At 42.4% G+C, this 233,782-nt stretch overlaps 20 protein-coding genes across 23 annotated transcripts; 12 read left to right on the forward strand and 8 right to left on the reverse strand.

The window, feature by feature from the left end:
• Nucleotides 1-9,568: 9,568 nt before the first annotated feature.
• On the forward strand, nucleotides 9,569-11,165 carry ppp1r27a (protein phosphatase 1, regulatory subunit 27a). Its single transcript, XM_070923820.1, has 3 exons — nucleotides 9,569-10,004; nucleotides 10,199-10,349; nucleotides 11,002-11,165. The coding sequence occupies exons 1-3, from the start codon at nucleotides 9,569-9,571 to the stop codon at nucleotides 11,120-11,122; spliced, it is 708 nt and encodes a 235-aa protein (XP_070779921.1). The 3' UTR covers nucleotides 11,123-11,165.
• A 1,325-nt stretch (nucleotides 11,166-12,490) lies between these two features.
• mcrip1 (MAPK regulated corepressor interacting protein 1) lies at nucleotides 12,491-15,603 on the forward strand. Of its 2 annotated transcripts, none has more exons than XM_070923665.1 (5): nucleotides 12,491-12,561; nucleotides 13,253-13,346; nucleotides 13,551-13,669; nucleotides 14,672-14,776; nucleotides 14,864-15,603. In XM_070923665.1, exons 2-5 carry the CDS (start codon nucleotides 13,339-13,341, stop codon nucleotides 14,926-14,928), a joined length of 297 nt encoding a protein of 98 aa, XP_070779766.1. In that variant the 5' UTR covers nucleotides 12,491-12,561; nucleotides 13,253-13,338; the 3' UTR covers nucleotides 14,929-15,603. The 2 variants fall into 2 exon arrangements, with proteins under 2 accessions (XP_070779766.1, XP_070779767.1); XM_070923666.1 differs by having other exon boundaries at nucleotides 12,517-12,561; nucleotides 13,216-13,346.
• A 613-nt stretch (nucleotides 15,604-16,216) lies between these two features.
• On the forward strand, nucleotides 16,217-19,329 carry alyref (Aly/REF export factor). The gene is made up of 6 exons (XM_070923553.1): nucleotides 16,217-16,556; nucleotides 17,994-18,152; nucleotides 18,267-18,414; nucleotides 18,597-18,660; nucleotides 18,740-18,926; nucleotides 19,017-19,329. The coding sequence occupies exons 1-6, from the start codon at nucleotides 16,317-16,319 to the stop codon at nucleotides 19,029-19,031; spliced, it is 813 nt and encodes a 270-aa protein (XP_070779654.1). The 5' UTR covers nucleotides 16,217-16,316; the 3' UTR covers nucleotides 19,032-19,329.
• Nucleotides 19,330-20,842: 1,513 nt separating this feature from the next.
• On the forward strand, nucleotides 20,843-32,946 carry arhgdia (Rho GDP dissociation inhibitor (GDI) alpha). Its single transcript, XM_070923081.1, has 6 exons — nucleotides 20,843-20,886; nucleotides 28,269-28,464; nucleotides 29,575-29,658; nucleotides 30,139-30,215; nucleotides 30,365-30,428; nucleotides 31,235-32,946. Exons 2-6 carry the CDS (start codon nucleotides 28,275-28,277, stop codon nucleotides 31,435-31,437), a joined length of 618 nt encoding a protein of 205 aa, XP_070779182.1. The 5' UTR covers nucleotides 20,843-20,886; nucleotides 28,269-28,274; the 3' UTR covers nucleotides 31,438-32,946.
• An 820-nt stretch (nucleotides 32,947-33,766) lies between these two features.
• cdr2l (cerebellar degeneration-related protein 2-like) lies at nucleotides 33,767-39,701 on the reverse strand. Its single transcript, XM_070923743.1, has 5 exons — nucleotides 39,620-39,701; nucleotides 36,778-36,890; nucleotides 35,913-36,061; nucleotides 35,239-35,403; nucleotides 33,767-34,773 (listed from the first exon to the last, which is right to left on the reverse strand). Exons 1-5 carry the CDS (start codon nucleotides 39,696-39,698, stop codon nucleotides 33,843-33,845), a joined length of 1,437 nt encoding a protein of 478 aa, XP_070779844.1. The 5' UTR covers nucleotides 39,699-39,701; the 3' UTR covers nucleotides 33,767-33,842.
• Nucleotides 39,702-41,816: 2,115 nt separating this feature from the next.
• On the reverse strand, nucleotides 41,817-52,645 carry recql5 (RecQ helicase-like 5). Its single transcript, XM_070923284.1, has 19 exons — nucleotides 52,549-52,645; nucleotides 52,216-52,337; nucleotides 51,593-52,114; nucleotides 50,604-50,700; nucleotides 50,402-50,513; nucleotides 50,150-50,312; nucleotides 49,967-50,049; nucleotides 45,506-45,724; nucleotides 45,306-45,402; nucleotides 44,605-44,641; nucleotides 44,459-44,517; nucleotides 43,943-44,013; nucleotides 43,745-43,838; nucleotides 43,479-43,664; nucleotides 42,738-43,372; nucleotides 42,591-42,645; nucleotides 42,285-42,503; nucleotides 42,122-42,194; nucleotides 41,817-42,045 (listed from the first exon to the last, which is right to left on the reverse strand). The coding sequence occupies exons 1-19, from the start codon at nucleotides 52,643-52,645 to the stop codon at nucleotides 41,921-41,923; spliced, it is 3,066 nt and encodes a 1,021-aa protein (XP_070779385.1). The 3' UTR covers nucleotides 41,817-41,920.
• Nucleotides 52,646-53,984: 1,339 nt separating this feature from the next.
• On the reverse strand, nucleotides 53,985-58,656 carry LOC139300286 (butyrophilin subfamily 3 member A3). Its single transcript, XM_070923325.1, has 10 exons — nucleotides 58,564-58,656; nucleotides 56,985-57,065; nucleotides 56,486-56,584; nucleotides 56,235-56,336; nucleotides 56,017-56,151; nucleotides 55,785-55,922; nucleotides 55,633-55,684; nucleotides 55,517-55,543; nucleotides 54,994-55,020; nucleotides 53,985-54,893 (listed from the first exon to the last, which is right to left on the reverse strand). The coding sequence occupies exons 2-10, from the start codon at nucleotides 57,042-57,044 to the stop codon at nucleotides 54,334-54,336; spliced, it is 1,200 nt and encodes a 399-aa protein (XP_070779426.1). The 5' UTR covers nucleotides 57,045-57,065; nucleotides 58,564-58,656; the 3' UTR covers nucleotides 53,985-54,333.
• A 2,782-nt stretch (nucleotides 58,657-61,438) lies between these two features.
• LOC139299934 (uncharacterized) lies at nucleotides 61,439-67,350 on the reverse strand. The gene is made up of 5 exons (XM_070922889.1): nucleotides 67,200-67,350; nucleotides 66,527-66,636; nucleotides 64,073-64,165; nucleotides 63,630-63,803; nucleotides 61,439-61,606 (listed from the first exon to the last, which is right to left on the reverse strand). The coding sequence occupies exons 1-5, from the start codon at nucleotides 67,348-67,350 to the stop codon at nucleotides 61,439-61,441; spliced, it is 696 nt and encodes a 231-aa protein (XP_070778990.1).
• A 1,765-nt stretch (nucleotides 67,351-69,115) lies between these two features.
• On the forward strand, nucleotides 69,116-80,445 carry xylt2 (xylosyltransferase II). The gene is made up of 11 exons (XM_070923408.1): nucleotides 69,116-69,247; nucleotides 73,570-74,113; nucleotides 74,414-74,589; nucleotides 76,272-76,474; nucleotides 77,118-77,198; nucleotides 77,605-77,821; nucleotides 78,223-78,399; nucleotides 78,511-78,767; nucleotides 78,875-79,070; nucleotides 79,454-79,787; nucleotides 80,066-80,445. Exons 1-11 carry the CDS (start codon nucleotides 69,116-69,118, stop codon nucleotides 80,386-80,388), a joined length of 2,640 nt encoding a protein of 879 aa, XP_070779509.1. The 3' UTR covers nucleotides 80,389-80,445.
• Nucleotides 80,446-83,531: 3,086 nt separating this feature from the next.
• LOC139299792 (ras-related protein Rab-37) lies at nucleotides 83,532-99,726 on the forward strand. 2 transcript variants are annotated; one of them, XM_070922693.1, is made up of 10 exons: nucleotides 83,532-83,678; nucleotides 87,547-87,657; nucleotides 90,962-91,072; nucleotides 93,114-93,155; nucleotides 94,417-94,483; nucleotides 94,689-94,741; nucleotides 95,139-95,204; nucleotides 95,975-96,031; nucleotides 96,112-96,188; nucleotides 97,844-99,726. In XM_070922693.1, the coding sequence occupies exons 1-10, from the start codon at nucleotides 83,532-83,534 to the stop codon at nucleotides 97,947-97,949; spliced, it is 837 nt and encodes a 278-aa protein (XP_070778794.1). In that variant the 3' UTR covers nucleotides 97,950-99,726. The 2 variants fall into 2 exon arrangements, with proteins under 2 accessions (XP_070778794.1, XP_070778795.1); XM_070922694.1 differs by lacking the exons at nucleotides 83,532-83,678; nucleotides 87,547-87,657 and adding an exon at nucleotides 89,723-90,008.
• A 1,794-nt stretch (nucleotides 99,727-101,520) lies between these two features.
• Nucleotides 101,521-124,340, forward strand: LOC139300217 (Na(+)/H(+) exchange regulatory cofactor NHE-RF1-like). The gene is made up of 6 exons (XM_070923234.1): nucleotides 101,521-102,375; nucleotides 116,182-116,352; nucleotides 118,904-119,057; nucleotides 121,076-121,119; nucleotides 123,814-123,933; nucleotides 124,056-124,340. The coding sequence occupies exons 1-6, from the start codon at nucleotides 101,803-101,805 to the stop codon at nucleotides 124,191-124,193; spliced, it is 1,200 nt and encodes a 399-aa protein (XP_070779335.1). The 5' UTR covers nucleotides 101,521-101,802; the 3' UTR covers nucleotides 124,194-124,340.
• A 12,389-nt stretch (nucleotides 124,341-136,729) lies between these two features.
• On the forward strand, nucleotides 136,730-156,835 carry atp2a1 (ATPase sarcoplasmic/endoplasmic reticulum Ca2+ transporting 1). 2 transcript variants are annotated; one of them, XM_070924032.1, is made up of 26 exons: nucleotides 136,730-136,862; nucleotides 136,965-137,101; nucleotides 138,349-138,366; nucleotides 139,007-139,089; nucleotides 142,066-142,170; nucleotides 143,222-143,360; nucleotides 144,728-144,808; nucleotides 144,899-144,984; nucleotides 145,507-145,662; nucleotides 145,839-145,980; nucleotides 147,545-147,711; nucleotides 147,815-147,903; nucleotides 147,998-148,100; nucleotides 148,209-148,340; nucleotides 149,047-149,172; nucleotides 149,759-149,977; nucleotides 150,142-150,253; nucleotides 150,355-150,578; nucleotides 150,676-150,896; nucleotides 151,186-151,388; nucleotides 151,803-151,888; nucleotides 152,084-152,217; nucleotides 153,417-153,534; nucleotides 154,512-154,629; nucleotides 155,512-155,556; nucleotides 156,533-156,835. In XM_070924032.1, exons 2-25 carry the CDS (start codon nucleotides 136,984-136,986, stop codon nucleotides 155,514-155,516), a joined length of 2,985 nt encoding a protein of 994 aa, XP_070780133.1. In that variant the 5' UTR covers nucleotides 136,730-136,862; nucleotides 136,965-136,983; the 3' UTR covers nucleotides 155,517-155,556; nucleotides 156,533-156,835. The 2 variants fall into 2 exon arrangements, with proteins under 2 accessions (XP_070780133.1, XP_070780132.1); XM_070924031.1 differs by lacking the exon at nucleotides 155,512-155,556.
• A 614-nt stretch (nucleotides 156,836-157,449) lies between these two features.
• On the reverse strand, nucleotides 157,450-164,300 carry rabep2 (rabaptin, RAB GTPase binding effector protein 2). The gene is made up of 12 exons (XM_070923460.1): nucleotides 164,132-164,300; nucleotides 162,704-162,859; nucleotides 161,840-161,922; nucleotides 161,375-161,752; nucleotides 161,071-161,166; nucleotides 160,563-160,661; nucleotides 160,135-160,248; nucleotides 159,646-159,724; nucleotides 159,523-159,534; nucleotides 159,200-159,354; nucleotides 158,492-158,608; nucleotides 157,450-158,316 (listed from the first exon to the last, which is right to left on the reverse strand). The coding sequence occupies exons 1-12, from the start codon at nucleotides 164,154-164,156 to the stop codon at nucleotides 158,212-158,214; spliced, it is 1,419 nt and encodes a 472-aa protein (XP_070779561.1). The 5' UTR covers nucleotides 164,157-164,300; the 3' UTR covers nucleotides 157,450-158,211.
• A 3,669-nt stretch (nucleotides 164,301-167,969) lies between these two features.
• Nucleotides 167,970-173,604, reverse strand: LOC139300755 (uncharacterized). Its single transcript, XM_070923936.1, has 12 exons — nucleotides 173,487-173,604; nucleotides 172,728-172,839; nucleotides 172,101-172,194; nucleotides 171,867-171,921; nucleotides 171,312-171,452; nucleotides 170,340-170,500; nucleotides 169,828-169,926; nucleotides 169,520-169,665; nucleotides 169,197-169,368; nucleotides 169,002-169,114; nucleotides 168,302-168,386; nucleotides 167,970-168,201 (listed from the first exon to the last, which is right to left on the reverse strand). Exons 1-12 carry the CDS (start codon nucleotides 173,602-173,604, stop codon nucleotides 168,142-168,144), a joined length of 1,356 nt encoding a protein of 451 aa, XP_070780037.1. The 3' UTR covers nucleotides 167,970-168,141.
• Nucleotides 173,605-174,962: 1,358 nt separating this feature from the next.
• On the reverse strand, nucleotides 174,963-179,725 carry nudt9 (nudix (nucleoside diphosphate linked moiety X)-type motif 9). The gene is made up of 8 exons (XM_070923353.1): nucleotides 179,605-179,725; nucleotides 178,948-179,235; nucleotides 178,653-178,742; nucleotides 177,665-177,751; nucleotides 177,424-177,535; nucleotides 177,086-177,232; nucleotides 176,908-176,992; nucleotides 174,963-176,670 (listed from the first exon to the last, which is right to left on the reverse strand). The coding sequence occupies exons 1-8, from the start codon at nucleotides 179,700-179,702 to the stop codon at nucleotides 176,525-176,527; spliced, it is 1,053 nt and encodes a 350-aa protein (XP_070779454.1). The 5' UTR covers nucleotides 179,703-179,725; the 3' UTR covers nucleotides 174,963-176,524.
• A 1,172-nt stretch (nucleotides 179,726-180,897) lies between these two features.
• mapk3 (mitogen-activated protein kinase 3) lies at nucleotides 180,898-192,766 on the forward strand. Its single transcript, XM_070924013.1, has 9 exons — nucleotides 180,898-181,316; nucleotides 182,783-182,965; nucleotides 184,661-184,850; nucleotides 186,596-186,712; nucleotides 186,809-186,923; nucleotides 187,031-187,162; nucleotides 187,883-187,992; nucleotides 189,417-189,545; nucleotides 190,476-192,766. The coding sequence occupies exons 1-8, from the start codon at nucleotides 181,099-181,101 to the stop codon at nucleotides 189,534-189,536; spliced, it is 1,185 nt and encodes a 394-aa protein (XP_070780114.1). The 5' UTR covers nucleotides 180,898-181,098; the 3' UTR covers nucleotides 189,537-189,545; nucleotides 190,476-192,766.
• Nucleotides 192,767-196,276: 3,510 nt separating this feature from the next.
• On the forward strand, nucleotides 196,277-203,659 carry gdpd3a (glycerophosphodiester phosphodiesterase domain containing 3a). Its single transcript, XM_070923202.1, has 10 exons — nucleotides 196,277-196,415; nucleotides 196,812-196,854; nucleotides 197,184-197,319; nucleotides 198,119-198,164; nucleotides 198,288-198,406; nucleotides 199,116-199,205; nucleotides 199,392-199,525; nucleotides 199,828-199,887; nucleotides 200,159-200,210; nucleotides 201,725-203,659. Exons 1-10 carry the CDS (start codon nucleotides 196,277-196,279, stop codon nucleotides 201,851-201,853), a joined length of 948 nt encoding a protein of 315 aa, XP_070779303.1. The 3' UTR covers nucleotides 201,854-203,659.
• A 1,449-nt stretch (nucleotides 203,660-205,108) lies between these two features.
• Nucleotides 205,109-209,989, forward strand: ypel3 (yippee-like 3). Its single transcript, XM_070923171.1, has 5 exons — nucleotides 205,109-205,406; nucleotides 206,580-206,698; nucleotides 206,979-207,022; nucleotides 207,773-207,881; nucleotides 208,746-209,989. Exons 2-5 carry the CDS (start codon nucleotides 206,582-206,584, stop codon nucleotides 208,833-208,835), a joined length of 360 nt encoding a protein of 119 aa, XP_070779272.1. The 5' UTR covers nucleotides 205,109-205,406; nucleotides 206,580-206,581; the 3' UTR covers nucleotides 208,836-209,989.
• A 2,705-nt stretch (nucleotides 209,990-212,694) lies between these two features.
• Nucleotides 212,695-218,751, forward strand: atp6v0ca (ATPase H+ transporting V0 subunit ca). The gene is made up of 3 exons (XM_070922975.1): nucleotides 212,695-212,898; nucleotides 215,901-216,084; nucleotides 217,501-218,751. The coding sequence occupies exons 1-3, from the start codon at nucleotides 212,823-212,825 to the stop codon at nucleotides 217,703-217,705; spliced, it is 465 nt and encodes a 154-aa protein (XP_070779076.1). The 5' UTR covers nucleotides 212,695-212,822; the 3' UTR covers nucleotides 217,706-218,751.
• Nucleotides 218,752-220,478: 1,727 nt separating this feature from the next.
• Nucleotides 220,479-230,752, reverse strand: LOC139299935 (C-Jun-amino-terminal kinase-interacting protein 3-like). The gene is made up of 22 exons (XM_070922890.1): nucleotides 230,453-230,752; nucleotides 230,095-230,164; nucleotides 229,041-229,052; nucleotides 228,742-228,799; nucleotides 228,482-228,634; nucleotides 228,184-228,241; nucleotides 227,815-227,942; nucleotides 227,373-227,429; nucleotides 227,096-227,245; nucleotides 226,677-226,803; nucleotides 226,313-226,402; nucleotides 225,747-226,005; nucleotides 224,175-224,484; nucleotides 223,881-224,000; nucleotides 223,519-223,599; nucleotides 223,351-223,418; nucleotides 222,988-223,136; nucleotides 222,694-222,865; nucleotides 222,109-222,222; nucleotides 221,362-221,526; nucleotides 220,959-221,105; nucleotides 220,479-220,603 (listed from the first exon to the last, which is right to left on the reverse strand). The coding sequence occupies exons 1-22, from the start codon at nucleotides 230,750-230,752 to the stop codon at nucleotides 220,479-220,481; spliced, it is 2,913 nt and encodes a 970-aa protein (XP_070778991.1).
• Nucleotides 230,753-233,782: the final 3,030 nt, after the last annotated feature.

Below are 233,782 nucleotides of genomic sequence, written 5' to 3' on the forward strand. Positions count from 1 at the left end.
CTGATCTCTCCTCCACCTCTGAGCTTTGTTCATTTGTGCTAAGTCTTCATGAATGTGTGCACAGTATGTGACACCAGGGCGTGGTACAATATTTCCGGGGGTTTGCACCACTCCCCCAGGCCCCCACGCTCTCATATGCAGAATGATATGTGTGCTTCTCGGTCTCCACGGGGTCCTCAGAGGCATCTATGAGCCAGTACGGATTCAGCTCTGAGGTGCCAAAATGAAAACTCACCCCTGCTCTGAGGATGGGGCCGCGTCTCAGTCGACTCATGGTTTATTAATCACATTACTTAACCAGGGGGGCTCGCCTTGACAGGAGGGAACAGCATATTCTGAGCACCAGTGATCAGGCACACAGGAACTGATACTGTGTTACATGAATATCAGGAGTGTAAGTTATACACTATCATTAGAAATAGGCTGTTTGAGTATAATTAAACACTGGGCAGAGAAAAGCACGCCCTGAACTCGCTTTGGTTTGATTTTACCAAAAGACAAAAACCACAAAGTCATGTGGAACCCATTTTAACCCGTGTTCTTGCAAGGGCTCCTCTCTCGTTTCAGACACTGTACACTTTGCCCAAGGATGGAGCCGTTCTGCCTTCAGATCGTAACTGTCTGTCAGCTGTGTCAGGGGGAAGATGGTTGATTTACTACTGTTCCCAAAGCTGCGATGTGTGAGGTCATGTACCCTCACAGACCTTTGGGACTCCTGTTACATGTAGGCATCACCAACCCCAGAGAGTAACACTGTCACATGATCAAGGCTTGTGGTGCCAGTGGCGTGGTAACTAAGGAAAGGGGCTTGGTTATGTACATACATGTGGTGATGGATCGGTCTTACAGGCCCAGTCGAGTCCTCTGTCCCCTCTTTATTACTGCACGTACACTGTTCGTGTCTCCGCCGCTTCGTAACCTGATCCTGCCCCTCCTGTATCTGGAGCACAACTCCTCAACTGCCATTGGCTGCTGTGCTAAAATTAGCATATTGACCCCTGTGAAATGCATTCTGGGAATATCCTGTCTTTGACTTGGCCTTATGGGGCCAGTGCTGTTTGCGTTCTTCAGATGCAGCAATGAGGTCATCGTGCAGACCTCATCTTTCTTATGTTATACTCAGCCTCCGTGTCATTATCCTACATTTATGTGCTTACATATTTGCATTATAATCATTTTACACAAGTTGATTTAATTCCTGACAGTTTTTTTTCCTCATACAGCATAATATCGACACTGCATTACTACTCTTGTAATAATACATCCTTGTATTGTCGCAGCAGTATATTCCACATTACTGTGTTTATGAAGCCGTATGGTTTCATTGTAATTGCACACAAAAATTTTATAGGACAGTTTGTGATGGTAATTACATTAAAATAAAATCACTATCTGCATCAAGTGATAGGTCAACTCATAATTCAAATCAGCAGCATACTCATTTCTTAATAACACTTCAGTGTTTTATTACAAGCATTTTTATTTATATATAATAACAGTATAATGGTTACAGTATATAGTGTATTCATTTCCAGGGCTACAACAATCAGCTATCCGATATTATATCCATTAGCTTTTCCTGCTTGTCCTCTGCAATGCAATCATAGATAATGCAACAAGATAAGACAAATTAATATCATGTCTTGCATAGATAAGTAGTTACATAAAGCCAAGCACATCTATCCTTTTTAAACCTATTCCTATAAAGACCTCCAGTAAAAACATAACACAGCAAATCATAGATTCTAATATTCACAATTTATTGGAGAATATTTGTTTTAAACTGTGAATTGGTCGAGACAATATGTAAACTACATGACCTCAATTCAATGTCAAGCCTTCCAACTAACTTGCAATAAAAATGAATTGGGAGTCCGTAGAGTTATTTTTCAGAACGGCAGTATTTCGTGGCCCATTTGTCTTCCTACATCCCACTCACTGGTACGAGGCTCATTAAAGAGTCGTGCTGGTACAGAGATAAGGATGAGCATCTGAAGTAGTGCACAGTCTAGGTTTGTGAAACCTATTTAATAGTACAGTGATACTACTGAAGAACAGGAATTATTTATGCACGTTATATAACACAGGTTTTTATATAATACTGCACAGTCTCCTGGTGGGAAAGTAAAATAAGTAAATATCAAATAGTCAGTTTTGAAGCTGTGGCTTTGAAGCTGGCGTCACTTTGGGTGTACCTATTCTTAACAATGCATACAGTATATTTTTTATTTTTGTCATTGACAAGCAGCCACTTGTCACTGTGCTGTTTAAAGGCTAAAGGCAGCACCAGCTTGCCATTTTGTGAAAGTGTGCTACTCCATTGTCCTTCATATGCTGAGTAACATTCAATTTAGCAAGTCCACCTGTTCGATGTCCTCCATCTTTCATTGCTTAAGCTCTCACAGATCCAGGAAATTAATTCACCTTGTGCAACCAACAGCGGCAGCAGTGCAGGAGGAGGTCCACTCTTCTTCACTGACCGCTGACCGTTTCTACGCTGAAACACAGGCCCTCATTGTGCAATCAGGCATCAACAAATTAGACTCACATATGCACAACTTTTAACCTCTGACCTGCTTTTCCATGGATGCAGGCTTCGGCTGAGGTAACCCAACCCTCACACAAACAGTCAGCCAGCCTTGGTGCTACTCCCACTCCCCTCTGTGAGTCTGAGCCTCTTGCTCTCCGCCCCGGACAGCTGCGGCTCCTGTTTACTGCCTTTACCTCTTTGCAGGGCAGCATTCTTTATACTTGATCAATGTCAGCAACAGCGTCTCTCAATGGAGCAGCAGCTCTTTCCCCTGCTGTTCAGTTGGACCACTGGATGGCATACAAATAACTATTCTGAACAGTCTATAAAAGCTTTGGACCTGCTCATGGGGCTATTTATTCTATACTGGAAGCCTTTTAATTTTGGGTTGCATGGGTCACTGGAAAATATCAGACTGTAAAGTGTTTATGAGGAGATATGCACAGTCGAGAGGTGCCCAGGTTCAATGCTCTGCCCTTTCTTATGCCAACATTTAGACATGGCCTGAGCAGTTATATTTCTCTTGGAACAAAAAACACATTTACACTCCCAGCAGGCAGCCTGCAGAGTTCATTCACCTCCACCGGTCTGCACCTGTTACTGTTTAGCTCTACATGATAGCTGTGGCATTAAGTAATGACTTAAAACTGTTACATTTCACCTGAAACCCAGATCAGTTGATCAGAGGTATACGTTTTATTTGAGATAATGTACATTAGTCGGTTGAATGAAATACACACAATCATTTCTAGCTGCTGTCTAATGTAACCACAGATCTCTATGACCAGAAACAAGTCTGATTCAGGTACATGGTTATTATGAGGTTTTTGGTGAAACTGGCAGGAGCTATGAACTTACAACAGCCTCATAACCAGTAAAGATTAGTAGTAAAGAAAACAACAACTCAAAGTAACTTTTTCTCATATTTTATTCAAATCAAACCATGTCACTAACCTCTCTGAATGTGAATAGCCCACGAAAGCATCATAACCAATAAATAAGACAGACAGCTAGTTAGTTGTGAAAATGGGACACACCCAAACTTTGATGCTCATGTGTCGATTGGATCGCCATAATCACACAAGGATCACACAAGCATGCATGATAGCTCATTTTGCTTGTAAGGACCGGGGCTGTTGATAAGTAGATTGACGGCGAGATAGACCAATCAGTACATGTTAAACAGTGAGCAGGACACTGGCGGTCTGCTGGGACTGATAGGGTTAAGCTCTAAAGTAGCCAAGAAGAAGATTTTTTCAGACTTTGGAAAACTCCCTCCAGAGCCACAGAAGACATTACACCACTGTTTATGACAAATAAACTAAATTCAAGATAAGATAAAATAAGATATTTCTTCATTAATCCCTCAGCAGGGAAATTTGCATTGTTACAGCAGCTTACAGGATAGTGTGGAGACATAAGTAAGAAAACCAAGATACAATGAATAAAAACAATAAAGACAATAAATAAAAAAGTTACTAAAACCAAAAAAAACAACTATAATTTACAAATTTCACTGTTTGTTACAACCATTATAACTGAGACTTTTAATGGTTTTATGTCAAACTAGATTAGAAAAAAGAGGTTCAAACAAGTTTATCATTTGAAGCATTTGAACAGCATGCTGTTTAAAAGAAGACATATTCATTCAGTCTGTGGTAATGAATATGGACCAATTCCCATGGAAACTATGTGCTCATGACTGGGAGGGTTCAGCAACTTAAGAGTCCAGAGGCATGGGAACCACGAGGGCCATGCCATGTATGTGGGGCCAGATGGCAGTTGGGCTCATTTTCAACAGCAAATGGCTCCTTTTACTTTAGGTTGGCTCGTCTAATGTGCTCGCTTGGCTCTGTGTGGATACTCACCCGTTTGTGAATTCACCTCTCGCCAACTGATCTCGTAGTCTACATGAACACGAGGATCCACTGAAGAGCACGAAGCTCAATAAAACTGCGTTAGCTGCTGTTTCGTTTAAATGACACTAACTTAATACGGTGGGCTGTTACCTGTCCCTGGTGTCCATTACGTTGTTTTTCACCAGAACCACATTAAAAAGAAATACAAAGCATTATTCATGTCACTTTAATTCAACTGCAGTAATTGCAGTGTAGCCATATTATAAATACTGTATGTCCTTAGTATTCATTAGTTTCCTGGATAACCTCAGTGCTATGAGTAAATATGAGTATTAGAATATGAGTACTGACTTCATTATTGGTAATAAACAGAGGAGGAAGACCATTAGGGATGTGATGCACTCCCATCTGTATCTAATACTGATTTCCAGCTCTGCCATGAGGGTGGAAAGTTTAATTAACAGTGGATACAATACAAGAACCTCTATTAAAGATCTACTATAACAAATCTAATTATTGTGAGTCTGTTGGTGCCTCTCACTTTGAGTTTCCCAAGATGGATCATCTCCACAGCTGCAGGCATCATGGTGTCCCTCTTTCTCACAGAGCGACAGAGGATCACACACTCCTGATTTAGATCACAACTCCTTTTTTTCAGCCCAATGCGCGTGCCGTAACCAGATACTTTTCAGCCCGAGTGAGTGAGTGAGTATCTCCCACTGGGATCCAGACAGAGACTAATCCCTGCTGTGTCCATCCTGTGATCCAGGTGTGTTCATATGCCACTGATGTTGTCACCAATGGGACTGCATGTGACAGCAGCAGGGGGGTTTCTGAGAAAAGAAACGTAAGAGGGGAAGACAAGAACGGACTGTGTTTTTGTAAAAATACACCATCCACCAGTCTGGCAGAAGGTCTGGATTTTCTGTTCACACAGAACACACCCTGAGCCTCACTTCTGTTTAAAATCCCTGCTAAGACTCATCACAAAGCTGTGAAACTACAGTCAGTTTATTCACACATATGGATTATTCTAACTGACTTTTCACAGACACATATGACTTGTGTTACACTGACCTTTTTAGACTCCAATGTTTATGAGGATGACAGCCTGCATTCATAACATGCTATACACAGACAGGATGCTTCACAGCTCTTATTTTTAGGCCATGGAGTCACCAACCTGCCTCCTACCTGCATCACGCGAGTCAGTTGAGTGTCAAGGAATGCATAGCTTGCTTTTTTGTAACATGTACAGCCCAGTGATAAGCCGCTATTCAAATTGTCATTCTTTTGGCTTCAGCTGCATGTGTCCCAAACTGTTTGTCCCTGGATACCTGGCCGTACAGCACAGAGGTAGTAGAGTGAAACAAAGGGATCACAGGCAACTGACAGACTGTCAACTGTATTTGGCTGAGAATAAGTCAGCATTTGAGTTTGGTTGTTGGAAGAGTTCACAGCTGTCTTTGACCTAAAAGATTCAACTGCTCAAAAACATGTCAATAATATTCACAGATATTGATGTCCAAATTCAAAATATAAAGAAGTTAGTGTTATACCACAAAATCTGCTTTCCATCCAATACAAAATAATATCAGGGCCAGAATCAGAGCTATCGATAATGATGCTTTTTTATTATGAATAGCAGTTAATGTAAGGGAGAGCCATGTGTGGTGGTGGTGACAGGTGATCTGCTGGTGTCATAGAGAAATGTTCGAGAGCTGATTAAAAAATAAATCCGACATGGTAAAGTTTTTTTAAGATGGTTTAAAGATTAATGTTAATGTTAGAGCAAAGTACCACATTACCTACAGGTTATTATGCATTCATTTTCTTCTAATATTTATGGTGAAAATCTGTCAAATCTATTTTTAATTATTCATTTTAGTCTCAGATCTATGTTGAAAAATGTAAAATATGTTTATGATCAGAGAAAAACTTCATGTGACGCACGTCCTGCTTTAGTTATACAAGCACATGCATATTCAATGAAGGCAATGTTTTGCAGTCAAGCTCTTTGTGTGTGTGTGTGTGTGTGTGTGTGTGTACAGTATATGCGTGCTTATGAAAGAGAAAAAGAGTTAGAGAGCAAGTTAACACAAACACAACTGTGCATATAAAACATTGTCCCTACCGAAGTTAAAAACTCATGGCTCATGTGCCCAAAATGTGATCAAACGTGAGATTTATCAATTCTACTGACGTCTGTGTCGATCCTGAAAACATCCCCATCAGACGGTCACATGGGGCTGCAGCTATTCAGGACGCCGAGGTCATGTCCTCTGTATTACTTCATTTCTTTTTTCGGGGAATGTGGGCTTTTTGACAGCCTGTGGGGAGTTTACATTCTGCCATTAAAAATTAACACTTGGTGGATATTTTATGAGCTGATTCCTGCACTTTTTGGTCTCAATGTACTTAAATCTGACTTTATTTTAGGCCAACAAAAAAATGCAGAGATAATTTTAGTCCTCACAGTCTGAGGAGAGCTTAGCCACAAAATATTCATGTCAGGGGATAACATTTACAGATAATATCATTGAACAGGTACCTGAATAAATATAAAATAAAATAAAATATGTGAAATACACTTTATTTTTGGTGTCGGCCAAACACGCACCAAAATCCTGGCAACAGCATGAACAGCCAATAGCAACGGAGTACTGAGTAGGGTGGGAGCGTTGCTTCTCTGAACCTTTACACACTCTGATCACAAAGACATGGTTGTGTTAAAGACACACACTTTATGTTGAAAAGGAATTGTTGTTGTTGACAATGTCTTTGGTGTACACCTGAATGTTTTCGACTCTGACTTCTTGGTAATGGCTGGTAGGGGAGGGGGAGGGCAGCCGAGGACTATGTATAGCAGGAAGCCGTATAACGCGTGAGACCTCTCTCTGGCATTTGTCCAAGAGTGGGCCTAACACCGGGCTGTAACAAACAAACAATTTCCACAGGCTGAGGTTCTCGTTTCTTCTGGTGAGGAAGTGGCTGTGGAGTGGAGCAGATGGAAGCTGGAGGAGAGTATCACCATTGCTCAGGGACACCCCTGCAACCCCCTCAATACCATATAAGAGACTGTGAAACCTGATAGCTGCTTCTAAAAGTCTCTTCTTCAAGCCGTGAACATTCAGATACTCTCACTTTAATTTGTCTAGACATTAGCTCTAAGCCTCTTTCCCCTGTTCCCACTGTTCCCACTGTTCAGAGACCAGCAGTGCAGGGAGGTAATGAATAATCATTTGTGTTGGCATTCAGAGCTGGGGTCAACTCTTACCATAACAGAAATTCATTGATCATTTCCTGCTAGGATAATCAGCATCATATGATCTCCGTCCTCTGGTTGTGTAACATACAAAACTGGAAATATGCTATTAAACGGAGCTAAACAGTGTTTGATACTGTGAAAATCTTTTGTTTCTCCATTTTGAAACAAAGTTATCTGCAGATTTTCTGTATTTTCTTGTATGATAGCCTTGTTATGAAGGAGAAGTTGGATGAGCAGATGTCCTTGAAGTGATTAATTATAGTAATAAAATGTATACTTAATGATAAAGTATGTGGAATATGCAGCAACACATTAGAATCGCTGCAAATTCCAACAGAGGAGATCTAGTTCGGGAGCACAGGCATACTTTGAGTGGTTGGAGTTGTGGTGAGAAACAAAAACCTGAGGATGGCAGCTATGCTATTTCCTCTGTTACATTGGCAGCGTCTGTGAAATGCCCATGTCCTCTTCCAAAGGTTTTGAGAACCAGTTATAAGCAGCTCTGCCCATCTTAGAAGTGTGTCTGGGGACAGCTGGTGCCACCAGCACCATTTAACAGCACCATTCACACGTACTGCATTTCACTGTGATAAAAACCTGCCTTATTCTACATTTTGAACATTTGTTCATTTTCTGCACATACAGGCGTGGAGCTCTGTAGGATTTGTGTTTATGAGAAAAGCAAAATTTTTGCTCTGTGTATCAGTCCTATTTAGGCAGGCAAAAGTTCAGTGTTGTAAATAGCAGCGTTTCCGGCAACCATGTGACTTTTCAGTGGCATTTGAGAGGTTACATTTTCGTGGCTTTGCCCTCTCAGCTGGTTGTGACCACACTCCCACACGTAACCTCTTCAGCGGGTGAATTTTATTGGTGTATCTGGTTATGATGTAAAGGACAAAGTGTCACATGACTGACCTGCAGGTCAATGGGGAACACGAGAAGGAACATGGACAAACAGAGCGAAAAACACTCAGAAGCACCAGAAAAGTTACTGAAAGATCTCCTCTTTATTCTCATAGTAAAACATGTGTTTTTGAAATCAATTTCTTAATGTCTCTGGTCTAACTGAGATCATATTGCACCATCAGGTATGATGTAAGCAGACAATTCAACAACACATGCCAAAATGAAACCATGTGCTGTTGCTGTTTGCTGTTTGCTGTTGTTTATTTGTCCTGCAATACATCTCCCTCATTAATAGCACCAAAACAACGTGATTCACAGAAAAGTGAATTTGTAGAATTTAGCCCAAAATAGGGAAATAACTGCGCTCCACGCCTCCTATACATTTGAGGTGCAGTCTCCCTCTTCTGACAATATCGAACTCTGAAATTAGCCATAGGTGTTTAGATGTTTATGTGGGAAGATGTATGTCTCAAGCAGGACTCAAAAAGAACATTTTGGTTGTCAACATTTTTTATGATCTAGGGGTGGGTGCAGTGTCAGTGGGCATGTGACTGTACAGTGGGAGGAGCCGGGCAAGGGCCACTGATTTCTAAGCTGAAGTCACTGGATCCTAGGCCCTAAAATAGCCCTACAGAGGGTATATAGGGATCCTCTCTCACTTGCCCGCATAAGACAACAGTTCTGTGCAACAGCAAGCATACTGTACAAAAGATCATTTCAAATTCAGATGGGGGGAATTCACCGCAGGTGAGAAACAGAGGACCATACAAGCTAAAAGAAGGGGATTGGAAGCAGAGGATTTGAGAAGTGCTTATATTCTGCAGTAACAGCAAGAGATATTCCAGCTGGAGACTAAAGGATAATAAGCAAGCGAGGAGAGGACAAAAAGGACTCAGAGCGAAGGATACTGCTCTTTTGTCGGATTGGTACGCTCTCTTGGATTTCTCACCTCCCTCCTCCTGGGCTGACAGCATAGGGGGAGGCAGAGCAGCAACCACCGCAGGGATGAAGTACAACTACCATGTTCCAGTGTCAACGTACACGCGCAGTTCACAGTACACGCCGACATACCACACACCGACTTATTACACCCCCTCACATTACACACCAACGCACCACACATCCACATATGCCTCTACGACAAAGTACACCCCGACACAGTACAGCACGACACCTTACACCCCATCACTTTACACGTCCACTTACAAGGCCGCCTCAACGTACATCCCTTCATACAGCAAAGGGTCCCGGTACAGTTCAACACAGCGCACACAAGCACAGGAGAGTCCTGCACCTGTAATACCTGTCGCACCTGCAAAGAGGACTGTGCACTTCCCCAATGACATCATCTTCCAGGACATTGTCAGACGGGGAGATTTGGAGCAAATTGGTCGGTTCATGAGAGCGAGGAAGGTTCGTGTGGATACACTCTTCCACTCAGGTGAGAAAAGTCTCAGCTTTTAGTTTTTCATCACATTGCCCCGCAGGGATTCATAACTTTAAACTTTGAAATTTGAAATATTGTCAGCCAATGAGGTTCAAGACTTCCAAACTGTTTAGATGTCTCTCACTGGCTTGAATTGGCTGCATGGCTGTGCACAGCAGTGCTGCTGACTGATGTGGTCTTGTGTGCAGGTATGGCAGCGCTACATGAAGCTGTGCTGACGGGAAACCTTGAGGTGGTGAAGTTGCTGGTGAAATATGGTGCCGATGTTCATCAGAGAGACGAAGATGGCTGGACGCCACTCCACATGGCCTGTAGCGATGGCTACCCGGAGATAGCCAGGTATCACTTGACCTTTTAACCTTTAAGTCTCGACTGATCGTGCGTTCTCTTTCTGCTCACTGATCAATTTCAGCATCTGCTGCTGATTTGTCAAAAGCAATATAAAACTTTTTCAAACAAAACACAGGCCTTTAAATTTAATATCTACATATAGAGTCAGTTGAAACCACAGGGATGTCAAACTGAATTTCTTATGAAATATGTATGATTCAAAGCCTTCAAAGAGTAAGATGAGGTCACCTAATTGCAATGACATTACTAAGACAAAGTTTATCTGGATGTGACACGGGTAGTTTGACTCTGAACATTGCCAATAGTCATTGAAAAAACACACATGAAACTGTGACATAATTCTGACACTGCAATACACGAAACATGGTATTCAGCATTAAGCAAGCTCAGGGATTAAAAGAGGGGAAAATATTGGATAGGAGAGAATTTACAATGTCTAAATCTTAGGTGGGATATTTTGTGTGGAAATTTTATCTATACGGAGAAATGATGGAACTGATCCACAATTGAAACAGAATTTTGACAGTTCCCCTTATTTTGAGTTGAAACAGATTAGTTGCTGTAATGATAAACTATGCCATGTTTTTTTATATATGTGAGAACCTCTGTTTAACAATGCTCTGCTTCATTCTGCGCTCAGTTATCTGCTGTCGATGGGAGCCAGCACAGAGGCAGAGAACGAAAATGGAGAGAAGCCTGCAGACCTCATCGACCCAGACTACAAAGAGCTGGTCAAACTGTTTGAGGCTGGCTGTGTGTGATTGGGCACCAAATGGACCCAAGAGAGAAGACAGAAAGCTGAGCAGCCACTTGGAAAATAAAGAAAAACATATTTAACAGTACACAATACCACACAAACTTGTAAAGAACACACTTTTTCAAAAGTGCAGCACAAATTGCTATGAGATTACAATTTTTTTTAAATTATAGCCTTAAAGCAATACTCCATTCAGCTGTATTTCTCTTTCTGGTGGTTATTTTTATTTTATGTCATTTGATTTTATGCATTTGTGTATTTGTCTGCTGAAATGTTAAAATATCTCCCTGTCTTTGCTCATGTAATACAATACCAACAATGTGTCACTGAATCAAACTGTCATCTATACTCATGGATGGTCCAGGTCTGAATAGCTATACATTTCTGTATATATAACCAGATTAATTTCTATCCTCATGGGCATCTCGGTTTAAGTGTGTTAGTGTTCAGCAGTCACTTTTGAAGGATTTCTTGCCCTGGTTACAGCACACAATTTAGGCCGAGATATTTGTGTTTTATAGAGGGAGTCATGTATCCTCACTGCTGGGCAGAAAGAGGATCAGCCAAATTAATAATTGACTCTTCATTGGTCAGTGGTCGTAAATAAAAACAAACATCAAGTTAATGCTGTACAAGCACCGTATTTTTCCCTACTGTATTGCTGTTGTTACGAATGTCAGCAATGAAAGTCTTATAATTTTATCTTCAATAATTATTTTTGTACGTTTTCATAAATAAAGAAACCTTTTATAAATATGACTGAGTTGCTCTTGTGAAGTCTGTTTAAGAAAAATTAAAGTGTATTACAAGTGTATTACTCTTTGTGTTTCTGTGGTACAAGAATACCTGGGTTACAAGAGGTGCCCTCAACCTTTGTCAGGTTTCGCTGCTGCTGCTGCTGTTTTAAAATTGTGATAGTACATAAAAGAAAAAAAAGAAGTGATTACAATAATACATCCTGATATCCTGGTATGGTATCCTCATGTTCATGTAAAATGGAAATACAGTAGCAGCAATGGAAAAATAACTGTAATGTTGTATTTCTGTTTGAGAGGACAGAGATTTATTTGAAAGAAAGTAGTGATAAGAAAGTAGGTGGAAAAAAGACACCAAGAATTAACTAGTGTATAAATACTCTTTCATTTTAATTTTGTAGTAAGTGGTAGTTCATCTGCTCTCTTTTACAGTTTGTGTGTGTGTTAATTTATATACAGTATATAATAATAATAATAATAATAATAATAATAATAATAATAATAATAATAATAAGAGTAACAATGTATATAATAATATATATTTTATATCTACATTATAGGTGTGTGAGCTCTTTCACTTCCGTGTCTTTTCCCGGAAATGATTGGTTGGCATTGGCAACGTTTTAGCCAGGTCTGACGGCGGACACAGTCTCTGAATAAAGAAATCGAAAGGAAGGGCCATTGAAAGGTTTGTTGAATATCTTATCAGTGTGTCCTTTACTGGAGATCATGAGCATTTTATAACTGCGCTAAGTGTCTTTCTAATAAATATTTGGGACCAATAACGCCAGAAAAATATTAGCTGGTTGAAGCTAACGTTCCGACAAGACAATGTAAATCGCCGCTAGCTAGCTAGCTAGCCGGCTAAAGTTAGCTGAAATTATTGTGTCAGCAAATCTATAGTTAGCTGTCCCTCGGGACATATCTGTAGGGGGACACGGATCCGAAAGAGCAGAAACCATTTTAGAGACAATACATAATCTTGTTCATGAGGATTTGAGCAGTGGTTAATGTACCGGGTTTGGCTCTGTAGCCTGCTGTTAACACTACTGAAGCTACTGAAGTGAAAACGTAAACAAAAGCCCCATGGCTAGCCAACGTCAATATTTGTTCCTTTCTTCCAGACGCACAGTGTACCATAGCTATATAGAAATTAGTTAACGCTAGCAACTATGAGGTAACAACACTCGCATTGTTACTAATGTCACTTGACTTATCAGAACTCTTTAGATGATATAGTTTAATGTAAGTGACAAGTGATGAGCTAGCAAATTAACTCTGTGGGTTAACCAGCAGTGACACTAGTTTACGTTGATGTAAATGTCGGCCTGTGTTGTTTCAGTGGGGATGCTATAGTTGCCACTGTTGTTTGTTGTTAGAATTCAGCTGAGGACTCCTGAACCTTTGTATTCTTCAAATCCACTCACCATAGAGGAGCGAGGAGCGAGTACAGACTGCAAACAGAATGACCAGGTCTGTAACAAGTCATGCCACTTAAGAGCTAATGCACAACTACAAATGGCCAGTGTTAATAGTGATCATTAAAATGTAATCAAATGTAATTTTAGATATCTAAGAGAAAGATGTTTTAGTTTACAGTACACAATGATTAGAGAGACTGTAATGAAATTCATATCTGTTTGTGCTGCTAATTTTGCTGTTTTCATGTTTGTGAAGCTCATCTGCTCCCAGGATGGTGAATAGTTACAAGCGGACTTCAAGCCCCCGATCTCCAACTAACAGTGGGGAGCTTTTCACCCCAGCACATGAGGAAAATGTTCGCTTTATACATGATAGTAAGTACGCCCTCTAACACCGACATGTTGAATAATCTAAGCGTTTTATTTTTATTTTTTTACTAATGATCAGAAAAATAGACTGCTCAGAACTACAGTTGTGTTGCCTGGGAACAGCTTTAGTCCAAGTTTATTTCCTGTCAGCTATTAACATGAGCCAGCAACAGGAAAATAAACTTTGACCTGTTTAATCACATAATGTGCAGCATGTAAACACAATCCTTATCATTTGGCTTATCTCACATGTAAACACTTGCATGGAAATTGCCAGATACATTGGCACGTGTAACTGCAGCTCATATCGCTTAAACCTACAGGTACACTGTCAGCATTTTTTCAAAACCCATATCATGTATTTTAGTTGAATGGTTGAAGCCTGAATTTACTCCATTTGAAAGCTGCCCAGTGGAGTTTCCTTGTAAACAAACAAAATGTATGTTTACGTAAAGTGTTTCTCACCAAAACTCATAGTGTGAATACTTGAGGTCTAATATGTCGAACGCATTTCCTTCTTCAAAAAACATTCGTATCTTGGCGTGTTACCGCCACCTGTAGATCAGTGGACTAACCTGTAACCATTAGCAGGACTATGTATCGCTTGCATGTGCGTCCTCATGCTGGTACAAGAGAGAAGCAAAATAAGGAGCCACTAAGAAAAACACTCCATGGCACTACTAGAGGTCTAAAACAACACAGGGAACCATTAAGTCCTGAGGATAGTGTCAATTAGGTAGGTCCAAGTGCTTGGACAGTGACTAATGACCTGTGCTAATTACCGCAGACCATGCGTCGGATTGCTTTTCAATTATCACTTCTACCATCATTATAAAAAAGTAGTGCTACAGTATCTGAATTAGACAACTTACTGACATTGAAGCACTTACTTTGAAAAGTGTTTTCACCTTCACCTTTGTCTGTCTTGTCATGTTGTTACTAGGTCTGCAGGATTAGATAAGATTTCCTAAATGTAACAAAAGCATTGTTGTCCTCACTGTTTCACAGCCTGGCAGTGTGTGCTTAGAGACATCAGATCAACACAAAATAGTGAACGCAATGACCGTGGACCACAGGAGTATGTGGAGAAGAACCCAAATCCTAACCTACATTGTAAGTTACAGTGGAACTTAGTAGTGAAGCGGATTTTGTACACACAGCACAGGCCAGTTAACAAATTGTCTTTGTCTGCTCTTGCAGCTTTCACACCAGTGGACCTGAGTGACCTCAAGAAACGCAACACACAGGACTCCAAGAAGTCCTAGTCTTTCTCATGATGGTCCAGTCGCTTTTTTTCCACCCATTATCCTCGAGAACTTTTCCTCCATCAGCCAGAAAGTCAGCCCTGTTGGCCAGTCTAGCACAGAATGCCAATCTCTCTTTTTTTTTTTACTCTGGACCATAGCAACCCCCGTCTCTTTCTTTTACCCTCTACAACTGACTAAGAAGAAAAGAAGTGGGATTCCAGGGAGCAGAAATTCTCCCGTCTCTTGGTTCATGTTTTTTCAAGTCATAAAATCTTCATATGTACATTCTTAATGTGGATGGGACTGATGCAAACTTTAATCCCAATTTGCTGACATCTGATGCTGAGGTACAAACTGTTGACACTCTCCACAGGACTCAAAAGACTGCAGTCTTAAATACAAACCCTGTTTTCTTTGCTACTGCTACTTATATGACTTTGGAGGAAAATGCGAAAGGGCTGACTTCAATTTTTTTTAGTTTGATCAATAAATTGTAGAAGTAATGGAATGGTCACATTGGATACACACTTTATGGGCAAGTTTTGGAAGCCAAATGCAATGTAGAAGGCCAACATTTTTATTATAAATTTTCTTGCCCTCAAATGGACTTTACTAAGTAGAGACCTCCCTGAGTATTCTGCCCTTGGTTAACCCCCCTCCCCTAAGCCTTGAAACAAAATGTTGAATAAAAGACTTTTACAGTACTGTGCTTGTATTGATCCTACATAAATGGAACATGGAGAATGGAAATTAATTGAAACGTGAGCCCAAATCTTAAACTGGATGGAATTTGATAAAGCCAGATAATTAAGTGAAACGATTACGCTATATCCTGATTATACTGATTTTATAGCTGCGACGAAAGCTTATTGTCATCTTCAATAATTATCTCAATCAATTGATGAATCATTTGAAAATAGGAAACAATTTTCAAAGCTGACATATTCAAATTGCTTGTTGGCATTTTGCTTTAAAAAATGACATGTATGATTAATTGATTATCATAAGTTTTGTGGCGATCAACAAATCGATTAATTGACTGATCGTTTTAGCTCTAACTTATTTTAATCAGTGAAGCAAAACTTAAAACCATGAACATTAATTATCGAGGAACACGATCCAGTCATGCAAGGTGATTTGTGATAACTATACAGTACATTTTGTATGAATTAACAGTTAATAGAATGGCGTTTGTGTCTTGGTCACGCGTATTACGTGATGACGTTGTGCTTACGTGCAGTACGTACCGAATCAGTTTGTCTATATCCTGCGGACTTCGGCTCATTGTGTTTTCTCGTCGGTGCAGAGAGCGTTGAGCTGTGAAAGGGCAAGGAGAGGGACCAATCCAGGCTAGGGTGTATTTTTTTTATATTTTCTTGGCAGTTTAGCACTATTGGGGCAGCATAATGGCCGATAAAATGGATATGTCTCTAGACGACATTATCAAACAGAACAGGCAGCAGAGAGGTGGAGGCCGGGGTGGAAGAGGTCGAGGCCGCGGAGGCTCAGGCGGCGGCCGAGGAGGAGGCGCTGGGCGTCTAGGAGTCAGCAGCGGAGGATTTGGAGGACGAGGTGGCGGATCCGGCCCCATGAGGAGCCGACAGAACCTGAACCGCGGTAGAGGCAGACCAACGCCTTACAGCAGGGTATGAGAAAGTTAGAGGAATGGGCAGAAAAAGGAAAAACCTTCGGCAAACCTGAAAATGCCTGGTTAACATCCTTCTATTCTCCAGTAGGCTTGCTAGCTAACCCTCTAGCCAGCTTGCTAGTCAAGCGAATAAAATTATTGCTATAACCGCCGAGTTTCCCTCGGAGGAGAGCTCTGTAATATGCGGTTAAGCATTAATGGCATTTGTATGCATAGTGTGTCCCTTCTCCCTCAACCCATATGTGTTTTTCAAGAAGAGGCCTTTCGGAGAGAGCGAATGTGTTAGCCATATTGGCTAACTAGCTAAAGTTGGATCGCGAAGGCCGTGGCGGCGCCATTTTGAATCCAGCATCTTAAATTAGAGCTAGTCGTCCACGGTCAATAACAGTGCTTTCCACCCCAAGTGTCAAAATGATGGTGAGAGGAAACCACTTCATCGAGAAAATTCAGCCGCAAATGATTTTTTTCCACCACTTTTGGGAGCATAGTTTTTGTCCCGGTGCAGCGACCAGGCGGCCTTTTGTTCGGGAGTGGCTGGCGGGTTTCACAACAAGGCCTGTTTGGTGGCTTTTCAACCAGTGTGGCTGTTACTTGTGGATGGATCAGTGGACTTCAACCCCCCCCCTCCCCTCTGATAATGTTCCTATAAGGCAAATCGTCACTCCTAAAGTGTGAATGTGTATTTAGACAAACCCAACAAAGCCCCAATCAAAATGGCGTGGTCTCAAAATGGACGCTCAAATGAACCACGCTCGCATAGAGGAGATAGCTGGCCAATTTCTAATTGTTTCCCCCATCCAACCCCCTCAACTTATGGACACTTCCCCTTCATAAAAGCCCTTTTCGTGGCTTGGTAAAGAACTTTTGGTCGAGCCAGGAAATATGGTGCAACGCTGGAGGCAACGCTGCTTCAGATGGCGACCCCCCTGTGTACCCGAGGATCATATCTGGAGAGCCTTTGGTGGAGGCGCAGATGGCAAGAGAACAATGGGCAATATTGGTAGCTAGCCGGGGTGGGCAAGTTCTTCAGGGTTTATTATAGAGATTGTGGGTGGGTTTGGGGTAGCAAATTTTTGCTCAGTTTTGACTTAGCAGTCGTTGAGTGAATGTATACAATCTCAGTAGATGCCTCTAGATCTCATAATGTTTGGAATTATATACATTATGTGTATATAGAGGTGATGTACAACAAATCCCCTTGTTGTTAAAGTTACGTTGTTTGTCCTGTGTCTGTCCTCTGTCTGAACTGATTCACTTGCTTGTAGTGATGGGGTGGGCAGGGAACATAGGGGACCCTCTTGGGGGAACTGAACACCCTGGCCCTGTTGGAAGTGGAGCCCCTGCTTGCCCCAACACCCAGCCGTGTGGAGTCTGTGATTGACAGAGGCAAGGGGATCCTGAAGTCAGCAGGTGCGTTCTCTTTCGTCTGTTGCAGCCTAAACAGCTTCCAGATAAGTGGCAGCATGACATGTTTGACAACGGCTTCAGCGGCTTCAATGGCGCTGCTGGAGGTGGCGGAGGAGCTGGGGTGGAAACCGGAGGGAAGCTCCTTGTCTCAAATCTCGACTTTGGGGTCTCAGATGCTGACATTCAGGTACTTGAGTTTTTACGTTACCCGTTTTGTTAGTGGAGCACGTTTGGCCTTTGACTGGTGTGCTGAACGGCGAGGTAAAGAGATATCTGCTAAGGGTTTCACTTTTTCCCCCAGGAACTGTTTGCAGAATTCGGGACTCTGAAAAAGGCTGCAGTTCATTACGACCGATCAGGGAGAAGCCTGGGAACCGCAGATGTCCACTTTGAAAGGAGGGCAGATGCCCACAAGGCCATGAAACAATACAATGGCATCCCACTTGATGGTATGCCTCATACTCGATCCTCTTGCTTTGAATTATGGCTGCACAAGTATTTTGACTAACTTTTGTTTGTTATTAATTCATTTAAGAACAAAACATTTTTGCCTGGCAAATTACACCACCAATTGTTTCAGCACTACTGTCCTGCCTAACTTACGATGATCATTATGTCTTTGTCTCTCTAGGGCGGCCCATGAACATACAACTCGTCACATCACAGATTGACACACAGAGGCGACCTATGCAGGGGTGAGTGTGGCTCTCGTTTCTTTTTTTTTTTTGACTGTCAAACATTGTGGGCATTTTTAATGGGCATTCTTGTTTTCAGTCTCAACAGAGGTGGTGGAGGCATGAACAGAAATCGTGGGGGTGGCTTCGGAGGCATGCAGAGAGGCCGCGGAGGACGTGGTGCAGGCGGTGCCAGGGGAAGGGGACGAGGTGGCCGAGGCGGTAATAGCAAGCAGCAGCTGTCAGCAGAGGAACTCGACGCCCAGTTAGACGCCTACAATGCCAGGGTATGTTCAGCTGTCAATACAGTGCCTGTCATCAATTAACAAATTATGTTTTTGCAGCTGTTTAATTTCGTTCTTGTTTTGTTTTCTCAGATGGACACCAGCTAAGAAATAATGCTCCTCCTGGTTGTTGTCCCTTCCTGTCTGCACAGAAGGGTGGTTGTTACAAATGTGCAGAATATTTTACACATGGTTGTCTTCTGATGTGATTGAAATTATTGTTCCAACCTGTTCTTTTAAATGCTCCAAAGTGTTTTTTACCAGTACTGTTTTTTTTTTTTTCTCCCCCTTTTCTGATGAAAATGGTTTTGGCTGTAGGTTAATGTGAATTGGGTTTTCCCAGTTCTTTCCTCTACCCTGTAGTTAATGGAACTTGTAATAAAACCTGCAGTGCATATTAACCAAATACTGTCTCTGTCCATTTCTGTCCACATGTCTGCTGTCCTCGTGTTCAGTTTTACGAAGAGTCCTTATTTTGTGGTGAAATTAAATACGGTAGTTTTTCCACACGCATTGTTTGTTGTTTTTTTTTATACCTGGTTTTCAACAGTATGAAGTCTGTTGACCCCCGTGCATGTGTTGGTTGAAGGAAGGATAGACTTGCCTTTTGGGTTTTTTATTTTTTTTTTATCTTTTCGAATAAACATTTATTTCACTAGGTTTTGCGACACATTTAGGAACCCACAGTAACTCATTCTGAAGAGATGGAATTGTTTTGTTGAAAGCAATGTAGGTTCAGCTCTTTTGCAGAGACAACCAATAAAACACAATTGACTCAAATAGACAACAGCTGTTGTATAAAAAAAATACTGTAAGTGGCCAAGCATATGTAAGTCTGGAGCTGCTAAGTGAATGGTAAATGTTAATTGATGGTGTGTTTTGGCTGGCAGGTTGTGTGTCAGTCCACATTGATAAGCTGGAAAAGGAAGTTTCCCACAGCTGAGCAACATGAGCCGTGTCATTGTCATAATTGAACACAAACATGGTTATAACCCACATTTCATGCATCAGTGCTTTAATGCACTACCCCATCACAGCCAGTAGATGTCGTCCTGCTCTGTATCAACCACGTCTGTCTATAGTAATGTCAACTTGAGTTTATGAGCTCATCGGTTTTTGAAATGTACTTTTCGGTACCTGCTTGCCACACCCATAATATGAACTGAATCAAGCATCATTACCTCTGTGGACCTATAACTTATGTAATTGCTCATAGGCTGCAGGGGGAGTGAGCTTAAAACTGAGGTGAAAGTGAAGTGAACAAAGTGTGAAATGTTTGGGCCTCTGAGAGAAAGGTATGTGAGTGTGTAGCACAGACCTGCATGCCCACGCGTGTCGCTGCCGCAATTTTCCCCGGAAGCGTGTCTAAAGACAAACGTTTAAATTGTTAACAAATGCAGTTTCCGGTTTGGTTTTCATGATTGAAGCAAAACATTCACATAGAGGCGTTATCTGCAGCTGGGTGGATATAATAACTGGACTATAGAGTAATCGAATATAACCTTCCCTGTTTATATGATTGTGAGTGGTGGAAAAAGTATTCAGATACTTTAGTGAAAGCAGTATCTTCTATCATTTGTAAAGTAACCAGCAACCATGAAATGTAGTTACATGTAGTGGAGTAAAAAGTTCAACGTTTCTCTCTGAAATAGTAAGAGTAGAAGTAATATAGTACAAAGTAACTTCCACAAATGGAGGTTTTACTTAACTTTTAACTAGTGACATCGTGCTTAAAAACGTGATTTATCACGAAAATTATGTACTTTCTCGCAAACGATCCACGTGCACACCTAAAATCATAGCGTGGAGATCCACGTAAAAACCTGCTTTTATTTTGAAGTGCGCGCACCGGACGTGGTCTGCCCGGTTAGCGGTAGTTTCTCAGATTTTTCTCCGCCACTTCACTGCACTCCCTCTCACCACCATTCACAGGCGACTGTCCCAGCCGACCAGCCGTATAACGGTAAGAGTTCATTAAACACTCGCTTAACTCTTCTTATAACTCGTTTTAGTCGGTAAGTATACACCTCTGACCTGCTGTGGCGTAGTTAGCAAGTTTTTCCAGCTTTTATGAGGAAGTATTAGCAACTTACCCCATGAACGAGAATTTAGGAAAGGAGGGATTTGTGTACCAAAGGGCAACTTTCTGCAGTCAGGGCTGTGCCTTTTTAATCTACATTTGTCATGTTGAAGTCGTAGTATTAGTGTCTAAATCCTTCAAATAGTTGCGTAGTCATTATAAAGTTGTCCGGCGGCAGTGAGGAGTTAGCAAGCAATAATTAGTTGTTCATTTCCGGGTGTTGAGCCTGATCTGAGCTGGCGCTGATGACCGTTAGGTAACGATAATGTCATCCAGTGCATTTAATTGTTGACAATGAGTGGATGCATTGACTAGTGGACCAAAAACTTAATTCACATGAGTAATTTAGTCAACTTTAAAATGTGTTTGTGAGCCGACTGTCATGTGGGACGTGATTAACATTTTCTGCCACTTCCTGGAACTCTATTCATTTGAATTTGCCTGCAGGGCTCACACCTTAAATCCACCATCTTGGCCTGTTTTTTAAAGGCTTTCACAGTCAAGTGCACATAGATCACATCTGCTGAAATCAAAAGTGCTTCAAGTGACAGAGACTTTCATGTAATTTTGTGTGACTTCTCAAAGAGATCACCCTAACCGTGAATCCTCCCTTTCCTTCCTGAGGTTGTGATAAATGGCAAGGAGGATTTTCTTTTCTCTTCCCTCTCAGACTTAGATGATACATTTCTGTCAGGTTTTTCATTTGCCTCATCTCGACTTGAAAATGTGCAGCCTTGCGGTGGGGGCCGGATGTCTCATTTTGCAGTTCTGTTTGTCTGGTTAGAGCTGGTTGATCTTAAGTACGCCTAGAGGAGGCAGAATAAATTACTAAAGGATCAGCATGTAGCGTTTTCATTGTAGGTATTTCCCTGTATAATTTTCAAACATGTTCAAGCAGCTCACAGTAAGGATTGCAAAGGTCAAAACCACAGGCCTGAACTGTAAAATGCTGCACATACTAGCTTGTATTCAGACGCAAGTGAAGGTGTGTACATCCTGACTAACTGCTGAAGCGACAAGTTGATAAAATACTCAATATCTGCTGGTTACAGCACCCCTAATGCTACAACTTATTTGCTCTGTCTGTTTGATCTCATTCTAAACTATTTTGAGGAATACGGTTAAGTCTTTTTGAAGTATTTGTGAACCCTCTCTGTCTATGAATTGTTCAATTTTAGTGAGCTCTCTAAGCCTACCATGACGATCATGTCAGTGGCCTCTTCTGTTTTTGCTCAGTCTCTCGGGGGAATAGGTGCAGGGATACTACCCCCCCCCCCACACACACACACACACACGGACCAGTGTGAGCCTTTCTTTCCCACATTGTGTGGTCCTCCTCAGGCAGAACATGGCCTTCATTAGACTTAACAGTGGCCTTCAGAAGCATATCCTCTCAGAAATTATGTGATTCAATGCTGGGAAATGTTGGTGGTCTTTGTAAACCAGCTGTAATTCTGCCTTGTGAAGAGTCCGTCACCTCCACCGAGGCTGTTGTCCAGGGAGGCAAAGTGAATCTGGACATGTTGCTGAAACTCCTCTAGAGCAGGGGAATAAGCCCTGACCTTTCAGCTGGCACCTTGGCTATCCCATTCACTCGCAGCTTCCTGCTGCTGCATGCAGGGATTTCTCACCGGCTATTTTTAAAGCTTCCTATTTGTTCTGGTTCTTCCTGGGGTAGTCATGTTTTGTTTCTTTTTCTCTCACAACCACTTCTCTCTGAGTTGCTCATTTTCTTTGCGATCAGATTAGTCTTCTCTACTGATAACAATTTCTGTGATAAACATCCTTCAAACGTTATCTTGGTTGTTTAAAAGGCCAATATCTTTTCTCTTGATTATTTAACACAAGCTCATAACATGTTTTCTACTCTGTTCCTTCTCTAATTTTCATCTCATTGCGTTTCTGTTTTAATCTCACCCCCATCTCTATTCCTGTTGAGGTTTGGCTCCTCTGTGTTGCATCAGTTCTGCCAAGAGCTCATGGAGTAACACTTCCTCAAATCTTTGGTATGTGTCGCACTACATCCTCAACTGGGTTAGACCCAGCATGATTGTATCTACTAGCCAGTGCCAGTGTCCCTTTTGCATGTATATCATTACAGCATCCTTTAAAAAGAAAGATCAGGCTGCGCAGGCTGCTGCCTCACAGGTAGAACGTGTAGGAGATGAGTTGTGCTTCAGCTTTGCAGTGTGTGTGTGTGGTTTAGCGCTCTAAAGGATATGAGTCATTACACTCCTGCTTGAAAAAGGAAGTGTGCAGTAATTTATCGACAGACAAACGGCCTGGTCGCAGCCTGACATGCTACACTATATCATCAAGTATAAAGGCCGTATACAATGTACGGGCTTCATATAGTCATTAATTTGTGTTGTGTCCATTTTCTTTTTTTGTTATCCACTGAGGTAACTTTTTGCTTAAAATGTAACTCAAATACTAAGGCGATGGTGGTATTTTTTAGTTTTTTCATTAATTAAAAATGGCTGCTCTGCACATAAAAGTTTGATTACACAGGAATATAAGCTTATGTGCATCAAATTCTACTCAGTTGTATGCATGAATTTTTTTTTTTACTAAAGGGCAGAAATGTGCTTGGGATAGGTGTGCAACATTTCATATGAGTTGATGCATTTGGTGTATTGACACATTTCTGGAGGATGTACTAATTTCAACAGCTCCAATTTCATTAGAACTGTTGCAGAATCACTTATTCACAAGAACCTGAGGGGAGGGGCATATGGGACCAAAATGTTGATTTGAGTTTGTTAATCTTTGAAGAAAGATAACTGTGTGTTGCACCTATCCTTGATAAGCTTTTATTAAAGCAGCATGGCAAGGATGCATTGAAGTGTAGAGAAGTCATGTGGATAAAAGGGACAAATGCAAAGGTCTCTGGCAGACTGAGAGTTGCATGAGAGAGACTAGAGAGATCAAAGCAGCCATAGATCTGTGGGTGACATCTTCAGTAGAGAGGTGATGCCAAGAGCTAAATGTCACCTCACAAAGGTTTGCCAATTCTCTTTTTAGTATGAAGCAACATTCATGCCCCGTTTTTTTCCTCTGAGGTAAAAGTGTGCTGTGTTCCTAGTAACGGTAAGTCAGAGTATTGATCATCAGCTGTAAGACTTAGCTGTCAAATTATAAGTAAAGGTTGCTCCACTGTGCACGATGACAGCAGCGGTTGTCAAACTCCATAGCTCCTGCTAGGTTTTGTGTTTTTCTGTTGTCTGGCTGCCGTATGCCTGCTGCTGCATTATCATGGGAACAAGTCATGGCTAATCAGAGTGTTTCTGTGACGTACAACATAATGCACAAGCTAGGCTACTTGTTGCTCTCTCTTTGCCTCTTGTCCTCCTCATGTATTCCCCCCTTTGAAGAGCCTGGCCTGTAGCATCCACTGTATGATCAATGGCACCACACAGAGCCCAGAAGATGACATCAAATGGCAGTCATACATGAAGATAGTTGAAGGTCTACGGCTTTGTATTCTTCAGCTTTACTTAAACTCTGGTTGGAAATAAAATTAATTATATAAATTTCCCGTACGTTTATATTTAATGTGAAACGATGACTTTGGAGATGATTGTCAGTGCTTTCAGATAGATATTTACAAACCAGAATGTCTTAAGAATAAATAAAATAAGTAGTCATTCATTGTTGATTTAATTGAAAAATCTGTGAAATTGTTTCTCCAGTATTATTGTCCCTCAATGAATGCAGTCATGCTGAAAATCTTAAATCTAGTGCATATTAAAGACCAGATGTGATGCTAAAGATGATTAGTCAACCAATGTTTTATTGATATTCAGTGTTTAATATGACAGAATAATGCATCCTAAAATACCAGAAGACATTTAAACTGTGAAATCCCAAACAATATTTAGTCTCCTCTCACTATCAGTGTTGTAGTGATATTTACACTGATGCAAAAGGATGGTCTCTGAAACGTCACGCCCCCCGACACACACACACCCGTCCACTTTATAAAACCTGTATCATCCCACAGGGATTCCCTGCTCCTCACTGAGCTCGCTGACCAATTATCTTCAGCGACAGTTTGATGACGCTTGTCTTGACTCCTGACAAGAGAATCCTCTTGATGTGTCACCAGTGACACCTCCAGACACTTTCCTCTCCTGTCCCTGAATGCCTCATTAGCTGTAATCCCACTCTATAATCTCACTGCTCAGTGGTGTTGCTAAGGAACGGGCCTAATCTGAAGCCTCAGCTGCTGCCAAGCCTGGTGTGTTTGTAAAACTGTGCTGCTTAGTCCTGTAAAGCAAACAGATTATCCTCCTGTATGGGAGAGCCGCATGCAGGACTGTGCAGGTGAAGGTTAGGACACCGAGGTGAAGAGGTTCGACGTCCAGTGTTTGTTTGCATGATCTCATGACCTCTCCCAGTCTCCCAGCAGGCTGAACAATGAGGATGTAGCCAGTTAGCCACAGACCGCATTGTTTGAGCAGAGTTAGCCAGAAAGAATGTGTATCATTATGAGGGTGGTGATGTCGATGTTGTTCAAAATAATCCGTTTAACTCCGCGCCTGGGCCTATAATTTTATGAATCAACAATTTCATACTTTGTCAAGATGGCATCTCTGAGTGATGTGGCTATGTGCAGACATTGCATAACTCACTCCATAAACAATTTCTAGTGCTCATGTTGGTAAATATGATGTTGTTGACAGTGAAAGACTGCAGGGAGCAATGCAATAAGCAATGATGGCTACACTGTAACTAAATAAATAAATAAAAAAAAGACCATCATACAGCATGAATCAATACAGTGTTTGCAACTCTTAAAGTTCTATTCAAAATTGCTTCGTGAAATCTGCTGTAGTTTTACAACTTGGGTAGTTTCCCTTTTAGGTCCTGCATCTTTGTCTTCTATAGACTTTAAATGTAACAGAACCTACATGTCCCCCCTGTGTCTTTAGGGACTCTATAAGTGTGTACAGTGCAGCTCTGTACCCAAAGTATGTCTAGCAGGACCCAGCACTTCCTCCTCTGTGACAGTTTGATCAGCTGCAGTCACAGTGCAGCTTTCTGCAGGAGAGAGCTCGCAGAACAAGAGCTGAGAAGAGGAAGCGAGAAAAACAACCTGTTCGTTGATTCTTCAAGAATGATGTGACGGCATCGCTGTGTTATCTGGTCTTGTTTTCCTGACTCTCACTCATTCTATCCGACCAGAAACACTCAAACGCAGCTGACCAGCGAAAAGCACACGATTGGCAGAAGAGGAATTTTTACTTTTATGGGCGCACAGAGGCCCCATTTGGAAAAACTGTGCCGTGTTCTCAGTTCCTGCTTGGCTAACACCCAACTATGTATAGCAGACACAAGAGGGTTAGATAGAGGGAGCAGAGCGACAAACCAGTTTTTGTGTTGTGGCATGGAGTTTCTGTTTACAGTCATGTGATTTATTGTGGTTGGGTATTATTTGTACTGAGAGTGTCCACCTGTGTTCAGCATTGACATTGCACCTAGTGGTTTTCTTGTGTGTTTGCATTTGTCTGATTTGTTAGCTTTCCAGTGCTGATTTATGCTGGCCTTTTAACTCGCATGCTAACACACTTATTTATAACCATAAAAGGAACTGCGCTAATGACTATAAAGGTATAATTTACACTAACTTTACAACAGGTTTAGTTTAATTAGACCTTTATGGAGAAGCAGTTTGTGTATCACCTTGATCATTGACATTCAAGCATTGATCTTTATTCCTGTTAGGGTCTTTTTTAGGCCTTTAGCATAACTTAAGGATACAGTTTTCTTTTCAGCCTCTTCTACAGTTGGACAGTGTGAGTTAATGCTTAGTTGAACTCGCTCGAAAACAGGAAGTTGCATTCTTTCACCATGCAAATGTTGAAAACAATTAGGATGAGAAGTTTGAGGGAGTAGTTGCCTGTTAACTGAGATGAATGTTTTCTCAGTGGTCGGAGAGGTCAGATTAAATGATGAATAAAGTAAATCTGACTGACCCCACAGCTAATTGTGCTGTGTTGCCGGTTTGACATTACTAAGTAGTATCAGTTCTCCTAATAACACATTTATGGTTGCATCAGGAAGCGATCGACAAGCACACACTTACTGTATTTTGGTTAACTCGGCTGCTGTGAAAACAGAGGAGCAAGAGGAAACAGAGCACACAGAGCAAGTGTTACGAGAGCACCAGCATCCTGCTGCCTCGTGGCTTTTGCAGGTGTTGATCAGCTTTGTATAGCTGCTCCCAGCATATGTGCAGCAGATGTTATTAATGGATAACTTTTTTTCCTCCACAGCATTTTATGAGCAACAAATTGAGTTTTGGAGTGTCCTCCAAGCGCTCATGATCTCACTGTGAGATTGTGCTGCTCAGAATCGGCGTCCTCACTTCTAATCTGTAGTGACTGGTGGAGGTAGTTAGTGCTGCTGTTTTTCTGTTGTCCCACTGCTGAAGCCGGACAACAGTTTGTGGTAGAGGAGAATACAAGTGAGGGAGAAGCCCGGTGCTCAGATAATCATCAGCTTTTTTAGACCACCAGCCTCTGCTGTGTGTCAGAGAAACTGGCTCCTCAGCCAAGTAGACCCAGAGGTCTCTGCTAGTGTGTACGTTTGTGCGCTCACGTGTGTGCTTATGTCTAAACATACACTGAGACGCTAAAGGGATAAAAGCTCTATAAAACTGCCTTGTCTCTCGACAAAAATAAGGATAAAGTTAGCCATAATAATCCACACCTAGCTTGTTGTCAACAGTTTATTTACTGAGAAATCTTTTGTTGTCAAGTGAGCCTGCTATCTGTGGTCTGTCTGTGCATAACAAAAGGAACTATTCACGTTAGTGGATTGTCATTCTTAACCTTGTCGCTCTGTCTGGACGGAGTGTGTTTGAAATGTTTTCTTACATAAATGGCATTATGCTCCACTCAACAGTATAGATCTAGAGGCAGTATCTCAGGATAAGAAACAACAACAAATAGTGAGAGGAGCAATGTGATTAATTTATGGTGTTTCTTTCCACATGAACTGCTGCTTTACATTGCTAGAGCCCCCCAGGTCAAAGTTCACTGAGGTCCTCCTCTGGATAAGTAATCTGTAATAATCATCCAGCAGCCAGATGTCTAATAACTGTGTGCTGCCTTGCTCCACACATAGGACAGATTTCATTAAAGCTGAGAGTAAAATGGGAAGTTGTCTGTTGTGTGGACTCATGCCGTCAGCCCTTATTTTACTTTATTTCCCTGTCGTCTAACCAGTCCCCTCTGCTGTCACTTTCTCGCTGTGTTTAGCACACCATGGCAGAGCAGGAGCCTACACCAGAGCAGCTGGCAGAGATTGCAGCAGCCAATGAAGAGTGCGAAAGTTCGGTCAACTACAAACCTCCTGCCCAGAAGAGCTTGCAGGAGATCCAGGAACTGGACAAAGATGACGAGAGCCTGCGCAAGTACAAGGAGGCACTGCTGGGCAGCACTGCTGCGGTTTCAGGTTAGTGACCCCTGCTAAGTAACTCGTATGATCTTCTGGAACAACTGGAAATGCAATTTTGGCATTAACTTACCCTCATAGATAAACAGATACACATTTTGATTCCATTCACTAGCACTGCCACCTGATGCAAAAACCACTGCAAACTTACTGACAATATATCTCTCCTACTTGTTGTAGGTTATGTCTTTAAAGGTGTAACGTGCATGTGTATGTTTGTATCAATGTATGTGTATGAAATTGCTGCTCTGTGTGTTTGCACTACCAATAGGGTGGGGAATCAAACCTCAGTTATTTGTTGTGAAAACAATTCAGTTACTCAGAGTATTGAAAACTATTAAGTAAGAAAGCTGACACCAAATGATTCATACTCTTCAATTGATCAGATGTCTGATTGAAATCATTTTTGTTTATATTATACTATACTTTTATTTAGGCAACAACTGATGCATTTCAGTATTTTTGTAAAATAGAAAAACGGGTTTGTAATAAAGTAAAGTATTTTAAAATGTACAGTTTTTACATCTCATATTGAGAATCTTTGAACAATATCCAAAGTACCAGGTACGTTTGGAGGTCCAGGTTAGTTAGTTACACCAGGTCCAAGAATGGAAAGTAAAGCTGATCATTTCAGATCATAAATACTTCACTCACTAAATCCACACGTGACCACATGTCCTGTGTAGTTGATGACCAGTATCCAGTTACTCAGAATGAGGTATTTTGCAATATTTCCCTTTTCTGATGAAGAGCAGATTAACTGACCACTATCACGTGCTTAAATATTGACAAAAAATCAGGAAATGATGATTCCAGTCACCTTAGACAGTTTCAAATTGTGTTCGTGCAGTGGGAAAGTCCAGACACAGACAGATTAGAAGAAAGTGCTGCAGTGTTTTATTGTTATTAAAACTTCAAGGTATAATGTAGTCACATATTTCAAACTGCTTAAAAATCTAACTAGTAAGGTGTGTGATTGACCATTTGTGTGGAAAAGAGGCAATATCTACTCATCTAAATCATGGTTGATGAGATACTTCCCTTTTGGTTTCTCTCAGGTGCTATAAACTGATAATCTTATGAATGTTGTGACCTTTCTCTCTGTCTTAGATCCCAGCACCCCCAACGTCCAGGTGACGAAAATGACCCTGGTATGTGAGACGGCGCCACACCCTCTGGTCCTTGACCTGCAGGGTGAGTAGAGCAGACACGGCCTCCTGGTCCATGTGAGGCTGGACTCAGGACAAAACTCAGATTTTTTGAACACAGTGAACACAGATCATTTATAGTTGACATCTGACAGATTTAGTTTTTTCTGAATGCACAGAAGCCCACATACAGGCAGCTGTCTTTCCTTACAGCAGACACACTGGAAGAATTAGCTCATAGTAACATTAATTATGAACAGTAATCATTCCCATCCTTGTGTACAAATATAAACCAAATGACCTGCTGGGTCATTAGTCCGCTAATTAGCAATGACATGATTCCTGTGTAAGTGGGTTAATGAGCCATTTCCTGATGGCACTCCTGCCCTCCCTCGGTGGTCACACTGAGCTGCATTAGAGCAGGAGTGCTTGAGGCACTGTGCCCCCTTGTGGTCAGTATCAATACTGCAGGGTGTTGGAAATCAAAATATATCTTGACTTCATGCTGTGTTGCTGTCCCAACCAGGAGACCTGGAGAGCTTCAAGAAGAACCCATTTGTGCTGAAGGAGGGAGTCGAATACAGAATAAAGATCAACTTCAAGGTGAGAGAGTCTGGTCTTTGTCAAACCCCTGGGTAAAAATGTTCTGGGTTTGTTGTCTCTTACTGTTTGAGATGTTGCTGCAGCTGCAGTGAACTATCTTTGTCATGGGAAACTGTGCAGCAGGATGTGATGCATATTGCTTTTTGCAGGTCAACAAGGACATTGTGTCAGGCCTGAAGTACTGTCAGCAATCATTCAGGAAAGGAGTGAAGGGTAAGGCTGCCCACATGATTTCATTTAATCTCTGGAATTCCTTAGGTGGATTTTGACATGGAAATGCCATGTAAAGTAGCATCCTCTGGCTGTCTCTCTATGAGCTAGATGAGAAGATCAATACCATTCATGTCTGCACAGTAAATATGAAGCTACAGCCAGCAGCTGGTTAGCTTAGCTTAATGACTAGAAACAGCTAGCCTGGCTCTGCCTGAAGGTAACAAAATCCACCTACCAGCACCTCTAAAGCTCACTAATGAACACGTTACATCTTGTTTGTTTCATCCATACCACATGTGTAAAATTGTTACATAACCATCTGTACGGTTTTTACACAGTTTTTGTACAGGTTAATCAAACAAGTGAGCTTTAGAGGTGTTGGTGGGCTGATTTTATTACCTTTGAAAGACAGGCAAGCTGTTGCCCTCTGTTTCCAGTCATTGTGCTAAGCTAAGCTAACCAGCTGCTGGCTGTAGTTACACATTTATTGTACAGATATGAGAGTGGTATCGATCTTCTCATCTAACTGTTGCCAAGAAAGGTTAATGTTAATGTGTTGATGTTTCTATATGGTTGTTTACATACAGTAGCTGACCTGTTTTTATCTACACTCTGTGGATTTCCCCTCAGTAATAAGCAACTTATGAGGCAGAATTTCAGAATCAGAAATACTTTATTGATCCCGGGGGGAAATTAGACCCCATTTCTTCTGGCGTAAAATCTGAATAAATGTACCATGCAGTCTTGTGCACGATATCTTCAAGAAGATTCTTACAACTCCTTTTCCCACCCTCTCTAATCTACAGTCGACAAGTCGGACTACATGGTTGGCAGCTACGGGCCCAGACCGAACGAGGAATACGAGTTCCTCACCACCATGGAGGAGGCACCCAAAGGGATGCTGGCCCGCGGCACCTACAACATCAAATCCAAGTTCACTGATGATGACAAATACGATCATCTCTCCTGGGAATGGAGCCTCAATATCAAGAAAGAGTGGAAAGACTGATTCCTCCTCGCCATCCTCCATCAATGTCTTCCTCCGCTTTGTCCCTCTCTCTTTTTCTCGCTGTCATTCCATTATTTCTGCCTGGATTATGTGTTGATTCAAGCTTTTGCTCTCTCCGTCCATTGACACCCGCTCTTACAGTTTCCTTTTCTCATTCTAAATTCCAATCGATTCATCATTCCTCCCTTCGTAACGCTTTATTTGTTTGCACCCGGCATTCTGTTAAGTATTAAATCTTTAAAATGGAGAAAGCAAACGATGTGCACAACCCAGAATTTGCAGTTTGTTTATAAAAGAGAAATGTTAAAAAAATATTGTCTGTTAACTGCTTTTGGAAAAGTGATCCCCTGTGATTCCCTCTGCCTCTTGCTGCTTTCTTTCCTTCCCCCTTTTCACTCTTCTGTTTTTCAGATTCTTTTGTAAGATTACCGTGATCTGCCTTAGAAAGCGCTGTACAGGAAGCAGTAGTGCTGTATGTACGTGGCCACCGTACAGTCATTGAGCAATCATTGCTGGACACAACTCTTGGACACTGCCCTCCTAAAGCCTTTGAGCAGATTATTTGTACCAGGGTCTTGGTAAATTATTTGGAATTCAGGCCACCTCTTTTTCCAAAGGATTTAGTGCCCTACAAAGTCTGCTGAGAGAAAACGGGGGAAACACACATTACCTCTAACCCCTTGTGACCCCTCGCTTTAGGTGTGGCCGTTCCTCTGCTGATCAGGGTATTTTTAGCAGCCATGTGGCCTTAACAAGAACCCTTAGGAAGAAATAATTAACTGAGTTGAGCCATTTGCCTTCAGATTATATTTGCCAGACCATCATGTGAGCCTGTTTTTAACGATACATGGACAGGGAAGCAGAACTAAGGACTTTTAACACCTTTATTTCAGGTTTGAAGATATGTAAAAACCATTACATGTTGGTGTCGATCATCATATTGGCTGTATTCACAAACATGTTTTTCATTGCAGAACTTGTAGTTTTCTAAATACCATTTTTTTTTTATCATTTACAACAGCTCTAAATAGGAGTCCAGGTTGTACTAATGACTTATTGTCACCCAGAGTCCTCTCCAGTCCCTGAGGCCATATTTCCAGTGTGTCCGAGGTGTTACCTTAGTTCCTTCCTGAATCGAACACAAGGACTGCTCACCTCATATTACTGAAGTTAAAAATTACAAATGCTGACTGTGCCTCCAGTCTTTCAACCACATGCTGCTCCTGCTGACTCAGTGAGGTGAAACGTTTTCTGTAATTGACCGAGACATCAGTCCCCCCCCAACCAGACATCACTGGGTTACACATCCTGCCATATAAAGTGTTTGGGTTTTTTAATACACTCCATAAGTATGTGAATGACGTCTGTCTCCACAGCTTCATTCAGCTCTCATGTGTCATGGACTGATGTTTCTCTCTCTGTGGGTTGTGGGTTTGACTCAATGTGTGCTACCTGTGTTACCTACAGTTTACTGATCTCCTGTGTTCACATTAAAGTGTTCAGACTGGGCCCGCACGTGTCCTGTCGTCTTATTCAACCAAACAGAAACTTCCTGCCGCGGGATCTGAATCATTGGCTCCCTGAGCACGTCACAAAAAAAAGAACATGGTCGATGGATTTCTTATTTTAATTTAACAGAAAACACTTTAAATGGCCCCACTACAGGAACAACTTTGACAATGTGCAGAACTGATTATGTTGTCATGATCGATCAAACAAGTCCCTGAACAGATCAGTCCCACTGCGGCTTGTAACGCATGCCGTAAAAACACCCCAGAGGCTCCTCCCTCACCAGATAAGTTATAATAAACCATGGAAGTAATCAAATCTCCATCAAACACTTTATATCACTCTTGTGTCTTTAAGCAACTTCAAGCTGGTCCAACGCTTGTGAGTTAGTTTCTACCTGCTGTAAAAGACCAATTTAGCACTTAGTGTTTATTAGACAGATACATGCTTCAAATGCCATAAGTAGTTTCAAAGTAGTCTTTTTTTATATTAATTATTTGGCTTAATTATCGTTTTCCATAAATAAGAAATAAATGCTAATAGTTAAATCATTTCTGCATCAATCACAAATACTACACCACACACTAGACTGTCCAGAGACAGAAACAAAACCTTCCATTCTGATTATTTGTCAGTTACGGTCGCTCAGAATAAAGGCATTTCATCTACATCAACAATCTCTCATCCATGTAGTGAAATATAACATTTGGCAGTTTCAATGAATCAGCCCAGCCTCCTTCCTAGAGAGAAGATGGAGGCGGCCCATCTCCATGACTACAGGCGTCCTCCCATTAGGGGTCAAATGTAAGACACGAAGCCTTCAAAACAGGGAGGTGAATAAAGGTAAATCTTCACTGTTCTCAGTGCTCGTGGCATCAGGAGCTGTTCTCATGAACTCATTTTTTGGTCTTTCTGCTCTTGGTGGAGTTCATGTCACTCTTGGTCTTCTGCAAGCGGGAGAAGATCTCTTTGAACAGGGCCTTGTACTCCGGCGTGTTCTGGCTGAGCCGTTTGTCCACCTGCTCCACCTGCCTGCTGATCCCCTCCAGGGCCTCCGGGGTGGAGGGAGTTTGAGGGGGTGTGGGAGGCCCAGCGATGGCCCCCGATGTCGAAGGCCCCACGGAGACCATGCTGTAGTCCTTCATGGAGGGGTCTCTGGAGACGGGCCGCGAGGTCTGCACTCCAGCGTGGCACAGGCTCTCCTCGTGACGCCGGCACTTCCCCAGCAGTTCCTCATACTTCTCCAGCAGGGCGTGGTACTGCTCGTCCACCTCCCGCAGGATGGACATGCCGCGTTTGCGCACACCATTGGCATGTAGGGCGTAACTGCCCTGACGCCTACCTGCGGCGTCGCGGGCTGAGATGGCATTCAGAGCTGTGTCGCTGCAGCTTTTCCTCACTGGGCCTCCCTGTTGCCCTGTGCACTCTCCAGCACCTCCTTCGCCTCCCTCCTCCAGCCCCATGCCCTCCTCCGGGGTGTCTGTCTCAGGCCCGTTGTTGAGCAGTGACTCTAGGCCGTCTTCCATGCCCCCAATCAGACACATCCTGGACTTCCTGAGCTGCTGCATCTCCTGGAGCTCAGCCTCGAGCTCCTGAACCCGCAGCTGGCAGCCCTCTGCTCCCAACAGACGCTGCTCCAGACGCTCAAACTCCTGCAGCACGCCGGCACACGCCTGCTCAGCGCTCTCCCTCTTGGACCGCTCTGTGGCCATGGCTGAGCGCAGGGAGGCGACGATGTCTCTCAGGCGCTCGTTCTCCTCGTCCAATGGCTGCCTCTCGGCCAGGTCCACGCTGCCCGGGTTGGCCAACAGGAAACCATCCTCATACCTGACAAAAACAAGTGTCTGTCACCAAGGGAGCTGGATTTTAAGCACAATCTGTTATAATATTCATCATACAGTCAGCACACCAACTTGGGCATCCTTTAAAAGGCATTATACAAGTGCTTGGTTATTACCTCCGTTTTCAAATTTTCATGAATTTCTATGAATTTTCCTCCAAAAATTATAGAAAATTAAATATATGTCGTCAAAAAGTCAGATTCTGGTCTTAACCCAATTTGGACTAAATATGTCGTTAGTCTTAACTGTAGGGCAGTGCAGTGTGGTAATTACCAGAGAATCCTGCAGACTTATCAGTTCGTCATCTGTATTGTATGCAGCAAGTATTAGCAGCACACTAATCAGAGTGAACAAGATAACATAACAACAGAAGCTGACTACAGAGTGTGGATGTGTCCTGGGAGTGACTTTTGACCATTAGAAAATAGACTCCTAACAGCGGGTGGGTGACCTTGGCGCAGTGCAGAGCTCTTTGAGGCAGGGGAAGGAGTGGACTGTCTTGCGCCGCTCCTTCTTCTCTCTGCGGACCCTCAGCTCCTCCAGAGTTCGCAGCTCCTCCACCCGAGCCGTCAGACTGTCCACCTGACCCTGCAAGGTCTCCATGGTGCCCATCAACCTGTGCACACACAAACACAAATGTTTGTTCAGTACTTGTTACGTCATTATTACTGTGACTTAAGTCTCTCTTTCCTCAGCATACCATTCCGCTTAAGCCACAGTGAGTCACTGTTACAACATAAAGAATGTGAGGGGGCATATTCAGAAAGAACAGAGGCAGCCATTGAACTCTCTTAAGCCCTCAGACCACTAATATGATTTGGAAAGAACTTCGATCCCTGATTATGATTAGGAAGCTTTATAGTTGCTCAGGTAGAGGGGATGGCCTGTGAATACACCATTACTGTAACTTCATCAAAAATTCAATTAGAAAGCTACTTCCTGGTATTATGATGCATCAGTGTACCTCTGGTTGCTTAAGCTTGTTTGCCTTCAAAACGCCCCTTTAAAGACCTACTGTATGTGATGATGACGAGGGTGATGTGTTTCTACAGTGTATGATTTCTGGCACATTGGAAGATGGCAATCATGAAAGTGTCAGACTGTCAGCCAGCAGCCTGTGATCACCTGTCTATTTTCTGCTGCGAGGCCTTGCTCTCCAGCACCAGTTTCTCGTTGGTGATCTCCAGCTCTCTGGCGGTCACGTCCAGCTGTTCATACACCTTCGCGTGCTGCTCGTTCATGTCCCTCAACATTTCCAACTGCTTGGACAAGTACTGCAAGGGAGACAGGTTTTGAGTTGGTTATGACTAAAATCTAATTTAAATTTTTTTTAATATATATACACACATATTGAGCCCGCTGTAACACCTGACCACAAGCAAGCAGAGTACTAAAAGGTTAAATAGCTAGTAATGGATAAATATAGCAACATGTAATAAATAAATGGTCAGTTTGAAATCCATTTAAAGGAACACGAGTCTATCTGACAAGGGTACATCGGACAGAGGAGACCACTGATCTACAGTGTTAATTTAATGACTCTAGCTCTTGTTTCTTTGGGGGTTGAATGATTTAATTCACTTTGGACAAAAGAGTCTGCCACATGCACTGATGTAAATGTGTCTGTTTGCTCGTAAGTCTAGTAGACATTGATGTGTAAATTAATTTTAGGAACACATGACTTTTCTGAAACATACACTGATGACAGTAACAGCCTCTTAAGTGGTTTTTGTTTCATGTGCTTCCTTCAGAGTTGTGTGCGGAGTGTGTTCATCCTCAGCCAGGATTCTGACTAATAAGGAGTCGAGTCTTTGAGCTGTGATGACGAGAGACCCTAACCCTTACTTTTCTTCTGAGTGCTCCATGCTTTACAACATGCTTGGCAGTTTGTGCCAGGTATTTCCACTGGGTATTTGTTGTGTAGGATGTGTATAAAAATCCCTGACTTGAAGGTGCACCTGCAGAGTTACAATAGCTGGGACAAGTGTACCTCTATCTCTTGCACTTGCTCCTCATTGTTGATGTACATCTGTTGTAGGGAGTCCTCCAGCTCCTTGTTGCGCTCCAGGAGAGTCTTGCCGAGCTCGGCAGCCAAGTGCAGGTCTGACGGGAGCCAAGAAAGAAGAACAGATGTAAACATGGTCATACATAATCAGTGTCGGACTTCAGAGCACCAAAAATAAGGCCTTTCCTGACTAGACTACCTTAATTAGGAAACTGAACCTCCTTGATTCATATCAAATTAACTTCAGATGTGAAACTGATTCAACCCCTTAAGGTTTCTAAAATCCTGATTCTCTCTCAAGATGACTTCATGAAAGCTACGTTTTTGTAGGAACTACCTTTTAATCAGAGGGTTTATAGTTAAAGCTTTTTACTATCAACACACTTCCATCCTAATGGACAAATAACGCTAAAAGCATCTAAACACAAGTACATGTTGAAAGAAAATGATGGGCTACAATACACTTCTGCACTGTGTTCAGTCTGCTTGAGATCATATCGACGCAAACCTGTAGCCATCTGACCACCGGGGGCCTGATCAGTGAGAACACCACAGGAGCCACCCTCACAGCTGCTGTTAGTTTACAACACAGCTTGAAGCATAATATATTATTCATCTCCTCGGGCGAAAAGAAAACCTAGCTGGACTGAGTAGGAGGAGGAGAATCCGGCTGGCTCTGCATACTTGGAGCCCAAAACAACACAGCACTGGAGGAGTGGAAAGCCAGGAACAAACAGAGAGCCATTGACACCCATTACTGGACATGAATGCAGTGTTTTATCACCACAGCGTGGGGCGTGAGCAATGACAGGAACACACACACACACACACACACACACACACACACATAAATCATTGTAGGTGTAAAACACAAGAGATTAGAAATGATTTACAGTTGATCCATCTGCATGTATCCAACTGCTACACACGATCCAGCATGCCTACATGCAGCATGGATCCCTCCTGTTTTATCTAATATAATTAACAAGCATCATTAGCTCTCGCTGTGCACGCCCGTGTTGCTACATTTGTCTCCAATGCTGCAGGGAGGCTGTAATTTCCTGTCTCAACAATGCAGAACTGATAACACAACACTGGCCTGAGCTGCCGAGCGATAATGAGCCGAGTGAGAGTGTGTGAGGCGAGAGCACAGAGAGCCTTCACCCCCGAGGTCCAACTCAGTCACAGCTCGGTTTCTGCTCCTGAGGGCCGACACGTGCCGAGTCTTAGTTATGTAATTTCAGAATTATGTGCACGGATGAGAGGCTGTGCTGAAAAAATAGCAATCCCCGGACACCTAATGACACAGAAGGCTCTCACATATGCTCAAAACACACTGATGCACCTCTTTCTAGGTAGTATAATCAGTATGTACAGCAAATGTGCACATACACGCTCATGTGTTTCTGCTCTCCGCACATGTAAGCCTGCATCCCTGCGATGCTCTCTGATGTGTGGATCTCACGTTCAACCACAGGCCTCTAGGACGAGGCTGCAACACAAACATGACATCACCGCGCCACGCCATCTGCCCAGACACACTTCATATGTTTTACCAGATCATAATGAAAACAGGGGTCACCAAATCTCAGAGTTGGCGGCCGAGAAGTTGCATAACAGCAGTCATTTCTGGGGCAAAAACCATGCCCGACTCTGAGTGCACGAAAGGATGACGTTTGACGGCAATTATTAGAGTCCAATCTGACCCCTGAGCCTGGAATCTCTGATCCCTACTAAGGAGGTCTAGTCTAGGGCTCCCTAATCAGATCAGCCAGGGGCTTAATGACTTCATGCTCCATGTTGAATAATGCTGAGATGAGATACAGACAGCATGGCGACACACACACACACAGATAATGTACACACACAGCAGAATCCACCTTCCTCTCTCGCTATGAACAATGATGAGACACAAAGCTGCTTTAGTTCTCTGGGTCAGCAGGTAATCAGGTGATGGGGTGATGCTGAGGCCAGCGCTGCACAGTGACACACATCTCACCTCTGCGAATGCACTGTCGATGAAAAGTGCATCCATTAAAGTCATTACCGAGGAGGCTGATCACACACTGCATCACATTGTGCATCAGGGAAAAGGCGGCGCAGGAGGTGGAACAGCAAACACAAAACACAACACTTCTGATGGATTTTCTGCTTTCGCCTTCTGTGTTCATTTAAGGTCACGGGCCACAAAATCAATCTGCTCACTGTGCTACAGACAAACAACTGGGCATGGAGGCTGTGACTGTCCCACTGTTTTGGCTGAGTCCATGTTCTTCCTTCCTCCTCACACACCCGAAAAAATGTCACAACCTTCCCATAGATGATCAGTGTTTTCAGCAGAGTGAATACAGAGTGATAGATTTATTTTTATTTTTATTTTTTTTAAAGGGAAAGACTAGGAGGAGAGGAGTGCTGGGATGTAAGATGCGGCCCTGTACAGAGGGAGATGAAACAGAGGCAACATTCACTCAGTCAGACAGCAGGACTATTCCGGGAAACACCACTGACAAGATCAAAATAATTGGCAGAGCAGAGATGAAGGGGCAAGCAGAGACAGACAGAGACAGAGACAGACAGAGACAGACAGAGACATGGGTTTACAGTTGTCATAGTGCGCGCACTCTTGCATGAAATGTGTTGTACAATGAATGCATCCTCCTCCCTGCATTAATCCATTTATCCCAGAATCCGAGCAGGAATAGCAGTGATTGTGGATGGGGCATTGTTACATCGTATGATACCCCCACCCACCCACACCCACACACACACACACAGACACAGACACACACACACACACAAACCCGAGGCAGAAGAAACGACGTCTCACCTTGCTCCAGGTCCCGCTGGTCGTACCACGGCTCCTCTTCCTCCGTGACAAACTCCTCCATCCTGCCAGCACGGAGCATCGATGCTGATGAACTTCTTCTTCACCGGCGATGTGATCTGCCAATTCACCGACGACTCGCCCGGAAGTGACAACAAACAACAGCGGCGCAGCCTCCCCAAGTGTGTAACCCTTTGAGACAAACGACTTAAAGACAGAAGCCCGGCAGCGCGCCTGCTTCTTCAACCGTCTGCAGAGATGAACGAGACCACATGCGGCTGTTCACACCTGCAGGCAGGAAGCAGTGCAGCTGGTGGAGGACGCCGCGGTGCTCCCTGTGTTTGTCTCATCAGTCTGCGATGTGCGGCGGAGTCCTGCAGACGCAGGTTGACAACACGCTCAGCGGAGAAACGCTGCTGCTGCTGCGTTCAGGTGCTGTCGGAAATGCTTCATAAGATGTGGGCACTTTAACTCATTATTGTGTAAGAGTAATATTTTCTTCATTAGTTGGGCTCTTAATAGCTAATTGCACGTCTGGTGTCTGTCTTCGTAGCTATTTTTGTTTTATCACTTTGTGGGAAATGAAGTTGTACTTCTACATTAACGAGAGTGGTATGTTCAGGAGCATGTTTGTTTCACAGCTCTATCAATCCATCATAGATAGCTGTGATGATTGCTGTTGTTATTTATTCACAATTTTACTTTTATCTTTTACGACTTACAACCCTTCTCTTTCATTGTCTTAATGTAGGAATCAGTCGTAAGTTACAAGGCGCACCTGAAGGCAGCACTGCTGGAGGTGACGTCACCTTCTATTTGACAGCGTCCCCGGTACGGACATCTCCTCCCCTCCTCCACCCCCAGCCCCCAAAGCTCCAATAAGTCTAATTGAAGACATTATGACCATGAATTAAGACGCAGTAAGAGTCACACTGAGGTTCATCTGTTCCTGTTCAGCAGACTTTATTGTAAACAGCTCAGACTCTCTGCACAGCCAGGCCTCTGTGTCCATCACTGCTTTCAGTGGTTTCCTCCTGACTGTGGAGACAGAAACTGTGGCCTCTCACAGCCTCTGACAGCCACTACAACTAAGGAGCATTTCCCTCAATGGAAACCATGTTGCTAAAAAACGAAAAACCTCATTCTGCAAAAAGTCTCCCTTTGCTACGAGACATAACTGAACTTAGTTAATGTTTAAATAAAAGGAACCACAAACTGGACAGTTTTACATCATACAGTATCGATCATTTATGTCCAATGACTTTGTTCTCTGTCAAAATAGACAAAATATGTAGCAGCAGTAGAAATATCTCTTAGGCCCCACAACACAGAACTGTCTGGTTTATGTCAAATGTTAAAACATCGTTCCAGCGTTTTTGTATGTTTTATCTCCATTTACTTCACATGATGTATTCTTCACATTACTGTCAACCGTGTGTTTCCAGCCGTGCTGTCGGCTCTGTGGATGGAAATGTCAGCTGGTTTGTCGGTCGGTCCGCCACTTTGGTCCAGACTGAAATATCTCAACTATTCAACAGACCGCCATGTAATTTGGTACTAACATGGTCCCCAGAGGATGAACCCAGATGAACTTGGTGATCCTGACTTTTCTACTAACAGTCAGGATGACATCAGCCTCAGCTGTACCTTATGTTAGTGCTAATTAGCAAATGTTAGCATGCGAACACTCCAAATGAAGAACATTATACGTGCTAAACATGTTAGCATTGTCATTGTGCGCATGTTAGCATGCTGACCTTAGCATATAGCTCCATGCACCGGTATACCTGAGAACAGCCTCACAGAGCTACTAGATGCAAGAAGCCTTTGGTTTCCATTCATTTCACTTCAGCAGGAAAAGCAACAGCACAAAGTGCAGACTGACATGAAAAAAAGAAGAGAGCAGTCCCACAAAAGCTCCATACTGTAGTGAAATGAATGAAGTCCAATTGCTGCCTGTAGAAGAGTCAGTTAAAGTCACATTGCTCATCAGCAGTATAAAGTGTACACCATTTAAAGTAAATGGGCGGAAACATAAAGAACACTTGTCATGCTAGTGTGCACACAGTTTTACCTCCGCTCCCTCAGGCTGCATCAGTCCATGTGTTACTGCTTCATTATTAACATAAGCTACGGTAGCAGCAACAAGCCTACAAAACAAAAGCAGAACTCTAGCAGCAAATCAACCATAAACCTGGTCGGCTGGCATCTGTGGCGAAGCCTGAGATCACTGGAACAAGGGACGCTTAGGCACTGACAAAGAGGAAGGCTTTGACCCTAAAAATGGCTACTTTTCCCTTTCCATCACTCCTTATTCTCTGTGGTTTTACAGCTGTGCGGTCTTTTAAGGTGCTTCCAGTCTGCCTCGCTCTCGCAGCGCTGGACTCTGCTGAAGAACTTCTTGATGAGAGACTTGGCTTCTGCTTTAACTGTGGACACAGAGACCAGCATTAGAGAGGAATCCAAGCACAAACACAAGTTGTAGATCATTTATCCCCTGCGTACCTTGGCCTTTTCCCCGACTCCTCCCCTCGACAAGAAGGTGTGACAAGTAGCGGGCGAAGGACTTAAACAGCTCCTACAACCAAAAACAACAACAGCTGAGAATTCATCAGCAAACAAGTGAAGCTTTTTTCTGCAAACATGAAATGATATTCGCCTCTCTCACCTTGGTGGCAAACTTTCCCTGAGTGTAAAAGGGGTCCAGGTAGCGGACCACGATGTCGGCCGCTTCCTTCAGTGTCACAGGCTTGGGCTCATTGACAGGGTGCAGGGCCCTCTCCTGCACGTTGGGGTTGAAGGTCACTCTCCTGCCGGAGCCGTCCGCCGGGCGGCTGCGCTTCGCTGGAGGAGAAGACTCTCTGCTCACTTTCATGGCATCTGTCAACTGGAAACACACACACACACACACGTACCATCAGTCACTGAGCGGGAAATACATCAATACAAGACTGGAGAGGAAACAGACACTTACTCCTGCTATTAGAGGTGCTTTAGCTTCTTCCTCTGGTTCCTCTTTCTCGTTTGGTCTGTGTGAGAGAAAATAATGTTAGACATGAGAGAAGAAGACTTTTCCATCATCTTAAAATGGTGCATTAATGGTGCATTGATGGTTTCTTACTGTGAAGTGGACTCTTCATATGTGTCTTGAACCCGCTCAAGCTCCAACGTCTCAGTTTGCTCCTCTTCATCATCATCAAGAATAACTATTACTTCTTTTTTCCTTTCTACATGGATCACGTCCTCCGTGTCTGACTCCACGGGGCTGATCTCTGCAGCTTCCACAGCGGCAGGTGAGTGTTCCTGCTGGCTACTGTTTTTTTGAGGGACCTCCACAGTACTACAAGATAACGTAGCATCCAGTCCTGTCTGCGTCTCCGCCTCCTCCTGGCTTTCCTCCGTTATTTGTTTCTTTGCAAAGTACTGTGAAATGTTGCGGGAACTCTTTGCTGCTTCCGCCAGCTTCTGCTGCTTCCTGCTCATTGCTCTGCCTGCCTTCGTCGGGCTGTTCAGGGAGGCGGCGGCGGCAGCGTTTGCTCTGGCTCTGATGGATGATGTTACAGCGGAAGATGCGTCTGCATTTGTCTCCTCTCTCATCTCCCCTCCAGAGCCTCCTGAGCTGTCGTTGTAAAATCCGCCGCTTTCTGTCCCTTTGTTAGACAGAGAGTCCAACATGGAGGGCTTCAGCAGATCCTTAGCAGTCAGGAAGGGGTTGGACGAGCCCCTCTGGCCTGCCCCTACTCTCTTACGCTTCATCTGGAGGAATAACAGATAAAAGAAGACATTTTTATATCTGAACGTCTGCAGCCACTAGAATCCACAACCATTGCTTGCAAACTTGGTGAAGTAAAGTTTGTCTTACTGAGTAGATCTCAGACGCAGATGTGAATCCCTGCAGCTCCTCAGAAAAGCAGGAAGAAGAAGAGGAAGACGCTTCCTCTTTGAGTTTTGACTCAATGTCTGTGGATTCACTGCAGCTGTTTGTCTTCTCACCTTCTCCTCTTTCTCGTCCACTTGATGCAGGTGATGTTTTCTTCATCTCCGATACCTTTAAAACAAGATACGATACGTTCAGGAATATATCTTACTGTACACTACCAATGACCAGGCAGAACGGTCAGCATTTACCTTCTTTAGTACAGCAGCTTTGTACAAGTTGGACGACTTGCTGCTTTTAAAGACCGCATGTTCGATATCCACCGCTAAAGACAGGTTGTCACAGCTGAGAGAGACGGAGAAGACATTAAAGACAACGTAGAGCAACATTTCTGAAGGAAATTAACTATGTATACGGATTATGTTTGAAGCATGTGTCTGCATAATTACTTGAACGCGTCTTCTGCCCCCTGGTGGCCATGTAACGCCTCCTGCAGGAGGCACAGGCAGTGCTCTCTGGCCTGAAACAGAATATAGAAGGTGTCCAGAAAGATCAATGCTACAGGTATTAATAGAAGAACCAGATTTTTTTTATTTAGTAAAAAGATACATTTGAGAGAAATGTTTGCAGGACTGAAACTCTCTGCAACTCCCCACATCAAAACTAAAATGAGTAAAATTCCTACACCTTTGTGTTTAGAAAGTGTTTTAGCTGCATGTATTATCAAGAGGACAGAAAATATCTTTACATCTTTGCATATTTTGCTCAGTAACAGGATTCAGGTACTGAAGCTGCAGATTCAGCTCATAATGCCCACTTTTGCTCTCACTTGTTACACACTTTATTTCCATCTCCTGCAGTCACACTGTGACTCTCCCGTCTGTCTTCACATCTCATGACACACGAGTCACTGAGTTCCTGCAGACGTGTTAATGGACGCAGCAGTCATGAGGAATGTGTCGTACCTTTATAGTGAGCCTGGGGATCCTCTGGCTGCTGGCCTCTCTGAGCGGGCAGTCAGCATCTACACAGTAGGACACACCGGTTATATGACAGTATACATGAGTCTGGATACCCATTGATAATTATTTGATCCTTCTATTGATATTACCTGGGAGAACAAAGTCTTCCGTCTGACCGTCAGTTCCCTAAAGAAACATGAGTACAGGCAGAAGTTCATTCTCAGATATTCACTAAAACAAAGTAACTTGCTATCTATGCACATCTGATGTGGTGATGTAGTGCAACATCTCTCCTCCTGCCATGAGATTCAATATCCACATCCATACCTAACCCTCACACTGCCAAATTAACCTTTTAACCCAGTCCAAAAGTGTCTTCAGTCATTTCCTATGCTGATTCCAGTTTTCACATCAGAAGAGTAGAATGTCCCCTTAAGATTCCCTTTTTAAGATTTAAATGAAGTGAGTGGTGTAAGATCAGGGCGACAACGGTCTCCTTTTCCATCATCACACCTCCTAATCTCTTATTTGTTTACGCAATTTATTTGCTTTCTACTCTTTTACAATCGTGGCATTCCTGCTTTTATTGACGCTGTGTTGTAAACTGGACAAGCTCCACTTGGACCTTCTGAGGAATAGTTTTACTTCAATGTTGTGGCAATTCCAGCGAACATGTGGGAGCGATTTACCACAATCCTCACTTAAAGGGGCCTCAGCAGCCCCTGCCTTCCTGCTGCCAACAGCTGGCCAACAGATGTACAAAGACACAAACACAAACGCTGCATGGAATTGTTTTTCTAGATATAAATAATACACATTTCTAAGTTTGCGTGTGTTGATTATGATTCACCTTCCGCAGGTTCATCTGCTTCTTGAAGAGGTCAGAAAACTCCTTTTTCCTGTGCGTGCCATCATCTTCACTGCTACCTGCGTCCACTTCATCATACCTGCGAGGTGGGATGTCAGTGTCAAGCTACAAGTTCACCACAAAAGCAAATCCAAGTGGGACGAATCAAACAATTTCAGACAGCGTCACTGAAGTTGTCCTGCCTTTCAAAGCCGTAGCCCTTCTTTCCTCCTTCATAAAGGCCCGGCTGGAAACCGAACGGTCCTTTGGGCTCTTTGCTCTGAGCTTCAGTCCTGGTGCTGAGCGCAGCCGCCCTCTCCAGCTGGGCTCGAACAACTTTGGGGTTACAGCAGAAGTCGCAGGCACCTGCACAGTTTGGCATCTTGTCCCCAAAGAACTTGGAGATGGTGGCATGGCGGCAACTGATGGGACGATAAAAGATACTGCTTGTTAAAAACTAAATACATGTGAGGAGGATTCATTAACAATAATAGATCCAAGTGTGCAGTTACATATTAGAGTCTGCATTTAAAAAGGTAGAGCCTGATGATGTTTTTGAGCACACATCAAACATCTCTCCATCATACACGCACCATCTAGTGCATCATTGATCTATTAGCGATTGTGTAACCATCACACATTACTATGATCAATGTTGCCGTTATGAAATAAGTCAAACAGGGTCATATGAAATAAAACATACTGACAATCACAACACTAAAGCTAACAGACACAGATCTACTACTTCATGTACTGATAACAGCTTATTAAATCTTGATTTGGGAAGTAATTAGTCTTATTTTTCTACATTTGTCAGGGTTTCAGGGATTCTAACGTGTCAGAATCTGAAACCATTCGGTTGTCTAATTTCCGGGGGATCAATTAAGTATTTCTGATCCTGATTCTGGTTTTCAGACACAATACTCCTTTTCATTTCACCGTCTTCCTGCTCCTTATGTTTCTTATTAAAATCCCAGCTTCAGATGTGAAAGCTGCCTTTTTATATATAAAAGGCCTTACAGTTCTGTATCAGACAGAGTATTATGTAACAGCCAATATTCACACAACCACACAGAGAGAGAGCCTGTTTGGGAAACAGCCCATTAGACGAGCCACTTCGACAACATACTAACTACCTTGCTGGAAATAGCTGCCTCCACAGCCAGGAAAGAGAGAGGGGAGCAGTTTCACCAAAGGAGGTGGGGAAAGACAGAGAGGCACACAAAGACTCTGTGAAGCAACAGTCACTCCCAGGGAGGACTGTCGAAGAGAAAAAGCCTTGCAGGCAGACGAACTAAAGTAAGGCGCACAGTCAACTACTCTGTATGTGTGTCACAGCTAAAAACCACGAAGAAGAGAAAAGCAACAAACCTGAGGGCCAAAGAAAAGAAAGATTAAGAGGAGCATGAAGGAGGACAGAAGAGCAGTGAAGGGGATTTGTTTTTTTCTTAGTATCATCTCACTTTTCCTCTGATCCACGTGCCCAGTATCATCAGTACATGAGGAATTATCCCTCCAAACCCTAATCTCGACCTGACTGCTAATCTCAGGCTGAGGACTCCTCCTCCTCTGGATGACGCGCTGCACGTTTCAGCAACAAACTAACACGCCGACAAACAAGACGCTCAGTGATGAACGTCCCTGAAGGAGTTACCTGTCGCCTCCTCCTCATCAACTGGTCTGCTTACCTCTGATTTTGTTGTCAGTCTGGGCTTGGCAGAGTGTGTGAAAACAAGAAAAGACTCTAACAGGTAAGAGTGTGTCTGTGTCCTGAGGAATACTCCAGGTTGAGAAGAATGTGAGGAATGTGTTCAAAAATACTTACTGAAGACTTTTCAGGAGCAAACATGCATTGAGAAGTTAAACCAGCCTGCTTTAAAATACGGATGAAGGGTAACTCTGTAGTGCTACTAATGGCCTTTTAAACAGCTGGACACTCAAAGAGTTAATGGGGGAAAGTCTGAATTGGGTCATATAATGATATCAGAAAAGTCAAATTAAAAGGCAAAGTTCCATTCATTTTTGTAGATTCATTTTTAAGTATGAATTTAATATTAAAAATTGTGCAAGTAGCTGTGCAAGTTTCTAAAGTGGTAACAGTCTCGAGTTTGGTGTCTGCATGCTCTTAAAATCTCACACCGCACCTCAAAATGCTTTCATGTGAATTCTGCTGCACTACAACTGGCACGAAGTGGCAGCTTCAACACACAAAGTAGCAGGAAGACATTCAGTAGCACTCAGCTGCCAGTGTTTTACTGTGTGCAGTATCACTGTATCTTCATGAAGGTTACAGGCTGTTTTATAGAGGTGCTGATTCTGATTTATGGTCATTTTGTTTACCAGGCAAAAAAGTTAACAGGTGGAGACAATAAATGAAACTTATTTACTGAGTAATGCAACACAGACATAACGTAAAGTTCTTAAAGGAATAATGAAGGAATAATGTTCTTAAAGGAATAATGAATATTGAATTTAGAGGACATTTTGGGAAATTTGCTTTCTTGCTGTCTGTTGGCTTAGCTTAGCAGCGCTAATAGCGCAAAGACTGGAAACAGGAAAAAAATAGTCTCGTCCTAGTCTTTATACTAAGCTACGCTAGCCTGCTGCTGGCTCCAGCTACACATCGCACAGACTTGACAGTGCTATCAATCTCTTCATCAGAAATAATTAAGCGTATTTCTGTCTGTATAATAATATTTTGTAACTCAATACAACAAGCTGTTGCTTCCACACAAACGGTCACACCCAGCGCTATTTCATTTACTGTAGAGCACAATAACACAGTCAACAGTAAACTTTGTTTAACGTGACACTTGAACGCCACCCATTAAAAACACATTACAGTCTAAACACACTGAACACAATGAGCCTTCTGTTGAGGAGTTGGACACAGAGAAGGACCCTGTTTTTCTTCCTTTTATTATGTCGTCTCACAGGCAGAGGGTTAGTTATACTGGACACCCTAAACCACCTGCACCACCTCCTGTATCATTATCCTGGTAAACAGATTCCCACACACACACACACACACACACACACACACACACACACACACACACACACACACACACACACACACACACACACACACACACACACACACACACACACACACACACACACACACACACACACACACACACACACACACACACACTCGGCAAGAAAAACCACATGCTTTACATCAGCACACTCCTAGGCAGTAAACCTCCTGCCTTTCTCTCTCACTGTAAACCACTTTCTCTTTAAAAAATGGGAACCAGATATTTGAAACTGTTAAACAGCACTTCATCATGTTCATAGATAAAAAGCTGAAAGTTATGTGCTTGAGTCAACACACCAGCGACGTCGTCTCACCCACTCAGGGTGTCAGGAGTTACATCCTGATGACACTAAACGCAGGCAAATAAATAGGACACTGTGTAAACCAAATTCAAGCGTGACCTTTTCACTGGAAATGCTTCCACCTAATTTCTGCCTCCTAGGATGGATGCCCGAGAAGAGACGTTGGACCTCCTGAACAAGATATGGGTCAAGCTGCAGGGTCTGCCCAACGCCACCCCTGTAGAGCTGGGAGCCTTCTTCATCCTCTTAACCTTCATCTGTGAGTCTCTGCTCTCTATTATCACTTATATCTGTGTTATCTTAAGTGTGAGCTGGTCGTGACGCAGTTTTTATTTGCCCTCCTGCAGTGATGGTCCTGCTCATGACGGTGCTGACCTGCATGTCCTGCTGCTGCTGCTGCTGTCGCAAGACCAAAACGAAGGGGACCAACATCTGAGCAAATGTGCTCCATGCAAGGAAACCTGACTCTCGAATCTGGCATCTAAGCACAGGAGATGGTGTAAAATGTCCTCGAAACACAATAACAAGCTTTCTCTGCAGCTCTCTCAAGCAATCCTGCAGAATGAATACAAACTCCTCCTGAGAGTCATGGTCCTATAACTTAATAGACAGACATTCGAGACATTTCAGGGAGCAATGAAGGCTCGTACAGGGTGTGTTCAGTGGCACTAGAGGAGCCAAACCCTTGAACAACAAAGCAGCTGACAAGCGCAGAGAAGGACGTCCTGACGGGCTGCCAAACACACCTGCTAAAGCTGCCAGGGTTTCAGGAGAACCTACATTCCTTGGGGCATCCCTGCAACAACAACGCCTCTGACCTGAGGACAAGGCAGGGCTGACTCAAAGTATCTTTAATAATGCAAAAATGAGCAACAAAAATGTGTAGAATCATTTAAAAAAAACTGCAGTTCATCAACAGCGAGTTGCGCAGTGAGATGTAAAGAGGAAAGACAAATTGGTTTGATAAAGTTTTTTCTAAACTTAACTATGTGTCATTCTTAAGGAATGACGACTGGCAGTCAGACTTAGAGTTAGATAAGATCTTCCTAAGGGGGGAAGCTGTTCTCAAACCTGAAAATGTTCCTTGATGTATTTCACAACAAAGGAACAGAGAGATCAAGTCTGCCCTCTGCTGTACACAAACTGAAATGGACTTTGATGATATTTACAGCATGCATGTAATGAAAGTTATGTTTCATGTATAAAACTGCATGTTATATGTGAAAAGGGTAGAGACATCATGTAATGAGGTGACACTTTGATTTGTACGCAATAAACAAAAAGGTTGTATGCATGTGTGCACTGGACGCTTTACTCACGCCTCTTGTGCACAGAACGAGACCATGGCTTCAAAGTCTTTAAGGGCTGTTTTGTCCATCTCCTTTGCAGAGCCACGTTTTTCCTGAGGACAAGTTTACAAAAATGTTCACAAATGTTGAAACGATGCTGAGTTTTATTTATAGGAGCCCCTCACACTCTGAGTTCTCTGTTATTGTGCTGACCTGTTTGCGGGCGACCTCCTGCCGGATGAGGAAGTTAATTTGCTCCTTATCTCTCGCGGAGTAGTACGTGCGACAGGAGGAGGGCAGCCCGTCTCTCCCAGCTCGCCCAGACTCTTGGTAGTAACTGGCTAGGGACTTAGCGAGGTTCCAGTGAGCTACAAACCTGCGGGATTACCAGATACATCAGCACATACAAACTTTAACTCTGCAGCCACTACAGACAAATAATACAGCAAAACCTCACGGCCTCACCTGACATTGGCCTTGTCTACTCCCATACCAAAGCTGATGGTGGCTACAATCACCGGCACCTTCCCCTGCATCCACTCATTCTGGGACTCTGTGCGGTCTCCTGCCTTCAGACCTACAGTATAAAAACAGTCAAGTCAAGCATTTGAGCCCAAATCTGGGTCCTTTCCAATCCTACATCTACATGGAGGGAAAAATGTCTAACCTGCATGATAAGGCTTGGCCAAGACTCCAAGCTTGGTCAGCTGGTAAGCCACAGTTTCACAGCCGTCTCTGGTCCGACAGTATACAATCCCACAGCCCTATTCACAGATGTCATGTACAGCAGGTTAAAGACGCTGGGCTCCTACGCTCATATTCAAGGGAAAATATCAGCTAATGTTGGCTTATCACAGAGCAATTGGTTTCAGCCTATGTGACAGGTGATATGCAAACAAGAATTAAAAAATGGAGGCTGGTACCAATATTGATATTTGAGAGTCCTTTTACAGTGGAAAATGTTTCTAAATGATCTTAAACACATCTTTGACATTTCTGTACTTCGATTTCTTGTTGCTTAGCAACTGGCACCAATATCCAAAGATCTACAATAATCTAATATTGGTCGATATGTCGGGCTCCACTCTGGACTGACACACTGCTATGTTTTTTTTTGTAAAAACCGCACACAATATTGTCATCTGATTTCAGCTTATCAGAGATATATCGGTGTTGGCTTATAAGAAATGAAGGGTTGTTTGAGGTCTTTTAGAAACAGTGTTGCCGTTACAGTTTGTCCATGTGAGAGCACTGAAAAGTTATTTTTAGGTTATGTTTCTGTACAGAGTAAAGGCTGATATATCATTATTAGATTGTTTTTAAACTCTCAAATATCGATATCAGTCCCAGTCTGGCTCTAGTAGAAATCAAGATTTTTAAGGTTTTATTTTGTATTTGCTCAAATCCGCAAACAAAGAACTTTTCTTGCATATAGGAACAATGAGAAATAGTACAGTGAAAACCTTAGGCTAACCATGGCTATTCTGTTCAGATGTTTCTCTGTCAAATGAGCTGGTCTGCCGCTCCAACATCATTTTAACATTGATGATAGAAACATGGATGAATGAGGTCTAGCAGCTGGTGATCTGCCATTCAGAGAAAAGGAACAGTTCCACACATACAATCCCAACACCTCACAGAGTCGTGTCCACCAACCTGTCCATAAGACCCGCTGTCCAGTGCCAGCGCCTTCTTGATGAAGGCGCAGAGGTGGACGTAGGGGTTTGGCAGCAGCTCCCTGAAGATCACATCATAGTGCAAGTTACTGCGGAAGACAGGTGTGACAAAAGACACTGGTGTGCTCAGCCTCAGAGACTTAACAATGTCCTCTTGTACATTCTTGGGCGCTGTCGCCGTCAGGGCCAAACAGGGAACCCCCGGCAAACGAGCACGCAGCTCGCCCAGTTTGAGGTAGTCTGGCCTGAAATCGTGCCCCCACTGGGAGACGCAGTGAGCCTCGTCCACAGCCAGGTAAGACAGCAGGCCACGGGAGCACAGGCCCATCAGGCAGGGCTGGAACGAGGGAGAAGCCACCATCTCTGGGGTGATGTAGAGCAGCTTCAGCTTGGGGCTGCTGCTCCCTAAGTCGGCCAGTATCAGACGGCGCTCGCCTGCTGGGAGCTTGGAGTTGATGGAGCAGGCAGGGATGTTCAGACCCTTCAGGCGGTCCACTTGGTCCTGAGGAGAAACACAGGAAGGGAGTAACACTTAAGTGAAACTGCACACAAACTCTCACATGTATTTGAAGGGTTTGCATTGGAGTAGAGACAGAGACTGACCTGAATGAGAGCAATCAGCGGGGATATAACCAGAGTAATGCCATCAGCCAGAAGTGCAGGCAGCTGGTAGCAGAGGGACTTTCCTGCTCCAGTGGGCATGCACACAAACACATCCCTGTCACCTGCATGGAGACAACACCAGTCAGTGCCACACATTATCCTCTGTCTGACAACTCTACCTGTGACACATAATGCAAACTGAGCCTCATATTTAAATAATTAAGGAAACATCAGTTAAGTAGCCTGTTGCTACGAGCAGCTAACGTCTGCTAACAGTTAGTTAGCACAGAGACAAACTAACACAGCAGATAAACACACTGCTCGCTGTCTTACCTCTGACCACCGCTTTGACAACATCTTCCTGTATTTTAGACCTGAAGTTGTCAAAGCCAAAGTGGGTTTTTAACGCTTCTTTTAAAGTTGTTGTCATCGTCTGTATGTCTATAAAGAACTCATATAAGAGTTAAACCTCTCTGTCGTCGTCGCACACCGATGACGTCATTACAGCCGTTAAAGAATGAAAGTGAAAATAACGTTAGAGATTTTAAAATTCTGCATTTTGTGATCATTTATTCATTTATTCATATAGTCTGTTTAACTTTTTCTTTTTTTGTTTTATATTTGTATCATTATGGTGTAAAGAGTCGCCACATGTTCTTAATACAGCTGGTACGCGCCTATATATATATATATATATATATATAGGCACCCAACGCTATATATATACAACGCTGTGTAAGTAGTGATACCACACTATAGGAATAGTCCATTATAGTCCATTACAAGTATTCAACATCTTACTCAAATAAAAACAATGAAGTATTATCAACAATATGTCCTCAAAGTATCAAAAGTAAAAGTACTCATTATGCAGGCCCCTTTCAGAGTGTTTTATGTGTGTGTGTGTGTGTGTGTGTGTGTGTGTGCTGATTTTAACTTCTTTATACACTGCTGGGTAGTTTAATCGATGCATCATATTTAATAAAATCATCATATGTTTTGTATGTAAAACCTTCATCTGTAAAGTAATTAGTAACTATATAGCTAATTGTAACTGTTGAATAAATGTTGTGGAGTAAAAAAATATATATTATATAATATTTTACTTGAATTGTAGTGGAGCAGAAGTATGCAGAAACAAGTGCAAGTGCAATGAAACTGTACAAAGTAAAATAGTTGAGTAAATGTACTTTTGGTCTGGGGCTGTTTTTTAGCGATGCAAAGTTCGTGTCCCCACATTATTTTGATTAATGAAAGCATCTGGAATTATTTTGGAAGAGATAATATTCAAACAACCACCTGTTCACATGTAATGATACACGTTTCCTATTTTAGTTGCTTGATAACCAGATCGCCAATATCTTCTGAACACTTGATACCCGAAGTAGTTTCACTGAAAGCTGAGGGAGCCAGACAACACCTGTCACCCAGAGTGCACTGTTATTGCTCAAAATAACCTGTATAATACGACCTTTCAGAGCAAATCAGTAAAACTTATTCAGAAAATATGAAATTAGCAACCACTGATTATTCTAATATCAAGGTCAGATTAACTTGCTGGAACACGACTGTCCCAGATATAAGCACATAACTGCAGTAAGGAAAACTACACTTTTACACAGGGACCCTCTTCAAAACAAGGCGTCAGATATTAGAACCACCTTAAGGTCCCTCTCATGTAGGTGTTTGTTTTATCCAAAGCTCTAGCTCAAACTAGTTAACTCAGTAAGACTAGAACTTCCTAATGTGCTAATAAACAGACAGAAAAGTTAAGACATGGATTTGGTTTATTTGTTACTCACAGAAATGCATTCTTACTGCAGGGTTAATATTGCACAATACATAGCACTAATACTATAGGTTTCCTTTCAAACATATGAAAATACAATATGTATGTGAGCAAAGAGTAGCACGGTGACTCTATAGTGAGGAAGTGGTTGCAACGATCACATTAAAGCAGCAGCAGCATAGAGAGTGGTCACATGGTGGAGCTATTCAATAGCACAATGACATTTACATCAGGCTCTCTGATTCCTCCCAGTGATTATTATATAACCTGATTTGTTAGGCTTTATTATGATATCTACTGGATCTTAAAGGGAGAGGTGATGGGGAAACTCAACCCCAGAGGCAGGGGGTGGGGCAGAGACATTGGGTCTTAGCTGCAGGAGACTTGATCACCAGATCCTTGATGATCTCCACTGTACCAAACAAGGGGAACAGCTTCTCATCGAAGCTCTCGTTGTAGGTGTAAATGTGGAAGTGTTTGTCCACGTCGTAGAAGGACAGCTGGCCACGGTCGTAGTCGAGGTAGATGCCCACCTTGCGCGGGATGAGGCCGGGCGGCAGGGCCGTGAAGGGCACCGTCAGGGCCTTCAGCTCGGTGCCCCTCTCCAGCCGCAGGGTCAGGTAGCCCGTATCTGTGTTCAGGGACTTGAAGCCTTTCCTCAGGGCCGACTCTCTGGCCACGCCCAGCCGCCAGTCCCGCTCGCCCACCTCCACCTCCCAGTAGTGGCGGCCCGAGCCGAAGCCCTCCACCCCGACAGCGCACCACCAGCCATCGAAGCGCTGGTGGTAGTTGGGAACATCCTTCCTCTCAAAGCCACAGCGCATCCTCTTCTCGTCAGTGGAAATGAGCAGATCAGGGTTGGCTGTGTCCAGATCCAGAGTCACCTCCACTAGAGGGAAAAGTGAAGAGGTTTAAATTACCAGACAGGGTCAGTTACTTTTTATCAGTTATACTGACTAATAATTTGATCAAATGAATTAATGTTGTACCTGCAGCATCTGAGATCCAATCCCACACTGCAAGAAACACACACACACAGCTGATGTTACAGAATCAAAGGGCTGTTTTGTCAGTGTGGATACATAAGCTGTATTACCAGCATTACAACAACAACTTATTTACCTACAAGATAGGCTATTGTATATCTTCAGACAAAAGATAGTGTATGCGTACCAAAAAAACACACAAAATGTCCTAAAGAAAACACTATAGCCCAAACAGTAGTCCATAAGTGACACATATGCCCATACAGGACATGTAGGCTATCATCTCTAAATCATTGTCAAAAATGTGTATATTGTAGATCAAAATGTTGCATCAATTCAAATTTTGGGAGATTGAAAACTTCAACCTCTCCTTTTCCCTTGTACCCTGTTCCTGCACCTGGACCCAACTACAATTAAATATATATTTTGCCAAAGAAATGACTTTGATTACTACACCAAGCAGTCAGAGCAACTTGAGACCAGTGAAGCGGTTGTATGTAATGCTGATATAGAGTATATCACTCACCTGGTTGAGGAATGTAGGATACGGCACCTGGAAGGAGACAATAACAGACGCATAAGGAAGTGAAAGTCTCCACATTTACAATAAAATTCAACTTGATTCAGTATTGATTTACAAACCGATCTTCTGAGTCCTCTGCTTCCACATGAGCCACTGCTGCGGTATGGTGTCCTGCAAGAACACACCAAACAGGTTTGTGTTACACCTGCACAATGAACTGATGAACCGCAGATAATCCACAAGCAGCAAAGCACACTACATGGACTCCTACCTTATCTGGGCGCTGCACCATTAAAGTCCACATCACCAGCTCCATAGCAGTCAGCAGGTTGGGCGCGCGGCCCCAGCGCCAGGCTGACTGCAGGTCCTCCAGAACCTTTGCCACAGGTTCCCCAGGCCACACACTTTGCTGCAACGTGACCAATGAGAATAAAATGTGTCTATTGAGTACAGAAGGAGGAACAGAGTCAGGTGAACGGGACATGTTATTTGTATATTCCCACCTCAGGCTGAGCTCTCAGGTCCTTGATCCAGTTGAGGATCACAGTTTTGGCCTGCAGCAGGTCCTGCTCATTAATCATATCAGGGTGTTTGCCCTCATCCACCTCTGGCCAGCCATCTGTCTGCATGGGCCTCTTCTGTACACAGAAACACACATACCTTCAGTGAATAAAACCTGCCTGTACCTTCAGTAAGAATAGAGTCATATTCAGAGAGGCACCTTGCTCTCTAACATGGCGGCCCACTGGAGGAGGAAGGCCCTGCAGAGAGAGGCTGGCCAGGTGTCATCCAGGTTCCAGATGTGCTCCAGGACTGCTGACCTCTGCAGTGGCAAAACAAAGAGGAGAACTTGAGGTTGATGGTAGGGTTAAAGACAAACCTTCATGGTCTGCTGGTGCCTTGTTTGTTATAAAAACTCATAATGATTGTCTACGGCCAAAACACCTTCTGGTTTCATGAGTTAACTGTTACCTGGCACACTCGGCTGAGATCTCTAGCCAGATCCACAACAAACAGCTGGTCCTCATCCAGAGGCTCCCTCTTCTCCTTCTTGGCTCTCTTGTGTGATTCCTGCAAGAAAATTAAAAATGAAAGGATTTTCTGCAGCAAACAGTTTGGAAGGGGAACAGTTCTCAGCAAAAAAAAGACATTTGGAGGACATTAGTGCGGCTTTACAAGAGCCTCAGAGAGTAATGAGGTCAAACTAGAGAGGAGGTGGCTACTCAGCCTGATCAAAATGCACATCATGGCTCTGTTCCTGTCAGCAGAAAAGAAAGACAAGGGAGGGGGGGCCCTTCCCGACTCCCCAACAATCCTCCGCAGACATTAGCTCTGTCTTGTTAAATTAAACCAGGAAGGGAGAAATGCGTGCAGTCACATGGTACTAAAAAAATGTTGTCATGTCAACTGTCTGCTTATGTATCAAGGTGACCAGGTTTGCACCTTAAGCACACAGCACAAAACTTGTTACCTTTATCTTGGCCGTTAAGGTTTTGGCCGGCTCCACCATGAAGTGAAAACACTGCATCATCTTGGCTGGTCTGTCTGAGTCCTGCAGTGAATAACACAAATACATGTTAGTTTAGTTTTATCTCATTTACCAGCAAAAAACACCTATCCTCTATTTCCCGTTAGCAGCTTTGACAGCTTCACACAGGACATTACAAGTGTTATTTAATAATTGGCCAACTGTTTGAGGGTTTAAAATTCTGACTTTATGTCTTGATGCCCAAATGCATGATCATAGTGGTTTTGGTGACACTGTCTCATCTGCCTACTGGTCTTCAGTCCTTCAAAGGACACTTATTTGCAGTCTGTGAACTGGAACACTGCTAATGTTTACTTCCAAAACACCAGTGTGTCATGTAAATCATTAAACACATGATGGAAAGTTCACAGGGCCCTCGACAGAACACAACACCCGAGTGTGATCACAACAGATAATTAAAAGCGAGGGGTGTTGTGTCCTCGGCTTTAGCGGGCATCACTAAACATATAAAGTTGATAAAGGCAGATTATCTCTGATGAGACATGAGGGTCCGACAGGAAGTGTTTCATGAGGTCACATCAGAGGCCATAAGGGATCATTAACTGGAACAGAATCGGGCAGTAAAAGTAGGCAGTCTGAAACGTGACTGGGCCTCAGCTGCCAGTCTGCCTGTGTCCTTGTTAGTCTCTCCCTCTCTCTTTCTGTCTCACTTTCTCTCCAACGTCATCTGCAGAAGAAATACACAAGCTCAGTCTGTCTGTCTGGTTGGCACCGAAGCAGCCAAGACGACCAGTCTGAACAGGTTTTCATTGCCGACCCAGACTGAGGACGAAGTGGGTGAATGCACTTGCATAAATAAAGCTTGCATGTTCAACCCCATTTCATTCTACAAAACTAGTGTTTATCTACAGTTTCATTAAACACAGCCGTGAACAGACCTGGTTAGGCTATGAGTTCAAATAAGTTAAATAAACCAGGCAAATAAAAGAAAATAAATAAAATGGATGTTTGCTTCACATTAGCTCAGTCAAGCTCCACAAAGCTGCAGCACTCAGGTATTTGCACCACTCTTACTGTACTGCATACCTGTGTCTGAGCTTCATGTAACGCAGTCATGCTGATTCATACTAAGCTGAAGGCGAAAATACCAAATTAAATAAGATTTTATGCTAGAGTGGACAAAATATTGGCACTGCAGACGCTGACAACAAGCTACAGGACAACTGAAGAGGAATTGCACCGTCAGACAATTGTATTAATGTCGTGGGAAAACATGACCAAGCAGCTTTTGCAGTGTGAGAGCGACCCAGTTAGAGGCCAGCTGATGACTGCGCATGAGGTAAACACACACCTGCCGTGTGACTTTGCGGCAAATCTGGATTATAGACGCAGTTCGACTCCTTCTACACGGTGCAAACTGATTCATCTACAGCTTTGCATGTAACAGAATGACATATTTAACACATGTACACTGCTAATGTCATATAACTGCAGTCACGTCCTGCACGACAGCACAAATAACATGCGGTTGATCGTTACGCGCGCCTGACGCAGAGCCTACCTTTGTCCTCAGAGGTTTCAGAGGTAAAAAAAATAAGTTTTGTTCTTGTCTTGCTGTCAGAGCGAGCAGCCGCCCGGTCCAGAGAGTGTTTGGTCTGCGTGCTGCAGTGTCTGACCTTGTTTACATACCAGATTGACGCTCGGCTCGTCGGGCAGGTTCGGTTTTCTCCGTCAGTGACGAACGAGATTCTCCGGTGGACAAAGCGCGCAGCCATGTTTGTAAGGTCATTATGATGCTGACAGTGATTTCAGGCTGTATATTCTTTAACAATGGTGGAAAGTAACCAGTAACTAAGTACATTTACTCTAGTACTGTACTTAATACATATTTTTGAGGTACTTTACTTGAGTATCTCCATGTTCTACTTCTTCTCTTCTACTCCACTAAATTTCAGAGGGAAATATACTTTTTACTAATACTTTTTTATCAGAATACTTCTACCTCTGCTCTCTAACCAACTGATTGACAGTGATATTCAATATCATAAAGACAAAACACAGAAAACGTAAAAGTATTTGGACTTTGACAGAAGATAAAAAAAACCCCACTTCACCTCTTCCAATAGGTGCAAAACTTATTTATTGAAATTAAATAATGATGCCAGAGATGATAAGGACAACACAGCTTGTTGGCTAATATGAGACTAATGTTTTTGTTTGATTTGGAGTTTCACAAACAGTGATATCTTTGTCTTTCCCAGTGAGGGGGGGGGGGGGGGGGGGGGGGGCTCTATTCTGCCTGCGGACCTCGACTGGGCTTTCCAAGGAAATTACCCCTTTTAACATTAAAAACGGTCATATGATCCACTGATAATATAAAAAATATTAACAAAAGAAATGCGCACTGAGCTCTTCATTATCTGTTGAGAACTAAATACACTATTTTAATAGTATTCAATATTGTCATTATTTTGTTGTTTCTGTCAAGTTCAAGAAAGGTAACATTTACAGTCAATCATTTGAGCTATAAGATTCTTTTATTAAATAAGGAAATATGTTCACTGAATATTTAGCTAATTTGCAGTTGCCATAGATACTCAAACATTGTCCTTTAACAGTAAAGAAACAGCAAACTACATGTGATTGAGGCTCTTTAGATATCTGGAACATATCTGTGTTTATTTGTGCCAATAGAAGCCAAAATCTTATCTCTGATAATTTTTATTACTGAGACAAATTTCTGATATTGTGTAGTCTCATTGTACATTACTGCTGTTTAATTTTGGATCACAGAAAAGGCCCATGAGAGTTGGAAAAAACTGAAGAGCTTTCAAGGAGCTTCAATTAAAATCCGGGTGTTGCAAGGCTCAGCAGATTCATTGAAAAAGAACACAGTTGGACAAAAGTCTACTTTTTCCTGAATTTTCCTTTCTGTCTTTCACACACATATATACTGTACAGCCATGGAAATACTTTCAAAGGTCAGCCAACTACTGATCTTTATATGTTTGTTGAACCTTCATAATGTGCTACAGCTATATAATTACTCATTAGTCCATCAACAAAACAATAAAAGTATTTATTACATTTGTTTTCACATGAGAAACAATGAGGAGTCTCTCATTTTCCTTCAATAAATACAGTACGTGACCATGTGCAGGACAAACATCTGGCATGTGAACGTGGTATGGTTGCAGAAAATAACTTGAAAATAAAAACATGTTTTGACAAGAAACTCTTCATTGTTTTCATTTCACATTCACTCGGCTTCACTCTGAAGCCTTCTGGAGGACAGAACAACAGACTCAATACAAAAAAGGATCAAATGTTTCATAAGAGAGTGAGAAATCATCGAGTCCCATCTGCCCTAACCGAATAAAACTGAAGCAAAGTGGTAAAAAAAAACCTTTGTTGTGATACATGTCTTATTATAACTTCCTAGAAGGCACTCTCATTAGCACCTTTTTGTTAATTCTCCCTCTCGCAGGCTGAACCACATGCTACAGCCCTGCACAGCCTCAGCAGGGTACAGAAACATCCTTTACAGCAACTCCTAATCAAACAGGTCACTGATAACCTTACAAACCAGACAATGAGGCCTCTGGCTCAGGATCAGCAGAGCGCAAACAGCCAAGACAAGTGTTTACTGACAGAGTCTAATCAACAAAGTAAATAGTGGTTCCCTTTTTGGTATGTTGTGGTCATGTAGTCTTCTTCCCTGTCCTCTTCAAGATGTACCAGCCACCTCAGTAAACGTTAATATCCAGTGATTCTCTTTTGAAAGTCATCAGCATGGTAGAGTACAGGAACTGTCACAAAGGGTTTATAAAGGGTAATTTCTGTATTTTTAAACCTGGGCTCTATTTTCACAAATTTTGTGGTGTAAATTACGAATAGGTACTAAGAGTTTTGGTATTGGTCCATTAGATTGTCTCAGCCTCAACGGGCTGCAAAGGCTGCAACGTAATCCTTGTAATCCTTATCAATGTTTGACATGTTGTCAAACATTTATAAAAACAATCTGAGCCTGTCAGTGGCAAAAACAAGCACTTTTAGTGGACGTACTTTTGATGGACGCAATTGCCCCCAAGGATTATGTTGAGCCATTGCAGCTGAGGCGATCTACTGGACCAAAGACCCCAAAATATGTTAAAAAAAAAATAGGGCCCAGGTTTAAAAACAATTACCCTTTAAAATTCAGATGTGCACGGCCAAATGCATCCTTTCCTGAAGGGTGCGCAGCTCCTCTTTGGTTGCTTCACTATCAGCCGTCTCTCAACATAAAACTCAGTCTTGAGGTATCTGAATCAGCTCGTGTGAAGGATCCATTCATGATCAACCTTCAACCAACATTCACATTCTTTTGGTAACTCCGTCTGTATAAAGCTATCAAACGTCTTTCACGTTCATTAGGCTGCTTGAGAACTTGATCAGCATCACACAGGTAGAACAGTGCTGTTGGTGTCAGAGCTGACTGGGCGAGGTGTGTTGGGCCCTGTGTTGGTGTAGATGCTCTGAGGAGGGGGGGCATCCAGACCAGATGAGAGGATGTTGTATGGCAGCTCCATAGACTGGCGGATACTCTCTTCATATGTTGGTGGAGGCTGTTGGAAATCAAGACAAAAAAACAAGACAGATTTTTGAAACAGAGTTTTAAAATACCCTCTTTTATTAGGTGCACCTGTTCAGCTTAATGCCATCCAATACAACTGTTCTGGGTTGATTAATGTTTTTATATTAGCAATGGATCACTTTTCTTCAGTTTACATAAAAAATTATGAAAAACAGTTGATCGCAAAAAACAATGGCTCATAAGACAGAGAATTATCTTCCGACTCTGCAGCTCCCCTCAAGTGTTTCAGCATCTTTCAGCTCTTTGTTTTTGTTTTTACGGCCTGCAGCTTTAATGTTTTGGTTCACTCTCTCATCATCCTTGTTTCCACTCAAAGCACGTAGCTGTTGTCACTGTACACAACCTGCCCAGAACCAAATGACAGCAACTAGCTGGTGAACACAGTGGAGCATTTAAAGAGCCTGACGTTTCCCTCAGGAGTTGGTGGAGACCACAAACAGAGCTAAAAGGAGAGTAAATATTCGACTCACATTCGCATGGTGGACGGAAAAATGACAGCAAATGAATGCTAACGTCTGCTGGGTGTGTTAATATGTGTTAACTTTTTGCTAACATGTCCGCCAAAGTAATAATGGCATTTTGTTTTGTTGTTGCACTTGTTGCACTGCCCCCAAATAATGCAGGTTGAATATCATTTGGTAATGAGGTGCAACTGAATAAGATGCAATAGATGAAGTGATTCATTTGCTGCTCACTTGGTAACTCTTGAGGAAAGTTCACATAATGTGATTCTTACAAAGATTTCCTCTATTTTAATTTTCCTTCACTTGCTAGAAGGCACTGTCTATGCTACTTGTCTAATATACGTGTGCGAAGCCATTTGAGACTATTACTGTGATTTACAGACATAAAAATAAACCACAAACTTTAAGTCAGAAACTGTACGACCACCAAAGTGGTGAGCACAACATTCGTCAGGAAAATTCAAACATCAGACGCAGACAGACAGAAAATGTTATTTCCCAGGATGAGTGTGTTGCTTGGAAAACATCCTGAGGTCTAATATCTATCCCCAAAAATAAGTGGAACATGTTTGTATTTACATTACCAGTTAATTTGTCTCCAAGTCGGCTGCCTGGAACATATTTCTCTCCGATGCATTATCTTTCTGATCACAGCTGGCAGATTCACACTCCCCGACTGAGCCTTCTTATCTTTTAATTGCTTGGGGACCCTCAGGCGACAAGAGCAACCCTACAGCCCTGCCCTTTGTCTGATCCATGCACCACACACACACCAGGCCGCAAAGTTTTACTACTATCCTGCCTCAGGACAGACAGGGGTAAATGAAGGGGCCATCATTTGAACTCCTAGCACAGTCTAAAAGGGGGGAGGGAGACTTTTCAGTGACTAGTGATGGGTTGACTGGAAAGTTAGTGTGTGAATATGCTTTCTTTCTTTATATGTGTGTGTGTGTGTGTGTGTGTGTGTGTGTGTGTGTAAGAGATGGGCAGTCATGCTAGGGACTGTTTAATTAAAGAAAAAAATGGGAGGTCAAAGAAGAAAAAAAAACTGTAGAAGACAGGAGCACAAAGCTGCATTCCCGGGCACTGTTTGCACTCAGGCTTTAATTATGTTTGATGTGCCTTTTTCTCATTACCTTGTTTGCTCAAGCGTTGTGCGAGTCAAAAGCTCAGCGAAAGATCAACACGGTAAAACCTTGAAACGCGGCCGCCAGCACCATTCAGCAGAGAGCCTTAGATGAGCTGATAGTGCATCCTGTTTACTGCACTCTGAATGCAGTCTAATCTTTGAACAAGCTCTTGTTACAATATTGTATGACAGCGTGGTCATAATAGAAAGAGCCTACTTCTTATTATCTCCATTCATTGTGAAACTGCAGATGAGAGGCCTCCACAATAAGATGAGTTTTTATGAGGGGCAGCATTCTTTGAAACTCTAATAGGAGGCTCAACATCAGCACCTGAAATACTTCATTGTCAAAGCATTTGTGACTGTATCAAGTGCTAGGCCTAATCCCTAATTTAGCCGACCTCGGTCACAATGGGTCCATTGAGGCCGAAGCGGTCCGCGATCATCATGTGGATCTGCCTCTGGCGATCCTTCTTTCGGACGCTCTCATAGGAGGGGAGCCTCGGCAGGGGGGCCTCCAGTGAGGGAAGGCTGTAGCTGGAGGGCAGGCCGACGTAGAACAGCTGACCCGCCTGCTGAGACACACACAGAGGGGACAGTTATTAGGGACAGGAAACAGAAGCTTTTATGTGCTGAGGATTGGCGGAAAATGGTCCAAATATAATCCATTGTTGAAACCCACGTTGAGCCCAATCTACCCTCTGATATGTGTATTGTACAGTTTGTGTTATAAGAGGGAACTGAGAGTATGTCCTCATATATTGCAACAGCGCACACAGGAAGGAGGATGATGCTATGAGCGGCTAATAGCAGATGATGCCAGAGCACTGCTGGGCCCTCTCACCTGACTGTTGGTGTCATCCATGATCTGGGTCTGCTCCAGACAAGGAGATCCCACCAGTGTCTGCCTGCTGCTGTAGTACTGAGGAGGAGCATCCTGTAAAACCAGCAGTAATGACTGTCACAAGCGTGTCTCAGAAAGCAGAACCTTAGTTATTAATTAAGCTGTTTCCGTTACAAGCATCCACCAGTTTATGTTTTAACTATGGATCCTTGTTGCTCTGTCTAATACTGCAATTAGTCAGAAAAATCCACTCATTTCAGCCCAATTGACCAATTTTCATGCCTTGTTTAATCACTGTAGACGCCGACTTGTTTGGCAATACCATAAATTCTCTAATCAATAAGACGACCACCCTCCGATTTCCGTGCCTCCTCCCAGTCCCACCCCCTCTAAAACAAGACGTGTCAGGGTCTCACTGTATGAGGTGCAGGAATCCTGAAGAAGAAAAAAAAGAGCTGCCAGGAAAACTAGGTAATTGCCTCGGGTCTAAATGAGTCTCCTTTGTGTGGAGAACAATGTGGTGTCCTACTGTGTCATCAGGGTCCCTAGGCAACAAACCACACCGTGTGGTCTTTTCAGTGTCTCTCTATTCCCCTTGTAACTGCAGCAGGTACCTCTTAACGAGCACACTCCAACACACATTATGGCCTCGTATGTCACTTGGGCCGCCATTAACAACAAAGTCAATTTGTTGCCTGACTGAGATTTAAATCCAGCGTGTGGATAAGAGATGTCAGGACAACGTTTGCTGCTATTACTGAGGAGATTTCCTCCGACTAAAAGGCAGCGAGTGGAAGCTCAGCATGCAATAACACTGAGTAGCATTGAAATATCAGATTTATCATTTTCCCAGGCCTGTTAAACAATGACATCACTCACACTTAGAGTGACGCACTCTAACGACCTTTGCCATAACCCTCACATCAGGGATGACACCGAAAAGGTGATGTCAAAGGTCACTTTCGCTCACTGGTTTGTACTTTTAAAAGAGGCCAAAAAAAAAGTCTGTAGGAAAGAGAAAAAGAAGGAGACTTGTCCTTTTGTCTCCTGCCATTGATTCAGTCAGTGTGAAAAAGCACAACCGTGTAAAATCAGTGTTGAAGTCGGGGGAGGACCCCAGCGGCAGTGTGTCTTTTTCACCGCCGCAACCTAAAGGAGATCCATTGTCCCCCTTGTGTTCCCAACACCCACAGTGGGGTCTGCCCACTATTCATGGTGCAAACTGAAGCAGGGAAAGGTATGTGACTATGAAGTTGAAGACATGAAATGTCCCACAGGAGCACAATGAAAGAGTGTGTGTTTTCCGTCGTGGAAAGACGAACCTTCACTTTCTGTCTCCTTAAAATAAAAAAAAACACAAAAGCCTTTTTCTTTTTCAATCGAATACATCAGAAAAACATCTTAATCATACCAGAACAAATGAAACAAACACCACAATATGGGCGCAGACTTTGGCACACTCTACACTCAGTGTTTACAGTCTGTCACGTGCAGTAAGTTAATGCAGCCAGTGTCATCTTATCAGTCACGCCGTGTATGGATACAGCTGTAACTAGAGGTCAGCGTGGCCAGTTCGTACCAGTGAAACACTCTGTTACTTCCTTAAATGGGACAACAGAGCTTCTCCATTAAAACCACAGCCGAACAGATCAACATCCTGTCTGTTGAGGGGTGGGGGTGTGGGGGTGTGGGGTGGTGGGAGGGGTGGTGGTATGAGTTATGTCTCTGTAACTGGAAGATAACACTCAAACTTCTCTGCAATCCGAAGATAACACTCAAACTTCTCCCGTGGGACTTACGGAGGTGAGAAACAAGTCAGGAAGAGGAAGCAGAGAGAACAGGGCAGCCAATGAAAAGTTACCTCTGTGGAGTGTTTACATTTCTTTCTCACCTCATCCTGAAACCATCGCCTGCAGCTCTTACACACATTAAAGCAGCTATCTTTAGTAGATAGACAGATATGTGGTGTTGGAGGTGTGGTGTCTACAACAAAAAATTTGATTAATATTGATGTAAAATGTCCCACTCCCCCTTAAAAAAAAACTAAAAGATTAGGTTGTTTTGCTTCACCTGCTATGCTGATGTTAGGAACAAAATCTGATTTGCAGTGATTTAATTACGCTGGTGCCGACCTAGCATCAATATGCGTGGTAAGTGCTAATTCTGTCCAATTCCATTAGAGTCACCATGGCACCCAAGAGATATTTCTGGAGGGCAGCTAATTTTACTGAAGCAAATCCATTGCCTGACAATGATCATATCAGGTTTATTCTAGTCCTTTTTCCCACAGCCGTGCAAATTGAATCTGACACTTCTTAATGGCGCTACACTGGGTGCACATCTGAGTCCTCTCTCTCAACAACTGTGCTGGATCAGGATCAAAAACTGAACAGCTCAAAAGCCACTTTCTCCCTTTTGTTTTGTTTTGTTTTGTTTTGTTTTCTAAGAGCTTACCATATCTGCATGTGGCCCCTGATAGGAGCGGAGTTTGCAGCACTGAGGATCCTTGCGGTAAATAATGGACAGCAACACCACGATAACCACAAAGAACACCAGAGAAGAAACTGTTTGGAAGCAGGAGAGAAGGAAACGTTTGTCAATCGCAGTTGAACAGACATTGTGTCTTTTCTGGCTCTATCACTGACCGGCCTGAAACAACTTGTACAAGAACAGCTTTAGTTTTAGGTAAATGAAATGTAAGTTCACTTTTAACACTTTTGATTGACAGTCTGAATTTTTGAAACACTTGGTGTAGGTGTAATTTCTCTCCTGTCTATCAAAAGCAATGACAGCTTGAAAATAATAAGACCTGATAGACTAATTCTTGTCATTAACTATAATTATGGTTTGGAGCTTTGAGTGCAATTTATGACAATCAAATTAGCTGCTATCTTCTGTCACCACATGTGGAACATTAAAAAAAAAAAAAGAAGAAAGAAATGATCTAGCACAGCTGTTATCACACTGCTGCAGTGAGGCTAGATTAAGTGCAAAGTAAAAAGCAATGTCCAGACAGATGTTTCTCGTCCTCAGATCTGTTGGATTAAAAAGGACATATTTTAAAAGATATCTGGCAGAATCTTATTCCCTTTTAACATTTGTTGACACTTTTAAAGGTTTTACTTACAGGATGCAGCGACCACTGTGAGCTGATCCGATGTCAGCTGTGAGGAAGGAATGGTTGGACTTGCGGTTGTGGACATTTCCTCTGTGTATACTGTTAATGTTCCCTTCAGAAATCCTCCTGAACTCATGAGGCTCAACACAAAGGCTCTCATCTTCTATATCTATACAACAGAGGAGACCAGGAGACCAGCTCTGTTGTTGCTCTTCTTCATTGTCTGCTCGGTCCCGGACAGGGTGACACAGTCCACATGCGCTCTGCAAGTCGGATGGAAACTCTCCGCTCGGTAAACAAGCCACAGCGCGTGTGAAGGCGCACGGACGTCCTCTCCTCTATACCTCTCCCAATAACGTGACGTCGCTCTGGCACAACGCAGGACGGCAGCAGAGTTTATTTTATGGTTTATGGCAGCCAACACACTTATTACTCCGGCTAATTGACATGGATGTGCAGAGGAGATGTCTGACTTGGAAAAAGGCTCCCAAAAACAGAAATATAAGACTTAATATCCGTGCGTAATTCCAACATGTAGCCGATATTCTTTATTATGCTGAGAGTACAAACAGTCAAAGCTATGTTCAGAAAGTAGTCAACTGCTGCTGCTGCTGCTGCTGCTGCTGTTTCCTCCGCCGTCTGATCACTGGCACCCAGACCAGTAGGTTAACACACTGGATGCCTGAGCCGGAGTCCCGTTACCCTGGAGACTGTGGGGGTCCCGTCCTGGGATGGTTTCTATACAGACAAAGAGCCAGATTGTAGCATTAATATTCATGGCTGGAAACTATGATAAAATATTCCTTCTTTTTCAACTTAAACTACCAGTCGACACCATTTAAATTGCATTTTGTTTTGCAATTTGTTTTGGTTGAATCTCAAGCATTGCCTTGAGAATAGAGGACTGATTGTGTTGGACTTTTATTTATTTCATTTAAATCAGAAGTGGCCATGACCTTGATCTTCCATGTAGACACTCAAAGTAGATCAAATCTTAAGTGTAGTGTAAGGCAATAGTAAAGAACCTCCTCATGTACTACAATCATGTACTGAAAACATATATAAAGAATACAGATAAACCAAGAAGTTTAAGTAATGTGCATGAAAATATATCAGAAATCGTGGTTTATTCATGGTGACCAGTGTGGATTTATTAAGGAGAGGATTTGATCTTATATGGTAACCACATTTAACTGTATGCACCCTCTGGAGTATGTTCTCCACAGATCTGGCTTTTGATCCAGATCATTTGAACCTTCTGTGATAAAGTTCTGCTGCATGTTAGGAGGGAACATCAAATGAGAGCTAAGTTATTTGGCGGTCCTCAGAGAATGAAAGAGTTCACAGACAGCGTGACTATTGGTTTGATTTACTTGTAAAAACAACCTTTTAAAAAAAGATGATTTAGTCATGATCTACAAAACACACTAAATCCAAGATATAACATCAAAGGGAGAATGTTTCTTTCAAAAATTGTCCCAAAATGTTACAAATTAGATGATGTTTGGCTACATAATGTATTTATATTTCGTGTTTGTAGTGGCACATGTAGCCTACATGTTGTTCTCTATGTGTGATGCTTGTGAAGTATCAGGTGACCCCCGGAAGGGTCCTGAGTCGCAGGTTGGGAACCTCTGGGTCACATGGTTGGGCTGTACACCTGGCTCTGCTGATAGGGAACCGGGTCCGGCAGTTTGCTGAGGCCACCACAAAATAGAAACTGAGCAACAAAAATGACTAAAACCTTCATATGAACAATGTCATTTAATATGAAAATACAGCGTATAAAAGCAGCTAAATCAATACAGAGTTTATAAGTTTCGGAGACAAACTTTACAGCAACCTGAGGATGGCGAGCGGCACCGCGTGCGCGCGCAGTTCAGAATGCGCCCTGCACGCGCTCCCAGTCGACTGGAGTCGAAAAAATGGTGGCCAGCGCTCGAGTGCAAAAGCTCCTCCGACGATATAAACTAGCGATTGCCGCCGCATTAACTATCCTCCTGATCCAAGGGCTTGTGGTATGGAGTCTGAGAAGTCTGGAGGAGGGCGAGGCAGAGGTGAGCCACACTTCCTCCGGTTATTTCTGGTACAACAGTGATTCCGTTGGGTTTAATTGTACAGCTAGCCGTTAGCGCCGTGCTTAGCTCACTGTGTGTTATGATACAGTAACGCTAGCTGACGTTAGCTAAGTTAGCAGTTGAGGAGTAACGTTAGCGCTGCTCCGAAACATTTCGGAACCAGCCTTGTCCTGTCTGTCTGTCACTAACCACGGCACCAGACTAATACAGTACAGTACACAGTGCTACATGTTCATTACTATGGAATTACTATTACTGATAGTACTCGTTGTATTAACTTATTTAAGAAGCAGTAGTGGTCTTCACACCGGTGATTGTCACTACATTTCATTGGGAGTCACTGTGGTGTTAAGAAAATGTGGCGATGGGCAGACAGACGAAGCAGACAAGCCCGTATTACACATCTGTCTATGAAGTGATGCAACTTTTTGTTACCATGTGAAAGGACTCCGTTATGATTCATTTGTCGTTAACAGTTAATCAGTATGAGCTGACTCGCGTCATACAGCTGTGACAGGATATTCAGCATCTGTTCTACTTTGTTTATTTGTATTCCGCGTGTTTATATCCACCAGAGGCCTCTCTCTGTCTCTGTGACCTTCACTGAGCTTTGAATCATGCCCAGAGAGGCAGCATATCCCGGGATAATGGCTAAAGTTAAGCAGAGAGTTGCCTCCACTACCATGCCACTGAGACAATTTATTTAACATTAGTCAAGTCCACCGTGGGAAGCTCACCTCTGTGTCCCCCTAGCACACCTGGAGCGCTCTACCTTGAGGCAGTGTCTGTTCCTGTTCCCCCTCTAAATAAGGCGAAGGGAGTTGTTAACAGATGTGACCTGTGGAGGACTGTGCGCACTGATAGTCATAGGAATGCAAGCTGAAACCTGAGTTGGGAACCGATCTGTCTCCCTATCATGATATGACAAGCGTGGACTGTGTATAATATTCCTCCTAACATGGATTAATTTCAGATGTTATGTTGAGTCTTGGAGGGTGAGGCAGGCAGCAGATGTAATGCAGTGGCTTCAGTGGAGGAAAGAAGTTTCTCAAAGAGGGGAAAAGAGGGATCATGATAGTTGTCAGTGCCCTCTTTCCACTAAGACAATGATGTGGGCCAATTCACTTAACTGTAAGATACACAGTAAACACAAACCTAATTCGCAGTAAGTGCCCGGTTCTTTGCCGTTCATTTAACATGAGTGACGCCAGCTGAGACAAAGTAATCCATTTCCTTTGGACACACTTACGCATGACATTGTGACAAAACAGGCAATGTGTCATTCATCATATTACAGGAGTAATGTTCCTTTTGACTTCTATCACCTGTTATACGCCTCCGGGCTTTCTGCTGCTTCATCAGGTGCATTCAGGCTTAAACATGCTTCAGCAAAGATACAGAGGAATGTCTGTAGGGGGATGTGGTTAAATGTAGCTCACATAGGACTGTAAAGGGGCACTTCTAAAATCTCAACACAGTGCTACACATAGTACTTGCTGTCCAGATTGTTCATTTTTATTAATAATCCAGTTTCCAATTTGTTTTTTTTTTATGAGTAATTTAAAGTTGGAAACAGGTCTCATTCATTACTTGTGAAGTCTGGCTTCAGAAACGTGACACTGCTGATCAGTGCATGTCAGCCTGACATGCAACTATGTTGGCAGACATCTATGCAGATGTCAGCACACAGGGTCTGTGCATGTTTGCAGAATCAAATTTCAGGCTTAAGAATACATTTTAATCATCACTTCACCTCTAAACAGTGCGTGTTCAGTCAGGGAGGCTCGCCAATATGTGCAACATGAGCGAGAGTGGCTGGATTCCTCTATGCGCTCTCTGTGGTCTCTGTGTTAACTTGCATGAGTGGCTTGCTGTGCATGTGTGAACACAGCAACATGCATTATATTAATCAAAAAGGATTGTGAGGACAGACGAAGAAGGCTGTCATCCTTGTGTCACCCTCTGCTTGCCTGCGCTCTCCCCGCAGAGCTGAGTGCTTGCTGCTGCTTCCCGCTTCAGCAGATGGCGACGCTGATATGGTTTCCCTCGACTTTAATTGGAAAGTAAAGAGGCTGCCTAGCTTGCCTTTGAATCAATACATTTTTGACTTGATGGTGTTAATTAAAAGCTGTGAAAACAAGTGATAAGGAAAATTGAAACGTTAGCCTCTGCTGCATGCTTGTCTTCTGTGTGAGAACATTTACTCTTTACAGCCGAAAAGTAAGTAATGTCTTGTGTGTTATGTTAGCCGACAAAAGGCAAAGATCTTCACACTAGTGCCACCATGGAAAGAAAATACACCGCCACTGATTGAGAAAATGTGTGAATAATCTAAAATTTTATAGGACTTAAAAGTTGAGAACAAATATGATTAACCCTCATTCACCACAGTGAGACAGAATTGTAACACTGCTGCAAACAATTGTCTTATCCTCAATGTTGTTTACTAGCACTGCTGTTAAACTGACCTTTTCCAACAAAACCAGTTTTCAGCAAACAGATTTCTTCCCAGCTTTCTTCTTTAGATTCGCAGGAGCAGTTTTAGTTGGACTTTGGATTTGATTATTTTAGATACAAGGACACTGCTGTCACATTGACGCTGTCTGTGTCTGAACTGGACTAGTTACACATATACTACATGGCTATATAATTGTGTTTCTTTAGCAGAAATCTAGCTGTGTGCCTCTTAATCCTTTACCCTGATTAAATGAACCCAGGAGAAACCTGTTTAGGTGACATTTAGGACTTCAGGTTTCTGTCAAAAGCTGACAATAACCAGGTTGCTCGAGTGCATAGAAACTGCGAAAGAGGCTCACACTGTAATGACTGGTATGTATCTGGGTTCCACAATGCCTCTTACTGTAATGGGTTTGAGAGTTCAGTTGGCAATCAGTATCTGACTGTGCTGTGTTGGTTGGCAGCTGGTTTATTGGCTGTGTATTATCTGGCTCCTTGTCCTACCACGCAACTCTGGTCTCTCTTCTGTTCACACCGTCTCCGGGTTGTCGGCGTGCCAGCGGCGGGAGGCGAACGAGCCCATGTTCTGCCATATCGTCTGACAGAGGCAGAAAGCTCTCAGCCCACTCGCTGTTCTTCTTCCTCTTCTCCAAGTGCACATTTTTAAGGGCTTTTTGTGTGATCCAGTAATCTACGGTGCCAAAGCTGTGATGCTGTTTGGCTAGAAGGTTTAAAAATGGCTTGAGTCCTGTTTTCTTTTTCAAAGCAATTTTTGGAGGTGTGATTTGTGCTCCAGTAAGACTGATTTTCTCTCTATACTCTTGCATTATAATGATATTATACACTTGGGACATTGAGACTGTAGGAAGAAACACAGATTAGTGATGGTTGTGGTGTATCCAACACTAGGTCCTCACATCAGTACAGTACATCAGCTCCTTTGTGTACAAAGACACTGACACTGAACTAAATCTTTTTAGATGAACGCACAATATTTACGCTGATGAAATATTGAAAAGATAAACATTCTAGCTTTTATTTATATTAACTACAATTTTCTATTGGAGGAACACACGTGAACCACAACTTTCTAGACTTAATGTCTCCTTTAGGGATGTTACAGCAAACTATCCCTACTATGAGACTCTTGAACAACTTTATTACTTCAAAGCAGATATACTGTAAGAGGATCATGTCCTGACATTTTAGGGGGTCTATAAAGTCTCAGAGGATGGTTTCGAAATGCAAATGTCAAACACAAATCATGAAGTCATGATGAAATACTTTGATGTTTAACAACAAAGCTGGGTCATCAGCCTGTGCTGATGCATAATATATCACTTTGTGTGTTCACAGAACAAAATATATCCTGACCCCTCATACTCATTAAAAAAAAACACAGTAGCTGCCTAATAAGGATGCATTTTTCCTGCATTTTCTGCCAGAAGGTGTAGTCAGAGGTTTGTCCAGGTCTCTACAGTGAATCACTGGATTCATTATGTGTCTTTGAGAGTGTGTGGCTATCCAGAACTGTGCTTTTTGCAGATTAAAGCAGAGGCTCAGCTAAAAATAACCCAGATCAGAGAATTGAAAAAAACAAAACCAAGTAAACACATCCTACCCTCTGGGGCTCTTTCAGCTGTTGTCTTAGTGGCAGTCTTCGTTTACCTTATGTCAGTCTTGGATTGTGAATCAATGTCCCCTCTCAGTAGTGTTTGTTCAAGATGTTCATATGGAATGACTGGCAACAAATTTGGATTAAAAATGTATTTTAATTATAAGTCCCCCCCTTTCTCTTTCTCTCTCTCTGTCCTGCTTTCTTCTTCTCTCCCCTCTCTTCTCAGAGAAAAACACGACGGTCTAAGCTGCCTGACCACAACAGCCAGGACCCCAAGAGAGACGCCGTGCTTTGGGAGAAACAAAATTCTTTGTCGGGAAGGAACAGGGGCAGATGGAGCGCCAAGTTGGAGAGGACGGGGGGCACAGCAGCCAGTGCGCTGAGGAGAGGAACCAGCCGCAAAGGAGAAAAGCCCAACATCAGACTGAAGTCTCCCCAGGAGCGGGGCATGACTGGAGCTGGATTGGATGGTGTGGTCCTCCATGACCTGTCCAGCAGCCGTAACTTCAGTGAGACCAGAGGTGGCGCAGATGGGGCGGCCAAATTACCTGCTGCCCCTGTTCAGGGGGAGCCGGGCAGCGTGGACGGGGCGCACCAAACCCCTAGCAGTGACTTTGTGCCTAAATGTGATATCACAGGCAAGGACGCGCTGTCTGCCCTTCATCGCGCCGGGTCGCAGCAGTGCCGACAGGAGATCGGCAACATCGTGTGTCAGCATCAGGCCGGGCAGCTCATGCCAGACGCACTGCCTCAGTTCTGCCCGCAGCTCGGTGAGGACCGTTTAACATTTAGTGTGATGGTGATAAAGGTCCTGACAATCTACATCAGAGTTTTCTGATCTGGTCTATTTTTCACTTATCTCTGATTTTATATACAATGAACTTGTACTATACTATACTGTGTATATCTGTAGTACACACCTGCAGTATAGCATTCATTTGTGTGTGAAGCTTTGTAGGGAAAACTGAAAAATATTGTCTTTCTCAACACCCAGCCTACAAGATATTAGTCTTTGAAACTCTCCAGACCCTACTGAGTCTGTCCTTTATGTCTCTGTCCTCTTTGTTCAGGTGTATCAAATCAGGTCCAGGCTGTTGGTGAGCTGGACAACAGCCTGTTCAAAGTGGAGAACCCCGTCAGAGTAGCTTTCGTTCTGATGGTCCATGGCCGAGCTGTACGGCAGCTGAAGCGCCTCATCAAAGCCATATATCATCGTGACCACTACTACTACATCCATGTGGACAAGGTAAGCCCTAAAAGGTGATTACAGCACCTTGACTACCGTACATTCCCTGTTATATGGCGTCACAGTTGTCCTTGCTTGCTCACAGACCAACGTAATTCTGCTTGGATCATGATAGAAATATCCAAATAAGAGTGGATTCATTCCTCTACTTGGAACCGATCATATCTGGAAAAGGTTCTGCTGGTGATACTAGCTTTCAGTATTGTTTATGTATGCTTAGGCTCAAGTGTATGTGGCACCTAGCTTGGTGCTAGCGACACTGAGCTCACAAATGCTTTTACTGGTTAGGTCTTCTTGCATTATGAAGGTTAAATTTATCCCACGGGTCTCTCAGTGTGGTTAAGGGGATTAGCCTGGATAGAGTAAAGTGTGGTTATTCTTAGGGGCTGGATTTAGTGGAGGAAAAGCCTGCTGTTGTGTGTGCAGCCGGAAGGCAAAAGACAAATGTATGGCTGACTGGTGATGCTGAGGCCTCAGGTGTGTTTGGTGCAGACGGCAGAGAAACAGGTGCCTGTTCTCAGTGCACCTGTGTAGCCGGAAAGGTTGCTGAGTCCTGGGGAGTTGCTCTGTTCTGCTGCCAAGGGACGGTGGAGAGGCTCACTGCAGGCAGTGATGAATAAGAAGTCAGTGGGACAGTCGCACCCCAGTCACTTTGCCATCCTCATCTATCTCTGAGGCAAAAGCCTGTTTGAGAGATGAGGCTGTAAACCAGGTCATGTTGTACTGGACTCAGTCTACCAGCTCCTTTGCACTCTACCACCCAAACCTCTTTTTTCCTGCTGTCTACAAGCGCAGACTGTGAGTTTAGGGCTGTCATTGTGCTTCCTTTTTTCTCTGCTGTTGTCTCCTTTATGAACACGACCAGGGAACCCACAGATTCTTGAAATGTCTGAAGAGGTCCTGGCTAAATTTAAGGCTTTTGAAAAGAATGCTATGGTTCTTGTACTAAGTGTCCACTTTTTGACTGTGCTTCAATAAACACAATTGGACTTTGTGTCCCTGAACAATTAATTTCCTAGTGTCTTTTTCCTCTTAAACTGCCAAGTTATCGCTTCAGAACCTTTTATTAGCCATGTTTATTTGGAAACAGGCTGCTTGTTAATTAGTAGGTAATTAATCTAATTTAGCTCCAAGGGGATATTAAAACAAAGGTCTTTTGAACCTACAGATTTTGGCTTCCTGCAATTGTCAGACAACTGGCCACACATGCTCACTCGAGGCAACAGTATATCTCTTACCACTTTCAATGTGTCTGCATAAATCTTGACAGCTGGTTGGCTCTTTGACTTCTTCCATCTCATCCTATTTTCCCTCCTAAAGTTTAATCCTCCCTGCTTGACATTTGCTTTTTTTTCCTGGTTGCATCATTAAAGCTCAGTTCATGTGTCGCTGTTGCCTGTGTCCACTTTTGCAAGGCTTGTCACCCTTTGCTACAAGTCAAAAAATGGCTCTTTTTAATTTTCTCTTTCTGTCATCATTGTGACCCTCAACACAAAGCACCACGTGGCTGCTGTTCTGCTCGGATCAGATTTTCTCTCTCAACATGAGCCAGCTTTGTGTGGTTGTCTTGGCGCAGTGGCAGCTGCAGATCTATGGGAACTAGATTACGTTTGTGATGCAGAAACACAGCTTTCACTCTTTCACAATTTAACTGTTTGACATTTTGCTTTGAAATTCTCCAGCGGTCTGGCTACATGCACCGGGAGGTCCTGCAGATAGCCCAGCAGTACCCAAACATACGAGCCACGCCCTGGCGGATGGTCACCATCTGGGGTGGTGCCAGCCTACTGAAGGCCTACCTACGCAGCATGCAGGACCTGCTCTCTATGCTGGACTGGAAGTGGGATTTCTTCATCAACCTCAGTGCTACAGATTTCCCCACCAGGTCAGTCAGCAGAGTAGCATTATTTACATGTAACTTTCTTAGTCCACAGCAGATTTCTAATATACAGAATATCCCTGTGTATCTCTGTACTCACTGCATTTAACCTTAACTATGGTCGAAGGAGGGCCCCAACTCCATTCAAGTGTTAAATACAGTATGTCCAGTGCAAATACTGCTGTTGTGCATCAGACTTTTCCAATTTGTGTTGATTATTTGTTGATTGCCTTTTTCATTGGTGGTTTAATCTTTCAATACTGCAGGCATATTTAATTCCCTTGCTGACCTGCAGTGACTTTTACTGCAAAATTAGCAGTAGCAACATATACCACATGAAAAGAGTAGTGTGGTAGCAGCATTAAATTGATTGTTTTAGTCATTGAATCACAGAGCTGAATAGTCTTCTTTCTTGCTGGATTTCTGTGGATTTCTGATCCCCTATCAAAGTATACAGGACTTGGTTTGACAGGTTTGGTTGGATGCACACTGACAAGCCTGTGTCAACCAAATCCTGTCCAAAGTTAGCTGATTTCACTCCTGGATTATCAGCCAGCGCTTCCAAAAGAATCCTCTAGACATGTTTTCTCTTTCTTGACCCGCCTCTTCTTTTCTTCTTTTTAATTCTCACCTTACCGCCCTCCTGCAGGACCAATGATGAACTGGTGGCGTTCCTGTCGCAGCAAAGAGACAAGAACTTCCTCAAGTCCCACGGGAGAGAAAACGCCCGGTGAGTATGCCTGCTGTAAGATACAGACCAGCTGAAACACACATTTGTTTGGCATTTTAACATTTAATCCAAAACTGTTGTTTTTCTTCAGTAAACGAAAGGGATAGTTCAGAGGTAGTAGTAAACAATTGATGGACACAAAATCACTCTATGGATCCTGCTGAGATATTCCAGCAGGTTGGCAGCAGCAAATGAGACCAGTTAATAAATATTTTAAACACCATGCTGCTGATATCACACACGAGAGGCAAAAAGCAGCATGTTAAACTGCTTCTTCTATCATTATTAGATACAACCTGGCAGCTCAGACAGAAATGGTTTGTTTGTCATTTACTTTGTTGAATGCTGCAGATTGCACTACAATGTTTCTCCCCCACCTCAATTTAAACCGTGTTCTGTGTTGAAGGTTTATTAAGAAGCAGGGCCTTGACCGTCTCTTCCACGAGTGTGACAACCACATGTGGCGTCTCGGCGAACGCAGCATCCCAGAAGGCCTGGAGGTCTCAGGTGGCTCTGATTGGTTTGCGCTCACCCGCCGCTTTGTGGAGTACGTCATCAACTCCCAGGATGACCTGGTGTCGGGGCTGAAACAGTTCTATTCCTACGCTCTGCTCCCCGCCGAGGTAAGTAAGCCTTAGGTGGTCTGTTTATCTCCCGTAGTTGAGACAGACAGTTTGATATACAAGTCTGTCTCATGCTCGTCCTCCCCTGCCAAGTCAGAAGAGCCTAGCAGCGGAGATAATGTAATACTTTAAGCTTTGAGGCGCAGCGTGCAGCAGAGGTGCCAGACGAGAGGAGAGTTCCCTAGAGACTGACTGTGTGGTTTAATGTCTCAGAGGAGGTGCAGTGGTCTCTGTTGTTTGCTGCCATAGAGGCGTGACCTTGTGCTATTTAGAGTCAGTGGTTAGAAACTGTTTATACATTTCCTCGATGGTTTACAGTAACTTCTCCCTCACACTGCACACCCTTTGTTGTTATTGCACAATGTTGCACGTGTGCATTTACTCCTGCCCTTTCTTCCTAGTCCTTCTTCCACACGGTGCTCGGCAACAGCCACATGTGTGACAGCCTGGTGGACAACAACCTGCGCGTCACCAACTGGAATCGCAAGCTGGGCTGTAAATGTCAGTACAAGCACATTGTTGATTGGTGTGGCTGCTCTCCCAATGATTTCAAACCACAAGACCTCATCCGGATCCAGGTGCGATGGGAGCCAGCTGCAGAACAACAACAGCAGCTTGTAGTTTTCCAGTTTGAGACACTGGTCTTCAAGGCTCATGTCTGTTTTGTTTTTGCTTTTTCTGATCCACAGCAACTGACCCGTCCGACGTTCTTCGCTCGCAAGTTTGAGTCATCAGTCAACCAGGAAGCCATAGACATCCTGGACACTCATCTGTATGGCCAGTACGCTCCGGGCACCGTTGCCATCAAGGCGTACTGGGAGAGCCTGTTTGAGCAGTCAGATGGCGTGTCCTCACTCAGTGACGTTGCTCTCACTGCTTACACTTCTTTCTTTCGCCTGTGTCTCAAGAATCTGGCGACTACTCAGAGCAACATGGAGGCTTGCAGGTCTGTAGACACTGTGTACATACATTTGTGGGATCTGTAAATGAGATAACGGGTGTATTTCTGTGCTGAATTGAAATGTTTTATTTTTTTTCTTCCACTCACTGCAGGTTTGAACCTGTAGGCTACCCTCTATCTGTACACTTGTACTTTTATGATGATCGTTTCCAAGGGTATCTGGTACGTCAGGAAGTTCAGGCAGTGGGTTCAAAGGTCAGGGAGACCCTGGAGATGTGGGCAGTGCCCCAAACCGCGCTTGTCCTCGAGTCAAACCTTAAAGAGTTTGAAAGGCTCAAGAATCTGGAAGTAAGTATACTTCTTGTCTAAAGAAGTTGATGAGGATTCTTCATTATCACTAGAGTTTCTGTCCTGTACAAACTTTTAATATCAAGGTACCTTAAGAAAGCTGCTGTATAGGAAGATTTTCTTCCTGATATGAAGACATTGGGGTGGTTTTATCTGGGATCTGACCAAAACTGAACTTTGAAGTTTAATTGGTTTAAAGAATATGTTAATATTGGGACGACGGCTCGTGCAGAAAGTGCTAACACATGCTCTCACTTTGTCCTCGAATATTATATGAAAGTTAAAGACAGTTAGAGACATTGTTTTGCTGCATTGTGTCTCATCAAGCATTATTGTTTCAGGATTCTGCAGACAGTGATTCCTTTTGTCTTTCTCCCTGGCAGATCGGCACAGAGTGGGATCCCAAAGAAAGAATCTTTCGTAACTTCGGTGGGGTGATCGGCCCTTTTAATGAACCACTGGCAGTCCAGAAGTGGGCACGTGGTCCCAACCTCACAGCCACTATTGTATGGATTGACCCAGCTCTGGTGGTGGCAGCATCTTATGACATTACTGTGGATGTAGATGCAGAGTACACCCAGTACAAACCCCCTCTGCAGCGCCCCCTGCGGCCCGGTACCTGGACGGTACGAGTGTTAAAACAGTGGCAGCGTGTGGCGGAGGTTCGCTTCCTTGTCATTCCCTTAACCTTCAAAGATAAGGAGCCACTGCGCAAAGGTGAGACGTGGATCCAGAGCTTTTGATTGTCATTATGTCAGTTTGAAAGATAAAGCTGGTGATAGTTTATACTTTTCTTGTTGTCGTCTCTTAAATACTTGCCGACTTCCCTACTCTGTCTGTGGCACTCAGCCCATTTGTTCTTTAGACTTATCCCTTAACTAATCCCTTAGTTTGATGTGTCATATTAAATGTGATGGAAAGTTTTGTTGGGTCATTTAAAAGCTCATTTTCCCTTTCAATTTCTCTTTGTCTGTAAATCTGAATGTCCCTTCCAGAAGAGGACAGTTGGCTCCACGCAGGTCCTCCAGGTAACCTGTACCTGGAGCAGAGCTTCCAGCAGCTGAGCTCCCTGCTGAAGCTGCCCCCCCAGGAGCCTGCCATGCAGGAGGCCCAGCATAAAGCCCAGCTGGTGGGTCAGCCCCTTGACATGTGGGTGGACAGCAGCATAGGGTCCTTCTGGGTTACAGGCGACCTGTGCGCCACACAGACTTCCTCTTGCCCAGCCGTGGGACCTTGCACCAAGACCTCCTGGAGCTCTCTGTCCCCGGACCCCAAGTCTGAACTGAGCCCAGTCAAAAGTGACGGGCGGATCAGGTAGCCCCAAGAGAGGAGAGACTGTAGACTTCAACACATACACAGGAAGATTGAGGGAGAGCTGGACCTGCACTGGAGAGCTCCAAGAGAACCCGTGTGGACCGGATATTGTCTCAGAGCTCAAGGGCACATAAACAACAAGACATCTTCCTGCACTGAGGAGTCGAGACATTCTCAGTGAAGTGGTAATACAGACTTGAAAGAGGAGGATGTGACTGCTGGAAATTTGCACATAGAAGTTTGGAAGCGCGAAGACTTGTGTCATTGTTTTCTGAATGGTTACACGGATGCCAGATGTATTGTGTTGTTTTGCTGGCACACAGGTTTCCCAGTCCGGGTCTGTCTGGGTCGGAGTTTGAAAAGAAACCTCTGCGCGTGTTTGAACTCATGTTTGAGCACGCAGTTTTCAACTTTTCCACTGCTTTGACAGAGTCAGGAAGCCGTTGTGAAAACTCAGCCTCCTCGCTGTGCTCAGTCTTCATTTCAAGGGAGAGTGGAAGCTCTGAATCATATTATCGTGCTTATTTTGAAGCATTGTTATGTAAGCATGTGGCGGAGACAGATGAAGTGCACTTTACTGTAAGACTATAATGTTACACAGAGGTCACTTGGTTACAGTGTGTAGAAGTTAAAAAGTCATGGATAAGGTCACATCACTTGTCATTTTACAGTAGACTCTAAGGTAAATGACCTGCACCGTCACTCCCCCGCACAGACACATCACTAAATAGTCGACTTAAAAATAAGGAAAGAGTGAGGGTTCTTAGGTTTAGAGTCTTATTTCATTTTTAGTTGTGTTTACTGTGGTAAATCGTGATTTCTTTTGTTATTTGTTTCGTCCGTTAGTTCCCTGAACTGACTGTAAAGTGTTAAGTTGTCTTTGATGTCCATTGTTGCAAAAACAAAAAGAAGCCACTCCGAGTTGTTTTTCTGGTCAAAGGAAGTGCCTGGACAGCTGCAGCATCAAGTCTGCAGATAGGGAGGTTGCATTCAAAATTCCTCTGAAATAGTTGACAAAACAATCTCAACTCAAAACATCCAGCTACAGTCGAAACCTTCAGAAGTAGGTCTTAAGTTGAGATTGTTTTGTTCGCCGTTTCCAAGGTTAAGAATGAACCGTCGAACTGAATTAATTTGGCTTTTTGGCTCCAGACTTCTTTAAACTTTAAACTCAGCAAGGTGAAGAAAATTTGGATAAAACTTTGAAGGAATAGTTTTGTGAAATACGTTTATTTGCTCTCTTGCCAAGAGTTAAATGAAAAGATCGATACTAACTATGGTAAATAGGAAACTACAGCCAGCAGCCGGCTAACTTAGCTTAGCACAAAGACTGGAAGCAGAGGGAAACAGCTAGCCTGACTTCCAAAGGTAATCAAATCGGCCCGTGCAAAAAGACGGGTAAAAAGAACAAGTCGCTGTTTTACAGATGGTTGTGTACCAGCCTATTTCTTGGTCGGGACTAGTACTGTCCTGGAATCTCCGCTGGTTGCCCGGTAACTGGTCCAGACCAAGAAATAAGCTAGTCTGACAAAAAACAAAGCTACATTTGTTTTTACACTTCTATTTTGTTCAGATTAAACAAGCGACATATAACGTGTTCATTATTTAGCTTTAGAGGTGCTGGTAGCTGGGTGTTGTGACCTTTGAACAAATCCAGGCTAGCTGTTTCTCGTCTTTGTGCTAAGCTAACCGTCTGCTTCATAATTATCCTACAAAAATGAAAAGTGGTTAATCAATCTTTTCATCTTAACTCTCGACAAGACAACAAATGCATGCATTTCCCAAAATGTTGAACTTTTCTTTTAAATTGCAAACTTGGTGAGACATAACATGTTATACCTCCTGTGTATCAGTTAATATGCAGTATTGTTACTCAGTGTGCTCTGTTTGCCTCACAGGTTGGTTATTGTTCACATTTCATCTCCTAAGATGCATTTCAATTCAACTCTAAAGTCCACCAACCACAACTGGTAAACGGCACACTGTGCGTTTGTGTTTTTATTGTAGCGTGATCGAGAGAATCTAAGCTGCCTTTACTCATTAATTGTTTACTACGGGATAAAAGCTTCCAGAGATGTGCAATGAATGCCTTTTCAGAGGATAGTGAAGCCCCCCCGTCTGCGTCTTAGTTGGCATTTTTACCTATTTTTATGTGACCTTTTATGTTCTTAAATAATAGTCGGCCACCATATGAGTTTTCAAGTGACCTTGTTTACCTTGCACAGCACAGTTGCTTCAGTGAAGCCCCAGTTTTATTGACGTAAGAGAGCAGAGGAATCGACGTAACAGATGTTATTTTTCTATACTGTTTGAGAGGAAGTGTGTGTGTTCGTTCATCTCCAGTTCTCTGTTAAACTATTAAAGACTGCTGTCTACTGATGTTGTCTTTGACAGTCACACCTGTTCAGTGTCGTTTGAAGCAGACCTTCTGTTTTTTGGGGGGTGGAGTGGGAGATTGAGGTCTCTGTCCGCGCAGCAGTCCGGTTGGTGAGTCATCCTGGTCTCTGTGTGTTATCTGAGGACCTCAGCCTGTCACTGTCTGCCTCTGGAAAAGCTCATAGGAAAGGCAACCTGACTGATGACTCAATAAAAGAAAAACACTTACATGAAGGTTTTTGTTGTTGTTTTCTCTCATCTAACAGAATCTAGTTGTATTAAGGTGGTAATTCCTGTTGCTTCTAATATTCCAGATGAACTAAATTAAACCCACTTTTTAGTCCAGTGGGTTTATAACGTGGGTTTTCCTTTTAAAGCAGATGTAGGAGGTAGGGCATGTTTATGGGAAGGAGAGACGCTCTCCAGGGTGCTGAAAAACTTCCTTGTTGTCACTTCCTTGTAGAAATGTCTGACATGGTTTTACCTCATAAATACTGTAAGTTACACAGTCATGTTCGTCTCTAACTGGAACGCTCCCATATTAATATTTAGTCCGGTTTGTGCGTGGTTAACCACAGGTAGCTTTACGTCTTTGTTCAGGATATAAACCTGAGGCATGCAGGGAAGGAGGGGCGGAGGTGATGACCGACGGCCAGTGGCAACAAAGAACGGGACAAAGCAGAAGGAGAGGAAGTTTAAACGTTTAACTTTATTTGCAGAAGCTCATCTGCTTTTAACCAGAAAACACGGTGAAACTGTGGCGCAAACAGGATGGATGACCTCTGCGAAACACAGGAGACTGTGAAGATGGTGTCCTCGGACAGTGCGTACGGGTCATCTGCGGTGGACACGGACACTGAGGACGGACAGACGCCCACAGCCAGCACCGTCCCTTATAATGAAGACCTGACGCATAAGGTGATCACTTAGCTCTGTTTACATTATTCAAATGATGTCTTTGCAAAGTCAAGAAAAGTATTTATCTACCTATCTTCACCTGTGAATAGCTGGATAGAAAATTAAATAATATATAAACCCACAATTTATTTGATTTTTTTTGTATTACAGACATTTTTATTTCAAAATGCTCTTTTCCAAAAGCCCCCCCGCCCCATGACTTTTATTTCAAATTTTATTTCTTAATGACTTTTTATTTAATAATGTCACTTTTCATGACAGCGGTGTTATCACACTCACTCGCCCTTTAGCTCCTGTTAACTTACTTGTACTTACTTACTACATAATTACTTTGTTTACTTATTACTTATTTAATATTGAACACTTTGGGGCTCCATAGCAAACAACTGGTGCCCAACCTTTTTGGCTTGTGTCCCGTCCTCAAAGCAAATTGCAAATGTTGTTTGCCTGTGAGTCCTGAGCTTTTCAAAATGTTTCATTTAAATATTTTAAGGGTCTCAAAAGCTCCGTGCTGTGAACCCCTGCAGTAAACCACCAATGATCACTAAGCAATTTATTAGGTACACTTGCACAATCTAATGCAATCCAATATAACATCTCTGTAATAAATCCTACACACCAATGAATCTGCTCCAGGTTTTACAGCCTCGAGAATCAGCACCGAGTTGAATCAACAGCGACACAAACACTGATCACTGTGAGCTTCACAAACATAGGATTTAATGAAGGGCTGTTTTTTTTTTAGATTGTATTAGTTGTGTTTTTCAATTTAAAATGAGCTTTACTTACTGCTGTTATCTTTACTTCACATCGTTTAGCTGGAGAGAGTACATCATTGGTATTCATGACTAAAATCTTGTTAATCCTCTTTGTATGATCACATGCAGCAAATCAATAGCCAACTTCCTCATGTAGATGCACAAATCCACTTGTGCGCGCACACACACACACACACACACACACACACACACACACACACACACACACACACACACACAGATGTATCGTATCTAACAGTGTCGAGCTGGTGAGAGCTCAGGTTTTCTAGGTTATTATCATGGTACTGGGTTAAAATAACTTCTGCATATAGACGGTACATTCATTGTTTAATGGTCAGAGAAACAAATGTTTAGCTTTGTTGACACTGCAGCTATTTTGATGGTTTGATCCTCAGTACTTCAACTGTTCAGCATTGGTGGAATAAGTGGGCTAGTGCATTGTGTGTGAGCCCAGAACAATCTCCTGTTTGCTCAGTGATCATATATCTGGTTGTATTTGTTGTTTTGCCGAGTCACAGCCTGCCAGAAACTACGCAGCATACCAGATACAGATGGCTTCACTCTTTGCAGGCTAAAATGGGCCAATCGGCCCTCAGTTCTTTAAATACCCTATAAACTTTTCAGTACTCTTAAAAAATGTGTGACAAGAAGCTGCCTCAATGATAAACTAGAAAATAATCAGACATTTGTTTGAGAATACACTGTAATATACACAAGTGTATGACACAGAATCATCAACCAACCTGCTGATATTTAAAGACAAACCTGGCTTTTACTTAACTGACAAATTGTTTGAGATGAATTTTGATTTTTAAAGAAAAGGCACAGAAATCTGTGTGTTCGTGTGTGTGGACGTGACATAAAAGAAACATCTGACTAAGAGCCTGTTTTGTGCACAAAATGTACATTTGGCAAGGTTTACTTTTCGAGAAGAAGTACCAGAAATGTTAAATACATGTTATATAAGTGAACGCTGCTGTGTGATGAGTTATCTCCTGGCCTACCGGGGAGTGTAGATACTTATGATAAGTGAGTTAAATTACCACCCACTGGATTCCTTGTACATTTACATATACGAGAGTCTTGGGTTTCCACTCAGCAGTTTCATGGTAACTATCTCATTAGGAGACATCTCTGGGGCTCGCTCTTGATGAACCCAAACAACTCTGAGCAATCTCGTGTTGCCATGGAGACGGATTCAGCATCCCCGCTATAGCACCCTTGCCACAGTAAACCCCCACCTCCATCCTCACGCCGCACACACGCGTTCAGCTCCCATGTGCTTCCTGGAGATAAACACTTACTGCTGCTCTTTTTCTCCAACAGCGTTTGCCCTGAGAACGTTTACACGCCAACATCAACATTTGATGAGGGTGGCATGAAATAGTAATATGTTGATTTCACACTGGCCAGCTAAACACTGCACAACTTCCCCTTCACACAATGACTCATCCACACAGCTGCTTGCCTCTGGTCTGCTTCGCTTGTACTTGAGGGCCAATTTGTGCTTGTACCCACTCACACTGTGGAGGAATGGGAACATCTCTCACACTGCCTGTTATTCAAAAATCAAACGGCAGCTTTGTTTGAAAATGTCACTGTCTATTTGCTGGATTTTTGAAGCTTTTTTTCAGTGTATGCAGCATAAAAATGGTGGCTTTACTCAGCATTTTAGAGGGCTTCATCTTCAAAGAGTGCTCTGCAAACACACACCCACTTGAAAGAACCAGATTTTCATCCTGTGGATCTGCTCAAACTGTCACGACGTGATGTTTTTAAGCAAAGTCGAATGTGCAGAACTTGTGGATGTCAGTGATTAAAGTGAACGTAATGCTGTAAGGCTGCGCCGCATGTGGGCTCTTTGAGACTGCAGATAAGAGGCAGGCAGCGAGGCTGCCCTGCTGGAGGAGGATAGGGGGAGGATGAGGAGGAGGGGGGTGATAAATGTCAACAGGCTGGACGCACCAGCAGCCCTCAATGAGTCAATAACCTTGGCGACAAGGCAGATTGATGCCCACGTCCAGTGCTGCGGTGTCCCTGTTGGGGTGACGCATGACCCTCGGCCATGAGAACCGATGGTTATCACACCAGCATTGACTGTTGGTTTTTATTTGTGTGTGTGTGAGGTTTGATCTGTGTCTGGTGAACAGAGGTGGAAGAAGTACTCTTTCTTTACTGACGGAAAAGTAGCACTAAAACTAAAACTACATTATCTCATAGATGCACTGATGCATCAATGTGTAAGTAGCATTTTACTGTTTCATTAGTCGGGATGCTAATTTTAATTAGTTTATATACTGGGGTCACAAGTAAATCTGAGGGGTCGTGAGATGATTAAAAGAAGTGAAAACAAGGTTCTGCTACATACATTTGTATTTATTTTGTAAACTCTTCTCTAATTTATCATAATATAATAAATATAATTTCACCTCTTTGGGCCCTCAACAGTTATTTAAATGAAAATAAATCTTGGTGGAACTGCCAACAACTCATTGACATCTAAAGCAAGACACTGCTTTTTAGTTTCATCTTTAACAATGGATTGTATTTCATAAGCTTATTACATGTTTTTTAATCTTAACATGAAATGTAACTAAAGCTGTTTAAATAAACGTAGTGTAGTAAAAAGCACAATATTTCTCTGTGAAATGGAGAGGAGCAGACGCATAAAGTGGCATAAAATGGAAATACTTGTGTTACTGAGTTACTCACCTCCACTGCTGGTGAATAAGTGACCTGTGTAAAAAAGGGAAGGAGAGAGAGAGATGGTTGTTCTTAGTGTTCCCCTTCGAGGTGCAAGAACAAGGGCAGAACTTCAGCCTAACATGTGAGCAGCCGTCTCTGATACAGTAACACAGTTTCAGGCCCAAACACACACACACACACACACACACACACACACACACACAGTCCTCCTGGAGGCATTAAGCCAACCTCCAGCCGTCACATTGCATCACAGAACACGGGGCTGTGCGCTGAGCAACAGATGAACATGTACAGTAACCTACACTATGAGCCCACGCAGTGCGCTGGCCTCGGGCGGCAGCAGTGGAGCCTGATGTTTCATCTCTCTGTGACTCCCTCTGCAGACGATCCTCGTGGGAGACAGCGGAGTGGGCAAGACCTCCCTACTGGTTCAGTACGACCAGGGCAAGTTCATCCCGGGGTCCTTCACTGCCACCGTCGGCATTGGCTTCACAGTGAGTCCACACTTCCTGCCCTCCACGCACCCACTCCCACCCTATATTTGTTTTGCACCCACTTCCCTCTCTTGCTCACCCCTCATACTTTCCTCCTCCTCTCCTCCCTGTTCTGAGAGGGCCGTGTCACTGCGACAGGCTGTTTGTGCTGAAGTGGAGACATGACAGCGAAGCAAATCTTCTCTGTTTCTCTGCCGCTTTGTGTGTCAGTGAGCATGAATCGGTGGCGCTCTCCAGAGTGGGATGTCGCATCTTCTCGCTGCATTCATTACGCTCCTCAACACCCTGTGTGTGCATTATTGCGGTTAATGATGCCACTGCTATGATTAAATTGCTGCGAAGAGAGCACTGCTAATGAGAGGCATGGCGGCAGGCTGTTTGCTGCTGGATGTTTGTAACAAAGCTGTTTTAAACAAGAGAGATTTTATGCTTTGTGACATGTGAGGGAGGGGGTTTACTCTGCAAAGATGAAAGATGTATGGCTCATTTAGTGTATGCTTCTTCCGCTGTGGCAGTGGTTGCTGTGTGTCACTGCCATTAGAGCAGCATAGAGGAGGCAGGAAACTGTGAGAAAGTATAAAATTGGCTTTGCCATTTCGCATTAGCATGAGTCTGCGGTAGCGTATGATTCAAAGGTTCAAAAAGCAAAGACAAATATGCTGCATGTGTCTACTGGATTTAAAGTCAAGGGTGAGACAGCGCCTGCAAATATACTAATGTGCTTCCTTTAATGCACACAAGGTGAAAATGTTTCCAGTGTTTATCCTGTTAGTGCCAGAGAGCAAACACATGACCTTTCAATTACTAACCGGCGTCCTCCAGGCCGTCCTGCCTGAAATGATCTTCTCTTCACTGCTTTAATAGAAGCGAGCATAAATAATAAAAGCAGTGAGTTCCAGGACAATAGGCAGGAACATACAGTATATATGAGATCTTCAGAATGAAATCAGTCAACCATTCAGTCAGCTCCATCTACAAATGACTGTTGTATCATTATGTTGATGTCAGAGGGGTGACATGTGGCCTGCAGCTGCTCGTGACTCACAGCCATGAGTTCATATGTTTAAACAAGAGATTACATGTCGTGTTATATAACATAAGTGATCTCTGGCCGTGTGTGCCGTCAGTCCTGTCGCCACAGAAGAAGAAGAAGAAGAGGAGGAGGAGGAGGAGGAGGAGTGGAGTGGAGGCAGGCGCGCCTCCTCTTGACTTGAACACTGGGGGGAGACAAAGACTGCAGGAACAGATTCATTTTCAGACTTGAGTGGGAACTCGGGTCTCAGTGAAACCCTCCTGGACACGTATGACATGCTTATTAAACGAAAGGGATTGGGGATATTTATAGGATCGCGGGTTCTTGACGAGGGCAGGCTTGGATAATTGTTTATTTGTTTGTCTGCTGTGGAGAGGGGTCGTTAAAGATAAACAATGGGTTGATGAAGAAGCTGCACAAATAACAAAGGATGGGCACTACGTTATGTTGATATAACATGTTCTTTGTCCGCATTTTAAGAGATATTCTGAAAGGAAACATGTTTTTTTTTTTGTTTTTTTAAAGGTTTCTGGAGAATGATTGCGCGCCCTTTTACGCACACGTCCCTCTTGAAGACCAGTTTATCTGTCATGATGTGAACATTCACGTTACACCTATAATTGAACAAACAGGTCATAGTTCAGCCTCCATCCTCTGCGGCTCTTGGCTCTGACCCTCTCACTGATCGAGAACCACCTGTGGCGGATGAGTCAGCCAGCCAGCAGCTTGCTTGGGGACGCTGTCAGCCCGAAAGACGAGACTGTGATGCTTCACAGTGTTGTTGGAGCTGTCGGCGTCCTCACATATACTCAGTTAATCATCTGCCCACGCCAGGATGCAGCGCTCCGCTCCGCGAAACCAGAGAAATGTTTCCGCCTGTTTGTCATCGCCGCTTTCTTGACTGGTGCGCGTAGCCGCCGCCGCCGGACTCTTTTTCAAGTTTTGATCGTCGCTTCCGTCTTTTTTTTTTGACAGTGCGATATTTAAGGTGTGATTTTTTTCCTCGAGACGCGCCCGGTGATCACTCTGTGGCCACACGCAGTAATGCTGGGGCTGCTGCTGCTGCTGCTGCTGCTGGAGGCTGGCGGAGACCGGGACTGAGATCTCACCAGACACCGTGTTGCGCGTCTTTCTTGGACACATCTCGGAGACATTAACTGTGGTTCGGCTTCTCTGCAGCCTCTGCGCTCCTCTTCTTGGCGTTGCGATGTCCACAAGGAAGACATCGTTGACGGACAAGCAGGCTAAAAACGGAACGTCCAAATATGTGTTGGAGAGATGCGCGTCTATTAACGAGTATTATGATATTGCCTTCAAGGTGTGTATTTCCGTCTTGTCATGTGCTTTTGTTGTTTCTTGTCTTTCTCTGTGGTGCTGCTGGTGGACCAGGTGTCTACATGTACTGTAGGTTTGACACAGAGACATCTGGTGTGTTCCTGCTGCAAACAACATGAATACTGACTCCTCACATCTGGAGAATCTAAGTGAAAACCATTAACTATGACTTGACTAGTCTGGCTTCCTGCAGTCTCCCTTGTTAAACAGGCCATGTTCACTGTTTGCACACAGATGACAGAGCAGACACCAAGTCATCGACTTGATGCTCCCATTTGCATTACTAAGAAGTCCCTCTGAGCCTGTAAATCTCTCGAGGTGGCTTTGTCCGCCCTTTCTGGTATGCAGATATTTGCTGAGGGTGTACTTGTTGCTCCTTACAAATCCTCCCATTAAATATTTATGAAAGCGGCACTGGCACACCTGCAAGTGTTTCACAAAGAGCCACAGACAAAGGGAAAAGTTAAATTGAAGTTTAATTGCATTGCTATCTTGTACACGGTGTATTCATGCAGCTATGACTCACAACAACATGCATGGTTTAAATCACATGCTGCAGGACGGGTTGTATAATTGCACATCCTGTTGTTGGGATTATTATCGATTGGTTTTGTAGAGGGACGCAAGCTGGAAAATGATGACAGGAACTGGCTCAAACATCTTGAATCTCCTCTCCAGAGAGTCACATGTTGGTGGCAGCTCAGTCAACAGAGGATCACAACACCGTCTGTGCTTGTTCGTGCCGACACATTAACTTTCCAAAATAAGACATAGCACAATAACATCATGATCCCAGTTGTGAAACATTCGTCCTCCCTCAATTGCAAAATAATTTATGCAACACAGCTTTCATTTCCTCCTCAGGGGGATTGTACTACATGTATAGGCTGTCAGTAACCTGTTGTCCCTCTTCTCTGGTGGTGGGTTTGGCTCTAGGTGATGCTGCTGGGAGACTCCTCCGTGGGGAAGACGTGCGTCTTGGTGCGCTTTAAAGATGGGGCATTTCTGGGAGGCAACTTTATAGCCACCGTTGGAATAGACTTTAGGGTGAGAGTGATGCTGCTGAACAGTCCGACACTCACACGATTCACTCATTCATTATTTCTGTGAGCCATTAAAGGTTTGGTCATGTGTGTTCTTCTTGTTACTTGTATGGGGAAGTATTTTGCATCTGAAAAAACTAACAAACAACCTAATGGTGTTTACAAAGTGACAAGGGATCCACTTGTTGTGCCATCGGCCCAATTATCACCTTATTTTTTCAGCGCAGAACACTTCATCATTCTGCAGCGATAGCACCAAATGTACAAATCCTCTCGCCAATCAGTCAAGTTCACAGACCACTTGTGCTGCGAGGCGCTGGGGATGGCTTCATAAATGTCTCGGCAGATGCCTGCCCACGTTCCCCGTCTCCTGGAGAGATTGGCTGCAGCTCAACTCGGTCCTGGAGGAGTTCACACAGTGCTGACAGATGAGCTCCTACATACACCTCACGCACACACACACACAGAAAACAAACGACTGTCGCTGTATTTGGAGCAGATTTCTACTGTATAGCTTCCTCTACTGGGATGAACATGAAAATAGGCTGTTTGGAGCGAGTGGCCTGTGCCCCCCCCCCCCCCCCTCTTAACCTCCTGTTTCCCTCCAATCAAGACAAAACACTCATGCTAATGGAAAGTCAAGTAGGGGTGATTTGAGGAGGAAATGGTGTTGCATTAGCCAGAGTGATGTATTGTCTTCTCTGGATGGCAGTGTAGACATTAGGGAGCATAATGGCTGTCAAACAGAAAGAGCTATATGGACGTCGTCTATTCACAAGCATGAACATTTCATCTGCAAGAGCAACAAGTACTGCGGACGGTATCCATTCATAAACTGCCCTAAAAGGGGAACTGACACCGGTTCACATGATGGATTCAGTGTCACACTATTCATTCAGAAGAATGGCTGTTAATGTAAGCAATTACCTTTTGTTTTCCTGCTTGTGTCGGTGAAAAGGGGCAAAGCAGCTTAGAAACAGAGTCATGTGACAGGAGCTGTCAATATGCTGAGGTTGTCCTCTGTGCATGGATAGGCAGGCAAAGCAGGCTGTTGTGGCAGCTTGTAACATGGCCGGTCTATTTTCGGCGTGCTTCCTTGTAGCAGTTACTCAGCATGCAGGCTCGTCTCACGTCATAATTGGGGGAAAAAATGGAAACCCATGGCAACTAATGCAGGGGTTGAACCATGTCCATTCTGCCAAGGCAGAGGATTCAGCAGGTGGCGGCTTAAGCTGCCAGTGACAGCTTTGCACACATCGCAGAGGTTTCTTTTGTTACCATGTAGCTCTTTCTGCATTTCTTTGGGTGCATGTGAGTGTTTTTGTGTGTTCGCAGGAAAGGCAGGGACTGTTTGTGATGACCTGTCACTGATATGGAGTTATGAAGTGATTGAGGAAGTGCTGCTCAACATTTGCAAGTCACACTTCCTTCATCTCTCTTTGGTGGTTTTTGCTGTGCAGGGTTGCGATACGGTTGTGACCTGGATTGTGGCTGCAGCAGGTCATGGTAACAAAAGAAACTCACAAAATACCGTTTTTGATATTGCATGTTGGGGCATGCATGTTAAAATACTGCGTGTTTCCTTAACCTTTATTTCCACTTCACTCTGGATTTTTTTTTTGTGCTAGTTTTACCCTTTCAACACATTCACGAGTCACAACATTTGGTCTTTTTTAGCTGGGGTGCCTGAACTATTTTAGGCTGATCTTTTCTCTAGTCTACAGGAAATCAGAGGGCACCCCCACGGGGCTGCAGGAAATTAACGGGGGAGTCAGTTGTTATGCTGCCAGTTGTCTTTCTCACTGTTGTGTAATTAAGTCTAATCCCAGGACCTTGTTGTTGTGTGGGTGTTGCAAATTACTTTCTCTGCCAGCATTCAAAGCCACTTTTAGTTGCCTTGTTTCTTTTACCACATGCTGAGCCTCTGAGCTTTTTTTAGTCCGCCACGATGTTCGTCATTCATTTGTGTGCCGTTTTCACAGCACTCCAGCCTCTAAAGCATATGGTGGATTGTCAGTTTCTCACGGCCCTTCTCATTTCTACAGAATAAAGTGGTGGATGTCGACAACCTGAAAGTCAAACTCCAGGTGAGAACGTGGACCTTTTCTCCAGACTAAAGATAGTGTTAACATTTCAACTCACCATATGACAAATCATCGCATCCACCTAGCAGCTATTGACCTATCGACCTGAACTCCTCTGGTAGATTATGTAGAATCAAAAATAATCTGAAAAGTAATTTAATAGTTGACCCTAATAGGCTTTACACTCACTTGACTTTCATTGTCTCTGATATTGTGGTAGTATGAGGGACTGTGCCAGCAGGAAGCTGTAAATCTCAGGCACGCACCGTCTATCAGCATAACCTGTTCCTTCAACACTGAGTGGGAGGTGCCAAAATTAGATTCCTCAGCTACCTCGAGTAAATCCTTAACGTATTGTAACATGATACAATCCTGTGATTAATTGCAAAATAGACTCTACCAGCATGAGTCCTTACTACAGAGACAGAGAGCAGGAGCTAACTACAGAAAGTGGAAGTTGAGAGAAAAGGGTTTAAAGTTTTCAGACCTGTTCTTTCAGCTTTCCATCTACCTTTTGTCAACAATTACTCATGTAATAATTTATTAATTTACAACTTAATACATTTAAATATGTGATTTATAATAACCAAATTGTGAACTCCACTAGAGTCAAAAGCTGAGATAGTTACTCTGCTAAACTGGCCTTTTTTTTTTTATCTTTTAGCATGACTAATTTTATTTTTATTTTTATTCCCTATCACAGGATTTATGTACTTCTTTTTAAATGTATAATAAAAAACTAAATTACCAAGATGTTAGTTTGTCAAAATTGATGTATTTCAATTACAGGAAATGGCTAGAAGTAAAAAATAAACTGTGGCTATCTCATCAGCAAGCTTTAACGCTAATGCTAACTAAAGCTAGGCTAGTTAGCCTAGATCTTTTAGCATGACTAGTTTAGCTGTTTGTGATCTAGCTGTGACCAGATTTAACGTCTACCCTATTTATGTGGCATAACACACTAATTTGCTAACATGTTGGTTCACTATAATTTATTTATTTAATTTTCAGGAAACGACTAGAAGGTACAAAAGTGAATTTAGCTTTAGCTGTGGCTAACTCATCTCACATGCCTGAACTAACTAGATCTTCTCTTAACTAAATGTTGACTAAATGCACAGTTACTGCATTGTAGCTGTGTAGGGCGGTATAATGACACGTTTCTGCTTTAGTCGTTGGCTGTGGAGGATGTGCGGCGAGGATTGTTCAGGATGTTCAGTTTTCCCACGTTTGCCGCTGTGTAATTATGTGGTTTGTTGCGCAGATCTGGGATACAGCCGGCCAAGAGAGATTCCGCAGCGTAACGCACGCCTACTACAGAGATGCCCAGGGTAACCTTTGCTTTTTATACTTCACTTCCTCATGCTCTGTGTGTGGGAAGGGGCAGTGTAGGTAAGGGAGCAACCTGGCTGAGATATGTACTTTTTATTAGTGTGCATAGAAAGTGTGTGTAGGCGTTGATGTGTGTGTTACATAAGACAGTGTGCAGATAACAATAAAGATGCAACCAAACTGCTCTTCTGTTTCCTTTTACAGCATTACTTCTGCTATATGATATCACCAGCAAGCAGTCATTTGACCACATCAGGGTAAGACAGTCTCAAATTACTTTTCCCTCCCACTTTGTCTCTTTCTCTCTTCATTTTCACTTCCTAAACCCTCTCAAGCTGAACGCTTCACTCTGTCTATTTACATGCAAAGTACTATGAGGGCCTCCAACATTTTCTCACAGCCCTCTTTGGAAATGACATGATGCTATCATTTGCTTCGCTACACAGTTCTCAGTTTCAGTAATGAAAAGCAATAAAAGTGTTCAAGGATAAGAGTGACTCGGTCTCGCCATGATTGATTGGCCGATGGTAATAATATACAGCTGAGGAGGAAAAGGGAAAATGCAGTCTTAAGTGGTGGTATTTGTTTTGTTTATAGGCCAATCTCTCTTATCCTCTCCTTCTGTATGTGTCTGTCTTTTGTACTTTTTAAAAGGCCTGGCTGACTGAAATACACGAGTATGCCCAGAAGGATGTGGTCATCATGTTGCTCGGCAACAAGGTGAGCAAAGCTTCCTTTTTGCGTTACGTAAAAAGATCAGGAGGATAACTGGTCCCTTTGCACAATTTTAACACACTCTTATCACACTGAGACAGGCACGTGAACGCTTAAAAGCCAGAAAATGCCTCTGCTGTGTGGCGCATGCATGAATGCGACGCTTATTTTAACATCTACCAGTGAAACGCAGTCTTAATCGCGTTTGTGTGTTTTCATTGATTTATGTTTTTTAATATGCACACATAAAGAATTTCCCTTCAAGTCCATAACACATTCATTTCTTACCCATCACCCGATGTTATTTGATCAATTATGATGGGGAAGGATACATTCAAAACGTGCTAATCACTTGCTTCAAGCTTCCCTTGCATGAAACCATTTCCTCCACAATGCTGCTGGTGACGAAAAGAGAAATTTTCATGTCTCATTGCAAACTAGCAGTCATTGCTAATATGTCTACAAGCTCCCTCTGGTGGCGCAGAAAGGACTCGCCCTTCTCCAGGGTCACAGATGTCACAGATGTCACACAGCAGCAGCAGCTCAGATCATTTGCTGTGAGAGCAGCAGGTCTGGCGGCCTCAGTCTGTGGGAGTGCTGCTCTTCTGCCAGAGGTGGAGTTTCTTGACATCTCATCAGTCTGAAGGAGCTCTGGCTCTGGGCTGCCAGATAGAGAGGACATGCGGTGCATCACTGTCGCTAATGGCATGGTGAATCTGTGACCCTTCACCTCCGCTATGATGACTTGTTTTCTCTTCCCCGCTGCTGTCTTACAGTCAGACATGGCTGCAGAGAGGGTCGTGAAGATGGAGGACGGAGAGAAGCTGGCGAAGGTAAAGTATGATGGGTCAGTGTGGTCACATTCTCTACAGCAGACACTCCATTTGCTCTTCTAATGTTTTTTCCATCTTAGGAATACGGTGTACCATTTATGGAGACCAGTGCGAAGACAGGAGTCAATGTGGAGCTGGCCTTTCTCGCTATAGCAAAGTAAGTCTTAAAGCTGCACTAATCAATATCTTTATATTAGCAATGGATGCAATGACTGTGTGAGATGTAAAAGGAGTCTACAGAGCATTTCTTTTAGCTCTTTGTTTTGCCCATTAATCCATTATGTACACTACCTGCCCAGCACAGCAGACAGTCAAAGTTAGCCACTAGCTGCTGCTGCTGCTTAACATAGCGGAGCATTAGCTGCCAAAGACACAGATATTTCACTCAGGAGTTAAACAGAGCTAAAGGAGAGTGAATTTTGGACTTACATTCATCAGGTGGCCACAAACATGACTCCAAATTTGGCGCCTTATTCCAGTTAAGTGTGGAAGAACTTGACTGGCCTGCACCTCAATCCCATCCAGCACCTTTGGGATGAGCTGGAGCGCTGGCCTTATCGCCCAACATCAGTGCTCAACCTTACTATCATGCTCTCGTGGCTGAACGGGAGCACGTCCCTGCAGCCAGGTTGTGAAGGTGGAAAGCCTTTTTAGAAGAGTGGAGGCTGTTATGGCAGTGGTGGCGATATTTTATTTTTGAATGCATACAAAAAAATTAATTTGTTCATTTCTAGTTACCCATCCCACAACACACTGCATGAAGTATTCTTTTTAAAATGTCGCAAGTTAAATATGGTTTTGTTTGTGTTTTGGTTACAAAATGCTGGAAAGAAGCTACAGGTGGAAAGTCTGCAGAGTAGACCTCTCTCTGCACCCCAACACCCACCTAAATTACACAAAGAATAAAGAAAATTAACAGCAAAAAGAGACAGAGGAGCTAAACAAATACACTTGGGGATAATACAGAAAAGTTATTTCTACTTTTCTCATCTAAAGTGATCCCCAAACAGATGTTTTTTTACGCTTCAAAAGCTACACCTTCTTTTAAATAGTCCTCTGCAGTGAGAAAATTAATCTTTCTACAAACTGTACTGAAAAAGTTCACCTTTCTGTGCTTGAAGTAGACAGGCCAAAACAAACCTAACAGAAATTCATTTTTCGTTCAGTTTGGGGTCATGCCTCTGGAGTAATAAACACTGAGTTTCCACATAAAGGGTTTGCGTTTTAATACAGCAGAGACTTTACCCTCTCTTCTCCTCTGGGTTTCAGTGTTTTCATACTTTTCTTTGACTCTGCATCGATGCTCACAAGCCTCCCTCTGATTCCTGCAACTAATACACTCTAATGGTTTTCAGCTAATTTGTTGTTTTGTTCCTGTTGACTCGTTATAATGGGATTGTGCATGTTTGAGGCTCCCTGTGGATCTCAAACATTAACTGTGTCTGTTTTTGACTGACTCCTCTGTGTGCACACACCTTTTTTATTAAATGGCAGGAAATATGAAAAGGATTGTTCTTTAGTCTAAAAATGACTGTTTGCACAGCGTGTTCCCAGAGCTGTGGAAGAAAATCATGTCTGTGATTTGCTGCCTTCATGTGACGGGTATTTTGGTATTTTAAGTGCAAGTTAGATTAAATGATTCATGCCAGAGGCATTCTGATTAAATCTCAGTGCAGAGGGATCTTTCTCTCCCTCACTCGCTCTTTTTTATTTCTTCTTTTCTCATTTTCTTGATTTGCTCTCAGTGTCTGTGCTGCATCCCACACATCCACCCCCTCCGTGTCTAACTTCCTGCGTCTCTCTCTCCATCAGGGAGCTGAAGCACAGAGCGACACAGCAGCCGAATGAGCCCAAGTTCCAGATACACGACTACGTTGAGTCTCAGAAGCACAAGTCTGGCTGCTGTGGCCTCATGTAGCTGATCCTGATCACCAGGCAGAGAGAGACACAGAGGGGGGGTAAAAATGTCTGCTCTCTTAACGAAAGCCAATCCCAGCACCAGACCTGAGAAGCGGACGTCCTCGTCTTCTCCACTGAGCTTTTAACTGAATGGAAGTGAATCTGGATTGGCCGCCATCCCTTATCTGAAATGTGAATTTTAATCTCTTTTTATGTCATGCGTAGAAATGTTTGTGGTCTTTGTGGTGACAGTTGTATCAAACTACAAGTCGGGAGTTACAATCTGAAATGCTATATCCATCTGCAGGGACAAAAAGAGAACATTTGTTTTACTCTGCACAGCTGCAAACTAAATTTATTTTTTTTTTTATTTGCACTTAAAGGGTGACTACACCCTCAAATTCAGCTTGAGCCCTCCCTCCCAGCATGTTTAGAAAAAGCAACAGAAGAGCAAGGGAGCAACCACTGGAAGAGGTGTGACCTCATGCCTCTCCTCTTGGCGTGTGTGTCTGTGGGGGAGTGTCAGCAGCCGTAGCCATGCTGCTTATCGCGGTTAACTGTTTGTCAGCCCTAAATATCTCAGTAAACTCTGAATATAGTGCAGTTATCAACGGGCCCGTGTGTTGTGTTTACTGCCACTACAGAAAAACAAATGCCATTAATGTACTGCGTTGTATTTTGGCTAACGCTAGCAGCGGCTTTATGTGAGAGGCAGAAAGAGGGACAGCGGTCAGCCAGTGTTCTGCTTTTTATACTTGGGGTCAACATACGTAGTAGACCCCGGAGTCCTGCCTGTCTCATCACAGTTAGGGAGAATAAACTTTCAAACTCACCTGTATTAACATCATATGCCAACAAGAATCTGTGATTATGTGTATGGTGCATACAAACTAATTTAGTGTGTAGTTTAATTAAGGCAGGACCCTTCTTGACCTCATGTTTGTAATGAAACAGTTTTGCTGTAACCTTAAATGTCGCTGTTTAACTTTAACACTGACAGCGGCATGCGACGTAAAGCGAAAGTTCGGCCCTATTCTCAGAACTGACGCCTTTTTTCATCCCAGTGGAGTTTGCAGGCCTGACTCTCAAGAAAATGACAGTTTTATATGAACAATCAATACGACTGTTGTTATGTGGATATAGCATTTTTGCCATGAAGCTCTTAGTTTGTTTTACCAGGCTGTGAACTGAATCCATCTTTGGCCTTACAGTCTCCATCATTACTCTTTGATAATTCAGCGTGTTTGAGAAGTGGACTTCAGTCTCACAGTCAGATTGTAGCTAAAATGATCCCGTCTGTTCACATCTGTACTGCTGTTAGATAGAATAAAGCCAACGTTTTGAGGGCGCTCGCCCACTGTGTGTCCGTCTGTACATTTAATTCAGGGCCAGTGAAACTTACATTGCATTCAAAGTACTGTACATGTAACTGTGCAGGAGGATCATCCCACTGTTGCACCAGGCTACATTCAAGAGATTATTATCATTGTTTCCTTTCTTTTTCTTAGCGTTCCCTCAGCATGCTGTTTGCCTTTTACCACTCACACACAGAGATGCACACAGCACTCCCAAACATTGTTGTGTCTCCTTGAAACGATGGATGTTGTTGTCTAGGCTGTACCGAAGCTGTATTTGTTCACGCACCGCATCTTTGTACAATGTTCATTATGAATGTTTGCTTGTGGAACTTGCTTGATGTCACATTTGTCCCTCCTCTGAGGCGTCACGGTGATCACAAAGTGCCATGAAAAAGTGCTTTGTTATCATATTATATATAAAAAAGGTATATTTTGTAATGTATGTGGTGTTGTTTTATTGAAGTTAGTCTTGTCCGTGTGTCCGTGTGTGTGTGTGTGTGTGTGTGTGTGTGTTTGGAGGAGAGGGGTGGGAGTCCCTGAAGAGTGACAGGATGTGTTGAGGTTAATGAGCCACTGTGTGGCAGCAGCTACCCTGTTTGTTCTCGAGTATGTCGCACTAGAAAATAGTGTTTTATCAATTAGGTCGAGCGCATGTGGTGATGCTGTACTGAGTCTATTGGTTATAGAGGTTCGCTGTTTATGAAACGTTGCTCAACATCTGTATCATGACGCTTTTGTTAATGCTGTGATGTCATTGAGGTCGTATCAGTGCGTCAGGTGAAGTTAGTGGACATTATATGCATGGAGCACATTTATGGTTCACTGTACTGAGCTATACACCTGAATGCACTGCCTCTCCCATTCACATCTGAGTCACACTGTGGACACATTAAGGAGCCGTGTGCGCTTTCTACCCTTTACTGTGAAAACTTCTCATGAACTAAACTGACTATAAACATACTGCAGTCATCAGCGCTGATGCTCCGCTCGCTTTAAGCTTCCAGGTTGCAGAGTGCAGAGAGATCCTGTCTCTGTCCTCCTGTCAGGTCTGGAAGCTGTCTCGGCTGAAAAGTCGAATCCTCCCTGAGGTTTCAGCTCAGTAGCTTCCTGCTGGGCTCTATTTGTACAGTCGTGTCACTCATATCTCTGAATGGCCAGAGGGGCTCCAAAAGACTGAAGGGTTTCAAAATGATGCTGGTCATTATTGTTGTATTAATCTCTATAGGGTTCTGCCGGATTTGTGTATATTGATCATTAGAATTTAATCTAATCTCATATCAGAAGTCTCAACTAAATCTCATTTGATTATTGGGAAAAAAATTTAATTGGGGAAAAAAACAGCTCATTTCTGGCAGCCAGAACTCAGACATCTCCTTATAATAACAGTTGTATATTCTTATATATATGTATATTTAAAACATTACATCAATGGGAGGAATTCTGTTTTATGGCAAATTATACGCCACAGGGGAAATTATATACATCAAATGCTTTTAAGTGGGATAAGGTCACGACATGATCACTAGAATATGATTACAGTGCGTCTGATATGACAGACGTAATGCAATTTACGTCCCTCTGGCCAAATATACAGCTACACAGATATTAATAGATGGATGGATGGATGCTTAATTTTTCACTATAAATCCTGCCAGTCAGCAGCACTGAACAGCAGGATTTATAGAGAAAATATATGATAGAAAATGAGTGTAAAAAATGACAGCAGTAAAGGAAATAGACGAGTATCAAGGTGCACAAAAAAAGCCATAAATGAGATGAAGGCCTGTCTTCAGGTATTGAGTGTCATTGTATGTACAATGTTAAAACTGTGCATCAAGGGTGCTCATAGGGAGAAGTGGGCAAAATGTGCACAAAAAATAATAATGAATTTAAACAAACTGTAAGAAAAGAAAACAGTAAAAACAATTATGTGAAAGGGAGAACATGAAAAAGTAAATGTATATGGTTTCAAACGCTAATGTCCAGATAATTACTGTGAGAGTGACCAGCACTCATAATCCTCATCCCAACACTGTCGAGGCTTCTCGTCTTCATCGGGTATTTTCCCTGGACAGCCTCGGTTTGTGTTTACTCCTCCATCCCGCCCTGCTTTGCGTGAGGCAGCCAGCTGGGCTGTTCCGTGAACGCACCTCCCTCTTCCTGAGTGGCTCCTCTGACTTTTTGTGGCACACCGAAAGAGAGCGGCTGCTGTTTGAGTTCAGTCCCCGGGTCAGGACACCTCTCTGTCTGCTAGCAGGAGTCTCAGCGAGGACTTACACAACAAACCAGACCCGGACTCGTCTGTGGAAGTGGACTATAGAGTGGGACAAACACCAGCACCGTTTCCCACGGACTAATCTCCCCAAGAGGGCGGGGGTTGGGTGTGTTTTTGGACGGGGTACCACTCATTCACACACACACACACACACACACACACCTCCATAGCAGCATCCTGAGCAGGTCTTCCAGTCATTTCCACTTTAGAAGAGCCACAGGTTGAGCCACAGCAGCAGCATGCCGAGTAAAAGCCAGTATCTGCGCCCCCGGCTGTGCACGCTGGAGAAGGGGGACAACGGCTACGGCTTCCACCTCCACGGGGAGAAAGGTAAGACGGGACAGTTCATCCGGCTGGTGGAGCCCGACAGCCCGGCAGAAACCTCCAGGCTCCGCGCCGGTGACCGGCTGGTGTTCGTGAACGGGGACGACGTGGAGAACGAGAGCCACCAGCAGGTCGTGTCCCGGATACGAGCCACCGTGGGCCGGCTGGAGCTCATAGTGGTGGACCCGGACACGGAGCAGCTGCTGAAGAAACACAACATGAAGTGTCTGAAGGAGTATGTCACCGACGGCGTCCCGTTACCCTTCGACGAGGAGGAGGAGGCGGCGGAGGAGGAAGAGGTGGTGGTGGAGGATGGGCAGGTAGACGGGACGGAAAACGGGGATGAGCGGCGCGAGGTGGAGGAAGAGGAAGAGGAAGAGGAGGAGGAGAAGCAGGAGGGGACACCCAGGGAGTCCACGCCGGTCCCGGAGAGCAACGGAGAAATCCACGCGCACTTCGAGAAGAAGCTCAGCATCAACTCTGAGAAGGTGAGTCCAACCAAAGTTAGAACAAGTGCAGGTAAAAGGTTTCACCCCTCATCTTCACACGTCCTTCCTCCAGCTTTACTTTACCACACAGGTGCCTTCAATGCCTGATGACATTAAACCCGCTGAATGCATCAGTGAGGGAGGGAGTCCGCAGAGAGAATAGGTGCTCTGTGTCTGTAACATGCAGAACAGGGCCAGCTGCCAGGAGCATGTGGGCAGGCTCAGCTGGCTGGACTTCTGCTGTGGGTGTGTGAGAGGACAAACAACCTGGTTCAGCTTTGGGATCAAGAAAACAGGGACCCCCCCCCCCCCCCCCCCTCAGTCTGTAAACCTCTGAAACTGATTGTGTCAGAGTGTCTCAAAGAGCAACTCTGACACAAGCATTGAGGTCAGCAGCCATGAGGGAAACACTTGAAAAGAAGCTGTGTTTTGTGTATTCTGTAGACAATAACACATATCTGACATTGCTGAATCCTCCACAACCAACCAACAGGAAATAGTGTCTTTTTTTAAAATCTCCACAAAATGAATCTTGCCAATCTTTTGATCTTTGTCTGTAAAACATTATGGGCACATTCTCACTCCGCAGAGGCCACTTGTTGCTGTGCTGTTGGTCTGTGTCTGTGTCTGTGTGTGTGAACTCAGGACCAGGGGTCATTAAAAAGCACTAGAGGAGAGGAGGGTGCCCTCCAGTCTGGAACATCTGTACCCCTCGCTGCATCCTGGATGTTTACCCCCGAGGCTGTTTTCTGTCTGTGTCCAGCTCTCCTCCTCCTCCTCCTCCTCCTCCTCTGTGGTACATTAAGTAGGAGGGAGGAAGGGCCATAGTGTGCAGAGCGCAGAGAAGACCCTGCTGTGGGCTTGTCTTTTTATTTCTCTTTACGTATCTCTGTCTTGCTTGTGCTTAAAAGCATGTAAACACATCATGTAGTGCATCTAATATTCTGCTCTTGTGATGGCAGATAGCAGCCATTCTGGCATTCGATGGCGGCCAAATTGAATACTAATGAAAGCTTGTATACATGATATGCTGGGACCATAAACAAGCATGTTCACTGATGATGGGAGGTCAGGGAGGTAAAGTAAAGTGCTGGTGAGGAGTCATGTTGGGGGATATATTGAAGTGAAGTATTGTGAGATGAGTCAGTTATTGTAATAATCATCCATCAGTGGCATCTTCCAATGTCTTGTTTTGTTTGACCAACCATCCAAAACCTAAAGGTATTCAATTTATAATGATGTAAAACAGACACTCACATTTTTCCTGATTAAAAAACCTAAACAACTAATTGATTATCAAAATAGTTGCCTATTGATTTTCTGCTGATAGTCTAATCAATTCGAGGAATAATGTTAAGGATCATACTGATGTTGCCTGTTTGTAAACTCCCTCTCCTTATATGAACCCAGTTCAAATGTCACATTGACATTACTGAAGCTCTGCTGCTCTCACTGCTTCCTTACATTGTTTTGTTTTCGTAATGTAATGTGTAATAACGGCTCTCAGATATCCAGAGCATGCAGGGCCTTTCAGAGTTATGTTTCTGGTACTTAAAGGAGATCTTGTTCCTCACAAGACCCACACTTGTGCACAGCACTTGAGCACCGCTGGGTCATGTTGTTTGTCCCAGGAATATACAACGATTGTTCCCGTGTTTACTCCCGATGCTCTCCGCAGATGGCCTCATGGAGCTGTGGCGGTACAATTCACACTGGCACGCAACCCAGAGGGAAGTGGCGTCGAAGGAAACAATAGCACTCCTAACAAACTCATTCTCACCACTTGGATTTTATTATTTCAACAGAGTTTGACATATGGAGCAAAAAAATGCAGCACGAATCATGCCGAACAGTCAACAATTTGTTTTTTTATGCAAAGGCACAGTGCGTACAAAACCAAGATTTCACAGGCTGAGGAAGTTACTTAGGGACAGAAGACACAGCCGAACGTGTGAGTGTGTAAATTGGACTCGAGGGACGCAGTTTAGAGTCTGCTGTGTCTCCATGTTACAGTCAGAGGCACCTCAGGGTGTGTTTTTAGCGTTGACTCCACTCTTTCTGGAATTTTCTCTACATCCTGTCCAGCATTCCTGTGCCCGAGCCTCTGTGGCCCAGCCAATGACACACACATACAGCACAAACACACTCATGTAAAGCCTTGGGAGACACACACAGCGTTGGTCTAGCAGTCACACTGACGTCCGCACTCCGCCTGTCTGGCCTCGTCTTTGAAGCGACACAAAAGAGGGTTCGAGAGAGCGACGCCTTCTCCGGAAACTGGGGAGCCTCGCTCGAGGTTGCCATGGTTACGCTGATGTCGTGTATGTGTGCGCAGTGCATGTGTGAGGATGGAGGTAGGCGAAAGTGAGACAGCGCAGGGGAGGTGGGAAAAAAAAGTGGAATGAGCAGTGATGAAGGTCAAAACATGGAGCTGGCCCGGGAAGAAAATAAGAACCGCTGTCGTAATCTTGGAACAAAACACACACACTAAAAAAACAACAACAAACCATCGGCTCCAAAGGTCGTTGTTTTGTTTACCAGGCAGTAAAAGTTTTACTCTGCCAGTGGTGAGTGCAGTGAAGCAGCAGCAGCAGATGCTCTCTCTCAGCTCATATGACAAATCTAGATCCATCAGCTCATCCAGAAGACTAACTGGGCTCATGTTACCTTACATAAAAATGACTTCCATGCAGTGTGGTATACAGATTTTACATTTTGGGAAAAAGTCTTAAAACATTGTGGAATTTCATACTAGAAAGACTGAAGCCTTATATTAAGCTTCAGCTAGATTTTGCATTGTATTTTTGCACAGAACGAGGACTGTGGATTTTGTCCTTCATCTCCATTGGAGGCCTGTTAGGAAGGGATTTTTAAACAGCTAGTATGAACAGGAGGAGTTAAACTTGTTTCACTTTACATATGAGCACCTGACTTCAAAAAATGTGAACCTATCCTTTAATATGTCAATATTCTTTACTCTCGTTAATAATTGCTTAATTGTTTTGCCTTTTAAATGTCAGGGAATACTGTGAAATACTCCCCAAAGAGACATCTCAACAGTCCAAAACCCAAAGATATGCAATTAACAAGCTGAAAATCAACATATTTGAGAGGCTGGAAACAGCTGATGTTTGGAATTTATCTTCAATAAATGACAAGCTAAGACAACAATGGGGGACTATTTCGTACAGAAACATTTTGCAGTTAGATACTTTAAAATGTATTTTTCAGGAGCTGTATTTGTGTCATCACACTGCTCTGGCTTTTTCTTCGGTGACTCACTCAGTCTGGAGTGAGCGAGAGGGTGAGAAGTTTTTGGGAGTCCTCCTGAAAGACTGCCGGCTGCTTACATAAGACTGTCTTTAAACGCTAATTACAGGAGAGGAAGAGCGCTTGTGTCAGATGAAATTGACTGCAGCTAGATGAGATCTGGTACGCTGGCAAGTGTTTCTAAGAGTGTGTGTAATCCCTCTGGAGGGATGTATCGCTGTGAATGATCTATCTAGAGAGAGGATGCTCGTACTATAGAGGCCAGAAATGTGTCAATGTGTGTTGGTTGTCACTTCTCCCCTCTAATCTGAGCCTCAAATCTGCACATTCATATAAAACCTGCTTATTAAAGAGCTTCCACTGCTTCCACCACACATGGCGTGGTCCTTTAACGGCACGGGATGGTGTGTTTTCCCTAAACAAATCATCCTCAAGCTGTTGTGTGGGAGGATTCAGTCTATATTTGTATACACTCCACTGCATGGCTTTCAGTGCATGGACTGACAATAGTCTTTTTAATTGGCTTTCATGGGCTTTAACAGTCCCGTGTGTGTGTGTGTGTGTGTGTGTGTGTGTGTGTGTGTGTGTGACCTAAAGCAAACCCTGAACTTAATCATGTGTTTCCACAGTTTGGACTTTTAAAATCTTTTTAATGACAATTAGCAGGAGTTATTCAGCTAAAGGTTTCATTATTTGTCTCTAATTTAAGGCACAAGGGAGGGTAACGTCACATCCATGTCACATTCCTGTCTGTGTATCTCAGCAGGATAGATTTACTTGAGTTTTTGGAGTTTAGCATCGACTTTAATCAAGTTTCACATTCACTGACATCTGATGTAATGCCTTCAGGAATAGCGTGCGGATAAGGCTTTCTGTTAATAGAATAAACGTCAGCTTTCGATGATCATTCGTCATGCAATAGAGGCAGAAATAGCCACACCTTCAGTAAAGTATTTGAGCCAGGATGGAGGGTGTGTACCTGGCTGCCTGCTGCTGTCTATGGGAGTCTTGGCCTGTGCAGGACGTTTGTGCTGGTTTCCTGTCATTGTTGTTGGTGGATGACCCCCCCCCCACCTCCACCTCGTCGTCTTAATCCTCTTCTCACCCCCCTGGCCTGCAGGGAGAGTCCGAGCAGCTCACAGCAGGACAGTAATTTATAGCTTAAAGGTTAGAGGAACTATCTCGTCATCAACGTGTGTAGCAGCTAAATGCCTGCATTGAAAACAGGATATATAACGCAATAAAAGGACACAGACACTGGTTGCATGTCTCAAAGGTAAACAGTATCTCCAGCCCTGTTTGTTGATTTGGTTATCATTGAAGCCGTTGTGACAAAGCCAGGTATTGTTCAGGCTCTGTTTGGGTAATGGAGTGTGTGTCATTGTGTTTGTCTGACAGGATCAGATGGACTCCACGATTCATCCTGACTGGCCGCACACGTCGCTTGACGTTTGTTTGACGTTTGTGTGCGTGTTTTTGCATTAATGTGTGTGTTTGAATGTGCGTGTGAGAAGGTCTGAGATTCACCTTTCCCTCTCCTGCTCTTTGTTGGTTGTCGGGCTGTGTGTTACCGGGGAAATGGTCCTCATGATGTGGTGGAGGGTGCCAGGGGCTTCACTGGCCCTGTTTACACCTGGCATTGACATAAGTCTTAGGTGATCCGATCACAAGTGGACAGCTCTAATACCAGGTGTGAATGCACCCAAGACGCATTGAGATCCGACCGCTCAGACCACATTCGGAGGTGGTCTGGGCCGCATATGGGCCACTGTGTTTCTACTAAGAGTTGTGCATTTGTAAGAGTAACATGTTTCCCGGCGCCTGTTTGTTTATGAGAAATGTGAAATCTCAAGTGTGTTATGTAACACATATCAGCTGAGTGATAAATACTGTGAGATGATTGAAATAAGAGCTTTTGCTTCACAGAGGAAGTTATCCCTTTGACACGAAATGCATCTCAAAACACTTCAAACCCTGGTTTTATTAGGCCAAGGAAACTATCATTGGCATATGCAATATTAATCCAGTGGCAATATTGGATTTACAGGATATTTGTATCAATGTAATGAAGTAGTTTGGTTTGTCAGGTCATTTAATTCTGCCAAAATCAGACCCATGTTATTTTATCCTTAAACATTTCTGACAGCCATGTAAATACTTCACATCCATCTGTCTTAGAGGCCACATGGCCTGTTAAGTTGGCGCTATGTGTCCATTTTTAGTGTTAGAAGCCTTTACACCTCACACACACACACACACACACACACACACGTTTCTTGTCCCTTGGCGTTCATTGGAGTAGTTGTTTTTTGTGTGTGTTATGGGAGGGAATCATGATGGGAGTAACTCATGATACAATACTATCACAAAATATGTTGCCCAAGATAACGAGAGTATCACCAGTGTTTTGCAAGATTGTCACGCACAGCTCGTGACAATATCTGTTTGAGAAAGAAGTGAGAAGAATGTAAAAAACCCAAAAAATATGTATGAGCGGAAGTATGGAGCATGAGCGTTTTTGTATTTTGGGGGCAGTTTTGGCCTTTTTATTAGCGGACAGTGTAGCGATAACAGGAAATAAGAGAGAAGAGACATGCGACAAAGGTCTGCAACCGGAGATTTCATGGTTAGCATCTTAAACCCTCGTAGGCCACCTGGATAATCTAGTATTGTTTAAATGTCATTAACTGGCAAAAGGCACAACTGTTACGTCTTGAGCAAAGGAAGGATACAGTTCTCCCACATCACAAGAGACCGTTGTATTGCTCTGTTGATTCGGGGCGGAAAACAAATAATCAATGGTCGTCTTTGCAAACCATCATCAGCACTCTCGCTCGCTGAAACTTCTCAGTGACGTCAGTCCAAACAACAGCACCACTGTCCCGTCCCCACGGCCAAGACCACTGTGGCCCAGGTCAGGGGTGGAACCTGAACCCTGTGTGTGGGTGGTGGGTTGCTGGTGATTGGGTCCCTTGGGATACTGGACGGAGGCTCGACAATGCCACATTCCATTTCCCTCTCCATTCTGCTGAAGGTTCACCACCCTGACCGGACAATGAGCCGGAGGGCCGCGCCCTGCCGGGGGGTGGAGGAGAGGGAAATGACTTGCCTGTCGCTCGCCCTGAAATAGACTCACCCCCTGCTGTCCACCTCCCTTCCCACCGTATGAGACAGAGACGCCTTACGTCAAACACAACCAAGACAGAGCAAATGAATGTTGGTGTGCACATTTACGTACACTGAATGGTACACAAGGCACATTTTGAGTCGAGGGCATGACTTTTTCTTGAGTGGTAACTCTCCATCTCTTGCCCCTGCTAACACCTTTGCCTTCATTATGGCCTGCTGCTTACACAACAAGTGGCTGGGGATTGTGGAGAACCATTTAGGGAAATGTAGAAAATCCCTTATGCAAGAGAGCAAAGTACACAGAAGACGAGGTACATTCTTGAATTACAAGAATCTATGATAAGACAGTAAATGTTTTTTTTTTATTCTGGAGGACTGAAAAGCTCACACAGCACCAGCTATGAAATGAAATACTGGTGTTTCACGTATGGCACAGGGGTAAATGTAATGCGCAGTGTGACCACATCATTTTGTCACTTCTGCTTCAATGTAACAATGAGGTCCAACCCTCAGTGTTAAGACATCATTCATTTCTGTGTTGCCTTCTCCTCCTTCTCTAAATGCACTTTTCTTACATCAACCGCTGAGGTGCTCCCGTGTGTTTGTGTGTGAGATGGTGGAAGAGAAACTTGTGTTTAGAGATTGTCGAGCTGATGCTGGTTTCAGGTCTGCGAGGGTGGAGGGTCAGGGACAGGAAGACTGTGCCGAGGAGATAAAACTTGTTGACTCCTGGGTTTGTGGTGGGCTGAATGTAATCATGATTTTAAAAAAGAAGACTGCAGAGTGGACAAACTAAAGATGGACGCCGCAGAAGACCCTCGGGGAGTGGTAGAACCTGCTAGTTCCATTTTCAGAGCTCTTAAAGCCTCTCTGGTAATCAAGACCAGTCCAGTTGGTCTTATCAGTGCATGTACCCCTGCTGTGATGACCGACATTACTTTTCTATTTCCAGGCCTTCCCCCTCAAGAGCCTATTGTAATGGGAACCCTCAGCAGAACCTTTCTTTGGTGTCTTTTGTAGAGCCAGTTTGTCCCATCCTCAAATGGAAAGGGGGGACAGTAGGGTGCTTTGTTCCCCCCCTCTGCCTGCCTCGCAGCTGGTTCAATGGTCCAACTTGAAATCCAACACCCCCATCCTGCCTGAGAGAGTGGTGCGCTCCGTAAGCTCAAGAGGGCAAGACTTGCGCCGTGCTGGTTAAAAAGGAACCAGGTTTACATCAAACATTTATTAAGTCTGCCCTTGAGGCTGCTAATCTCCGTCAAAAACTACACATGACAATCACAAGGAGTGGGAGGCCAGCGATGTGTCATGTCACTGAGTAACCACAGTGCCTGGCAGGGTGTCACTTTAGCGGTTATTCTTTATGCTGATCAAAGAGGCCGAACTCATGGGAGAGCTGCCCTCTCTTATTAGAGTGACGGACAGGGGGGGGTGAAGTAAGCAGCAAAGGAGAGAGAGCAATATCGAGATGAAAGAGAGACTGCGCTAGAGGACAAATCTGCATGCACAGTCTGCTGAGTGTGACAGCTTTCAGTCGATGATTTGCAGGACTCGTGAGTTTCAGCAGCACAGAAGAACAGTTGAAATACGTCAGTGAGGTGTTTTACATAATTATAGGACATTTCAGCATGTGACCTTTTTTATATGTGAAAAGAAGTTGAGTCAGAGACCCACAAGCCTGACACAAGCCTACAGTAATAGATGTCCTGTATGTGTGCTCCTTTATTAAGGCCCATAGTTACACATCAGTCTGTCGCTGGCCGAGCACGGGGAAAATATGAAGTAACTGGCAGACAGACACACACACACACACACACACACACACACACACACTCTGCTCTCTCCATGCCAGAGACTGAATCGCTTGCAGCTACAGCATCAGCAGATGCAGGTCTCCTGTGGCTGAGTCAGAGGGTGGCAGCGGGCGATAAACATGATGAATGGTTATTATGGAGGTAGTTAGCTGCTTTTTAAGACTCCCTGAGAGGGTTTTGAAGATGCAAATCCATCAATCTGGCTTGTCAAACGCTCACCTGTGGGTACCTTGAAGGCAAAAACGAGGACTCTGTGCTCCTGTGCTCTTTTCGTGAGGACGTAAATGTTGACATTTAATACTTTTTCAACATGCAAGTTCTCTATGGATGGTGATGTTATAGTAAATATAATATAATATACTAACTATTAAATGGATTGGCATGAGATTTGGTGGAGACATTCAGGTTCCACAGAGGATGAATCCTACTGACTTTTCCTCTAGCGCCACCATGAGGTTCACATTTTTTATTTTGATTGAAATATGTTGTTGAATGCTAACGCATTAAACTATGATGGTGCACAATGGATAACATTATAACTGCTAACATTAGCATGTCAGCATTGTCACTGTGAGCATGTTAGCATTCTGACATTAGCATTTAGCTTAAAGCTCCACTGTGCGTAAGTACATCAGTCTTTTATTCAATGTAAACACATTATGAGTGTGAAATAGAATAATTAGCAAAAGTTAATATCTTGTTACTTGACCCATTAGAATTTGTCTTTCATTCATATCAGCATCAAAAGATCTCTTGCATGATGGAAAAGGCCTTTTTGACCGACCATGCAACATCTGTGACCTTTGGTTACAAAAAAAGCAGTTTCCAAAGCTATAATTTGTATTTGAAACATTCACTGCTACATTCCAGGGGAAAAGATTTTCGTAACATCGTTTTAAAAAGGATTCAGTGCTTCATTTTAAACTCAAGAACTCCACATCCGTACAGTTCGAAGTGCTGCCGTCCCATCAGAGTGCCTTTAAGTTGAACTTTGCCTCACTATCTTATCTTCTGGTTATCGCAGCTTCCTGAGGAAAACCAGAAACAAGTCTAAAACAGGGTTACATCAAGCTCTGTGTGGGAAACCTGTACATTCTTAAAAACAAATGAAGAAACTGCGTGCTGGAGCTGCAGATGCAGTGAGATTTGTGAGAGCGAGCAGTGTGACTCAGAAGTGTGTTTTGAGAATATTAACATGGGCCCTGGTATTGTTTTGGAGTGATTGGTATTCAAAGCAAAGGCTGATTTTTTAGTTGCCAAAGCCCTCTGAAATCTGTGCAGCGGAGAGAGAAACTACACTCAGACATTAACTGCCTGAAAGAGGCGAAGCAGACATTTGTCTCAGTGGAAATATGATGCAATTCTACTTTCTACATGACACAAATTGGTTTCACTTTATTCGGACTGTCCAGAGTTACTTAACATTGTCAGTGTCAGTACTGTTTCAGTAATAGTAGCCTCTGTTAGTTGAATATGTACACCAGCGGACATACTAAGCAATGTATTATTAACTGCTGATGGTCAGTTCAGAACAAAGAGTTACCAGAAATCATCAGTGTTATAGGGCCGGGAGTCACAGAACAACTTGTGATACATCATCCAAGAAAACAATAGTATCATGATACACAGTATACATGTACTGCAGGACAGTCATTCACAATACATCACAGTCTGAGTCGCTGAAGAGAAAAACAATAGCTGTACAGCATGTGAGATAAGTGAGATAAAATAGTGAGCCTCTTTACCACTCACACACAGCAACACATACAGGTGCCGTTATTCAAAATGTAAACAACCAGTAGCTGTTGACAGGAAATCTGTCTGATAGCAGGACACTTGGATGTTTGCCACACAGTAACTATCAATCTGTATTAATTAATTAATTAAGGAATAGTTTCGACATTTTGAGCAATATGCCTATTTGATATTTTGTCAAAGTTAGATGAGAAGATCGATACCACTCTCATGTTTGTGCAGTAAACACGAACTTGGTTAGCTTAGCTTAGCATAAAGACTGGAAACAGGGGGAAACAGCTAGCCTGGCTCTGTCTGAAGGTAATAAAATCTGCTTACCAGCACCACTGAAGTTCACTGATTAACATGTTCTTTGGTCTTGTTCGTTTAATCGATACATAAACAGAAGTGAAAAAATGACAATTCACCCTTTTCAGGGGGGTGGTGTGCCGAACTATTTCCTATTTCTTGGTTGTGAGGAGTTGCCAGGCAACCAGCGGAGACTCCGGGAATTTACTGGCCCCGACCAAGAAGTCGGCACATAACCATCTGAATTGTTGTTTTGCCAAGAAGCGAACTATTTTGTTAATAAAGTTAAGGTGAGATACTGACACCTAAAATATAAGAGACGTCTATTAAACGTCAAATACAGTTATTTAATTCTCTGCTGTCTAGAGACACTTGGTCTCCACATGCTAACTAATGAAAGCCTCCCTCGCCATGATGGTGTGCGTGTGTGGATGTATGTGTGTTTTTGTGCATATGTTTGGGTGTGTTTTTGTATATTGATTTCTCTTTCATGTCAGGAAGTTGAGCCAGCGCAGGGGGAAGCATATTGAGGGAAGATGTGTCAACAGTTCCTGTTCAACACTTCCCTCCTCAAAGGAAAGTTTGTGTCACAGAGAGAGTGTGCTCATCTCGAAAAACGCTATTTTTCTGGGCCGAGAGGAAAGCTTCACACAATAGAAAACCATGTGACTTAAAGTCTAAAGATCTTAAAGTGATACTTACAGCGTGCCATCCAAGATATCATTCATTGAGTGTGATTCTATTTCATTATTTAGAGAAATGAAAATGACTTTTACGCAGGTGAGATTATGATGTTGTACTGAATGTATCAGGGTGAACGGTCAACTATCACATTACATGAGGAAGTCGAGGATTTTCACAGCCCTGTTGTAGGCTTACAACAACCAAACTAAATGAGAGGAAGTAGATTCATTAATCTGTGTTTTCCTTCCACATATCATGTACTTGGAGATGCATTTATGATCTGGGAGGAAGTCTGACAGGAAGTATACAAATGGTCCTGCATTAATGTTGACCTCTGGCCAAGGCTAAGCCTGTCTGAAACGAATATTTAGTTACCCGCAGTGTAAACCAGGGAGCACAGATTTGTGTGTCAGTCAACAACAGATAAGGCCGCTCAGTGTGTCACTCTGTTTTAGCCACGAGCCTCAGCTGATTGTATGTGGAAGAGTCACGATATCGGTTTGTAATTTACAGAACGTCCCATGGATGATGTGCCCATATTTACAGCTCACTGACAGCTGTGTTCATCAGATTCCTGCTGTAACGTCATGTAGGACCTTACAGTGTATTTGTTGTTAAAAAGTAAAGAGAGCAATATACAGCACAGCACACACACATTTGACAAGTAGTGGGTCCATGGTTCGTCTCCTGGCTTGTGTGTGTTCAGCAGATTCCACAGATTTCAGACCCGCGTGGAGATTCTTCAGCCCTCCACTCCTCTCCGACACAAACCCTCCTCTGTTGTCCCTGCCAGAGCCTCTCTCACCCTCTCTCCCTGCGCAGGGGCGCCTAACGTCAGCCAGAGCACCCGATGGCTGTCAGGGAGTCTACAGTGTGTGTTGATGGAACTCAGCGCTGCATCACATCGGGCACATGGACTAATTATAAATGATGGATAGTACTTTACAGTTAGAGGGATTGAGAGCTCCCTAAAGTCTTGCCTGAATTGAAAACACCTTGTAATCTAAATCATGGTGAGCACCAGACTGCAAATAATGCTTTATTCTACTATCACACAGGACAAAGTAGAGGACAGACAGCTCTGTTAGTTAATTCCAGGTTTTCAGAGGAGGGAAGGTTAGTAATAAGAAAGAGTCAAACATTCATTCGGACCTGCTGCAGCAAAAATAACCGTTTACTAAAAGATAAAAAAGACAACACTTTTCTGTGTAGTCTGCACGTTAGATTACATCTTTTACATTTAAAGAACTTGTAAAGGAAGGTGGTTTTATTTGATACGTGGGTGTAACACTTGAGAAGGTAAAGGACGTGCAATCAAAGACAACCATTCATGTGTAATCAGTTACCATTAAGGGCTCTTATCAGGAGAACGTCTGATTAGCAGGATGAATGTTCAGCGCACACTCCTGCCGCTCAGCAGGCTCTTAACAGGGATGGACTCTCTGCATCACTGATGAGCACAGACTGCCATTACATTTAATGTATTATATCTGAGGAAGCGTGTGACACTGTGTAGTATTTCCCATTATGTTTTTGTTTAAGATATTTAGACATTATGGGTAAGGTTCTGTGGTAAAGTGAGTTTAAAGGAATACTTTTTGGGAAATATGCTTATTTTTGCTTTCATGCTGAGAGTTAGATGAGAAGATTGATATCATCATGTACATGTATGTACATTAATTATGAAGCTACAGCCAGCAGCCAGTTGGCTTAGCTTATCATAAAGACGGGAAATAGGGGGAAAGTGCTAGCCTGTCTCTGTCTGAAGGTAAACAAATGTGCCTACCAGCACCTCTAAAGCTCACTGATCTCTAAACTCTCATTTATTTAATTCATACAAAAACTGGAGTGTAAAAATGTCTTGTCTTACATAATCTAGTGAAGCGACAAGCATCAGTGTCAAATTGTATATGAGGGGTTGAGTCAGACAGCCTCACTTATTATAACTTCATTTATGTCCACTGATGTTTTTGAAGCAGCTTTAATCAATCAGCCTCCTGCCAGTGTTTTCTGTAGAAAGTGAGTCATTCGACTTTATTTATAGAGGTTGTTCATTGTCTTCGAGTGCTCAGTTGACAGAGGGCGGGAGCTCACAGCCACTCTGATGTGCAGGGAGTGTCAGGTCAGATTTGGTCACACTGACAAAGATTATCCTGACCAGCGCTGCCTCTCTGCTGTAGCTCCTGTGTTTCACTCCTGCATTTAATGACAGAGCCATTAAAGACCCCTCTGCTAAATTAAGAAACTTCCACACAGCGGAAGGGAGGCTCTTGGTTTGAGCTCCAGTTTTTTCCTGGATGACAATACGGCTCTAACTCTTCCTGCCATCCCAGAGTGGGACTGGACGGGGACGGGGCGAGGGGAGGCGGTCAGAGGTCGACGCCCAGCTTCCATTGTCCTCCTCGGGAGCCTGGAGGGAGAAATGGGCCGCGGACCACACCGGAAGTGGTCCCTTCCTCAAGCCGACAAGGCCAGAGTCAAGCCGACTGCCTCCATCTGCCCCCCTCCCCAAATTCTCCACAAACCTTCCCAGCAGACCTCCAATCACATGCCTCCAAGACCCTCTTCCTTCCTGGAGTGCAGTTTGGAGTCACGTGGAGTCCAACAGCAGCTTCAGTTTACTCATGATTGTTGCACAACACACCAGCATGCAGCAGCCACCTGTATGTTCAACCTCGGCTTTATATTCATGGTTAACGACTCACTGGAGCTCTCCGTAATCTTTGTGCCTCTCGTTCTTCCCGAGCACACACCCATGGTGGAGGTATTTTTAAAAGCTAATGTTTCGAGTCTGTTGGTGCTTGTCACATACAGTGTGTTAACATGCTGCTTCTGTTCTCTCTCTCTCTCCTCTGGCCTCCTCCAGGAGGTGAGTCCTGACCTGCGGCCACGTCTCTGTGTGATCCAGAGAGGGTCCAACGGATATGGCTTCAATCTGCACAGCGAGCGGGCGCGGCCGGGCCAGTACATCAGAGCCGTGGATGAGGACTCTCCAGCAGAGAGGGCGGGCCTGCTGCCCCAGGACAGGATAGTACAGGTACTTAATAAGGTCAAGGCTGGAACACGGTGAGACTATGCCGGCCAGTAACTCAGCATGGTGTAATAAGAGGGACATTTAGGGACATTATTATTGTTCAAGTTTTGGTCTTATGTAAGAAGCATTAATAAGTCCTTTAAGGAAATGTACTTTTAAACTTACTTTGCTTCATTAATTGTCCTAAATAGTTCACTTTATGAGAAGTAACTTGGAGCTACACAAAAATATCCACGCAAATAGTGTATCCTGATTAGTCTGCCATACTTCCGCTCTAGACAGCCTGTAGTGATTTTTCGTTACTTGGATAAAAATAGAGAAGAATGGAGTGGCGTATTGTCAGGCCTCACTTATAAGTTATGAAAAAGAAAGCCTGTTTACTTTCTATGGGGAAAAAATAGTAATACTTTCTGTTCGTGCCTTTCCGATGCTCCATTAATTAATTATCTGGTTATATGGTGTGAAAACGTACCCTTGTTACACTTACTTAAGTACAAATTTGAGGTACTTGTCCTTTACTTGAGTATTTTCTCCTCATACCACTTTGTACTTCTACGGAAATGTAAACCTTATACTTCAGAGGAAAATATTTAACAGCTTTAGTTACTTGTTACTTTTCAAATGAAAATGTACAGCTGAAACGATTTGTCGTTTAATCGATTAGTCAATTGACAGAAACGTTATTGGCAAGTATTTTGATAATCACTTTTCATGCAAAAACATTTCATGGTTCCAGCTTCACAAATGTGATTATTTGCTGCTTTTCCTTTTAAGTAATTTTATAGCTTTCATTTATTTTTAATCATTTTGAGGTTTGACTGTTGGTTGGATGAAATGAGCATTGTGAAGGAAGTTGTCACTCTGGACTCTGGTAATTGTGACTGATTTCTCACTATTTACAGATTTTTTACAAACCAAACAATCAATCAATCAATCAAGAACATAATCAGCAGATTACAGTAAAATCCTCATACTTTTACTGAAGTAACATTCTCAATGCAGGACTTTTACTTGTAACAGAGTATTTTTACAGTGTGGTATTAGTACTTTTACTTAAGTAAATCTGAATACATCCTCCCCCTCTGCTGAAAAGTATTATGGCTGATCCTCATCCACCTAAAGAAACGTTAGTATCTTAGTATCTAAATCAACCAGGTCTTCTGAACACTGTACTCAGAGGCAGTCAGCTCTTTCCTCAAAGTTAACTGTGTGTCCAGAGGAATGTGAAGTGAACCAACAGCCGCCGTGTGGGGTCTTAAATCTCCCAGACGACTCTGGTGCAACTGTCACTGTGAGCGGCCTCACACTGGACCAACCAATCAGCTTCTTAACTGGTCTGGGGTCTGCTCTGCTCACCTCCTTTGTGTACACTGGCCTAGATAGAGACAGTAGGGTTAAATAAACTCTGTATCATACAATCCTGGTGAAAAGCCATTAAAATGTTTGATAAAAGTTTGATATGATACTGTATTTATGCTCCACAAAATCACAGTCGTAATAACACTGAGCAAGCTAGATTTCAGTATGTCCTACTGTGTGCTGAGAGACAGAGACCACAGACCACATGTCCGCCTTTCATTGTCCTCTAAAAGATATTACAACATAAAACCTGGTCATTGTAATATCATACAAACAACCATACTTCCGCTTATTATTTAGCCAGCAGAAGCCGAAGCAACTCACAATGAACGTCTCTGACTCATTCAGTGTAACTCATGATCAGATCAGAGCGCTGGCATTTTGCAGCTGAGTGTGACTGACTGCACCGAAAGTAGAAGAACTAGAACAGAATAAAAAGGAAGAATCAGAGGAAAATTAGAGAGAGATTAAAAGTACCACCAGTTTTAGGGTCTGTATGAGAGTCTAGCGAGGGGTTTCCAGTCCCCCAGAGGGCCCCAGACAGCCACACCACCCACTGAGGAGCGGGGCTTTGTGGGGAGCGGACAGGCATTGTTACTGCTGTTACTGGCCAAGCAGCTATTGTCCAGCTTCCTCTGTGGGACTGGCTTAGACATGCAGGTCCACCCTATGACCTAAACACACACACACACACACACACACACACACACACACACACACACACCCTTCGAGACATTTCTCACATGCTTTCCCATGGTGAATTTATCCCAGAACGCTCAGCTGGTGAGGGAGGGAGCCACCTGACATGTCGAGTTACTGTATATCAGAGAGTTAAAGCACAGATGTCACAGTGTCAAGTACCAGAATGTGTAAACATGGTGGACACAAGTTGACTTAAGGAACAAACTAAACAAAAGAAAAGTCTCTTTTCATGGCAGTAGGCAATCGAGCACATTATGACAATTGTTTTTGTAAGTTGGAGGTTGAAAGAATGTGTGTGTGCATGCGTACGTGCATTTGTGTGTGGACACACAGGATTTCCTGCCCTGGAGCCTCTGGCAGACAAAGTGATAATATTGAGACAGAAATCCTGACAGTGATGAAAACAGTTTGTTCATTTCTGTGTGGGAACAAAGACAAGCCAACCTCCCCCAAAAGAGAAACACTACCTAGAATAATCTCTTTTTCTCCTCAGGTGAACGGTGCGTCAGTGGAAGGGAAGACACACTCAGAAGTAGTGGCAGCCATTAAAGTCGGCGGGAATGTGGCCCGTCTGCTGGTGGTGGACCCCGACACAGACGCCTTCTTCAAGCGGTGCCGAGTGGCCCCCACCTCGGACCACCTCACCGGTGAGAGGACACACAATCAGGGCGATTTCGCCATCACTAAGAGGCAGTGCAAGTTACTTTTCAACTGTAGAGCAGACACCAGACGTTGCCTCCTCCGGTCCTCCTCTCGATTTAAGCAGATTAAAAATCTGTCACAGTTTCTTGGCTCTCCTCCTTTATTTCTTTATATCTCTCTTTGACTCGCTCCATCCTGCATCGCTCTTCTGCTTTCCTCTTTCTCTTTGCCAATAAACACAGACGGAGACAGAGACTCTGAGCCACTTCCTGCCCCCCCCACCCCCCCACCTCATGTTGATGCCCTGTGGAGAAAGTTAATCTTTTAGACATAAATAGATCAGATCAGACAGATCAGAATCACACTGAGTAACAGAGCTGTCTGTAGAGTGTGAGGGCTTTGATGCAGATCTCTCTCGCACACAAAAGTCTCATTTTATCTGAAAAGCTCCAGAAAGTTTCCAGTAAGGGGACCGTTTGTTATTAAACTGCTATTTCCAAGGTCAATAAGGAACCTTCAAGTTCAATAAATATGATACCTGACTTTGCCTCCTCTCGCCGTATGGTTCCCCCCAAGAGCTTGTAGAGATTCACTGCTTTGCTCAAAGGCACAGAACCTAGTAGGACTACCACAGCCCCCAGGGGGAGCCCTAATACAGTCTGTGATGTGGTTTCTGTGTTTGAGGGCCGTCCCTCTACAGACAAAGATCCTCAGGCAGGTGGTGTGTGTGTGTGTGTGTGTGTGTGTGTGTGTGTGTGTGTGTGTGTGTGTGTGTGTGTGTGTGTGTGTGTGTGTGTGTTGTGTGTTGTGTGTGTTGTGTGTGTGTGTGTGTGTGTGTTGTGTGCTTGGCCAAATGTCTGATTGCCACTCTGCACCACGAGACCCCTCATGTAAACATGGTGCTGCCAGCTGTCGGCATAGCAACAGACGTTGCATGTGGGGGGAAAGATGCTGCCCTCTGTATCCAAAATGGATTTTTCTGTTGTTGATATTTGAGATTTTGATGGTTTAAAACTGCAGGAAATCAATTAGATCAATTAGTAAGCCTCTGTTAGTGGGTGACATGTCCTGCGTTGTGTACAAAAGAGAAACTGAATTGCCGTCACTGAGTTGAGAGGCAGATGTTTCATCGTTTCCTGAACTCTTAAACCTTCCTGTGTTTCAGTCCACGAGTAAAAATAATAACGCTATACAGGGGAGGGTTTCCAGTGAGGTGTTTCCCAGGTAACTGCCTGCACTTCACATGCCACCCACTCAGAGGACACCTGCCTACACTGACTCTTAACTTCAACACACACACACACACACACACACACACACACACACACACACACACACACACACACACACACACACACACACACACATCGTCTCTCTGAGCAGCTAGGGCTGGCCAGCAGCTTTGTTTGGTTTCCAAGGCGCCCACTCCAAGTGGCCTCTCAGCCTGGAGCTGGAGCTGGACTGGGACTTGGAGAGGCTACTTTCAGAGTCAGGGACACACACACACACACACACACAGACACAAGACCTGAGGAGGACTCAAATCTCAGATTAACTCTGAAGGACCAGCTGCTATCTCCAGTATTAATCATCATTAGCTAAAAACACTTTTCGGCTGTGAGGAGGATCAGAGGGATGGAAGGTAAGGGATGTGTTGGACCTTCTGTCTCTCTAAAATTAGGTTTTTGTTAAAACATGGATTCATTTTTATGAGAAAAAGCTGAAGGGAAATGTTCCTTTACAACTATCTGATATGCAGAGGGTCTGTGGAGGTATAGAGGACCAGGAGGAGCACCATCTCATAGAGGATGAACCACATGTGAATAATAGATGACCTGCTCATACCTGTGCTATGTAATAGAGTAGGTGTTAGTGGAATGAAAGGTGAGCTGCAGAAAGACTCTTGATCTGGCAGAGTGGAGCTCTCATGACTTGACATTAGTCCTCACAGAGAAGGAAAGACAGAAAGAGCTGTACTTGTGGAGTCCGGGGCCTGATTCTTGTGTCATTTTCATGCCCACAGGTCCGCTGCCCGAGCCTGTCATTAATGGAGGGATGGAGGAGAAGGTAAGATGCACCAGCAGCACAAATATCACAGAGACAGATGCAGGATGACACTTGAAAGGGTATAGAGCTATCATTTGGTTTGGAAATCAGTTTTAGAGCAAAGCCAAAAGTGGGATTTGAAGCTGTCGGTCTCCCACAGCGGCGACTTCCCTCTTCACTGAAGGAGACTCTCGTTCCTGGCAGAGAGGAGGACAATAACAGTTCAGTCTTTCTGCTTTGAATACTCTGTAGCTCCTCGCGTGGCACCGACGGCCCAGCAGGCCAAGGTCGAACAGCGTTTGAATGTAGCACGCAGCGTTTTCTCAGGTGTGGTTTGCCACATCAGAGAATTGAGACGCTGGTGAAGTGAGTTATTAATCAGAAGGACGTGTACTGGACGGACTTTCCTGTTATTGTCTAAACGTTCTGGTGTTCAGTATACGGTGCTGTGTGGAAGACCACACCCAGCTAGTACCCCATTAACTTTGAATTGTTTTGAAAGTGTTTGACCAAGGACAGATTGTTTTGCACAAAATGAAAATCACCCAAAAGTTGCTTGACCCACAGTTTATAGTGTAATGTGTGATGGGTTTATTAAAACTAGACGCTACACTTCGGAGCTGAGGCATGAAGAATGTAGCAGCTTCATGTTAATCCTGCTGAAGTATTTGGGCATAATCCCAATGAGACACACTGTGGCAAGAGCCCACTCACAGACCTGAAGGAATACTTTGACATTTTTGGAAATATGCTTACGTGCTTTCTTGAAGACAGTTGGATGAGAAGATTAATACAACTCTTATGTCTGTACACTAAATAGGTAGCTACAACTAGGAGCTGGTTAGCTTAGCTTAGCATAAGGACTGGATACAGAGGGAAACAGCTAGCCTGGCTCTTTCCAAAGGTAACAAAAAAGCTCTCTAATTAACATGTTGTATCTCGTTTGTTTAATTCGTACAAAAACTGAAGTGTAACTGCGCATTCGGACAGCATGCAAAGCAAGTTTTAGGGGCGGTGCGACTGCATACAAAGTCAATGGAAAGATGAATTCGACCGGGGTGGCACAAATTGGCACAAAGGCACGTCCGGGTGATTTGTCCTGGAGCTTTATTAATGTGCTTCATAAACGTACAGAGACAAGAGAGAGACTGGAGGGAAACAGAAAGAACCAGAGTTTCTTATGAGTTTATTCAGAGGCAGAACACAAACACACAGACACGGTCGGTGCGTCCATTTCTAGCTAGCCTAATGTTGGAAGGCTGTTTGGGGTGAATAAATACCAGTGGTCAGCAGCAGTCAAATTCAGGTGAAAAAGGTCACCATTTTACACGAGGTTACGTGCCAGACTACTTCTTGGTTTTGACCAGTTGCCAGGTAACTAGCAGTTCAGCAAGTAAGTACTGTACTCAAGTACAATTTTGAGGTACTTGTACTTTCCATTTTATGCTACTAAAAAATGGAAAGTACAAGTACCTCAAAATTTTACTTGAGTACTTTATACTTATTCTCCACTACATCTCAGAGGCAAATATTGTACTTTTTACTACATTTATCTGATAATTTTAGTTACTAGTTACTTTGCAGATTCAGATTATTAAAACAACATATGCATCAACTAATAAATTGTTATATATTATTATAAGTTAAGCTGCACAGCAGTATATAAAGTAATTAAAATTAGCCCCACCTTTACAAGCTGCAAAGAGAATAAGCGTATTTCCCACAAACTTTTACTTACTGAACTGGGATACTGAACTGTATATTCCAACAAAAACACAAACTCTTCGAGTGTGTGTGTGTGTGTGTGTGTGTGTGTGTGTGTGTGTGTGCGTGTGCGTGTGCTTTTCTAACCTCTCCTTGGTTGTTAGTGGCATCACAGGAATGCCTCATGAGGGTCTCTCGGGTTACTAGAGTGTCTAGTTCCCAGACTTGTATGTAAATCAGTCTTGATAAGATAGAGATAATTGTATGAAGACACCAGAACACAAACTAACAGAAGTGGCCGTGACTGCCTTCTGCTCGGGGGTTTGGCCAAATATGCAAAGTGAAGCCAGACCCGGGCTTCCTGTTACTCAGGGACTGTATGTGCAGCAGGGAAGCTACATGTTCCACGTATTGTTGCATAACATGCTGGTTAAAAGGGTGCAGAGCTGAGAGGGAGGGGTGGTGCGAGAGGTCAGGGAGAAGTCGTCTTTAAAGGGTGGATTGGAGTTAAACATCCTCATGTATGAGTAGGTTTTACTGACTTACGTTCTGTGAGACAATAACACTGATACTTAAATGGTTAAAGTGCTTTATCTGATTTCATAACCTTCTTCCTGAATATATTCCAAGGAAAGCCCACAGATGCACTAAATACCTCTTATTAGTGATTCCCAGATCAATAAATCAGCAGACACATTTGACAGTACAATTGCTAAGAAGGAAACTCAAAACTGACTTTGTACTTTGGAATTATTTTGTACTTCATAGGTGCTTCTCACTCAGTTCAACTCGATAGAAAAAACAAATGAAATGCAAGGCTGCCCCCCTGTGGTTAGGTCTAGTACTGCACCCAGGCTGGAAAAAAGGGGGGAAGAAAACCCCCAAAAAGCAATAAGAATAGTTTCTCAATCACACTTGTTGAAATGTTTCTCCCTTGCAGCTCAATTTTCATGTTGTTGTCTTTATATTTAATGGTCTGTCAGTAATGCTGACGAGCGTTTGTGTTGCCAGGTGAATGGTCGAGGGCCCAAAGAGGCAGAGAGGGACTCAAAGCTGTCAGTCAGTCCCTCTCCATCCAACGCCTCGTCCAACGCCTCCCTCACAACCCCCCCCACAAACACGCCACCTGAGGTACGTCACGGGAAACACTCTGCAGCCCCAACGATCTTAACATAACGGGCAGCATGTTTTTGCAGAAATACATTTTCGTTCTCTATCTTCATCTTTTCTCTCTTTGTTTTTCATTTATTCAGGGTTTTAACGTGGACGCCATCCCGGCGCTCAACTTGTCCCTGCAGCAGGTCAAAGAGCTCGCCCACCAGAAACGCTCCAACAAGAGAGCCCCGCCCATGGACTGGACCAAGAAAAATGAACTCTTCAGCAACCTATAGGGCACCTCAGCTCACACACACACACACACACACACACACACACACACACACACACACACAGACAGATTTTATAGACACCAGAAAGACATTTTTTATTGCCATGACACTAAAAGAGCAGTTTAACTATTGGCCATTCTGTAAAATATAGCATCCTTCTTATTATTACTCATAATCATAATCCAGTTATACTGTATATGTATAATGTGCTACTAACAATGAAAGATGCATATGCCAATGAAAGAGAACTGGACCATGGACAGAATGTGTGTGTGTGGACCCTGACAGTCCCTGCTGGCCGGAGTCTGGTGCCTGTGGAAAACAAGAAGGAGTTGATGGTCAAGTTCAATGACCCACTTCTCCGTCTGCTTATATGTCTTTTAAAAGTCTATACTAACATTTAAGGTGTCTTCAACAACAGGACCAGCCACGTTAAAACCAGCCTGACAATCATTTATCTCTAGTTTATCCTGTTATTAGTTTGTAGGGATCAAACATCTGACACAGGACTGAGGAAATTCACTTATTTCATGAACAGCAATGTTTTTAATGTGTTTTAAGAAGTATATGATCCCAAAATAAGGCATTGCTTTCTTCATAAAATGAACATGAAACTCCTTTTGGGAATTTTTTTTTGGAAATACTTACTGATGGCTTTAAACTGGAAAGAACTGTGTTTTTAAGTGGGCTCTCTTATAATATATATACATATATATATATATGTATATATATCATGTCATGTATATTTTTACATTTTTTACATAAGTTCCACTCTGAAATGAGAATGAGTTCAGCTTAACCGCATGTATCCATACTTTGTCCAAACACATGATACCACCTTTTATTAAATGTGAACTAGTTTATCATGAGTAACTTAAATCATCTTTCTTACTTTGCCGTCATGTCCTCTGTTAACGGCTGTTCAGTTCACATTTCGAGCATGTGAGATATTTTTATTGCTCCTGGGGAAATGCTCTGTGAGATTTTTACACATTTCTATCAACGTCTTAAAACAATAACGATGTAACTTTGAGACGACGTATTTCTAAAAGAATGTCGATGCTTCACTAGATTTGGTGCATTTGTCCATTATTGAGAATAGTGATGATTTTTCAAGATGAATGATTGAATTATATGAAGAGTTTTTTGTAGCTTGTGTAAGCAGTAAGTGATTTCTATACTGTAATAAATCCGTCGTCACAACAACATTATCCACTGATGTTGGTTTTTATTCAGTTATGTGTGAAAAAATTCAAATCTCCTCCAGTGTGGTCGAGCTATAGACAGTTAGGCCAACACGTCTTTGTGTGTGTGACATATCCCTAAAAATGTGATGCTGTAAAGACAGTACAACTTTCAATTTTCACAGAAATAAAAATTGTTGCTTTTTGTTGCCAAAAAAAGCAGCTATTGCAGGTTTAAAGTTCTGTGATTCACTGAGGATTTTCACTTTACACCAGAAATGACTTGTTCAAATAGTTTCAAGGTTGAAAAAAGTGAAGAGCAAACAGTCAGAGGTGGTGTTTATCTAAAAAATTATTTTGCGCTTTATAACATCTGCTTCCTCTCTGTGGAACCAGAATCATTTGGACCAGGAGGCCTCAATTTAATTGATTCATTTCATAAATCTATTCATGTGAAATATTATTCCAGACATCAGCCCGCAATGTAAACATTTCCTCACACAGTTCCTTTAACTGAAGTATTATGAAAAACATCGCCACCCACTTTGACCCTTAATTCACTGACAAATTCTGTGTTATTGTCATATTCGATCAGCTCCTCCTGCTTGCCTGCAGACTGCGGTGATATTCATTTTTGTGCAGGACTGCTCGCAGTAGAGTGGTGTCTGTGCTCCTCCTCTGTCCTCCAACATGTCACTCTGTCTCCAGCAGCTGTCTCTCACTAATGGCCCCGACCTTTCTGCTCCTCCACTCTCCTTCTAGCACTGCCATCATTATCACAGCTCACTGTCACACTCTGTGTCTCGTGGGATAATTAACATAATTGGACTTCATGACATTAACGCACAACAGGGGGAAATGGGTTAAAATGGTGACTCGGCATAGAAATAATAATGATGATGATGATGGTTGTTAAAATTGACTATTATGAGAATCCTGGTAACGATGCTGCAGCAGTGTGATTATGATAATGTAACTGTAAGGATGATGTTCAAAAGTAGGTGATTGTAGAGATAATGATGACTGGATGAACATGGGACTAAATAATAATTTGTCTTTGGGGGATAATTAATCACCTTTATTGTGTAAATAATGTAATTATCTTTATTAATGTGCATACTGCATAACACAAGCACACCTGATATCCATTCTGATGCTAGAGTTGACAGTAATAACAATAGAAACACTTAATTTAGCTTGTTCAACGTTCTTTACACATCAAAGTCTGTTTACGCGTCTTGGGGAGGACTGCTGCCAGTTCGAAGAGTTTAGTCTTTTGTGGCTCCAGAGGGAGCTACATTAGCCGTTATTAGCACAACACAAGTATTAACACAACAATTTATTGGACAAAAGTGAAAGAGGACATAATCTTATTTTCAGCGTCTCATTGCTCACTTTAAAGCAGTGTGTTGGAGAGAACTGATCTGTGACAGTTTTCTTCAGGCACGCCGGTGAGATGTGATAAATAAATTGTGATACTTTCTTTTCAAAAAGCCAGCTCACTACACACATTTTTCATACATTGTACAGAGAGCATGTAATTGTGTTGACACCTCAGTGGGCCATCACACTCTGAGCAGATATAACTCACATGACAGCAACCGAAGACACATCGAGCACAACTCCTCATGTGCATAAGCACACAGAACCACGATTCAAAAAGTGATGAAGGAGGATGGGGGAGGGTGACGTTTTGATAATTAAGATGATGAAGGGCAGGTGCGGGTCGTGCGCTGGACCTTCACAGCTTAGGTGCAAACACGGCCGGTTGCCAGGCAACCGTGTCCACCGGGGGTCCTTGTAAGGCCTGGAGCTGGGGTGAGACAAGGGGTTGACACAACTCTACCTTCAAACCCCACAGCACACTAAAAATAGACCAGGAGTGTGTGTGTGTGTGTGTGTGTGTGTGTGTGTGTGTGTGTGTGTGTGTGTGTGGATAACAGACTGTGGAGAAAATGACAGACAAAAACAGAGATACATGGAATAAGTGACACCAAGTGTACGGAGAAGGATGGAGGAGAAGATTTGGGGAAAGTGATACAAGCCAATGAGTGAAGTGTGACGCATTAGCCGAGAGGTGCGTAAGTCGGCTGTAATATGAGCTTTTATCTGCCTGTCTTCTCCGAGAAAGCTTCATCCCCTTCTGCCTTACTTTCCTCATGCACACACACACACACACACACACACACACACACACCCCATCTCCTTTTATAAAAATATACCCAAGGACAATCCTCACTATTAATAGGAAGTGTTGTCAACTGGCTCTGGAGAAATGGGACCTTCTGTTCTGCTAACTATTTTTGCGGTCCTTTGTAGCCGTGACCCCTTTACACTTTCAATTATTCATTTTCCAAACAATAAAAACAATAAAAACTGGTTCCAAATATATACCACATACACAAATACCTCTTTTCAATTAAATCCTAAATGTAGTGTCAAATCATCTCAAGAATTAAAAATAGTTTTCTTTACTCTCATGAGCAATAATGATTTATTCTAACATGAAAATATTTACTCTGTGTTATTTTCCTAAAAGGCCATGGCCATTGTTGTCGGTGCCCGTCATAAGCTCCCACAGAGAGTTGTTCCAGAGCGGCAGTGATGGACTCAGTGTTATATTATTTACTTGGCTCGTCTTTCAGCACTGGGCTCTTTTGGTTCCAGCTCTGGAGCGGTAATCGAGCTCCACGCATACTGCAGGTGATTTATGGGCCCCGGGGTCGCCGTCCAGCAGACACTGCCCTCAGCTATTCCCCCGACTGCTCCAATCTGACTGCGTGTACGCACACTGTCACACAAGTGACGCTGGTTGTTAGCTGCTTAGGTAGCATACACCTTGAGCCATTTGTCATCGGTTTATGAGATCTGTTGAAACTGCTTGAACACAATAGAATTTTAATAGTTTAACCTATAAAGATTTTCATGGATGGTGAATACTGTAAACTGTAATGTCAGTAGATTAGAATAAACAATTAGCAGAAAGCTATTGTCTTTATTGTTATTAATTTTGAAATGTCTTTAGGTGTAAGATTTGTGTATCGCAATTTTTAAAGGTTAGCTTAGACATGCTAATGTTAGCAGCTTACGTTAGAGAAGACAATCAGGTTTATTCAGTTCTTTTCTCTTTCTTGTTTTTTGGGGCTTTGGAGAAGGTAAAAGAAGTCACCACCCTCCAAAATCTTAATATACAGAGTATCTGTCTTATTATAGCCCCATAAATGCTGCTTAGGTATGTGGAGAAACCCAAAGATGGACCTGCCTTGCCTGGTCACGGTTGCTAAGCTATGATTGGACAATCCCTGTTCGAGGGTGGAGTTTAGTGAATGGTCAGGTGGTTACACCTGTGTGTGTGTGTGTGTGTGTGTGTGTGTGTGTGTGTGTGTGTGTTTATTGCTTGTGTAATTATTATTGAAAATATGAGACTGCAAATATTGATTACCACGTTATTAATAATTACTCAACTTCTCTACAGGGACAATTAATGTATCCTCCTATTGATGATTACTATTATGGTGTGTGTGTGTGTGTGTGTGTGTGTGTATCCCAGGAATAGGGCTTGGGTTGGGACAGCACTTAAAGCTTAGCACCATTCCAGCTAAACACCTGTCACACACACACACACACACACACAAACCCTTGCAAGTGCACTAACACTTGGATGCCCACACACACACACCAGTCTGATGCATACCATACACTCTGTCTGTCTGTCCGTCCGTCCGTCTGTCTCGCACTCACACTTCAACATACTGTGACATGCTCAGAAATGTTGACACTTGTGTCTGCAAGGTCACATTTCTATATTCTCTCACACGGCTGCTGCTGCTCTTGTTTTTCTGATCGCATCCTGCATCAATGCTGCAAACAGCTTCTGACAAATATTTGTGAGGAGGGTCTGGGGTTGTGCACACCACCTTTTATGTTTAGTCAAAAGAGATATCAGCTGATAAAAGATAAGATAAGATAATCCTTTATTGATCCCTCAGTAGGGAAATTTGCATTGTTCCAGCAGCATACAGGATAGTACAATAGAGACATAAGTAGAAAATCAAGATATAATAAATAAGAACAAAAAAGACTGTTATAAAAGGTAAAGGGATTGTACTGTATTGCACATAGAGGTGTGGGTATTGCACCATTGTTACATTCAGAAATTTGTGGATTGTCCATTCCGGTGTGTGTGTGGTCTACTGGGAGCAGGTCTGATTAAAGCCTGACAGCAGCCGGGAGGAAAGACCTGCGGTACCTCTCCTTCACACACCGCGGGTGAAGCAGCCTGTCACTGAAGGAGCTGCTCAGTGCTGCATGGGGTGGGACCTGTTAAAAAGCCACCAATCAAATGCAAGTCAATTGAACCTGCAGCTGGAGCATCTTCCAGTAGTCCTCAGCACTTTGTTTGTTTTCATCCTATAAACTTCCTAAAGAGATGACACGAGGCCGAACAAAGAGTCTGCAACAGCTGGTCAATAAAAAACGACCGGTGACGACTGGTGATAAACACCGGTGATAAACACCGGTCGTCACTGAGCTCTCTTGTCCTCCACGTCTCTCTCTCTTCTTCTTCTTCTTCTTCATCTTGCTCAACACTCATCCATCCTGCTGTCATCGCTGCTGTTTCTTCCGCCCCGTGCACCCAGTCATTCCCAGCCGGCCCGCGCTCAGGCCCGTATATGGTGGGGCCATCCGGCAGGGGAGCCACAGGGTTAAATATACTCTGCAGCTCCAAGAATGACAAACTCCTCCAACTAACCTGCCAGAGAGAGATGCACCACGGAGCAGAGGGGGCCCGACACACACAATGGGCACATGTGCTCATTGTCTCATTAGCATAAGCATTTTCTGCAACAGGTCTTGTAAAGTCCTATCGGCTACCAATGCATCAATACATTAAATGGAAAACACTTTAATGCTTTGTGGATGATTCTTGGTTATTTCCCATGACATATTTGCTCTCTTAGCAGGGTCGTAGCCAGGATTTTAGAAATAACAAGTCATTAGTCACCCCCAGCAATTTTGAACAGAAAGAGGTCCCTATTTTTAATCATTTTGATTTCTGCTATTTTATCTATTCATTCAACCTTTACACTATAACTTTCTTTTCTTTTCTTTTTTTTAACATAAGGTCAAAATGATGTTTTAAAGCCCTCTCCGTACTGCCAGGAATAACATTCGGGCAATAATGCTGGCGCCTTTTATTTTGTAATTATTTTGTTCATCTAAAAATTAAAAAATGTTGAGTCTGAAAATACAGGAATAAGCTCATAGCCAAGATGTACAAGTTGTAGAATATAAACTTCCCCCTAAGTTGCTAAAACTTTCACATTTTCAGGAAAAGGACGTGACCTCAGTGTCCTCAACAGCGGCTACAGTCCTGTTAGTTTGGAAAACTTGGCATCTTGACTACAATTTCAAATACGGCTCTGTAAGTGTGAACAGCACTTGTTTATGTGCCATAAGTCCAAAATGAAGGTCCCATCCAAGGAATCTGTGGGACTGAAGAGGTTAAGGACTATTTATGTGATATCATGTAATTATGTGACAGAATTAATGCCCTTGATGAAACACACACCTGGTGTCAGTCATTTCCGCACTTCTTGGGAAGACATCACATATAATAAATCAGAGAGATTTAAATGTGTAACACAAGCAGTGGAGTAGCTGGTACTGAGCCATTTATTGATGTCATAAGTCTTATAAAAGACTGGACAGGCCTCTGTAAACAAAACGTGTTGGCTCTGCTTCACTGCAAAGCCAAAGCAGATCTTCTGAGGAGGAAGTGGCTCTTTATCAGTTTCTAGTCTGTCCTTGGACCAGGGAGACGAGACAAGAGAGGGGTGGGGGTGGGTGGGGTGGGGGGGGGGGGGGGTCCCTGAGATTTGGTGACATAACAGAGCAACACGAGACCCTGGAGTGTGTCCTCACTTTATGTTCTCAGGGACACACTTACTTAAGAGAGCGCCTGGCCTTGGTTTACTTCCAGGGACAGTTTTGCGGGGCATGTGGCAGCAAAGTGATGAAGTGGGTCCAGGAGAGGACAGGAATCATGAGCTGGTGAAACAGAGAAGAGGTTTCAGGCAAGAGATTGTTGGGATGGCAGGAGATGGGAGTCAATACAATAGTTAGTTATAAAAGCTACCAGAGAGCACGGTTTCACATTTTCAATTCAGGTTTGCAATGAATAAAAGAGTCTGAGTGACTTGAACACGCTATTTTCTCTACAGTTAGAGATAATGACTTATTGACTACCATTGACTACATTTACTTGCCCATAAAAATCTTTTGCCAGTAGCAGCGTGTTTAATATCAACTGTTACTTCACCCATTTGTTGTCCTTTCCATGCAAGAAACATGGCAAACTCAGGCTTGAAAGACCAAAGGAATATGTGTTAAATTAACTGAGCCTATTTGCTTTCTTGCAGGGACGAAGAGAAGATTTATACCAATCTCATTTCTGAAGCTACATCCAGCAGCCAGTTAGCTTAGCTTAGCATAAAGACTGTAAACAGGGGAAAACAGCTAGCCTGGCTCTGTCCAATGGTTTAAAAAGAATCTGCCTTTGTGTAAAACTGTAAAAATGACAAATTGTGATTTTACAGGGGTCATGTGCCAGGCTGTTCCGTGGCTCTGAGCAGTTGTCTGGCAACCAGTTAGACTCCAGGAAGTTACTGCTCCCGGCCAAGACATTGACCAGCAAATCAACGTCAGCTTTGGAAGTGCTGGTAGTCAGATTTTGTTACCTTTGGATATAGCCAAGCTAAGCTAATCGGCTGCTTCATATTTATCGTACAGAGAGTGATAATAATCTTTTCATCTAACTCTCAGCAAAGAACAGACTAGGCTTATTTCTCCAAAATGTTCCTTTAATTGTGTTACTCTTAACCCTTTCTCCTTTAAACAGGAAACTGGGTTTTCTGTTTACGTGGTGAAACTGGAGACTGATCTGGTTACTGCAGTGCATGTAAACACTCTGCACACTCAACCCCACCTTGATGTAACCTTCAAGCCTCAGTGTAGCATCTAGGGGGGTCTTCGCCTGCAGGGTGTCACATTCTCAAACCTCCCTGAAAGAACACCGAAATTCTGCCATTGTGTCATAACTGCCTGCCCACATGCCCACTGCACTATTTATACCAGAGGAGCACAACTGCTGCTATAGGTACAGTTACAGTGGGACATTTCAAACCCCAGCTGCCCTGCCTCAGCTAATAATACAATGCAGTATATGCACTACCTACACACACACACACACACACACACACACACACACACACACACGCACACACTATTGGCTACTTTTGGCCTTCATCATCCTCCCTCAAAGTGCTTCCTGTATCTATCACAGTGATGAGCAGCCACAGGCAGGCAGTCCTGACGTGCCCACCTCCCACACCGAGCCGCCTGCCAACAAGCCCTCACACACGCTCGTTACATCACGACTGTCCCCGTCCCAGCTCCAAATCATTATGCACAAAATCATTTGAGGGGTACGGAGGATGTGGAATAAAGCTGCAGGATGTTTGTGACATGTGCACAGAGTCCACTGTCAAAAAGGCAAGAAGATAACTAAGTAACAGTCATCAATTAGTGTCTGTCCTGGTTTTACCTTTTGCACTATTAGCTAAAACCTGATGGTCACCACAGGTCCACCATGTCTTGAAATACTAAAACACAATGTGTGTACCATCTGACATACAGTGTCTATTAAAGGTATTCAAGTCAAACTTTAAGACGGGGTAGGTGGATGTTGATTTAAAGACCAGTACAATTTTAAAGAAACCAGAAAATGATTATAAGAACATTTGAATTTCTTAATTCTGGCTTGTATTTGTTGTAGAAGTTAGCAACTATGCTCATAGCAAACACACTGAAGTCCAAAGAAAACAAATTTACTTGTATCTTATTTGCATCATATTTACATTCATTGAAAAACATATGAATAGTGAGAAAGTTGAAGCTTTTTGAAGTTTTTGAGAGGAGATCCTATTTGAACTGAATGGGATATGAGACTACAGAGCAGGGGTCGACAGTAGAGGACGTCCTGTTTTAGGAGTATGGTGTCCTCTCCCTTGTCCGTGATATCCCAGGACTTAAATATCCTTAAGTCAACAATCACAACAGGAAACATGAAACATGTCAGCCCTCTGTGCGCGACAGCACCTTGACAACATGAACTCACAGGAAGAACTGCCAACTCCTGAAACAATCACTTCATCAAAGTCAGAATAAGGTTAGCCAAGCTAAGCTAATTATTATGTGATGGGAGGATAATGTGCAACAAAACACATGGATGAGTACATTTATGTTTACTTCAAATGACTTGACATGTATGATACACACCTAATCACTCTTTCCAAGTAATGATCCCAAACTAGTGTTTCAAGAATTGCCTTCTCACTGTGCAAGAACACTGCTACGTGTGTGTGTGTGTGTGTGTGTGTGCAGCATTATCACTGCTGTGTTTTATTAGCATTAGAGCACAGTGCTTAGGATGAGCTGCAGTAACCTGATCCCAAAGGGAGATTGAGCTAAATGTCAGTGAGCCACCTTGAGCTTTGCGCTGCCACAGCCGGCCCACAACAGTACCACAGGTCAGAGGGGAAACACACAGTGGAGCAGCTTCAACACAGACACTAGCCTGGAGGGAGGTGGACACGAGAGGCGAAATGTTGGGGGAGATAGAGGGAAGAAAAAACAGCGAGAAAGAGGCAGTGAACCTGCAGAGAGTTCAGATGAAGAGTGAGAGAAGATTAGATGATAAACAACACGTGTGAGACGTACACATTCAGGCGGATAATCTATTTTCATTAAATGATAAAAAGCCTTATAAGTTAGTTAAACAATGGTGAAAAGTTTTCTTAAAACTTAAAAAACATATAAAACAACATAAAGCATTAATGCTCAATCAGTCATTTTTGACCAAGTACAAGTTGTTTCATTATATTCTATGTACAGTATAATCTAAAAACTTAAAAGATCCCCTCCAGACATGTCTTAACATGTATATAAATTTCTCTACTTTGAATTATAGTTTGTATCTGATATGTTCATTTCACAAAAAAAGTTCTTGTCTTCGAAATTACATTTACTCAAAATCCAGAATCTGTACATATAAGTTTTCCTGCTGGACAACAGGTGTTTTCTGCTTCACTGTAAAGTCCATTCTCAGTGTATGTGTGCTGGAGGCTTCAAGTTTCCACATCACACTTTTGCAAGTTGAATACTGGACCAGGATGTACTTGTGATGTCACAGATCACGCTCGTGGGCCCGCCCCTGAAAACTGGATTTTCAATGAACACAGAGAAACTTTGAAAACATCCTTCTTGTGTCAAACTCTGCACATACGTCATTCTGCACAGTGAAGCTCAAATATTCAACTGTAGGAGTTCACTGACTTATCACCCAAATACGGAGCTCTACAGAGCCCATTGTTTAGTTGTCTAGCCCGCAATTTGTTTGTTTCACTCTCACCGCTGTCATAGATTTCTTGTAGGCAGCTTTCTTCAGCAAAAAAGCTCTAAAAACCCACTTGACACTACCTGCCCAGCGCCAGTCAGCAGACAGACGCAGTCGGAGACTAGCTGGTGAACATAGTGCAGCATTTAGCAGCTAAAGAGCTAGATATTTCCCTCAGGAGATGGTGGAGAACAAAAACAGAGCTAAAAGAGAGTCATTTCATTCATCAGGTGGCCAGAAACACGACTCAAAATAAATGATCATGTTGCTCTGTAATTGCTGAATGTGTAAATAAGCAACTGTTGGCGAACAAGTTCAGCATGTCAACTTAAAAGGTGCTGATATGTCACTTGTTTCTGCTGCCCCCAAGTGGCCAAGGTACCAACTCCTAACACGAGGAGTTCAGTTAACAGTTTTTTTACTTTTTTTACTACATAATCAACAATCTGTCTCTCCCAAACTGTTAACATGCTTTGAGCAGCAATAACTGGGACTTAAGCGAACTGAACTCATATGCTCTTCATAGATCGTAAAAGCCTCCCTGTCTCTCCCTCTCTTTGATACTCTTCTTCACCCAACACTGCTCTTTCTTTCTTCTCTCTCCCGCTGCTGTCTTTGTGTCTGGATGTGTGTTTGTCTAATTATGAGGGCATTACTCTAATCTGTCTCACCATCAGGCCCTCAGGGCCTCGCAGCAGCACAAATCCTTTCTTCTCCCGTGTGCTGCAGAGGAGACGTAGTTTGAGTTGGAGAGTTGGAGTGATGCACGTGTTTCCTCTGTTGGCTGTCACCACTGCTTTTTCCTGATGTTGTTGTTCTCATTCTCCCTCTGATGGATGTTACGATGTGAAAAGTCCAGAAGTGGAAGAAGTATTCAGATCCTTTACTTAAGTAAAGGTACCAATACAATAGTGTGGAAATAAAAGTCCTGCATACAAAATCCTTAAGTAAATGGAGTAGTTAGTATTGTAAGAAAAATGTACTTAAAGTATCAAAAATGAAAGTATTGTTTCTGCAGAAAAATGGCGCCTTTGGCTGATATATCATCATATACTACATAACTAGATTGTTAATACTAATGTAACAATGCTTAAGAAGTTTTGTTGTCGGTGGTCGAAGTAAAGTTTGTTTTTGTGAAATATTAGATTGTTTTTATTGTTTTGGGTCTCTAATAGTTATTTAACAGCCAACAACTGACAGTTTAGAGAGGAAATGTCTCTTTGGTGGAACTAACAACTCATGGACATCTGAAACAATATATATCAATGCATTGTCTTTTATAAGATTATCATATGCTTTTTCTTATATACATTAATTTGTAAAGTAACCAGTAGCTGCCAGATTAATGCAGTGGAATAAAAAGTACAATATTTCTCTCTGAAATAGCATAAAATGGAAATACTGACGTGAAGTACCTAAAATGTACCTAGTTACTTTCCATCACTATACTACTATATTAATAATAATAATGTTTTTTGACATTTTTGACATTTCTTTTATTCACTTGTTGAGTAAATGAGTCTCCACAAACATACACACACATACACACACACACGCACGCAGTACTGTCATGTGTTCATCAGTGTCCCCTACCTCTCATTCAGTAAGCCTTTATGTTGCCCCTCCTCATTGTCCCGACCATGCATGTTCTCTAATGCACATCTTATTTCCAGCTTGCCGGGCAGCAGACCCCTCTGCAGTTGTTGCCCCCCCCCCTCCCCCCCCCCCCCCATACCCTCCCCCCTGCCTATTCTTTACCACAGGGCCATCCCTGCCCACCTATTTGTGACGTTCCCAGCCAATGAGGGGTGAGTGCATGGTGAGCAAGCACCAATGAGGCCACTTTTTCATGTGTATAAAACTTTTCAGGACAGTTTGCCGGGTTGCACTTTCTGTCAGTCCAGGGCTCCGAGAGGAGAGCAACAGCCCAGAGAGAGAGAGAGAGAGAGAGAGAGGGGGGTAGAGAGAAAGCAAGTGTGAACGCAGGGGGGTTGCCAGTTTTTAATCCCAATCCCACACTTCAAGAAAGTGGTGGGTGAATAGCTTCCATTGTTTTAACTTCCAGTATCAGGCCAGCTGGGCCGCTCAGACTCATGTGAATGTTTCTGTGTTTTCTATCCCTTTGTCCTGAAGCCTCTCCGTTTCTGCGAGGATGGAGAACGCACACATCAAAGAGTCAGGGGATGTCCTGTCCCACTTTGGCGTCACCGAGGAGACCGGCCTCTCGTCTGAGCAGGTTAAGAAGAACCTGGACAAGTATGGCTTCAACGGTGAGGGAGAGAAAGAGAGGAGGATGGATGGATGGATGCCAGGAAGAAACAGTTGGACGGAGCATTGGAGAGTGGAAAGAAAAAGTAGTGATGAATGGAAGTGGTTGAGGAATCGCAGGATGGGAAGGTGGAGGAGGAACAGACATGTATCATTTCATTGGATTTAGGTTGGAAGAGAGAGTGGAAGGCACAGAGGCAGAAACACAGTGTTGCTGAGAGGTTTAGCAGGATGAAAATGGCAGAAACAGACACTGAGGGAAGAAGAAAGACAAGGTGAAGGAGGAGAAGTAGTGGGACGACTGATAGATGAGTGACTTTTTGATGATGGTCTAATTAAGGGAAACAAAGAGGGAGGTGGGGGTGATGTTTGTGGAGCAGGTGCATTAGAGTTTCAGGTTTCTGACAATGGCTACTGGCTTTAGTTTGAAGATTCTTTATTTATCTTTTATTTTGAAATCTGAGTGTATTTAAGCATGACAGTTCAACTCAAGGTCAACTTATTTACCTTTTTCAAATGCATCAACTGCAGAGGAAGGCCATGAAATGCCACTGAAAGCTCCCGAAAGGCTTGTAGGTGCACCTTGAATTTAGATTTTTTTTGTTGTCAAACTGAGAAAATGTTGTCTCCATCCTGGGATTTAAGAAAACACCTGTATCCTAGAGGCCATTTCAACTTGTCACAGCAGGGGAAGCACTGGTGTAATTCATAACATTAACAATGGCTCTGTTCCATTTAAATGGCCCTGGAAGTGGGACACCTGCAGTAAATGGAACAGAGCCAATCGCCAATGTCATTAATTGCACCTGTGCTTTTCCCTCTATGACATGTCAAAACGTCTGCTATTAAAAAGGCCTATTTGTAGCAAATACTGGACTAGACCCTCTTACACAAAGCTGCAGTGTCTGTTAATCTTTGCATTAAATCATTCGCAGCAGGTCGCAATGACTCTATACTGGGTGTGGAGCATCTCAGCTGACAAATGGATGTTGACTAGCAAACTAGAATAACAGAGCAATTAGGGTCACTGTAAAGGTCAGTTGCTAAAGTCACTATATTTGTGTCATAAACCGGCAGAAGGACGAGGAGGCCTGATCAGGGATGGATGTTAGGTTATAGTTTCTGTGATGTGATGTTCAGTGTGTTGTGTTGTGATTGCTAAAACAGTTTTGTCCTAGTTAAAAACAATGCAGTAAATGTGGCGTGCAGCTACGCTTCATTAATATTGTTTGTCTCTCTTCACCCACAGAGCTGCCAGCGGAGGAGGGTGAGTCCACTTTAAGCCTCAAACACCTGCTCATCAATTATTCATGTTCCAGTCACATGTCCTGTTGATCATCTTTTAACACACCTGTTCCCCTCACTTCCTGTGATGACAAGTGGTTTATTTAACACCTGTCATTGGCTTCTTGCTCTGTTCCACCAGCGTGCCGCAGGGCTCGTAGATAGTTGTAGTGACCCAAACTACTAATAATGTGTTCACGTCGCACATAACTCAAGAAATCAGTTGATCCAAGGCCGTTCAGTTTCTGTGGCTTTAGCATTTTTAAAGGTTTTCCAGCCAGCAGTCAGCTACATCTATTGGCCCAAAGACAAGCAGGGCAATGTGGCAACTAGTGTTGTGCACACAAACAGCTTGAACACCATACAGATCATTTAGGGGGGGTGTAATGAAAGATTAGCTTAATGTGAGGTTGTTGAAGCAAAATGAATCACCGCTTACCAAATATTTATCCTTGGCTTCATCAATGCTTTAAGCTTGCATGCATTGAGATTATATTGACATTAAATAACATTTTAACCTTTTACCAGGTAAAAATATAAATATATTAACACATACAGCAAGGAAATACACAAATGACTACACACTTGAATACCGTGTGTGCTTTTACCGTGTTGTTTTTTAGGAAAGACCATCTGGGAGTTGGTGGTGGAACAGTTTGAGGACCTGTTGGTCAGAATCTTACTGCTGGCCGCCTGCATCTCTTTTGTGAGTTTGCTCACTCTTTTATCTCTTTACATGATACAGTGCATTTGTATTTGCAATATCCGCTGAGTACTACTCACATAGTAAGATACATGGTACAGTATGTACATACAGCCTAGACACGAAAAAAGAATAGAGGATATATTTTCTCAAAACACTCAAGTTAAAGTTCAGGCCTGTTGCTGGACAGTTTGTAAAAAAAGCTTATATTATATCTTTATAAAGAAGATAATTGGTAGAAATTGAAGCCTGAGAACCCTCCAATCAGAGCCACAATTGTATTACATTTCTTTGCCAAGATTAGATATTTGACATTTCAGCACAATTTACACCCATCAAAACATTTAGCATGTTGAAGCTGACCAATTAAAAGGTGGTATCAATAATTAAAGCACTTTCATGACCACATGAAGCTCCACCAATCAAATGGTTACATTTAGGTTATATCAAGGTTATTGTTTGTCTTTATACTAACAATCTTGGCAGAGCTGCTTGAGAGGCAGCAAAGTCATATATTAGCTGCTAAAAGTTGTTGGAAACGAGGTCATTTCTTGTCACTGCGTCTAAACGTGGCTTGATAAAGTGAGCATTCAGAGACAATAAAGAACCTGACAGCGAGAGAGAGAGATGAAAACATACAGAGAAACTGTGAAACTCTGAGCTGCATCTTCTCTGACCCCTCGCCTGTTTTCTTTTTATGACTACACACTCACTCACACTCACACACACTCGGGCCGACAAACAGAACGTGCTCATCGCTGAGTTATTAAATTACATTTGGACCCGTGTCCTCACTCTCATTTACTCAAGGAATCCCTCTCTCTCCCTCCCCCCCTCCCCTGTTGCCCTCTCTAAAACAGTTTCGTGGAGGAGAGTAGGCTGGACACATTGTCTTAATCCTCGATCTCTGCCCTCTGGCCTCCCTGCACAGCTGTCACTATGGCCTTAGAAGGCCTGATGGCTGAGTGTGTGAAATAGAGAGAGAGAGCAAGATAAAGAGTAAGGCAGAAAGAGAGAGTATGTGTGTGTGTGTGTGTGTGTGTGTGTGTGTGTGTGCGCACATATGCATGGCAGGAGCTTTATTTTAAGAAAGTCTCAAGCCAGGACGAGAAACTGTATCCTTGGACAAAGGTCAGGGATGGAAGGAACGAGGGATGGCTTGCAGCAGCAGGAGAGAGTGAGAGTAAGAGAGGAGGAGGGAGGGGGGTCGGGGATTGGGTTGCACAATGGCATTGTTTGTTGCAATGACAAACGAGAGCAATAGATTCAGAGTCGTATACGGTTTCTAAAAGAGAGAACACTAAATACTGCAAATACACGGTCCATCCTATTCATACACACAGGAATGTCCTGCCACTGCAGCGTGCTGACAGCCTCTGACGCCGTTTCTGGAGATCGATTGTGTCTTTGAAGTGGAAGCAGGGTGAAGACAGACGGGAGAGAGCGAGCAATAGAGCCTATTTCTGGGAAAGGGGGAGAAAGAGATGCGAGATGAAAAGCAAGCAAATGAAAAAGCACGGCAGATCATGAAGTTGAAGAGAAGGATGGGGCTCTCTTCTCTTCTTCTCTTCTCTGCCTTCTCTGGTCGGCTCTTGTGCTCCGCTGGCCTGCAACTAATCTGTGTCGATGTCAACACGAAGCCTTTCCTAAACAGACCTAGCGTTAGCAACATGGGACTCACCGTCACAGGGGCGCACACGTGTTAGACTATAGGTTTGGAAAAGAGTCACATGTAGAGGAGAGATTTCACACACAGGCTGACATAAGACAACAATGGCAAAGTGAAATGTCATTTGATCCAGTAATGGTTCATACCTTTCATAAATAGCTGCTCGACGTGACGTCTTTATGTTTAATGCTGGCAAGCAGTAAAAGATAATACTGTCATCCTGAGCAACAGGTGCTCAATAAACTCAAAGACACTTGTCATAGCAAGCAGAGTATCACAGACTTACCAACAGTAATAATGTATTACTTTAACTTCAAAATAAAGATTAACCTCTTCAGACCCACTAGTGGATCCATCATTAAGATATGAAGCAATGTTCAAACCAACAGAACTTGATGGAAGGAGGATTTTTGGGAGAAATGTATCTGAAGAGATGCATAAAGCTCTACAATACTTCAGTTCATGATCAAATGATGCTGCTATATAAAAAGACACAGAGTTCTTAGGTTTGACTATCTACTCAATGTAAACATCATATCAAGGCTGCAACCAATGACTAACGATCATTTTTATGAATAATTTGTGAAAACTGCCCGTTACAAGTTCCCAGACCTCAAAATGATCAGGTCAGTAAATGGGTTGTTATGTTTGACCAACCCAAAAATATTTCTTTTACACTGATAAAAAATAAAGAAAGGCAGGACATTTATTTTTTGCTTGATAAATGGCTTTTGATAGATTTTTCTGTTGATCGACTGATGGTTTCAACGCTACATCTTATAGCTTAAAGTTTGTGATTTGTAAGTGAAGTCCTGAGTGATCACAACGACTCATTTTTTATTTGCATTACAATAACTTACCTTTGTTAGCTGATTTAATTCATTCAAGTAAAAATGCTAAACATTTGCTGTTTTGTACCTGTCAAATGTGAGGATTTCTGCTTTTTTTCTGGTTTATATGATTGTAAATTGAATATCTTTGGATTTTGGTCTGATTGTTGGAAAAAGCGAGACATTTAAAGACAGCACCTTACACTCTGGGAACTTGTGATGAGAATTTTGTCACTATTTTATGATGTTTTATAGACTAAAAACGTAGTTGATTAATCGTAAAAATGACTGACAGGTTAACTGATAATGAAAATAATTGTTGGTTGCAGTCCTAACGTTTTGTTCTGTTTTAATATAAGGAGTAATTAAAGGAAAATTTAAGGGGATAAAGTCTGAGATTTGTAAGTTAAAACTTACATCATAAACATCATAAAATAAATGATATTTTCATCCTCATTTACATTCTCATATCTCTCTCAGGTACTGGCTTGGTTCGAGGAAGGTGAGGAAACTGTCACTGCCTTTGTCGAGCCCTTCGTCATCCTCCTCATCCTCATTGCAAATGCTGTCGTTGGAGTGTGGCAGGTCAGTGAGCGCACACACACACACACACACACACACAGAGGAACAATTGCAATCACAAGGACACATACCTGCCCCTGAACGCTGTCTTTTACACACACCTAAATAGACTCTTATACTTAGTAACAGTCACACACAATAAATCACACACGATGGCGGCCTGTGCAGGTCGCAGCCCGTGTCCTTTGCAGCGAGCACACGCTCCTTCCAGAGCATCGCCGAGAGCTCAAAGTTCAAGGGAGTCCAGAACCAGAATGAAAGAGTCTGACGTCAGCAGGAGGTGAAAAGGGGAAAGGTTAAGCCAACAGAGGCGAGTGGAGGAGGGGGGGGGGTGGGGGGCGGGTGGCGGACTGGGACCCGTCCTGCCTTGAAGGCTCAAACTGCAGTCTGCTTTGTCACAATCCACACAGTAAAAATACGGAGGAACGATCAGGTTACCACAGGCCTGAGGGTGTGTGTGTGTGTGTGTGTGTGTGCATGGTAGGGGGGTTCATATCAACCCTGCGGCAGTCATTTGGAAACTATGCACAAGGATTCACACATGGGGGGTATGGGGGAGAATGGAGAGAGGGAGGGCGGCTGGCATAAGTTGGGCTTTACACTTTGAGGCGGTGGAGGGCAGCCTTGGAAGAAACCACAGACTGAACTGAACACCAACCTGTTGTTCAGCAGACAGACACCTCACACTGCAAGCACACGGGGTGCTCACTGAAGATTCATCAAATGTCAAACAATTATAACTTTTTTAACTATAAATTTAATCACTCACAATTTAGTCACAAGTGACGTATCATTGTCTTTGTACTCCTGTTCTTTGAGATGTTGACAAAAGTGCATTGCAGTAATATCACATCTAAGGATGATGTTGCAAAGCCCTCTTTGTGCTAGATACATACAATTAACTTTACAATGGCTGGATGTGTCGCAATGCAGGCATGTGGAGTTTCATACTCTAATATGACTGACAGTTTGTGTGCAGTTGGAATGATCAGGGAGGTCACGTCATCAAAATGACCCTATTTTATGTTTTGCCATGTGTGTGTTTTTGCAACAGGAGCGCAATGCAGAGAGTGCCATTGAGGCTCTGAAGGAGTACGAGCCTGAGATGGGGAAAGTTTACCGGTCGGACAGGAAGAGTGTGCAGAGAATCAAGGCCAGGGAGATTGTTCCTGGTGATGTGGTGGAGGTTTCCGGTAAGTCCATCCAGCCCCTGAAAACTTTTATAAAACAACTATTGTGATTTGGCTGCAGCAGTGATCTTCAGGGTCACAGAGTATCTGTATTCGGTGGAGGAGACATCATTGTGGTCGAATCCTGTAAAGCAAACGGTCTCAGCTCACAGTTAAGATCATAGGAGCAGGTTAACCGAAGAGAAGTGCACAGGAAATCCTGCTATTTCAGTGTTGTGTAAAATTCCCTCAATGACTCAAAGCAATCTACGAATATACTGACTTTAGCCATACAGAGTCTAAAGGTCGAGGCCAACGTACTGAAACAAACCCCTCAGAATGCATGTCCACGTCTGTATGTGGTATCTGCCCAATTTTAGCGTGCAAATTCTTGTGTGGGTGCACTTTTGAAATGCAAAGGTATGATCATGCATTCATCTATACAGCTATATGGAAATGTTAAAAATGGAATGAAAAATTAAGTCTGAAGCAACAACATTCTTCTTCTGATGGTGCTAAGATTCCTCTGAAAGTCAAATCATACATATGGTTTAGTGGATACCACATACCATAACAATATAATAAGAATATAATCATATTCAGAACACACTTTAACTATGTAGCACGTCCTAATAATAAAGCCCGAGCTCATCTCTGTGGCTTATCCAAGACTTCTCAACCTTGGATCTAGACGGCAAGTGTTTTACGAACTCACAATCACTTCAGAATACGGTAATAATGTTCGACTCAAACCATAAAGGTAGCTACAGTTTGCTTGTCCAGCCTGATCTCTTTCTTTGACTCCTGATTTAACATAAAGAAGAAATCAATTTAGCTACTCGGCTCATATACTTCAAAGGAGCGTGTGTGCCGAGTGTGTGTGTGTGTGAGAGCACAGGGCTGCTGATGCCCTTGAGAATGAACATGGGCCCTTTTAAGGCAGTGACAGAAAAAAGGGGAGGAGGGGAACTGAAGGAACTTGCTGCAGGGAAGAAAAAAAAACAAGCTTGAGTATAAATACACTTAATATCGACGGCCGGACTCGCTCCTCTGTCTCTCCCTCTCCCTCTGTTTGCTGTACACCTGTTCTTTTCATTTCATGATCTCCCCAAGGTCTCCCTCTCCCTCTGTCTCTGACTGTGGTATCAGTTTTCAACAACAACACTATCCATCCAGAGTGCTAAAACCAGTCAATCACCCCCCCCCCCCCCCCCCCCCATCCTGCTGTAATGCTGCAGTAAGATTGATATGAAGCTGTTTGTCCTGTAATCCTGCACAAAAGGCAAAAGCTGCTCAATATATTAATCATTTAACGTAAAACAGCTAAATTAAATAGTCTGAACTTTGAATTTTTATGCATTTTTCTGTGTGTGTGTTTGTGTGGACACTAGTTGGTGACAAAGTGCCAGCTGACATCAGGATCATCTCCATCAAATCTACAACCCTGCGTGTGGACCAGTCTATTCTTACTGGTAGGTGTTACGGGACAGACGGACAGACAAACAAATTATGTGTTTGCTTCCTTCCATGACCACACCACCTAAAACTTGTGTCTCCTACAGGTGAGTCTGTCAGTGTGATCAAGCACACTGATGCCGTCCCAGACCCCCGAGCCGTCAACCAGGACAAGAAGAACATGCTGTTCTCCGTGAGTCTTTCTTCTGTGTCCTGCACTCATTTGCCATTGCTGGACTTTTTTATACCTGATTGTTTCCATCAGACCTGACAAACTCTTGCTATTCATTCTCCATTAATGTCATTAATTACAACTGTGCTTTCCCTGGTGGGACTCCTGCCTAAAATAAGTAGGCTACACCCATACTTGCAAAAATGCTAACATCAACAAAATGTTCACAATGACAATGCTAACATGCAGATGTTTAAGATGGTGCTGAAGGAAAAGTCAGGGAACCACCAAACCTATTACATTTCATCCTGAGGGGGATATGAATGTGTGTACCAAATTTCATGGTAATCCATCCAATATTTGTTGAGACATTTCACTCAAAACCACTAATGATAATCTCATGGTGGTGCTAGAGGAAAAGTCAGGATGATTCATCCTCTGGGGATCATGCATTTCTGTTCTGTCATGGCAATCCATCTGATAGTTATTGAGATATTTCAGTCTAACTAACTTTCTCATGTTTTTTTCCCTCTCTCTGTTCAGGGCACCAATATTGCTGCAGGAAAAGCCACTGGTATTGCTGTTGCAACTGGCGTCTCCACTGAGATCGGTAAGATTCGTGACCAGATGGCTGCAACTGAGCAGGAGAAGACCCCTCTGCAGCAGAAACTGGACGAGTTTGGAGAGCAGCTCTCCAAGGTGAGTGAGGCAGACAGACGAAAAGGCTTTCTGAAACTGTATCACCGCAGTGACAGATTTTATTTATTCATTCATTTTGAAAATATGTTTAAGACCTAATACTATTTTAAACGACTTAAAATTGAAACCAACGACTACGTCTGTCTCACACATCCCTGTGACTGCATGTCCTCCAGGTCATCTCCCTCATTTGTGTGGCCGTCTGGATAATCAACATTGGTCATTTCAATGACCCCGTCCATGGAGGCTCCTGGTTCCGCGGTGCCATCTACTATTTTAAGATTGCTGTGGCTCTGGCTGTGGCTGCCATCCCTGAAGGTAAACCCCTGGGATTAACTTCCATTTGGTGCCAAAGAAGAAAATCGTGTCCAAGATTCATCTTGTGTAGCTCATCTACGTGACGCTGCAGCTACCAGTCCATTAGAAATTAAATGAGGGCCATTGGCTTATGATTGATCTTTGTAATATTATACAGTTCTGTGCAGTTTATTAAAGGGCAACCAATTTTGTGATACACTTGAGTCAGCGTGGGCTGGGGATTCTGACCTCTGTAGCCTGCTCCTCATCTCTGCTCGAGGCTACATTAGTCGCTTCTGGAATAACACATCCAAATCTCTGAACTGTCAAAGGTCGAGTTGCATTGTGGGTAATGTATAGATGCCAGGTTTTGGCACAGAAGACTGTGTGGATTAGAAAACACAATATCTTTCAGCTGCATCGATTTTGATCTTTTTTCCCACAATGTTATAGGAGAGCAATAATAGATTAGTGGAGTATTCTTGGACTTTGCCAAAGTGATTTCCTCAAGCTATGAATTGTCCAGTTCTGTTGATCCTGCTCATAATTTTGTAGGTTTATGTTTTGAAGCTCCAAACTAAGAAGAGTACAAATAAGTAAATCCACCTCTTTTTTTTCGTTGGTTTTTTGGTGGATTTGGTGGCAGGTGAGGGCAAACAGAACAAGTCAGATACCTTTTTTTCTTCAGGATTGTCTTCTAAACCTTCCAGAGTGTCCTGGTCTGGTCAGGGATCTCTGCACAGTCTGGTTTTTTTTTCTGAGCATCTTTAGCAGGTGGCTGACGCAGCATATCTGGCTCCTCTTAACTTGGAGAAGCAGCTCTTTGTTACAGGCAGGAAGCCAAACTTTTTTTTTTTCTTGATCGGATTGTTTTGATCACTATCCAGCTCCAAGAATAGATGAAAGTTGGAAAGATGTTTGGTCAATAAATCAAGAGCTTGCATAGTTACTCAGCTCTGTCTTTACATCTAACTGGTTTACCCTCAGTTGTGATTGTCAAACTCCTACACTTGAAACAGCAACTTTTTTACGGCCTGAATGGGACCGATTAAATATTCTGGGACAGAAACATCATGAGATTTGGAGGTGCTCTCCACCCCGTCACACCACAGTCAGCTGCAAACTGTGCCAACGCTCATCACAGGCCACAGTCTGATGATGCCAAAAGGACAACATCATCTGCAAACACAGATGCCACTATAATGTCACTAAACTGGACTCTCTCCAGACCTTCTCCGCACCATTGTCAGAGGTGATTTTTGCCAAGAATCTGAACACAGATCCGACTGAATGGCTTGCAGCAGCCCCCTCCCACAGGAATACCTTGGAGAACTCAGTAGTTTGGGTGTGCTCCAGCTGATGTGTCAACGGCTGTGTCGGGACAACCACTTTTGTCAGCTGGCACAGCTGCCCCAGAGTCCCTGAAGTCCAGGTGGTTTTGAACAGACACGTCAGATCATTCTTGTCACCTGGTTCTTTGGCTCAATGAGTTTCTCTTAATATTTTGTCCACCTCCCAACCTGTCCTTCCTATTTTAAAGCAATGATTGTGTATCTCTCTCTCTCTCTCTCTCTGTCCATCGCAGGTCTGCCCGCTGTCATCACCACCTGCCTGGCTCTGGGAACACGTCGTATGGCCAAGAAGAACGCCATCGTCAGAAGCCTGCCCTCTGTGGAGACCCTGGGCTGCACCTCAGTCATCTGCTCTGACAAGACCGGCACCCTCACCACCAATCAGATGTGTGTAACTAAGGTAGGTTCATACTCACAGGCACAAATATAATCATTCATTTCAATCAAGAAAGTCTGACTGAAATTGAGAGCAGATCTAATGCAGAAACTGTGTTTTCATGCAGATGTTCATCATTGATAAAGTCGAGGGTGACGGTGTTTCCCTGGGTCAGTTTGACATCTCAGGCTCAAAGTACACCCCTGAGGGAGAAGTGTAAGTGTCAAAAGAATTGAATGTTAATGTTATTATCTGTGGACCATGCACACACATAAACACCATAACAATTTCTGCCCATCTTTTCAATCAGTACAAAGAATGGTGCCTCTTTGAAGTGTGGGCAGTATGACGGGCTGGTGGAGCTGGCCACCATCTGCGCGCTGTGCAATGACTCTTCTCTGGACTACAACGAGGTCAGCAGAGCATCCAGGGAATTTTGTGTTCATGACATTTATGTTTACAAGTAACACACCAGCAACTTAAAATGTATTTTCATTCTGTCTTATTTCTCCATGACGCAGTCCAAGGGTATTTATGAGAAAGTGGGTGAGGCCACTGAAACAGCCCTGTGCTGTTTGGTGGAGAAGATGAACGTGTTCAACACTGAAGTGCGTGGCCTGTCCAAGGTGGAGAGGGCAAACGCTTGCTGTTCTGTAAGTCCACAAAAGACTCCATACAATATGTAGTGTGCTATCCCATATACAATATATAAATTATATATATAAGTCCATTTATCTCCAAAAGAAAGTGTTACCTTGGTTTAAATTCATTTTTAGCGGCTGCATCCATTTAGGAATGAAAAAACTTAAAGCTGCTCTAATCAATATTTTTACATAAACAATTGATCAAACGAATACTTGTATGTGAAAGGGGTCGCTCGTAGTGACGGAGCCACAGAGTATTATCACCTAACTCTGCAGCTCCCATCAGCTCGATGAAGCTTTATAGCTCTTTGTTGTGGTTTTCACTGCTAACAAAGAGCAGACAGATACTGTACAGTTAACGACTAGCTGGTGAACATAGTGGGCAGAGGGGGAAGATATTTCCCTCAGTTGGTGAAGACCAAAGCAGAGCTAAAAGAGAGTGAATGTTGGACTTCTTCAGGTGGACACAAACCCAACTCCAAATGAACGATAATGTTGCTCTGTAACTGCTGGATGTGTAAATAAGCAACTGATTGCTAATTCACCATATCATCTTAAAAGGTGTCAATATCCACTGCCCTCAAGTGGCCAAAAACCTTTATTGCAAGTTTAATCAGTACAGAAAATTACAAACATTAAAAACAGTGGCTTATTAGATGTCCCAGGCTCCACCTCCAGTTCACCTTCTTTTCCTTCATTATTTTCCCTCTAACAGGTGATCAAGCAGCTAATGAAGAAGGAGTTCACCCTGGAGTTCTCCAGAGACAGGAAGTCCATGTCAGCTTACTGCTCTCCTGCCAAGTCCGCCAAAGCCCCTGTGGGAAACAAGATGTTTGTCAAAGTGAGTGAGTGACACAAGACATACAGCACACAAAACGCTCCATGAAGCCACAACCAGAGCAAGACTAAGAGTCTACAGCCTCATTAGCAACACTTTGAGGCTGTATTTAGGGACAGTGGCACACGGAGGCTGATGGGAATGTCATTAGTTTTACAGTCATTTAGTCATAAACCAAAGTATCAAGTCAAAATCTTAACCTTTCGATGGCGCAAGATAAAAGGTTAAGGGATCAAGTTATTACAATTTATCCTGAGGGATACATGAATGCATGAACCAAATGTCATGGCAATCCATAGTTGTTGAGATATTTCACTTATCATCAAATGTGAACTTCATGGTGGCGCTGGAGGAAAAGTCAGAGGATCACCAACATCCTTAAGATACATTGTCTGCGGACCATGAATGTCTGTACAAACTTTTATGGCAATCCGTATCATAGTTGTTGAGATATTTCAGTTGTTAAATAAAATATGTACATTTAGAGACTCTATAAAAGCCTCAGAACAGAAATTATGACAAGTCATACATTATATATATATACTGGATGTTGGTAATGAATTGTATGTTGTGTTAACTTCGTCTACAGGGTGCTCCAGAAGGTGTCATTGACCGCTGCACCTACGTTCGTGTGGGCACCAACCGCGTACCCCTGACTGGGCCAGTCAAAGACCACATCATGTCAGTCATCAAGGAGTGGGGCACCGGACGCGACACCCTCCGCTGTTTGGCACTGGCCACCTGCGACTCACCTATGAGGAAGGAGGAGATGAACCTGGAGGACTCCACCAAGTTTGCAGACTATGAGGTGGGTGACTGAGGATGGATAAAGAGGCTTTAAGGCAGAAATGAAAGACACTGCAGATGTGATCTTGTACAAACATACCGTATCTCCCTGTTGGCAGTGTAAATGTTGCAGTAGTTTATTTTCTTGCTTGCAATAAACTTTTTGGTTTCTTATTTTTCCTCCAGACTGACTTGACCTTTGTGGGCTGTGTTGGCATGCTCGACCCTCCTCGTAAGGAAGTTATGAGCTCCATCGAGCTGTGCAGGGCTGCTGGCATCCGTGTCATCATGATCACTGGTCAGTACACATATCAATCTCAGTATTTTAATGTCCTTGTATAAGAAATGAAGCAAAGACTTAACGGGAAAAATTAAGTCTTAATTTCTGTCATTTGACAGGTGACAACAAAGGCACAGCTGTGGCCATCTGCCGTCGTATTGGTATCTTCAGTGAGGATGAGGATGTCTCTAACAAGGCCTTCACCGGTCGTGAGTTTGATGACCTCTCTCTATATGATCAGAAGATCGCCGTGCGAAAGGCTTGCTGCTTCGCCAGAGTGGAACCGTCCCATAAGTCTAAGATCGTTGAGTTCCTGCAAGGCTTTGATGAGATTACTGCCATGGTGAGAAGAAAATGTTCTGTTTCTTGCTCTTAAAATGGGATGAAACCATTTGACACAGGTTAATACATTGTTCCTCTCCATTTTTCCTTTCACCAAGACTGGTGACGGAGTGAACGATGCCCCTGCCTTGAAGAAGGCGGAGATTGGCATCGCCATGGGCTCTGGCACTGCCGTTGCCAAGTCTGCCTCTGAGATGGTCCTGGCTGACGACAACTTCTCTTCCATCGTGTCCGCTGTTGAGGAGGGCAGAGCCATCTACAACAACATGAAGCAGTTCATCCGCTACCTCATCTCCTCCAATGTAGGCGAGGTCGTCTGGTGAGTACACCATACTTGTGTAGATGGGGAGATGAGGTCTGATAACAGCTGTTTCTTGTGTGACATTTAAAGGTAACATGAGAAAATGTCACAGTCACAAATGCTACACATGATAAATGATAATAAAATAGTGCAGCCAAATATTGAGTTGGCATCAAGACACGAACAAGCCGTAATCACCCACACCCTCATACAATCATATTTAGACTGAGACACAAGTCTTTGCTTAAGACAAGAGAGACAGGAAGTATAATAATCTGCTTCCCCTTTCCGACACTCACTCCTTCAGTATCTTCCTGACCGCTGCCCTGGGTCTGCCCGAGGCTCTGATCCCCGTCCAGCTGCTTTGGGTCAACCTTGTGACTGACGGTCTGCCTGCCACCGCGCTGGGCTTCAACCCCCCTGACCTGGACATCATGGGCAAAGCCCCCCGCTCCCCCAAAGAGCCCCTCATCTCTGGCTGGCTCTTCTTCAGATATTTGGCCATTGGAGGTACAACACCTCATGTCTTTTTGCCTCATCTAATGAAGCATTTGAGTGCAGGAGGAACATGGACATAAAATGATCTGTTATATCTCGTCTTCAAACTAAATACCAGATGTTTTACTTGAGTATCACTGATGCTGCAGATAAATCCCTCATCCCTCAGTGTCTGAAGCACTTGTGGTAATTTCCTTTTAGTTTGTCCAAAATGGCCTCCAACGACTTTTGATAGCGTAATTTAAAAGAACATTTCCACAGCTACAAATGCATCTGTAATTTTCATCTAAATTATGTTGTTGCCATGGTAACATATCCACCTTGTGAGTATCATGCACTAAATGAACACTGGTTTATTTAACAACATCATCAAAAACTCTCTAGCAAACATTATACATATATTTAACACAGTAACATCTCCTCCAGGTTATGTTGGTGCTGCAACTGTCGCAGCAGCTGCCTGGTGGTTCCTGTACTGTGAAGAAGGCCCAATGGTTTCCTTCCACCAGCTGGTTAGTATTTAACACTCTGTTATTTGTGAACTTTTCCTAAGTGTGCATCTGTGGACTCCATCCAGCTGCTGTAACTAGTAACTTTTCATGTACAACACCTCTTTACAGACACACTTCATGGGAGGATCTTAGCTTCTCAGAGACTGTGCCGGACTTATGTGAATAAGAATTTGTGTTTCTGTCTTCCCTGCTCAGTCACACTTCATGCAGTGCAGCGAGGACAACGAGGACTTTGATGGGATCCGCTGCGAGGTGTTTGAGGCTGCTCCTCCAATGACCATGGCTCTGTCTGTGCTGGTCACCATCGAGATGTGCAACGCGCTGAACAGGTCTGACTACACTGAACTCATAGGGCATTGAGGGTATTAACAAGTGCATTTACTCAAGTACTGGACTTACGTACACATTTGAAGTACTTGTACATGAGTATTTCAATTTGATGCCACTTTATACTCCTATTCCACGACAATTCAGAGAGTAATATTGTACTTTTTACTACATTTATTTGACAGCTATGGTTACTAGTTACTTTTCAATGTAAGATTTTACATACAAAACACATGATAAGCTCATAGAATACAATAGCAGAGTCTGTCTCTTGCCTCTTGGGCCTCTTGTCCCGCTTCAGATGTTAATGAGTTGTTAGCAGTTCAACCAAAGAGATGTTTCCCTTCTAAGCTTCTCTCATGGTTTAAACAACAGTTTAGGCCCAAAGAGGTAAAAGTATGTACTATTTCACAAAAAGTAAGAGTAATTTTCCAAGATGTTAATACAGATGTATGTTGCAGAACTTGTTTTGTTTTGTTTTTAAAACTAGATCCACCTAGACCAGCTACAGCAGTAAAATGCTTCTTACATACTGGTACATATTAACAATCTAATAATGTAATATGTAATGATATATCAGTGACAAGGGACATTTTTTTGTGTTTGAGTGTTTTTAATTTTGATACTTGCTGGTAATACTTAAGTACCTCTTCTACTACTGAGTAAACTACGTAACAGTATTTAAAACGAAAAGTTAAAATTAGCTCCCCAGCAAACAGCATATTATGTATGTATTCAGTACTTTTAAAGCTATGAATACATTTTGCTGATGAGACTTGTGTAGTTTTACTTATGTAATGAAGTATTTTTACACTGTGGTGTTGATACTTCTGATCTGAATCCTTCCTCCTCCGCTGATTGTAGTTTTGAACTTAAATGCTTTCCAGACTTTGTACCAGGAACAAGTCTTTAAATGAAAAAGATTTTTCAGATCTACAAAAACAGTAATAGTAATAATAATAACATACAGTATGCATGCATGTAGAATATCAGGAGTGTGATCATGATTACGAACACAATACTCTTCCTTCAGTATTCACAATATTCATGTGTCAGAGCTCACATGCTTATTCTTCACCCCCTTTTTAAACATTTATTTTCATACATTCATCTGAACACACGACACTCTTTCTTATGCCCTCTCACATTTTCAGTCTGCATTAACATTCCCCTCCGTCACCCCCCCCCCCCCCCCCCCCAGCTTGTCTGAGAACCAGTCCCTGGTGCGCATGCCCCCCTGGAGCAACTGCTGGCTGGTGGGCGCCATGACCCTCTCCATGTCCCTTCACTTCATGATCATCTACGTCGACCCCCTGCCCGTGAGTTTGGCCTCCTGCACCACAGCCCTGTTCTCCAAAAAACAAACATCCATCTCCCTCCATGCCTCCCTCACACACACACACACACACACACACACACACACACACTCACATTGCTTCAATACTGACAGATGACGCATCACTCAGTTGCTCCAAATTACTAACAGAGGTGGCATTTAAAGAGGCACACCATTTCTTCTCACAGTTCTGGGTGGAGATCATTATGTTACAACACCTCCAGAGAATACTTTCAGTGGAGTGTGCTTAAAATAAATCTAAGGGACCAAACTGAAGCGATGATCATGAATGTTCATGGATCTCTAGTGGTCACAGTTAGAAACTACAACACATTCTTCTTCATTTATACCATATGTGTCAAACTCAAGGCCGCGAGAGCTTAAAAGGTCTGAGTGTCTAAAAATAAATAGGTCAAAAGAGTGCTTTGACCAAAAACTACATTTCCCACAATGCCTGTCGACTATGATACCCGCGAAGTGACGGCTCACCGCCAATGGGTGGTGGGTAATGGGTATTTATTGTGTTATTTTTCTGAGTTTTTTCAGAGTTATTTATTATGTTATTTTTCTTCATTCACTTGGATAGTTTGATCCATGATTGATGGAGTTATGTGGGTTTCATAAACTGACAAATTAAAAGGATTTATGTTATAACAGAGCAACAAACAAACATATTTTTTCTATGCAACTGCAATGTTTGTGACTTGAATAAGTAATAAATTCAGAGTTATTTAACATTAAGGAGTAGTTACATTTATTTTACATTACATTCGATTACATTTAGTTACATTTATAAGTTACATCTGGCCCTTTGAGGACAGTCATTACGCTGATGTGGCCCTCGGTGAAAATGAGTTCGACACCCCTGATTTATACTGACCATTAATGGTGTCTGTGTAGTTAATATACATTTGTACGTCTAGTCTGGCAGCGTTAACGCAGCGCTGCTCTCATCCACAGATGATCTTCAAGCTCACTCACTTGAACGTGGAGCAGTGGATGATGGTGCTGAAGCTCTCCTTCCCCGTCATCCTCATTGATGAGCTTCTCAAGTTTGTGGCTCGCACATATCTGGAGGGTAAGATAACCATGTGACCTCTTTACCGCATGTTTGCTTTATTCTCTCAGTATGATGTTCATAGTGTACAAAAAACAGACATGACATCATATATTTACATTTAAAAAGACGCCTCTAGTCCTGCATATAGAGCACATTTGATTTAGTGCAACATTTTATAAGAACTTTTAGAAGTGCAGAAGTTATGAGTCAGCATGTTTTCAAATAAACTTAACCACTGGGAGAGTACTGAAAGCACTAGTCATTACAGCACATCATGTTGGTGAGTAATGATGGCTAATAAGGGCTCTGGTACCATGAGAAGACAATGGGCTTGTGCACCAGAACCTGATGGTCTTACTGTACTTGAAATTGTGATTAAAATGTCCCATCACTTATAATCACATTGAATATCATCCTCTAAATAATGTTTCTTTAATACCCGTGCAGTTGTGCTAATTAAAATTAAATATGTTTAAACAATTACTTGTGCTATAAAACACAAAACATGAATAAATGTGTACACATCCTTTTTAAACAGATGTCTACAAGATATCAGACCTACTTTTAAAGTACTATTATGTCTATACATTTTAAGAACACATGGCTTCATCCTCCTCCTTTAACATTTCAACCTGAACTTGTGCAGCCAATGTCTCCTTTTTATTGATTTTTAAGGAATATTAAATTGATTGATTAATGGAATGTTATGGAATAATTTACCTCCCAATTAAATGTCTTTTAATGTATTTTAACCTCTCTTCCCCCTTTTCTTATTCCTGACACAGTTTTAACTTCTCTCCCAGCCTCTGCTTCTTGTAATCTCTGTTGACTCTGATGACGTTTCTCTAATTGTCCTCTCCTTGGATGCTCTTTTTCACCGTTCCCTCTCTGACAATCCAGCCTAAACCTGTTTCCCCCTCTTCCATATCACTGTAACAAAACAAGGTATTCCCCTGACTCATGCTAGAGGCTTTAGCACTCTGCATCCTGCACGTCTTGAAAGTTTCATGCTGGGTATTATGTAGGTTGCTCTGTCAAAGAAACAATGTCCGTTGTGTGTGTGTCTGTATGTTTTGTCAGCTATTTCTGGGTCTTGCAAGTCTTTCTGGACAAATGCATTTGGATCCTGAGTGTAGATGTGATCAGTTCAGAATGAACTTCCTGTAGAAATCTAATAACTCGTCTCAATCTGGCATAATACAGCATTTCATAGTTGTTTTTTTTCGTTGGAAGCTTGAAAATGTTACTTTAGCTTGTTGCTTAAAGTGGCTTGTGCCTCTTCTGACAGTAGAAATAGTAAAATGCCGTGTTTGCACACTTTGACTCCGTATTTACTGCAATCAAACTAATATTGTGCATTTCGCTAACAAGGTAAAACATAATCAAAATGTCGCTGGATTATTTCTCAAACACACCATGTATGTGTATGATGCACACATACAAACTTCAAAATACTTGTATTTTCTCACTTGACACTCACAGGGTGGGGAAGTTTTGTGTTTAACTGGAATATATATTTTATCTTTGTTTTATATTTATATCATATTTTAGCTACATCTTTTTCCCACTTTGTGACACTGGTGATAAGCTCAATGACGGACTAAACATCATTTGAATATGAAGGTATTATTTGAGGAAATACGCTAGTTCGCTTTCTTGTCAAGTGAATACATCCATGCATCATTGCATCCGGCTATTTCTTGACTCTGAACAAATATGAATTTTTACACTTTGGTTGAGAGTGGTGTCAATCTTCTCATTTTACTCTAGGCAACACATAAAATTATTGTGTATTTCCCAAAATGTCCCAATGTTCCCAAAACTATTCCTATGAACAGGACTATTCACTCTAAATGCATTTACTGAACCTCAGCACACTGCCATTACCTTACAACTGACAGGCTTGTGTTTTCCTATCCAGGGAAAGTCTAGAGGCAAAGTGCGACAGAGAGCGGCTGAGGCAGAGAGAGAGAGAGCTGAGACTCGGAGGCTGGAGAGAAAAGGCTGAGCGCTCCCGCTGAGAGAGAGCTGCCAACAGTCACTTGACCTGATCAAAACATCAAGTGGCATGAAAACAAAAGAAAACACATACGCCATCTGAAAATACACCAAAAAAGCTGCAAAATATTTTTTTCTGTGTATGTACTGAAGTTAATATATAGGTAAAGAGTTATTAAAACTATTCTGTGTTGATTCTATTCTTAAAGAATAAAGATATGTATTAAAGAAATTGTCAGTCTTGGGTGTCAGTTTTGTTGTATAAAACTTGCTGTTAATAGATATTCATTTTCTGACCTTAATCAAGGTTCTGTTAGGCAACAGAGCACAACAGGAATAACAATGCGATCAATAACAATCAGTAAACCTGGTGTGACTGAAAACCAAAGACATCGACAGCTGTGTTGCATTAACATTAAACCTGTTTGCCAAAACCTTCTTTTAAAAGTATTTAACTTTGTTATGGGTCGTTTCCTGCTCTGCTCAAACAGCTCATACATATTGATAAATAATGTCAATTTATGAATGTAGTTCGGTTTCTGACAGTTGTTGCATAAGTGTGATGGCTATAACAATTGTATACTAATATTTTCAGACTAAATGCTACCTGTATGAAATTAACTTCTTTATATTATTCAGGGTTTTTCAACCTTTTATGGTCTCTGACTCCACATTTCAAGTTGGTAAAGTTGAATTTGCTGCTGCCTTATTTTGTATTAAATTTTCAAGGTCATGCATCAGATCATTTCTCAAATTATACAGTATGTTAAATCCGGGGCTCAGCTGAGAAACTTAATCAAAGTATTTGATCATGAACTCAGAAGACTGACAAAAACAAAGTGACAGCCTATCTTTACTTTACAATATGCATTAACACAAAACAAACCGACAAGATGTTACACATTCACATTTCTCCGTTGATTTTTACTTCTTTGCTAATCCACAATCATAAATTAGCTTGAAGTCTAAAAGCTGGTTGTAGTAAGACGTTAACAATGCTAAGCTAAAATAAAAAGACAACAAATGAATGCATAAAATAAAGATCCATCCCATTTAAAATGCTGTTAATTTAGGAAAGTTTCTACTTTGTATCGCTTCATTATTCATTATTGCACTGTGATCCTCCTTCACAAAGATAATGCAAAAGGAAGTTTGCATGGGAAAACGATCGTGTAGTCTGCATATCAATTACTGATACGGTGCAAAAAGTGTTGGACTGTTGAGTGTTTTGCTGGAGTCGTGTCAGTTTTATCAAAGGAATACATCAACATATGTTTTAGTACAGGAATAAATGTGTTACTGGATGCAAGAAAAAGGGAGTGTGAAAAGTTTTTAGTGTCCCCAAAGCAATCATGGTTCATCAAACATAACTTTGGTCACTAAGCAACAGTTTCAATCATTGACACCAAACCATCATCTCTGAAACAAACACAAAAATAAAGTCTTCCATCCAGCGTTACAAGTGCCAGCAGCACCAGCTGTGATAATCCCAGTGGTCTCGACAGTATTTCATGTGGCGATGGCTCGTTGGCCCTTATTGGTCACTCTTGGGGTGTTTTATCTTGGTCTGTGCTCTTTGGTTCCAATGTGACTCTCTATAACTCACGAGGCGTCTGCAGGCGGAGAACCAGCTTCGCTGACTCCCTCTTCCAGGATTTCCTTGACTTGTTCAAGGGTCTCCGCCTGCCGAATGACCTCCAGCTTCACCTGAGAGAGGGGTCAGTAAAACATCTATGTGTCATTGATATGTAGTGTAAAAATCCTGTTGGTGCACCACAAAAAAAAGAACTGGAACTGATTTGTACCAGTTTCTGCAATTTCTTTCATTCAGGGTTTTTAAATCATCCCTCATTAACCTCTACAACTGTCCGTTGCTTCTTACCTGCAGTGACTGGGAGAGCTGGACAAAGTCCCTCTGTACAGTCTGGCTGGTGTCGACCTGAGAGCGCAGACTGATCACTTGGCTACGCAGCTCCAGACACTGCTGCTGCAGGGCCGCCTGACAGCCACAGAGAAAAGAGTCACAATAGGGCCCCCGTGAGTCGGATTTGAAAATATATTACTTTTGCAACTCCTTGTGGTAGCATCAACAAAAGACACTGCAGCAGACACCAATGCGTGTCTACTGCACTATTCACAATGTAAACTTAACCAGATCTCTAGTCAACATTGGGTTGTTTTCTCATTATCTAAATATTGTAAAGCAGGCTCACACTCAGAAACGGAAAACAAAATTTTTTAGCTGCTGCAACTTCAGGAATTATTAAGGAAGAAGTAAACTATGAGGTGCACATGTGCAGTTAATTCATTCTTAATTAATTTCCTGAAAAATAAACGGATGGAGTTGTTCAGTCGTCATGGAGAAGGTGTAGTTGTCATAATGTCACCTGGGTATGGATTTCAGTCACATCGTACAGTATTTGGGCGAGATCATAACCCTTGTTTCTGTTCAAGGATGACAACTGAGCAACTCCAGACCTCTACAGACAGGATTCATCCCCCACACAAATAACAGCACTATAGACGTCACTGAGGTGCACGAACAGCAGTAAACAGTAGCATTAGTGCTAAAAAAGCAGGTTGGATTTACTTTGTCTTTACTGATGGCCTTGTTGGTGCTCTGCACATGAGAGAGCGCCACCCGCAGGGCTTCCAGTTCAGTGCGGCAGGCCAACAGTTCAGCCTGCAATTGGTCCTTCTGAGCCTGGATCCTCTCCGTCTCTGTCTTCAGACTGGACAGCTGCACTGCACACACAATCACAAACCTTAAACTTTACGTTATCATGATAACACTGTACTCACCAAAGGAGAGACAAAGGTTAAAGGTGACACCAATCACCACCCTACACCAATCACAAGACCTACTAATTGGCTTACCAGGCTTAACCAATAAAGCACGAGTTGTTCACTCACCTTCCAAAACTTCTGATGACGGCAGTTGCACGAGGGAGCAGGCAGGAAGAGAGAATAAAAAATGTTTCAGTGTCAACAGTCAGTGTTGAAAACCTGCCATAAATGAAAATATAATCCACAGACCGGTCTCCTCTGTCCGGGTGTCCAGCTGCTCCCTCAGGTTGACAATCTCAATACGGAGACGCTCCTCACAGTGCGCCCCCTGCAGGTTAGAGTTCAACAGTCAGCACACATTCACTGACTGCCTGCTGTAAAGCTGTGCAGTAATGAGGCTGTACCATTACTATTCATAAAACTATCTGACCACCTGAAATAAATATGTGAGCCGTTTGAAATTTCCAGTCATCCCAACTGTTCGAAAAGAAGACAAGCAGCATCTGACTAAAGGGAGGTCACCTCTGAACAGACATAAACAAGCTCCTCACAGGTTCCCTTTACAACGCTATATGAAACTATTCTGCTCAATAAACTGGATGTGAACAATGTCAAAAATATTATCTTACTAATTATGCTACAATATGTTTATTTTAGTTTTTAGAAACTGGATCCTGAGTGAGTTTTCTTTGTGCAGCACGCGTGGAGCAGATATACTGCCTCGAACAGTAATCGTACCTGCAGTGTTGCTGGGAATGATGAGCTGGAGTCTGGGCCTTCATCCTCAACCTCCTCTCCTTTCAGTCTGGACAGCTCACTGCACATCTTCCTCTGGGAAAAGGACAGCTCTGCCTGGACACACAAATGCTAAATTGAACACCTACTCCCACTAAATAACGTGTTCATTGATTGTATGCTGGCACAGAAACGCCTTATGGGTAATTATACAGACTTGCCTTAGGAATCAAGTGACTAGTGCCGGCCCTATCACTGTGTGATGAATGAGTGAGTCATCATGCACATGGCATCTTTCCATTTTAAACAAGATGGCTAACATAAGACTAACCAAAAGAAAATGGAAAAGTTCAACATTTTAGGAAATATGCAAGAAAGCAAATACATGCATTTGCCAACACACTCTATAGCATCGACATCATATCACTCACCAGCCGACTCTGGACCGCATTCTGTGATTGGCTAAAAGATTTCTGCAAATCCTGGAGGAGGGCCTCTGAAGAGTGGACCTGAGACTGGAGAACTGATACCTGAATACACACAGACACACACACAAAAGAATTTGGTATTTTAGTGCATGAATACGCATAGTAAGAGAAAAGAAAAAGAAAAACAACAAGTAATACAAAAGTCAAGAATCATAAATATAAAAGCAACATTTACAATAAAATGTTAAAAATACGTAAAATATATCTGTTTTTAAAATGAAGAGATGTACAGTGTTTGAAACTAAGAACATGTAATGTACAAATGTTAATAGTATAAAAGGTAAAAAGAATATGTCCAATATACAGAGATAATAATCCAAAAACGGTGCTTTAATGTAATGCATCAAGTCAGATGTGTAGATAAGTCTGCACGTCATATCCACTGTGTGTGTGTGTGTGTGTGTGTGTGTGTGTGTGTGTGTAACTGACTATATAGAGCAGTGTTTCTCACCTGTTTGTGTGTGTGGTTGGTCTGTGTATCCAGTTCTCTCTCCAGCTCCTCCTTCTCAGCCTGCAGCCGACTCACCTCCCCTCGCAGCTCCGACACCTGCCAAACACACCACGCCCTCATTACACCGCAAAGTCATCTGACTATTCAAATCTTTTCTATTGGTGCACAATCGCAACAAACCTTTCTTAAATATAGAAGCAGCTTAAAACCGGTGAGTGGATTTGCGTATATAAAAAGATGCAGTGATTCAATAAAAGTATAAAACCAGACCTTTGAAACAGATATCATGGTTTTAAATCCGTACCTCAGCATTGAGAGAATCCCAGTCGCCATGCGTGACCAGCCGGTGGCCGGCCGGCGGCAGGTAGATGGCTTCAGGCACCAGTGTTCCCGTGGAGACCAGAGAGTCTGTGTCTTCCTGAGCGTGAAGTTTTCTGGGCAGAGAGGGCGTGTCTAAAGAGAAGGAGGACAACGAGGCCGAGTCGCACTGCCGCAGTGAAAAATACCCCTCCGCTGTAAGTGACGCCCCCTCTCCCTCCCCAGCCGCCTCGAACTCTGCTGGTTGGTTGAGCCTCCTGTCCGTCGATGCAGCAGCCTCGGCCTCTGTCTGGCTGTTGGTGATCGATGGTGGGGATTGATTACTGGTGACTTCTGCATCCATCCTGCCTTTCCTTCCACTGATCTAACAGTTACAGGAAAACAAACACCGGGGATTAACTCCAGAATACTTGGGAACAATTTTGGAAAAAAGACAAAGTAAAACACTTACCATGTTCTGTCCACTGGGTCTCCTCCACTCCACAGGCTGAGACTGAAGGACAGCTATCCTGGCTTCATACTGCGCTGCTGTCTCTGTCAACACAATGGGATAATAAAGTAATGATGAAACCATTTAATCCTACAGATGAATGATTGAAGACTTTCGCTACAAACCAGCATTTTAGTCTGCTCAGTGTGAGCTTTGTATCAAATGTTTAACTAATACTACAGATTGAAAGTCAACAGGGTAATTAACCATTTTGGTCATTTGGCCTTGATTAGAAACAAAACAAACAGGAACCGAAAATGAAAACCAAAAACCGTAGTTCCCTTAGAATAGGAAAAATAGTACCAGGTTTCTGAACACCATCACTGTAACAGGTTTTTATCTTTAAAACATATCCAATTGAGAGGTGACCCGTCACAGTCAGATATTACTTGACATGCATTAACTGCAAGCAAGGTTAGAGCACAACAATTCCTCCTGTTACACTCAATATGTTTCCAGTAACTGACTGTTGAACTGCAGATTCTACTTTTTCTTTAGAGCTTTAGAGGCTTAGTAAACAAAAGCTTATAGCTGTATTTCTACAAACCTCTTATCAAAGCAGGCTTAGACTTATCGTTTCTTAAAATTGTCACTTATCTTTGTTTGTATGTGATATATGCACAAATATATACAGTAGTGTGAATCTATGGTGCAAAAGTTTAGATGTGACACACATAAAGTGTAATTATTTAGGCTGATTTCTTTCTCCTTACAAAAATACTGCCTATTATGTGAAATTAGACCATGTGCAGTTGTGCACATAAGAACTGTCACAAGCACACTGTGCTTATCACGTACATGTGCAACACACATACACACACTGACCTCTGAGAGCCTCCTGCAGTGACTGGATCTCTTGATCACATTGTTTTTGCAGCTCTGCCAGTTCCTCCTGTTTGCTCAGCTCACAGATCGTCGCCACACCCTGCCAGTGTTCGGCCTGAGCTCGGTACTCGGCTAGCTGGGCCTGAAGGCTCGCCTCTGAAAATGATAAAACAGGTCGTCGTGTTTTGCCTTGATTATGTTGTTTTGAGGATGGTCACACCAGTAGGAATGGAATCACACAAATGTGGGGGTGACGTGATTTAAAAGTAATCAGCGTGTCCAGCAATCAGACAAGACCTGCAAATATCTTACTATTAGATAAGTAGATGGCTCATCTGACATCACTGACGACTTTGCAGGATGCAACTCTAAATTTCTTGCATCATTCAGTTTTGTAAAGCTACGAAGCATGTTTATGTCGCCCTTGTTAGGGATGCACATAGTTGGTAGACAGAGCTGTCTGAAAGCTGCATACAAATCCTTTAAACATACAGGTCTGCCAGTCATGTAATAGTGTGTCTGTGCATCTTGAAAGATTAGACGTGAATGACACCATCTAACAACATTCTTAGCTGTTTGACTGTATGGCAGGGCACACAATCAATTGTTTACATTGTTGACTACACTAGCAGATCAATGTCAAAATCCATTGTGTTGTACAACAGAAGTGTCTTTTTCTGTAGCAGACTTCTGCAGCATGGGATCAGTTCAAAATCAGGTTAGAGAATCAAGTTATTCTCTTAATATAAGGAAAGTAATATTAAGTATGTTTTCTGATCTGTCAGGGCCCTGGATCTCCCAAACAAAACATGAGGGTTTATTAACTGTTGCTGTCATTATTATGTATACCTGATCGTGTACATTATGTATACCCAGACTGTGTACCTGAGGATCTGTCTTCTCAAGTTTAAGCAAGTTGGTGAACATGTTGACGGCAGGGGACCTGAGGCTGCTACTGAAGCTACCTGCAACAGGGTTGTGTCTCAAAAAGCAGCATATCTAGAGATGACTTTTTGGTGTAACAAGCCTCATTGGCTAGCATAATAGCAAATGAAAGAAGTGAAACCAGGTTAGAGTGATTTACACGCTGAACCGGATTACTCATCCGGTTACTCACTTTGGTCTGGACCAGTGGACCACCCTCAGTGGTTTATAGGAGGTCCCCGGACTCCAGTTTGGATAGAAGTAAAGCGCTAGTTAGCTAGCAGCGCCCGTTCAGTTCTATGGTCAACGATGCTAACAGGCCGTTTCACGGTTATCTGACCGGAGCTGCTGCAACATCAACAGGTTTCACTCACAGCGATGACAAGCAACAAGTTAACGTTAATGTTTACTAAAACTCCAGTTGTAAAGAGGGCAGTATCACCTCACAACCAATCCCGTTGAAACGTGAAGCAGATTAAAGTTTAACGTTGCCGTTTTTATTACCCGTGTGCTCAGTGTTGGAGCTCATCCTCCCGTCAGACAGAGTTCACCGGCGGGGCCGTCCGACGAGACGACACGTCTCTCAAAAGTCCCAGAAAGATGTCGAAGTCATGTTGTAGAAGAGCAGCAGGGCTTTGGTGTGGAAATCATCAGCCCGGTGTCAACTTCAGGAAACAACTTTCCCCGGTCTAAGCCTGCGGAAACACGTCAACCTCCTTCCTGTTCACAAATGCCTTTCTCCCTTTGCCTTGACTTGAGGGCTGCTTTTAACTTGACCGCTTTCTAATGGCAGTTAAATAATAATATATATCAAAGTGGGCAGAGTTTTGCTTTTTGTGACTGCCACACCCGATTATATCCTCCCCGGACTTCAGGTATCCAGTCATGTCAGAATCAGAAACTGTTTATTGCCAAGTAACATACATTACAAGGAATTTGCTGTGGTCTGAAGGTGCTATTGTTTTGACAACAAATATGTAGAATATAAAAGCTAAAATAAGAATAAGAATAAAGATAAAAATAAGATAAGATAAATAACAACAGTGCAGTGACCAGAATAAAGTGTCCAGTAGGGGGTGGGTGCGTAGAAGTAGTGTTTGTGTTGGGGGGGGGGGGGGGGGGGGTCAGTGAGAGTTCGTCAGGTTGACTGCAGAGGGGAAGAAACTGTTTTTGTGGCGGGAGGTTTTGGTCCTGATGGACCGCAGCCTCCTGCCAGAGGGGGGGGGGTCGAACAGATGGTGTCCGGGGTGGGAGGGGTCGGCAGCGATCTTCCCTGCTCTCCTCAGGGTCCTGGAGGAGTACAGGTCCTGAAGAGATGGGAGGTTGCAGCCGATCACCCTCCCTGCAGAGCGGATGATACGCTGCAGTCTGCGTCTGTCCTTGGTGGAGGCAGCAGTCTACCAGACGGTGATGGAGGAGGTGAGGATGGACTTTATGATGGCAGTGTAGAAGTGAACCAGCATTGTTTGTGGCATGTCCACTGTTTGATGACCACTGGAGGTCACTGAACCACACTTTGAATCACATTCTTGGTTGTCTGTCACACAAATGACACCAGATACTGTAACATCATTTATTTTTAAGAATTTACAGGCATGATTGATTTAAAAAAATAAGACTTTCCTCTTCCTACAGTCCTGTCATGTCCTACAACCTAAACCAGATTATATTTTATCAACTATTTCATGAGGATGCTGACATTAAAATATTTTTTAAATAGGTCCTTTAACTCCCCAACATACAGTCAAAATAAAATATATAATAATATCATATATGATCATTTTCCATTTAAAGGCAGAATTGAATGACAAAAAGTTAGTGTGTAATAAAGATAATAAAAGGTTTTCAATTATCTTTAGTATATCATCATGAGTAATATGGAGGTGTAGATTTGTTCCTCCTCAAAATAAGGATACCTTCTGCTGGAGGAATACTGGTATTATAGGGGACAATTATGTGTTCATTTTAACATCCTGAGTGACCTATACACATTTTGGCAATCTGATGTTGTTTTATATTTAGTTCCCACATTCATTCCTGAATCTAACTTTTCCTACACGGTATGTTGACCTCTTCCAACAGTAACAATATTACCCATTGGAAGTTACCTTTGCAACCCTTTTGCCTATCTGAAGTCTGGAAAAACATTTTCAAGATAAAAGGGGCATGAATTGATAAAAACAATCCTAAAAATACAAATCACATTTCCTTTACTTAGATTCACCTGCATTTTATTTACTGCCTCGTTAACAATTTGGCCGATTCATTCAGTCAGTGTGAAGGCAGTGTAGTGGTGCAGGTGAGCAGGTCTTTTAGGAGGAGCTCTCTGCAGGAAGAGGGACCTGCTGGTCAGAAATAATGGTGTTACTTGGCCTCTGTGTCATGATGAAAGACGTTGCTGTGTTGCTCTGTCACAACCCTGTGTGCTTAACTGTCCAGTTCCTCCGTTCAGCAAAACAAAACTCGGCACAGAAGTCTGTTTGCATGGGCCCTTGTCCTTCCCACAGTGCCAGTTGCAAGTGCAAAGAGCAAAATGCAAAGTGTTATCAGCTCTGGCAAAGGCATTGGCCCTCACGTTCTGCAATCTAATGTCCCCTCTGAGGCGAGTAGGTTTCATGCTGCATGCTGATACGATGTGAAGTCGCCTGTTGTCCTTCACAGAGAAAAGGTTATGTAATCATGTAGTGTATGTGATAGACAGTCATGCCAAATCATCGCTATGCATTCAACAACTTCAGCTAATATTTGAGTTAACTTGAGAGAGGGACTGTTTCATGTTGCAGTTCCTCACCCTCTTCTGAGTAAAAGAGCTCTATTAAAGCGATTAATAAACTTAATCTGCTTTATATTGACAAGTGATATTGTGAAATAGTAAAAACCAAGCTTAATATAAACCTTGAAACTGTGAAACTGTACTTTATTAGCAGCAGCAGCTTTGTCATTCAGTCTTTCTGCACCTGCTTCCTTTGCTTAACAAAGACCTGGCTGTACCAGCTTTATCGTTTCCTGTGTTTGGTTTTCAATAAAAAACTACACAGGATGTGAAATGACTGTTTTCTCACCAAACTGGAAGCCATTTTTAGTGTTGATGCCATGCAGGGTTTTTTTTTTTTAGCTTCAAAGAGTTATCAATCTGAGATTACAGCAGAGTCCTTATATCTGCAGTACATGCTGTGGCCACAACTGTGGGTATATGCAGAGTATTGATTCGATTTGACTCTCTCCAGCCCTCATACTCTTACATACCTCTCTTCGATTTTCACCTCTTCATCTAGAAATCTGATATCTATGAAGACATGCATCCTGCCTCGGCCTTATCCATTTGCAAACTGGGTGTGGCAAGAACAAAACTGTGAAGCGGAGACTCCAAACCGAGAAGATGTATGGGTATGTGTCTCAGTCATATTCTTTGTGTTACACATGGATATATCAAAATAATTCATCTGAAGATTATAAAACAAAGATTTTCAAAAAAAGTCAACATTTGGACCAAAACAGAGGCAGAGCATCATGTCTCCACTTCCATCTAATGAAAATCAATATATAGAGTATATTTCTCCCCCTTTCGTCAAGGCATCAGTCCACCAGCAGCAGACTTGTGATGTGGAGGCTGTAGTGGAAATGTTATGAGTCAAGGAATTTAGTACAAAGACATGATCAAAAGCACAATTGGAAAGGTGAATCCTTTTAGTTTCTTGTTCCAAAAAGCTCAAACTTAGAACTTAATGTGAAGAAAAAGCCTCATTGCCTCCTCTATTGAACATTGTTTTTTATTTAAGTCATGTTATTATTAAAACATGGTCACAATGCAGAACAGGAAAATACAAAAGGTTGAATTGGTCACTGATAAAATGTTTGATTGCTGGATATTTACTTCAATGGCAGGAGTTCTGTGGATAATTGAATATTCTACATATTAGCTAACACAGACATTCATGATGTAAACTGGATTAATACCAAAACTGTAACTTCATAATACCAAGCAGTCAAAGTACGGTATAAAATGCTGGTGAAAGTCTTCAAAAATTCATACAAAGTGACTCATGTATAACAGTGCTATATGCCGTTTAACCAAAATACAATTTCTCTGATAAAGGAATATTATAAATAGTTTGCAAATTTTTAAATATCTTTAAGTGGTATAAGCCTGAATTCCTTTGAATGAGTGGAGGCACAGACTACGTGTATATAAATGCTCACAACAACTAAGTGATCAGTAGCAAAAGCTCATTTGCCATGAGACCAACCCTGCTTATCTGCAGGTAGTGTTGTTTAAGAGTTTCTACAGAGGTAATGGAATCTAACAGGTAAACAGGGTTTACAGTATCCAAAGCACCAGAAGTTAGACGGGTTTCTACAAGTGTACCATGTGCTTATAACTGATTTATATCTGCACACTACAGCAAAGACACAGCATCGAGTGGTCAGGGTGACGTGACGGCTGGTGTGAAACCTTGGCAAAGCTTTCCATGTGGTCGTACAGGATGCTGAATCGTTGGTTCATCTGGGTCTTTCTACAAGTCCATGTCATGATCGCTGACACTCTGGCGAAGGTATTCTTCATACAGCTTTTTCTAGAAGGAAAGAATAGACAGTTAAAAACACGCCTCAATACTGCCTTTTTATTGCTAGTACTATTTCAGAGTCAGTCTCACTCACACACACACACACTACCTTTTTGGTCTTGACCACCTCCTGAACGTACTCCAGCTTCTCCTGCAGTTGCCTTTTCTGTTTGCCTGACAGAGTTGATCGAGTCCTGCAAGGCATTAAAGGGAAACATGTTGAAGTCCAAGAATTTGATGAGATTTGTTATTAACATACAAGATGAAGTTGAAAAACATTTTTTTATCCTTGTCAAATCCACAAGGAGCCCAAAATGCTCTAAGCTTAACATAGATTATCTGCTTGATTGATTGATTCCACGAGGGGAAATGAAAGTGTCACAGGTGCAGTAAAAAAGGGGAGTGTGTTGCAATTAATAGAAAACACATTTGCTCTATAAAATATCAGAAAATAGTTAATATTGCCCATCATGATTTCCTAAAGCCCAAGGTGATGCCATCAAAGTACTCGTTTTGTGCAACCAACTCCAAAATCCAAAAGATATTAAATGTATTATTAACATGAGAAAGAAAAGCAGCAAATCCTTACAATAGACAAGCTGGAACTAACAGCACTCACTGCTTGAAAAGTTACAGAAATTATTAATTAATTATCAAAATTGGCAATGGGTTGTGCAAGATGCATGTGTCTGTTGGAGAAAGCAAAATAAAAAGATTAAAAAAGGGTAAATTAGGTGTGGTGTTTACATGAAATAAAAAATAATGATAGCAGTATAGCAGCAGATTCAGAAAAATCGACTAAAATCTACCTGAAGGAGAAGCGTGCGATGATGAGCAGGAGGAAGGAGAAGAGGACCAGTCCGCCACAGCCGTAAAGCTGCTGCTCCACAGAGAGGGAGTCGAATATTCTCACTAAGGGAGCCTGTGGATTACAAGAGCAGCTAAAATCAGACTTGACTGGCTTTTCATCTCGACTATGCAACAACTACGACGTGAACACTCACCAGGTAGAGCGAGAGTGCCTCTGTGCCCTGGCGGCCCAGAGCCATGTGCAGCAGCTCCTGGGACAGAGTGCCCAGCACCAGTAAGGCCATCAGAGCCAGAGGGACCATGAAGCCCAGCAGAGTCAGGAAGCAGCTCTTACAGCGCGCCCGTCGGTTCTCAACACTGGTCTGCCTGTGAGAGCAGAGGGTCGAGGTTATGCTCTGAAGGCAGCACTGACCGATGCTACTGTGTGTGTCACAGGACTATGCTTACAGTAGGAATGAAACCGTTTGTAAAATGCAAAGAAAGCAACCTCTCCCAACAAAGTGTTTGTGTGTGTTACCTGTCGTTACTGAGCGTATCGGTGATAGCCTCGCTGATGAGCTCACAGTCCTTCTCCAGGGAGTTGAGTGTATTCTGAACTGTTTGGTTGATAGTTTTCTCGATGGTGCGACACACCTCCTCAATCTGGTTGACACAGCGACTTGGCTGAGAACACAGACAGAACAAAGACAATGTGCACTTACACGTCAGTAAGTTCATATTACGATCTTTAAACTAATTATATGCAGAGAACAAGTTAAGGGAACATAGGTATGAGTCTTAAAAAGTGTACAATCTCCTACAACTCATTGAAAGTGCCATCCTTACCTTATTTGGATTAGGAACGTAGATGGTGGGCATGTCAAAACCGCATGTGTTGAGTCCCGGTCGCTTGCAGAGCTCCTGGACAATCTGCATCATTACTCTCTGAGACAGCCAGTCACAAAAACACAAAGAAATAGGTCAGGGGGACAGAGAGTAAAGATGTCAGCTCCTGCTTTTGATTATCATTTAGACAGTAATTCTGTTACTGGGACCTTATCTTATGGAAGCGAATGTCTTTACTTGTGTGTTCTGTACCCGTACATACTTTGAACCCTGCACTGGTAAAGACAGCAGCTTTCAACTACCCACACACTTTAACATGAAGAGGACATGATTTATCTTTAGTTATCACTTCCCCTAGAGGGTCCTACGTCTGACAATATAAATGCAGTGCATGTGTTTTTAAAGTTCTTATAGATGTGGAAACTCCTTTTCTAACTTCTACAACGTTATTTTTATTAGGTGAGTGAATCATGTATTTTTCTTCACAAAACACAAGCTGTTGCTGTGCACACCTGTCTGTCCGACTCTCCCCCGGCCTCGTCAGCCTTGCTCAGGTAAAAGCGCAGCCGATCACCGTGTTTCTCATTCAGGCTCTCCACAATGTTGAGGGTGCGCTTGCACAGAGCCTGACCCATGGGGTCAAAGAAGACCAGAATCAGGTCACAGAGATCACCTGAGAGCAACAGTGGGAAGGACCATTATTTTCCACAACTGATTGAACCCTATTACAATTATTGCATATTATATTCTTATTATTAAAAAGCATGCTAATGAAAGTATGATGTCAGAGAACAGAACATTTCTGAGAGATATTCTTGAAACTTTCCTTCAGGATTTTGCTTCTTATTTAGACACAGAATTTAGTATCCTGTCACATTTTCATCATACTGAGACAATAGGATTCCACTGAAAGATTATTGCCGAGCTTGAGCTGTCAGTTTGTTTTGAGGCCATCAAAGTTAGCTCGAAGGGAAGTGGTGGCACCAGCAGTTAACCTGGAAAAAGCTCCCTAATGGCACTAAAGTCTGGTCAAGATGACAGATAATGAAACAAAATGTCTCTGAAGAAAAGTTATTCCAGTTCCAGTCCCAGTTTTTCAAAATAGTTGTATTCTATAGAATATTTCAGGATAGGCTCCAATCCCCAGCAAACCTGCACAGGATGAGCAGGGATAGATATTGGATAAATTCATGTTTTCCATTTTGTATTTGTTAAGGTTTCCAAGCTAGTGACAATGTCTTCTTTTTGAGACGTACTTCAGTTTAGCTTTAGTTTCATATGGAGAAATAAAAGGTAATAATAAACAGCACACCTAGTGCTTTTCAAGGCCAGTATTTCACATTAACTGGGGACATCACAGATTCTCTTGGATATTCCTCTTATTCGGTACTATTTTTACAATACCATTTAAAGGCCACAAAGCCTTAGGGGGCCCTTGATAACTACAGTGTGACAACAGACAAGATCAGTTAGTTGCAACTCACCCAGCCAGAGGATAACCTGATCCACATCAAAGGGATACTTCATATCACCATCCACCAACCCGGGCGAATCCACAAATGTCACCAGGCTGAACCGTTTCTGTCGCGACGTGCAGATCTCTGTGCTCAAGTACTCTGACACACCTAGAATCAGAGAATTGTGGTGAAAAACGGGTAAGCCAGCAGATGTTGATACTTTAATTATTAATGTTTGATGCTGAAGCCACATGGCTGTTGCACCACAAAATAAGTTCCTCTATTTGGCTTTAACAAAAGTGCAGCACAATAACCTGAATGCTTGTTTTGAGTTCATAAACATCCTTGTTCATCTTCCACAAGACTAGTGACTGTGGGGCTCGTGGCTGTATGAAGAAGTGTGAGGGTGCTGCAACACTGATCGATCTGTGTTGTTGCTGCACCCTAAACCGGCTACAGACAAAATACGTCCAAGGAATTGTCAAATGGACAAACAATAAAACAGCAAATCTCTCCATCAAAACACTGAGAATTTGGGAGTGGATCAGTGTGGCAGCAGCTTAAGGGGAGACAAACTCTCACCTTTGAACTCTTGCAGAGGCTTGAAGTGTGGATACAGATGAAGGGTGGCATTTCCCTAAAGAAAAAACAGAGCCAGATCAGTCAGTCAGTATCAGGACCTCTAGAAGTAATCACTAGAGAGGAACTCATTTAATTGAACATAATAAGTCATTATCAGGAGGAATGACTTAAAAAGGAAAAGTTTGCATTTAACATTGACTATGAAGATTATTGTTTTTGTTCTGTTGCACTTACTGTGAGAGATTCTCTTTTGCGCCCACTTGTAACAAAGCTGAAGCCTTGAGTCTCAATAGCCACTCCGGTGCGCTGGATGTGCTCTTCGACGTACCTGACAAAAAAAAAAGAAAAATCAAATCATGACTAAGAGGAACTGGTAACAAACAATTCAGTGAGGAGCAGGTGGAGGAGAAATATTTGTTACCAAGTCAGTTTTTTCCACTGTCCAAACTAAGTCAATTAAAACTATATTATTCAGCTAAATCAATAGACTCTGTATTGGCTGATCACAGTATGGCCTTTGCTGCACTCATGCATTATGGATTGCATTTATCAGTTAAATGTTCCTATACATTGCGTGCAGAACTGTGCCAAGGAGGGATGTAACGTAGTGCTACAGACAAATTAAGCTGGACAGGCTTAAACTAGACTAGGTGTACCAGGTAGACTTGTTACATGACCTACATGACCTCTTACTATTCAATATGCTGCTTTCTGTTGCGAGCCGTTTGGATTTCCTCGTGTTCCATTGTGCTGCGTTTAAGGCATCACTTTGTTTGCTAATCGTTGAGTAGTTTGGTCTTGGGTGGACAGACTTGCTTTCTGTAAAGTCCCCTGGGATGTTCTTTTGAAAAATATATTTACCAGTTGATGAAGGAGCTCTTGCCAGCAGAGTGGTTGCCCATCAGCAACACAGTGATCTTCTTCCTGGGAGCCAGCAACTTCACACCAACAGATTCAGCGACAGAGATCAACCCTGAAAAAAACAAGAGAACATGATCCAAATAATCACTGATAATTATTTTACAACTGGTGCACTGGTTTTAGTAAAATCAAGGATGCATCCATCAAGCCAAACTGGGAACCATCTGTTGGCTTCAGGTCAGACAGTCAGGAGTAAGACTGCTACTTGAGAGAACAGGAGCTGCAGAAGGGCCATAAACATTTCAGTTGGAGTATTTATTCTTAAAAAATGGTAAAGCAAAGAAGGCACTTAAAAAATGGATGTACCATTTTATGGGGTCCCAGAATTCATGTCTGTATGACTCTTGTAAGCTAACACCAACTACACCAAAACTCACTATATGAAGAGCTACAAAAAAGTTGTGACTGTATAGGTGACTCGTCATTAATTAATACTTAAGGCTGCCACAGCTGTGTGTGGCTAATTTAACTAGCATTAATGCTAGCTTGCGCAACGTCAGCCAAATCACAAAATCCTTTATAATAAGCTAGCTAACGGTTAGCCCCACGCATCAAGGATAACGTTAACTTAATAAGTTAGCCAGCTAAATCACGACCAGTAAACGGCTTGCTAGCTGAACTTGAATATCAAATAAATGAATGTTGGAGCGATTCCCAGGGAGGGGTTGAGTCCAGAAAAATATATGTCAGCCAACTCACCACTGTCGGGATCCGTGTACAGTTGATGACAATCCCGCAAAATGCGCTCATCGCAGGACACACCGCCAGTTATCGAGTCTGCGTTTGCGGCACTTCGGTTCTTGATTTTCCCAGACATTGTTAGGCAGTGATGATATCGGACTTCTGGAGAGGCTTGTTCAAGTCCACGGCTCACTGAACTAGCTGTGAACAAAGCCGGTTTGCCTTGTTTGAATCACCCCGGTCCGCTGAAACACGGGGTTGAGACGTACCTCGGCCACGTCGTCAGCTAGAGCGGCTTTTTGTCGCATAGGCTTGTGGGTAATGTAGTTCTTTCCGTTTTATTAATGCAGTGTCATATATGTACATGACCTGCATTTCATTCACCCTACACTACAGTCACACGTGAGAAAAAAAACAATAATAAATAATACTAAAATGTTTTATATAAATGGACAGTTTATAAAAACAAAGGGACGCCCCTGGCATGCTCAGAAGCTAAACAGCAGACCCTGAACAAAATGTCTTACTAGAGGTCAACATGTCTGTTCAAAACTGTCTATGATTCTTAAGGAGACCCTACAAATTTAGAAATTATGTGGAGATGCAATCTTTTTTTCACTTTTAACGGGAATGTCTGCAGCACAAATGCAATTATATCTGCAGTAAATGTATAGGTAGCCATGAACCCTAAGAACTACACACAGAAAGGGCTGTGTCTGGAAATTAAAGCCATGTTACTGTTAGGCTGTACTTACCACTGAGCCTGGCCTGAAAGCACAGCCATTAATGAGTGTCGACACCTTTTCTTTTGACCCTGTCTCAACGCATTTTCCCCTCAACAACACCAATCACACTTTATAGAAATTATTTTACTCATGCAAATACAGTGTATAATCTAAATGTTCTCAACTTTAATACTCTTCTTTGAGTTGTCCTTACATATGGACATATGGAACTACAGTTATATTGCAGTATAGCTTGCTGCTGTGTGAGTGAGGAGAATTCTGTCTGGTTCATGGCCACTCAGAAAAACTACTACACTCAGACGTGACCACCTGTTGTGTCAGAGGTAACCTTTAGTGGTTGGGCCGAGCTGGTGAAAAGAGCAGTACCAGTGCAACTTAACAGTAAGATAAACACAATGGACAATGAACAAACAGTCAAAATTATTTGCCCATGAAAAGTTTTCATTTTCACAATGGAATTTGTTAAAAAGAAACAAATCAGACATTGATGTAGGTCTCTTAAGATCAAATCCATAAAATCAAAGTGATAATTGCATTTTCATTGGTTTTGTAGCACTTCATAGTGTCTCAAGGTTTGCATAAACATTTGAAGATTACTGCTTCTAATGCGACCATGTAGGCTGAGACATAAAGACAGAAGATGTTATACGCACTGTAAGACAACAAATACAATACACTATATATGATGATTACACACATATGTTGAGCCAAATTAATTACAAAAAACAGACACTTTGGTGTCAGACACTTTCAAAGAAATTCAGTGCAAGTTTATTAGTAGACACCTCTGAGTTCATTTTCACATCATTGCACATGCAGACAATCCAATCAGCGAAGCCTTATGTATAACACTGGCTGTAATAATGAAACTAATTGAAATTACAATTATTTGATCACTTGGTGAGAAAGCTCTCTTATCCTACCATTTATTTATTTTTGTCTTGCACTAACCACAAGACAGAATCACAATGGGCAGAAAAAAAATAAAATCAATCAGAACTTTGAAGGCAAAGGTTAGAGGGTTTTGTGACTGGCAGGTTGCCAATTTGAACAGTGGGCAAATCTGGATGGGAAATACTCTCCCTTCCTGCAACAACAAATGCTTTTAGTGCTCCTCCTGTAAATCTGTAAATGCTCCAGTGGAGCTGGTAAGTGGCCGGGGAGAACTGAGAGTCTACCAGAGCTGAATGTGCATCTGCATAGGTGTGAAGATTTTTAAGATTATGTTATATAATGTACCAACTGTATTAAAGTAGAAGCTCCCCACACACAGCTGCTGCTATCGTGCCTTAATTCAACTGAATGTCATGTCACGCAGGCAAATGTTGTGGTGCCTCCTGGATCTAATTCAAAAAAGTTTTTCTTGTGAAAGAATCCCACTCAATAAACCCAATTTGAGGCACTTTCCTATAAGTGCCTAGTAGGCATCCGCACTAGTTTCAGAGCATACAGAATTCATATCACATCATATGAAATCTGAATAAGTTTTGCAATAAAAACACGTTTTATTGCGAAGTAAGAAACATAAGACAATGCAGCCATCTCTCATTACTGAAACTAATTTAAGCTTGGCTATCTGTTGTTGGCTGCCTTTTGATGACAGTGTCCATGCTTTACAGTATGAATCATGAACACCAACAGATACAGGCCATTTCATGTGTAATTCAAAGTATACCCAGCAGTGAGCACGTGTAAAGATCAAAGTGAGTCTGCACCCCCCCCCCCATCACGCTTAAATTAATGTAGTATGTGTTATGTTCAGCAGCTCATTGTGTTTGTTCTTCCATGACCATGCTGGGTTAATGTGATCCTTGTTAACACTGAATTAATTTGCATAATTTGTGCCAACACAAATAATGTGGTGTGCTACACCGCAGCGTCTTGCATTTTACAGTCTAAGTTAAGCTTCTTCCATACAGTGAGTGAAACGCTTTTTTTTGAATGAAAATGAAATGTACATTTCCTCTTTTTCTTTCTTTCCTGTGACCAAAGTCAAACAGCAGCTCTAGTTGGAAAACTTTGATTCTGCAGCCAAGCTTCCTGATATATTAGTCTGCATAAACTGCATAGTCACAATGTTGCTGTACATTGTATAGTGAACACACATATGAGTGTCAAACTAATGAGATGCATATTAGGCTTTCACTGTTATAAGTGCTATTATTATGTTTTAATTAGTGAGGGAAGATTTACATGAGGTTAGGTGTCATGCGTCCTAAATGCACAAGCAGTCTAAGCACACAGACAGCAACAAGGCTCATAATGTTTCCTTCATCATTGTGTCAGTCTATGCAAGTCTTTCATCCTTGGTTACCAGTGGGCTTTCCTCTCTTTGGCAACCAGCTCCAGGAAATGGGAGTGACTCGCATAGAGGGGGAAGGACGAGTCAACATCAACCCATTGGACTTGTCCTGCGTCATCGCCAGCTTGCAACGGCAGCTCGCTCACACTGTTGCCTGCAGTAACAACACAGATATGTCATTGCCCTGAAAACACGCTATTTGTTATCCGCAAAGAGAAAATGTCTTAAGAACTAAAATCTTGTTCAAGTGTTTAAATACAAGCGTTTAAAAATGGTTTGCAAATTGCTGGAGCTGTTGTCACATGATTGAAATACTGGATTTGTAAAGCAAAATTTTGAATAGTGACAGTTAAAAAAGGAAAAAAAAAACATTTTTCCTAATGATCGATACCTGAGTCATCATGGAAGTTAACAGCGACTGTCTCCATCCAAGCATTGTCAGTGTTTCTGGGATCATCCACATAGCCTTTATAGACCTGAAGGAGAAAAAAATATATGTTAGTTTTCCATAGAAGCACTTGTTGACTGAAATGTGGCTGTAAACAAGTGAGTGGGTGTCAATTGGTGACCTGAAACCCTGGTGATTCGAAGAGTTTGGTGATGCGCTCATGGATTTTTGCTCTCTCTGATGGCCGGACCGCCAACGAGTTAAGCGCTTCTTCCGAGAACTCCCGCTGCAGCGTGAGAGAGACCTGCTCCCCTGGATCTACCATCCCCTGCAAAGCAAGCACGTGCACACAAATAAACAAGCAAGTCACAGCACCATGACATCTAACCTACCAGAAACCACTCATCCATGTCTTGGATGTGATTTTATTTTGGTTGTCCCTTAACATTCTTGAATAGCTGTGAGCAGATCAAGGTCCTTGTCAATAAAGCTTGAAAAAGAAATGTAAAAGCCACCAACCCCAGGAATGGCCCACTCCCCACAGTCCTTCCTCTTGATGGACACAAACTGCAGGATCGGTTGTTTGGTCACTGAGTGTTGCATCTTTGCTCCTTTGGCATCTAATTTCCATCTTCCAGACAGTGACATACATCAAGTTTTTTCCCCTTTTGAATCATTCTTTATATAACTGAATTGAGTGATGAACTATGGTTAGCACGTATATGGATAAAACCAATGTGTGAAGTGAAGAAAAAGTTACCTAGTGACAATGGGATCGGCTGCGTGATTGGGTCCCCAACGTCCCAGCAAACCTCTACCAGTCAACCCTGTACGTCCACAAGGATTTCTAAAAGTGAATTTGCACATTTATTTATTTAAAATATGTTTGCCAACATTAATTTAAAAAGGTCAAAATGAACATGAGCAGTACTGTTACAAACACAATGCTCTTTAGTAAAGGAGCATTGTAGACCTTCCAATTAAAGAGTTACTGTTTAGAACCGAGTGCTCACAGCCCTGCTGTGGCCAGTCATCGTGGCATGTTTGAAACGTCACAGCTAATATAAATCCTTTTAAAAGGAGCTACTTGGTGTGCAGATCTATCTGTTTCAACTTTGTCTTTGACATTAATATTAAATGAAATGACTCCCTGTAATGTTAAAGGGCCGCTAATAGGGCGTCATGGTGGCGCAGTGGTTAGCACTGTCGCACGGGAGGTAAAGCTGGTTAGAGCGGGTTGGGGGTTTGATGCCCCCGTCATGTCGAAGTGTCCTTGAGCAAGACACTGAACCCTAAGTTGCTCCTGATGGAGACCAGCACCTTGCATGGCAGCTCGGTCGCCATTGGTGTGTGAATGTGTGAGTGAATGGGTGAATGAGACTTAGCTGTAAAGCGCTTTGGGAACCGTGAAGGTTGAAAGGCGCTATATAAGTGAGATCACTTACCATTTACCATTTAATACTACTGATCACTCAGAGAATCAACCTTCCAGACAGCAGCTCTGTGCAAGCAGCTATGTGAAAGTTACATTAGGAAAGTGTCCGCTAACAACAGCCATCAAAAATAGATGATATAGTATACAATGTCTTGTTACTGTGACTTTCTTTTGGAGTTAACTTTCTACCCTTCAAGGCTTGAAGGCTGCTTGAAAATCACTAAATGCAGACGTGAACTACCTAATTCTGAGCAAAACCAAAGGACAGGGACACCCTAGTAAGAACCATTTCCCTTAGTGCTCGATAACTTACAGTGGCTTTCCCTTTTCGTTTTTGTAGCTGCCATTAAAGCTTGTCCTGTCCACAGCACCATCGATACTGTTGAACTTTGGAGAGAAAGAGCTGTGAAAACAAGCAGAGGTCATCAAAACTGGCATGAATAAACTCCAGCTGATCTTTGAACACAAACAGCATGTATAACAGTCACAACGTCAAGCAATACCCACAAAAATAATGGACTATATAAGTCGACTGATCTAGAATTCATTCATCATATAGTTCAAAGTTCTATAATTGATGCACTTTAAATTAGGTATGTGTTGCTCACCCAATATCAGGATCCGCCCATGCTGGCTTCTTTACTACTGAAGGGTCGGTGTAGCTGACTGGATTATACTGCGGCCAGTTCTGACTCCAGTCCACCTTGTCATCGGGCACGGGGAAGCGCTTGATTTTGGACCCTGGATACTGGGGGCATCTGGACTTGACATGAGGCGCTGCTGAGGAGGGCATTGTCCGGACACTGGTGTGGTAGAGGTTACAGTGACTGGTACTGATGGGTCTGATGGTTTGACTGGTTCTGAAAGGATGAGAAGATGAGCAGGAGATGGCAGGCCTGCAGGGGAGGAAATATAATAAATGGAAATCGTGTAAGTAAGCATCGTTCTGCCTTCGCCGCAGCAGTGTGCACCACCCCACATGCACATGGGAAAAGTGGGTAAAGTGACAACACATGTATTCAGGAGGAAACCACACACTTCAATGCTTGTCATTAGAGCAGTGGAATCACATGATGACAACAGATTGAGAGCTACTGTTACACTGTAATACACATCTGTTGTCTAAATGAATAATGGCTTAGTTTAGCTGACAGGTTACCCTGACTGATTATTAGTTGAATTTTGTTTGACATTACATTTCATATGAATATGGTATTAAATGGAAAAACGAGTTAACTCTTTGTAACAAACGGGACGGTCCGTACCTAACTCCGACGGAGCAGACAGTATACGGGAGTCCGAAGAGAGTGAGCGCTAGACGAATCCGGCCGATCCAGTCTCGTCGCAGAAGGAAATGTACCATTCCCGGAGACAACTAAATCAATAACAGCCTCAATCATGCAACGCAAAGTAACCAGGAAGTGCACCGCCCGGCGCGGTGACGTCTGCAAAGGGGTGTGGTTATAGCCGTCGCACTCGTTTCCATGGTGATACTATTAAAGCACTGTACTTATTGGTGAATCTGTCTCTCTTAAATAAATAAAGGGAAAATAAATAGATGGAAAAGTCCATTTTGAAATGAATACCCGTTCTTTTGTATCTATAAGTTAACTTATTACAAACTTCAAAAAATGACACACATATTCATATATTGAATAATGCGTGCATACACTGTTTCATAAATATTTAATTTAAAAGTGAATAAATCCCTCTGTAAATGAGGATTAAGTTATTAATAATTCGGTTGTTAGGTTGAAAGAGGAAAATTCAAAGATGTGAGTCATTGTCAAGAAAAGCATTAGGATAAACAAATAAGGAGAAATGAAGGACATGTTAATTTGATTTGGCAATGTAAATCATTTGTAAACGTTATTATACTAACTTTGTGCAAAATGTGTTAAAACTCTAGACATATCAAAAGACAACAAATATCCATCTAATCAATATGTATTCAGCTGTAATGCTAATTGTGACTTAGAAAAACGCAAAGGGCTACCCTTTTAACATTAAACTGAGTTCCTAGTGCCATAAGAAAAGTCCACAATTACAATAACAGGGTTTCTCTTTGCTACATCGTAGATTAATTTGAAAATATTTAAAATATACGGCTGCACAATACATTATTAAAATGTACTGTCAATTATAATAATTGTATTCTGTTTTTTAATAATGTTAATCGTGGTACGACGTTACAGTAAAGTCCTGTAAACGAAAAGACCCCACCTGTGGGTACTAACATAACGTTAGTGGGTGCCACAACCATTTATTGGCCAACACTCGTGGTATATGGGGGCCGACAACCCCAAAAAATCGATAAAATGACGATTTGATCATAAAGTACATCATTCTTGTCACAACAGGCCGCATGCAACATATTTCGGCACGCCCACTCGTTGCTGCTGCATGTTTATTTGGCAGATTGCGCTTGTTTCGGTATTACATTGGAGCTGAATAGGCGGTGCCTGTAGCCATCTGACATGACTCCGCCCAAACAAGTCACTCTTGTAATCATATCTAACGCACCAGTATTACCGTAGTTTGGCACGCGCATTTACGCTCGGTGCTGAGACCAAATCCGCTCTCGCGCACGAAATCCACTTACTCTCCTGTAGTAGAGAGGGCCTTATCGAGTCGCTTTGCTCCGTCAATCAAACAATCCGTTCGGTTAAAGCCTCGGACAGAAGTTAAACCGTGCTGAGAGCGGCGGCGGTCCCTCGCTGAAACACACTGACAGAGCAGGAGCGGTTTGGAGAGGAAGAATGGCGGATTCGAGCAGCACCGCAGCGGTCGGGGCCGCAGGCTCCAACAGCGCTGCTGCTGCTGCTGCCGGGGCGGCTTGCCCGGTTGCGCAGCATGTACTGCCCGCACCTGCGGGACCAAAGCCCGTGTGCGAGTCCGTGAAGGGCCAGATGTTTGATGTGGGCCCCCGCTATACGAACCTGTCTTACATTGGGGAGGGAGCTTACGGAATGGTTTGGTGAGTTGTGCTTGTCGTCTCTGTTGGGCCATCGTAGTATCTAAATCAAAAGTGCTAGCTAACGTTAGCTGTTTGTTAGCAAATACTGTTAGTCAGCTAACCTTAGCTGTGTTGTATTCAACAAGCGTTGTTCAGTATATGTGAGTGCAGTCACGATGTATGTATGTAAAACAGTCGCTCAACATTCAGACATTGTTTAACCGCAAGGCAGCCCATGTTGTGGTTAACTTAGCAGGTTAGCTGACAAGCTACAGGCGTGGCTATGAGCTTTACAGGAAACAAGATTGGGAGTGATTGCGCAGGATGTAGTTTGCTCTCCGATGAGATATCTTTTGCAGACAGCATTTGACCGCAAATGTGAGTTAGGTATCACTATAGCCATTTTGTACATACGGCTTCAGTCACCCAATCACATTAATCTCTACTTGAATTCTGTTTGCTAAACATTCAGCTTGCAGCAAAGCTGCTGCAGAAGATGCGAGTGGGATTTGTCAGTTGTAGCGAGGCCTTTCCTCGTGTTATCGCTGTATGTGATCTACAGCGTTGTGTGGACATATTAAGCAACCCTGTTGCACTTGACATCAATGCCAAGTCATCGCTATCGAGGCTGAACTGTGAGCGCGATCAGATGTGACAGCACTGCGTGTCAGTGCAAAGTGGATGGTAGCATGAGAGCTGGGCCCACACATCCATTTCAACAGGACACGCCGTGTGGATCACTGTCATTTTCAAGCAGGAGTATGACAGCACAGTGTTATTTTGTTTGTGTCATCATGGTCATGTGATTCCACTGTCGCAGCATTTGGTGTTTGTAAACATTGTCACCCCTGGTTGGTCCAGGGAAAGAAAACCAAGTAGAGTTTAATCGTATGATCTGCATCAGCTTCAAAACATGTTCATCATTATCCAGGTGTACAGATGGTTTGTTACAAATGTGAATTTAACCAATGCGTACATCCACTGCTGTGTGTTCATGTCACAGTATTTCAGCCATTGAAGCACGTACATAGGCGTGTGAACTTGTCCAGTTTATGCAGTGTGTTGTGCAACAAGAGAATACGCTTTTACCAACAGGAGAGATGTGATGTAACTGTTGTTCCTGTTGGGTGAGCGTCTGTGTAAAAACCTAAGCATTGGGCGATCAGTGATGCGTTTTCATAATTGGGACCTAAAAACCTATAGAGGGATTAACTGTAAATTTAAAGGTCCCAGAAACACACCATTCACAGCTGCTCTCAGCACCGCCTGGTCTCCATCTACTTTACACCTACACTGCACCTCCACTCAGGCCTACAGCTACAGTACTTCACCACACATTGCAAGTGTCACATGTGCATCTTGGCAGCCTGCAACGCCCTTTTGGAGCTTAGCATTAGCCCCGTCTCTGATACCGTCATTGTGTGTGAATTGTGCAGTGTGTAATATGAGACCTGTTTTGTGCTTCTTTCCACATCCACCCTATCCAGCTCTGCTATGGACAACGTGACAAGCCAGCGCGTAGCCATCAAGAAAATCAGCCCATTTGAGCACCAGACATACTGCCAGCGCACACTGAGGGAAATCAAGATCCTGCTGCGTTTCCACCATGAGAATATCATCGGCATCAACGACATTCTCAGGGCACGGCACATTGACAACATGAGGGATGTGTATCCTTTAATGCTTCAAATGCTTTACAGAAAGGGGGCTCACTGCATTTGTCTGCATGCTGTGCATGCACATGTCACTTATTCCCCAAACGTAGATTGAATCAAACTACTATATAGGATTAAACAGATTCTTTTAAACAGTTCTGCCATACTGTTGTGAAGCCTCCAAGTCAGTACTTTTATCAAAAGTCAAATTTCTCCCAAATTCTTTGGGTGAGAAAAAAAGCACATAAAAAGAAACAAGTCTATAGCAACAGCTTTGTTTGTTAATTATAGGTGTGTGGCTTTGAGAATTCTCCTGTGACTACGCCTGACTTAAAAATGATTGAAACAATGCGTTGGCATAGAGAGGTTAAACCAAATAAGTAAACACGGAGTTATTAATCCCGCTGTCAGTCTGCTATACTCCTGCCACAGAGGTTCAAGATCAGTTGGGCCAAGAATTCAGTGGGACAGTTAATAAGGAGAAAAACTTTGAGACAATTATGTTGCTCTTGATGTTTATGACTGGACAAGCTAAATTTAGGCTAAATATGAAATATAGATAATGCATTGAATTGGTTTGAGGTGCTGGGTGTTACCGATTTATTCTAAATTACAGTTTGTATATTGAGATTTTTGTTGTTTGTTTAATAGCATTGTCAAGTTAATGCAAAAGACATTTCAAGTAATTTAGAGATGTTGCCATATTCTAGAGAAGTACCCTGTGATGTCTGGGCATAAATGTTGAAATTGATAGTACCATAAACCATTTAATCTCAGTTTTACACAGTCAAACTGTTTATCTAACATCTGGATACTGGATGGACTCATTTGAGTATTCAACTAGTTTTGATTCAACATGTCTGCTATCATCATTTACCCTCATTATTCAGGTCAGTCCTCTTAGACAGCCTCAGCAACAGTAGTGACCATTTGCAGAGCAGCTAGAAGCCGACTGCTGGCACAACCGGTCAGGGAGTTGCTGCCCCGGCAGTTTCTCTCTGAATAGCTGCTTTGTCCACTGGAAAACGGAAAGGAAATGTGTGATGTCCTTGTATGTTTTTGTGTCTGGTTTTCTTGTTTGATCTCTTTAGTTGCTCCACTTGGTCGTATTGTGTTGTTGCTGACTTGTGATGAATCCTGATTAGGGCAGATGTAACCAAATCCAGGGACGGCACCAACACCAGTTAGTGGATCCAGTAGGGTCTCTTAAACCAACAAGACTAAGAGTCTACAGCCATGCTACCGGTTCTGTGAGCTGTTCTAAGGCACAGTGGTGTGTTGAGCTAAATGCTAACATGCTGATGTTTAGCAGGTATAATGTTCACCATGTTCATCATCTTAGTTTAGCGTGTTAGCCTGGACTCAAGTAAGTGTGTGTGTGTCAGGTGTGAATAACTTTCAAACAAGACACTACATATTTTAGTTGCTGTGGTCACAGTTTTTAATATACAAAATTACTGCAACACAATTATTGCACCTTTTTGACCAACCTGACTAAAATTAAGTCTTGCAGTCTCAGTTTTCCCTACAAGATATAAATCTAGTAAGTAGTACTAGTAAGTATGGATCAACCAGTCTTCATTAACTTCTGTTGCTATATAATTTAGGACAAATCAAATCACTTGCAGAAAAGCAGCTCTTATGTTCTCCTGGTGTCCGAGGATACCGTTTGCCCTGTCATTGTCCTCCTTGACCCGTGCGTCCTCCCAGCTACATTGTGCAGACCCTGATGGAGACGGACCTGTACAAGCTGCTGAAGACCCAGAAGCTGAGCAACGACCACGTCTGCTACTTCCTCTACCAGATCCTGCGAGGCCTCAAGTACATTCATTCAGCCAACGTGTTGCACCGTGACCTCAAGCCCTCCAATCTGCTCATCAACACCACCTGCGACCTCAAGGTCCACACACACACACACACACACACACACACACACACACACACACACACACACACACACACACACATCTTCATCATCATCATCATCATCATCATCATCACTGGTGACAACTAGGCTACTGGATCTATTTTGTCAGCATCACATGCACCTAAAGGAAAACTATATTCAAAATTAGTATTTGGTAACTGGTACACTTTGCTTCATTTCTAGGAGAAGGAAGTTAAAAAGAGGTTATTTTCTTAATCTCACATAGTGCATTAAAGTCAAATGCTTATTTTCAGTTGGCTAAAAACATGTTTTTACACAAGAACCATTATGTGTACTTTACACTGGCTCTCGACAGGATTGAAAAAGAATCTCAGGAATGTGGGATATGGGTGATGGATTGACCCGGGCCCTTCCTTTCCCTCCTGGTTTCTCTTTTAATATTGCAGACCTTCAGCCTTGAAATATGCCTTAACGGTTTCATGACAACAGCTCTGGTGTCCTGTTGGTCTGTGTGTGTCTCATATCTTGTCTATTGGCTTTACTATTTTTAATCTAGGTCTACTGTAGGCTAACTGCTCTCTGTGCAGCAAACACTGAATCAAATCCTGTATTTGCAAATATTTAATATTAAATGACTCGCAGTTGGATTGGGACGCTGTAAAATTCTCTCTGAAGGCATTTCCATTTCCTGATTCCACATTGTGTGCATGTGTCTTAGCAGATAACTAGCCAAAGGTGAAGTGAAATATTATTAATGTACTATAGTACTAATATTTATAGTAATGACGATAATGAATCTAAACAATCAAAATTAATTACATTGATTGTCCAGTGAATCATAGAGCGAAGGAGTTGTTAATAACACAATACAGCTGCAGGATGTTTAATGTGTAAAGGGCGTGGCCCTGGCTTCTGCTCAGCTGGCAACAGCAGCCCTTTAGTGTTGTTACTTCTCTTCTCCTCCACAGTGATGAACATTCATAGTTCCAAACTGAATAATTTTTAATATTTAGTTGATCAATGTATCTGGGATGAAGAATAATATACATCCACTGCTTTTTATATTTGAGAAAATGTACTGGCAGAATATTAAGCTAAATGGAACTGCTTCACGCCCATTCAAATCACTGAAATGAATTCTGGGAAATGTAGGAAACCATAATCTCATTCACAACCTTGTTGTAAGTCGTGGCTGCTCAGTTTGTTCCACCAAAGACTAATTTAATTCTTTCTTGATTTAGTTTCTGTAGTGGTCTTTAAAAGCTAAAACAAACTACTATAATTACATACATAAGCTGTCTTGTTTTTTTTTTGTTGAAATGAGCCATCAGGCTTCTCTTTGCCATGTTGTACAGCTTCAGAGTAAACTTGTGAACTCTTGGCAGCCAACCATCAATCCCTGGATTAGTTGATCATGTGGGAGGAGTGAAAGAACAAAGGCAGCACATGTTCCAGCTGCTTACTGATACATTCCTCTCCAGGAAAAAAAAAATCAAAATACACCCTTATTACTGCAGCTATACATTACATCTGTGACTTTGTACCACTATCTCGTATATTTATCACTTAGCATATGCAATGTAATACTGAAATTGATTCCAAAGAATTGATCTGCACAGCCAACAAAGGTAAATAAACAAGAATATGATAACAACTTGAAAATAAAGGGTCAAAATAACATGACCTGATTACGCTGCTAGGTGGTCCCAGGGTACATTGTGTGCAGTATTACCTCTGACCCTTTGTGCCATCCTCAGATCTGTGACTTTGGCCTGGCACGGATAGCCGACCCTGAGCACGACCACACAGGTTTCCTGACCGAATACGTGGCTACACGTTGGTACAGGGCTCCAGAAATCATGCTCAACTCAAAGGTAGGCGTGTGAGTAAGTGATGTAGATTCTGTATTGGACTGGATAGCTTCTTAGTTTGTTGACTGCATGCACTCTATATGTGTGTTTGTGTCTCAGGGCTACTCTAAGTCCATTGACATCTGGTCAGTGGGCTGCATCCTGGCTGAGATGTTGTCCAACAAGCCGATCTTCCCTGGGAAACACTACTTGGACCAGCTCAACCACATACTGAGTGAGGCAAAGTTTTCGACAAAATGTTAACACTATGACGTTATGTCACGCAAGACGATCATTGAATAGCCATATATTGAAAGATGTCCCTCACTCTCCTCTGTGCAGACATCATCGGCTCTCCATCTGCAGATGATCTGAACTGCATTATCAACATGAAGGCGAGGAACTACCTGCAGGCCCTGCCTGAAAAACCCAAGGTCCCCTTTGAAAAGATCTACCCCAAGGCGGACTCAAAAGGTATTGCAACACATACTCATTTGTAAACCTGTAATGTGAGGAGAGAAAATAAGGGTTAGGGTACATTTAAAATAACAGCAAAACCTATGGACTAATCTGGGAAGTAGGTAGAGGCTAAAGCAGCAGATGCTGCTGTGTAGTGGGTTCTTTTAGAACTGTTGAGATGGATCAGTCGGACTAGATGGAGCAACAAAGTGTTTTTCTATTAGTGACCAAGAAAAAGTTGCACCAATAGGCCTTTAGTAGCAGTTATGGCCTCCTGTAACTGAAAAGTATTTGTGCATAACATGATTATTCTTTGTCAGATACTCTATACAAAGCTGATGTACGGGCTTTATTTGTTCGAATAGTAAACACATTGTTTACATTCACAATAAGCATGAAGGGGCTGGTAAAGTGTCAAGCCTCAACAAGAACATCCAATGAAGCAGTAATATATCACATCACATTGCAAAATTGTCATCATTGAAATGTATATTATTAATTTTATTCAAATAATTACAACATGTTATGTTTATTTTGCCTTGTGGAACAGTTAAATCATACCCGATGTACCTCTAACTTTAATTTGTATATTCATTTTGTTTGAAATATCCAGCAATACAGTGAATGAAAATATCGAAATATTTGTCTAGACATAATATTTTGGTTGTTTTTATATCAGTCCAATAAACATTTTGGTGACTGAACTAACTGAAGTTGATGCTTCATCTGACACAGCTCTGGACCTGCTGAGCCGCATGTTGACCTTTAACCCCATCAAGCGCATCAGCGTGGAGGAGGCCCTGGCTCATCCTTACCTGGAGCAGTACTACGACCCCACAGATGAGGTACGCACAGATGGAGCCATCATATCAAGCTGATTTATGAATTATTGCTTCAGCATAAGACAGTCATTGAAAGACTGGGAAGATGCCAAGTAGGGTTGGGAGATATGTAAAAAATGTTCCAACAGCAGTCAGCGAATGCTGATATATTCGCGCAGGTGGCAGGTGAGTTCCCACTTACTGTGTTCGAATACTTATCCTCTGACATCAGCCTTTAATGTGAAAATCCAATTTTACTGAAACAACACGGCCTTTAGGCTACTCTTCAATTAGACAAAATAAATCGCTTTAAGATCTTTGCTAAGCAATAAGCTGTAAAGACAAACTGAACAGCTGTCCGATGGCGTCAGATGAAGGACGCCTCCGCTTGCAGCCTGGTGGGGATAACATAACTATGCTATTAAATTATTAGGGTGCACAACTGCACATACAATTTTTGGTCTCGTTCTCAAATATGATTTATGTATTGACGTTGATTTTCAGCACTGCTAAAGATGGCTTAATTGTTATTTAGTCGCTGCCCTGTTTTGTGAAAGTCTCATCTGAAATCAGTGCAACCAGAACGTGCATGATATAAAAATAATATGACAAACAACAACCGGTGATGGACTCCAACCAGCCAATCGCTGATAGCCAACCGTAATGCCAAGTTGTAAGAGGTGAAAAACTGCAAAGAAATTACATAAGAACAATGCCTTTTGAATGCTCAGTCTATCAATATTAAAACTGTACTGTACTCAAAAGATGAATTTGCATAAACTGAAGAACAACAACACGCCTCAAAGTCAGCCAAGTATTGAGATTTGCACAAATGTTGCAGGCAGAAGGGCTTATTCATTCAAACATGCAGTGGGCATGTTTGAGTAGTAGTAGATTTAATTGTGAGCCTTTCTGCTTTGTGCTGGGAAGCCTCTTAGCTGTGTTTGGAATGCAATTAGTATTAAGTTTGCTCCACGGTTCAGCCAGAGAGAGGGGGAAAAATATAACCGCTAATCACATCGCCGTTTACATCAGCATAGACAGAGTCTGAACTGTGCTGTACTATAGATGTTAAAGTTTTTAAACACAGCTGTTATATTGCTCTACAGCAGTTTGTGTACTGCATTGTTCAGGCTGCATAAACCTTCTCCAGCTTTTCCCACTCGGCAGCAGTAGTCTCAAAGCCTAACCTTTTTTTTTTTTTTCCTCCAAACCGCTGCCTCCAAATGGTGAGCTGCAGCGGCCTCTTATGAGTTTAATAACTGTGTGTCACATGTTGCAACTGGGTAATGGAAGTAAACAGACACACTGCACTTTTTAAAGCAAAATATTAAGCATGTGGCTCTCCAGCTTTTGTTGAAGGTTTGTGTGTGTGTGTTTGTGTGTGTGTGGTGTGTGTGTGGTGTGTGTGTGGTGTGTGTGTGTGTGTGTGTGTGGTGTGTGTGTAGCCAGTAGCAGAGGAGCCCTTCACTTTCTCCATGGAACTGGATGACCTTCCCAAGGAGAAGCTGAAGGAACTGATCTATGAGGAAACTGCTCGTTTCCAGGCAACCTACCAGGGCTCCTGAGGCACACAGGTACATGAACACAGTCACAGCAACACAGTATTCTGCTAGTTAGTCTAGGTTGCACATTGAAAACATAAATGAGACGATGTGCTAGTTTAACCCGATGTCACACACGGCCTCGGGGCGTTTCTTTTATTATGAAATCCTCAACTGCAGAGTGATATTGTCTTCATGTCCTACTGCAATCAGCATGCATAATATTCAGCGCCATTGTTTTATATCTGGACAGCTACATGTGATTTATAAATTCGTTCCCATTCCAGTTAGTCTTTGTCAACAGAATGTGAGAGGCCTGTCGATGCATTTCCATGTAATTAAACGGACAGATTAGATTCATTTTTTGACATAATTATAACAAATTGACATTTTATTTAAAATACTAAAGTAGTATTTGTAGGATCATCTCCAAAAATCTCAACATGAAATTAGAAGGAACATTCAAGACAACTTGGGGTCTTAAATTTGACCATTTCTTCTGTCAACGGTGATAATATTTTAAGAAGATGACCACGCACGTCACAGTGCTGAGGTGCACGAGGCCCCAAAACAACAAACCTTCTGAGAGGTTGTGCACAGTTGGATCCTGGAGATGTAGCAACATTACTGCAGTGGAGTCCATCAGGCCAACAGGAGTGTTCAAGTGATCAGGCTGTAAACAACGTTCCAGTGTTATCATATTATTCTACATAACTATTTATTTCAAGGTTAAAACAAAAGGTGAAACGTTAACTATTTATTTCTCATGTTAGATTTAGCAAACTTGGTTTCTTCAGTGCAATATGTGACTGTAATGGACAGTTTTGGTCACTAGTTCTCAACTCTGCTGCACCCTCATATCTTAGTCAAATCCCGTCCTATATAAGCAATGGAAGTTAGGCCAACTTTGACTAAATGAATATGAAGTTGCATTCTAAGTGCATTTCTTTTTCTTTTTTTCAGTCCTAAAGAGTGACAAGGCCACACACAGGCTTGGAACAAGACGACCCCAAACGACATGCTAAAACAAAAGAAAAAATGCATCTTCAAGAAACCAACAAAAAGAGAAAACAAGAAATAAGAACATTTAACTGCTTATCTTTCCATTTCTACTGCAAGAGAGCTAAGTTTAACTTTTGATTTCTGTGGTTGGGTGGGGTGGTAGGGTCTGGCGTACTCATACTGCTTCAGTTTTGTCCATGTTGGACTCTTCCCTCCTCTCACCTCACACCGTGTTATCATCCCGCCTCATCCTGTCCCATCTACAGTGACCCACTGTTCATCTCCTCTCCTGTCTTGTCCTGATCATCTTCCTGATCAAACCCTCTTTTTTTCTCCTCTCCCGCACCTGTTGATAATCTGTGTGTCTGAGCTCTCCTGTCGCTACATCTCATATACTACTGTATTAACCAACACCATAACTCTCTTGTCTTGCTCCATGTAAATTACAAGCGGGAAAAATCGAGGGCTAAAAGTACGGGAATGCTAATCGGGTGTGTGTATATATAAAACATAAAAGCTTCTTTTTTTTTTCCTTTTTAAGTGTGCAGTTTTTGTTTGTACACCGCTGTTCGAGTGTTTTCGGATCAGTTCAGAGTCGTATCTGTATGTTTTGGGGTTTATATTTGCAAGTCATTTTTTTGAACACTTGATTTTGAGACAAACATTCAATGTTTTTACTGGCATGTTGGCAGGTTTATAGACTTCATTGTTGTCGCTCTCTTTTCTTTTTTTCTAAAAAAAACAACAAAAAAAACTGTGTATGATGTTCATATGAATGCATGCATTCCTGAAATTAACCAAAGTGGCAGAGAGATGCAAGAAACCTGGCTGGGGAGCAACTAAGGAATATCTGTCGTAGTTTTGAATTGTACCTTAAACACATTTCTTGACCTATAACTTGTACCAAGGGCAGACAAACTGAACTCTCCCTTCATTTGTGGAAAGTTGGTTATATTCAGGAGGAGGCGCTATGTGATTGGAACAAAACTGATAGAATCAAACAGCATAAAATATAGTTTCTATAATTGAGTGTTCAATCAGATATTACGACCGTGATACCCAAGCCCCATTTTCCAGAACGTTCATGGTACTGCCATGTCAAAACATTTTTGTTTTTGTTTTTTTTACTGCAATCCTTCCCAACAGCACATGTGAAGGTCAGAGACTTGAAACATCAGAAGTGTAATGATCAGGAGCTAGCTGACTTCATGTAAGTTTTATAGTGATCCAGTGTCAGTATTACATTCCTATATTAAAATACATTCTCCTGAATTTCAAAAAAACTCCCTGAACCCTCCATCTCCAGAGCGACGTCTGGGGAGCACATACAGTATCCTGGAAAATGGGGCCTGGTTGACATCAGCCTTTCCATCCCACTGTGCTGTTTTTGTACTGCGTTCCCATCTGCTACTGTTTGACGACGGTATGGAGTCAAATATGTACGCAGGCTGGGGCCTAACTGACAGTGAAGGCCCAAATCTAAACAGCTCATGTATTCAAAGTGGCCATACTTGAATGCAGTCTAGAGAAGAGCAAGTGCCCTTTTCCTACAAGCATCTTCAGATCATGGTCTTTTTTTCTTTTTTTTTTTTGTTTGGTTCATTGAGTGTTGAATGTAAATGATCTGAGTTTCTGGAGTCCATCGCTGCAGCTTAGAGTTCACCAGTTGCAAACTTCTACAAGAACACCTTTTTTTTTTTCTTTTTTTTTTACAACTACAAGAAAACTGTACACGTTGCTGAAAATGCCACGTTCACGTCATATGGGATGGATGGTAGAGATGGAAAGATGCCCATTTTAAGGGCTGCGAGCGTACTGTGCACAATATAACACCAAGTCCATTAAATTTAGGTTTAATCACACTGAATGATGTGAGGCATTCACATTTGTCTGGTTTAGTTTGAGGCACTTTCGTATTTGTATGTCGGATAGATCAGAGCTGTCAGAAAAGTCGTCTCCCAGTCGTAACTATGACTCGGAAGTTGACGTGAACGCTATTTAAAAGTCGGAAACTTGAATATGACATGAATGCGGCATAATCGACAACATAATGGTCAAACCCAGGAAGGTCGGAAGAGTACTGTCTTCATGGTTGTACAGTGTATGTCCCCCTCTGCCTGTTTGCTTTTTGTGCCCCTCTTCCCTCTCTGTGTGTTTTCCTGTTAACATGCTGGGTGTTTATTCTGCAATGTGGGTGATTCAGTGCTTCAGAGGCACTCATTTCTCAAGAAAAGGCTTCTCCATGTTCCTTGTGAGTGCGTGCATGTGTATTATTTCCGTGTTCATTGTTCCCGTCAGTTGTCGGTGTCTGCTCCCTCCTCTCTTTGTTCTGGATGTGACTGTACTAATTGCTGCTTGGTGGAGCACCACCCGCAGGTCCAGCTCAGTCACCAGCTGAATCTGCACTCATTTTTTGCCTGTTGCACTGGGACCAGTAGAGAAGCCCCCCCCCCCCCCCCCCCCCCCCAAATAAAATGGACCAACACATGCACTGGATCCCCTCGCTCTCTCTGTCAGGGCAGGCCTTGTGATGCTAATAGACCCAGATCTGGAGCGCTCACCGGCCTCGCCCTCTCGTCAGCTAAATCATTGGTTTGTTTTTCTTTGTTGCGTCTCAGGCTCGAGCCGCGTCATGGGCTGCTTTCTCAGAAGCCATAGCCAGCACTCTGGGATCGGTGTGAGGCTTTTTGGTGCATGTGGTGATCATCATCATCGTTGTGTTCAACCTCCCCAACTCTCGCATCGCTTTACTCAAAAGGGCTGCCCCCCCCCTCCTCTTCTTTATCCCCCCCTCTGTCTGCTTCTCCACAGTGGGATTGGTGAAGGCCTTCTAACCCATATCACTGACTTTGTTGCCACTTTCCTCCTCAGAAAATCATCGCCCCTGTCTCACATGGATCATACAAGCAGGAAACTCTCTCCAATCGCATAACTCAATCCGCACGCCTGCACTTTGTCTTTCCAGCCTCTTTCCCTCCCTGTCTTGTAGCCTCCCCGTTCAGCTTTAAGTTTCACCTGTTGTGTGTGTGTGTGTGTGTGTGTGGTAAGGCTCATGCATCATCTGCAGTTATTTATGTCTGTGTACAAGTGTTTGTGTATCTGCTCATCAGTAACATAAAGCCAAGACTCTTCTTGTCCTGCGTGTGTGTGTGTGTGTTTTGGAAGTGTGTATTGTTTCCTACACAGCTTTGGCCCTCTCCCTGCAGTTATCTGCCTTTACACCTGTGAGACTTTTCTTTTTGTCTTTTGGACCAACACAAAAACAGTCACACAGATATTTTGTACGTATTTCATATGTATATTTGGTCAGCAGTCAACCAGGCCCTGCTTGCTTTTGCTTTCCTTCGAGCTGCCACCAGACCAAACATCTCACTGGGTAACCATGAGAACGAACCAAGAGGACCACATTTTGCAATCCTCCTGAGACACACACACTCACACACTTCTCTCTTTCTGAGGAGTGTACCTGTGTGTTTGTGAAATGTTGCACTTAAACACACCATACACATTCACACAGTATCGGCGAGTCTAAAGGCCTGTCTGTCATGAGGCCTGTTTTCAGATATTGTTGTTTTTAAATGGCTGTTCTTATTATTGCTATTGTTGTTATATTGGTGAGTTGTTGTATTTTCTTTTTCTTTTTTTTTCTACATAAAAGGGAGTTAAAGTTGTATCAATTTTTTAATTATTAGGATGTTTTTATTTGTTTTTTCTTCCTTATTTCTTGTATGGGCGTGATTATTATTGGCAGTGTTTTCAATCTTTCTGAAACCTTTTCTTTTTCTTTCTTTCTTTTTTCCCCTCCAAGATCTTATACGGAATTATTTTAAGAGAAGATATAAGTAGATTGTCAAAGAGATATGAGTTATTGAGGGTTATAGTCTGTATATTCTATGGGTATTATGAATTAAACGATTAACAAAATACAGAATTATATACATATAATTAAATAAAATTTCCTGATACTGTTACTACTGTTTGTGGATGCTTTGTTTTTTTCTTCTAGCTTCTTTCATTGAACTTCAGAATGAGTCACTCATTTCACAAAGAATGAGCTCAGATGGACAAAGCTGTCTAGTCTGCCATGAATTCTGGTATTTTTTTCCAACTAAGAAATTTGGCTGACGGGGCAACCATGTCTCAGCTCTGCTCACTTCCAGAGGCGAGGCCAGAAGGGGGCGCCCAGTCTGGGTGTCTTGGTCCAGTGTTTTGTGTGGTATTATTTTGGCATCCATTTATTAGGCTGACTAAATCATGTGACTGTTTTTATTATTTGCAAGAACCTTTAATTGTGAGTCTTATAACCTTTTTACCAAATTCCCAAATGTGCCCCCCTTCTTTGAATATGTGCCCCAGTCTGCACCGACCCACCACATTAGGAAGTTTCTAAACCCGCCTCTGTTGAGTTCAACAGCTACGAGGACATTTCACTGGAAAGAAATTCAGGAAGCTGTGTGACTTGCATTAGAGTGAAGACTGACCTACAGACCGGTCTGAAACATCCTTTGGAAGTACACTTTAAGCCTGAGCGGCATCTCACCACGAAAGCCAACTTGCTTTTCCTGTTGCACAGCTTTCCCCTCTTCCTTCATAACATGTCTGAGCATGGCTTCCCCCTCCGTCCCCGACATTCCCAGAGTCTTTGGCCATGACTGGAATGACAGCAGCAATGTCTGCTCATAAATTACAAATCTAGTTGAAAGCAGGGATGGCAGCAACAAAACAGAAAAGCAGGAGAACATGGAACACAATCTGTCCAGGATTTGCACAAACCTTGTGCTGCATGTCAAAAGGAGGCACCTGCAAAAGTGTGAAAATGCTGGAAAGTCACATTGCACTGCTGTGAATAGATTCCTCTATTCTGGTGAAAACTGGGCTTGTTGTAACATTTCAGAGTGGGCTCGGCCTGTGGCACCATTGTTTGTCACATTCCAGCTTTGCTATTGAACCTGAACAATACAGTAATACACTCGATGTCTTTGTACTGTATGTATAGCGAGCATGCGTGCCTCTACACACGTGGTTGTTTCCATATTTCTGGCCTTGTGGGTCAGAGTTGAGTTAACATATCTCCACACACCACATCCCTTTTGTCAAATAAACACAGAAACCTGCTGCACTCCCAGTGTCTTTCCCAGTAATCAGCCCAGCCGTCAGATACAAACTGTCTCAGGAAAGGACAAACAACGCCAACAACATGCTTATTTTCCTCATTTTGTACCACCTGTGAGTTATCACATGATGTCGATTTAGTGTCACATATGTTTTGTATCATAGTCCAAACAATGAAGCAGAATAAAAGAAATCCTAGAAAAGTGTTGGCAGACAAAGCCACTAGTATCCCAGCTGAACAAAAGCAGTCTAAAGAGAGTGGAATAGTATTGCCACAGGCAGGGGAGAGGCCAGAGAGAGAGAGGTGAGCACTGGGCTGTGAGCTGGTGCTTCATTAACTGATTTTTACAGCTCTGACTATTTCAGGTGCGTTTCCCAAGAGAGCAAGAAGGAGACTTTCTTCAGTCATACCAGTCTGTCCAGTTTTTTTCTTATCTTTAAAGAAAGACAGAGAGCAGGTTGTCTGCAGTCAAGCTTTTGGATCTGTTCACTTTGTTGTAGATGTAAAAGGTCTTAATTACCTTTTGAACAAGGAAACGCTTGTCTGTCAGTTTTGTCACTGTGTTTCGCTGGTGATCCTGTCCGGCGTTAGCGGTGGGATCTTGCAGAGACTCAGTCAGCAGCTCACTGGAAGGCGTTCATAGGGAAGGATGAGCAGTTTTCTGTACTTCATCCTCCCAGCTCTGGGTGGATACACTCTCACCTCGGTGTACCTGCTGAAGAACCCCCTCATTCTCCATAGGAGGAAACGCACGGCCTTTTACTGCACACACATCTCACACAGAGGAGGTAAGGGGGGAGCGTTCTGGCGGTCTGCCAGGAGTGAGGGATCCATCATGTCCTGATCATGACGTGCATTTTTTTCTCATTGTTTTTGTTAACCTGCAGCAAAGAGCTCAAATGGAGGTGTAGAAAACCAAAGAGAATGCAAATATGTGCTGCAATGATGGGTTTCAGTGTCTCTGGTTACTGAAAGATCTGGCAAAGTTGTTAATATGATGAACGTTGTTGGACTCTTCAGTGTTCCCTCCTCACCTACAGCAGAGACAGCGATGCGGTATCCTCAGAGAGGGGTTAGCTGCAGCCAAAGTTTGTCCAAATGTAGCCAAGTGTGCTTTTGTTTTTGTCTGTATTTTTGGGTCCATGACTGACCGGTGCTTCTCTCTCCTATCTGTTTGTTCCCAGGGTGTGGAGAGAGAATAGAGGGCACGATGGAGGCGTTCACACAGTGAGTACCAAACTCAAGAGGTGAGCTGTTGCTCTCAGAGCAGCTGTGAGAGGAACAGACTCAATTTACTCTGTTATTCTATCTTTTCTTTCTAACAAGGCAGAAACTGATTTTCCAGCCTCACAACTTACATTATATATGCTAGAGGGATATTAAATATGATTTTAGTTCCTTGTGCGGTAGAGATTAGTTCATGTCATCTCACGGTAAAGAGAGCCTGAAGAGCAGAAGTGAACAAAAACTCTCTCACTGTGCCGGTAACAAAAGCATGTATCCTCATTTAAAAAAAAAAAAATCTTGTCTCCATCCATACCTCCGTCTGTCTCCAGCGCGGTGGAGCAGGGCACACAGATGCTGGAGATGGACTGTCACTTGACGCACGACGGACACGTGGTGGTGTCACATGATGAGAATCTGCTGAGGCAGACCGGCCACGACGTCAACATCTCCTCACTCAAGCTGCAGGTGGGAGGACAGATCCTGCAGGACCGTTGGGACAAAGGTCATAAGGTCACGCTGAGGCAGTAGCTGCGGCCTCGGTCAAACGGGTTGTACAAGTGGTGGTTTTCTGCATTTTTTTTTATCATGAAAGGGTTGTTTTTTTTTACACAAAACAAGAGGTTGAGCTTCTCATCTTGGGCTCAAACATGTAAAAGTAGCATTTACATGTTGAATAGATATCCCCCTGTGTTTCAGGTTAGTCATCTGCTCCAGTTTAACTGCAATGTGCAAACTAGCTGCAAGCAAAGCCAAATATTCACTTTAAACTTATCCAAGAAGCCAAGTCTCTCACAGGAGGATTTCTAAATGTTACTGCATTAGGTGAAACCCGGAACTGCATCTTGTACTTTAGTGTGTCTTTTCAATGCAGTTTTCCAACCTAACATCATTCATGCTACTGAGAGCTACAGGCCCCTGAACTGCTCTGGTGTTATAAACACACTCCCGTCATGTGTTATACAACATTTAAACAGACCTGCTACAGACCGCCATTAACACAAGACAAAACTAACAAGCACAGAAGGTTGTGAGTCACGTTTAAATCATTTACATTCACAGCAATCTGCACAACGCTTATGTTTATTTATTTAAGTGTCAAGTACTGGATTAACTTCATGCACATGTTCGAGTTTGCATCCTGGAACAGATGATTATACCAAGAATATCCCAAGATGATGTAGTTATTTTTTCATGGTAATCACACTTAATGTGATGATGGTATAACTTTTTATGTTTCCATCAATCTGCTTTTCAACTCTTTTAGGATTTACCTCTGTATAAGGAGAGGCTGGAGGTGACGTTTAATGCAGGTGAGTTCCTCCTCTCAACTCTCAATCATTGACAATGAAGAAGCAAGTCAGCAGGAATGTGTGTGTGTGTGTGTGTATGTGTGTTTGTGTGTGTGTGTGTGTGTGTGTGTTCATTTCCTCCAGGTCGCTACAGCAGCGGTGCAGACAGGAAGTTTGCTCTGCTGGAGGACGTGTTCAGGAAGTTCCCTGAAATGCCGGTCAGCATTGAGATCAAAGAGTACAACAACCAGCTAACACAAAAGGTACAGTACGCCTAAAAATACAACCTTTACCAGAACAGTTTCAGCACTTTCCCAATGTTTGTCTGTAATATTCAACATTAGTCGATATATCACTCCTGGATGTCTCTGAAACCTCCACTGACACTTTATAGAGATGATAGAATAGATAAGAACTCAGAAAGCAATAAAACAAGCACATAAAATAAGTAACATGGCCTGAGAGGTTTTTATATTCCCATCTGGACAACAGACATTGTGATTTCTGGCTTTAAGTGTCTGGTTGATGGAGGAAGAATAAACAACTAACCAATCAGACGTTATTACAGTTTGTATAGCTCAGGGCCTCAGGGCTTTTTGTGATGCTTAGCAACTATCCAGTTAAATGTCAAGGTCATCCCTGATGATGAGATTTAAATTACAGCCACTGTTTTGCTTTGCTACTGCAGTTTTTGTGACTTATTTTCATGAGCGATCTGCCTGCAGCCAATACATCCTGCCTATGAGTCTTTTCTTTAACTTCAGAGTCAAGGTGTTTTCAGTATTTTGTCCACCTCAAGTATAATGATGCCTTAAGCAGCAATGCCTGTAATGTTCTTGTTTACTTAACTCTTACATGTGTCTGTCTTGTGTCACATTTAATGTACTTGCTGATTGTGATTTGATAAACCATCATATCTCATCATTTCTTCACCACCCTCTCATCTGCGACCCTCCCTTGTCCTGTGTGTAGGTGTCTGACTTGGTTAGTCGCTACAACAGGGAGGAGATCACTGTCTGGGCCTCTGTGAACTCCAGGGTCATGAAGGAATGCCGCACAACGGTACATGAACCACCTGGGGGAGACAAAGTTACAGCATTTTGCTGTCAATTCACAGACAATATCACATTTTTGTCCTTTCTAATATTGATTGTTTGATCTAAACAGGTGAAATTAAACTGTAAACTGTAATAAGAACTGTCTCTGTATCAGTGTTGGCACCCAGCCTGTCTCTCTGCTTCCTTGCAGAATGGCTCCATGCCGTACAGTTTCAGTATGAACAGAGGTGTGCTGCTTCTGCTTCTCTTCTACAGTGGCCTGCTTCCCTTTGTGCCGCTCGGTGAAAGTTTACTGCAGTTCTACCTGCCACGCATCATCAACAGGTGTGGCTGCAGGAGTGTGTGTCCCTGCATGTTCAGTCCATGTGTGTTTCATACATTTGTGATTACATAGCAAGATCCTCCCTGTTAAAATCCCCAAAGCTGTCCATAAAGAATAGGAAGGGTTTTTTCATCTCTGCTCAGACTACACCACAGTTGTGTATGTCTTACAGCTGCATTCCATGAGTTTTTACATTCATCTGCGTTTCTTTCTTTAGATTTTTCTTCTCTGATCTTATGTTTGGTGTAAGATAAGTGTGTCACAGTACAGATGTTGTTTCTTTCTCTGTCTCTGTGTGCTGCAGGACGTTCATTCCTCAGAAGCACATCCTGAGGAACAGGCTGGTCGTCTCTTTGTTAGAAAAGTGAGTGAAGTTTCCCAGAGGACCACTGCAGCCTTCATTGCAACTGACTAGTTTTGGTGTAGAAGAGGGTCATTGCCAAACGTGACTGAGAAAAAAACAATTAACTACTGACTGGGGGAAAAAAGCATTAGTACATGGAGTGATGCTTTTATGCAGAATTACATCACAATGATGCAGTTTAGAGCAAATTCTGGATAAGGTTTTTACTGTTTGTGTAGAAACTGAATTATTAATATATTTGTATATTTTATATTTTATGCTGTCATTCCAGAGTTACAATGAGGAAGAGCCTTTTTAAACACCTCGCAGCCCGTGGAATTCAGGTATGAAACTATTAGCATGAATGCATATAGTGCATACCGTAAAAGCAGAGTTTATTAGGTTCGCTAAGTTACAGTGCATTACAGGATTGCAAAACAAAAATGATTTAGTCATTAATCTATCAGTGAAATGAAAAACTTTAAATCATAAGTTATAAAACAAAGAAAAGCTGCAGTACTTAATGAATCTAATGCACGTCACACTATTCCAGCCAAGACAAACAGTCGCGATGAGCGTCTTGAATGCATCACCTCTGTCCTGACGTGAGTAATCTCTGCTGGGATGAGATCACCCCTGCCGGCAGCCCATGAGTGCTCACTGAATAGATTGAGCATGAAAACAATTGAAGTCATATGCCGCAACCTTGTCAGCTGCTGAGGGCCTCAACACACTTGATGAGTAATTCTGAAGAAGTGACTAAGAAAAGCTCTTCTCCTCATCATCCACATAAAAAAAGAGGGAGGAGATGTCCTCCAGAAGAGCTCTGCACTTCAGAAAAAAGTGGGCTTGTATCAATATTAGGTGGGAATCACAGGGTAACTCTGTAATGTGTAATACATCACAAGACAATCATCATGTATGTGCAATAAAGAAGGAAAGATTAGCCTCAAATAGAGAAATAATAAGGAATACCTCATGTATTAATGGACAATGTTTAAAATAAGAGCATAAATCCACCGTATATATGTTGGTAGAAATACAGTATACCGTATATATATGTATATACATATATATCTGGACATATATGTACATATCAATTTATCATTATTTGTCCACACTGTAGTCTGAACAAGTGCTCCAAGGTCTTACTTTATTATGATGTCTGCTCTATTTTGACTGTAACATCTGAGACAGCTGCCCCCCCTCCAAATTTAGGACAACAGGGTTTGAGTTTTATTGATGGTCACGTCACATACTGTGGCTCAAAACTGCAGGACGGATGACAGGGAAACAGGGCACCATCTGATTTTAATTTTCACCCTTGTTTTGTTGACATCGGCTTTACTTCCCCACGTTCCAGTACGTGTAAAATTATAATACTGGTTGCAAAATCAACCGATTTTTTTCCTTAAAATGTAATTTTTTTCTTTTCTTCTGACCTAATTAAAACACAAGTATTGAAATGTTAACTCTTCCATTTACCACAAACTGAGCTTGCACATTTGCTGAAAATAAAAAGATACAGAAATGACCAAAAGACATTGTTATTACACCAAATAAGAGAATATTTCATGCTTCATATGTTACAGTATAGAATTGTATAGTTTGTTATTCTACATAGTGACATTACTTATGTTGGAGGTCAAGTAGACCTTGTGTTTAACCATGTTTTACTGCTTGGAGACCACAAACAGAAATATAGCGTAATTTTCGGTGCTAACCTTCTGAAAAATGTCATCAGGTCAAAATCATGTTTATAAGCAGTTGTGTTCAAATTTAAGCTGTTAAAGAGGGCCTGCGCTCTCCAGGACCCCCAACAGATCATTGTGGTTGACTATTATATCTGTGATTGCAGGTGCATTTGTTTGTGTGCAATGAAGATGAAGACATAAAGGCTGCATTTGAAGTGGGGGCCACAGGGGTGATGAGTGACTACCCGGCTCTTCTGTCAAGCTACCTCTGCAGAAACAGAAGTCAGGATTGACCCCGAACACATCCACACATGACAACAATTAGTTACTCAGAAATGGAAGCTTTCTGATAAATGAGGATTGCGTAAAAGAAGAAGAAGAAAAGACTGTGAAAGAGAAGTAAGTACAAGAGGTGTGAGACCCATTTCTCCAACTGTAACAAGAGTTATTGGTCTATTAAACACCATGCAGTGAGAACAATCATTGAACTCTTTAATCTCAATCCTCGTTTCATTTCTATGGCCTCTACCCATATGCCGTCTGTGAGGCACAGCCCAACAAATCAAACTGTGCTGGAGTATTTTTTCTTCATTAGTGTAATGGGACAATAGTACAAAAATGGGACGACTTAGGCAGACATAGGTGTAACAAAATATACAAACAATGACACAAAACAGTTAATAAGTAACAGACAGAGGTTATGATTTGAATTTGGTTCAGATTTTTAGCTGCATTTTGTATTTGTATGTGTTTCTGTGCATGTATGAAAGTGTGTGTATTCATGTATGCCTGAGAGTGAGCAGAGGAACTGCGGGTATGTGAGAGGAGGAGAGAAGAAAATAAATACTTTTTGTTTTTGTTTTGTTTTTTTAAAAAAAGAAGACAAAGTTGACACACATGCATGCACATGACACATAGATCAGTCAATAATGACTTTTGTTCACTGCAGTTTTAATAATAGTAATCACATAATGTTTGTGTATAGTTTTACTGTAGGGAGAGGGAGGGGTGTGTATGCATGTGGACATATGACTGTTTACTATGATTGGTGGTCAGGCAAAAAAAGACCAAAAAGCACAGTAATGATAAAGATAATGGAATTACAAATGCAGGAAGTTAATAAACAGTTGCCAGGTGGAATCATGAATCTGTTGTTTTTAATGGAGGTGGACAGGTTTTCCATTGAAACATAATCCAAAAGCAGTTTTTCCCATGTGTAATGTGAACAATATGCTTTGATTTCAGTGGGGCAGGGCGGCCCAGGAGAGCAGATAGTGAGTTAATGATTTATTTCCAAAAGTGTGTCACGGGTGTGCTGTGCCAGGTAGCATGGACTGTGTACAGTGTGAACAAATTTCAGATTGTACCAAGCCCATTTGAAACTGATAGTTTCTTGATGAGGGAGGGTTTTGTAGACATAGCAATATGTCATCTGTGTGGAGATTGATGATTGATGTGTGCTGTGTGTTTGAATTCCTGGACGTTGATGTTTTGGTGAATGGCTGCGGCTAAAGGCTTGATGAAGATGGTGAATAGAGAGGAAGAGTGGTCATCCTTGCCTGTGCAGCGTGAAATTCTGTGATGTTTGTCTATTAGTGATGATGGTGGCCAAAGGTGATGTGTATACAGACTTAATCCAATTGATAAATGATTGCCCAAAGCAAATAGAAATTTCCAATTTACCCTTTTTCCTGCATTAAGGGAGACAATGACAACATGAATAATGTGTTAAATTGAAAAGGTTAATATTATTACTGAGAGATTAGTGGATGAGTTCAATATGGATGGATTATGGAAGAAATCACCTTTTCTTGCCTTTGAGCTAGAGCCTTACTGTTTTCTATGTCTGTATTGATGAGCTGAGATTTGACAGTCGCTGGCAAGTGGGGTCTTGTTTTATTTCAGTTCAGTTTTAGTTGTCAGTTTGTGGAAAAAGTGGTGCTAGGATGGTCCAGAGTTTGCAGCTGAAGTGAATGTTTAACCAGCTGGACCAAGTCACCTGACATCCCATTTCTCATGATAAGAAAGTAACGTGACTTTGTTTTGACTGTATCCGGTGTTATTTTCTGACTTGGAAATAAATGATGTGGGACAATTCACCTTGGTTTATGCTTTCATATTCTTTTATATTCTTTTTTGTTGATATCAAGATGAAAAGAATGCAAATAAAACTAAAGTAAAGGTACATTTATTTATACTATAAATATATCCATGTACGTGACAGTGATATTAATGTAGTATCTAGGCTCTGTTGTGCATTTGTGTTTAATACAGTCACTCATACTATACATGCATATATAAATGGAGGATTTACAAGTGCAGCAAACCTCACCTGTCTCCCTGTTTTCCCAGGCCACGGTCAAAGTCCGGCCACACTGCTGTGATAATAATCAGCCAGTCTGTTGGTGAAACAAAGGCTGTATTTTTCTGACCTGCTTGGCTGTGCCTTGCCGTGTGACAAGTTAATGTAATATAAGTGGATCAGTGCCGACTGAGGTCTTTAATACAGTAGATCTAAAGAGCAAAGGTTTGTATAAGTAATCTAGAGGGTTTATCTGCATGAAGTGGGGTTTAGATTCACATATTACATTAAATACTAAATACCTTAAAAAATGTCCCATCACCTACCTGGAGGGAAGACTTTCCTACAGAGCTGAATCGATTAGTCAATTGACAGAAAAATAATTTGCAACAATTTTGATAATCAATTCATCATTTAAATAAATTATATAAGAAAAAAATACCCAAACTTCAGTGGTTTCAGCTTCTCAACTGTGAATATATGCTGTTTGTCTAAATTTTCTATGAGTGTAAACTGAATATCTCTGGGTTTTGGAGTGTTGAACAGACAGAACAAGACATCATGAAGCGTCACCTTGGACTCTGGGAACTTGCAAAGACTTCTCACTATTTACTGACATTTTATAGACCAAATGATTAATCAAGGCAATACTCAACAGATTAATTGATAATGAAAAATAATGTTAGTTACAGCCCTGCTTTTCAAACACCATTTCGATCTTAATGCTTACTTTACAGAAAATGTAATTGAACAGTTAAATGAATCATTAAAATGTGAACTGTTGTGGGGGGGGTTTTAAATAGTGAGAAGCTATTACAGAGATTGTTTGAGGGTTAGTAAAATGTCTTAGGTTGGATGGTGCTGTGCTGGGGACATCCTGGCTACAGGCCTTCATACAACATACACACTGAAAAGGAAAGCAAACACACAGCAGTGTCAAGTTAGTAATGCAAATAAATAAAGAAATCACCTCCCCATCCTTCCTGTCTAAGGATATTAAAGATTTGCTTACAGTATGATTAGTTTGCACCCAGTCTAAAGGACTTTTATCACAAATCCACAAGCAGGATATGATATCCTAACAGTATTTATGAGAACAGATAGCCATAAAGGGTTCATGTGAAGTCGAATCTGATTGGTTGACCCACATTCTAAACGTCATCCGCCGGCTCCCATTGGTCGACAGGGATTTGTTTTGCACTCTTCAGACTTCCTCCTGTGCGTGTTTTTATAAACAAACCACATTTTTCTCCCGCCGGGGCCGCCGCGCAGTCATCCTGTCAGCTTGCCAGCATTGTCGGATTCCAGCTCCTGTTTTAACGAAGGCCGTAGAGGAACTTTCAAAAAAGAGACGCGGGTAAACGGGCCCCGCTGCAACAACCAGAGGCTGTCTGTGTTTGTCTTTATTGTCCGAGCCGTCAGCGCGTGGTCGACTGTTGGACCGAGCCGACCTGCCGACCACATACCTGCTTTAATCGGATGCTTTTCCGCTGTCAGTCACATTGGTCCGCTGTGTAGGCTGTGAAGAGCTTCGTTTCTATCAGGTGAGTCGACTGATATCTGGGGATATCCTGCAATGCGCATACGAGCTGCTGCTAGCTGCTGTTTGTTGTGACAGCGACGCTAGCCAGCTAGCTAACACGCAAGCTAGGTCAAAGCTAGTGGCCAATTAGTCTTGTAGCTGACAGATGTACCAGGCCGTTTGTGAGCATGTGTGTCATTATGTAGCGACTGGCAGACGGTCACCAGTGTTGGACTGTGCATAAATGGCGCAGCGCACTTTGCAGTGGCTTGAATTTGGGTTAACTGATTGCATCTAGTTAATGAAGCGAGGATTGTTTGTGCACTATTATGAACCAGGAAGCAAGCTGCCTGGTAAACTTTGTCCTAACCTATCTGCAAGCATTAGTCTACTTATTTTGTTAATTCATAAGAATACATGCTTTGTCAATTGTTACTTTGACTATACGTCTGTCTCTGCAGTGACAATAAGAAGATACATGATTTGAGCACATTGTTTACTAGGGCTGCAATTCAGTTGTCTTCACTATAGATTAATCTGTCCGAATCTATGGAAGCCCATTCCTCCCCGAGTAAATATTGATCATGATAAATCATAATGCTATGAAACATAGTCAGAATTGTTGGATACAAAGTCTAAATTGTGAGGTAGTAAGTCACACCTTATCATTTTGATTTGGCAAGTCAAAAACTTGACTTACTATGATTTCTAACTTTTCATTTGTTTTCTTTTCCTGGTGGAAATGGGCTTTGTAGTTTCTAATCAATCAACTTGATCACTAAGGTCAAACTCCGTAGTTACCAGTATGATGTCATACCTTCTCTTAATATTCACTGGACAGAATACATGAAAAAGACAAAAGCCAGAAAATAATTGTCTGAAATACTAAATTGATTGTCAAAATTAATATTGTCTGATTAGTAAACTGGCTGATTGTTCCAACATCAGTTATACAGGAATATTTAGGTCAGGTTATGTTGGAGAAAAACTTTGTAGTCTTGCATTTCTACTATCAGATATGTTTAAAAGCTGGTGAAAAACCTGTTTGTGTCTAATGTCCTCAACTTCCTCACTGATAATGATAATGTAATCAAAATTAAAATACGTTAACTGATGGGTCTTAGGAGTCATACCCTGTATGCCTGCATCACTACCTCATGTTCAACAACACACTACCATTCTGCTTCCTCCTCAGACATGGTGAAGCTGACAAAGGCCAAGACGTTCCAGGCTTACCTGGACTCCTGCCACCGTCGCTACAGCTGTGTGCACTGCCGTGCCCATCTGGCCAATCATGACGATCTTATCTCCAAGGTGAGTATGCTGCCACTCTTTGTTGTTAATAATCCTTAAATAATCAGGTGGCTCATAACACCACATTATGGCTCTCACATAGTTTATAAAGTAGATAAACAGGAAAAACTGGACTGCCACAAAACAAATAAGAGATCTCCCACAGTTACAAGACATTTTAGGAACATTTTGTAAAGCTGAATAAATTACAATTGAAATCATGTTGTGTTTGATCCAAATATCAAGTGGACATGTGTAGCATTTTTTCCCTTCTGAATTCAATTTTCTTCATGTCTCCTAGTCTTTCCAAGGCAGTCAAGGCCGAGCCTACCTCTTCAACTCTGTGTGAGTATTTTATTAATATTACTTCATGTTGGCACGTTGAATATACAAAAATGGCTATTCTCGTGTTAGGTTTCCAGTTTCGTTTATCTCCATAATCACTGTAGGCAGGTAAAAAAACTTCAGTAAGTGTTTCAATTGATTTATATTCATCTCAGCTTTCAAAACCACTGTCCTTAAATGTTCCTTTGTGTTTACCCTACTTTATTATCACATCTTTTCTTAGAAACAAAAAGAAGTTGGTACAGCTATGATCTTCTTTGTTTTCCCAGCATATAATCTCTCTGAAAACAAATTCCCCGTATCAGACGTCAGTATCAGTTTGCACAAACCACATTGTCAACAGATAATTTGATTTGCTCTAGAGTGGACCTTGAAGTTGGGCGAGTTCACATTAGTTGCGCTCCTCCTGGGTTAGTGGGTCAGAAATACACAGACTCTAACCCTGAGATGTGAGCCCATTAAATAACTTTGGCACTTAATCTGACTTCATCAGCATCTATTCAATTTAAACCTTGATCTGATCAAGTGAAGCTCTATTCTAAATGGTTTCAGGGAAAGGCATCCTCCCCATGACTGTTTCTTTAGTCCTTTTTTTCCTTTTTAAAGAAGTCATGGCGATATAGGAAAGTAATTCCTTTACTGTTTAGGGTCACAGTAGTCTCTTAGTGCATGGTGAGTAGTTTAATTACTATGAAGCCCTCTGTGAATCAAAGAGGAGCTGCTGTTTGACAACACTGTATTTGGTTTCAGGGTGAACGTCGGCTGTGGTCCTGCGGAGGAGAGGCTGCTGCTCACAGGACTTCACGCAGTTGCCGACATCTACTGTGAAAACTGTCACACCACGCTGGGCTGGAAATATGTAAGTACGACCACCTGCAAATAAAATGCTGGCTTGTTCACCTTGAAGAGGATTCCCACCCTAGATAACTATGGTGTAGGTTTTAATTTACAGTTCAGCACCAGATTTCACCCCAGTAACATTAGCAGGATCCATCCAGGTGGTTTCTATTTTGCCTTGTTTCATCACTGAGTAGGAGACCACTGCCGTGCAGTTGCTGTGTTTGCTTTCATTCATTTACTGTGAAGGAGAACAGCAATAGTGGAGAGAGTAGAGCAAGAAGATTTGCAGTGGAGATGGCTTTGCTAGATGTGTGTTACTGAAAAGGAGCTTACTTCAACTTCCTTTTATGTTGTCATCACCATCAACAATCTGCACCAGCATCAGAAACTTGTAGGAGAAAACACAAGCGGCCCATTCACAGTTCTTTTGGTCCTCACATGGTATCTTTGTAGCCGCTGTAGTCCGATGTATAGGCTCAGAAGCTACACCGCATCCCCTTAACGCACAAGTATAAATACAGCTTTACACATTTTATGATGTTGTTGCAGATGTTTTTAAAATTCCCATGAGGAAATGGTAATAATGGGAAATAAGTTACAAATGTTAGAGATGTGAAGAACACATTCCCACAGATTAATTCACTCTTTTTCTCATATTGCAATACGTTACAAGATTTTGTAGGGAAAAATACATTTATTATTATTTATTTATTATTTAGTTGTAGTTGAAGTAAATTAAATAGTTGAGTATATGACACATTTGGAGTGTCTGCATATCCTTTTCTGAAACTAGTACTGAGTACTACATAACCATAGTATAAGTCTGATTTGAGTTATAGTTGAATCTACTTTCTAACAACCCTTATCTGCCTCCCTTCTGCAGGAACAAGCCTTTGAGCTGAGTCAGAAGTACAAGGAGGGGAAGTTTATCATTGAGCTGTCTCACATGATAAAGGACAACGGCTGGGACTGAGAGGGAAATCTTCATCTTTCTTCATGACTTTTTCCAAAGTTGCATCCCCTCGACTTAAAAGGGTTCCAGTGTAGCTTCCTCATCCCGCGTACGAGCCATCGCTGTGCCACACTTTCACTTCGTACGGCTTTGCCAAGTATAGCATGTGATGCCTTATCTTCTGTTCTTCATGTTTTTCCGGCGACCACAACAACACATTTGCTGATATCGCTATCCCATCTGCTAGTTGTGCTGGGACATGGACTGAGTGAGTGCAGGGTTTGTGTGTGAAAGACTGGGAGATGTAGTCACGCGGGCACATGTGCGTGTTGGATTTTAAAAAAGCGTGTGTTTGAGTGATGAAACCCTTATCAGTGACCACTGAACAGTCTCGCTCTGTGGGGGCGAGGCCAGTCAAAGTCAAATAATCTGACCTTCTTACACATCGGATGCAGGTATTTGGGTTTTCCTTTTGAGTTTAAGGTGCACATTTAGACATCTGCCCAAACTGAGTAAAGTATTTAGGCCTGTTTAGCCCATAGATCATTTTTGAGTGATGCAAGGGTATGGGATGCTTAGAGCAGTGGGAGGGCTTGTTTTTTTTATCAGTGAAATTCATGTTTTTATGGTAAGATGAGTAACACTTCATATTGCCAAAGGATGCAATCAGGCTGATGATTTAGTAAAAAGCCCACAAAAGTCTCCTGCAAGAATTATTAAATCTGGAGTATGAGTGTCTTCTTGTAGGTATACATTTTAGTGTGTGTGTGTGTGTGTGTGTGTGTGTGTGTGTGTGTGTGTGTGTGTGTGTGTGTGTGTGTGTGTGTGTGTGTGTGTGTGTGTGTGTGTGTGTGTGTGTGTGTGTGTGTGTGTGTGTGTGTGTGTGTGTTGAGATGTCCTTAGCTGGATGGTGTTGAGAAGAATTAGTCTGGGGTTCACATCTAGAGTTTCCACTGCACAGTTGGGATATCTTCACTTTTACTTCATGCTGATGAGATCTATCCTACATGTGTTTGTATCTAGCCTAACACTGAGCCGCCCCCACGGATACATTTACTCAGTCGTGTTAGAGCAAAGTGTGATTAGGATTATGTAGCATATTTATGGTGATTTTTAATGTCTGCTTCTTTCATTAAAAGTGTATTATTTTAACCTAATCTTTCATTAAAATACAGTGTGTCTGTAATCTGTGTAGTTTGGTTTTCTTTTGCTTGAGATGTGTTATTGTATATATGTAATCCTGCCTCCACAACACACTTGAATTACTATTAATAACTTAAAAGAAATTCAGATGCTTGAGAAAAGTAATTTCTTTTGGAAGTACAAAGATGTCATTCAAGTCTGATCTCCACCACTTAAGAACTGATGACCTTGTATTACCTTGAAACAAAAGGGAATGTTTGGAACATCATTTTCAGCATTATAATATGGTAATTACCGATTTTGACCTGATACGTGATCTTGAAGGTATTACGCTAATAGTAGCCTATAATATTGTGAAAACATCAACCTATATTACATCTTTATCAGGTTATTACCCCATTCATGCCACCATATTACCATGTGTTAATCAAAATACTGCACTGATATAACCATTTTATTGTTAACAGGTTACCATATTGTTAGCAAAATATTCCTATACTATTACTAAATAGTTTTGCCTTGTTGCAATTTTTTAATGTGTTTGCCCAATATTACCCGTGGCTTTTGTCCCTTATTACCCTCTTACATACATTTCAGATTAATATTACCCAGACACACCCATTGTTAATACCATGCTATTACCTGGTTATTACTTTGGTGATTACATGATATTACTTATTACCTCTATTATTAAACTATTACCCCATGTTATTACTGAGCTGTAATGTAAAGTGCTGCCTATGTTTATACTGAAAAAACTTTACAGGGAAGAAGAAATCTATCAGGATCCCCTGACTAGTCAGTAAATCAACCAGCAGATGGTAATGTGGGTCCTGTTAGATTGTAGGTCTATTGGTACTTTGAAATATATTATAACTTCATATGTATATACTATATATCAACGTGCTAGATGCCCTGCTGGTCACATTTGGCTAAATTCAGCAGAAATCCACTATACACTACACTACAAATAAAACATTGCGGATAATAAAAAAGTGAATTTCATGCCTTGGACAGACAAATGTATCTTCTCAAACTTACTGTAAAGAAATGGCTATTATACTTGGAGCAGGAACAGGTCACATGAATGAGCTCTGACCAGAGCTAATAGCTTTTTTTATGACATGGAGTGGAGAGGCTGCTGACAGTCATGTGTATGCAGTACATATTTTCAGCTGTCTGCTTTCACTTTTCATCCTGAAAACTCTGTAAGATTGTATTGTAAGTACATTCTCATGACACAATTTAACTAGTTACACAAGTAGCACAGGGGGATATTCATTTTAGGTTTTTTCTTTAATCCTCAGTAATATGTTATTGTACCATGCAGTGTCTGCTACACACCAAGTGGTGTAGGTGTTTCCCTCCAGTATACAGAATATAAATGCTTGGGGGAATGTTTATAATGTTTGAGGAGTTAGTGCCTTCCTCCAGGACACTTCAACAAGACATGTGGCTGTGGTGAAGATCAAAAATCAGGAGCAGGACAGCACTCCAATTAAATGGTTTATTTATGCTGACGTTTTGGGCAGACACCCTTCTTCAGCATGCAAACTGGCAGCAGTGGTGTGCTGTGATGATCAAATCTAAAAGTAAAAGAAACAGAAAACACTTTTCTAATGTAATATTCTGGAGGATAAGTGATGCAACTTCATATGTAAAGCCTTTTTTTTGCTCAAATCTCTCAGTTTAATTATACACAATGTTTTTTGAATGTATAGAAAGTCTTTGACCAACAAATCTATATGAGGGTGTTCTGAAAATGCAAACATGACATTCTCAAGGAGAAGGATTATTAAAGGCAGAGACAAAGATGTTGACCTTATACAAAAACCATCCCTCAGACTTACACTCAATAAAATGACATAGATGACAAACTTTAATAACCATCAAAACCCACTGTGGGATGCTGTGGGAGAAATATACATTTTAGGAAACTAAACTGTCAAAAAGATAAAATAAGAACACAAAATGTAATCTATTGACAAAATCTGCCCAAAATAAGCATGGAAATGTTCACAGGTGAATTATCAGGTGAAATGTCCTTTAAGATGACATTAGAAATACCCATTTCCACTTTACAGTGTCACCTTGACAAAGGCAGCTCCAGGATGTGTCTCCAGGTTACTCAATCAAGACAAGCATAGTTTATTTGACTCCTAAAGAGAGTCTAATGTTGATTTAAATTAATCTCTCCCTGCCAGGTTATTCCATGGTCAAAACAACATACAACAGGCACATACTGCTGTGTTGCTAGGAGGATGGATGCATGCTGGATATGGACATTGTGTTATTGTGCTTTCTGGTCGCCTCTAGATTATTCCACTTGTTTGTTGTTGTGTTTTTAAATTATAAAGCAAACACAGTGTTTATGGTTGATTTTACTACATCTATTTGATACCTAATAATGAATACGCCAGCGTTTAGTGACTACTAGCGTTTCAACTGCAGTCAGTGCACTTGCAGCAGAACATACCACAATACACACACTGTACAAACTACTCATATCATATATTGTGGTATTACAAACTGCTGTAACATATACTCACTATAAATATTACTACCGAATGAGAATAATTCCTACAAGATATTTTACAGTGGAATAAACAACAAGGGTTAGATATTTTGAGCCCGTTTGTGTCGTGCACCCCTATGTCCTCACAAATGGATCGTTCCGAGATGGTTGATCATGTGACTTTTTCCGTTTCGCCATTTTCCTCTTCTACACCGGTGCTTTTACTGGCAGCTACATTATCGCCCCCTCTCTGTGTTTTAATCTGTCCAAAGCTGACGGTGGGAAAGGGGAAAACCTGAAAAGAAGATAGTCTGACCTTGTAGCTGTATCGCCCCGAGAAAAGTGCGAGAATGTCTTCTGAGGAGAGCCCCGAGTACTCGCCTTTCTTCGCTGTGATGGGAGCCTCTGCGGCCATGGTCTTCAGCGGTAACTACACCAGCTCCTTCATCTGACATCTCAACCTTTAGCGTTATAACGACGAATTAGCTTAGCCAGGTGTTGAGTTCCCGTGACGACATTAGAAACGACAACACGGGGCTGTTTTTAGAGAATCGGTGTTGGTGTTTTCTGAGTCGGTCACGGCTCACGCACCTGTCAGGGATGCGAGGCAGAGGCAGGGGAAGGTTTCCACCGACGTCAAGCTACTGACCACCTAGCCCCTCACACTGCTAACATTGTAGCTAGCTACCTCCAGGTTATATCATATCATGTCATAGCTGTAATGCTGTTTCCTGGTAGCTGCTGTTTGGTGACGCAGACTCTCACAGAGGTGGCAGCTGCTCTCTAATCTGTCAAATTAAGTTATTTTACAGCACAGGAAGGTCCAGATCTTCATGAATTATACGATGAATACGATTATTGCTGAGATTGGACCCAGCGCATGTTTCCCAGTGGTTGTAATGAGCTGTGTTGAAGGAGGGCCAGCATCAAGGCCTAAATATCAGTGTGGGAATTTAAAGGGAAGATCATCAAGATTCATGTTGTTCCGCCTGCCATGGTTAGCATGCACTAGAGGCAGGAGGCAGGGTACATCCAGTCTGTCAAAGAGGAGATTACTTTATACCCCAAAACTGAATGTACATTGTGTTCTTACAGTTATTTTTCGGGAAGTTAAGTCCATCAGGTGATGTCAGTTCCTGCAGACACAGACAGGTGTCTCTATAATATGGAAATCATTGATGATTTGATGACATCAGGTGACACTTGGTGGAGTTTGTCCATTGGATGAGTGACTTATGAATTAAATAAGTAAATCTAGAGATGCACAGATTTATAACCCAGGTTATCTGTCGTACAGAGTACAGATCCGATACTAGTTCTCTCTTTTGCTCAAATTTCAAATCTTAGTACCACGCTGCGTGAAACTTGGAATCATTTTTATGTGAGCTAACATGAGGTCAGGGATTGCCGTGGCTTTAAAAACGGAGTCGTGGCCCCTTGAATAAATGTAACTCATAGCGGAAACACTAAATATTATTACAATGGCATTGACAAAGAAGCTTTATTTAATGTGGATCTGTCACAACCTGGCTGACACCCAACTGGATCACTGCATCTTTAATTAAATCTAAATTAGTTTTATTTTAATGTAGGACAAAAGACTTCCTTACACTTTGTCTGGCTACCTTTTCCAGAGGTGTCTGTTTCAAAGCTCATGTTTACTCGTACAACTACATGTTTGGACTATCCTGCACAAACTTTGCTCTGCTTGAACAATTATTCTTCATTCATTTAGGTAGTGTAAAGACAACATATAGCAGGCTGGAAAAAAATAATATTAGTTCTTCTCAGCGAACTAAGCGTTAGATATATTACCTCTTCATCTTGCATTGTCATTTTGAAAAAACGTCACTGCTATTGTGTTTTGTTACATACTGTATCACAAGCACAGCACTGCCTGAATGCACGGCATTGACATTTAGATTTGAAACAGTGTCACAGCATTCAACTGGTCCATGATTTAAAGTCTTTAAAGAACTAAAAATTAGGACTTGACCGATACTGGATTTGTGAGGCTGATACCGATATTGATGATAGAGTTAAAAAGACCTAATGACTGATATATTGGCTAATATTTGTTTTTAAATATAAACAAACAATTTGGTTATTAATTAATTGTTACAGTTGAAAAATAAACTGTCCAGTACTCTCTGGAGGTCAAACGATTTAGTGGTGGTGCCCTCTCTAAAGTACCCTAAACATATCTTTGACATTTCCTCACTACAATTATTTCGTACTCTATATGCATAGAGAGACCCCTTGATCCAGCAGTATCATTTGGGATTTGAATGAGAAAAATATTATGCCCCTCAGTAAAGTCTCCATGCGTGCTGTTATAGCATCAGTACAGTTGTTTGTTCACAATGGAGTCAATCCAGGATATCTCGAGGTGACAGTAGCTTGAAGCGGAAACGGTGGTATAACGTTTAGACAAGGAGATAGGAAACCTGATACTGAATTAAACACTCAAGACAACTCAGTTGATCATCTAATAGCTGACATCTGTGTCAGGCTCAAGACCCACTGAACAGAAACGCGATGTCCACCCCTATTTATTATCTATGGGATGCAAATGTACCGCCTCTCAAGGCACCATGGGAAAGCAGACAGTGCAGAGTTAGCCCATGATGCATTGAAAATGGGAGGAGTCAGGAGTTATGCTATACTTTTATGCTAATAAGAGCTGCAGAAAATATCAGCGGATAAGAATTATTGTATCATTGTTGTATTTTCTGGGATTCCTCTTTTGTATGGCCTTTTATCTCCCAGAATATACAGAAAAGTGCTGCTTGGTACATAACTGTTAAAATTGTTGGATAAAATGCTGGGTTGCTCATTCACACAATACACACGAACAATTGTTAAGTACATAACCCTCAAAAGTGTCAACACACCCACAGCAGCGAGGGAGAAGTGACGGAAGCGGTGTTGTTCCATTTATTTAGTTGGACAAAAGAAGCAATATGAAGACGTCACTTTGGGCTCTTGGGCTAAATGAGTAATCGTTAAAATAATCTTCAGATTAATCGATAATGATTTATCGATAATGAAAATAATTGTTTATTGCAGCACTAATTCACATGTTGGTCTTCAGTCTTCTAGTTTAAGTCCAAAGAGATGGTTTTTGAGGAAACCTTAAAAATAGATACGCTAGTGTGATTTGCATTTTTGATGCATCACTTAAACTTGTCAGTTATTTGTTGCTGGGCGGCAGAGAACTGGCAGTCAGACATGTTTCAGCTTGTCTTATCTGCACGTCGGGGATCTACACTGTCTCACATTCAGCATGTTGGGGGAGGGAATTGAAATCGATCATCTGGATTAATCATTCTCACGCAGCTCTGTCTGAATCCATATCTTGTCTGGTTTGAGTATTTTGACTGAACTGAACAGATTAATCAACAGGAACTCTCCCTTCTCTCACTCAGCATTAGGAGCAGCGTATGGGACGGCAAAGAGCGGCACAGGCATCGCTGCCATGTCTGTGATGCGGCCAGAGCTCATCATGAAGTCCATCATCCCTGTGGTCATGGCTGGTATCATCGCCATCTACGGTCTGGTGGTGGCTGTGCTGATAGCAAACAACATCTCTGAGAGAGTCACCCTTTACAAGTAAGATGAACCTGCCATACAGTAGTTGATTCAAACTGTTTCAGTCACATTTACATATTATTTCTGCTTATTTCATACAGTATCTGCTATGTAGTTTGTATGCTTTTGAGTTGAAGCACACACACATCAAACATTTAGCTCTCTAAATGTTTACTTGCCTTCTTCACGGTACATTTGCTGTGTCTGGCTCAGAGCTGGCAGGTAGTAAACAGTTGACCTGTCAGAACCTGTCTACGTGGGCTGGAGGGTTTGGCACTGTTAATGACCCTTTCACATGACATATGTAGCATCCTTGATGAAACAAATTCCTTCTATGAGACCACTTAAGTTGATCTTTAATTACACATTTGATTCATTGTTAATCTTTAAGTTTTCTGCCTTCATTTTATAGTGACATTAGAGATACAGACAGGAATGGGGGGATTGAAAAAGGAAGGGGCATGACATGAGCACGAAGTCAGCCGGGGTATGATGCAGTTATGTGTCTTAACCACCAGGCCACCAGATGACCCTCCTTATTAAAACTATTGCTTAATGTATATGTAAATGTGATCCTGTTTGCTTTTAACATTTAATAGGTTAACAGTGCTTGTAAAGTCGCATTGAAATGGCAGTCACAGCGTTTTTAGTGTCAGTTTATGTTAGGCACGAGAAGGATTTGATCAAATCATTCAGATTCATTTAGCAACTACAGTGCTATACTCCGCCCACACCTCCCTCACCTGGAAGACGAGGATGTGGGAGAAATGGATAAATTACACCTAAACCACATTCTTTAAGAATGTAAACAAAAATTTTTACCAACCAATTAAAAACACAGACCCAGGGAACCATGATCTCACTCATGCTAGCTACTATGACCTACAAACTAATAGTCAAGTGTGGGTTTATGTGATGGGGCACAGAATTAGATCTTGATCTGTATTTTTAATTTCACTGTTAAAGCTCCAGAGGGATTTTACAGGCAGGGGAACGGCTGCACACTGTCAGTCTAAACAGCCACATTTTACCTCATCATGTCCTTTATTGTCCTCACTGGCGGCACCTCTGTCCCTCTGTCAGAAAGCTGGAAACTATGGGTGATAAGGAGGCTTCAGTGGAGCTCTGACTGACATTTTGGTGATTAGATAGATTTGTTTTGTTTTTGGGTAAAATACCTACCACCTAACACTCTTGTATTTTTGAAACCACATCATAATCTACTTCTCTACTGCCTGTCTATATGTTTCAAACATCCATAGTGTTTTATTGCCAAGATATGACTAACTGCTTACACTGCTTTTCTGTTGCTTTAAAGCCTGTTGATGCAGAAGAGCCTGATTGTAATGCCTGTACTGCCAATGGCCAATATAGTAAGTATTTAATTTTTTATTTTATTTACCTGACTGTACTCTTTTCTTCATTTCTCTCCAACAGGAGTTTCCTGCATCTTGGTGCCGGTCTGAGCGTGGGCCTGAGCGGACTGGCGGCCGGTTTCGCCATTGGCATCGTGGGCGACGCCGGTGTGAGAGGCACCGCCCAGCAGCCTCGGCTTTTCGTGGGCATGATCCTGATCCTGATCTTCGCCGAGGTGCTGGGGCTTTACGGCCTCATCGTGGCCCTCATCCTATCTACAAAATAAGTGTCTGCATCAAACACCATCTCATTCATTCCACATCAAAGCAGCAAGAACAAATAGGAGATTTTCACCTACTTCCATTACACCTCGTGGGTCTGACAGGATGGGATGGCAACAGAAACATGTGGGCGGTCGACATGACAGCTGTGTCCTCAGTAGACGTGATCTATCCATATTGTTTAAAGCCATCCAGTTGTGTCAGGTCTTGTGCGTACTGAAAGGGCATGAAGATGTATTGGTTGTTGTGGGATGATGTGTGGACAGTCTGCTTGATTTGTTGTCTGATCTTAACCTGTACAGTGATCCAGAGTCCCTCCACCCCCTGTAAATGTAGTAACCAGTCTGTGCTGTGAGTGTGAGTATCAACGTTTATCCCTCTGCCCATTCCCCTCCTTTGACTTTTGTTTTTTGTTGGTGGTTTTTATTGTCATTCTCCGTTTTGAGACTGCTGAAGAATCGTGCACATTAGTGTTTTATTTTTTCATGTTCTTTTTGGGGACCATTTTTGAATCACAGTGGTGAGGAGCTGACAAGACATTTTTTTTGTTTCACTATTTATGGAAAGATTTTGACTTAATGAAACTGTCTAAATGGAAAACTGTTTATTGAATACCCTATATACATCAAAATATATAAATTATCTGTGTATAGTTAGATTAATTGCACTGTGGGTAATTGTTCAAAGTGCTTGGAATTCCTCTGGATGTAGTGTGATTATTAATGGAGGATGTCCACATGTTGACATGGAGTTGACTGTTTGTGTGTGTGTGTGTGTGTGTGTGTGTGTGTGTGTGTGTGTGTGTGTGTGTGTGTGTGTGTGTGTGTGTGTGTGTGTGTGTGTGTGTGTGTGTGTGCGAGTGCGAGAATGACCTGAGTGCATATAATGTGTGCAAGTCGATTTATGTTTAATATGACATTCTCAAACACTAGTATCGTTTACCTGTAGTGCTGCTGTCTTGATTTTTTTGTTTGTTTTTTTGTTTAAGGTGAGAGCTCACTGTTCAGCCATGCCTGTCAGATTTCCAAATAAAACTCAACCTCCTCCAGAACATCATTGTCAAGCCTTTTTGTTTTTGTCTGATATTAATGGGATGACTAAAATTAACGTACCAACTGCATTTAGACTTTTCAGAGTCTCAAGCCTTTGCAACATTTGCAAGGTTATTCTCTAACTGCTGCCGGACTGTACAGATACCCTGGACGGGTTGCCACTGCCGCCAGGCCTTCGTCAGTCACTCCACAATGAACTGGGCTGGGTCCTCCGTCTCTATAGTGGCACCACAGAAGAAGCTCCAGATGGGCCTGAATGCCCCCCATGCTTGCTGTTGAAGAAAAACCTTGCACTTAAAAACAATACTTTGATGAATAGAAGGATGAAACAAGATCAGCCCAAAGTTGAGTTTACTTGCGTATATGGTTTATTCAAAGCAAACAAGATACAGTCTGTACCAAAAACTCAACTACACCATTTTGCCCCCCAGCTTATATATGTTTAATATATGACACTTCATGTGAGATATCACAAACAGGTCAGTCACATCATCTCCTTTCAGATAGAACCAGCTTTCACCTTTGTGACTGATTCAGAACAGTCAGGAATTATTGACTCATGATGTCGGACAAATGGCAAGAGAAGCAAAACTCAAATGCATTCAATGATTATATAAGTCACATAAACATAAATCAACTCGCATCAAAACAGTTTAAAGGGGTAACTATACTGACTAGACTTGATTACAACAAATGTCATCTTTTACATTTCAAAACCTGAATACAGTAACTCAAAGCACATCTAGGTTACGTAAGATGACATTTTAGAGTCCTTACACGTCCTTATCTACGATTATACGTATTATTACATACATGAGATTATGGTAACCTTCATTCAAATTGATCAAACAGTACATAAATCAAATCTTTTTAAAATAAATGTAACAGAATAGTTATATAGGCACAGAACATATTGAGATTATCAATTAAGTAATTAAGTAATGAACCAACTGCATCTTCCTCGACTCCCAGTCAACTCACAGGTTTTTCCTTTTTAGATTTATGCATCTAGAGGTTGTACTCTCATTAAATATAGTTTTACTTAACCTACTCCAAGTGGCAAACGTCCCTACTAAAGTCTTGGCTTGATGATCATGATTAACCTGCGCTATGACGAAATCAGCTAAACAACTCTACTTGTCTATTTGATTTGCAATAATATCAGTGGGACTGCCACCAGGTCTTTCTTTTGTTGAGTATTTTGTGTTCTCTTTGCTTTGATTCTTAGTTGGACCTTCCAGACATGGGAGCCCATAATAAGGTTTGTTACTTACAGATCTGCAGCAATGGATGGAAATCAAAACATGAAGCAATAGATGTTCTCCTAGGTACCTGGTTAAATTAAAGCAACAACACAACACAGCTTTCAGGGGTCTGTTGCCACACACTAAGTCATTATCTCCCTATGAGATTTCTGTACCTGCTGTTCTTTTTTGGTACAATTGATGCATGTTGGGGCTCTGAGCTTTATTTTAAGACGAAGGTGGAGGTTTCACAGATGACAAACTAAGTGGAGGAAGAGGAGGCGTAACGCTGGGGCAGATGCAGGACAATTGAGGTAAATATAGGAGGAGATACAGTGTGCTTATGGGGTGAATATAAGATCGATGCAGAGGAGAAAGGTAGTTATGAGGCTGGGTTACAAAGCTCATGAAGATAGCTACAATGCCCTGGGTGGGACAGAAACAGGAGATGAGTGGGTGAGGTGTTAAAGCAGATCCAGGTGTCACTCAGGTATGTAAGACACCTGCCAGACGATGATGTGGCTCCCCTCGGCTTTGCACAAAGCAGGTTTCATCTGTGAAGCTCCACCACTCTCTCCTTCCTCTGTCTCATCGTCCTCTTCATCTCCTGAGGAAAACAGATAGACAGAGATTAAGAGCTGTTTCTAATTATAAATAATTAGAAACTTAAATAAATGAATGCACTAAAATATAGTATTTATTTAATACCAATTAACTGTGCCCATTCATTGTTACATTTATTTATTTTTGTTAGTTCATAGTTTTTGTACATTCATTTATTCAATTTATACCCTGTGTCCCTCACAGGACCCCATAAATAGAGACAATATGTCAGTACAATATCAACATGCAGCAACATCATTTAAGCACATTTTGTCCTATTTTCTCATAGCTCAGCTGTTTGCTGCATCACACAGCTACACCTAATACATGTGTGTTTATGTGCAGGTGTGACTGCTCACCTTTACGGAAGTCGATGTAGCCCTCTCCTCCACTCAGCACCAACACGTTATGAACACTCTGGGCCTCCGTCTCTTGGGGCGCTGTTGAGCCCTGCCCCTCCGATGGACTGTCCAGCACACTGCTGTTTAGGGTGGCCAGGACATTTCCTGTCACGCACACAAGAAAAACAAACCTAACAGGTTAAAGAGTAGAGAATGCAGTCAGTTACAGACATGTATAACACAATGCAGGTACTTATAATTGAATTCATGTGCTCTATGTTATTATGGGTTTAGACAGATGTTACCTGCTTTAAAGTGTTGGTGGCAAATGCCAGTAAATTAAACATGGCTAACAAGAGAGTACACTGACTTCAGAACACAAACTGGACATAATCAGCAGGCAGACCGGCTTTGTGCCTACCAGGTACAGAGATGAAGAACTTGACGGCATTACAGTGTCCATGGAAACAGAGCTGGGCCTGTGCCATGGAGCAGTAGGGGATGAAGCTGCCGCTGCTCTTCTCAGGGCAGTCGTCACTGTACACATGGATCACTCCACCGGACGATGTAGGAGACACCTTATTGGCTGAGGGAGGAGGAACCCAGGAGTGAGAAACTGACCAACTGGGAATGTTTACAAGCAAATCATACATGGTAGTATGACGCAGGCAAAAGAAAAAGAAAATAAAAACAAGATCAACTGAAAATTAGAAATGAGACGGCTCTTAGTCCCTCCCTTCAGCAACATTCTCTCATCCCCAGCCTTCAGCATTGCACTCTCTCTGTCCCTGTCTCCAGCCCCTGCTCACTTCTCCCGGGCCATGTTCCTTCCTTCAACTCCCCAGACCTTTCTCCAAAGTGTGGAGATAGGTCTGGCTATGCGAGACTACATCCAGCCAGACAAACAAATCGGATCACAAAATAACCTCTTTAGCAGAAGTAACTAACACAGTCTCAAGAAGATTTTAAGACCACTGAAAACATGATGAGAACTAGACTGCATCACTGGATTCAAATGTTGTGGTTTTAGCAAACAAAACTGTTCTCATTTCCCCCTTTCTTCTACCATTAACCAGGAACTGTTTTCACTGATTTTTCATTGAAACAGAACTCATGGCACACTTTTGTCCACATGTCACTTGCTATAAGCTGTATAAATGAAACTCACTCTCTGTCAGTGGGATGGAGATGATCACACCGTTTCCTGTTCCTACCCAGAGATGATTTCCACCAATCAGAAGTGCTGTGATGCGCACAAAAGAGAAGCCCAGCTTGCCAGTGCCTGTGAATTACAACTAGAGTCAGCTTAAGACTGAACAGGCTGCTTGTAAGTGAGAATATAACACGCTACAGACACCAGCATCATTCACATTTTGCAGTAAAGGTAGCCAAAGTGTAAAGACACTTCCCTTTAAAGGCACTCTGTGGAGTTTTATTAGACATATTAATCGCTTTTTATAGCCAACGTGTGAACAGATTGTAATGTAACTTAAAACTAACTAACGCAACTTTCAGCTCCCCTACAGCGGCAGCAGTGTGCAACACTAGCTAACGTTAGGTGTTGGTTGTTTTGGAACATTAGCTGATAAAAGTAATTTGGTGTCACCGGTGTCATTAATAACAAGGACTCCGCATAGAGCCTTTAAGATGGAGATATGAAATCTCTTGAATCTACATATTGATGAGGTAAGTTGCGGCCGACCTCGTCTCTGATGATGAGATTTCTCTCTAAAACAAGCCAATATAATCTCACCCAGCATCTTGCTGACGTATGGCTCAATGTCCACATCCTGGAGGTGCTGGTGTGTATGCGCATGGTAGAGACGCAGGGTCGAGTCCAGCCGGATCGACACCCACACGCCGTCGCCGATCCACGCTAGCTGCCGCACCTGACTCTCCCTGCGAGGGTGGGCGTCAAAGGACTTCTACAGAGCAGGAAAAGAAATCAACTCATTATTACAGTTTTATTGCACTTAAAAGAAGTCAGTGGAAATTGCCTCCCCATAAAAGACAAAAGCTGATTGTTGGACTCATGATGTGGCTTCACCTCGATCTGCATGCTCTTGGGTTGGATGACGTGGACCTTGTTCTTGTAGCCGCACCAAACCTTATCATGGACCACAGCCATGCAGCGGATGGAGTGATGAGGCCGACCGAGGTCCATTAGGTGGTAGTTGGACAAATCCCACTGGCCATCTGTTGACAAACACACACGCAGAATGCAAAGTTATAATAACTTGACAACAGTTCCTAGTCAACACAAAACACACTAAGAGCATGAATTCAGTTCATTCAAGTTTCGTCATCAGTGTTGATTGAACTGAACACATACATCTTGTGAAAGCCTTGTGATTGTGATTTTCTTAGTTCTTAGAGCTCTGTTAAAACAAATATTTAGAATCCCAAATACCCTCTGATCTATGGAATATGGCGAGGGTCCCGTCAGCGAGAGCAACCAGCACACGACCTTTCACATGCCTGCAATTATGGAGGAGACAGAGACTGTTGGAGTAACAGAACTTCATAAAAAAAGACTTCTGATTCTTAAAATCCCAACTACACAACCAATACCACTTACACCAGACTGAGCACAGAGTCTTTGAGTTTGATGGAGTGGAGGCACTTCTTCCAGTTTCCAACTGCTGAGTGGACGTAGAGCCTGGAAGGAGAACAGAGGCAAGATACTCCAGAGCAAAACCCAACTGCATATAGAGTTCAAAAGAAGCACGTTATGATATTTATATATATATTTATATTTATATGAGCATCTTGGATGGAAGATAGAAGCACTCTTTTAGGGAATCTTCCTATCCAGTGTGTGACTTATCTTTACTTGCAAAATTAACAATAAAAATATAAGCTTATGAATCACATGTGAACAGGGTAAATAAATTGTACTATGTGTTTTTAGTTTGTGAGTAGTTCTGCTGAGCGACTTACCATCCGTTCTGTGCCCCGAGCCACATAGTGGGAGCCACGCTGGTGCAGTTCTTGGCCTCTTCACCTCCGTCCTCTGACTCTGGAGGCTGAGAAGTTTCCTCTTTGGACTGACCGCCGTTCCTGTGTGGACACATGACATACGCAGTTATCTTTTTCATTTTCAAAATGGCCAACATACTGTATTTCACCATAGTCATGTAGATCTTTTTGTAGTGTACTAAAGGTTATCAGTTTCATGCCTTTTCAAATGTATACATACATTTATTCATGACCTGACAGACTTTGACCTCCCACCTGTCAGAGGCGTCTGCTGGACGAGGCTGGGGATTGGTGAAGACGTGCTCAGTAAATGGTCCTGGACATCCTAGCTCTGTGTGGCCAGCAGGAGCGGTTAGGATGTGCTCACCCTGTCCTTTGTCCATTATGGTCATGTCAGTGGATGAGGAGCAGTTACTACGGGCAACGCTGTAGTTCGTGGCACAGCTGACAAGAGTGATACCAGCCGACATGCCCTCTATGGTGACGGTGTCCTCGCTTTCCCCCGCTCCACCGTCACCTGGATCCAACACAATCTCTCCTGCTGGATAGTCACTCTCACTGGCAGCTGGATACAAACACACACACACACACACACACACACACACACACACACACACAAACACACATACATACTGTGAAGGCCAGACCTTTTCAGTAGTGTTGGGTAGTGACCTGCCAGTCCTGACAGTCCCTCTGTCACCTCAGTGCCCACCCTTTCTATGATTCAGACCTAGACATGCAGCCTGGGAAGTCTCGGAAGTCGCACAGACAAAGGAGGCAGGAGAGATTCCAGCACACTGTTGTAAAATAATCATACAAGGTTGCTCCAGATTTGCCACTGGGTTTCAAAGTGCCTTTAAACATGGTTCAGATACAACAAGATGGCCCCAACTTCAACGTTACTTTGTTGCAGAGTGCTAAAAAGTGAGAGGTGGAGAGCGAGTTTGAGCACAGTTGTGGAGAGGAGTATTTCCTGCAGAGGAGTATTCTCTACCATCAACATGGACCAGCTAAGTAGCTAGTGGTCCCCAAAGCAGCCTGAGACACAGTACTTGTCTTGGGCTACTCTGTTACCTGGGCTGGCCACCTAGGGAAACACAAGACCCTGGCTCACATTAGATAACACTATCACTGTCCTGGTTTGCAGGCAGATGTTGTACAGTTTTGTAGCACTTGCCCTCAGTGCCAGAAGACATCAGATAAAGGACCCTCTAGAGCTCCGCTCCAGCCTCTCCCCATTGTTAGTGCAGTGTTTCCCCTAAAATCTGTCAAAGCAAAGACCAGCATTCAATGGTTCAACCAGACCCTAAATCAAATGCTCCTGAAGTTTGTCAATGACACTGGTTCTGATTGGGATCAATGGCTACACTACCGCTTCTTCGCGTACAGGGAAGTACCCCAGGCCTCGACTGTTTTTTCCCCATTCCCCTTGGAAGGGGACAGAGAGGGAGGGGACTAATACCATCATCTCCTATGTTGTTCAGATAAGAGAATCTACAAAAGATCACTGAACTTGTCCAGCAGCAAATGGCGGAGGCCCTGAGTTTAGTTCTGTTATGGTGACCTCTTTTCTGAATAAATAACAAAAATCTGATGTTTTCACACAAAGCACAACTGTTGATTTACAGTCTGATAACTGGAAATGAAGTATTGGCAAATCAGAGATGACTATTCGCATTTTTACTTTGTATTACTCAGAAATAATACTCTAGAAAAGAGTACATTCGAGTAACAACACAATTAAAAGTACGAAAAAGACACAACCTTCAACATACCAGATGTATAGAAATGTGACTATAGGGGTTTAACAAGCACTTTGCGTCTCACCTGGCACACTGGAGATGCAGAGCACATGGTTATTGCAGACGTTGAACTGGTCGACCAGTGAGCCCGGCTGGTTGGCATTGATGATGACCACATTGCTGGCAGAGTGGGTGGTGGTGAGGATCCACACTCGATTGCTCATGTTGTCAGTTTCCTGGAGCTCCTGCAGGGGTTCGCTGGTGCCTGACGGTGCTTTGACTGGTACCGACTCCTGGCTGCTGGTCCTCCATCCTGTCAGGTCCACCCCAGCTGCACACCACAACTACAACCACACACACATGCATAGGCTGTAATTTATTAAGAGTTTAACACTGAAAACTCAGCTAATCAAAAAAGTAATTCCTGACTAGCTCTGAACGAGTAGCCACTCATTTATTACTAATTACTCAATAATTAGTTACTCTGCTTGTGCACCCCCAAGATAAGTGGTACATCATACTGAGTAGTTTCAATGTAGTCCTTCATCACTTCATGATTATCTGACTATTACTTTATGGAGGTTTTGATAAAAAAAACGTATTGTATTGTTAAGTGTTACCCAGAAAACTGTCGCCCCCTGAACTCCTCACCTTCCTGTTGGGGTCCTTTTCTACCAGAGGACGACAGTACACCGGGACGGGCTCATTCTTCATGCGGTTGTCCTCTTTCTCATTAGTGGTCTAAAAGTAGAGGTGATAAGAGGTCAGGAGACAAGCAAAGTAATGAATTATTGTCTGGTTCCATCAAAACATCTGATGTTACAATGTATACATGTACAGCACATACACAGCAGGCAGGGTTTTCACCCCCCTGGCTGTCAGTAACTTATATCAGTGAAACAACTGTGAGGTTATTCTCCCCATGCAATCTGAGTTATTTGTGTGTTTTTGTTGTGTATGCAGAGGCCCAGAGGGGTCTCTGGCCATGTAGGGTGGGTTATGTGTGTGTGTGTACCTGTTTGAAGCAAGACGGCACACTCCAGCCACAGGCCTGCATGATGCCGTCATCACGGCGCATGTGCTCGCGGACCTGCCTGTACTGTTCACGCCGCTGCTCTCTGCGGGCCAACAGTGCAGAGTCGCTGAGGAGAGACGCAACACCGTTACTGGCCAGTCTGGAAGCAACAGGAGGGAGGGAAAGGAAGAGAGAAAAGGCGAAGCGATAGCAGCCTGGCCAGCCACCAGCAAGAGACAGATAAAGCAACAGCAGTTGTTACCAGCACAAATTAAACTAAGCTTTATTCTAGCTCAAGCTAAGCAGTGTTTTATCACACCAAAGTGTGAGCAAGCAACCAGGTGTTAAGACCAAAGTGTGAAGCAGATAAAGATGGAGGTTTAGTGTTTAGTGAGGGTATCTAGCTGGTTGCTGCTCACTCTTCAGGGAAGAACTCCAGCGTACAGCTGGTGTGGCTGCGTCGCTGAGAGAAACCAGCTGGTGAGGGAGACTTATAGTGGATGTTGACGCTGCAGTCTGGCCGCTTGACAGGCGGAGGGCTGGACGATGAACTGAAGAGACGTGCAAAGCTGGTGGATGGAGGGAGAAAAGACACAAAGAGGTTTTACTTTTGATGATTTTGTTTTATCAAATGATTTGTTCAAGGTATTTCTAATTGTACTGTAGTAAATAGGTTTAACAAAAGCAGAATCTCACGACTGCCAGATGGTGGACCTCGTTTTCTCTCGGATTTCAGGATTATCCCTGGACGCCCTGAGAGGAAAGAGAGGCGTGAGTCAAAGCAAAAGAAGAAAAAGTACTTTCTTTTTGAGGTTCAGTACATTTTCACGAATTTAGTCATCATCTCAGGCATTTTGTGCAAACAAAGTTACATTTTTGTGGTGCAAAATAACACTTTAAATAAACATGTCGCTCAATGAAACATTAAATGTCTACAATTCTTTCTTAAGATCATATAGTATTTAGCTCACTCTGGCTCACTTTCTTAGTCGTGTGAATAATGAATTGAACTTACAGCTTGATTAAGACCTTAGTCAAACGTTTTAGTTTGTTGAGTTTAAACCCAGCAACCGTTCCCTTCCAGTGGTCATCCAAGTTCTTCATCTCTAGTTTAAAGCAGCGTCTTCCTCTCGTCTACCTGATCATTTCTGTCCACCGGACAGCCTCCTGCAGCTCCACCAGTCTCTCTCTGTACTGATTCCTCTCCATCATCATGTGGGCCATCTCCACCCGGGTGAACCGCCGCCTCTGCGTCTTGTCGCCATCCTGTATGGGTGAAGAAAAGTGGGAGAGAGCATAGCGCCAGGCTTTTATTAATCAGGCCTATACAGTTTATACAGTATACTGACAGTAGTTATTCCATGTTTTAATGTGTTTTAATGTCTTTTTCCACATCAACCAAAAAAGAATCTGTAGTTTAATGAAGAAATAAAAATCTCATTATACTTGTGATAAAGAAAATAGCACTGATATCTCCAAGGCCCATGACAGAGGCAGTTTTACTCACATCATCACCTCCTTCATCCTCAGAGTCTGGAGACGCACCAAGAGCCTCTGCTCTTAACCTACAGCCCAAAAGACAGGGTCACTAAGGTTTGGATTACAGGTCAACAGTTAAAGTCTTTATGTTGAGGGATAAACGCTATTGTCTTCAACCTGCTGTTCTGTTTATTTAACTCACATTTAGCCTGTTTATTGTTGTCTGTAACGTCTCCAGATGTATTTCTAATTACATTCCCAATTTAAAGATGCATATTGTTTTCATCCTGAACTCATCATGTTAATCAAAAAAATGTTATTTTCACCTCTTGAGTTCTTCTTCCAGCTCCTTGACTCTGGCGTCCACCTTGTTCTTGGACTGCCTCACAGCCTCCAGCTCCTCCTTCAGCACCTCCTGCTCCCGAGACAGCTCGTCCACTTTGGCAATGAGGTAATTTTTCTCAATGTTGAGAGCACTTCTGTCAAACAAAGAGCAGAAAGTAAGACATTTACAAGTCCAGCTCCAGGAAACTACAAGTTGGGCACACAGACGCACGCACACATTAATCTTCTCTGTGTCTCTTACTTGGTCTCTGGGAGCTGTTTGTTCTCTGTCAGCAGGTTCTCCACTTCCTTGCCCATCCCTGAAAGAGTCACATTCACATATCTGTTACTCTGTTACTGTCAGGTTGAAAAGGAAGGTTTGGAGAAAAGCGAGTAAACACTCAAGAAACTAAAGTTGAATTTAAGAAAAACAGTTGATTTTCTTGCCTTGAGACAGAGACAGCTGGACAGCTCTCCCCCTCAAAATATATATAAAATATAATATTTTTTTATTGCATGCAGCAAGAGAGTGAAGAGGAGTCGAGAGAGTAAAAGACTAACCTGAGAACTCGCCTATGGGTGTCGCCAGCAGAAGCACATGACAGAGAAAAAAAAGTCCACCAGAATCCCTCAAAGTCTATTGGCCCAAAACAGAGATTGACAATGGACATCTAAAATAAATGATAAGCATAAACATGAAATAAAGTGCAGTGAAATCAGATGAATACAAGAAATTGAACTTTTAAAAATAAGATCCGTTGAAATGCGCTGCCGCAAACAAGCCTCTGCCCCATAAGAAGAGAGAGATAAAACATACAAAGTAGAAAGAAATAATAGAAGTAACACTGCATGAATGGGTTGGGGGTGCAGCCAGTGAGGGATTGCATGGTTTTTCAGGAAGTGACGCAGGGATGAGCTGCTGGCATGGAATGTATTCCAGCCTCAGCCATGCAAGGTAAAAAGGAGTCCACACAGCCTCACATGGAGCTCCTGCCCTGCAGTAATGCAAAGCAAAGCATCCGCCCTTACTTAACAGGTAGATGTGCTGCGCATACAGTATATTAAAGGTCCCATATTATGCTCATTTCAGCTCTATATTTTTATTCTGGGACTCCACTAGAGTAGCTTTGCATGATTCACAGTTCAGAAAACTCCTTATTTATCTTCTACTGGCCCTTCATGCAGCCCCTCAGCTCACCCTCTGTCTGAAACAAGCCGTTTTAGAACGTTTAGTGAACGACCTCCAAAAACTTGAAGAGTTGTCCTGAGCAGAGCACTCCAATAACTTGGACAGACTGAGCGGGTGGATGCGTCCCTGTACTTAGTGGGCGTGCTGTGCCTGGAGCAGATGACCTGCTGGGGGCGTGGCTGAGTGCGGTGACTGTACAGTTGTGACATCACAACCTTACAGACCTTACAGAAGTCATGACAGCTTGTTTAAAGGCACAGTGTCTGAATACGGGCTGTGTGCATTTCTCTGTGGACTGAGCGTTTTGATACTTTCACAGTATTTATACAGCACCTAGACCTGCTTTATAATCAAACAAGACATGGAAATCTCACTTTCTACAATATGGGACCTTTAAGTTTGTAGAGAGAATGTCTGTCCACTCACTTTGGTCCAGCTGTTTCCCCTGCAGGTCCTTCTTCTCAGCTTTCAACACATCCTCGAATTCAATGCATTTCTGATGGAAGACAAATGAGGGCTTTACACAGCTGGAAATGCATTCCCAAACTGTCCAAAAAGTGACACGATACCATATTGTAACTACTGTATATGGATTTGATTTGTGGAATTAATACGGAAAGAAACACTGCAGTCCTCCTGAAATTATGTTGTTCGCATCATCAAGTGTGAGTGCAGTTTTCATCATGACAGGGCTGCTGAGTGGTTGTGTCAAAAACAGCGTTTGGGTCTTGGGCCTTTATTGGAGGTTGGAGTTGGTTGATGCGGGTTTAGGGGGGTCACTCACCTCCTCCGCCTGCTTGCGGAGCGCTTTCTCCCTTTCATACTGGGCGACGAGATGCTCGTTGTCCTCCTTCAGCAGCTCCAGCTCCACTTCGTGCTCCTGGTTCTCCGTCAGCACAGCGTCCAGGTTTTCCAGGACGTTCACCACCAGCGGCATCAGCTCCTTCACCACCTCCTCGTCATAGCTGCGGATCAGCCGCTCGAACTCCCGGTAGATGCTGTTGGCCAAGCCCGACACCCGCTCCGACATCACGGAGCCGGAGCCGTCCCGGTGGACCACTTCGTCAATCTGCAGCTCCATCATCTTTGCAGCTGGAGCCGGCTTCTGTTTTCCAGATGAGGAGGCTGCGCTCAACAGTTTTTCAGGCTTGTAAGGCGAGACTGTCACATTCAATCACGGTCCTCAGAGAAAGAAAACTTATGCCAGGCTCGGGCGTTGGTGGTGATGTGATGCTGTTCAGATGGAGGAGCCAGCTGACCGACTCTGCCTGACGTCACACCGTCTGCATTTGAGCAAGCAGACTCATTGCGTCAAGTCAGCGAGACCATACCGGAAGTCAGCTTCACTATTTCAAATTAAAGCTACAAAAACTGACGACAAATGATCAGCTTTTAAATGATGTCAACATAACGCATTCCTTTTTTAATGATAGCTTAAACGGACACATTATATACATTATAGTGAAACTAGAATTGTTCTAGAGTGTATTGTTATGACTAAATGTAAGTTGTCACTATATTGATGATACATATCATTCCAGTGAATATACATTGTTGAACTAATTAATGAAAGATTATCATAGATGTATTGGCTAAACAGGTACACATGTACAGCGTACATGAGTATAGCTACACAACATGAGTTTTCTCCTGGCATTTTTAGATGCAAAGCCTCTCTATGAGCAGTAGGTGAAACTCACTTACTCACAGGGCCACAATTAGCTAGGCAAGCTATATATTGCAGATATCTGCAATTCAGTTCTTCCTAGTCAAAAAGAACATATCAGATATCCACAATGACATTCTTCCTAGGACAAATTAAGTCACTTTTGCCATTCATGTGTATTGGGCTTTCAATGTCAGATATCCATGGTTAAGAGGATGTCCTATACTGTACAGATTATGAAGCCCCTTGAGGAAAATTTGTGATTTGTGATATTGGGCTATACAAATAAAAATGGGCTTGACTGACTTGAATAGTGACTAAAAATCAGGATGTTTTCACCTCTGCTGAGGACGTGACCTCAGTGTCCTCAATGGTAGCTGCGGCCCTGTCTGTTGTACTTTGGTTCGTGCAGCCACATGCGTGCCAGTAGTTTTATTTTGTAAGTTGACACCGGAAGTTTTAGCTATCCTCGTAGCTTACTTGACCTAAGTCCGCAGCAGGACCTGCTGCTAATTTAATAATAAGGATGACAATGCACTCTCCAAAAATGAAATAATATGCTTCACAATCCAGACAAACAACTCCAATTATCCAGGACTAGACTGCATGAAACCTTATAGATAGATTACTTTAAAGCTAACAGTACAAAGTTAGAATTTGGTGTCCATTTCAATAGACAGCTTACTATTTACCACTTGACAGAATACCTAAAATATTTTAGTTTAACTAGCAGTTCTTGAGAGAGCAGTTCAAATTGTCTTGTTTGTTTTTTGTTTAAGGTGAGAGCTCACTGTTCAGTCATGCCTGTCAGATTTCCAAATATAACTCAACCTCCCCCAGAACATCATTGTCAAGCCTTCTTTTTTTGGTCTGATATTAATTCTTTACAGTTAGGACTTCCTATAGATCAGCATAGTAGTCATCAGTTACTCTATAAACATGCAACATTATATTGATCACTGGCACTTTGATGCAAAAGAAAACCTTATTCACTTTAAGACCTAAATCTTTCACACAGGTAAGGACTAACAAGAGACCAGACTTACAGACAGCCTCTGTGAGGCTGTACTCAGCAGCACTTTAAGCTAAATGCTGAAATACTAACATGCTTTGCAAGTATGCCTTTTTTGTAAACATCATAGCTGCTTAAGCAGGTTTATCATGTTCACATTGCTTAGCACTAAACACACAAAGTACAGCTGAGGCTGATGGGAATGTCCTTCTTGTTGCAGGTATTTATTAATTAAGTTTTGTACAAATAAAAATTTTGACCTGATGATGGTGCTAGATTAAAAAGTCAGAGGATCACAAAGTTATTACGCTTCACCTGCGGTGGACATGAATGTCTCTTCCTTATATTAATAGTTTTCATTAAAGCATTTACATTTGTTGATATGCTACACATAAGAGTGATGAAGAGATTTGCTTGCTTTATCATCAGTTAGTCCTTCATGCCGCTATGTTCAAAAGGTGAAACAAAAAAAAGAAACACATGCATAATTAATTGCTTGGTGGTGTATGTCTGCATAAAATACTTTTTTCATTCCTAGCAGCGTGCAGCTCTAAAAATGGGACTTCAACAGTCTTCTTGGTTCCTTTTGATTCGTTGATCATGAATGACAATGAATATATTAGCCAGCTCCTTCTCTGCCTCTTTAACTTGGATACATATGTATTTGTGCTCAGTATGTACAATATATAACCTGAACCTAAAGCATTAAATTGCTGCTTACACAAAGTAATCAAGTACATTTACTCAAGTACTTTCTTATATACTGTAGTATTATTAGTACACTTCTACATCACCACATTTCAGAGGCAAATATTGCACATTTCACTCCATTACAATCATTTAACAGCTTTTAAGTACAAAATATATCAACAGTTTATAAACTATGATGTATTGTTATAGATTAATCTATCCAACAACAGTACATGATGTATATATATGATATATATGTGAGAAGCTCTGCCTCTAACCAAGTACAACATTATTAAGGCTTATATGTTAATGCATCAATAATAACGAGCCACAAATATAAAAATATAAAACTGATAAGGGCCATTCTGCATAATGAGTACTTCTACTTTTGATACTTTAAAGGACAGGTTTGCAATTTGTCAACCGTCTGTCAACGAGGAACGCTTCATATCACCGTCATATAAACCTTTGAACATACCCATACATAACCCTTTTACTCGTAATTTTCTTTTTGAGTGTTTTTAGTTTGTAGTATTCCTTCTTACTAAAGGAAATGATCTGATTCTGAATACTTCCTCCCCCATTGAATATATTATATAATAATACAACACTTTGAAAGGGGGCAATCTTCATAATAAATACTTCTGCTTTTGATACATTATTTTTCTGATTTTAAAAGAATGAATGCAGAACTCCCACTGGTAATAGAGTTATTTTATGACTTTGTACTAATACTTTTACTTAAG

Source organism: Enoplosus armatus, chromosome 17, assembly GCF_043641665.1.
Source record: "Enoplosus armatus isolate fEnoArm2 chromosome 17, fEnoArm2.hap1, whole genome shotgun sequence".
Taxonomy (NCBI): domain Eukaryota; kingdom Metazoa; phylum Chordata; class Actinopteri; order Centrarchiformes; family Enoplosidae; genus Enoplosus; species Enoplosus armatus.

Coding starts and splice junctions, on each gene's coding strand:
- ppp1r27a (XM_070923820.1), top strand. CDS start 9,569: ATGAAGTACAACTACCATGTTCCAGTGTCAACGTACACGCGCAGTTCA. Junction 10,005..10,198: donor GGATACACTCTTCCACTCAG/GTGAGAAAAGTC, acceptor TCTTGTGTGCAG/GTATGGCAGCGCTACATGAA. Junction 10,350..11,001: donor GGCTACCCGGAGATAGCCAG/GTATCACTTGAC, acceptor TTCTGCGCTCAG/TTATCTGCTGTCGATGGGAG.
- nudt9 (XM_070923353.1), bottom strand. CDS start 179,702: ATGGTACATTTCCTTCTGCGACGAGACTGGATCGGCCGGATTCGTCTA. Junction 177,752..178,652: donor AACGAAAAGGGAAAGCCACT/GTAAGTTATCGA, acceptor ATTCACTTTTAG/AAATCCTTGTGGACGTACAG. Junction 177,233..177,423: donor GGGAGTGGGCCATTCCTGGG/GTTGGTGGCTTT, acceptor CTTGCTTTGCAG/GGGATGGTAGATCCAGGGGA.
- LOC139299792 (XM_070922693.1), top strand. CDS start 83,532: ATGGATGACCTCTGCGAAACACAGGAGACTGTGAAGATGGTGTCCTCG. Junction 95,205..95,974: donor TCATGTTGCTCGGCAACAAG/GTGAGCAAAGCT, acceptor GCTGTCTTACAG/TCAGACATGGCTGCAGAGAG. Junction 96,032..96,111: donor ACGGAGAGAAGCTGGCGAAG/GTAAAGTATGAT, acceptor TTTCCATCTTAG/GAATACGGTGTACCATTTAT.
- mapk3 (XM_070924013.1), top strand. CDS start 181,099: ATGGCGGATTCGAGCAGCACCGCAGCGGTCGGGGCCGCAGGCTCCAAC. Junction 184,851..186,595: donor ACACCACCTGCGACCTCAAG/GTCCACACACAC, acceptor TGCCATCCTCAG/ATCTGTGACTTTGGCCTGGC. Junction 187,163..187,882: donor CCCCAAGGCGGACTCAAAAG/GTATTGCAACAC, acceptor CATCTGACACAG/CTCTGGACCTGCTGAGCCGC.
- xylt2 (XM_070923408.1), top strand. CDS start 69,116: ATGGTGGCCAGCGCTCGAGTGCAAAAGCTCCTCCGACGATATAAACTA. Junction 76,475..77,117: donor GCTACAGATTTCCCCACCAG/GTCAGTCAGCAG, acceptor GCCCTCCTGCAG/GACCAATGATGAACTGGTGG. Junction 79,071..79,453: donor AAAGGCTCAAGAATCTGGAA/GTAAGTATACTT, acceptor TCTCCCTGGCAG/ATCGGCACAGAGTGGGATCC.
- LOC139300217 (XM_070923234.1), top strand. CDS start 101,803: ATGCCGAGTAAAAGCCAGTATCTGCGCCCCCGGCTGTGCACGCTGGAG. Junction 116,353..118,903: donor CCCAGGACAGGATAGTACAG/GTACTTAATAAG, acceptor TTTTCTCCTCAG/GTGAACGGTGCGTCAGTGGA. Junction 119,058..121,075: donor CACCTCGGACCACCTCACCG/GTGAGAGGACAC, acceptor TCATGCCCACAG/GTCCGCTGCCCGAGCCTGTC.
- LOC139300286 (XM_070923325.1), bottom strand. CDS start 57,044: ATGATGCAGTGTTTTCACTTCATGGTGGAGCCGGCCAAAACCTTAACG. Junction 55,923..56,016: donor ACCTGAGAGCTCAGCCTGAG/GTGGGAATATAC, acceptor GTCACGTTGCAG/CAAAGTGTGTGGCCTGGGGA. Junction 55,544..55,632: donor GCAGAGGACTCAGAAGATCG/GTTTGTAAATCA, acceptor GTCTCCTTCCAG/GTGCCGTATCCTACATTCCT.
- ypel3 (XM_070923171.1), top strand. CDS start 206,582: ATGGTGAAGCTGACAAAGGCCAAGACGTTCCAGGCTTACCTGGACTCC. Junction 206,699..206,978: donor ATGACGATCTTATCTCCAAG/GTGAGTATGCTG, acceptor CATGTCTCCTAG/TCTTTCCAAGGCAGTCAAGG. Junction 207,882..208,745: donor CCACGCTGGGCTGGAAATAT/GTAAGTACGACC, acceptor TCCCTTCTGCAG/GAACAAGCCTTTGAGCTGAG.
- atp6v0ca (XM_070922975.1), top strand. CDS start 212,823: ATGTCTTCTGAGGAGAGCCCCGAGTACTCGCCTTTCTTCGCTGTGATG. Junction 212,899..215,900: donor TGCGGCCATGGTCTTCAGCG/GTAACTACACCA, acceptor TCTCTCACTCAG/CATTAGGAGCAGCGTATGGG. Junction 216,085..217,500: donor GAGAGAGTCACCCTTTACAA/GTAAGATGAACC, acceptor TCTCTCCAACAG/GAGTTTCCTGCATCTTGGTG.
- cdr2l (XM_070923743.1), bottom strand. CDS start 39,698: ATGCTCCGTGCTGGCAGGATGGAGGAGTTTGTCACGGAGGAAGAGGAG. Junction 36,891..39,619: donor CCAGCGGGACCTGGAGCAAG/GTGAGACGTCGT, acceptor GGCTCCCGTCAG/ACCTGCACTTGGCTGCCGAG. Junction 36,062..36,777: donor AGCAAGTGCAAGAGATAGAG/GTACACTTGTCC, acceptor TCTCCCTTGCAG/TACTTGTCCAAGCAGTTGGA.
- LOC139300755 (XM_070923936.1), bottom strand. CDS start 173,604: ATGTCTGGGAAAATCAAGAACCGAAGTGCCGCAAACGCAGACTCGATA. Junction 172,840..173,486: donor GTACACGGATCCCGACAGTG/GTGAGTTGGCTG, acceptor TGTTTTTTTCAG/GGTTGATCTCTGTCGCTGAA. Junction 168,387..169,001: donor ATCGCACGCTTCTCCTTCAG/GTAGATTTTAGT, acceptor AATGCCTTGCAG/GACTCGATCAACTCTGTCAG.
- recql5 (XM_070923284.1), bottom strand. CDS start 52,645: ATGACAACAACTTTAAAAGAAGCGTTAAAAACCCACTTTGGCTTTGAC. Junction 52,115..52,215: donor CGCTGATTGCTCTCATTCAG/GTCAGTCTCTGT, acceptor GTTTCTCCTCAG/GACCAAGTGGACCGCCTGAA. Junction 43,665..43,744: donor AAGCTGCTGTACTAAAGAAG/GTAAATGCTGAC, acceptor CTTGTTTTAAAG/GTATCGGAGATGAAGAAAAC.
- mcrip1 (XM_070923665.1), top strand. Junction 13,670..14,671: donor TGTTCGCTTTATACATGATA/GTAAGTACGCCC, acceptor ACTGTTTCACAG/CCTGGCAGTGTGTGCTTAGA. Junction 14,777..14,863: donor CCCAAATCCTAACCTACATT/GTAAGTTACAGT, acceptor CTGCTCTTGCAG/CTTTCACACCAGTGGACCTG.
- atp2a1 (XM_070924031.1), top strand. CDS start 136,984: ATGGAGAACGCACACATCAAAGAGTCAGGGGATGTCCTGTCCCACTTT. Junction 139,090..142,065: donor TGGCCGCCTGCATCTCTTTT/GTGAGTTTGCTC, acceptor TATCTCTCTCAG/GTACTGGCTTGGTTCGAGGA. Junction 150,897..151,185: donor AATGTAGGCGAGGTCGTCTG/GTGAGTACACCA, acceptor TCACTCCTTCAG/TATCTTCCTGACCGCTGCCC.
- rabep2 (XM_070923460.1), bottom strand. CDS start 164,156: ATGAGCTCCAACACTGAGCACACGG. Junction 161,923..162,703: donor ACTGCAGGAGGCTCTCAGAG/GTCAGTGTGTGT, acceptor TTGTGTTGACAG/AGACAGCAGCGCAGTATGAA. Junction 160,249..160,562: donor ATGCGGTCCAGAGTCGGCTG/GTGAGTGATATG, acceptor TTGTGTGTCCAG/GCAGAGCTGTCCTTTTCCCA.
- alyref (XM_070923553.1), top strand. CDS start 16,317: ATGGCCGATAAAATGGATATGTCTCTAGACGACATTATCAAACAGAAC. Junction 18,415..18,596: donor CAATGGCATCCCACTTGATG/GTATGCCTCATA, acceptor TTGTCTCTCTAG/GGCGGCCCATGAACATACAA. Junction 18,661..18,739: donor CAGAGGCGACCTATGCAGGG/GTGAGTGTGGCT, acceptor TCTTGTTTTCAG/TCTCAACAGAGGTGGTGGAG.
- LOC139299935 (XM_070922890.1), bottom strand. CDS start 230,752: ATGATGGAGCTGCAGATTGACGAAGTGGTCCACCGGGACGGCTCCGGC. Junction 227,430..227,814: donor CGGTGGACAGAAATGATCAG/GTAGACGAGAGG, acceptor CTTTCCTCTCAG/GGCGTCCAGGGATAATCCTG. Junction 226,403..226,676: donor TGCCGTCTTGCTTCAAACAG/GTACACACACAC, acceptor CTCTACTTTTAG/ACCACTAATGAGAAAGAGGA.
- LOC139299934 (XM_070922889.1), bottom strand. CDS start 67,350: ATGAGAGCCTTTGTGTTGAGCCTCATGAGTTCAGGAGGATTTCTGAAG. Junction 66,637..67,199: donor CACAGTGGTCGCTGCATCCT/GTAAGTAAAACC, acceptor GCTTCCAAACAG/TTTCTTCTCTGGTGTTCTTT. Junction 64,166..66,526: donor AGGGGCCACATGCAGATATG/GTAAGCTCTTAG, acceptor CTGGTTTTACAG/GATGCTCCTCCTCAGTACTA.
- gdpd3a (XM_070923202.1), top strand. CDS start 196,277: ATGAGCAGTTTTCTGTACTTCATCCTCCCAGCTCTGGGTGGATACACT. Junction 199,526..199,827: donor CTGCCACGCATCATCAACAG/GTGTGGCTGCAG, acceptor TGTGTGCTGCAG/GACGTTCATTCCTCAGAAGC. Junction 199,888..200,158: donor GTCGTCTCTTTGTTAGAAAA/GTGAGTGAAGTT, acceptor CTGTCATTCCAG/AGTTACAATGAGGAAGAGCC.
- arhgdia (XM_070923081.1), top strand. CDS start 28,275: ATGGCAGAGCAGGAGCCTACACCAGAGCAGCTGGCAGAGATTGCAGCA. Junction 28,465..29,574: donor CAGCACTGCTGCGGTTTCAG/GTTAGTGACCCC, acceptor TCTCTGTCTTAG/ATCCCAGCACCCCCAACGTC. Junction 29,659..30,138: donor TCTGGTCCTTGACCTGCAGG/GTGAGTAGAGCA, acceptor TGTCCCAACCAG/GAGACCTGGAGAGCTTCAAG.